This window comes from Channa argus, chromosome 4 (assembly GCF_033026475.1).
Source record: "Channa argus isolate prfri chromosome 4, Channa argus male v1.0, whole genome shotgun sequence".
Classification (NCBI taxonomy): Eukaryota; Metazoa; Chordata; class Actinopteri; order Anabantiformes; family Channidae; genus Channa; species Channa argus.
The window spans coordinates 25,451,045-25,703,453 of record NC_090200.1 but is presented as its reverse complement, the minus strand read 5'-3'; the positions used below and the strand labels follow the sequence as shown (position 1 = coordinate 25,703,453).

Genomic DNA, 252,409 nt, shown 5'->3' with positions numbered 1-252,409 from the left:
ACATGGTCTCTGATATTAGTTACACTTCAGATTTTTTTTATCTTTATTGTCCTAAAGACCATTGCTGGCTAACCATAGTTACTATGTATGGGAATGTTGACCCATGACAAGCTCTTTTTGTAATTTACACATAGCATTGACTTTTGCTTTCTTTCTTCATGAAAATGTTAGAACCCACTAAAGTAAATATAAATAGATGTGAATATATACATAATCAATAATTAAAATCTAAATGTAGCACAATTAATAAGTGACTTATAGAAAATGACATTGTTGTTTCCCCAAGACCCACGAGATCGGGATATTTTGCCAAAACAAATATAGCAGCAACCAGGAACTTTGACTTTTTAACAGTGACTGGTTCTTAAGACTGAAGAATGAAATCTTTATGAAGCACACACTTACACCAATTGAGAAAGACTGGCACTGACTAGGACAAACTAGGTCCGACCAGTCATCATGACTGAATCACATTCATAATCGGATGTACAGTCATTAAATGTTTGCCCGCCTTTATATCCAACATGCAAACCAGTAGCATTTGTCTCTGTGTCAAATGCTACACAAGATATATGGATCATGGAGCCCATGTTTAGGAATTTCAAGGCCAGTTTGATGAACCAAAGCAGCAACAACAAGATAAATGAGCTGGTGGAGCAGCTGAGTCAGAAAGATGAGAAAATCCTCCAGCTCAAAAAGTCCTGATGTTTCAGAGTGACTCTCAGAAACTCTCTGAGAGCACACAGCAGCTGCAGGACAAATTAAACGAGAACAGCATCATTGGCGAAGAATTGCAGACAATATACAACAGTCTGGAAGAACAGCTGATGAAGGAGCTCTCAGACAAACACGAGAGCTGGGACACAAGATTTAACAGGTTGAGGAGGACAAGATTGGGCTCCAGCACAACTATAAACAGCTTGCTGCAGAAAAGAACACTCTGTAGAGGGAAGAGGACAAGCTGGTGGAAGAAAATACGGAATTCCAGCTGGAGAATACACAACTAAAAGAAGAAAAGACAAGCTAAAGCCCAACTTGAGGAAGCAGATCTTGAGGAGCACTCCCTCTGCAGAAAAAGTTGATGAAGAAGGGGTTCTGGAGCAGGCTGCACATAAAGAGGTTACATGACAGAGACAATAAGGTGGCAGAGGTTGCTGCTGGACAGGAGTAGCTCCTTCCTCCTTCCCCTCTTCTTTTGCTTCACCTTTCCTCCAACCTCAAGTCCTCAATCTCACATTCATCCTTCCTTCTCTCCACCCAATATTTCTTTCTCACTCTCCACCCCTCAGTTGTGCCCCGGCACATACAATATTTGATCGACTTTGACATTTCAGAATGAATTTGACACCGGACCTTCATCCACGTTTAAAGCCACATTTTACCATTTCACCAGTAGGCTACCAGGCAATCATGTAGTCAAACTCGACTGTCTTACCTTAATCCAGGTGATGTTTTTTCATAGTCCTCTGTGCAAAACCATGTTATTCAATCTATGGAGGGTTATTATACATCAGACAGACCTGGACCATGTCCTGACTCTCCAACATAGTTTCGTCTCCACGTGTCCAGTATTTTCTCTGGGTAAAAATAGCTTGGAGCTAACTTGGTGCTCTTTATTGGAGAAAATCTCTGGTACAGGACCTGATATTTAGGGAAGATTTTGACGATGTATTGGTGTAATCATCACAAGCAGGGAAGTTAGGAGAAGAAAGAGACACGCTGAGCCTGTGCTAGAACTACTCATTGTCTGTGTTGCAGGAGATCAGGTTAGTGCTCATTACAGTTAAACCAGCCTTATAAAAAAAGCCCCATAGCTATAATTCCAAACCCTTTGTCACTAAAATAGATCAAATTATTAAAGAAATGTCAATAAAATGGTTGTTCATTCATCTGAAAGTGAATTTGGTTTTATCCCACTGAAGAAGGACTCAGCCACATGCTTTCTGCTGCCTGGGGTGGCCAGACTGTAAGCAAGGCTGGCAATGGCCACCCTGGCCACCCCGTCTAGATGTGCCACTGTGTATGGAAGTCAGTGGGACTTTTAAATGGGTTTTTGGTTTAATGCCTAAAAAAATGCTGTGTAATTAACACGAGATCAAGAAATATTATATAAATGTTATATTTTCTGACATTAAATTCATTATTCGATACCCCACTTTAACTTTGAAATTTTACTATTCTTAAAAAGGTTGTCTTAATGAGTATGTTAAATCAAATTACAAGTTGGAAGTTTAGTGGTGGTGACATTGAAGTCAGGTTTGTTTATAGCAATAACAATTTTTACTTCTGGTGATTGCAATTAGGCTTAAAAACTAAAATTTAAAGACGAATAAAAATAGCTTTACAGGAAATAACGGTTGTAGTTGTAGTGCAACAAATAAATGAATAAATGATGATGATAGGATGACATATGATTGTCAACTGTTAATGTGAGGATATGATAATACAATTAACAGTCATGATAAAGTGTCGTTGTGATAAGTGTGAAACGGCAACATGACTGTCCAGTTCTTAGTCCAATTTTAGTTCCAGTCCCCATCCCCCTTACAGAAGGAGGACGAGTTGTACAGTTTAAACTGAAAATGTTACATGAGGTTTTGCTATTCACCAAATAGAAACTGTAATTGATGCTGTTTAGAAAACGCTCATTACAACCAAGGGACATGAGACTTAACTTGTCCTTTAGCTCAAAGGTTTGTGACATGCAAAAAATTACTTGTGAGAATTTCTGATTAACACAAAATGTATAACAAGGTAAAGGGCAGAATTACAGCGTTCACATTACAACACAGTAAACTTAAAGTGATTAAAGCTTGTAATTAGTTTTTTTTTTCATGCTATAAATCTTTGCATGTTTTTTTTTGTGTAATTATTTTTTGCTTAACGTAACACATTGGTGCAGATTTAAACCAAGCAACTCTACACCAGAGTGGACTACAACCACCATGCAGAGACTGTAGGAACTCTAAAGCCATGCAAATTGTAAAGCAGTGTTCTATTTTCTATTGCTTTGCAAAGTGCATTCGACATTCTGCTGGCATAGTCGTGATTGGGATATTGCCCATGTTACAGAGCAATTCCTTTAAAGTAATAATAGCTTTATTAATAATATTAGCTAATTTCTTCTAACTACTATTTTTTTTTAACTGGTTATCTAGGTAGCACTGGCTACTGGTTAATCTCCCATTGAAACTAGTGGTTTTCCACATTTACAGGGGAATCATATAACCTGACACTCCCACATCCATTGTGTGACAACTGTTATCTTTTCATTTAGATTGCGACAAATGATCAGTAAACAGTGTGAATTTTGCTTTGCTGGTCTGGAAAAAGATTTAGAAATTCTGATAAACTAATAAAATATCATTTATACAAATCGACTCAATAATAATAAGCCCATGTTATAAAAACAACATTATATGTAATAACCAGTACTGACTTTTGTACAAACGTGTTTTAAAACATCGCCTACTCAGACTACTTATGTCATTATTTCATGATGGCATCATTTCCCCATTTAAAACAATTTTGGACACATCTTGACAAACATGACAGATCATCCTGCTGGCCACTATGTAAACAATGGTTGACATTTATTGGACAAGTAAGACTGAAAGAAACAAAAATGGAAATGATCTGTGCCTGGCTGTTTGTGCAAAAGCACAAACAGAAATCTTGAATTTATTCTGGAATTGTGAATGATGAGGACATAGTGGTCTGTTCCAACAAAAAGATGAGATGCACACAGTGCTCTATTAGAGTCAGCCTCTCTTCTTTTGGCTGTCTCTTCTCACTGGACTGGAGTTCTGGTCCGATGGAAATCACCACCCTGAAATGATTGATGGCCAAGCAATAGTGTGTCTGCCAATAAATTATAGGGACTGAACATCTATTACAAAGTGCCAGTCAGCTGCACTTATCCAAAATAATTTAATAGTACAAAGAATAATTTGCATGCACTCATATCTCCTGAAGCTAAATGAATCATTCATGACAAATTGGTGAAGATAGTGTGCACGTATATGGATATTACTTTCATGTAGTCCCCATGCATGGCCATTTCTGTTCTATTTCCAAACCCTTGCTGCCCTGACACTCATCACAAATATCTGATCCTGTCAATCAAATTTAACAGGGCTAAGAAGGAGGGTTGTGGTGTTGGAAGAAGTGGAAGAGGTTGTGTTAGTGGCAGTATAACACTGAAAGTAAAGAGGTTCAGATTCAGAAGAGTAACAGTAAAACTAAATTAAAGTTACTGCAGGTAGCAATGGTGTACATTATAATGGTACAAGGCTGTGTTTATGGAGCCAAATGTTTCACTTCAGGTTCTGATCACCAATTAAAGACTGCTGGGACCGAGCTTTGTATCACTGGAACAAATGTTAGGAGGAGGTGGGAAAAAGTAATCACCTAGAATACAGTTCTAATGAAATGTTTCATAGTAGTTTAAGCACATCTAATCTTAAACCTGTACAAGCACCGAAGAAATCCGTGACAGGATGTACTTTAACAACTGAGCTTTTGTAGATCGAGCACATGATTAGGTTTGCTGGGTCAGCTGGACATTTACCTTCGTTTAATTTGCACATTGAGAAAATCAGTTAGGAAGGTATAGAGAGCCTTCAATCTGGGAAGCAAAAACCTAATTAAATCCTACTGGTATTTGTAACACTGTCAATAATTAAACAGAGCTTTTCTCAAAACTCTGCTGTGGGTCTGGCTTTCTAGGGCTACATAAAAGGTAAACGGCGAAAACGGTGCCAGCTCATTGACTAATGTCATTAATGACTTTTCTGCCTGGACTGAGTATCACTGATGTCACTTCTGCTGAACTCTGAATACAATTTGAACTACAGCGCAGCCCTGTCTGGAACACTGCTTTGACTTTTTTCATTCAGTGGTTCTGGTGAGACTTTACATTATAACAGAAAGCCAGTCAGATGAATCGGAGTCCATGAAAACGTTCTCCTGCTTCCTTTGATCAATTTTTCCACTTGTTATTCTCTACCCCCCACCCCCACCCCCCCTTCTCTTTCAGAGCTGCCACATATTTATTCAATACTCTACTTTTCCAAAAACAAGCATACAGTTGTCATTTTGTCATGAAGTCTATGGGTTTTTCTCTAAATGACTTAAATAAGGTCTGATTAACAAAAGGTCAAATTCTACAATAATTACCCCACTCGTGCTTTTTTAGCCTGTGCATGTCTGTCTTAAAGGTGGTTTATAACAATTATAAATCCTCATGCTGAACACTGAGACTCACCTACTCGCTAAATGGCAAATGATTCACTTATATACTGCTTTTTACAATTTTGCTTCTCATTCACCCACTTACACAACGCGCGCACACACACACACACACACTGCAAGATGCTCACCTGACCCACCGGGAGCAACTTGGGGTTTAGTGTCTCGTCCAAGGACACATAGCCAGGAGAGACTGGGAGTTGAACCACTGACTGTATGGTCCATGGACGACTGCCTTACCAGCTGACCTAGTACTCACACTTGAGGAAAGGTTTCAGTATATAGGTTATTGTGTGAAATTGAAAGTTCGGTGTTGGTAATGTCCAAGTCTGTGGTGTAGGTCATTCATAGCCTATCAATAGCTCCCTAGTTCTGGCGCTTGTATTTAAGCTTAAAAAAAAGTCAAAAAAGGCGCATTCATCTATAAAGATTGTGTGTCTGAATAATACGCATAGGTATGAACTTCTGTTTGTCACTGAATTTATCTACAATAATCTAAACACCAATGAAAAAGTCCAAATCACAAATATAGACTAAAGTATAAAGGTTTACTAACAAAAAACTCACAGCTAAAAAGCTAAATCCAATAAGTACTTAATCAAACAAAATGGGGGATAAGGTAAGTAGTTACACATCCTCTTAACTGTTACAGTAAACATTAAGTAAGTTACTTCAACAAATAGGTTACAGTAAGTACAGTAAGTAACGTCTACCTGCATGGAAACTATATTAACAGGGTACATGGAGTCAGGTAAATAACTCAACAGAAAACAGTCAATTTCAGCATATGACACAGTCAAGTAAGTAACTGGTTTACAGTAGAACCTTGTCTCAATAAACGAAGAGGTAGAATGACATGAAGGCAACCAGCAAGTCACTCTGGAGAGTCCCAGTGTGACCAGTTAACTGTGGAAGCAATGGTGAAGATGAAACAATCCAGCCAAGGACGAAGAGTGAAAAAGTTTAAATAAGATAGAGAATTAATGAATGAAATGAACTCCAGGTGAGAATAGGCAGGTATGGGTCAACAGAGGGAAAATGAAACACAGGAACTACAGGCAGGAGAAGGTTAGAAAGAGCGTGTGTGTGTGTGTGTGTATGTGGCGGGCTTTATTAGATGAGTAGGAACAGCTGAATGTAACTGGCAGGTAATGAGATGGAAAGCAGGGCAGGATCTCTGAGAGAGTGGGCGTGGCAGAGAACAGATAACTGTCGCTGAGTCCAAAATCATCCTCTACGCATTATATAAAGTGTTTGGGACTGTGTAGTAATGTCCAAATGTTGAAGGTGTAAATCTATTCACCATATAGTACAGTCAAAGTTTCCCACAATGCAGCACGAAAAGTGATACAAGTGATTTACACAGCTTTCAGCTACTAAACCCTTCAATGCAATGTTCCCTGTTTTAGAGATGTAACTGAACTGAAAAAAAAAAATATGTCAGGATTCCAAGATTCCCAGTGTCAATAAGGTGTTCTTTTAAACCTTTTTTATATTCTTCCACATCTTTATCGACCCCAAAAGAAAACTCTGGCAGCACCAAAAAAAAAAAAAAAAAAAAAAAGGCTTTTGACACTGACACAAATCTGCTGTTGCGGCTCATGACCATAATGACTTTTTCAGATCACAGGCATACATCAGGATATTGAATGGACTTTTGATCTTTGTGCCTCTTGAAATAAAAGCATGAATGATTGAAAACACTCAGTGGTAAAATGAAGCAGTTCAGCCTGAGTTCCTTTGACTATGAGTTGGTCTATGTAGCAAAGTGCTGCTGGGTTCATCCAGGGGGAATTTATTTAAATTCAAATTCAACTTTATTTATATAGAGCCAATTCATAACAAAGTCATCTCAAGGCACTTTACAGAATAAAGTCATGACTATAAATATGTATAGAGAGAACCCAACATTTCCCCCTGGAGCAAGCCATAGGCAACAGTGGAGAGGAAAAACTCCCTTTAACAGAAGAAACCTCCAGCAGAACCAGGCTTAGGGTGGACGGCCATTCACCTTGACCGGTGGGGGTGAGTGGAAAGTGAAGAGAGAAAAGAACAGAGCAACAAAAAGCAATAACAAAACATCGGGCAGGTTGGTAGGACCAGTAGCTGCACAATGGAAGACACACAGCTTCAAAGCCGGGGACACCTGCAGAAAGGGACAGAGAGAGGGAGACAGAGAAGGAGAAAGATACAGAAGAAAGAATACACAAAGTTAATGTCATACAATGGTGACAAATAAATGTGTGGTGAGAGGAGAGCGGAGAAGAACAAGCATACAACATACTATAGCAACATGATTATAACTAACCATAAAATTTATCAAAGAGGAAGGTTTTAAGCCTAAACTTAAAAGTAGAGAGGGTGTCTGCTTCCCAAATCCGAACTGGAAGCTGATTCCACAGGAGAGGAACATGATAACTAAAGGCTCTGCCTCCCATTCTACCTTTTGAAATTCTGGGAAACACAAGGTATGATATTTTACTATGAGGTCTTTTAGATATGATAGCGCTGGACCGTTTAGAGCTGTATATGTAAGAAGCAGGGTTTTATCTATTCTAAATTTAATGGGAAGTCATTGGAGAGAAGCTAGTGAAAGCAAAATATGATCTCTCTTCCTAATTCCAGTCACCACTCTTGCTGCAGCATTTTGGACTAATTGCAGGCTCTTCAGGGAGTAACTGGGGCATCCTGAGAGTAGGGAATTACAGTAGTCCAACCTAGAAGTAACAAATGCATGGAGTAGTGTTTCAGCATCACATTGAGACAGGATGCTCCTAATTTTGGCAATGTTCCGTAGGTGGAAGAAGTCTGTTCTAGAGATTTGGTTCCTTGCAGTTGTACTGAAGGTTAGAGTTATGCCATCTAGAGTGGAAATGGAATGAATATAAAAATGTAAAAGTTCATGACACTATATTTTCCAGAAAAAAAAAACGGATGTGCACTTTATCAGGAGGTCTAAAGCTGACACACACCCACTAATACACACATTTTTGGAGCAAATCTTTTCTCTCTCTCTTTCTCTCTCCCTCTCTCTCTCCCTCTCTCTCTCTCACACACACATATTTAGATTTACAATTCCTGTTCACCTAAAAAGTGAATGCTGGGTTGCATTTCTTTCTGCTTGGTCATGAGTTTCTAATCTACATTTCCTGCAAGAATGCATGTAAAGATTTTGCTACTAACAGCACATAATTGCTTTATGGAATTCGAGGTAATGTTTGTCGCAGTTCAGTTAAAGCTTTCATAATCCATTGTTGCAGGAATGATGGAAATGTCCTCAACCTGGCTGGGGTCATTGCATGATGAATGGAGGGAGAAATTGCCTTTTGCAAAACCAAAAAGTTGCTAAAACACAAAGTAAAAACATTGTTAGAGGTGTCTTAGGAACACAGTGCAAATATGCTGCTGTTGTATTTTGTAGTACAACTGTGGGAGTCATCCACGCAGGTTAAAATGCAATGCTGTTAGTCTGAAAGCTAAGGTTTCTGACAGGAGTCCATGAGTGACCTTGTTATAAAACAAAGAACGTTGCTTTTCTCATTGTGGATTACTGTCTTATTGACAAAACTATGCTTCTACAGATGTTCCCTTTAATATTTTTGATTAGTTTGCCTGGCTGGGTCTTTATCAGACAAATGTTGCAGCAGCATCAACCCAAGGGGAATAGATTCTGGAAAGCAATGCTTGAAAGTAATACGGTAAAAGGCTGGGTCAGCAAACTGTAAGAAGAAGTAAACTTTGCTAAAGTTGTTTTTCTCCCTTGCCACCCGTTAGAGAAAAACACAAAGTGGAAAGTGACAGTAAGAGGTCAGTGTCAGGTGCTTTAGCTGAGGTACTGTGGGGTCAGTGGGTTTGGCAGACAGCCTCTGTTTCATGTTAAATTCATACATACATACAGTTGCAAATGTTTTTCATCCCCTTATTTTAAAATGTTAAATGAATGCACATTCATCTAGTTTATTTTTATTTGATATATCAAGGGGGGTACTAAATTCCGTATTCCGTTATTGTTATTTTACATATAATGTTAAGTTTGCATCCCCTAATCCCCTTTCATTGTGAGGGGACGCAAACTTTCACCTTTAATTCAAAGGTTGAAACTTAAATCCAAATGTCTTCAGTGTACAACAAAAACAAAACAATTGACCTTGCCATTTCAATACAATTATTTTTGTTATTGTATTATTATTTTTAGAGTAGATTTCATATCAAAAGGCAACTCACTGCCTTTCACAGGTTACACATGTACAGTATAAGCACAAAAACATAAAGAAATACGCAAATGTATGAAGTGTAAAAACAAGCCAACCTGAATATAAAAAGCATAGGATAAGGAAAATAATAGTAAGAATAGTTACAAGAAGCAATAAACACAATTATAAAACAAAAGAAAAAGCAGGAAGGCAACTATGATAAAACCACTAGTTTGACTATAAGCTTTAGACACTAATTCACCTCAGCATTAGCATAAGCATTAAAATACAGATATTTTTACACAGTTGCTGATGTTACATTATATATATATTTGAAAACTAGGGGGGATTGTATTTTTATATACTTTGTGGCTCAGCAGGATGAATTGTGAATGGATGAAAAGTTTATATGGAACACATTGGGGCAATTGTCACAGGTTGTCATCCCAGGCTGCAACACAGTGCAGATAGTTGTGCACACAGAGCCGCCTATTATCTGTGGATCAATAATGATTTATTCTGCTGTGATTATATTACATTTACATGGAAGTGATCTAGTCACTCATATGTGATTCCTACACACTGTTGGAGCAGAGCAAATGAATAATGTAGTGGCAATAACAGCATCCACCATTAGTAATGTACTGTAGATGTCTACTTTTTTAATGTAAGTTTAGCTATTATGGTGACACCAGTGGATTTCTATGAAATTTAAACGGAGCACATCGTGCAGTTGTATTGATACCAAACTGATAAGACTGAGGGAAAATGTTACTCTGTTGTTACACTCTCCTTGTTTTCTGCACTGAACATTGCTCATAGCAGAACTTTAGCCATGCCTCACTGTTACACCAGCTGTTGCCCCTGTTGCTGCTGGCTATTATAGTCTCACAAGTCCATTAATTGGCAGTCCTTCACCTTGATTAAAGGACAACTGTTTGCCACTGACAGCCCAGCTTTGCCTACAGGTAATGTGCCTATGATGGCAGCAGATGGTTGCGTGTGTTGGCTTTGCTCCTGCTGTTGTCTTCACTAATGAACTGGGTGGGTCAGCTTATTATAAACAGAGACCAAATGTGCACCACCACATTAATCAACTCCACCATAAGCGTAACATTAAAACTCAACTTCATCCTTATTTCCATCAACAATGTTTCCCTAATAAAATTCTGACAGATCAATCGAAAAATCACCCGCTAGCACCCAATCGATTTTTTTCCTCGCTTTTTTTCCTGCCTCCTATGTGCTTGCGTGAGTTTCCTCCCACAGACCAAAGACATGTATGTTAGATAAATTGTGTGAATGGTTGTCTGAGACATACTGGCAACCTGTCCAGGGTGCAGGCCACCTCTTGATCTATTACAGCTGGGATAGGCTCCAGCCTACCTGTGACCCCACACAGGGGAAGTGGTTACAGAAATGGATGATTGGATAATTTGCTAGTGGACACTTACTGTATTACAACAACAAAAAATTCTTTAATGATGTGACTTGATGAAACTACTAAGTTAGTTTTTATTATTTTTGTTATACATTTGTAAACCATGGAGTTTAGCTTTTCATTCAAGGGACTTGAAGTTCAAGGGTTTCATCATATGATCAACACTGGAGTTGCAATGGTGTCAGCTGCAGTGTAGTATAGTCAGGTACTAATGTTTTTAAAGATTAGTGGGAACATTAAAATGCTTGAAGATCTCATTTGAATAAATCCTAGCAAGTGCCCTTATATTTGTGTATACTTGGACGCTGAAATTGGTGCAGCCTTTCCTAAAGCACATACTGTCTGTCCTTTATTACCTCTGTAAAGAGCCTGAGGCCTCAAGGCTTCCAGCAGTTACAATAGCCTTGTAGCCCAAATTGCCTGGCGTCATCCCTAAGCAAAGTCATCCATTTTGCTGCATGTATTATGATATTTTGTAAATCCTCCTAACACACATTCTGAACTAATTGACCACTTTCTGCGGAAAGTAAGTATCAAGGACAAACAGGGACTGTCTCATCAAATTTTCAGGAACACCTTCTATATGGCTTCAAGAACACACACACACTCACACAGAGGGAGACCTGGTAAAGCCTTATGGAGTTTAAAATTCAAATCTTCTAAATTCTCTGGTGAGCCGACTTCCCTCATATGTATGTTAATGAAACACTGTCTCAGCAAAACACACCCTTAGCACCAAAAGGTTTAATACCCAAGCAGCTCTGAATAAACATCTCTGTCCAGAGAGATTCCTCATCCAAGACACGTCTCTCTTTTCTGTACCATTCTTATGTTTTAAGACAATCCTCAATTCAGCATTTGTAACAACAGTAATGTGAGGCTTTTACTTTTGGTGTGACTCTTTGTGAAAGGATGCAGATTATTGTACTGTGGGTGTAATGGTGTGTGAGCTTTGTGTCCACTGAGACCCACATCTGACACAGTGGGCAGCAGATTCTGTATAATGCTTGAAACTTGTTGTGATCAGGCATAAGCAATTTGTCTTTTTCATTTACACAATCATATGGATGCACATAGTAGCACTTTACTTGACACCTTTCATAAGTTTCTTGTAAGCTGTACTTAAAAAACTCAAAATTTGTTGGGTTTTCTCTATAATCTACAGTCTTGACTTTATTATGTAAAGTGCCTTGATTTTTTATTGGTGCTATATAAAGTTAAATTGATCGATTTCTTTAATAGTTAACTTAATACTTGCAAACAGAAATTGGAGGAGGAGGTCTATGCTCTGCTGTACACATTTGCATATTTTCTTCTGCTGCTGTAACATAAACATTTCCCCACTGTTGGACAAATAAAGGTTTATCTTGTCTTATCTTAAGAAGAATACTCCCTTTTCTTCTTGGTTTTCAATTATCAAATTTGATGACACTGAGCTGTGCAAGAACAGCGGTGTTAGTGGTTTGTCAGTGACACCATATTTAACAAAATAAAGCATATACTAATTATGCTTTAATATAAGTTTTTAAGGTAATCATCAACTAGAGGACAGCCATGCTTTTTTTGTGTAGACTAATAAACAGATCCATAAAAGGAGAGACTAAAACACGACAAAGATCACTGAGTTTGAGTAAAATTTGAGTAACACCTATCATAGTGTAAACTGGGGTAACAGTTTAGTTGAAAAAAAAAAAACACTTACCAGACCTGAATGGAAACTGAGGATTTAAAACTACAAGTATAAACTTGGACCATATGTTGACTGACTTATTGTTAAAAACCTCTCCTTAAGTGTTGAATGGACAGTGTTAAATGTACTGTGCATTCAAACTCAAAATCACACCTACAACCAATTTAGAGTCACCAATTAACCTAACAAGCATGTCTTTGGACTGTAAGAGGAAACCAGAGTACCCGGAGGAAACCTACACAAGCACGGGGAGAACATGCAAACTCCACACAGAAAGGATTTAGCCAGTTCGTGGAGATGAACTGGTGACCTTGAAGCTGTGAGCCAGCAGCACTAACAACAAAAGCCTCTGCACTAGACTGCACAAGATTCTGTGCAATCAAATTTGATATCCATTCAGTTTTATGATAACATAAATAAAGGGAAAAAAAGAAAATGTCGATTCTACTGAAATAAAGATTGAAGAATGGATTGAAGACAAAATACATGTATCAATTATGATGTGGCATTTAAAAATGAATTAAAATTCATTGTTGGTTAAACAGCATTCATGTTTACAGAGTGCAGGTCAGAGATATGATCTGCCTCAGCAGAAACTAACCACACACACCAACCAGTATTGTGATGGAGTCCGATGCTGTGTACTCCATGTGCCTACACTGGGTTTACTGCTGATATCGGAAAATGTGTCAGTGTTGATGATAAGCAGTCGAGTGGGCTCACAAAATGACAAGTCTACAAACTTGTTTGGCAGCAAAAATCAAGGCCTAGGTATAAAAAACCCAGACAAATGGTTTTGTGTGTGGGTGAGTGAATGTGTGACTGGTTCTTGTAGCAACTCTGTGTAGAGATCATATATTCATGCTCCCAAATAATGACCCAGGTTTTAATAAATGATAAATCCTCTTAAACCTTATATGGAATATTTAATTGCACTACTGTCTCTAATAAGGATGGGATAAAGTTCGGAGTTTAGAGTTTTTTGCCAGTGATTTTTTTAAATTAGAGACAAATGCAGCAAGGGGAAAAAAAGAAACACAAAGAAGAGGGAGGGCAAGAGAAACAAAACACGAGGCAGGAAATTAATTCAGCCTGATTAAGCGACTGTTTATAAGCAACCAGAACCATTGGCTACAGTGTTATTTTCCCCACCATTCCTTCTAAAAAGCCCTCTTCTTTACACATTGCTCGATATCCTGCTGCACAGCTGTTGTTTGTCACACTGATTTAAAAGCTTCAGATTAAGCAAGTGTGTGCTTGACTAAGATTTATCTATCCATAGCCACAGATGGATGTCTTTGGATATACACTTCTATCAGCAGACAAAAGACAGTACTGCTTCCATGTGATGCTTGTGTTTGTCTTGGGGATGATTGTGCAGAACACTTATAATCCAATAGAGGAATCAGTATCAAGACTTTTGTGTTAATGTTAATAAAGCTGACAAAGAACTAGTCCCTGTACACAACACAAGTATGGGGGGAGATTTGTGGTGCTCCTGCTCTGTCCGTCTGATCCTTCATACATTCATTACTGTAATATTAGAGGCGTCTGACACTTTTACATAGTGTGTCTTTTTGATATTCCTAGGATAAATATTTCTGTAGTAATGTTAGGAAAAAAGTACCTTTATTACAGGCAGCACGGTGGTGAAGTAGTTTGCGCTGCAGCCTCACAGCTAAAAGCTTGCAGGTTAGTGTCCCGGCTGGCCGTGGCCTTTCTGTGTGAAGTTTGCATGTTCTCCCTGTGCTTGCGTGGGTTTCCTCCCACACTCCAAAAACATGCATGATAAGTTAATTGGTGAATCTAAAACTGCCTGTAGGTGTGAATGTGAGGGATAAGTTGGCGATCTGTCCATACTCTACGCTCTCCCCTGATGACAGCTGGGATAGGCTCCAGGCCCTCTGTAAATCCAAATAGGATGACCAGTGACAAATAATGGATGGATGGAAATACCTTTATTTAAAATTTTCTGCTTTGATAGAATGCAGCTGAACTCCTTCAATGTTTGATGTATATTATTTGTACATTTTACACTATGTGTGATAAAATAAAAAAACATTTGGGGTCCTTTGGGGTGGGGGGTCTCATTCAGCAGGAAATTTGCAAATAGTCACAGTGTCTCATCATCACTATAGTTATTACATTTCACAAAGTGCAAAAATGAAACGAGAAAATTAGAGGTACTGTAGATAATGTAGAGGGTCAAAGTGCTTTTGCAGGAGAATCCAACTGTATGTTTTGAATTCATGGATGAGGCCATTAACACAATATCAGACAGCAAACCAATAAACAAAAATTTGCAAAAAGAATAAAAAAGGTAATCATGTGAAATAGAGCCGATCTGTCAGTGAAACAAGGTCACAGAGTCTGTTATAACCTTGAGGTCGAGACAAACCTGGTCTGTCGGCAATAAAGAGCCCCACAGAGTTGTGACACATGAAAGTGATAGATGCTGAGTCTTTTCTCAAAACTCAGTGAAGCAAAAGTCAGTAACACCAGGGTGAAAATAGTGTTGGGGTCATTCTGTTGAGGAATCCATAGCTTGACAGTTGGACACAGATTTCAACAGTTTACCACAGAAAAAGTATTGTCCAAGTTAGCTTATATGTTCAAATCCTGCTAGCTAAGCTGACAAGATGAAAGTGCTGATCAGTGAAAGCAAAGCTGGACACATCAGGCTGCTCTGCTAATTTATTTAGCTAAGTTAACTCAGTTAGTTAAATGTCAAAGTAAACAAAAGAAACAATCTGATACCATTGAAGGTTCTTTTATTCAACTGTCTCTTCACCATACTAGCAGCATTTAGCTAAGGGCTACTTATTTTATTATATTTAATCGTTATTATTTCCACTGCTCCTCTTAACACTATCATTCTTTTTTCCTGTTTTTTGCAAAAAGAATCGGGGCCCTCTAAAGGAGGTCTCTCAATGGTAGTGTCATTGCAAACTTTACACTCAGTCAGTGTTATACACAGTTTAACTTTTGTCAGCCTTCGGGGGGCCCCCTACTGGCCAGGGGCCCAAAGCAGCTGCCTGCCTTGCCTGCTGGCACTGAGCACCTCCGGTTGGGGTGTAATCGTTGTGTTTGTGCAACTCATCCATCAATTTGTTATTAGTAACAATGAATCAAAAGCTTATGCATGATGTAAAGGACCGGTTATGAATTATCCTCCAATTGGTCAGACTCCATCAGGACTGAGCTTTTGAGCTACTTTTTAAGCAACTTTCTTTTTGTTGTACGGGTGGCTGATCACAACCATTTTGTTTCCATTGGCAGCAGACAGCAGTTGTTTGTGATGTGTTGTGTTGCTTCGATAGGCCTATATTCGGTTCCAGATTTCAAAATACAGTTTATCGAGTTCTGAAGCTTATGTTTTGTCACTGAATGGATGACTTATGCTTCATTATCTTTTTAAAATATTAGGTTATATTGTATCACAGTGGCAATGAAAAATGAACAGGGGCATTAAACACTGACTGACAGCAGAAGCAAATTTTAGAATACGCTGCACAAAAGCCTTCTTGCTTGACATAATATTGTCAAGCGAGCACCAAATAAATGTTCCAATCAACACAAATTATGTAGACACTTGATTTTCTACTGAATCGTGAATACAGCCGAACAAGTGCTGAAACAACTGTCTGACTCAGAAACATGAACAAAACTGGTGGACTCATGTGTCCCCAAGAAGTCTTACATTCTGGCTCTAAGGGGCAGGGCCAAACAAATCTAAAGGGCAACTGATATTACAACCCTAATATAAAAACAGTTGGGACGATATATAAAACATAAATAAAAACAGAATGCAATGATTTACAAATCTCATCAACCCACATTTGAATTTACAAAAGAACATAAACAACATTGATTGATTTTACTATTTCATAGAAATTATCAGCTCATTTTGAATTTGATGGCAGCAACACATCTCAACAAAGTTGGATCAGGGTGATGTTTACCATTGTGTAGCAACCCCCTTCTTTTAACAACTGTCTGTAAATGCCTGGGAAGTGAGGAGACCAGTTGCTGGAGTTTTAGGAGAGGAATGTTGTCCCATTCTTGTCTGATGCAGGATTGTAGCTGCTCAACAGTCTTGGGCCTTTGTTGCTGGATTTATTGTTTTATGGTGCACCAAATATTTTCTATTGATGAAAGGTCTGGACTACAGGTGGGCCAGTTCATCACCCAGACTCTTCTCCTTTGAAGACATGCTGTTGTGATGGCTGCAGTTTGTAGTTTAGCATTGCCTTGCTGAAATATGCAAGTCCTTCCCTGAAAGAGACATAGTCTGGATTGGACCATATGTTGCTCTACTACCTCTTTGTACTTTTCAGCATTGATTGTGTCTTTCGAGATGTGTATGTTGTCCACACCATAGGCACTAATGGACCCCCAAACCATCAGTGATGCAGGCTTTTCAACTGTCTGCTGATAAAAAGCTGGATGGTCCTTCTCCTCTTTATTCTGCAAGATTGATAAGAAAATTTTGATCAATCTTACCACAGAACAGTTTTTTTTTTTATTTTGCCTCTGACCATTTTGAATAAGCTTTGGCCCAGAGAACACGGCAGTGTTACTGGATTATGTTCACATATGGCTTCTTCTTTGCATGATACAGCTTTCACTTACATTTGTAGATTACATAGTGAACTGTGTTCACAGACATTTATTTCTTGAAGGGTTCCTGAGCCCATGCAGTGATGTCCAGTAGAGGATCATGGCTGTTTTAAGGCAGTGCTGCCTGAGGGCCCGAACATCACGCACATCCTGTTTTAACCTTTGTCCTTGTCCCTCACACACAGATGACAATATTATATACTATAGATAGTGGGATCTTCACAACTTTATGTTGAGGAACATTTTTCTAAAATTGTTCCACAATGTTTAGAAGCAATTTGTCACAGATTGGTGAACCTTTGCCCATCTCTACATTCGAGAGGCTCTGCCTCACTGACGTGCTTCTTTTGATTCTAATTGTATCCTAATTAGATCTTAAATGCTTCTCCATTTGTTTTTTTTATTTGCAGCAATTACTAATTCAGCCTTTTGTTGCCCCCTATTTCAACTTTTTTGAGATGTGTTGCTGCCATCAAATTCAAAATAAGCTAATATTTTCCATGACATGGTAAAATGTCTTAGTTTTAACATTTGATATGTTGTTGATGCTCTATTATGAATAAAATATAGGTTGATGATATTTGCAAATCATTGGATTTTGTCTTTATTTACGTTTTACACATCATCCCGACTTATTTTTAATTGGGGTTGTAGTTGACAGCAATATTGCATCATTGGTAAAACCTCACAAGGCATTCAACATACACCATATTTGAATGCCTCATAGAGGGAAAGGGTCAGCATTACTACTCTGAGCAGTCTGCAACTACACAGCCTTATACATGACAAAATGTGAAGTAAAATCTATGCAGAGGTGCTTGAAGTACCCAAACTCAATACTATTGTATTAAAAATATTCTCCACTTCAAATATTTTACTCAAGTAAAAGTACTAAGAAACATACCTACATTTTAAGTATTAAATCATATTTTTGTGTTAAAAGTTGCAGATGATCAGTGGTTGAATCTGTACTATTCACTACACATAACATGAAAGTAGTTATACTTTGTCACATGTCTTGTAATACTTACAATTTGATCAATTAATTTTATTGCATATGAAAGTAAATCGATGAAAAGGCTTAGCCTCTGTCAGTGTTCGTCTCAGCGTGCGAGGAGGTTGCTATTCCTTGAAAATCAAGCAGTGCAGAATAGACACATCGGAAAGTCTCAAAAAAGCTGGTGAAGTCATAACTACTGTAGAAGCTTAAAAAGCTATTTTTTAATGTAGAGTAATACTGTTCAAATAGAAATATTTGATGGGTGGGATAACAAGAAACCAAACTCTATAAGAATGGTAACATTGTTTTGCCTGCTGCATGTAGTGTATAGTGTTGGCTAACAGCTGTGACAGTTTAATACAGGAAAGGGCTTAGGGCTTTGGGGACTTTCAAGTTGTGATTCTTCTGCCCTCAGTGCATAAACTACTAAATAAATGTAAATAACCGACATTTATGCTAAGTTGACTTTCGAGAATATCAATTGCAAGCTTAAAATCTCCTTTCTGAGCAGTTGGACTGAAAAGGGAGCACATCCTGTAATCACAAGACAGGATTGTAATGTCGTGTCAACCTCCTCAAAGGCTGTGCAAATGAAAAGTAATAACACTAAGCACCATGGAGGGATATAGAGGGGAGAAAGGATACAAAGGAGATGGAGATGGTTATACAACTCTGATGTCTCATCTCTTTTTGTACTATAAATGACCTGAAAAGTGAGGTTTTTAAATGCTTCCATCACCATCAGTGAACAGTATAAATATACATACAGTGTAGCTGCATATATAGAAGTCATCATACTGTAGGTCAATCAATTTACATCTACTGGACAAAAACAGTGTTTGTATGACCTCAGCACCTGATATTTGAGAGTAACGTGTGTGATTTTGGTTTTACATGTGTGTGTAAGTAAATCAGGTGCTGGTCCTTCTAGAATCCCTCCTCACAAACACACACACACACCATTATGAAATCAGAGGTTGATGTATTTTCTTCTTTCAAAGGCGCATTATGAAGCAGGGAGACATAAAAGAACATAACCTCAGCAATGCTCAATGAAATCTTGCAAACAAATCCAAAGAAGTAGTTTGTTAGAAAATTTAGTTGTATAATATTCCAGATGTCTGACAAATGCAGTCAACCAAAAAAATACCTCACTTTCTACCACTGTAGAAAACAACAGCAATGTTGTTTGTCATTTTCTCATACCTGACCCACAGTGACCTTGTTTTTCTATCAAAGTAAACCAAAAGCCAATTACAACTGCAATTATTTTTGTTTCTCATATGCAACCACAAACACACCACACACCGAGGAAACCAACATCCACCTAATCCCCAATCAGCGGTCTGTCAGTGGAATAATAAGAATAACTGACACACAGGACATGTGTCCACACCTCCTCTCCAATGTAATTTCTGCCATTCCGTAATGATGTCTCCTATGGTGCAGCTGAAACATAATACTCAGGCTGCAAGACATTTGGCTTGGCTTGTTAATCTAATGTAATTATGTTAGGAAGAGACACTTTTTAATTGCCTCTTTCAAAACACGACTATGGTATATGGTACAGTAGACTGCAAAACTGGGTACACCCCTGTGAAGTGTCAAAGAAAATGTTAAACACATTAAAAATGTAACATACTACACTAATTGTATAGTTTTGAGGTTAGGTGTAAGGTGGATTGGGTTGTATGTATAATCAAAAACAGACTATACATTAAAATTACAGTACACTTTAATGAATTAGCGGTAGAATTTACAGTAATTGCCTGGCAAAACAGCAACTAAAGTAGCCAGTAAATAGATGTTAATAGTCCACAAAACAATATGATGTTGTAAAATTGTTTTACATGTAATTTTTGCTTTTTACATTAGCAGCTTCATATTCAGAAGTGTTTTAGATTAAACCTTAGTGCAAAAGTAATCCAAGATTAACATTGCATTAATGTTTCTTCACCTGTTAAATAAAACAGGAGTCATAACTGCAAAAAAAAACAAACTTTTATTAAAAGTCAATAGTTTTACATAGCATTGACGATTTCTTATGCACTTTCCCACTTCCTATGCTGATGGTTTGGAGCCACTGGTTGCATTGCTTCAAGTGAAATATCCAAAAAATCAAAACATTACATAAAAAAGAAAGTTCACAACAAAGCTGATGACAGCTATTCTACATGAGAGCAAAGACAAACCAATCATTTGCCCTTACACTGTATAAACTATACTGTCCAAGCTAAAGCAGAAAGTATCTCTGCAATACATTGACTAATACAATGCAAATGTGGGGTTCTTAACAGTCAAAGGGATTAATTCAATCATTTGAATTTCTTGTCACATGATTGTGTGAGTTACTAAGTGATGTAGTGGTGACAATTGTGGGGTGAGAGGACAGGAGAGAGGGACAAGAGGAGGAAAGGACCTCAGTGCATTGGGGGGTGGGTCCCCCAGCAGTCCAAGTCTATAGCAGCATAACTATATCTAACTATAAGCTTTATCAAAGAGGAAGGTTTTAAGCCTAGACTTAAAAGTAGAGAGGGTGTCTGCTTCCGGAATCTGAACTGGGAGCTGGTTCCACAGGGGAGGAGCTTTTATCAACCTGAACTCTGGTTGGATATTTCTCAATCAGCCCCAGCTCGGGTGAACAACAGCAGCATCAAACAATTGCTAGAACATACCATTTTAGTACTCATTACTAAATTGTTATCAAGGTTCAAATATTTTTTAAGCAGTTGACCTACTTTGCTGCTGCTGTTGTTGATGTGGAGATGATGTGAATTATCTAACAAAATACTTCTTTCAAACTAGTCTTTAAAGTTTCCTTAATATCAAGATGAACACCCCCTGCCATAAATAAATGTTAGTGCAAAGCTTATACAAATGTCAAAACAAGTCAATTTAAGTCTAATTCATTTCTGGACTGAAATCTTTTTGCCAGTTAATTCACCTAATTGCTTAGATTGGCCTGTGTTTCTGCAGAACTATGTCCAAAAGTTATAAGCAGTTTTGGAACTACTTCCAAAACTGCCATGCCAATGTAATACAAGAAGTATTTGTGTGAATAACTGCTAACATACCCCTCAAAAAAATCACAGTAAATAGATTCTGCCTAAATGAGCAGAGTTTTGCTGTTTAGTAGAGTTTTACTGTTCCCGAAACGTTATAAGCTGAATGAAGCTTAAATGCTTCAAAATCAAAATGAAAAGCCAACAGATCTTAAAGCCATGACACTCTATGCCAATGTCAAAGAGCTGGTGCTGTCGAAGGGAAACTGTGTTGGGTCGTGTTGTGCTTCGTTTGGGATGCCAATAAGCATGTAGCATTGCACTTTCTGTACTTTTGTGATAGGAAGAGAAAGAGGAAGACCTGGGATCATGTATGTAAACTGCAAACAAAGCAGTGTATGATTATTGTTTTACACCACTCAGGATCACCACAGACAGTTTATAACTACTTCTAATGGAGATCTGATGGGAAGTAACAACTTTACTAGCAAGCTTCCTATTTCTTATTTCTTATTTGCTGGTGCACAGCAAACAAGAGAGGTCTCATTTAGCAATGAGCCAATGACAATTCAACATTGCAGAAAGCCACCAACATGGGTCCAACTGGCATCAATGTGGATGTGCTCCAACAGCCCAAGGCAGCAGTACAGTCAATAGTAAAACATGGTAAAATGCACTCAATATGTTCACTGTAACTGGCAGCTGTCGAAGAAGTTAATGCTGCGCTTGATCTGAATCTTTAAAACTCATTTGGGCTGTGCACATCAGTTCATTTATAGATATTAAAATGCAAAAAGTAACTCGGAGCATAAGTCTGTTACTAATATTTTCTGTTGAACATACAGGATTAATGTTGAAAACATGATGTTGATGTCTGTAGAATAAGTGGTCTGAAGTAAATGCTTATGTATATAATGAAGTTTAGTGTTGCCCAGAGGAGCCAGTTCATTTAGAGACTGCTGTTCCCCAGAAGTAGCACAAACAGTCTGAGAAACTCCTTTGTCCCCTGTGCCATTAAATTACAGAACCATACACTTAGGGGAAAGGGGAAGCAGAAGCAGAATGGTAGAAGATGTGGAGGAAGGGTAGGTATGTGCAATATATATATTTATTTATTTATCTATTAATTTGGCGGAGAGGTCAAAACTAATTGGAAAAACCCAAACACTTGTCGTGATTCTTAATGTGCTTTTTAGCCAACAGTAATTATAGCCTGCAGCACTTTTCTACATATATTTGTCCTATTACCATATTTCCACTGTTATAGGATTTTGATGGGACAGAGCCTTTATAGGAAGTGGTCACTGGTGGTCTTACAGCATCTCAGCACTGTAACCTTGCTGTTAAATCTATCTTGGATTGAAACTTTGCCAGAGTCCAATTTGTGTTTTAGAAAGTTGTTAAAAGAGATTTCAACAAAACTAAAACAGCTGGATGATAGACATTCATGTTGATAAGTGTTCAAGCACTGGGTTACTGGTGATTTCACACTAGCTTCACTAAGAAAGCCAGCTTCCACAAACACCCTCTTATAAAAAAAAAAATAAAATTACACAAGTCCAAGTACTGTACTGTAACATACACACCACCGTGCTGCTCTGCATTGTTTTATTTTGTTAATATTTTGCATGTTTGTCTTTATTTTTTAATGACAGATCTGACCCTTCAGGATATGCATGAGAATAGTAACGTATTCATAACTATTTTATTCTTCACAGGTTTTCCTTTTTTAGCTACTCTTAGCTGGAGGGAATGTATTCCTCTAGCTTGCACTCTCAAACACTCCACAGGGATTGTAGTGGGTTTAAGTCAAGAGAAATATTTGTCAAGGTCATAGTTTTCACAGTTTTCTGATTTTAGGGTGTGTTTGGGATCACTGTGCATTGTGAAGGCTGGAGCCTTTACCATTACTGACCTTAGACTCCACCATCTTACCAACTTATCCTCCAACTTACCTCCCCTCACTGGCAGCCACAGTCTTTCCACTGTGATACAGTCAGACCATGCTTGTTGACAATGACTATTCACCACGGGGAGGAACATGAACATTTTCATAATATTTTTTTTATTGATAATTTGGGTAAACTTACCATTTGAATGGGGGGGGGGGGGTTACCTTAAAGCCTCTGTGCCTCTGTGCAGTCCTTAAAGACAACAACACAATTTAAACTGCAAGTGGCAGATGACTTTTTAAATTTGTTTTTAATTAACTGAGATTCCCACCTGTGTGTTAAAATACAATTATCCTTAGACTGGGACAACTACAGTTAAGTGTACAACAAATAAAATTGTCATTATCTACTACGTGTCAGCGGCATTTACAAAATCTGCCCATCGAACAGTAACAAAAAGCCAATGTGTATTAAAGCTCTTTGTACACAGCAGCGTTACTGGATCCAGTATGCAAGGACATCAATTTGAAATGTAAATAAATATTAGCACACAGTGCCCCTTAAAGAGCAATATGACTCCATACTGTTTAAATTTATATTTGAAAATGAACACTGCTTACTTTGAGTGTGCACACACTGATAAAGTGCTAGTCAAACATATATAAAGCATGCTGTATCAGTGTGCTGCTTTGTGGTTGACATTCTTGAGAATTCTCTGTCCACTTTCAGGAAGTAATCACAAGACTGAAACAAGTAAAGTGCATTTTTTACTTTTTTCTTTTGCTATTGCAGCTCACCAAATTGCATTTTCATGCCTAGTTACAGACTCTTTTAGAAAGTTTTCCTGCTTTGTCACCTTCTCCGCATTCTTCCAGGCCTCATGTAGTGAATCTGTCCCGCTTCATCCACATTAATGACTTCCTCCTGCTGTAAGCTCTGATTTACCCACCTCGTTGCTTAGAGCTGAGGCAGCATAATTCTCACCTATCCTGATAGTTTCTGCTCAATAAAACAAGAATAACACTACACATATGCATCCCAAAAGTATTTTATCCATTATGGAAAAAGAGGGAGAGAGAAGGAAAGACAGAAGATGGGATTGGGACAGTGAAAGAGAGATAAATAGGAAGGTTCATTATCCATTATGAATGACTACCTCAGTGCTCCCCTCTATTCACAATGATTGTTATAGCATCACAGAGTGCTGATGCTGTAAAAGTGCATTGTGTGCTTGGAATCATCAGGGCCAGTCTTTTGAGGTGATGACGTCCTTTGTGAATGTGTTGAAAGCCCGCAGAGCAGGCGTTGCCATTAGGTGCTGCAGAGCAGAGAGGACCTTAAGAAAACAAAAAATTCAGCATCTTTTGTTATGAATCATGGTAATCATACATGGGCAGAAAAACAATTTAGTTAACACATGTATAACCTGCCGAGGAGGAAAGTCTGTGCAGTAACCACACTGAGAGAGGGAAGATGATCGTTCAAGTTAATGAACAATGGGTGACAGCAGCCTGGGAACAGTGTGTGTGTGTGTGAGTGTTCTGTTGATATTTTCATAAGAATATAACATTTAAAATTAGAGTTGACAGTACATTTAGCCATTTAAATTTGAGCTTACTGTCTTTGTTTGGCCCTTTGTTGTTTTTCTTATGTGACCAATCCAATTATTACTATGTTTTGTTTTTACACACTGATTATGCATTGCTAGTGATCCTAATGTGGCATAGAGCAAGAGAAACAGGTACGAATCTCTAAAGATTTATTGGTGATGGTGTAATGTCAGATTTTATTTTTATATTTTGATTAAATGTGATTTTCCACTGTGTGGTCTTACTTTGTCAAACCAAAGGCAAATGAAACCCATTGTGGGTAGCAGGGAGTTACTGTCAGGGACTTCCACAACATCAAGTACAGGTGGAATGTCTGCAGAAATTAGTGTAAAAGATGATTTATTCCATGAAGGGTAAACTGCTTTGGGCTATGTACTATATTTGGGTGAAACACAAACTCGATTGACTACCTTGACTCTCTCATTTTGGCACCGCTTATACACTGGGACAAAAGACAAGACAACTCACTGTGGCCCACTGATGCATTCAGATCAATCGCAAAAGAATCAAACTAAGTTGGAATAAATAATCCTGGTTATTGGTAATGTTAGTGTAGTATAATTTACAAAGTGACAGAGGCATGTTTGTTTTCATGGCAACCTGTGTGAGCGTGCTTGTGTTAATTAGAACATCCAGAAAAGAGGGGTTTATTATCATAGAAACACGTTGACTTTGATCTTTTCAATCAGTTGTACAAAAAAAACCCCATAAGTGTTGAATAAAAACATTGTAACAACTGTGGAATTTTTTTTAGAAAACTGCAGCAATATCAGACATTTTAACCTGTAAAAATCCCCAAACACCAGCTGTTTATATTTAATTAATTATATAATTAAATTGTCCACATTACCCTCTAGTTGTCAGCCAGAAGCCTGGATGGCTTCTTTGTCTGTGCTGTTGACGTTGGTTGTTGTCCAAAAACTATTATAAAGACATCAGCTAGACATATCCCTACTTTAGGTGCCATGTTTCTTCATTCTAAAAAAATGAAGAGCCCTATAAGTGTTGTCCACACTGAGTGAGAGTCTCCATAATTCCATCGTAAACAGGGAAAAAGGTGGGCAGGTAGCCACTCAAAGGAGTAACATTTTAATAGAAAGCTGTGGGAAACAGCTGTCACAGCAGTCAAGTGATTGAAACGTCATTAACACACCCATTCATTCGCTTTAAATCCTCCCGACAATTCAGGACAGAGCAGAGTGCTGCACACACGAGCTCACACACATAATATGGACATTGAACACAGGATAAAGCCCGGATAATATCTGGAGCATCTCACTTTGATGTTTGTGTTGTCACACACATACAAAAAAATCTCCTGACAAAGTAAGAAAGAGAATATCAGAATTCCAGTGCATGTGTAAAAGGGGGTACGGAGAGACATAAACAGACAGACAGCCATTCACACTCCCATTCACACCTACAGGCAATTTAAAGTCCCTGATTAACATAGCGTGCATGTCGTTGGATTATGGGGGAAACTGCAATACCTGGAAGAAACCGATCAAAGCACCAGGAAGACATGCAAACAAAAAAAAAAAAAACTGCAGCTGTCTGGTGGACTCAAACGAGGGACCTTCTAGCTATGAAGCAGCAGCACACTAGTTATTTTTCGCCTGTTTTAGCCAGGTTTCTATTGTACTTGGCTGACAGCCTGTGAGTCTGATACCAGTGCAAACGGGCACCTTTAGTGTCAACATGTAACGTCATAGGACTAGACAAACCAGCTGTTTTTGATGCTTTGGAAATGAGAATGGTTCAGAAATGCTCCGTTTGATTTGATAGTGAGCTTGAGCGCAGTCATGACAGTAAAGAAGAATAAGTCCCACATAGGTCTAAAACAGAATATATTTTAAAAGTTGTGGCTTATGGATATTTGTAATTTCCTTTTGTCAGTGCATGGACTTATTCTTTGTTAATTTGACCTAATAACTGTAGACAACAATGCACCATGGTGTAGGGGTTTCTTGGTAGATGGGTGTACTGTTACTTTAGATCTGCCCTCCAGGGTGGACTGCAAGATTTGTGTTATCTCTTTCTGAACATGTCACACAATGTCTGCGTGCATTTTTTCCTTGTTGACAACCTATTTTTTTACTCATGATATCAACAAAAGCTCTGTTATTACCCAGAAAGGGCATGACAAATTGATGCAAATTGCCAAGCTGATTTCAGGAGTGTTTCCTTTAGCATAAAATCCAAAACCTTTTTCAGTGAGTGGCCAGTTCATTGTATTAATCAGTCAAACAATTTTAAGGAAAGCTGCATGTTGTGCTTCATCCCTCCACTGATTACACTCTTACAGTCTTTCCAAAAGATTGATGAAAGTCAAAATTTTGCATCAAACATCAGAGGAATATGCTACACGGGACATAGTTATTTGCATTTTATTGAGGAAGAGTAATGTGATTTCATGGTTGATGCATATTAATGCCAGATGTAAATCACACATATGATGTCTGTCTGAAATAAATCTGTGCACAGTACGCAGTCCTTCAGATTTGTGTGGCTTTCTTATATCATTTCAGTCAAAGATTGGTGTGCTAGAAGAAATGACATATTGCACACCAACAAACTTTCGTGCTTGTGTAGGCCCACAGGGCAAAACAAAAATTAGAAACTTCATTCATGCCAGTAGGTTGTCATTGTCACCTGCCTACTCATGATACATGAAATGTCTGTACGTGCCTCAAACAGTCCATGAGGGTTTCATTAAAGGTTCTGGCATCACTGTGTTTATAACTATGAACAGTTAATTTTGGTTTCTTGTAGGTTTTCAGTCAGGACATATTACAAGATGTCTGTGGGACAGTTTCAGGAGATGTTAATACTGATGACACCACATTGGAAGGGGCAGAGAAGAAATGTCAGGTAGCCGATCGATCCAACAGCACCTTGCCTGAAAGGGCTCATTGACAGGTTTGTGTTTAGGTTTGTGTTTTAAAATAATATGTTGTGTGAGAAAATCACTCTGGAAACGTTTCCTCCATTGTACAAAGACTTCTAAAAGCTGCAAAAGGCAACTTGAAGAGGTCACATTATGCTTCTTTGTATTTTAATTGTAACAAAGGTCTTTTGATTATGGGTGTCCAAGTCTTTGTCTGCTTAGTTGACTCTGTCACAAGACGTCTCTGAAGCTTTTCAGAGACTTTCTTTGCACCCACACACAACATTCTTGCATGTCAATATCTTCACTCCATAAACTGACATTTGTTTTGGGTCTGTATGCCTACAACGTACAGGATCGTTTCAAACCTTCATCCCTGGCTTTCCATTCTGCTTGGCCGACCAGCAGGCTTCCACAGTTTCAGCCAATCAAAACAGAGTGGACCTACAGTAAGTGAAAGATGAAGAGGAGGTCCTGGATCAAGGCCCATTGGAAGAAAAATAAGTAAATTATCAAGAGCTTTTTCAGTAGCACCCAAAATTAGGCATATAAAATCAAAAATAATATATAAATCTAGTCTCTTTTAGGTAGCACCAAATCTACTTTTATCCACCCAACATTCCCTCGCTTTGCTCTGCTTTGTCATCCATCCATTATCTGTAACTGCTTAGGGTCACTGGGAGGCTCAAGCCAATCCCAGCTGTCACTGGGGGAGAGGAAGGGTCCACACTGGATAGGTCACCAGTCCATGTCAGCCAGTTAGTCATTGTTATGAAATTACAATGAATGAGAATGCCTCAAGATTTCTGACTTATAACAAATGTTTAGTAATCTTTGTTTAATAAACAGGTATCATATAGTAAAAAAAAACCCAAAAAGCTAGTCCTACCAGCACTGCTATAGTCCTTCATTAAAACACAGGCAAAAAAACTTTTTCTGTGTTTGCGTTACTTTGCTAAGAACAGGTGGTTAGTTGGTAATTGCTTCCATTTTCAGCGTGTTAATTAAGATATCATTTTGCAATATGGAGGCTCATAAATGCAATAAGCTGAACAATTGTTGAAAGAAAAAATGCCCAGTTTTGGTGCGGGTGTCAGCCGAGCCCAGACTCTGTTATTTCCTGCTTGATTAAGAAATGCATTTATAAACCCTAGCAGCATTATTACTGCTGAAAGGGAGTGGATTCTGCAGTAACTCAATATGTTTTTCCTTTTAAACATATGGTTTAAATTTTCTTTTGTTTGCTTTATTAAAACCAGGAGCTATTGGCTTGTGTTCACAATGTACTGCAAATACATTCAAGAAAAAAACACTTGTAGCACATTTCCTGTTTTCCATTTCATTCTTTTGTTTTCTAAAAATTTAATTCTTCTTTTTGTCATGGATTATGATAAAAATTTGCATTGGTTCTTGTCCCAAAGGCCTGAACTCATTCATACAACAGTGATCTCATTCTGAGAGGCATAATGAAAACACCAGCTGCCTCTGGCCTTACATGACATCTGTTTTAATCCAGTCTGCATATTAACAGCTGATTTATCGCTGCCAGCCGACCATCAAGGTGCTCCGATGTCCGTACCTGTTCGAGGACAGTTTTAGAAAAAGAAAAAGCTCTTGATTAAAAAGATTTCTCACAAAAAGAGTCATTTACTGAAACACAACACAGATGTGGATGCAATATGTTTATCATGCCTGGTAATAGTAATTGTACCGATGATTCATTGCATTAATTAAAATAACAATTACCTTTTTATAAAAGAGGTGGCTATGGGAAAATTATTGTATGAGGCACAGAGAGAAGCAGAATGTGCTATGTGAGGTCTTTTGAGCTGTGCATACAATATTAAAAAGCTCTTTCAGTCAACCAGACACTGGGCTACACAATAGTTTATTAGTGATTACAGTGATTACATTCCTCGCAGGCAAGAATTCAGATCCATTCATATGGGAAAAGGCTACTTCGCAGTGTTAAGTCTTTGGCATAAGCACTGCAAATACAAATGTGTTGAGAACTCAATTTGCATGCCAGAGTTTTCTTTTCAAGAAAGTGTGCGCATGGTCATGCAGTGTGGTATGAAAAGACAGTTTGCTCTGTGTCTTTTACTAATCCCAGACAGTAGGTTTAGAAACCAATAGGCCAATTAAACTCTCCCCCCCCCTTTTTTTTTTAATCAAAAGCTTTTCCCAGAGCTGAGGATCAATGGCATGAAAATTCCCCTGGTTCAAAGCAAGTCACATCCTAAATGTTTAACCAAATCCCTCTGACTGCATGTGCGCCAGAGGATTTTGGTTAACACACACAAATCACACACAAGAAAAGAAATGCAGGGCCAAACTGATCATCAATCTTATGCTACTTGGATGCATTAAGTCAGACAGTTGACTGGGATAGTTGATGGAACATATCTTCATCTTAATCCATCAATCAGATGTCTACTTATGATTTCCCCACAGAGCAGATGCTGATTGATTCAAATCTCTTGCAGCTCAGAAACTTCTCTCACAATCGCTTTAACTCAGTCACCTCCTCTACTTCTTCTTCTTGCTCCCTTCCCTCTGACTTTCCACAAGTATGTATTTGCAAATGACTTTTGTGCTACAATATCATCCCAGGTAGAGAGTGGCTCTTATCTCTCTCCCTAATGCCACATAAAGGTCTCACTTGATGTACAGTACTTCCTTAAAAGCCTCATCAGCTCTTGAAAGTAGAAACCAAAGAACATCTCTGTGCAGTAAAAGTGAAAGATGTTGCCCTTTTTCTGAATAGTTTGAAACTGCTATAACATTTATTCTTTTTGCATAGACAGAGACATAATAAAACATCTGTGGGTAAAATGTGATCCAAACATATCTTGTGGGCTGGTTAAAGTCTTTGATCTACCAGCTAACAGGCCTAGTGCTCAGGGAGTCTCATTAAACGGGTCCAGAATTTTCTCTGACATGTCCAAGGGAAAATATTGAAGTACAGTATTTGCAGCAGAGGTACATTGTAGAGATGTGTTGACAGGACGGTGGAAACACTTCTGCTAAGTGTCCTGGCAAAATAAATGCATTCAATTCTTTGAAGTTATTATCCTTTAAACTGTGCTGATCAATTTCCCAAAGCATCCGATGACAGTGTGGAAATAGTAACTTTCATATAAATAGTTTATTTATTCTGCAACTGTGTAGTTCCCCTCATCCCCCTCATCTCTATAGAATTCTAGTGTCTTTCAGTTCTTTCTTTCTTGGCTTTGTTACAAGGGCGGATATTATGCTTATGATATTTAATGCACGTGACATTTCTTTACCAAAAGTAGTTACAGTAGCTTTCTCAAAAGTATCTTCGTCACTGGCAGCTGATTCTCAGTAATTTAACAGCACTTGAAGAAAGAATTGAGTAAGATTAGCAAATCTAAAAATATACTGTAGGTATGATGTTCTCTATCCTCTTTGTGCCAGTGTGGCCAGAAAGACCAGAGAGCTGCATGAGCCCAGCTGTGGAGAAACACTCAGCTGCTATTTTCATGCAGTATAAGCCAATAAAAGTTGTTTATTAAAGCACCTGCTAAATAACCTGAAACGTGCAGTGAAATGATTATTTCAGGTTTTACCACATTCTCCCATCCACCGTCATTATATGTAACATAGAAAGCTGGTTTAACACAAGAGCTTCATGAAAAGTAATCATGAAATAATATTTTGTTTGGTGCACAAGTTTGCATCCCCTTATTTTGAAAGGTGGCTGTAGCTAAATTGGTACGGCAGTCATCCATGGAATACAGGGGTGGTCCCGGGTACATGTTGAAGTGTCTCTGGACAAGACACTGAACCCCAACCCATCCCCAGCAGCGGAGTCCCAAACCTGGTAGAAATTGGGGAGGGTTGCGTCAGGAAGGGCATAAAAACTGTGCCAAATCAACATGCTGAAAATGATCTGCTGTGGCGACCCTGAACTCACCGAGCCATCTGTATGCTGTATGCTTCGATTCCAGTGCGGAAACGAATTGCCTTGTAAATGTTCTCGATAATCTGGACCTGAAAGGAATTTAGGAATTTACCACCAATGGAAAGAAAAGGCATTTTGCTTCTCTAGCCCTTTTCAGTGACATGCTTAACTCAGTGACATGAAGTTACACCTTCAGCCACACACAGTGTTGTTGCCAGATGCAGCAGGTAGCTGTGACTAACCGATAAACAATGTACAGTAAAGCTCAGGAGCCAGATGCATTTCTCAGGTGTTGGTCGAGAACAAAACCCAGTCTTATGGGTCAAAGATACATCACAGTGGCTGCTGGGTTCCTCAAGTTCCAAAGTAAACTTAAAAAAAAAAAAGTCAAATGACAAGGAACAAAAGTCAGAACTACTCTGTCATGCAATGCTGAACATTCTGCAAAAAACCCTTTCAGCACAATATCATTCGGAAAGCCAAGAAAAGCAGTAGGATTATTATTATAACCAACAATGACACATAGTGACTTATTTCAGCTGCTGCCTTACATATCCATTTACAGTTCAGCCAAACAAAATGATGGCTGGGATTCATCATGTACCGTCGCAGAAATATAACAGACTTGTAAACATTATTTTAAATGATTATCATTTATATGAAAAATTTTCTTCCATATTATATTACATTCTAAAACATAAATTTTGTCTTTCTTGCCCAAGAGCAAAAGTAGTCAGATGGTGTAAGCCACAACAAACAAGTTTAAAGGATCCAGTATCAATACACAAAGCACTTCATTTAATCCTGTTCACTGACTGAATGGAAACTGCCGTGGGGAAAGCAGTTTTTAGTAAAGAATGCATAAGCAGCCTGAGGCAGATCAATACAAATTACAGAGCCAGGCATCACCTGCTAATAGTTCTTTTTTTAATGACCTAATTAATTTTGCACTGATGTCAAGAGTTTACTGAAAAGAAAAAAAAAATGGTTACGGGCTTGATTTCTGACTGCTCCAGATTGTTTTGCTGGATATATATTATACACACCTACAGTACATGCATGTCTGTGGACAAGCATTTACAAACCCAGAAACTCCACTTTCACTCTCACACACTTTAGGGTCGATTTATAATCTCCAAGATGACTTTCCCATAGTCCAGTGGTTCGGTTATTGCCCTTCCATGTAATTTGATTTCAGAGAAATTAAAAACTGATTGCAGTGGGGTTCTGATCCAGCCTTCCAATGCACCAATGCAACAAAGGAGCAAGTGCACAGACACACACACACACAGACACACAGACACGCACACAACCACACACGGTGCTAATGTAATGGGTTCAGGAGATACTACTGTATGAAGGCATGTTTCAGCTCCCAGCTCAGCATTTGTAGATTAAAAGCTGTTTGATATAGGAAATGGAAATCAGTTTTTAACTTCAAAGTGGTGTGTTTGATCATTTTATTAGTGTCATACCTTAGAATATTAATAACGTGAAATAATTCCCATCCAAATTAGCCATGTCTAAGTCTCAACAACACAGCAATACTGATGTTTCTTTATTGGAAAGCAGCATATGGAGAAAAACAACTTCTTAACAGTTTATCACAGTTTAATTTCCTGTGAGTCTCAACTTACTGCTTTTACAGCTGAAATGCAGCAGCTGAACTTAGCAGATGACAGACAGAATAAATTACTATGAGAGAATGAACTAATGGATGCTAATGCACACCTGAATAATACATGCAGTCACCTTCGGACGCAGAAAGAAAAGCAGTTGTCTACTAGCATTTGTTCTCGTTTTCTTTCTAAGGAGGTGTGCTGTTGACTTCCAAAAGTCTAATTATTTTAAACAAGGAGGATTTAAAAGACTTTTCTATCATAAATTATTAATCTAGTAAGAACTTGTTGATTTTCCTCCCTGATCTGTCTGTGATTAATGTTTCCAGGCAATTAATGCTCATCTATTCAGAGCCTTATCTTTTTGGGAGCTGTTATGTGAAAATGAATAGTTTCCCAATTATGCTGAGAACATCCACTGAATGGAAATTACAACTCTTTTGTCTGAAAATGCTGGATTGGTCAGATGTTTGTAATGATAGTGGTAATGGTGCAAAGTGTAGAAGTCTTATATTGCGTCAATGAGAACAAATTAAGCAGGGCTTAACAGCACTGACAAGACTTGATGACACTTTTCATTTGCTTCCTGACAGACATGTAGTCACATTATAGACAGACACATACAGTATTTCTATTCATACTAAAATTACAGATGCATATAAGACAAGCATACCCCTTCACAAGAACAGTCTCAACAAAATTGAAATAAACATTACATACTTTTGATGCCTGAATCAAGCAGCTAGTTCACGTTTCAGGAAAATGAACATGAGATGCACTGGCACTGCACACAGATTGTGTGGACAAACGTTTAGCGGTGGACATGCAGATGTGGGAAGTATGAAGTATGATGTCTTAAAATAATTCATGTCTATATCCAATTTTTGGTGTGTGTACACATAAAGTGTTTTAGCTGCATTTTAAGATTTGATTCTATTTTAATTAGTCTACAAGCCCATGGAGTAGGTTTGCATCTCTTTGACTATACCTGTGGCCACCTTATCTGCACACGTTTGCCGTATTTATTTGTCCTTGTGGGAACCTGGGGGGTGGTCGCCCTTCCTGCCCCCCCTTTGAGTCTGCCTAGTTTCAAAAGCCACACAGTTGCTTCCCACTTTGTGAGTGTGGCTAATGATCCTCACCTCAATCATATTTTATCAGTGTCTTTCAGCAGAGTCTCAAGTCTGTCTCCCATGACACTCTTCATCACTGAGGTAGAAGTGGAGGCAGAAGGCAGATGACCTTCAAGTGTGCTTTTCATGTGCTTTAAAATTATGGATATTCACCACTGGATTACACAGCAGCTCATTGTGTAATATCTGTTTAAATTGGCTGAAACTGCACTTTTCAGTGGTTCCCTGTATTGTGTGTGATGGGTTGTGACTATCACACTTAACTATTAATAAAGTCATTGTTAAACAGAAGCTAGACGATCACGGTGAGACGGGTACTGTTGGCATGGAGACGTGAAAGTCTGGTTGCAGGTCACGCCGTTCTTCAAAGTACAGTATATGATTAGGATACCTTGCTATAAATACTTCATTTAAAACCTTACTACTGTATATGCCAGCACAATCTAACTCCGTCTCTTTCAAATTTAATACAAGATTTTCAAAATTCACAAGATATTCAGAAAAATGTAACATTTGTTTAGTTTAGAAAGCATATGCAATTGAGATGACATAGACTGCTCAAGTCTGGGCAAAACTGAACAAAAACATCATAAAAGGAAGTTCTGATTCCTCCATTATGTGACTCTGTACAAAGCTCTGTCTGAATTAGTTTTTTTTGTATTCCATTCTCTATCTTCTCATCCAAAATTTCATTACTTTTGAGTCTGTCTGCCTCTGACCTTTTTGACTGGAAACCAGTGATGAAAGCTTGGCTGTGGTGCCTGACTGAATGCCAGCTTCAGATAACATCAGCTTGATGTTCCAGTGAAAACAGCGATAGAGATCAAATGTCAGCTCTTTCTGATCTGTTTTTATTTGTTTACCTCCTTCACCACACTTAATATTGGTGAATCTTATCTTTATCTTGCAGCCCGAAGAGAAAGTTTATATTGTGACGAGATCACATCTGTTAGCTTAAAAAAATACTAATCAATATCTACGGCACTGTGTATCTCAGTGTGCTATATGAGTGCACAACAGTAAAGTCAATCTCTCGGCACATTATATTTTTCAAGAAGTATTTGACATGTTTTTAACCATACAATGCTTTTAATAGTCATTTGTGGCAGCTACTAGTGAAACCGTACAAAGACATACGCTTGAAGTCTTTGTACATAAACCCAACCAAAGCTCTAGGTTTGCAGCTTTGATTTTGCTGCCTGACATCATGCAAGGGGTCCAATGTCAACACACATCTGCCATCTGTTTATGTATGTCTGTGGGCATAAAGGTTATAACAGTAACCTTATAACAGTTTGCGCTGATCTAAGCTATAACCCTAAGTGCTTCAGGTTATAGCCGGGTTTTATCACATCCTCAGCTGTGAAATCACTGTGTAGTCCCCAGCTGGAGTTGATTAGTCTCACATGACAAAAGCTTAGCAGACCATTCTCATTGTGAATTCTTTTGACTCGTTATGGCAACAGAAGTACAGCTGTAACCGTCAAAAGGCTTATGATGACTCTGTTCCATGTAGGTGTGCAGCTATGCCGTGTCGGTGAGCCAGCGAGCAACATCAGGGCCCTGGCACGGAGCAAACAGATGGAATTCAGCCACAATTATGTTGTTAGTTACACCTGTGTTGGAAAATCTAAACTGTGGTGTAAAAAAGGTGTGTATTGTAGCTTAGACCTTCTGTGGCACACAAATGCTTGCAAAGACCACTATCACAAATGTGCAGGCTGGCACAGGTGAACATAACATATCAGCAAACAAAAAATACATATCACAAATATTGCAACATCTGCAAACCTAAGTCTAATAATGTTAAAAAAAAGGTACTAAGATACGCTCAATATGTGCTCTTACAGCAACATACAGCAGAATGGAGTGATAAGGTCACCAGATGGAACCAGATTGTACAGCTCCACTTATTTACTGAACTGCTGTGTTGTTTTCAACCTTGCTGTGGAATGTAGAGGATTATATTTTAACATACTACATAATGAAAACCCAACTATGCCAAACACAGCCTCTGTGTGCAACAAACAATTTTTTCATTTGAACAATGAACAAGTAATTTGTTCATTTTGTAAACATGCTTGCAAAAGGAAAGAATTTGCTTCCCAAGGCCTTTTGGGAAAACGGCAGAACATCTCCAAAAAGTTACTGTGTGAATCATTGCTCATAAATATAAGGCACTTGTGAGTGAAACGTTGACTCTGTCATAGTAGTACCTTTCACAGACTTTTGGCAAATGTTGGAACTTCTCCAAACAGCAGCCAGGGTGCATATATGTGAAGTGTCAGGAACAAAATATAGCATTTAAGCCATAATATGACCTGCAAAGAGAGGGAGGAGGAATGGAGGGATAGAAAAGTAGAGAGAGGTTATTAGAGAAGGAGAGAAACTAGATGAGTGTGAAGAGATTTGGGTGTCCACGACGTGTAGTCACAGCTGTCCTAAGGGATCAGGCTTTTCTTCAGGGCACTCGTGTGTATAAGTCGGATTTATTGGCAGTGCGTCCTTGATGCCTTTCTCATAGCAGTGAGGACAGTTTCTTTGCAATGATGAATCACATGTTTTGTCAGTTGCAGAGAGTTATGCTTCCTTAATTAGATTTTTTAAAGCTATTTTTCTTCCATTTCAACCCCTCAAGAGATTTAAAGGCTGTGATTCATTTTTTTTTTTTTGGGGGGGGGGGGTTTCCTGACATCCTGGCATTAAACAGAAAAAAATTGAATAGAAAGTAGCTATTCTTTTTCATCAATTCATTCTAGATGTTGTGATTGCACAATAACTGATAGATTGCGTAATTTGTTTACACTAAGTGCACATGTAGTGTAAATGTATGTGTGTATCTGTTTACGTGATTTATCATCATAATCTTATGATGGCTACTTCTACAAAGTCCTGCTCCAGGCCCCTGATATCAAAGTCCTGATTATTCTATTCACAGACAATTTAAGATACATATTTACAACACTCAAGGTCCACTGTACATCCAGATCACAGAGCTAAAAATGTACAAAAAAACCCCTCAATTAATCACATTTCAGATTATAGGCAGCCACTATGGTTTTTGTAAATTCACCTGTACTGTACCTTTTGCATTTTCTTCAGCACAGCAGAGTGGGTAATTGATTTGTGAGATCCCTGCAGCACTCACTCCCATAGTGACACTGGGGCTTGTTGTTGTAGTTTGCAGGGGGAAGAGGGCAGGTAGCCACAGCTTAGCAAACCACCAGGGACAGACTAATGTTAGCAACGGTGGGAGATTGAAGCTCTTCGTTGTTAGTCAGGGCCACAGTGGACAAACAGTGAGAAGCTGGAGTGGCATGTTCATCAGTTTTAATATTTTGACTTTGTAGAAAATTCAGATGTTGATTTCTGACTCTCTATTTATCGAGTAGTCATGCATGCTCACGTGGACAACAGTTTAGTTTTACACACACAGTGTTAGTTTAATGGCACTGATGAACTATTTAACCTGTCATTAAATTATGAAGGTTTTACGTGTGGAAAACCGGCACAGAGCCTAGAAAACATGTTTTATTGTACATGACTTTGTCCCAATATAAAAATTATGGACCAGGTAGGTTTGGCCCACAAATAAAACACTTGTGGGCATATGCAATGCAAGCAAAGTAAACCATAAAGTGTCTTTTCAGTGCCCATTACACTGTACATCTGCACTGAACATCACTCCTCTCCTGCAGTGCTGCTACTGTATTCAGTGGCAGTAGTTCAGTGATGGAACCTGGTTACAATAGGTCAAGGTGTAAATGCAGAATAAATTAAAGCGGGTATAGTTCTTTATCTGTTTCAACCAATAGTTGAACTTTGGAATTGATCATTTTTTGCCCCCACTTTCTTTCTGTGTCTGTGACTAAGGCTCCTCTTGCCCATTTACTCAGTTGTCTGGTCCTGGCAGTTCCACACTTTTTCCATTTCACAATTATTGGTGCCCCCATGGTCCCGGGAAATGTTTTTATACCATCACAAGACCTACTGTGGAGGTCTAAAGTGAGTACCTTGCACTAAATCGAATACTAAGTGTGAACTGTAGAAAGGTGTAGGCAAAGGTATGGTTGGTGGGCTATGGCTTATAAACCATGTTTAGGTGGATTACACTCAAGTTAAAGACATATTTAAATAACAATAAAGCAAATAGGATGCCCCTGGAACAATTTGATGCGCCACAACAGAGTCTATATAGTTTTGTAAATGAAAGATTTCAGTAGTTAAGTCAGTAATCATCACACACCATAGAAACATACACTGAAACATACAACAATGAGGTACACATTCATAAATCCAAGTCAGCATCCTTCCAAAATAAAACCCCAACAGAAATACATCTCCTTTTAAAACCTTTTTTAGCTTTTGGGAAAATAAACTCAAAACATCTCTTAAACCATATTTTCCCTCCCACACAGAAAAGAATCTTTGTACTGTAACTGGCAATGACTTTGTTTTTGGCCTTTGGATTTGGTTTAAAAATAAACCAAATCACTGAATTTAAAAATATTTGAGTTCATGCACAATGGATTTGTATGATCATATTAACCAGCCTTATTTATGGGATGTACATGGGGGCCTGGTGGATCAGTGGTAGAGCAATGGGTTTGGATGCAGAAGACAGCAGGTGTGGCCCCACCCAGCCACCAAGGGCAACCTTCGTGCCGGTCTCAAGCCTGGACAAGAAAAATGGGAGGGTTGCATCCAGAAGGGCATCTGGCATAAAAACATATGCAAAATCACCATGCAGAACATGTTCCGCTGTGGCGACCCCTGAAGGGACAAGCCAAAAGCTGTTGATTTTGATTCATGGGATGTACAAGCAATTTGCAATTTAGTATACCCTTGGATTTATACAGAATTACTATTGATTTTGATGTAATGTAGCTGTAGCTCAGTTGGTAAGGCAGTTGTCCACAGGGTCAGTGTTTTGATCTCCGGGCCCGGCTATATGTCGAAGTCTCTCTGGCCAAGACACTGAACCCCCAACAGCCCATTCCCATTCCCAGCTGTGCAGTGCAGTACAGTCTCATATACATATATAACAGTCTCAAACATGATTTGCCTTAACCTCTGAGACTTATGTTGAACTAACTTAATAATAAATGTTAATTCAAACTTAGGAAAAATTGTGGCAATATTAAGTTAACAAATTTTAATTACGTGGCTCTAACTTTTTATTTTACCTACGCCTTAGATGAGAATAAATAACCCCAAAATTATTAAAAAGTATTTAGTAATACTATAAAGAGATGGTTTGTATGTATGGAAGCCTGTTTCACCACTGGGGAAAAAAACATCATGATCCTGTATTGAGATACTATTTAAATATTATGAGTTACCGAGTCAAAATTATTAGATACTTTCTCAAAATAATGACTTACTAAGTGAAAATAATGAGATACTTTCTTAATATTTTGACTTGGTGAAAGCCAGCTTTTGGCATAGGCCATATAGACGGTAGCCTAGGGAGCCACATGCTGGAGGGGACACTGCTGCAAGCCCTCAAAAATTTAAAACACAAAATCAATCAATTAATAAATAATAGTAATAATTTGCAGCCCTAACTGGTGCCCTTTCCTTGTGCTCTGTCTTGAAAATAAAAAATGAACAAATAAAGAAGAAATTAACAAGAACAACGCCCCCTTCTGTTGTTTCTTATTATTTGATTGATTGGGATAGGATGAGTTATCGGTGAGCATCACAGGTAGCGGTTTCTGTTGACAAACCTCAACAACAAGTCATATTGCTGGGGTCCAAGCAGCATTGACTGGGACAGGAAGAGACTGAATAGGCTGGTAAGGAGGGCCAGCTCTGTCCCTCTCAATGTTCAGTCCACACCCAATCCACCCTTCATTGACACTGTCTGTCACAGTTCTTGAGATGCTGACCATAGCATTTTTTAATGGACCTGTCGACAGTTTTATGTGTTACGCAGAAGAACCTTTACAAACAAGAATTCTATTTGTTAAACTTTCTCCTCATCATTCTATCTATCATTAATAGTGACCATATAGAGTAGAGTTTTTTTATCAGAAGACTGCATCCCAAATTGCATACAACTTTTCATTTCCTACCGCAGTTAAGAACCCAGATCTGGTGTTGAGTGGATTTGATTTTTGAAATTTTTAAAAGGACGACAACTCCTGGTACTACACAGACACACACTGGGGCATTTTGAGTTTACCCACACAACTGTTACTTGCATAACGATCAATTTTGCTGTTAATAGGAACGCTGCCAGACATGAGAAAGCATCTCGCCATCAGTGTTTTCCTCAGTAAAACAATGATTGTTTGGGCAGAAAATAAAAAAAGCCTGTTTTGACATATAACTTTAACAATTCATTTTCCTGTGACATCAAAAAGTGGCTGGTAAATGGGGGTCATTTTCTCCCACAGTTTTTTAAGCTGTAAATATTTTTTCCTGTGACTTTGAATTATATAACTAAACTTCTTTTGAAGGAATTTTGCCAAGTCACAAAACTGCTGTATATACTACACTGAATTATCGGATTTATAGAAGTTAGAAGCTAATCCGAACGTATTTAAGACTTGTTAAAATTCCAAACGTTACAGTAGTTTTGTTAATAGAGGCATTTTGAAAACCACAGCATTTTGTTGTTTAATGTGTAAGTAGTTAAACAACATCTTTCTTCATTTACTTTAGTAAGTTAAAACTGCACATGCAGGATAATGGTCAGTTTTCAAAAACATTTAAAGATTTAAAAAAACAAAATTCTTCCATTTACTTGAACAAAATTGATAAATGTGTAGTTACTCAGTTAGAGCGTAACAGTTTCAACTCAACTTTTCCTTTCATTGTTTCTTCTAACTCTCCAGTATTCTGCTCAGTTCCAGCATTTCTCTTTCTGCAGCTACAGTCTTTACTCTGAGTCGACTCTGCAAAAGAGAGGAAGGGAGCAAAGGCACTCACGGTTCGGATGAAAAGCACAGCCTACGATTTATCAGCATGCAGCAGAGACAAGTTCTGCACTGACACACACACACACAAACACACAGAGTCAATCATCTGTTGCAACTCAATACGCACTGATACAAACAGTGCAACATATGGCATTCGGATTCTACTAAGCACACACACACAGACATGAACCATTAAAGTGCAGTGGGTCATATCAATCATGATATTATACTTTTCTTCCCCCTGCCTCTGTGTCTGTATGCTGTGTAAAGCTTCTACAGATGTCAAATACTTTATAAACACATACTGTCACAGTGGTTCATATCTTGCAGCTTACATTACTGCAGTAATAGAAAATGAAATGATGCATCTAATGACCAAGTATAGTACATTAAATACATACTTAGGATTTAGTTTGTGTCAGTGTCTTGTTGTCTCTTAATGTAATCCCTGACTGAGTGCCTGAGGTGTTGTTGTCTGTATTTGGTCAATGAGAATCTAAACATCTAGAAAGCCTTAAATGTTTGCACAGTACAGGATATGATTCAATAATTGTTTTACCTCAATTCCAACCCCATGTCTCTACACAGACAAACCTCTTAAAATGAAGCTGCAAAAAGAATACATGCTATTTAAAAGATTTAATTTCAGTGTTTCAGATAATTTTTTTGAATGAACCATGTCCACTGTGGCAGGAATCAATACAGTGTGGTCCACAACCTTGCCTGCTGCCAAGCTTGCACTGCATCCAACTCCAGTGTCTCTCCCAGCATGTGTTGGGTCCACAGGGTGTCATTTTTTTGGGCTATGTCCAACTGGGTTGCGGCCCATCCACCAGCCACTTTCCAGCAAACTTGTCTCACAGCTCTGTGAATCAGCACAGGCTTTCCCATATGTGTGAACAGTGGGCCAATTCTTTCCCATTGCAGGGATACTGGAGGGGTCATGGAAGTTTGTTTTTGGTGGATTGGGAGAAGGCAAATCATGGGTTACATGGGAAGTCTTATGGGGGAAGAGTTGTTTGTATTCTTGGCAAGTTTTTAGTTTGTGTTGTCATTTGTTGCCAATTCTCTCTGTAATTTCTAGGATCTTAGGGCACAGCTGTGTGAGGAGGGTGTCCTGTTGGATTCTTCAGGCCAAGACTCTTGGCCTGCACTGGGACAGTTTCAGAGTATGAAGCAGCTGGATGAGAGAAAATAACTCCAAGTCTTAAGCCATGGTTGTATGGTACAGTTTGTTATGTGTCAAAAGAAACAACTTTGTTGAGGCTGTGGCATATTATGAGGATCCTCCTGGGCACCTTCCTAATCACATCCAACTGTTCAGAGATGCTGGCAGAGGGAGAGCGTAAACACCCTGCTGAACTTCTGCTGAACTTCCTGAGGTCTGACAAGTATAAGTTCAATATTTACTCTCCTCTGTTTTGGTCTTTTGAAAATTATGTACATTAAGCGTAGTTGATTTGGATACTAGATACCATATTTAGTCCAATGAATGTTTTCAGTGTGCACATACTGAAAAAGTGGGTTTCCTTACATTTCCTTACACGTGGGCCAATAAATGCACGGTTCTTCTCTGGCAAAGATGGCTGAGATCATAAATGTCACAGACTTTAAAAATCTCAAAAACTGCTTCATTTTGGTTTGATACTTTTAAGATTTACAAGTTATAGACATTCATCATATAAGTTAGAGAAAAAACTTATATCAACTAAAAAGATGTAAAAAGGGTTAATCACTTTTCCAATGGATGTTCAGTAAAAGTCCACTGAAGCCTAAATCAGCAAATAATTAAATTATTAATTGACCTGCACAATGTTTTGTCACTTCCAATATCAATTCTGACAAAAAATTGCTTTCCCTCCTAGGAAAATGTCTATTACTTGTAATTTTCGAGCAAAAGTGTCACTCTGATCCACAACCAAACCAAAGCAAAACTCTAGATGGCATGACCAAATGAATTCGTGTTGAACCAGCCCTGTAGGCTGTAAGGACCAGGCAAAAGCTGCTTATTCCTGAGCCGATACAAAGCCACACATGTAATGTGAGTCAAAGGCACACAGTGAGTTAAATGGGTAAACACATTAGCACCTGCCCTAGGGGTTAGAAGATTGGTTGCTTCACCTTCTGCAAGTTTCCTTTAGCTTTAGCTTTACTTTAGCTTTTAAAGAAAACTGTCACAGGATGCAAACAGTATCTCTTTTGACAGAATGTGTGAAATATTTTACTGTGATCACAAACAAAGACTTAAATTATACATTCATCTGAGGTATAAACTTGAAAATGTTATACTGTGGTACAATGTATCTTAATGCCACTGAATTCCCAGCACAACAAACACTATAAATTATGCATCATTGGTCCACTGGGATTGCTTAAAACCTTTTTTTATTCATTCCTGAGCCTGTAGCCATTATCACCTGGTCTCTTTATTATTACGGAAAGTGTGAACATTTTGCCACAGTCACTGAACAATTCAAATAATTATTGTGGTTATTATGGAAGGCCCAGTGGCTTGCCAGGTTTCTGCATTTGAAACTGCTGGAACACTACCGAGGGAGTAAAGTCTGCCAGAGACCAAAAGGCTAAAACCAGCCAGCATTACTAATAGTGGTTGAGAATGACCACACTGAGATAAGCCTGTGCTGACACAGAGGATGGATCCTCTGAACACTCAGAACTGCTTCGACAAGGCCAAAGCAAAGCTGATATAAAAGCTTTCAACCAGTACAACAAGAAAAGAAAGCAATGGGTCGACATTTAGCTGTTTATTGGCAGGGTGTTTATGGTGAAGTCAGTTGATCTATTGGTCAGTGCATCCAACAGTTTGAGTCAGTGTATCCGCATCAGCTGACCCAATGTCCCCAGAGGCAGATAAAGTTTGCTTTTAAATTCCCTGTGTTTACATGCTCTCACAAGGATGGAATCAACTACTTTTCATTTCCCCCCTCAACTTACCTACAATACCACTGTCAGTGCAAAACTTTATTTTACTAAAGACATATCTACTGTAAAATGTATTATAATTTACAATCTAATTTATATTATTTGCCTTACCAACTGAGCTACAGCCGCTAAGTATAGTATAATGTAATTCAGCATCAAAACAGTCAAATCCACCACACTTACATAATGTCCAAACCAAACAAAGGTGTCGTGTTTGTGATGGATAGCCTCATTTCGTTGATGTTGTTTCTCATCCTCAAACTGCTTTAACTGTGTACAGATCAAATAGAGTCCACCTGGATTACTGCGGAAGGGGGGGAGAACTTTTGAACAAAGGAGAGAAAGCCATGACTATGTGAAAGGATGCAATTATATCAGCGGCATGCTGTCGTGTTTCTGTAAGAACCTGCTGTCTGCATAGTTCAGGATATAATTGTGGTTGTCAGAGAGGATGATGGATGACAGCAGATACCGGTGCTGGGACACAAGTAATGACTTGCATTAGAGCTTGTTCATTCAGCAAAGTAATACATTAAATAATTTATGTTAGCATTTATTCAATTATATTGCACATTACACTCCAGGGAAATAATTGGTTATGTAAAAGAAAGTGTTTGAGGTAATTTTAAAAGACCCATTTCGCTGTAAAACCCAAATCATTAATATCCCTGCCTTGTTTGAAAATTGTCATGGGATCACCAAACTCACTGTTTCGTCCTCGACAACGTAGATTCTTGTGCTAAATTACAAAGCGATTCACCTGCTAGTTGCTGAGACATTTTACCAAACATCAATTGCCACCATGTATCACCAAAATAACAGTGGCTCCAAAACAAGAGCCATAGATCAGCAGCGATCCACTGGCTTCATTAAGGAGAGTTTGTTCCAAACTCTGGTCTAGGTATAAAGGTGATGGTGTAGTTAAAATCTAGAGGGTTTGTCCTCTAAAGAGCAAAATTGTGCAAATTGTACAATTTAAATTTTGCTAATTACAATTTGAATCGTCTCGGGTGCAAAGTTCACATTTTTGGACTGCAAGTACCATTACAGGGGAACAGTGTTGGTACACTTACTGTAGCAATGCTTTTCACAGTAACGAGTAGTGTAAAAAGTTATTATTGAACAAACATTCAATATTACATATAAATCCAAAAACAAGTCGTTGCAGTGTTACTTTTTTGTCACCAAAACTGATTTGAAATCAGACATTTAATATTTGCAGTGGTCGCACTTGCACCATCACTATAGGCAGTAAGTTGGGGGAAAGTTGGAGGTACCTACATTCAGTGGCTGGAAATATATATAAATTTTATTTTGTCGGGACTAAAGGTGATAAGAACATTTTTGTAAAATGCATAGGAGCAGAATCTGGGATTAGGGGAACACATACAGGGGAAATTATATGGTGAGGACAAAAATTTGACTGTTGTGTTCCTCTGTGTTCCCAACGCTCAGTTTTTAGATAAAAAATTTTTTCATTTTCACTTTAAGTTTGTGTTCATACACACTTATAACAACCGGCACTTCAACTTTTCACTGGCCATGAAATTTGCTTTGCCCGTCGGTGTATTTTCATGCACGGCACATAGGAGTGAAAAACATTATTCAGATTTACTTGGATAAAGGAGTGTAAAGTGAGCTCTTAATGTGTGAGGACTGTCTGTTTCTGAAGTGACATTACTCTGTTGGCACTTTGGGGATTTTACCAAAAAGAATAAACTCTGTGGTAGCACCAAAGCGAAGTGATTACACATGGTCATCCACTGTGTTTAACTTATTAAATCAGGTGCAAGTGACAAAAAAATGCTACAACATAACCTCACACACCTTTACACACAGCTCTACATCAGACTCAGTTAGAAATCAGCACTCTGCATATGCAAGACAGTGGATTATTGTGCAATCTGAACATATTTTTGTTTTATCAGTGGTTTTACTGTTGAACTGATTTACAGTGAAATGCTCTTGTAGAATACCACCACACATACAACAGGAGAAGTGGAGAAAACCATCTAATAATATACAGACACAGTTATTTCTGGAAGTACTGCCCCCAACCCTTTGCAGTTTCCAGGGACACCCAACGAGAAGGAAAATCAGCTTGTGGCTGCATATGTGACACATCTGGTAAATGTCTGGAAGCTGCGTTTTCTCCCGTTACTGACCTTATGCTGTTGGGTGCTCCAAAGCCGGTACTTTTGCACAGTATACTTCTTTGAGTTTCAAGAAATTATTCGTCATTTCCAGAAAAGAGTTGTATTGTGTTTGGTGAAGGGAGAGTGAATGTGTTTAACTGGAGTTTGGTATATATCAGCTGTGTCTAAGATCACGGTGCTTCTGTCCAGCAATGTTCGAGTTAAATGCTTTTCCAAAAGGAATCTCTTCATCTGTGGCTGAAAATGCTCCCATGTCTGTTCTTTTCGTTTTATTAATAAAAAACCTGCATCCAAACCCCAAGAACAAGTTTGCTTACCAGTCAAAGAGCCGTTGTGTGCAGGTAAGTAACAGCGTTGAATTTTTCACTGGACTAATGTCCATGTGTCAGTTTTACATTTAGATAATTTAGTGGTAATTTTTTTTTTTAATTTGTGATTTCACCAATCTTCATACTTAATTAAGATAATACTGTCTTCCTTTTCATAGATTACAGCGCTCACACTGTCAGCAGTTTAGAGGGTGAAACTGATCATCAGGATGAGGAAGCAGATGTGACAATTAGTGGACCCAAAAAAGAGTGGATGGAGATGCGGTTGGGTCAGCGGGAGGAGCGAATTCACACTGCAGAGGAGACTGGGGGGAAATGGCGAGTAGTGTAGAGCTAGAGACAGGAGAGGCAAGTAATGACGTGGATACAGGGAATAAACAACAGGAAGAGAATGTTTACTGTGAGAATGGTGAGGGGGAATCCTCTGCAGCGTCGTAGGAACAAAGGCCAAGACAGCAGGGAGAACTAAAGGCAGCTGGTAGATAGGAGTGAAACACAACAGGAAACAACATAAAGTAACAAATAAAGTAGCATCTTAAAGTCTCCGCTTAGGAGAGGAGTAACAAGAATAAAGCAAAAATGCTCTTCCTAAAAATCCAGCGATTATATTTAAAGTCACTTACTATGAGGCGGAGCAAAGAATCTGTGCAACAAACAATTGCCAGGAAAAGAACAGGACTCCAGGAACAAAAGGGGATCACAGGGCTCGGAGGAAATCAAAGAAAAGTGCAGGAAAAACTAGGAGGCAGAGGTCAGACTGCTAACATGACTCGGGGAAAAACAGGAAGACATTCTGGCACAGAGGAACAGGTGAGCAGGGTATATGAAGGGGAGGCAACAGGTAAAACCAGTGAGACTAATGAGGCAGTATGGAGGGGAGAGAGACTGAGGAACGGTAACCAGGGCAACACAGATGAGTCTTTATACACTGCTAAAGAAATTCAAAGTTATAATATTGCAATTGTAGTATTGTTCTTCTTTCTTCTTTTCCTTTGGGCTGTTCCCTTTCAGGGGTCGCTATAGCGAATCATGTGCCTCCATCTAACCCTGTCCTCTGCATCCTCTTCTCTCACACCAACTAATTTCATCTCCTCTCTCACTACATCCATAAATCTCCTCTTTGGTCTTCCTCTAGACCTCCTGCCTGGCAGCTCCAACCTCAGCATCCTTCTACCGACATATTCACAGTCTCTCCTCTGAACATGTCCAAACCACCTCAACCTGTCCTCTCTGACTTTATCTCCAAAACATCTAACATGAACTTAACCTCTGATGTACTCATTCCTGATCCTGTCCATCCTCGTCACTCCCAATCAGAACCTCAACATCTTAAGCTCTGCTACCTCCAGCTCTGGCTCCTGTCTTTTCTTCAGTGCCACTGTCTCTAAGCCGAACAACATCGCTGGTCTCACCACCATCTTGAACACCTTTCCTTTCATTCTCGCTGATACTCTTTTATCACACAACACACCTGACACTTTTCTCCACCCGTTCCAACCTGCCTGCACTCACCTCTTCACCTTTTTCCCACACTCTCTGTTGCTCTGAACCATTGACCCTACTCTCACTACAAATCACAATGTCTCAGCTTCTCCCTTCAAACTACACAACATTCTTCTTTTCTCAACTTTCACCACTTCATCCTCTGCTTTGTCTTAGTCTTCTTCCTGTTCCTCACCACCAGAGGCATTTTACACATCACCATCCTGTGTTGTCTGGCTATACTGTCCCCTACCAAAACTTTGCAGTCACTAATCTCTTTCAGATTACAATATCAACACAAGATGTCCAGTAAAATTGCACCAGTCACCACTCTCTCAACTCTGGGGATGCTCTGCATCACTTCATCTAACTCACACCAGAATTTCTCCTGCTCTCCTGGCTCTGTATAACCACTAACAACATTAAACATCACGCCTTCAGTTTCCAGCTTCAGACTCATCAACCTGTCTGATACTCGAATCACCTCTAGTACATTCCTCACCAACTCCTCTTTTATGATAACTCCTACTCCATTTCTCTTCCTATCTGACCCATGGTAGAACAACTTGAACCCTGCTCCTATGCTTCTAGCCTTGCTACCTTTCCACCTGGTCTCCTGGACACACAGTATATCCACCTTCCTTATCTGTATCATATAAACTCTCTAGCCTTCCCTGTCATAGTCCCAACATTCAAAGTCCCTACTGTCAGTCCTACACTCTTGGCTTTCCTCTTCTGTCTGGAACTCAGATTCGATGTGGAAGTCATGATTTGCATGTTTAATTTGGCATGTGTTTTACGTCGGATGCCCTTCCTGACACAACCCTCTGCATTTATCCAGACTTGGGACTGGCACAAGAAGACACTGGCTTGTGGCCCCTTGCGGTTGCATTATTGCAATTGTAGAAATGAATCCCAATTAAACCTAGTTCGTGATCGTGCACTAGACAATTCTCCTATTATTTATTATTCCTACATTAATAAAATAATTTAGAAGCTATTTATATACACGTAGTTCCAAAAAATCTTCCAGTGTATCACAGTCAGCAACATAAACTAAAGACACATAAATGTGCTTGTATATTTGTGAGGATTGATAAGTTTAAACAGTCTCAGCCCCGAAACAGCTTTTCAATAAGGGGTTTGACATTTAACAATTCATGTTTCCATCAGAAAAGTTATATGATGTCTTCACTTTTCTGATGAAAAGTTAAAACACAGAGTGAAGACTCTTACTTCTTAGCCCATCTTTGATTTACACACAGTTGTGTAGAAGTCCGTTTCTCCACATACTTGGAGGAAAGTGTTTACTTACATTTAAATGCAGTCAGTGGATGTGCGTGAGTTGCATGGGAGAAGTGATGATGCAAGTCTTGATAAGGTGATAAACCTTGAATAAAAATTATCTAATTTCTGCTTTTTACCAAGATAACTTTGGTTTAGTTATGGGATTCATTTAAAGTTCAGCCACATCGTTTTGCTGGCTGTACTTTCAGTTAATTAACAAGATAACATTAGTTTGAATAGAAGCTCTAACCATGCTATAGCGTTCTATTAAAAACTGTATGCATCTGAAGTTGACTTTCTACTTTGTTTTAGGGCCACAACAGCTTGTTGTGTTGTGCAGTCTGATTTGAAATGTAAATGTCTTGTAAAGTTATTGTTCATTCTTTTCACTACTTTCTCTTCAAATTTGACAAATAACAAAACATTTTTAAACAAACATCCCAACTCTTCTCCATCATTTGTATAACCTTTAATTAGCCTAATTTTATTCAAAGTTGGGTGTTTTGCCACACAAACATATGCAACTACTTTATTACAAACACTTATGTGTGTGTACAAGTGTTCTAATAAAAGCTACAATATGGTTTAAGGCAGCATTGCATCATAAGTGGCAGATCCGCTGGCAGAGAATCACCACTTTCTCCTCTGTGATGGATTTTTTTCCTGATGACATTATAGCTGTAACTCTTTGATTTAGAGGGACTGACACCAAAACTTGACATTTACATCAGTGTGTGATTATTTTTTTTTTACTGCCTGTAGCTGTGTTATCATTATTAAAGTTTTCTAAGTATTTCAGTAGATTTTTCCTTTTATCAACAGCTTCCCTTAAGCCATGAGCAAGATAATATATATCAACACAGAAGCTTTTTTTCATCTTTTCACATGAGGAATCACACATCTTTACTATGAAGTTGTTTGTTGTCATTATTTGACTTTAAACACACACACACACACACACACACATAAGAAAAGATCCAATTTAAAAACCCAAGGCTACACTGTGATTTATTCATTCAATAACCAACAGGACAAACATTTTTTTCCTTTTGGCAGAATTAGACCTAAGAGGAAAAAAGTTTAAAATGTTTATAAATAAGAAATAGTGATTGTAAGAAAAAAAAAGAGAAGTATATTATTGAGTCGGACCAACTGATAGCATGACTGCCTGGTGGCAGAAATTGCAGATCATGCCAGATGAGAAAATACACAGGGTTATGGAAATGAGGCAGGAGAGTGGTTTCATGAAAACTGCTGAATGAGATGTAGCTGAATACATGTCACTCTTCCATATTCAATTTTGCTCCTTCCTTTCTTTGTTATTCATTCATTCTTTTTTTCTTCACCCCACTTTCCTCCAGCTTTATGTTTGATGTATCTTCTCTACCTCTTTTATTCGCATATATCAGAGGAAAATGTCTCTCCCTTTTTTTATTCTTGGCCAGAAGCAGCCCCATGAATATCTGGTGCTGAGTTGAATGGGCCAGTGAAATACATAACTGTCTGAGATTACCAGGCCACACGACTGGCAGTTGAGGGAAATGCAGGGGGAGTGATTTTCAAACTGAACTTGTGTTCAATGTGTGTTAACTTGACTCAAAACTTACTTATCTGTGGAAAAAAAAACTCTTTGCTACTGCAATTCATAATTCAAAATCAATAATTAGCCTCTTAGAACCCGGCATCCACATGCGTGTACGTCGGTTATATTTCCATAGTAGTTAATTCTAATTAACTGAGACCTCTTGGCCACGTATATGGACACTTACACAAATTAGAGCTTGGGTCTTAAGAGGTTAGATAGTGATGAAAGAAAAATTGGTGTCCATGGAAAGTGATTTGAAAAATTTGAAAAATAAAGATTTTTGAGGAGGTGATCATCCATCATTTTGTCCATCAGGCGAGGTACATGCTAGACAGGTCTCCAGTCGATCTCAGGGCCAACACAGAGAGGCATGCCCAGACAGATAACCCTTCACATTCATTTACAGACAATTTAGAGTCACCAGTTAACCTAAGATTTCTTTGGACTGCATGGTGCAACACAAACCATCATGATCTTTTATGTCTTTACTGAACACACCCATTAAACATAAAAAGGGATGGCGAGAGTGGCTCAATGGAAGAACATTGGGTTAGGATGCAGAAGGCTGTGGGGTCAAACCAGGTGTGTCCCTCAGTCAGCCACCAAGGGCCAGAGCCCGGATAAAAATAGGATCCTTGCAGCAGGAAGGGCATCCAGCATAAAAACTCATGCCAAATCAACTTCTGTTGCAAACCCTGAAGGGAGAAGCCAAAAGCTGTTGATCTTTTGCTTATGATGTCAACTGGAGTGATGTGTTTGCAAACCTGCAGTCCAATCAATGAAACGAGTATGGAGGTGGGGTTTAGAACTAACTTGACTTACAAACACACTTAAATATTGTCAGTGTGCTGTTCGCAAGCAGCATCAGCTCATATGGGCCGTGTCTCGATCGAGTTGATGATTCGTATGTAGGTGCAAATGATTACAGATAATTCATCATTGTACAGTTTTGTCTATGAATGAGGATGATATGGTACTATGTCTACTCGCCATAATAGTGGGCGCCCAACCAAGATCCCTCCAAAGGAACAATGCAGAATGCAAAAGAGCCCTGGATATACAGCTGAAGACTTAAAAGACTCACTGGAGTTGGTTAACATCAGCCACATGCAAAACATTGAACAGGCACACCACAGAGGTGTCAAAGTCAACCTTAAAACTCTACAACAATAGTGAGAAAATGTCTAGTGGACAGATGAAACAAAGAATGACGTGGATGCAGGGAATAGTTTGTGAAGAACACACAGCGCTACATGTGGTGTAGAAAGAGATCAGCACACTGACAAGAAAAAATTAATCCCAATAGTGAAATATGGTAGAGGGAGTTGTTATTGATGCCAACAGTGCCTTAACCATTTGTTAAAACTCTTTTTTCAATTTGTATGTTTATTGTATGTTTAATAACTGAGTTGTATTCCTAAATACTATAATATAATATGTGTGACTCCGGCAAAGATCATTTCACATTTTATGCAGGAACCCAAGAAACTGCAAACAGTGCCATTACTTGTTCTTGTGAATGAACCCTTTACTTGATTTTATGACTCATTGTAAATAGTTTACTCTATGACCTCAAAATGGCAAATTTAGTTCAGTGATGGTACACTATGTCAATGCTATTAAGAAAAATTTTGTAAATTCTAGAGTCCCAAACAATTGTATCATTATTATTTGAAAATTATGGGTCAGTGACACTTACTGTATGTTACTATTGGGATCATCTAGATTATATTATTGGAGAGCAAAAAGGAAGTTGAGAGTCTAACTCATGTTCTCCATACTCAGTATATCTGAGCATATCCATACTCAGCAATTCTTTTTGGATATGCAAATATTAATTTAATTACTTTATTTATAACACCAGTGATTGTAAGGCTTAGAGTATTAAATGTTCATATCCCTGACAGAGCAACTCTCTTTTCCTTCTTTGTTAACAGATGCAAAAATCGCAGCACGGATAAGCTTGTGAAAAAGCAAAGAGTGAAATGAATGAGAATTGAAGATACTCAAGTCTTACAAATTGAAAAAGCCAGATTTCTGTCGTGTCTTCTTTTCTCATCAGACTGTCCTCTGCAGCTTGTCCTCACACTGTGTTATTATGGAAATGGAGCCATTGTAGAAGTTCATTAGATCATTGCTTTTATTTTTCTCTTGGTCTATTATAACATTAAGGTTCTATAATCCCATTAATACTGTCATCTTTTTCTTAGAAATAATAACCTATTCACAACTGTTAAATGAAGTCATCCTGTCACCTCATTTCTGCATGATTTTTCGCTCCACCTATAGCCAACCTCCACCACTCTAGGCTCCATCAAGTCTCCATCATGGAAATGTGATATCAATCCCAAACACAAACCTTTGTCTGTTTTAATGTATGATAGACACTAATTACAAGAAATGTTTCACGTTTCATGATGAGAGCTGAAGCATGCCACTCAAGCATTGAGTTAAATAAAGTAGATGTTTAGAAAGTAAATAGGGCAAAGGAGAGAATGAGGCAGCAGAAGGGCATCTATGAACGTGAAGAAAATAGGTGATATCTGCTGGATAAAAGCATGCTGTGAAATATATGTAAATAAAAGTGTGATTTTTATGTGCAATGTTATGTGTAATGTAACTTATTCTGATTAGATTTCTAAACAATCCATTGGGTTTTTAGTGAACCAAACACATAAAAGCAATAATTAAACAAAATCTAATTATACTAAGTTTATTATGAGAGTTTACTGATTATAACCCATTTTGACAGGGTAAATTTAACACTGAAGTTTGTTTTCTTGTATTCCCCAACTAAAGAAACCAAACTTCCTCAGTTAATAATGAATCATAGATTAAAATGCAAAGTTATCACGACTCCCACATTTTTGATGAAGTAAGAGACAAGCTTTATTTCTTGGATTAAATTGAGTTTTTAGACATGCTGATAATTTTAGTTTCTAAGGTCTAAAAGTCATGCCAAATAATAAAAGTTGCAGTTTTGCATAAAGTATTTTCAGTGGGTTCTGCAAAAAGTTAGAGTCCACCATCTTTTATTGGATCATTGTGAAAGCTGTATTAAATTAGATACATTGTACCATCCACCTTCTATTTGTTTATATATTGCATTGCCAAGTGGTGCCAACACTTTTTTGGCTCGTGAGCTACTTATTAAATGATCAATTCAAAATGATCTACCTACTATAAAAATACAAAACATATATTTATTTCTGAATATATTGAGAATTCTGTATGTGGACAATATATCTTGGTGTAGCTTGCATAACTGCATAAACCCATATTGCACAATACAATTCTGTAAATTATTTTGTCATGCACTGGATAGAAATAGCCGGAGGCTATCTCGCTAGCTTGCTGGACAATTGCAGCACTTGGTGCCATTGTATGCATGCCCTCTCAGCAGTGGCCCATGTGTCAGAAAATGTCAGATGTCAGACTGGCTGCCCTGTACGTCAATCAAGTGACAAATTTCACAGTGAGGACGGATGATGGGCTGACATCTACTTTGTTAATTCCATGCGATCTACCCACACTACCTTTGCGATTGACCGGTAGATCGCGATTGACTTGGGCACCCCTGTTCTATGGTAACCTGGTTGCTGTACTGCCTCACAACTCGGGCATAACGTCATTCTCAGCTCCGATTTCCAACTTTTAAGGGAAATGCAACATACCATCATCTTTTTAAATCTCAGAAAAGAATTGTCATCTGTCAAGTTCTACTATGGGTTATGTGGGCACTAGGTTTTGTCAAAAAGCAATAATTTGCAGCATTAGAATAAATAAATAATAATATTATTTAGTAAAAACATAATATTTCTGGTCCGGCTTTATCAGTTTTGGTTGTCTTATTTGAGGTATTGTTTGAAATGTAAAAGTAGATCTGTTTTGTTTTGATGAGTTATTAGTTTGGTGTCTGTCTCATTTTGGAATTTTTCCTTTTGGTGTCTCTGCTGTGAAGGTAGAGTAGATCAGCAGGATAATCAAGAAGAGTAGAGGCAGGATTGCATCATTAGGCCCTCTCAGCAGTGGGAGGCTGGGTGCTACCAGGTTGAGGGATAAGAGGTAGTATGCAGTTTAGGGAGATTAAATATACTCTATTGAATAAAATTATATACAGACATAAGCACAGCCAAGGGCAGCATGGTGGTGGAGTAGTTACCGCTGCCACCTCTCAACTAGAAGGTTGTGGGTCCACGCCCCAGCCAGCTGTGACCTTTCTGTGAGGAGTTTGCATGTTTCTCCAAAAAACTTGCATGCTAGGTCAATAGGTAAATCTAAAGATGCCTGAAGGTTTGAATGATTGTCTTTATGTAGATCTGAGATAGACTGGTGACCTGGACAGGGTGTACCAAGCGTCTTGCATGATGACAGCTGGGATAGGCTCCAGCCCCCCTGCGACCCAAATAGGATAACAGCTGACAGATAATTTCACTTTGTAGTGGTTGCAGTAAATGAGATATCTAGTCTTCATATTGTCCATTATTTAAGGTAATATTTGTATTTTGCTTACCTGTACAGGTGGTACAGTTACTGTAGTTGAGTGGAGGAAGAGAAGTTTTTTTCAGCTTGATATGTGGTTTTTAAGCAATGCCGCTTTTGCTTTTGTCTATTTAATTTAAGTTTGGTTGGTTTTGCCTCCGTTTAGTAGTATTGTTAAATATTACCACCTTTTTTTTTTAACATACTTCGGCCTGCTCTCTGCTTTTCCAGTGCCAAATTTAAATCATCTCCCATGTATACTGTATGGGGGGATGGCCTGACGCTGTGACTGATTTTTTGTATATTCATGTCATGCCGTCTAAATGGTCCATCACACAAATAGCTTCTAGTGGATTAACTAATAATTATAATATTAAGGTAAATAAATACACACAGTGGATAATAGTTACATTCTTGATTCTAACATTGCTATAACCATCCAATGCTAAATTGGTGTAGCACTCTTCTTCTTCCGAAACCACAACTTTTCCTATATAGACCTTGTTCCTAAACAAACTTTTACTAATGAGTTGACAGACACAAGACAAAGTTTGAAGTCTTGCATCTAATCTGCATGAGAATGCCTTATTAAAAACTTTTGATGGACAGCTGCGGGTGCCTTGTTTTGCATTTATAATGCTACAGTACAAAAAACTGCTCCAATTTAATATAATTAGTGTCATCCCTTGATGCAGTGCTTGGTTGTTTTCTTCATGTTTTCTTTGTTTACTGTATTACCAGCTCTAATTACAATTGATACAACATCTCTCATTCTCTGCCTCTCTCTCCATGTGTACTGCCACCCCACAGTTTTTTTGCCTTCTGAAAGAGCCCTGAACTGATGTGATAATGTCACTGATATTGATGTGCTCTCACCAGGAAAGCTGTGGAGATTAGATAGACAAAAAGGAAAGAGAAAAGTCAGAAAAAGAGCTGTAGAGGGACCTAGATAGTGAATTACCAGTAGCCACCCAGACTGAGAAGCAGAGAGAAAAAGAAAACAGCAGAAACAACAGAGGGGACATGGAGAAAAATGCAGGGACAGAGTTCATGTGGTTCAGAGAGAAGCTGCAGCACTTGGATGTAATTCACTTTACTCTCTCCAGAGAAATCCATTTACCCGCTTCCTGCAATTATGGGGCCTTGTTTCCTCTCTTAATCCATCCATGAATGTTTGTTTACGTTTGTTTCTGGTGACTATTAGAGCACACACACACACACACACACACACACACACACACACACACCACAAAGCCATTCTCCTCTGTAATAAATCCCTCATTAATGGCACTAGTTGTTCTTCTTTTTCTTCTCTGGCAGTTGGAGCTGTTGTCCCTCGCTCTGCATTATTAGCTTTGTGTTGTAGAAACACAACATGGAGACTCCTTCCCCCCACCAGACTGGGACTGGAGAGAGAGAGAGAGAGGGGGGTGCAAACTCCAATTACAGTAGGAACACAATGCAACTATTTCCAACTAGTAATATTTCTGATACAGTAATCACAACAACTTGTACTTTGTTGACATTTGTGATGTCAGACTAGGTTGTGAGTGACTTTGTTTTACAAGTTATTGTCTTCGAGGGAGTTTTAGGGGCTGTAGCGGACCAGATGGTGCACCTTTCATTAAATCCAGTGATCCATTACTGCACACTGTGGATGTTTTAGGACTTGGGAACATAAAACAAAGGCTGTCTACATTGAAAAGCACTTGGTAGACTTAATGTTGTAGGTGATCAGTGTATATCCACAATTCTAAATGTTTTATATTATTTCCTGCTTCTGCCAATACTGCTTTGTTATGAGCAGCATACAAACACAAACATATCAGGGATAAAATAAGTTTAAAAATAGTCTTTGGCCAGAGAATGTGAAGGTGATCCTCAGATGAAGACCAGGCAAGAAAAAAATGAAATGGAACAGACGGATTCATTTGCAGTCTGTGATAGTATAGTGTCATTTATTTTGACTTAAAATGTCACATTTAGAATGAAAAGGTTTGACTTTTTATTTAATTAATAAAACATATTAGATTGGAAATGATGAAATTATCAGTCTTGGCAAACATAATTTCTTTCCGATCAGTTCTGTCTTTGGAAACCCAGATTCCTCTCTGACATACCAGAGTAAAAAGTGCAGCTGCTCCATTGACAATGAACATAACACTGTGTCAACTTAAACTTTGCATGAACTTCATGGGAATTATCAGCAGGACTGGAACGATATTTGACCTCCCAGAGTTCTTGGCTGATGATATGACATAAGCTAATAGCAGCATTTCTAACTTTGTGTCTAAGCTGAAGGTGCAGTCTGGTTTTTGTAGGCTGGTTGTGTTGTGACACTTTACTGCGATGTTATTAGTAATGATATGCCTACAAATTGTATGAGAAAGTATTTTAAGGTACTTTACTTGAGTATTGCACAGTTGACAACACTTGTTTTCTGTTTGTTTCTTCAGGAAGATCCCTGGAGGGGCCACAGTTGTTAAAGCATCAGAAATGCTCTTTTTGTTACACACTCACACCCAGGGGCAAATCTATAATTTTGTTTACCAGAGTGGCCACAATGGGCTCACACTCAAAATAGGGTGGCACATTTGGAAAATGATTTGAAATGTTTTAGATTTAAAAACCCTTTTGGAAATAGTAAACTTTATACTAATAAGCTAGAAGTGTGTTTATAAAGTGTTTGTTCAGTGCCAGAAATATGGAACATTTATCATTTATCAACCAGGTTTGACTCCAAATAGTCCATCCATCCATTATCTGTAACTGCTTATTCTGTTTGGAGATGCAGGGGGGTTGGAACCTATCCCTGCTGTCATAGAGCCAACACAGAGAGACATACACAGAAAGATCAACACATTCCTGTCCTGCGGATATCAGATATTTTCATACCTAAAGGCAATTTTATCGCATATGCATGTCCTTAGACTGTGAAAGGAAACCAGAGTACCTGGAGAAAACCCAAAGAAACTCCAAAGAAAGGCCATGTTCGGCCGGGGATGCAAATTAATGATCATAAACAAATAATAATAATCAGGTGGGGAAAGTTCAAAATCCATCCTTTGCAGGGATTATCTGCCCAACTGTTCAAAAACATAGTACATATAACAAAATGTGACCTATTTAGAACTATAGTGAAATATTTCAGTATCAGATTCTCCTTGTGCTGAAAGTCCTAGAGCAGGTACCTATCACCTCGTCGCTCTGGCCAGTCAGATTTAGGGGTTTCAGTGTCAGCCTAGGCCACCCCTCTGCATTCCATGCTTCCAAGTACAGCTCACAAATTTAAAGTGTAAAACTCCAAAACATGCTGTATTCACATGCATCAAATGTGAACTCAATAAACCTGTACACCATGACAATTTTACTGTTGTGGAGATTCAGGAAAGCTAATCCAGGAGAACAATGTACTGATATACTGAATGCTAACTACCGTATAACTGAAATGCCTGGTTACAAAACCTGTTTAGAAAGAAGTGTCTTAAATGACTTATGTAACAAAATACACAGCAGGTGTTGACAGCTTCTGCCATGCAATGAGGTTTTGAGCCCATTTCTTGTAATTAAAAAAAGTCAAAAACTGTTAGATACTGTATGTTAAAGTAGAAGATCTGAGCATTTCCTCCACTGACTACTGTGAGTTTGTTTTTAGTTCCCATCTCTCTGCATTAGCCAGTCAGTTACACAGTGTAGGTGAGTCAGTGTGCCATTTCTTTTTTAGGTTCAGCAGTGATAAATAGCTGTGCTATCCGTCACTGCTCATGCAAATTACCAGTTTTTTCTTCACTCCAGGCAAAGTGCTGTTGTTGTGACATGAAACATAAAATAAATGACTCCCTTGGGTCACACAATCGAACCTCTTCTATCAGCTGTAAGGTGGTTGAACGAATCACCTTTGTTTTATGATAAATAGACTTGATTAGAAAAATCAAATTGTATCTCAATAAAATAATAAAGGAATACTCATGTGTCACTGTCCCTAATTTCTTGGGAATGATCCATCCTGATAACATAGACTTGAGTTTCACTGCTGATCTTTTCCTCCAACAATCCACACAAATACACATCAGGTGGATTAAAATGAGTGTGTGTTTGTGTGTTAACAATGTAGTGACCTCTCTCTCTACACAATACCTACTGCAGTAAACTTCATTACCCTGAAAATGATGAAGTGTGTACTGGAAATGAATGGTTGCTTTCAAAAGTGTTTATAATTAGGCAAATTTTTCTACACCATATGACCAACAAGGTTACAGCCACTGATCTGTAGTAAATGCAACTTTGGACCCTGGTAACACGTGAGTGTGTGTGTCTGTGTGTGTGTGTGTGTGTGTGTGTGTGTGTGTGTGTGTGTGTGTGTGTGTGTGTGTAGACATGTCCAAACAATAAACCAAAGAATGAAAGGTAATGATTTGACACTAGTTAACACCATCACACTCCACCTTGTTGTCAGAGCATGAGTCGGCCTCCAGCTGAGCGTATACAAAAATAGAGGAGGAGTAAACGAAGTGTTACATCGATAGATTGATAGATGGAGAGATGTAGAGGAAGCGAGGAGTGATAAATGAAAAGATAATGTGTGAGCGTGTGTGGTTCGTGGAGAGAGGCGGTGGGGTGGAGGTGATGGGAGCCCCTCAGGGAGCTCTTGGGGAAAATGGAGCAGGTCCGTATGGCTCTGTGACGGGAACATTGTCAGTCAGGGGGTGGTGGTTGATGGCAAGGACGTAACTGAAGGTTTTCCTTCACAATGTCCACAAATGTCTGATTTTTAACAGGTGACAAGTCTTTAAAACCCCCCCCCATACAGTATTGTCTGGCATTGAGCTATTTTTGAATTTGATGTATGTGAAAGCTGTCAGTGGCTGCCCCCACTTGTCTGACTCTGAGGAATTCTTACACCCACTATTATACGACAACACTGTTGCTACTCCTCAAGAAATAGACCTTTTGCAGCTGCATGTGTCTGGTCTTGTGAAACATGTGGAGCATGTGATTTTCTTGATATTTTGATAAAGGATTTTCTGAGTTGACTGAAGCCTACGGTGATGTTATAATGAAATCAAGTGTAAAATACTGCATGCATGTTTTGGGGCTTTTTGGAGGACTTTACTCAGAGGTGGTGGTGCAGGAGGTGCATTAGTTCTCCAAGTGCATCACACAGTGCCACCTACTGGTCTTCTAATATAACTGTGAATTCCTCACTACTCCACAGCCTATTACTCTAAACACTAGTTAAAAGTTTCAAGAAGCAGTTCCTCACGGGGTTAATGAAGCAGGAGCCCAGAGGAATGTGGAAGCCACAGCCTGTATGCAGCTCTAATTATAATCAAAAATTAGCAATCAGAATGACAAAAGACCTCTGGGCCAGGATCAACCAGGGGAGCGGTTCCACTAACATGATCCCTTTTGCATTAGCCAATATAGCACAAATAATTATATCTATACTGCATATAAAGAACAGAGCGAGGTCAGTACTTGCTCATTGTGCCTTTGTGAATTATAAACTGTACTTGGACCTGGGCTGCTCTTGCTGCCTTAGGGCTATTTTTTACAGATTGTCCAAGTCTAGGCCTTCAGGTTTCATCCATCCATTATCTGTAATCATGTTGTTATCCTGTTTAGGGTCAGGGGGGCTGGAGCCTATCAAAGCTGTCATGGGGCAAGAGGTGTGGTACTGGACAGGTCTCTAACCTACTTCAGGGTGAACACAGACAAATTACATTGACACCTACAGGCAATTTGGAGTCACCAATTAACCTGAACACGCATTCCAATGGACTGTGGGAGTCCAGACAGAAAAGGGGAGGATGCAAACCCACAAGCTTCTAGCTGTGAGGTGGCAGCTCTAAAACCTCCACCATCCTGCTGCCCCCTTCAGATTTCAATTAAGAGGATTTTGAAAAGGTTTTAAAACTTTAACAAACACTTATTTCTAAATTTTCCACAATGCATTTTGATAGGACCTTTTCACTAGATTCTGTTTTCTGTCCCTGTGATGTCAGGGTTGTTTTCTTAGACTCAAAAACGCAAAGACATTATACAACTTTTTTTCTCAGGTTGACTATGACTGCACATGATGAATAATCTGAACTTTGATTTAAAAATTGTTACAAACTCCCTTGATGCCATGACACTGCAGCATGCAGCATCCATGTTTTAAAGAGTGTGGAATTGGGCCTTTACCTGTTTCAACATGACAGCCTCATGCAAGAATGAATATCAGCAAAGTTTGTACATGTGTTTATATTACAAACACATTTCCCATAGTAATTTGTGATATTTACCAGTTTTCTAAAACTGAAAACCAGTTGAAGGAGCTATTGATTGAATTTTGTACTTTTTTAAACACATTTAACTAAAATCCAAACGATTAGGTCAAAGTGAATCCAAAATACATTTACTTTGCCTAATCGATATATAGTGATCTCTATATATTATTCGTTACTGCCAATTTGCTGAGAATTTTTTTAGTTTTTGTGGTTTCTGTTGCCATTTTTTAATACAGCAACGTATACAAACTTTAGTAACCATGTGAAGTTCTCTCATTGTGACAGCTGCATTATGGTCTTTATGAAAGTGTACATCACCTTCAGACAGGTGAAAAAACAAAGGGAAAACCATCATAGTGGAAAGTGTCTGAGTAAGTTGCACCACTAGAACAGCTTTAGTGCACTTTGTCACTGTTTCTACAAGTCTTTTCTAACTCTGTGCAACAGAGGGGTGGACCAGAGAAAAAACAATAAGCACAGAAGTGACTGTGTAGCCACCAGGATATGTTTCAGACATTCCAGGCTGAAACTTGCCCCTGAGGAAAACAATAAGTGCCTATTCAATGCTAGTACTGTTTGTCATGTGTTGGTGGGGAACATGGAGAGCAGGTTGGCAGGAAGATCTGACAGAGATGCCAGTGAGAGAAACAGAGAAGTCGGATCATCTTGGCACAGACAGTCCTGAGCCTCATGGCCAGTTTCTGCACAACAAAGCAGCGGTGCAGTGTTTACCTAGAGCGAAAGGTTTGGACTGAGTAGTTGAACTGTGCACTTGGCTGAGTCTGTCTGTCTCCCTCAGGGCACCAGAGGAGCAGAGGGCTGCAGGGAAACTCTCTGACCATCAGACTGTTTCCAGAACTGCCTACACGTGCTTTGGTTGAGGAGCCACGAGGATGTGAGGAGATGCTCAGACGTGGAAGATGATTGGGTGAGATCTCCAGTGGCAGCATAATATCTGTTATTTCTACAGTTAAATCTGGTGAGCAGCTGTGCGTCCAGGTCCTGAGTTGTAATTTTCAGCTGTTGCATACATCTCCTCTTCAACTGCTTTTACTGTACACTATCTCGGTCACTACACACATTTTTTACAGATTTGTTTTTGGTATTTTGATTTTATTGGATAATGACAGTTGATTTAAACAGAGAGGAGCGGGATGCAGTTGACAGTAAAGCTGCCAGGCTAGAATTGACTCAGGGACATATGCAGTAATATATAAGTAGTAGAGTAACAAATAATTAAATAATAAAGGTTAAAGTTTCTCCAGGGCATGGTAGAAGTTTGACAAATATATTGCACTGTACTGGTGCAGTAGTAAGATAAAAAAAAAAAAAAAAACTGTATACTGAATCAGAGGTAAACAGCTGGATCTATCCACACAAACTTCCTACCTCAATATTTTTAACAACTATTTTTAACAACAAGTGAGCTGATTCAAAGCAGTGTAGCTGCAGTTTACCAGTTTGTAATTTATAAATATTTTATAAAGTGAAAGATAAATATGAATATTGTTAAATATAAAACATGCAAACATAAAATACAGATAGCTATTGTTTAGCTTTGCAAGACCAGAAACTGAGGGAACAAAAACAGCGTATGAGGCCTTTAGAGTTAAGTAATTAAATCAAATACTCATTAAAACTGAACCTATCACAAACTGGCCCAGAGACGGCTAAATACATGACTTTCCACCACCTTTATAATTCTGACATTTCAAGCTGTGAAACGAAACGCCAGTGTGTCCGTCTGCCTCGACACACACAATTATTTACATTCTGTCTAAGCAAGTCAGTAAACACAGCACAATATGATATGACTCCACATATGTATATGTAGAGCACAGTTTTCAATAATAATAATAATGAATGAATATGTTTTTGAATTTTTACTTGAAATTTGTATTTCCTAAGTCACATGTTTTTTTTTTTAGTAAAGTCCCTGATAGAAATGTGTTATGGTTCTAATTATCTGTTAAACAAGAGGCACCAATCATTATCTTGAGGTTACTGAGAAATGTTTTGTAATTTGAAGAAACCAACCCTTTGAAACAGTACAGAAAACTGAACTTTGAAAAGAAGAAATAAATAAATTATGTTGGTATTTTAATGAGTCACAGAACATCTCATGAAAACATGATGTGTTGCTTTAAAACCTTCGTCCATTTTTTCTCCTTACTGCAGGAAACAAAAGTGCATTGTGTAAATGATAGCTTTCTCCTGTCTGCATGTTTCCTTCTCTTCCCTCATCCCCCTTCTTATGTACTGTATATAGAACTGTAATTACAGTGTCTTCTTTTTCTTATTAGCAGATAAGACTTTCATAATGGTTCCCCGGAGAGCTTGTCCAAACTTAATTAGCTCTGGCTAAACTGTCCTCTCTCTCTGTCTTTCTGTTTCTCTCTCTTCCTCTTGCCCTCTGTCTTGCCATCACTCGCTTTCCTCCTCCTCCTCACTCTTCTCCTTTTCTCTGTTTGTTTCTCTCCCTCTTAGTAGACAATGGCAGCAGCAGTAGAAAGAAGGAGCCTGTCTATCAGTAATAAGTACTAGAAAAACCTGCATAGAGAAATGAAGGCTGGACTTGACACAGACTGACTCGGACAAGACTGAACAACCATTGTGGGGTTGCTGCTTTTGCATGTGCTACTGTAATTTACTCAATGATCCGTGTGTGTGTGTGTGTGTGTGTTAATTTGATTCCACTGAGTGGTGTAAGCCCTGAAATCATGCTCTGATCTTCAGCTCTTTTTAACTCCCATTTGTTTGAATTAGAGAGATTAGCCATTAATTACTGGCTAGAGAAATTAGGCACACACATACACATATACACTCCGATCTACACACACAGGGTAAAGCCCTGCTCATTACAAAGCCCTACCACACAGACCAAAGGGCCAAAGGTATAGAAAGCTGACAGCATCATTTAACAGGTCTCACATGCATGTGCGCGCACACACACACACACACACACACACAAACAAACACACACAGCTACTGGAGGAACTGCTGGCCAAAAATTGCTGTTCTGGATGAAATCCAGAAGGTTTTAGCTGAGTATCAACTTGACGCATGAGAGCACAAGGGATTAACACTGGAGAGACGAGCTGACCAAAGTCAAGACAGCATGAGGAATATCATGAACACAAGTACTTGAGCAAGCACAATGGTAGCTGTACACTGACACCTTCGAGGCTTCCCAAGGCCCTTAAGAGCATGTTGAGCTTCATTTAAGATCTTCCAAATGAGCCCCCCCAACCCTTAAGAGCATGTTGAGCTTCATTTAAGATCTTCCAAATGAGCCCCCCCAACCCTCAGAAATTACGATCCAATGTAAAAAAAAAAAAAAAAATGGCTAAGACTTAAAGCTGCACTAATTAATTTTTTTATGTTGATTTTGGAGGAAGATGGCTACAATATGTTGTATAAAGTATATGTATAAAGGGTTCCCCTGAGTTCTGTGTATTAGGGTCTTTCAGCTCATTGTTTTTTTTTCTAGAACCCAAAAACTCCCATTGAACTAATTTCCATCCGTAAGTGTCAGTCAAACTACAAAAAATTGTTGATAAGCCATGTTTGAGTACAACCTGTAGTAGCTGGTGTACATGAACAGCAGGTCATTTAGCTACTGGATAAGAGGTAGTGCTAAATATTTTAAAGGTGCATAAATCTATGGTTTTACGTTGACAAAAGAAGAGAGGACTGTTGCTTGCACTGAAAAACCTTTTATACAAAGCGCTTTACATTGTTGCTTCTCATTCACCCATTCTCACTCACACACTGATGGTGGTGGCTGCAATGCAAGGTGCTCACCTGTGTCAGCACGAGCAACTTGGAGTTCAGCGTCTTGCCCAAGGACACTTCAACGCGTTGCCAGGATGGACTGTGAGTTGAACCACTGACCCTGTGGTCCGTGGACAGCTGCCTTACCAACTTTAGCCAGATATCTACCTCATGAGTAGGTGGAGACCTAAAAAAATCTAAAAGGTGAATATTTACTGTAAGTTCAGAACTAATACTGAACTAACTGGACTACATAATCTATTCTATAATGTGAGTGCACTGGCAGTTTCAAGTTGCCTCACACAGCTGTATTTTCTGCATATTAATTAATTGGTTTGCAAACCTGTTAACACACAATTGTGCTAATATACTATATACTTGTGTTCAAGGGGGGCACAGAGAAACTTTTGAAAAGATAAATGTTGAAATATTCTTAGATCAAAGTTGCATATACAGTCCATCATTCTGCACCATGAAGGTCAGGTAAACAAGTGAAGCTAATCTAGTTACTTTAGCCTCAGACGCTGAAGTGATTTCCTGTGCACTAATATTTTGAGATATTCCATTCATTTGATTACAATACCGACTTGGGCAAAAATGTCATAGTTTAAAGTGACTTATTACTCTTTCAGATTACAGTCCAGTGGTGTCAGGGGTATTTATACTGTGAGTCATGGCTGTGTCTGTTGCAGTTTACAGGAATCAGTCTTCATCATCCCGTTGAATAACAGCTTAGTGAAGGTCATAGCTAGAAGGCTAAAAGTTACAACAACTCAACCTTCATCTCAGGGACAGAAATGATTCTCCGGGCATGTTTTATTCATAACTACCTCAACTTAAAACTTAATCAATGGTATTTTTTTTAACATATGACTCCTGGTGGAAAGAAATATACATACATAAACATATAAATGAAGAGACAAGTTTTTTTCTTTCCTTGCTGTTTGAATTTCCTGCATATCACTGACTGTAGCACAGTAGAGTCTGAATGACCTAAAGATGAGGCCTGCACGATATGTGTCTGCCTCCCTCTAGTGGATCTGTAGGCTACCGTACATTTGGCACACACAGCAGTGTATTTATTATTAGGTAATAATATTGACCATAATCATCACAAAAGTACAAATCTGTTGTATAATAAATTAAACATGAAACTAACAAGCATCTAGAATTGTAATTTGCCTTTATTGTTTAAATTCACCAAAAGTTGTTCTGCATAACTACATCCAACAGCAATCATAGTTTTAGTCACTGTGACCTCATCAACACCCGAGTGACGATATTATGACATCATCAGTGCCACCATGACGTCACAGCATCATGATGTGGCTCAAACGGCAGAAATAAACCACTGGCAGTCAGTTCATCTAGTATCCATCGTCAATAAAAGCATCTCGCCGCTACCCGCATATAAGCACAAACATTGCACATCATCGCACAGAAGAGAATTAAGTCTCCTTCTTCTGTTTCCTGCCTAAAAACAAAACTCATCTTTTCTTATCATGGAGTTAAAAAAAATGACAAACAAGAGTGGCTTCTCTATTCAATCATATATAGTTTCATCCACAGAGTGTGATTTACAATATGATGGTTGCTGCAAATTCCAGTAATGATAATAAACACCAATAGCACCATGTGCACTCATGCTGCTCCAGTTCTGTGATGTTTTGCTTTCTTTTCCCTAAATATCCACATTAATATATTTCCTATGCAGGTGTACATTTAAGAAAAAATAGGAATCTTAGATTAACTAGAAGAAGACAGCATATCATCTGTGCTTCTTTACAAACACGGGCTTCATTTGACACATTGTTGTTTTTGTATATTACAAATATTGCTATTGTCGTTGCAATTTAAATCTGAAGCCATAAAGGCAGGGCCGTAGCCAGGAGTTTAGAATTAGTGGGATCAGGACCACAATGTCCCCTGCGATTCTTAACAAAATTCCTACATTATTTTTTCAGTTCAATTATTTTTCAATTGTTTCAAAGCCAGTGTTTAATTTAGTGTAACACAGTTTTGTTTTATAAAATTTGGCTCCAAAACATATGAGAATCTGACTAGCTAATTAGTGTGTTGCGTGATTCACATCCTTCCCCAGGTCATTAAAGTCCTCAAATTCTCCTAAATATCACTGTGCACATGTCTTTGGCGTCATCAACTGTAGCTATAGCCACTGCGTTAAGGATCCAAACAAGATTTGTCATATATTGGTTTAAAAGTATCAAAACTTTTTAACTCTTTTTAAGCATTAACATTTTTACTTAATTGAAAAGATTTTTTCAATGTTTAATACATTTCTAGAGTATAAATAGTTTTTGCTAAATAACAGCATTTTGCACTGAACTTGCTCTTTCCTTCCATGTTTTGCGCTTGAAATATAAAAGTGCTTATTTCATGTTAGACTATATTTACGATCTTTACATCTTTACAATTCTATGCTATCCCTCTATTCTGTTCCTCACCATTTTCTGTCTACAGTAATATAATATACTCTCATTTGGTATCACTTGCCACTTTTGACACAACACTGTATATCTTAGCTGTTTTATGTCCACTTGGTGAAATTAATATGGCTATAATCTCCTTTAATACCATCTAAATGATGAGGAGCCTAACATACAGTGTGTGCACAAATTTCCAGTTCTCCTCAGAAAAAATGAGGGTAAATATAATTTTTCACTATGACATTCTTTGTACTAAACATTGCATTTTTTTTACTAATATGGCTATATTAGCTTTGTTCAAACATAAAGAATACTATAAATGCAAGGTTAGATATCATAGCCAAGTACCTTCTTGCTGCATCTCACTCTGTACTCTCAAGCCATTTCATGTATAATATGCTATCTCTAAAATGTTTTGTGTTCGTATTACTATGAAACAAGATGATACTAAAATATGTGTATCCTTCATCCTTCGAGTCAAGGAGTTTCAAAAACAGTCTATCATAAACAGAGTGAAACTAAAAGAAAGGAAAATGGTATCAGAACAACATCAAGCAAAGTACCCCCACCCATACACACTGCTTGCATAAATCTCTTCATTAAATCATCTCCTATATACAGTAATACATTTAATCGTTACATATGGCTCTTCTGAGCCCGGCGAGTCTTCTCGTGAACAGTACTACACCATAATCCAGTGATCAAATAGTCATTCCTCTTCATCAAGACCCAAATAACCAAAAGTCAATGTTCCATATACAGTAGAATACAGTAGACACTTTTCTAAGAATACTGGTGTGTTCACACAATTGTTATAGACCTGAGTCAAATCACAACTTAAATCACTTCTTCTCCAACACCTTGCACAATGAATGTTTATACTGAAGGTGCTCATACGGTATCTGACACATGTGATTCAATTGAAAATCACACAACTACAATCAGTAAACTTTCATTGTATGTATTTGACCCAGGTCTGCATAATGATTAGCGGACAAAAACTTTATAATTAGACGATTGACAGAACATGGTGACTAATTCTTGTTTTCTTTGCTGAATCTGATGAAGGAAAAAGGTAAACGAAGTAAATCTTTTCAAAAGTACAGAAATGCCATCATAACCACAGACATCTAAGCCACCGTTTTCTTTGCTTCAAATAATGTTATAACTTTTTTGCCTTAAAATAAGGTGAGTGAAAGAGAAACACTCACTACATCTTTTTTTGTACAGTAATCAATTGATAATAATCAATGCACAAAAGTAAAAGACAAAAGCACACACAAATATTCAAAAACTGAAATTGAGACGGCTCAAGACAAGATTTTTTTTTTTGGCCTTTTTTTTGCTTTTTTCTCTTACTTATGTTTAAAACACACATATTAACCAGCTGTAGAAGGTTTACATAGGAATTTGGATTCATCAAAAAAAAAAAGCACAGTTTTAAGTCAGTCCAGCTTTCCTGGCTTTATAATGGACCTCAGGAGGGACCTCCAGGATGGCCCAGCCCAGTCCAGTTCAGAGGAGGAACAGACTACAGACCATGGCTGGGGCGCTACCATACTCTCAAAGCAGCGCTATGTACCACCTTGTGCTGGGCAGATGGCCGTTACTGGATGATAATTGCTGGGGCAGAGGACTTGTCACACTGCATGTCCCACTGTACTGTACTCACCCTGTTCATCCACACTGCACATGTCTGGGGTTATGCAGGGAAGCACAGTACAGCTTTACACAGCTCAGCTCAGCTCAGTTCAGTTCAGCAGTGTGGGGGGCCTCTGGGTGAAGAGAGGTGGTCACCACAGAAGAGGCAGTCTATACTGAGATAATGACTAGGGGCCCAAATGGGCCAGTAGGGGCCCGAGAGGCCAGGGGCTCAAGGAGCAGAATAGAGAAAGAGAGAAACAGAATTATGGCAGAGCATTTGCATTGGTAGGAGACTGAAGCAGAGCTTTGACCAGGTGAAAGAGCTTATATGACAGAGCAGTTCTGTAGGATAAGGACAACTTTGAGCTGCAGATAAGTTGAGCAAAGGGAGGACGCAGATGGAGATGGAGGCCAGGCCAGAGAAGATAATGTTGGCGAAAAAGGGGTACACCGGTGCAGAATGAAGCAGACGGGAAAAAGGCCAGGCCGGTATAAAGGAGGGGGGATAAAGCTCCAGTGAGTTTTTAGGGAGGCGGAGGCCCTCTGCCCATCTATGGACATACCTGCAAAAAACAGAGAGTGACCTGAATAAGACCTGACGTCCCTTTACACATTAAAGTACAAGTTTCACTCATGAAGTACTGTCAGAAATTTTTGTTTAGCAGTTGTGGTGGTGTTTTAGGCTTTTGGTGAATATGTATTGATCAGTTGCAAATAATCTAAGCAGGGCTAAACTTTGAGGTGATAGAGAGCTGGAGAGTTTAATATAGGGGAAGCTAGCTGCACCATCCACTTTTATCTACCTTCTTCAGAGTAATAGTCAGAGCCATGGCTTGAGTTAGTAGATAGGAGGCAATGGTGCAACTTTATCTTTGGCATGAACTGCGTGAGGCTAATATGACTGCTTTGCTTGTACCCAAGGAGAGCTTTTCCTCCTCAGTGATAACTCTGAACTAAATGAAATATGTGCTATGGTGAACAAAAGCTTGTGCTGATAAGCATTTGTCAGTCTGAAGGACCAGCTGCCTGAAAGTAACCCTGCAAGTAGCCACTCAGTGCTGTCAACTGTTTTCAATGGAAAATAACTGAAAGCAGCTTAAATAGTAACTAGATGTATTTTCAAATAGCAAATTTACCCATCGGTGAAATTAAGATGTAATAACCTAATTTTAAAAAATACAGAATTTCAGAATAAGAAATTAAAACATGAAAATTAAGGTTAAAATGTCATTTGAAGAGATTGCTCTGGTCTATCATTATTTTCTTTAAAGCTGCTATTATCAAATCAATATGCATAAACGCATAAATACATTTAAATACAGTTTCAAACTTTTATCACCACATCGGCGTTTAGCTTCAAAACTTCCTCTACATTTGAAAAAACCTTTTAAACTGGATCAGTCCAGGTGCAACATTGCCTTCCTATGCGCACCACTGCAGACACCTGATATTGTCAGCCTTTCACCTGCAGGCTGGTCTGCAATCTGAGCTCAGATTAAGATAATGTTTTTACTGCCCGGATGGAATAACTTGCCAAAGGCTATTTGACCAGAAGAAGAACAATCATCATTTTGTTATCAGGATTATTTTTCACAGGCTCGTTTAAAATGACAAAACTACAATTATTCATGTGTAATTACCTTTTATGACCTATTGTCGTAGCTCTTGAAAAACATTACAAAGCTGCTTTGTAATGCTTTCAAACTATGTTTTAAATGTTGTGGTTTAAGTTCTGAGTGTAATTGTACACTGTGAAAATCATACTTTAGCTACAAGGGGACATCTGTGTAATATGGTTGATAAAATCAGTGAAAGGACTCTAAACGTACAAAGTACTTAACGAAAGAGCCAGTTTCCATTTGTCACTTTGTGTGTATGGAGTCAATTTCCCGCTAGTAACCCTGTCGAAGACTGAAATATGTTTAGGAAAATATGCTGATTTGTCTCAGTTAGAGAGAAATACAAACATTTATTGCTGCATTAATAATGATTAAAAACTTCTGCATTCAAATTTGAATCATAAATATCTGAAGTCAGCCAAGTAGTCCTCATTGTCCGATGTGTACCAAGTACCAAGCGTCTACGGTCTTTGGGTACCATAAATAAGAATTGAAATACAAAGGAAAATAATGCTAAATCCTAAATGAATACAAATTAAACAAAAGCCCTTAATCACTAGACAAACTTGACATTGTGTAACAGTAGGGCTGAGATGAGTTGACCCACCAAGCTGTCTGTACTTACCACTTAGTATCACAGGCAGATGACTTCAGCATATGGTTTCAAGGTGACGTGAGTTCTGCTAGGGAGAAAAGAAGAACTGCTCTTCACACTGGAAAAAAGCTTTAACAGAAAATGATCACAGCTCTTCATGTATGAAACCACAGAGGAGCTCAGTGAGGTATGTTTCTCACCGGTGTGTCATTCCATTGCCTCGGCAGGTCTTCTGGCTCAGGTGGGTACGACATCCAGGACGGGCTTCGGTATGAGGACGGCGGTGACATGACGAAGTAGTCAGAGTAACCAGGGCGATTAGCTGATATAGCATAGACTGCTGTTATTGGGTTTCCTGTGAGATGTAATCATGGCTTTATCCAATGAATAAACTTCACCTATTATGTTTGCATTTTAGTGTCCTACCATTCTGTCTTACCTGAGTAGGTGGTGATGGACTGATCGACTGTGACAGCAGGGAAGGGGGTCCTGGAAAGTGGCAGATAGGGGGCACCGTTGTGCTGCTGGGCCTGTAGGTCTGAGGTCTCGGACACTCGAGGCTTCAAGCTAACATCAGGGGTGGAACTGTTAATGAAGAGGAGGGACAGATGTTAATGTCAAAAAATGTTATGTTAATGTCACACAATGCAAAATAAAAGAGAAGAAATAATGGCTGCAAACAATGCAAATAGGCCTTAAACACTGCATGGAGGGGTTGGAAATTTTAAAACTCAATCAAATGTTGCACTGAAGGCATGATTCTATGCTAATTAAAACATATAGATTGTGATATACTGTACTGATTATGACATAGGTTGGTATTTTCACATGTTGCTATGAAAACATATATAGAGACAAAAAATACAGAAGCCGAAGTTTACAGGAGTTGGAGAATTTGACGTTTACATTGTACAACTAATATGAAAATTATTACTTTATATGCTAATTCTATTTAGTTTTAATATTTTTCCATTTGCAGACTTTTAGGGTAACAAATATTAGAAGTGCTTAAGTTGAAGAAGACATTAAAATAGCCTGTAGACCTTCATCTGGTGAAGGGAAATTAACAGAAAATCCAATCCGATCCAAATCATTAAAATATTTTTGGGACAATTCTTGGCAGTCCTGACATTTGGAAAAAAAAATTATGGCATTTGGGCCCATAATTAAAATCCTAGATACATCTGTTTATCCAGAGCCTCATTACTACTTTCTGTGTACAAAACAATATTGCTAGCAATTTTGCAAAGCATCCTCCTCTGCATTCTAATTGCACCAGCTACAGTAAAAGACTGGAGGACAGACGATGTTACTGCCCGATCTGTGGAACATTATGCGCTGTGCACACTAAAATGGACTTAACAGGCTACAGCTTTCTTTTCTGAGGACACAGGGCAGCTGATGTGTGACAAACTGAACACTTAATTAAACAGTAAACTGATGTTTCCAGTGTTAAAGCCGCAATTTTGACAAACATAGTTCTGATTTAAAATGTAATCAGCAGTTATTACAGAGTTCTGACAGCTGTGTCTGTAAATGGTATTCAAAATAACAAAAATGATATTTTCTCTATTGTTTCTTGTGAGTGGGCTAGAACCCAAGTGATATTTTAAAATTTTAACCACTAGATGGCGAACATGCCTCTCTCCTCTCAACAGCCGGTTGCTCTCTCTGCAGTGCTAAAGTGCCCAGCAACACAGTGCACAAGGCAACAGCATTTAAATGAACACTCTGTTCAGTTCTAATGATGCACAGTAACATATGGGCCTGAGAAAGAGAAGTGAGAGGCACAGATAGAAAGTGGATGTGGAGGGCAGTCAGTTCAAATGATGCTGATTAATATTCTGTTGCGTTTTTTTCACTCTGTATTCTCCTGTGAGCTCTCTGCTAATAATTATACAATGTTTTTAATACTCCATGTTATGTTGCTGAGCAGTGATTTTAAAAGCCACATGTAAAACACAGAGATAAAGTTTTATGTGTGAATGTCTTTCTGGTTCTCGACACATGAATACATGTAAATACAGTTTCAAACTTTCATCACCACATCGGTGTTTAGCTTGGACCCGGTTAACATGTTTTTCTGTGTGAGTTAAAACATTTCCTTTAGTCTGAATCATGTCTTTTTTTCAGATGGTGCAAACTGATCCCTGTTGATTAGTAATTAATTTCACAATTTACATGTTTTAAGTTGTTTTTAATATATTTTTATTATTCAAGTCCTTATCTATCAGTGTTGGTGGTTACCATCGTAGAGAGGTTCCAGGTGGTGGGCCTGGTCTTGAGGGGATGAGGGGCGGGGGAGAACCAATGCCCATATCAGGAAGCTGTGTGAAGCGAAAGCCCTGCAGAAACAAATAACGTAATTTATGCATCAGTTTGACATCTGCACCCGGCAGTATAAGCACAAAATACACAAAACAACCTTAATCTAAAGATGATGAAGGAACATTAAACCAGTGCTGACAAATAAAGAGCTAGGGAATCAGATGTCTGCCTGGTTAGAGCACAACATAGATGATCTAGAAGACATACTAATTCAAGCTAGATAAGGCAACTTTATTTGTTGGTGGGTGTTCAGTCCTCAGTCTCTTTAATCTCTGCAAAGCTTCTCCCTTGCTGATCAGCTGTTCGTAGCATACACACTGACAGCAGTAACGGCAGCTTTTCTAAAGGCTTAAACACTCTGTACAAGTCTCTGTGTGCAAACATTTAAAAGATCAAAAAAGAATACAACTTCCCCTCTCTATAAATACCGAGATGGCTAGAAGTGCTGGTACCCTTTTTACTTAAAAAAGATTCCTATTCCACATTGAATACATTTATATGTATGTCTTTATTTGCCTTAACCTAATAATTTCATATCATGTCTTTTCCACAAAGTCACTGCAATGCAGCTCTTCTAGTAGCTCCTAATGAGACTTTTGGTTCTTTTTCTACCAATTTTCTTAATCTAGAATCTTTTCTACTCTTCCAGCCATGTCCAGGGAGGTTGTCTTCTTTTCTGTTTCTTGTCCGTGTTCAACTTCATATTGAATACTGGACTTTCTAAATGTCTTGTGTCAGTGCTGTGACTGTGTAGTGCTTACTGGTTTAGGTAGACTACACTGGTGCATGTCCTCATAGCCCGTGCTCCTCTGCCTGCCTCCACAGGGATGGTTCATGGTTCCCGGGGCGCTGGTCACTCCGTCACTGTAGTGGCTAGTGTGGGAAGGGTTGTAAGCTCTGTGGGGATGGTGGTGGTGATGGTGGTGGCTGCTGATGAGAAGATTTTTAAAGTTAAAAAGACAAAGAAGGCGTTATATGTTCAAATAAATCTACCAAACTCTGAGAAAAACAGCTTGGGAGTGGGCTGTTTTCTCTTTTGCTAAGTTCGGCTAAGTTCAAACTGTGTGTCAGGCCATCTCTCCCTCTTCTTTCCTACACAAAACTGTAAATCATGCAGATGTGCTAAGAAATAAATCATCTAAGAAAAACATGAATTTACTTGGTCGGAGGGGAAGGTGGGTCGTGGTCTGGAGGGGCCAGGCTGAAGGCGTTGCCTAGCAACATATGCATCTGTGTGCGGACCTCATCAATGGATGGCTGAGAGCTGAGTGTGGACGAATCGGAGCCACGGTGAGCTTTCACCCCCAAGCTGCCCTTCCCAGTGCCAGTGGATCCACCTCCGTAGCCCAGAGAGGTCATCAGATGGTCCACGTTGGTCTCCTCAAAAGGTTCAGGTTCTCCCTGTGAAGAACATACACACACACACTGAGTAAATGGGAGAAAGCTCTCTTCCTCTAGTTGTGCATTAGGTGCAGCTGGTCAGGAGCAGAAGGTCACAAAAAATGAACCAGATTTCAGGAAGGAAAGTAAAGACATCTCAACTTAACAAACACTTTCTTCACAGTTTTCCCTCTAATATTCAGTTAGAATTGTCAGTCCTTGACTCTCTGTGAAGCTGCTTCGCCTGCAGTCTTGCTTTATTAATACATTATTTACATTACATTTATTTTACAGTATGTCCATATATTTCTTTGGATTTACTGCCAAACAGTTTCTCTACAACACTGGTTCCAAAATGCTACTTCAACAACACTTGCCATCTGCATATGTGGATTTAACTCAACAGCATTAAATAGATAAACCATGATACCACTATATGTATTTTTAGAAAAAACTATGTTTAGGATTGATGTGTTTATTAAGTTTGATCTCAATTAGACTAGAGGAGCACTCAAAATTGATATTTGATAAAAAAAAAAATATTTTAAAATGATACTTTAAATATATATATATACTAGAGCTAGACCTCCATTTGTAGGATTACCTATTTTTATGCTCCTCCACACCTACATGTTAGCTTGATAATATGCCTGAACTTAATATAATCTCATATTAAAAGATACTGAATAACACTGGAAATGTTTGAATCATAAACATGAAAGTAAATAAATGTATGTTACTCTTAAACCTAATTGACATCAGACAAAACACTTCAGATGTGTAAAATCTTTAGGAATAAACTTTTCCAGTTTTCAATTACAGCTTTCTCTGATTAATTTGGGCAAAAGTGCAGTGAAATAAAATAACACAATCTGATCATCATATCTGGACTCTACTAAATACAGTATAATTAGTTATTGCCCATTCATAACACACTGCATACCAACTAACACCAGCTAATGCCTCAAACCAACAAAAACACTGAACAGCTGGTTGCTTTCAGCCACTACAGCATGAAAGGCAAACTGATAAGATCCATACTTACTGCACACATGCAGGCACACATTGGGTTCTCTTTTTGCCATTTCAAACAGTTTGGTGCATCCAAAGCTATTAACCACTATCAAGCCTCCCATCTGAATCTATGAATAGGCTATAATCATATTCAGAGTCATTGACATGCAGCTAGGTAGCACCGCTGATGCTGATGCTGTTACTGCGGCGCAGCGGAGAAGCAGCATAAAGAGATTTCACTCACACTCTGTCCCCATTTTATCTCCTCCTCTCTCCATCTTTCTTCTCTCACCATCCTCTGCTGTTGTTAAAAGTGAAGGATTTCTCATTTTTTTGTCAATTTTCCTCCTCCTCCTTCTTCTGACTTCCCTGTCTTTATCTCCCTGTTTGCTGCAGGTTTATAAAGTTCATCGAAAGGTAAATTGTTAATTCTCTACGCATGAGCCCAGAGCGTCAGAGCTAGAGTAAAGGAGGGGAAGAAAGGATTAAATTTAAAATGCTCTCAGGAGATTATTTTATGAGTTTGACAAAGTGGCAGAGCTTTGCTTTGTCACAACCATTATGTGACCCAACTGGAGGAATGAAGATTCATTTATGGTTTCATCATTCCTGTGTAGGAATCACCCGGTCACAGGTTGGTCCTGAGCACTTTACACTTAAAGTTTGTTGCAGAAGTTTTGCGTGATCCTGCAGCTGGGAATATTTTATAATTTCTGGAGTTAAAAGTTCGAGGTTATAGTCATGTTTCCTTAATCTTCATAATGACTTTATTACTGCAGCTCTGCTGGCTTTATTTTTGTCTCAGTGCTTCTAAATAGTAAAAAGAACATTGACTTGGCCTCTATCATAAGGTCTAGTTACTCACATCGTAGCCATTGTTGCGGATGCCTCTCCTGGATCTTTCTCTCAGCACCAGCAGGTCCATCTCTGTTTCCACTGGGCTTGGGCTGCTCAAAGACTGCCTGCTCCAGTAGGTTGGCTCCCGTGGGTGGGAGTACCTGGTAGACAGGTGTGACAAAAAACACTCATAGCCCTGTAACTATACAGCTCAGGGGCTTAGGTAGAGAACTGTTGAAACAGAGGCCATATCCTCTATATTGAGCAGAAAAGGGAGATTTGGGAGTTTAAACAACAAGTTAAAGACTCATTCCAGTTTTTTAGACCTAAGGCTACAGTACACAACATTTTGTGAGTATTTTTGAGAAGTAATATTTCTTAGTGAAGAGGTGCTGTCATTGCATTAGCTGAAGTTACAGACACAGAAAGCAAAGATATCTATACTTCTATCTAAATACAGAATTGACATGATTTCTGCATGATTAGTAGGTTTTGCAAAACCTTTTAATAGTAGTTTGATAATGACTACTACTTGAGAAGCTGTGCAGAGCATGGTGGAGCGTAGCAGATGACAGACAAGTGTAGTGGAGCCGGGAGAGAAGGAACTGTGATTCAGTGTCATCCTTTCACTAGCTAAGTTGCATATTGTAACTTTAATACCTTTAATTAGTGTGGAGAAAGACTAATGTTTTATTCATATTTACAGAAAATTTGATAATTCTGTCTAAAGCCTAAAGATCATTGTTTTGGCTGCATCTAAAAACAACTGTGGACCAGTCAGGATTTATTACATATCTAGTTTGGAAACAAGTTTTCCTCGGTAATAAATAGTAGAAAGAAAATAAAGTAAAGCACTTGGCACTTGGCACAATAAAGCTAATTGTAATTTATTGTAAATCAATGTAATAAATTAAACCCTAGTGTTACCTAATGTTGGGTGTTTCTGTTGTCTGCATCTGGGACATACATCACTTTATCTATCAAACTACTAATGCCAAGCCAAAAGGTCTTTTTTATTATATTTTATAAAAGTATTCATGAATCGTGTAAATGTGTTAAATCAGTTAGAAGCAAAAGGCACTTGTATGAAATGTAAAATAATAATGTGCTGACCAAAAGTCACTCACTCCTTATGTGTTGCTTAGCAACTATGCTCTAAAGCTACAGATCACTAATAAATCTATAGGTCTTGATTAAAAATACAATTTATATAAAACATGATATTTATTCAACAAAAAAATAATCATGACAATAATTCCAAAAACAATTTCATAAGGATAAGACACATTGTGCCTACCTGGAGCAGTCTGTGGTAAAGCACTTAGGTAACTAGTTTACTGCTTGAATATTGATGAAATGAAATGGAACAAAAATAGAATCATGTCATACACTTTAATAATGAAATAGGGATCTGCTTTAATATTGAAGTCTTATCCTGTAATTCTGGGATTGACAAACCTTTTTTTATGACTGTGAGGATCAAGGAAGGGTTTGATTAAAAAGACGTTACATACCTCTTATGACATCCTGCAAACGACGCCCTCTTCTCTTCAGCGGTCATTGGTTCCTTGCCTCCAGTGTTGTGTCGACTGTGTCTGTTGTCACGATGACTGTAAGCGTGGCTGTTGCTCTCAGACAGGGAAAACTCTCCGTAGCCCTTTCTCCTGGCTTTCTGACGCAGTTTGTTCCTGTAGTGCTCGATGTCTGACTTTTGCTTCAGTCCACCATGGTTCACCTGCAAACATTAAATGTAAGTGCTCAGCTGACCCTTTACACTCAGAGGAACCAAACTTTTTTTTTGTTCATTCTTTCCAGTGCACATCACTCTTTTTTAACAAACATTCCCTCGAGTCATCAGTAATCAAAGACTGTTTCACACCCAAAACATGATATTTTCTGCTGAAGTACAATAATCAATGGCAGATTTACTGGAAATCCAGAAAGCCCCTGAATGAATTTTCTGGTCTTCTCATTAATAAATTAATTAAGATTAAGGTGGAATTGGAAGGAAAGTGAAGATAAAAGGTGACAGGCTGGATGGGAGAGAAAGTAACTAAAAGTGTGAGGTATTACAATGAGAGAGGAGGAATTGAGATTCTGGTAACAACATAACAGGCAAACTCATAAGAAATGATGATGATAATACTACAAGAGAGGAAGAGCAGGATAACAGCTCTTCCTGAGGAAGAGCTCCTCAACTGAGGAATGATGAATATTTTTATGTGTGATACAAATGAGATGTTAACTGACCTTTTAATTGTTACGATATCTTTTCATCCAACTTTACTGTCCATTTTCAGATTGGAGAAGGATTAATTCATACAAAATGCTTTTACTTTTCTATTTATTACTTCCAGTTTTTTAACATTTACCCTTTACTATTGGCTATTCGACTGTTTATCAATTACAATAAACCAATTCAACCATTTACCTACTAACCTTAGGTTTTCCACCCTAATTCATTTGTGTTTTTGTTTCATCCATATTAGTTTTAGCTATTACCAGAATTCTTTAACCACTTACCTTGAACGATATGTCTATTTATTAGCTTATCTAACTTTTCACTTTCTCAGTCATAACAACAGATACTGTGGTATTACAGCTGACATAATATTTGGACATACTGTAGAAAAAGGTTTATTGAGTTTATTAAAGAATTAATGACAGAAAGTTTTAACAATTTCAAACATGAACTTAAACCAAACATGCTACATGTGACTCACTCTGAGTCACACATGTATCTGTGTGACTAATGATGATGATATTCTAGCTATTACTGCAGACTCACGCCACAGCTGACCATGATAAAGTGTGAAAGTGTGTGTACAGTATATGGTGGGAAATATTGGGACTGATATAAGAACTGTCTATGTCTAATGCTGCTTTATAGGTTGCAAATTACAGTAGACCTGATGTATTAGGTATTGGGTAACACTAGGGATTAGAGTATGGACATAAACTGTGAAACAGTATAAATTGGCATTTGTATATGCAGGGAACGCTGACACAATGTTTTGTTCTTCTATCCATGCATGAATTCAACTAGAGATAAATTGAGAGAACTACCAACTCTCAAACACAGAAGAAGAAATTCACTCACAATGTATGCAGTACAATAGTGTACACAGACTCACTTCCCCATTGAGGACCACAGAGTCTTGGCTGTGGGACGAGGAGGAGGGGTAGGAGTAGGTTGGCTGGGCCGTCATGGGTTTAATGGTAATGAGACGTAGAGAGCCTGAATGGTCTTCATATGGGTCTGAAAAGAAGAGGAAGACAAGCTGGTTATTAAGCAGAGAGGGAGAGTCCTGCTGTGTTCAATGTTACACACAGCAACTGTGTTCTGTCCTCTGAGTGTAATTGTCATTTAGCCTATTAAACAAGTTTGAAGCACAGAGTAAACAAATCTATTTTAACATTTTAAGTATCAAAGGGGTATTCTGGTCCTAAAATTAGTTTCCTGCCTGATGATGAGCTCTCCTAATGGTACAGATGATGAGTTAGTCTCCCATTTCCAGTCACTTGTCAGCTGCTATATTAATAGGAAGAAGGGATGTGAGTTTGGGTGCGACCAGAGGTCCACAGTCATCTCATGTGTCTTATTACACTAAGCTTTAGGCTGTTTCTAGGCACCATGATACCAATTTTGACACAAGGTTCTTGTTCACTGAGTCATCATTATCCTTAATTATACAGTTTTTTTTTCAGCACCAAATTTGACCAGCATGAAGGGGTTGTGGCTGAAGGTCCAATCATTTCCTGATGCGTTTTCTTTTTTCCATGCCTAATTTGGCCATACTAAGCCACCAAGTACTCAAAATAATGAGCTTTTTTTAAATTTGACTCTAATGATTTACTTCTTTGAATACAGACATTATACATTACAAACTGTGTTAATGACCCATGGCTCAGAAATTCAAAACACAACTCTGTGCAGCTTGATGCTGTTTCCCCTAATGAGAAAGCAGATGTGTGTTGCGTATCCTCTGCTTTTTACAGTACATGCAGCTCTTTGTATTTATATGTGTACACAGCAGCAGATGGACAGTGTTGTGTTGTACAGGGTCCACTGTGACTCACTGCTTGCCTGACATCATATGGCAGACTGCATCGTTGTAGGGCCATTAACTTAACTCCAAACCCACACTGCCACCATTCATGGCGGCTGAAGCTCAGTCTACTTTATTTGTTGCTGTTCCTGCATGGCCTATCAGAGTGTGACGAATAGGGTCAGGACAGGTGGTACAGTATCAAGAGGAGGGGAGGCTATGAACCCACTCAGAGACCACGACAGTACGTGTAGAAAATATGTGCTCTGAATACAGACTCCTGCCATTGAAGTGCTGCCACAATATTCTACTATGATCACAGCAAATGATGAATACTGGCCTGTCGTGTCAATCAAAGATTGTTCCTGAGATGACTGAGTGGTGTTAGAACACACTATCCCAACAGTATCTGCCTTTCTTGGTTGGCACAAAATACATGTTTGTATTACAGAAAAATACAAACCAATTCCAGCAACTGTTACAAAGGACACTGTGTTTAAAGAATTTCTAGCCACACTACCAACAAGGCTATTTTATTTATTTATAGATTTCTTTCTGTAAATACTATGCATATTAAGTACAAGCTACTTGTAGATAGACCAGTGTCTATAATTAAATCGCTGTGTTTGTGTTTCTCTCTCATTCTTTCTGTTTATCTACACGTTCAGTTAATGGAGGTGAGTTTTCTATTGTTAACTGTTGTTAACTGCTAAAGGTCCCTGTAGTAAAAAAAAAAAAACTTATAAAACATTTTTCAATTGCAACCTTCTCTTAAACCAACCTATTTTTAGAGTTCTGTACTTCATCTTAAAGAACATGAGTGATGGAGCATCACGCGATGAAGAGACTTGCACGGTCCATGTCCAACTTAAGCATAACTAACCCTATCCACACTTTATATTTACTGGCTGATTTACTGATTTCCACAAGAATCTATGAATGATCTTTTGTCAAAGTTATTATCATGTTCATACTACATTAATCCTCAATAATAATAGTTGGAAAATGAATTGGCAAATGAAAAAGACTAAGATAGTTATTTATGGAATACTTTCCATCTACACACACCAGTCATATGCACTTCATTTAACCAATTCCTTCACTGGTGTCAAAGAATATGATGTATGCTACCTTTGGTGATATTGGTGACACTATTGATCTACAGCAGGCCTTAAAGAAGAGACACTTCTGTAAATGAAAACCTAGATAAAAACCAATAATGGATACCACTTTCCCATCTGCACCGAGCCAAGAGTTTTTCAACCGTTTTACATCAGGACTCAGCTTGCAGAGAAGAAATTCAGGAACATAACTCCCTTAAAACTATACAATCTGTCTTTTTTTTCCATTTTTAATTGTGTAAAGAATAATCAGTTTTTATTGCTGAGCGTTGAAGGTGCCACACTAGCTGTTTATGTCTGCTTCCAGTCTTAATGCTAAGCTAAGCTAAGCAGCTTCTAAATCCACAGTAGCTTCACTTAACATACACATGCGTGTGTTTTCTTAGTCTTGGCAGGAAAGCAAATCTGCTATTTTCCTAAAATGTCAACATCCTAACAAATGCAGAAGAAACATCTTTGGCCACATATCAGTACAATGTTGTGTTCCTGAAGCTGTCTTACCGTAAAAGCAGTTATATCTGATTATGGCTAACAGAAACATTTTTTTTATTCAAGTGTTGAATTTCATCTTTCTGTAATATATTTGATTGTATTTTATAAGATGCTGTGTGCAACCATTGTTTCCTTCAGAATTACACATCTGAGCTGACTTATTCTCTTATTAATCTTCAATTTCCTTTAACAGAGAAAACAATTTAGTCTGTTCTCCTTCCGTTTTTTTCCTATAAATACTACTTCAGTTGATTTTTGGCCCATAATGTAGTACAGTAATGAGAAAAAAAAACAATTACTCATCTTCTCCTCTGCTTCTCCACAAATTACAGTGAACATTATTTTGCTCATGGAAAAGAGATCGAGTCACGTTGCCGTAGAAGCAGCAGCAAGCACTTCTGATCTACATATCGCAGATGCAGTACATTTACTGTCATCATTGACAACAAGCACTGTGGATGAAATCATGTGCAGCCTATAATCTGTAGAGGTCTGCATAAGAATCTTTTTCTTTCTTTTTAGTGTAAAGTCTCCTACAACGCAATACCCACAGTGCAACTCAATCACTGACAGTTTAGTTAGACAGTCTGTACAGTAGTCTGACATATCAAGCCTATTGTTGTGCCATTGTTTCAGTAAATATCTACAGTGTAGCTGGCTGTGCAGCCCATTGGACTGTACTTCTGTAACAAATGAGTCCATACAGTATGTTATTTGTGCCCACAGGGGTATTAGGACCAACACTAAGATCTTATGTACAGTATAGTATCTATGACAGTAGTTGGGTGATGTGCGTGAGGAGGTTAGGGTGGACGCTGGATGTTGGAAATACATCACCTTGCAACTGAAATGTAAACTAGTATCAACAATATATTTAATAATAAATTAATAATAAAAGCAGTTAAAGTTTATGATGGCCTATGAGACCTGGGTTTTTATAAACATTACTGCTAATATGCCAGAACCAAATAAAGAGTTTGGGGGAAAAGTAAATTCTTTACTCAGAACTACAGTGCGTGTAATGTTTTTAATTGCTACACAGTTTTTATGTTCTCCTGGGAAGAGGTTCCGTCTGAGTGTCACAGGTTTAACAGTTAGTCATTTGCCAATACACAAACCATATGCTGTGGGTTGTATGGTTCTGAATCACACCTAATGTGACAGTGTGCTGTCATATCTCTCGTTCCACCTAGCTTCTATAATTCTACTCAAATTAATTTGATGATTAAGAATTATTGAATGACTGGGTTTTAACTTATATTTATAAACCTTCAAGTCCTGGAATGAGTTAAGGCAAATAAAACACCTGAAATACTGAAAGAAAAAAATCTCAAATGTCTCTTTTGATTCGAGTAGTACGCTGGTATCCACTGAAGGTGAACGTGTGTGTGTATGTGTGTTTCTGAATGTATTGAAAGCAGAGTGAGGACCGGTTTGAGCAGACTGAGGTTGAGAGCATGAGGTTGGTCCCTATGTTCTCTCACTCTTTTAAGACTTTGTTGGGTTTAGGTTAGGGTTAGGGTCAATGTTCTGCATTTAGTTGGAATAGTTAGGGTTAGGATAAGGGTTAGGGAATGCATTATGTCTAGCAATGTTTTCAATTTGACAGCCATACAAGTCTGTGTGTGTGTGTGTGTGTGAGTAAAAAGACACATGAGAGTATGCGTCGTCACTGACAGTTACATGATGCAGCAGGAGGCTGAGTCACTCTGTGTATGAGTGTGTTCACTTATTTTGCTCATGTGCACTTCATTAGCTCATATTAAGTGTCCTTTGGTGTGTACATGAGTTATGCAAGTGTGTGTTTTAATACACGGTCATCAGCAGTTTCTTTTTACTGCAGTGGCATGTTACTATTTAAACACAAAGAAAAGGTGAGACAGCTTTTTCTCTGTTATCATTTGTGTATCCATCATTTGTCCTTCTTCTCCTTTACCTCTCTATCTCTCCAATTCTCATTCTTTACTTTTTCCCTCTTTTAACTCTACTCCACCCTCCCTACCTCCCTTCCATCCTCCCTCCTCCTCCTCCTGCTCACCCTTGGTGCTCCTCTTGTGCAGGTCATCCTTGCCATTCTTGGTGCTGCTGCCAGTGGTTGTCCTTCGGGCTGATGAGTTCTTGCTGGTATTCAGCTTCCCGGATCCATTACTTGACACTGAGCCGTCCTCCTCACTTGGCAACCGCCTGTAGTAGCCATGGCAACAGAGAGGTGAAGAAGAGAAGAGGAAGAGAGGCTTGTAAGTCTAGGCATGTGCACAAACAGGGCATCTTCAGGACATCTTATAAAACTATATAAATTTTATAAGAACAACATTCATAAAGCATTTAAGAAAATTTAATAGTGTACTATTCTGTATGTGAGTGCTTGAGAAACAATGGAAATGTAACTACAACCTATGGAATTTATTTAGTATGTGAAGTTAAAAAAAAAACAACAACAACCATAAACCATCCTAAAATAACAGGATCCTAAAATTAATTTAATTCCAAATTTGTCTGAATACTGTACTTTTACTGTGTATATGGTGCATGTTATGTAAGATTCTTATTTCCACATTAAAATAAATTCATTATTTTCCTCAATGTTCTACAAATAAAACCCCATAATGACAACATGAAAGGAATTTGTTTGAAATCTTTGCAAATTTATTAGAAATATAAAATGAAAAAAATCACATTTACATAAGTATTCACAGCTTTTGCTTAATACTTTGTTGAAAAACCTTTAGCACCAATTACAGCTTTGAGTCTTTTGGAGCATGATGCCACTCTACCATACAGGCCTGATTGGTGAAGTGCTAAAGAGATGGTTGTTCTTCTGGAAGGTTCTCGTATCTCCACTGAGAAATGCTGGAGCTCTTTCAGAGTAACCATCAGGTTCTTGGTCACCTCCCTGACTAAGGCCCTTCTCTCTTGATCGCTCAGTTTGGCTGAGCCCGCTCTAGGAAGGGTCCCGTGGTTCCAAACTTCTTCCATTTACAGATGATGGAGGCCGGTGCTAATTATGATCCTGCAGACATTTCTCTGTACCTTTCCTCACATCTGTTCTTCAAATTATTCCCGTCTCGAAAGGTCTACAGATTCCCTATACTTCATGGCTCGGTTTGTGCTCTCGCATGCACTGTTAACTGTGGGACCTTAAATGGACAGGTGTTTGCATTTCCAAATCATGTCCAGTCAATTGTATTTCCCACAGGTGGACTACAATCAAGTTGTAGAAACATCTCAAGGATAATTAGTGGAAACAGGATGCACCAGAGCTCAATTCTGAGGGCCATGCCAAAGGCCATGAATACTTATGTGCATGTGATTTCAAACTCTTTCATGTTGATAATATGGGGCATTATTTGTAGAATAAGGGTGTAACATAGCAAAATGTGTAAAAAGTTAAGCGCTGAGATTACTTTCTGGATGCACTGTAGCACCTGTAGATCAGACGTCACAAACCCTGATCTTCACAGTTATAGATCCAAGAATACAGAAAAAAAAACACGTAAGACCAATAAGTTATGTACACGAGCAGTATAAAAAGGGAAAAGAGTCCACAGATTTTCAGTTTAAAAAGTTTTAGAGTTTAGAATACACAACTTCAAAAATATCCTTTTAATTGTGGAGCACCAACAAGCCCTGATCAGAAGACGGTAAATCTGAGGTAAAACTCAGATGAGATCAAAAAAGGAATTTTTAAACTGAATTTACAAAAGTCACGTAAAATAGAAAGTTAAGTCATATTTTGACTGTTAGAAGAGATGTATAATTATAAATTACCTGTATAACAGTGATAAGATTCACCTTCAAATCTACTTATTAACTCAGAACAGTACCTTTTGCACACCACATGACTGCGGTGCACGTGAAAACATATGATGCATTACAAACAGCTTATAGCGGTTAAATCTGTGAGGTGGGGATTGGGGTTCTTCATTTAGGCCACAAAACTGTCTGCAGTCACGCTGTATCCGGTCAAGTACTCTGAGATGTGATCACAGAACTCTAACGCTGTAATTTGGGCAGTAGCAGTCAGGTAATATTGAAATTCAAATAATGTGATTTAAGAAAATTACAATACTCAAGGCTTTTAGTGTGAGCAAACACTAAGTAGCCTTATAGTTCATTTGGAGGTTTGTTTTTCATATGTACCTTAAATAGCGCCGTCATAAAACACTGTTCTTGATTGTGCTTTCTTGATTTGGTGTTGTTTGGCCACAATAAAACACCTTACTAGTGAAAAAAATGGACAAGCTATTCTTGTTCCCTTTGAGTTAATTTAAAATGTGTGTATATTCAGTGTAAATGAAATAAAAAACAAAAAAACTTTTTTATAAAAAAATGCTACTTCCAAGATTTGTGTCCAGGGGCAATGGATAATTATAGATACATTCTGATTCTGCTAGAGAGGCTGAAAGGAGATCAACCAAATGCTGAGGTGGGTGAGGCTGATGTGCCACCTCTGGTCACCCCTGTGGTCTTATCTCTGGTGCTAAAACGATGACGTGATTGAAGTGATTCATTAAAAACAAAACCTATTAACTAGGGGTCGAAGTCGAAAACAACCATGGATGCTGTTTTCTTTCTTTAAATGCTGTTATCTCATGATAGTTTTATAATTATCTTTTTTTTTTGGGGGGGGGGGGGGGGGGGATAACAACCTTGTTTTCTCGTGATAATTAAATAATTTCTCTCGTTATCTCAAGATAACAAAACTCTTTTTTGCGAGAAAAAGATAGTTTGCCAAGTCATTGGCTTCCATAGATCTTTAACTAACTCCTTGTCCTTCAGTGTTTGCATACTAAAAAAGTGACTTTTTTATGGTTCAACTGTTTTTATCTGCAATCACTCAATTGTTAACTGGCGTTAACTGAAGCGATTTGCTAAGCTTGTATCATACACAAGAACATGCATCTGTTTATTGTTTAAAATGTATTTAAAGGTAGAGCTGATTTAAACTACTTTATATACTGACAGGCAAATGACCAATGAACATAAAAAATCTATAGAACTACTAATTATAATTTATAAACTGATTTATACTTTGTATAAAGACTATATCTGAAAAGTAACTCACGCTGGTAAATAAATAGCAGAGTAAATAGTACAGCATTTTCCTGGAAAGTGGAAAATACTACAACTACTCTAAAAACTACTTCTACTTTAGTACTTGAACAAATTTACTTTACAGTAATGTGTAGCCTAAATGGAAGCTAAATTGATAGAAGCTGAATCAAACGGAATTGAAACGACCCTGAATCTTTCTGGGCCATATCGATACACACCTCTACTGTTCACTACTCAAACCATATAATTCCTGTACGATAGAGTACAGGTCTGTCATATTTTAAAATAATAATACATAATTTGCATGTATTAATGATTGCAGTTGCACAATCCAGACTTTGTTGGACAGGATGATCAATAGCCAAAGGCCATAATGGAGACAGTTCAGTTTACGTACTGTATATGTCTCTCTCGCTCTTTATAGGGGTCAGAATACACATATCATCACAACTACCCTTATACTAAAGCCAACTCCAACGTTAATCCTAAAACCATGTTTTAATTTTCATGGAGCCAAAATTGCCCTCAGAATTATAGTAAGGAACTAAAATGTATCCAAACATCTAAAGACACATACACGCATGCATGCAAGGTGTAAAGTAAATCCAGAGGAGTCAATTAAGTTGTGCAAATTGTGAATATTTAAAACCTTCATCCTCTATGTTCCTGACTTACTTACACCAGGCACGTAAACAACACACAAACGCACACACACGCTAACAGCCTTGAGGCATGTAAGCCACAGCCTCTACACAACATGACAGGCCTGTCTACAGGTGTTGTGAGATGCACAGATCAGCAAGACTGGACATTACAGAGCCAAAGGCGAGGCTAACATGCTGTCTGTGTGAACACATACACACACGCGCGCGCGCACACACACGTCCAGAATGTGTTACCAGTGCAGTGGTCTGCAGGCTGGCAAAGTCACAGTAAAACCTGTGTGGTATTAAGCAAAAAGCCTGAGGGAAGGAGGGAGAAATGTGGTGTGTGTTCCATATAAATCTGTCTGGGAAGGTCAAAGAACGAAGCAGCAGAATCAATAATCACACTGCTGGAAAGTCATGTTCATCTCCCTGCCTCTCTTATTTCTTTGTGCCTCAACACTGTAGCTCTCTGGAGGATGCAGAATGCAGAATAAATACTCTTCCTGTAAACTGCTCCTTCCATCTTCCCTTGTGGTTAGCATTCGGTCTACAACTGTCTCCCTCCTCAGATGAGGGAACAATCTTCAGCTCAAATGACTGTTCCTGTTTATCACTGATGTGTTTTATAGTACATGAAGACAAATTATGAAATTCTCTGTGTACTTCATTGCAATTTTTTAGTATTATTTAACTTGTACACACAGCAGTGGTTCAGTTTGTAGAGTGGCCGACTACCGACCATAGGGTCAAAGGTTCGCGCCCCTCTCTTCCTGACCACATGTCGAAGTGTCCCTGGACAAGACACTGAACCCCCAACAGCCCATCCCAATCCCCCCCCCCCCGTGCAGTGCTGGTCCCAACCCCGGTAGAAACTGGGGACTGTTGCGTCAGGAGGGGCATCTGGCGTAAAAACTGTGCCAAATCAAGATGCGGACAAATGATCCGCTGTGGTGACCCTGAACTCATGGAATAAGCTGAAAGGACAAAAACAAATAAATAAACTAACTTGTACATCTAAGAATACGATATTTTACAGTGTGTGCAGCATTACATTCTGTCAGAACATCTACAGTATGTCTGCATCATTTTCTTTGAAAAGTGGGCAGGTATTATGTATATTATTCCATTATCATTGTCCATTTCATTTGTTTGATATTTATACATTTTTAGTTTTAGGGCTGTACATCATAGACATAACAAGATAAACACGATAATTACATGTAATGTCATAGTTTTTTTGTTGTCATTATATTTATTTTTATTTCAATTGATATTTAAATTATTATTTGTTACTGATAGCACAATGAAATACATTTTAATTTTCAGATTTTACAAAAACACAAACTGTTGCCACTGTGAGCATGTCATGTTTGGTTCCACTGCATCAAAGTAAAGTTTCAAAGATAGGCTGCAGATATTAGTCTGTATGATTTAAGACACAGCTCAAATCTCATTTCAGTCTTTTGCCTTCAGTGTACTGAGCCTCTTTGTGCCTGGGTACTTGAAGTCTTTAGAAGTCTTGTTTTCTGTGCAGTTATCACTATAAAGAACAAAAATAATGGCATACATTATTGCATTTTTGTGGATTTTCTCCTCTCGTCCCTCTGATCTCCATACTGCACTAGTTAAAGCGTGAGATACTGCCTCATTTTCTAATTAGTGTCCACCCAGGTGGAAGAATAACCTATTGTCCTTCTTTGAAAATTGGTTCAGTATAACATATACGTGTGTGCATACTGTATGGTTGGTAAAGCTGAGAATTGTGCTATGGCAGCTCTTTACATGTCATCATTGTTGCACTAATTGGCTCCCTCTGGCATGACTATAGTAAAACCAGGGTTATAAACATATACACAAGTTCATCAGAGAAGCAAATCACTCATCCCATCACCATTCCTTTTTATTTAGTGATGTGTAAATATTAAGCTCTGTCTTGTGCGAAGACATAATGCATATCATTTATGACTCCGAATTTCCTTAAGGCAAGATGTCACTGCTAAATGTGGGTGTGTGTGTGAGGGTCAAGCTTGTAGTAGAGAAATGTTTAGAAAAGTGTTTAAAAATGTTTTTTTTTTATGATTCTGTTTGAAACGCTTTCAGCGTTTAAGCTCCCAACAGATTATAACTCACAGTTCAACTGGGTGTAAGACTGTTTTGCACATTTTGGTGAACACGTTTAATGCTGTTATTCAGACAGATGTTTACAAAGCATTTTTGTGGCTTGTGCATAAAAAGAGGGGACAATAACCCAACAGTACAGGAAGACATATATATTAGAACATGGAAAAACATTTAACACTAAATTCAATGCCAAGCCAAGACATTACTTACATTATTTTACTTACATAAAAATATAGTGCATCCTGTCAGAAGTGTGAGGCACTATATGTGTTCTTAAGCACAAACTAAGAAAAAGGACAGTATACTTCTAACAATGACCCCTAAATTCCTCAGATATTCTTGACTATTTCTGATGTAGATGTAGAAGGTCTGATTTGACCTTCTCTTACCCTGTTATTTTTCTAGGTCAGAGGGACCTCAGCTTTATTTCTTTTAGAATAAAATATAAATTATTTTACCTACATTTTCTTGTAGATAATAATCTGTGCCCTACCTAATGGATTTTTCTTTCCCCTGGAAAGTTTGTCAGGGGTGTGTAATTTGGCAGCAAGAAACCATCCATTTTCATGTCTCCCACATATTTTAAAATGCGTGGGCGAGAGCAGAGACTTGACATTCATTAGTGTGCCGAACGTATAAATTCCAGTGCTGGTAATTTTTGCTAATGAGAGGACAACGTTTCTTACTGAAAATGACATTCGTACATAATTTATTTAAGTGGAGATTCCCTCGGACCTAACCAATTGGATCTGGGTTTGTAATGTCCAAATTTAGAGGCTAAAACGCAGCCACTACAGGGATAAATGTAAAGCCAAATTATACTCACCACCTGTTTATAAAACAATTCTGTCTGTATTTAGTGGGATTTCCCACTATAAACTTATTATTGCTGATTTTAACAGAAACTTCATTATAGTGCTGATTGTAGAGTTCCCCTTTTCCTAAATTAGTTATTAATCTCAGTTTTTTTTCATCTAAAATTGCAGGGGTCAAAACTTAAGTGCATTTTTTCCCAAGCCTTGATTAGAGCTTGTTTACATGTACTGTATTTAGGTAGAACTCATTTACATTCTTCTTCTTGTGCACAGGAAACCTTCCAGTTCATAGAAATGTGTCAGATCCTGGCTCAGAAAGGTGTTAGGCTATTCTTCAGACAGAGTCAAACTGTTACAATCAGCAGTTTGAAAACCCACAGTAGTACTTTACTACATCCTAATTTTCTGCTGTCGTCTCAGACCAGCTCCTTGTTAACACTGGACTTATCTTCAGATCACATCAATCTGTCAGAGTCTGCTCTGTTTACCATTGGCTTCTCTCTGGCTTAAACTGCAATGCAAAAACAAACAGTGGTGTTGCTGAAAAGCCCGGGATTTTATCACTGGCTTGTTCACTAACTGAAACAGCTGCTCCAGAACTTTATGAGTCCCCCTTTCACAAGGCTTCCAGATGGAAACTGTTTGGCTGATGATAAAAGTCAAAATGTAATTAATAGGTATAACTTTTAAAAGCACTAACAAACAATAGTTTCTAAAGCAGATGCACATAACAGGTGTTTGTTGGAGTGGTATTAATTTTGTTTAACAGCTTAATTATTCTAACAAATGATTGTTATTTTGAAAGATTGACTTGACAAAAACAGAGAATTGCGATTTCTTTGAACTCTACAAAGTTTTTAATTAAAGTCATTTGATTTGCACTGCCTTGGTTTTGTCTCGCCAATGTCATGAAACATTTAGTTGCAGCAGGCTGCTGATTCAGGAATGCTGTACAGTAGCCATTTAGATTCTCAATATTTAGTCAGTTCATCCAAATGAAGTCCGTAGTAAATCGGATCTGATGTTTTTGGCAATGTGAGAACTGTTCTGCCAGGAAAGACGCTGGTCATCTTAGCATCCCGAAGCCCAGCTGAGGACAGACTGCTCAGCGTCCCACCATCACCCCAAGGGAGAACAGTCTGGTCTCAGCAAGCCATGCGGTAATTTACTGCTGCCTTTGTTGTCCGCAGTGTTTACATGAATGTTATAATTCATTTTGGAAGAGAAAAGCTTGAGTTAGAGTTGAATGTGAGCCTGAAGGGGAAAGCTATAAATTCATGTTTTATTGGGTATTACCAAAGTATGCAAACTTCCCACAGATCAATACAGGAGTACATAGATGTATACCAAACATCAGCAGGCTTGAATCCCTTTAAGAACAGAAAAAAGCTCTCAGGGTAGTTCCCCATTCCCTACAACCACAAACTTCTGTTGAAATGATGTCCTCTGGCTTATACTTACACATTTACACTAATGCTAAAATGAAAAAAATAGAATTAGAAAGTGTCTATACGCCCCAAAAGAGTGGAAGTTTGGCTTATGATTTATTAGGTGATCAGAAATAACCAATGAACCCTCATGTTCCTCCATGTCAGTTGAGTGTGTCAACATTTAACTATTTGCTACAGTAAGTGTAATTAGTGGTTATGTGTAATTTAAAGGTTTAAATTGCCATTCGTTAATGAGTCAAATGTGTACTGTTCAGCTTATTATGAAGCATATATGTGAATTCAATTTGTCCCAAAGTTTAAAAAAAAAAAATTGTAATTATTTGTCTGTTTTTTGACTTCTGGAGCGATTACTTTTTCCAGAAACACTGCTTTTTCTGAGGAAAAGTACTGAACCAAAGTTCAGAGCAGGTCAACTTGTTTTTTTATATGAACCATTTGTGCAGGCAATGTTTCTATGTTTAGCATAGTAACATTTGCTGACTGCAAATTTAATGGAAATCCAATAAATATTTGCTGCAATATTTCATTATGTACTAAGGTCTGACAACTGACAAGCTCGCAGTGTCATCACCAGGGACAAAGCACTAGCACAGCACACATGTTGTATACAAAAAATACATTGCATCATACATATATCAATAATAACCCAGAAGAGTAGATACAATAGAGCATATGAATGAGTAGATTAACAGTCTTACCCTCCTTTGTGTATGTCAGCAGATGGTGGCCTCTTACTCGCAGTCCCGTCCTGGTGGACCTTCTTATCCAAAGACAGCGACAGTGGAGCATCTCGAACAGGCAAACCCAACACCAATGTCTCCTTAGTTACAGAGATGGCCTCATCAGTTCGCCCCATGTGCTTCTTGGCATAATCAAAGCCCTGGACAGGCTGGCAGGTAAAGGATAACACATAGCGAGGGTCAGAAACACTGAAATTGCAATTATTGAAAATAAGGCTAAAATGTCCTATTTTTTAACTTGTAGTTCATTGTAGAATAATAGAGAAAAGACTTCCTCAGGGTCTTTTTTTCTAGGAAAATGTTTTGTTTTTAGTTTACAGATTAGATTGATGGACCGAAGGCAATTTGAGGCAATAAAACAAAACTGTGATTTCCAAGACACAAAGCACATGCAAATATCAGAAAAAGCATGGATAGTACTAAAAACTCCAGTTTTTCACCTTTATTACTCAGAACAGGCTCATGAGAGAGAATTACTCTAAGTCATTTTAATTATAACCCACAATGACAAATGCTTGATATAGCAGCCACAAAATATAAAGCACTCAGACCATGATTTATGGTTGGAAGGAGAAAAACAAACCACCTCTAATGATGGTAGCAGCATTTCAAAATGGTGTGGAGTCAAAAACTGAATTTAAAAACCATCCATGGATGTGACAGCAAAGCAAACCATGGTTTATGTTGTATACTGTGATTATTTATTTATTAATTTATTTGTCCTTTTGGCTTATCCTGTGAGTTCAGGGTCGCCACAGCGGATCATTGTCCGCATCATGATTTGGCACAGTTTTTATGCCGGATGCCCTTCCTGACGCAACCCTCCCCAATTTCTACCAGGCTTGGACTGGCACTGCACAGCTGGGGAGGGGAATGGGCTGTTAGGCGTTCAGTGTCTTGCCCAGAGACACACATATAGCCAGGGCCGGGGATCAAACCACTTACCCTGTGGTCCGTGGATAACTGCCTTTACCAACTGAGCTAAAGCCGCCCCTATGTTCTATACTGTGATTATTATATGTAAAAAGCTGTTTAATCACCATAAATCACAAATTGCAGTTAGAGGAATGTGTCCGATTAACCTGTAGATTCACAGTATTCACATCAATCCTAGTATCAGGTACAGCTGCCCTCAGAAGCGACTCTAACTCTAAACTATGTCTCAAACTCATAACATCGAACCCTTAGCCGTTTTAGATTGATTGAAGGTTGGAGCTGATCCCACCTGACACTTGGCGCTGGACAGGAAACACAGAAGGATTTCATTCAGGATAATTTTTTTCTACATGGGGAAACTATTTCAAAATTTAATAATTTAAATATATATTTGTCGTAATGTTTCTTAGCATGTTACATGTAATTTGCTGTATTTACAGTACTTAGGTACTTAAGTCTTTTTTTAACTTCAAATCATCCTGGAACAAAATTTTGTGGATGTGTGGAGATTTTCAGCCTGAACTGACACTTCAGACAAACTAACAAACTAGCATAAAGAAAATCCTCCAGATGTGCATTACTTTCATTTCAGATAAAGGTAATTGGCTGCAATTCCCTCTCCAGTTTTTTCATCAGACTCCAAACACCATAGTTGGCATACTGAAAAAGGTAAAAAAAAAATAAACCCATAATGAATATTAACAGCACCTTTCAGGGGTCAGGGGTTTTGGTTTAAAGAGACAGAAGATTAAAAAGGCAGTAGAAGATGTGTTCTGCTAAAGCCTCCCGGGCCTGGACATGTTCTCTGTATCACTAAATGCCTTTCAATTTACGGAATAGAAAAAAAGACCCTTTTTACGTTACACAACAAACCAGACGAAACCCTGATTTTTTTCCTCCCCTTTTTCTATTTTAAGCAGCTCTAAAATGGGACACGTAATGTATTTGATGATGCATGCTGAATGCAGAGTGCATGTAAGGTTGGTTGCGTGGGCATCCGGCTGACGGCATTGTTAATAATTCATCAGTCATACACACCACTGTGCCATCAGCTAGCTAAAACACACATGGTCATAGATGAGTGTTGGGAAATACACAGAGAAAGAGAGAGAGTGGGGACAGGTCTTTCATTATGGCATAAATATATGGATTTAGTGTGTGTGTGTGTTTGTGTGTCTGTGTCTGTGTGCATGTGCACACATTTTCCGTGCAAGATGTATGGAGAGTGCAAACATTCATTTCCCTATGGCCTCATGTTGTTCACAGGCTGAGGGTGACTTTTACTGTGTCTGATTTTATGATGAGGTGAAAAAAAGGGTAGCAGTCAACAGAGGAAGTGAATTAAATGTGCTGTTCCAAATTTATCCTTTCTCTTATATGCATTATGCATATGGATTAGTGAGGCGCAAACATGGTGTCAGAGGTGTTGAACTGAGAGTGACAACCTGATACACTCTTCACATTGACAGTTAAAGATGCGTCATTCAGTGGATGATGGGTGAGGGCTCTCATGCATGGAGACAGTATAGATTCTCAGAAATGACAGGGCCGAGGGCTGTAACCTTGAAAAGTGTTCCTGACATTTCACAACTGGTATTTTACTGCACTGGCTCAAGGTCTTTCTCTTTCTTGGTTTTCTTTCTCTCCTTTCACAATCCTTCCTTCCTTCCTAATAGCCTCTGTCTCTTCTTTCTTTCTAATGCCCATTCTCTTTCCATACCACTGCCACCCTCTCTTCCTATGTCCACTAACAGCCTGTTGACTTAACAAATGGACATCTTTCATCTTGTGTGAGTGGCTCATTTAAATGAAAACTGTGGCTACGGACATGTGGTACGGCACAAGCCTCAGATCAGTGTCAGAGGTAAATGATGGTTTTCCCACATCCGTTTCCAACTGTGATGAAGTAAAAGATAGGAGAGACAAGAAAAAAAGATGTCAAAGCAGAGTCCAACCATTTCTTCGACTGAGAGATATCATGCAAAGTGAGTGCAAGCATGACCCCGCTGCATTACCAAATTATCCACACTTATTTTCCTTGCTCACAATATTAAGCCTAAGCTTCTCCTCTTGTCTAATTTTAACTCAGAGCAAAAGCCAACAGCAGCTTGATGAGGTACAGCAGATGGACGAGATTCAGTATGCTCTATTCCCCCTGCGGCCATATTGATTTAAATTCAGCTGCAGTAGGGTGGATGGCATAAGCACACCACAGAGCTGCACGCAAAACAACATCCTGAAGAGATTCAAAGGGTTTACATTCAAAAAGTAAAATAAGACACACAGCAGGGTAGACTGGGCTCTACATCACCACAGTGCTGCACCGGTTAGATAAACTCCACCTGGAGCAGAATGAGTTAGATGGAGCAAAATGCAAAATACCATAGTTTAGTTGAGTTTATTATTCTGCACATAAAAAGAGCACAAAACAAATGTGGCAAGAGGGGTCAAGAAGCCCCAGGTGTTTCAAATTAAGTAAAATGAAACAAAAATCATTAGTCATTAAAAACTAAACAAACAACAAAACTCTAGTTTAACATACTGGTACTAAACACATAATAACCAACTAATGATAATGAACTTAATGTACTGACAACTACTTTTTAATACTCCCTACTATTATTCAAGTCATGATGTCAAAGAAAATACAGTTAATGGATGATTTTATAAAAAGGAAGATGAAAATTAATTGTCTGTCTAGTATTATGAAAATGAACCTGACAATTAAATATAAAGATCAGATTTAGATTTAAAAAACACTACAAGAAGATAGGAGAGCATGTCGTATGAACATGTACATATGGTATTTGAACAAACATATCTAATTATATTACTAGTTACTAGTTATTATATTACTGAATTACTGAGTATTACATTTTCTAAACAGTGGAGCGGAAGGCTCTTTAGCATTTGAAGACTTTGCTAAACCTCGAGTGCATTAAATGACAGTCACTGCATTGCACTTTCATTGAACACCTTAAAAATGAAAAATGGATTGCTTCTACTTTTGCTGATTCCACCTCTTTTTTACTTCACAACGAAGCTAGGTATCTGAGTTTTTCATGCCTGTACAAGAAGGCACAGAGGGAGTAAAAGGCATTTTGAAGAATGTTTGAGCTGCACAGGAGATGTATGGAGGGATGAAGTGACCCAGACTCTGCAGAGCTGCTCTTTAATGCTTAAACACATATGCAGATCTAATATAAACCACTGTATTGATCAGCAGCATTAACTTGTCTTGCGTGATGACACACACACACGCACGCACACACGCACACGCACATACACACAGTAGATCACTCTATGTAGACGATTATTCTGCTTAGGTCTGGTTAGTATTCATATGACTCTAAACAGAGTACAAAAACAGCGGAGGAGAGCTTTACACCTGAGAATAATGTGTGATTTGTATTGTGCTACCTGGGATTAGGAAAACCTCTTGTTAGTGCAGGGTTTACACAGAATGCATTAAGCCCAGACTTGGGAAATCGGCTACGGGTCTTTCAGAACTAGCTCATATGATGAGTTTGTCTGCATGAATATCTAAACTATTTACACCTGATCCAAACAGACACATTTCATGTCAGAGTAAGGGCTTTGATATACTTGCTGTTTACAACACATACATGCAGACAAAGGTAGTATCATTGTTTATCAACTTCTTTGAGAACTTTGTGTACTATATGTCTTTGTGTACTATAGGATTAAAAAGCTTAGTCACGATGGGCAGACTCGGGCCTAATCATCCTTGGCGAGGAGTTCTTCCCCATGAACTTTCACCATAACATGAACAGAAGCCATGGCAGCATTCAAGTTAGTGTTAAGATCCGGGCAGAGAAAACGACAACAGTTAAATAAATGGTAGCTGTGGAAAAGCTCAATTAGTTTTCTCCAACACGTTCTACTATTGTTGTGTTAGCTGCTGCCAAGATCCTTTGATAGTGCCCCACTGGCCATATGCAGAATTGCACAATCAATGCTCCAAAGCAACACAGGGTACGTGATATTGTGAAATTGTACACGTAGTTAAAAGCAACTATATCCCTGGCCGAATACCCATGGCCTTTACAGATAGACAGGGAACATGGTATAATTTAAACATGGGAATAATGGGGCACATTATTAAACAGTCTCATGTTTATAGTGATGCACTCGACTGTTGACGTAAAATGTTTCTCAAATTATGGTGTAATAACTTTAATGCTTGAGCCCTCTTTCCCAGTTGGCTCATTTTAATGAATAACATCACACTAAAAGCATTTTTTCAGTCTTTTTTAAGTTATTTGTTTGTTTCACCTCTAAAATCCAGCATCATTTGTGGATGTGTGGAGAAGTGTGCACATGTAATCACAGGCATGTAATCACAGGCACAAAGGTATTTGGTGCCGGTAAGGCAAGAGTAAAACTGGGGGGGGACAATCCACAGTACTCATCACATGCATAAATGTATTCTGAAACTCAGCCAAAACCCAAAAAAATTCTCAAGCCAAGTGAATCAGATGGATATTTCCCAAAGTAAGAGTATTTTCAGAATGGAACTGTCTGCAGTGGATTGTGATACTGTCTCTCCACTGCCGCTCAGTAAGGAAACTGTGGAGGACACCAAAAGGGACTCATCCCCTCTCTGTCCACTGTCTATTGAGAAATGGTCCAAAGTTGATTTAATAAAAAGAGCGGGAGACCACTACATTGGAAGTGTGGACATATTGTTCATGTGTGCTTTTGAACAACTTATTACGACAGACTTGAAAAGAAAAAGGGTGAATATTTTTATTAACTTTAACTAGTTTGCCACAAGCTCGTCTAAACCAAATCCCTGTGTGAAATATTTATCTCATTTGCTAATGCATGCCAGTGCTCATGACTGGGAGAGGATAAATTCAGCTGTGTATAAGAACTGTGATTGTAGCCTCACAGCACCACTTCATATTTTGGGCCCCTTTAATAATTGATGCGTGCTCTTGTATAACATAAGTAATATCAAACGTTTACAAACGATTGTGAAAACAAACAGAACCTTACCACTTTGAAATTGAGATGCTAAAGTATAAGGAGATACTGTTAAATGGGGACAACACACACTGGGGTTTCTCGGATGTTCCCCGCTCTGTTTTTCCTCTTCACACCCATCCCCTAATACCAGCATCTACTACTGTATATCTTTAACTTGCCTCATATTGCCTCTTGAGGGATAAGGATGGGAAAGGCTGGACCAAAATAACCCGCAAATCAGCTGACACACTCCACCACAGCAACAGTAACCAGAGAAACAGCCTTTACATGGTTCTTTGTAATTTAAAGCTTTTTCGCATTTTATATTTCAGTGTCTGTGGCTACTGCTGTTCTGCTGTGGCTCCATGATAATGTAGCTAGAATAATCCAGTGGAGAACCTCATATGAAAAAAGGGAATTGGGTTTGGGGTCCATAAAGGGCTCCTGCTGAGCCACTGTGGGATGAGACAGGCTTCATCTGAGAGGATAAAAGGACTGGCTTGAAAGGGAAAGGAACTGGCAGAGAAGGCATGCAAGGCCGATGACACAAGCTTGAGTCAGTTTTTCTGAATGCTACGAAATAAAAATAGATTTGTTTGGTTTGCAGGTGTTGAGCATCCTTCCCCCCCACTGATGTTTGTGAGCACCAGTTAGAAATGTCTCCGCCTGGCTGGCAGAATTGAGCTCATTTGCCTGTTTTTATGAGCCATCCTTTCCTTGTTAATTTAATCCATCGACTCAAACCAAAACAATTTAAATCTTGAGGAACATGCTTGTTAATTTTACACCCCCTTTAACAGTTCCTTTCCTTTTTATCTTCTCTTCCCTCCTCCTATTGATCCTCCCACAGCCAATGAGAATGATGGAATAAGTCATGTCCACAGCACAGCAGCCACATGCAAGAATTTACCCAGCAACAACAACAACAACAACAGGCAGCACATAAAGCAATAAGGAGCTGACAAGGCAGTTGGACAGCAATTGATCAGCCCTGTCATTCAAAATCAGAGAGCAAACCGCTGTCTCATTCATTCATTCACTGACTCAATCAATCATTATCCACCCAACCAGCGTATCAGTGAATACCTGATGGTGGTAACTGCCCTCCCTTCGATATGACGTCTAAACAAGGAAAAAGTCAGAGGGACAAGGACAAGGAAGGGTTATTTTAGAGCAGAATAGAAGAGGAAGGAAAAGATAATAGTGACAAACTTGTGTGCTGAGATGTGGGAAACGTTCGGTAAGGATAAGAGTGGGTTTGTTCTACACTTTGTATTTTTCACAGAAGCCTTAAAAAGACCCAAATCAGCAAGCAACAGGCGACAGTGATGTGTCGCTGATTTGTTTTTAATAATTTCTGGATAGTGACCAAGTTGACTGAGTGGAGAAAACAACAATACTAAACAATACATAGAAAATGCTGGCTGGTTTTCATCTTTTCATTGGATTTAGTGATAGTACAAACTTTATCTTAAAACATAAGCCTTGGGTTCGGTGAACTTACTTGGAAGAGAAAAAAAAGGTCAAACAAACAGTTTATGTTCAGCCTTTCACATTCAGCTTTGAGCTATCATGCACAATTTTCAATAGTTTTCATACAGTTGTTACTTGTTTACAACCTGTCTGAACTCAAATACTGTTCTGCTGGACATGGTTGCAAGCACCATGTTTCTAAATATGAAGCATATTGTGATGCAAATGTGGTGGAATTAATCCACAGTGCAACTGGGTGAATTGTATTTGACTGGTGTCACATCAGCGCATTTAGATTAAAAGTTAATTAGTTTTCTTTGTTTTCCTAGCGAGTCGAGTAACTTTCAACTGTGTTGTGAAATGTAAACATAGTTTTGATCAAATTCATATTTTCAGAAAGCTGGTTTACAGCCTGCCATGGGCCACAAGTTATTATAGAGTTTTCTGGCCCAGAACAGCAAATTTCTTGCTCTATCAGAATATTTGTCAGTAGCATCAGAAACATAAAACAGATACTTGTAGTGAGACTTTTTTCTACTTCTGCTCAGTACTCACAGACTATATTGATGGTCAAAGTTTACTTTGATCTCCTAACAGAAATATTCTGTGTATTGGTTTATTCATAGCATTCTGGACATTGGTGTCAAAAGTTTATGTGAACAGCTTGACATCAATCAAAGAGTGTGGTCAGTAGTTGGGTTATTCAATGCATTTTCAGCTAATGACAGGAATTCATGATAGGAATCAGGACTTAATTGTGATATCAAATGGGAAATAAATTTCAAAATGATGGAATTCTGAACCAAGCTGAGCCATGCCATGAGCCACTTCAGAACAAATGAGGCTGGCCCGCTTATTGCTTGTTTACTGCTTCACTGACTGCAGTGACACAAGCAGCTGTTGTTCTGGCGTCATGCACCACAATGTGAGAACAATCTGACCTGAACAAACCAGCTGGTAGGAATTACACGCCAGCTTATTTCAAATTTTAACCTCAAATGAGCCAATGTTGAGTGAAAGCTATTATTGTGAAAGGGCCCAAGGTTCACTTCTAATACGCTGACCTCTTTGCAGTTTGCATGATTAGCAATTGCCACGGACCATTGGGCAGTGCTGAAACAAAGGCCACACAGCTGGCATTAGAATTTTCTGACCTGAAGAAATAACTCAAACAATTGGCCTGCTGTAAGATGTGTCACACTGTGACATTCAGAACCAGTTTATGTAATCTTCGTTGATATATTTAACGGTAGTTTTGGTGAAGCAGGGATTTTTAAACATTTTTGGTGCATAACTTAACACTGTAAGAGAGACAACAGCTGATTTAGTAGAACAGTAGCACAAGAGAGGAGAACATTTAGAACAAAGACAAGAAATAAGTAAAGACATTTTCTGTGATAAAACACAGTAGATGGAAGAGTTTGACAGTCTAACCTTGGAGCGAGTTTTGAACGTCCTGAAAGCTCCAGTTTTGAAGATAACCCTGTTCCTCTTGCAAAGAATGAAGGCGACCATGCCGATCACCACCATCAACAGAAAGAGAGGTGTCAAAATGGCCATGATCCACAGGTTGCTGGGTGGTGTTTTTACCACAGCTACGAAGATACAAACAGTATTCGTCAGTAATCCATTTTGTGTTTAGCCATATTTAAGCTGTTTATTGATATGTGATTAGTATGACATATACATAAAGACCATATACAGAGCAGGTGTCAAATTATTTCACGTTTTTGTTGAAGCTAGGTTAATGATGTAAGAACACACAAACTGTAATGAAATATACTAAATAAAATCGCTTTAAAGTACAACAAAAGTCTGGATTGAAGGAAAAGTTTGAAATTGAACATCTTCAAGGTAACTCCTCTATTACATTGATAGAGATAGAGAGTCTGTAAAAGCAAACTAAATGAATTTTACAGGAACACCGTGTTGAGTTCCCAGCACTGGAGCACTGGAGCACAAAGAGCTATTGTTGGCTCTGATGATTGCTGGGATCTCTCCAATTTGTTAATTATGGATTTTGGAGAAAAGTGAGGGAAAAAAGTTGAGGGCCACAACATGCATGCTGTGGAGAATTGCTTGCAGGACCCACTCTCATTTGTAGTGTGTCTCTTCCACACTGTATTCGGTGTTGTGCATGAGTTTACAGGAGCACAGACTGCTGCTGTAGAAGCCTAAAGCAAGCATTATAGTTCAAAACTTTACAGTTCGTGTACGTGTACATACAAAGCGTGGGTTCTACTTGCTTTTACTGTATATAGTTTTTGGTTATTATCAATGCATTGATCCATCCATTATATGTAACCACCTATATTGGGCCAGAGGCCAATGGAGTCAAAATGGTAGATAAATTACCTATGTGACATTTCTTAAACTGAACAAACATTAATTTACCGTTTAGTTTTCCAAGAGGTTTTCAAACAAAGGCGGGTGTAGAACCTTATGTAAAATCCATATTTCACAGAAAAAAAATGCTTCAATTCAACAGATAAACCATCAAGAGCAGTTGAAGTGGAAGTGCTGACATGTCGCTACAATGGCTGCAGAATGAGAACTGTGGTCTGCGAGTTGACACTGCATCTACTTATGTACACATATTGGTTACTACATGTAAAAAAATAAGGAAATAAGATCCTGTTTCTGGACCCAATGGAAAGGGAAATATTGGAAACATTCTAATTTATTTTACACACACTTCACATGCATATCCAGACTGTAAACACTGTCTTTAGGTGGACAGCTATCCTGGGGGAAACATTTAGCCTTGCTCTGACTGAAGCTGAGCGCACACATTTTTGTCATTTTACAGAGATGTATGTGGAAAACAATGTAAGACAAATTGTTTTAATTGGGTCTCACAACAAGAAAGGGAAAAATATGTCAAAGTGGCGTTAACTTGAAATACACATCTGGTTATTTTTTGTTCTGAAAGTCACACCTCCCACTACTAGTTTAGGGTGTAGAGAAAAAGTAACAGTACATTTTCTTTCACAATACAGTGCAACATATACATTTATACAGTGATATGCTGGACAGCTTATCTTCTATTCAGCCCCCGAGGAAAAGAATGAGTCATTGACGCACCTACTGTCTAAACTACAGGCGGTACTGTAATTGGTGTATCTCATGAGCATTCACGAGGGATCTCAAAGCTTAAAAGGGCACGACATCCATTTTACACATGAAGCTCAGATTGGTCATCATGACAAATACTAGGCTGTTCAGGCACAACAGTTGCTTAACGTCTTCTGTGGCTTTTGCAGGGAGCCTGCATTACTAACTAAATATTATTTATTATCATATTGCTTTATATCATATATAAAGTAAGATAACATGTACTCTTATAGTAGAGCAAAATCATGAGCTTACGTTCAGCCTGCACTTGTACAAAGTATCCTAGTGTCAGAGCCATAGTCTGAGAGTCCAGACTGCTGAGGGTCTTGGCAGCGGTGGTGCCTCTGATGGGTGCTCCATTGAGTTGAACGTAGTAGGTCATCTCTGCTGGGTTCTTGGGACCAGGCAGTCGGCGCATGCTCACCATCTGAGAGAAAAGTCATAATAATAATATCTCAGGCTGATGGTGGCTTTTTTTGGACTTCATACAAATACATCACCAATACACAGCAAAGGCACAGTTTACTTTTTATATAGAGAATATTATCATAGCAACAGCATATCATCTATGGCCAGATTTAATTCAAAAGCCTTTATCTCCTCATGCCAGGAGATTAAAAATCTTCCACAGCAGTCCTATCAAAGTTCTGAATCAGCTCAATTGCTTTGATCACGATGAGACATTTGCTTCGAGATAACTGCAGTTGGGGAAGACGCTGTAGAATAACTTGAAATCTTAATTTCCTTTCATCATGCATCAAACACTTTTTGTTTGTATTTAACGAACACATCAGACAATTTAATCAAGTTTGAGTTTATCATAAAAAGAAGGGACATGTGGTATTAAATAGTTGGAAAATGTTTCCCCTGACTTCACCCCAATCTCTCTCCCCTCTGTCTCAATAAGCTTCTCCCTCCCGTGTCTCTGCACAAACTGATCACCTGTGACTTCCCATAAAACCTTCAGGCCGTTTAAGGCATATAGCCCAGGAGGAGTCAATCGTTGTCTCAATTTGCACATTATTGGGCAGGGACGAGATGCACAGTGTATGGAAAATAATATGCACACAGACAAACCTTTAGTCCCAGGTAAACTTTTTGACAGATATTTGAAGATTTTATAATAGCAAGTCACTGACAGGACTTTGTTTTCAATATGACCTTTTGGGGGTTCACGGATATCTTGTAGTTCATTAAAAAAAGCCTTCCTCAAACATTGACAAAGATATACGCTTCAAGTGATTTATAAACTGTGATGGATTATCTTTCTCAAATATATTTTATGTTGTGCCATTTTATTTATTTTTTGACTAAAAGAAGCAGAAACTGATGGCTAAGGTAAAGTAATTTCGGTAACCCAAACTCAGTCTTAGCACTAACACTGTACAACTGCCTTTTTTTAGCTAAGATGTCATCACCTGGACAGTACAATTCCCACCTACCTGCACAGTGTAGCCCCCAACAGTGGTGGCCCGCCGGGAACGTGCTGTTTGAGAACCCTGCCTGCCGGCCACCAGGAAGAGCTCGGCCAGCCGCTGCTCCATCAGGCTGGCGAAGCTCTGGTAGTTGGCCTCCAGGGATGAGCTGTCCACATCCTGGATCACTGTGAGGAGAGATGAGAGCGGCCAGATGAGGGATTTACAGGGTAAAGAGGTGTCCAGACAGAAGGAGAGGGGCCAAAAAGGAGATTGTTAGGGCATGGAGGATGAAGTGGGAACGACAAACATGAGGAGGAGAGCAGAGGGATGTGGGGAGGAGATTAATGAGGAGAGGATGTGTGAAGGAGAGGTGAGAAAATATCAAAGTGAGATTATTTAAGGGTAGTATTGATATTGATGAGAACAAAGGAGCAGTGCAGGATAGTGAAAACAAGAGACATGAGATGAGTGGGGTGTTAGAAGGAACTACATGGTCATCCCTATTTAAAGTTGCTATTTAAGCTATTTAAAGCTATTTAAAACCTGCTCATCCAGAAATATTACAGATGCATCGACTCACACTTCACACACGAGTGTTTGCATCAATCTTCTCCTGAGTGTGTCTCCTACTAGAAGCTATAAGTGAGATGGTGCAGTGGACAGACTCTGCACACACTCTCAAACACGCACTTTGGCATCATTCACACCCGACCGTGATGTGATGTGATCTCTCCCTCAGCCCCAGTCAGGAAGCTGTGAATTAAACATCAATAGGTTTTCCCAGGAACAGAGAAGCTAAAGACACTGAGCACAGAGAGTGAGCGGGTGAGGGAGAGGGTGCTAAGAGGGGAGGACCGAGGAGAATGAAAAAAAATGTAGAGATCCGGTACGATTGTGCTGAATTGCTCAGTGTGCGCCAAGGCATTTAACTAACTGCTGTTTTGTCCAGTCGATGCAGCTCCTGATTACAGCTAATCATCCAGTAGCACATTTGTGTGCGCATGTGGGTTTGTGTGTTCATATTTACCTGTTATGACCCAATAGTTCTTAGTTGACGTCGATATGTTGAGATTATGGTATTCAAGGGCTGAAAAGGCAAAGAGAGAGAGGGAGTGAGAAGGTTACATACTTGCAGTTTTGCAGTACCTGGAATTGAATGTGGTGGCTCAAAACATTCCCCCTACACTGCACAATGATGCACATTATTCCCTACATTTTCACAGAATACATAAAAAAATTTAAAATGCACAGTACACATATGTACACACACACACACACACACACACACACACATATATATATATATATATATATATATATGTATGTATCTATACACACACACACACACACACACAAAATGCTGTCACTAAACATAACTTAACGAGCAGTTTTGCTTCCTTAAAAATGTTAAATATTTATCAAAAAAAGGAGGCATTTCGACTTGACATTAGGGAACTAGGGTATCACAAATACCATAAACAGAGACACCAGACTACTAAATCTTACCAGCGATCATAAACAGCTGTAAAAAATGTAACTCTATGCTGAGGGCTTAGACTGGCTTCAGTAGAACTGTGATAGCATCACCATCAAAGTTAGAAACAAAACTTGCTACAATTGATTAAAAAAAGCCTTTTGTTGGTATAGTGATGTATCACTTCTAACTCAAGTCTAGAATTGTTAATTGTTGTTGACTCCAGGCTCTTCAGAGAACCTTGTAAATATGAATGTGACAGCAGTATGCTTGTGTGCTGAAAGTACATTTGCGGAGGAGATTTTAAGCTTTGGTCCTTGGTACAGATGATAAAATCCGAATAAACACCCCTTACCCCTTTTTTTTAACTACTCCGGGTCTCACCATTTCCTTCTCCCTGCATGTCTCTGTGCCTGTCCAGTTCTCTACCTGTTTACCAGTTAGCCCATTTTTCTTAAAAGGCCTCCTCCTTTCCATCGACTTGACTGTATCCTTCTGTCTTTATCCACCCATCATTACTCCTTCAGTCTATCAGCCTCTTTCTGTGTCCCATTCATCCATCAACCTATCTTTTCTTATTTCCCATCTGCCCGTTTCACCATCTCTCTCCACCTAACTCCTCCGTGCTGGCTGTCTGCCGAGAGATGTGTTTAGCTCGAGTCAATGGTGTTGCAGCAGCAGTAGCTGTTAATACAGCCAGTGTCTCAGCTCTCAGCCCTCTGAGTGTCTGCTGCCACCTCCCTGGTGCATCTGTACGTGAGAAAATTTGCATTCACTGAGCTCTTCTCTTAACTTAAACAAGCTCACATAAACCCTTAAGACAAGCAGCAATGAATTGTTAAAGTTCAGACACATTCAGAGCCCTTTAGAGAATCTGTTCAATGGGCACACAAATCCAATGCTCTCAGGCTGGAAAATGTAGTTGCACAACTCCAAAAAGAAGACAATGTTACCATATGAGATGATACAGTTAAAGCATAAGGTTGCTGGTATTCTATATTTATCTTATTACTAACACTTAGTTGATAAATCCCAACAGCCACATTTTCCCCTCTCAGTTGCACAGAACACATTAAGCAATACCAAATATATAGTTTCACTTTTATACTACAAAAGCTTAGTTCAGCCCTACTTTTTGGCAGAAGTTATTTAAACTTATGTACAGCTTATGTACATCACAATATGTGTGATTTAGTAAAAATAAACTACAAGTATTTTCAAGTTAATGAGAGAACATGTCAGCCAACAGTGGAGCTCTATAGTACAGAGAAGTAAGATTTTTTTAGGCTGCAGATTCGCAGGCAATAGTTGTCAGGCAAAAACATTTAATTACTGGTTTGTTTCATTTGATTTGTTGATCTTCAAACATTCCAAATGTCTTCAGGCTTATAGTTTAAATATAGGTTGGTCAAGCTTATTTGAAAGAAAGGGGAAAAGTATAATTTTTACTTAAATCTGAAAGACAAACTCAATTTATAACAACCTGACATGTCCTTGTCTTGACCATCACTTAGATGAAGTCATGTGTTTTATTCTCAGCAGCAGTTTATGATAGAATGACTGATAGGACACAAAACAAGTAATAGCCACTAACGCTAAAGCCTACAGGTAACAAGGTCTACAGAATCAAGATGGGACAACAAAGTCTACATAGGGAGGAGGTCAGGGTGGGTGGGTGGTGGACAACAGATCACATCAGATTTTAACCCTGTAAACAACTCATACTAAACACTGTTGTTTTAAAGCATGATCACAACGATTCCCAAATCTTAACCATGGGTTTAATAATACAGCCATGATGCCACCAAAGCTGAAGAAAATACTTATTTTAACCCAAATCATGACACTTCCATGAATGCAACAAACCTGTTTTGCCAAACCTTAACCATAAAACTGCTCATTTATAAAACAAAAACTGACTTGTCCGTCAACATCGATGTGTTTTGGGAGGACAGACAAATTATGTCATCCTAGTGCAAGAGGAGTCAGATCAGAAAAGGCTTGAAAAGTATGTGTCATTGTAGAAGGCACGACAAGTGTATTTGTCATTTTGCCAAAAAAAAAAAGACTGTGGGACAAATGTCCACACAAACTGCTTTGCATGTAAACAGGTAATGAAGGTTAATATTCAGGTTGATTTGTTCATTTTAGATTAATAACAGATTTTCACTCTCAGTATAGAGAGTGATCAATCAATGTGTATCTGTACCAATGCACTTCTGGACTATTCACTGATGTGTCCACGAACACTTACAGCCATTCTTTAATAATTGATATGTTTTGTTATTTTACATGATTCTATCCACGTTTGTTCATTGTTTTACAACAGATAAAGAAGATAGTTTTTAAGAGAGCAGACAAGATTTCTGTGGTGATGCTAAGTGGGTTTAGACGTAACCATGTGAAGTGTGCTGTTTTAGCCCTTTGGGTGTTAAGAGCATGCACAGAAAAATACTAATCTAATCTCACCAGGCTAAAATTAGCTCATTCTGGGGACATGGACAACAGATTGCCTGTGGCATGTTTCAGATGATAGGAGCTGTACAGCTGTTTGCCCTTTAACAATCTCACAGATGGCATCAGAGTCTGGAGTAGAGTACAAACCAAGCTCATGTTGTTCATTTTTAGGGTCTATGGCCTCTCACTTACATTTTTAATGTCTTTTAATAAATGCTGTCAAATAAAACAAGCACAATGAACAACCCAGTTCAAAAAAAGTTGGGACGATGTATAAAACGTAAATAAAAACATAATACAATGATTTGCAAATATTATACCCATATTTTATTCACAGAGATTTTACCATTTCATAGGAAATATTAGCTCATTTTTAATTTGATGGGAGTAACACATCTCAAAAAAGTTGGAACAATTATTGTGTAGCACTTCCCAATGTCTGGGAAGTGAGGAGACCAGTTGCTGGTGTTTTAGGAGAATAATGTTGTCCCATCTTGTCGTCTGCGGGACACGACGTCCATGGTTTATAAAAAGAGTTTCAAATTTTGATTCATCATACCACAGGAGTTTTTCATTTTGCCTCAGACCATTTTAAATGAGTTTGGGCCAGGGAAAGTGGCTGAGTTTGTGGTATTACATACTGTAGATGGTGGGATCTTCAAAGTCTTGCAAAGTCTAGCAAAATTGTTCCCCAATTTTTAGACAAAGTTTGTCGCAGGTTAGTGAACTTCTGACCATCTTTACATTCGAGAGGCTCTGCCTCTCTGAAATGCTCATTTTCATTTTACTGACCTGTTGCCACTTAACCTAATTAGTTGTCAAATGCTCCTCCTTTTCTGAGTTGTATGTCCATGAAATGGTAACATTTATGACTTTCAACAGCTGATATGTTGTTTATGTTTTATTGCGAATAAAATATTGGTTGATGAGATTTGCAAATCATTGCATTCTGTTTTTGTTTAAATTTTACACATCACCCCAACTTGGACTTGGGTTGTACATGTGCTGCTTCTATTATGTTCTTAACAGGTAAAAATCCCATGAGGAAGTTTTAGTTTTCTCTTCTTTTGTTTTTTTGCTTAATGTTCATGATCATGTTTTGTAGTGCACATATGCGGAATGTGTTCAGAAGGTGCCCCACTTTTTTTGAGTGGAAAAAATCAGTAAAATTATTCCAGGCCACAAATGTGTTTCCACCAAAACCTATTCAGAATACACAAGCTGTTAGTCCGTGTTATTGTATGATGAAGTAGGTAAGGTTGAAATTCCATATATTTTAATAGTTCTTCCAACATTCTGACATTCTTTATTAGTAACACATGCAGTAGATTTGAGGTCAATCCTGAATTCTCCCCTTTGAGAAGCAGATAAAATAAGCAATAAATGGTCTATCATACTTGGAGGTAACCTGCAGAATCTACAAAAGCACATATAAAAGCTTAAGTACTTAAAAAATATATAAAATCTAACAATTAATTCAGAACTAAAACGTAGAAAATTTATAAGATAATAAAGCTACGCAGCCTAAATACAGAATACTGTACTATTGAAATACTATAAGATAACAGTCTGCATATGTAAATCTGTCTCAGCCCTGTTTTGTAATGACTATAAAATTAGCATGGAGACAGTGGACTCTTCCTTACGTCCAGGTCTATGGAAAGAAAGCAAACATTTTCATCCTACCTCCAAACTCTGTCTGCTGAAATTTTGAAAACTGAAATAAAATTCAGAGTGCAAACATCCCCAAGGACTCAGCTCAGTATGCTGGTTCTGCCTGCTGCAAAGAGCCCACAAAAACACACAGAGGATGTATCTGCCCACCGTCTCTATCTATGCTGTGTTTTCAAGACAACCTTCACAGCCCGAGGGTAGCACTGCAACCAGTTACTGTATGAAAAAACATGTCTCCCTCACATTTTCGGTAACAATATTGTTCTGCAAGATGTACATCAGCATGTATAAGTCTGCTAGTGTGGCCTTTACCATAGAAACACTGTATTATGCAAACGGTGCAAAAATATGAAGCAATAGAGCACAAAAATACCAATTGTGAAAATCTGCACCAATATTTCTTAGCCTAAAAAGTCCCCTTTTCAAAGATAGATGAGACTGTAGGGGAGAGAACAACTTGCTTTGTGAGGTGAAAAAACAACCACTTGGACAACATAATGCCAAGTCAATGTCAGTAAAGATAAAACTTTTCAAATGTCAGCCATACATCAAATCAAATCAGATCAATGTTTATTTATATAGCCCTTTCCAACAACAGACAAGTTGACCAAAGTGCTTTACAGTAAAGACAAAGATATAAAATGATAAAATGCAGAGACTTAATTTAACTAATAAAACTACAGAACCACAGATAAAAAAAAATATAGAAAATCTAATAATCAAATAAGGTTTAAAACATAGAAAATTCATACGATAATAATGCTACCCAGTATAAATGCAAAACATATCATTAAAATACTAAAAGATAAAAAAGAAAACACAATCCAGTCAATCCAGTTTTTTGAGTTCTGATTTATGAGGCATTAAATCTGGGGCTAGATGCAGTTGTAGTGGAAGATCCTAACTTAGTATACCTGCCACAACCGAAAAAGCACGGCCAGCCCAATTCTTATATCTGGTGTGAGGGATTGATCCTGTGAACGTAATGATCTAGATTGCCTATGTGGCATAAGGAGGTCGGATAAATAAGGTGGAGCAAGGCCTTTTACTGCCTTGAAAAAGAAGTTAAAATCTTAAAATCAATATTTGATTAAAGTGGTAGCCAGTGGAGAGAAGATAAAACCGGGGTGATATGTTCATGTCTCGGAGTATTTGTTAGGAAACGTCCTGTGGCATTCTGTACCAGATGCAGGCGTTTTTAATATAGGTTTACTTAGATTTTGACTCTTTAGTTGCTACTGTGCAGTTTTGTGGTTTCTATCAACTTAAAACCCCCATTTGTTCCATTAATCTGGCACTCCCATTGAGCGTGCTTATAATGTCATGACGTCTTGTCATTTCAAAAGTTTTCTACTGCCGCTCAGCTGCCATTTTCCTCTGTAGTGGAACTCATGGAAATGTTGGGAGAAAGGTGAGTTCAAACATTTTGCGCCAATTAACTAAACATTTTATGGCGCAGGAAGATCTGCACTCAAGAGAGCAGATCAGAATGACCAAGAGGAGCAACTTGTGAAAAGACTGCAGACACCATGCAAACTTTGATCGGGTACATCTCTGTCATCTAAGGGGAACCCGGCTGATGGGCTAATAGTAGATAATTGTGCTGTCTCAGGTTATCGTCATTAAGTGCTAACAGTTATATATTTTAATAGAGTAATTGTCAGAAAATAAAGTCTTTGAAAACCATAGTTTGAACATTGACTTTCATGGGCAGTTTGACAATTTTCTGCTTTTTAGACAAAACAACTGAGCAAAGATTCAGATTAATTAATGAAAATATTTCTGTTGCAGCCTCACTGTAGACATTGTACAACAATTAAGTCGTCAGTAGACCAAGGGCTGTCATTTACTTAAATATTTGTACAATAATCCAAAAAAAACCCCATCTAATTCTAATTGTGCATCTACAATCATGGCTCTTTGTGAAGAAATAAATCAACAATAATTTCTCCTAGGGTGATGGCATTATTGTTTGAAGAGAGTGTGTCCTTAAGGCCCCTATCCATGTCCTGAAAGATGATGCAGATGACCACATCAGGGGTTGGCATGTACATTTCATAAGTCATTGGCAAGTCAGCGTACCATACTGTAGGGTTCAGTGGTGTAAATTATTATAGCTGATCTGTGATCCACACAGATCACCCTCCATGGTCAGACCTCAGATTAAGAAGCTGCAATATGCAATTTAGGACAATGGTAGCATAAATCAATCCGCTCTCTCCCTTACTTGTCAGCTACAGCTTTGCTTCACTCTATATGCCCCACCGCACTTTGCACAGCCCTTCAGGTATTCATTGTCATCAAATTAAAATTGGAATGCACCAAAACCTCTACCCTCACATTGCCATGATGGGAAAATTCTACACTGTCATGCCTGGGAGTTTCTAGAATGTTCTCTGTGGCAGAGAACAGTGAATAAAAAGTTATAAGGTCAGATCTGTTTTATTTCTATTATATTTACACCCCATTTTTTACTCTTAATCAGAACAAGGATCCAATCTGTGACCTAACAATCATGATCCAAACTGATCTGTGAATTTCTAAGAGCAGTTGCATCAAAAAAGGCGGCAATTTTTAAAGCGGGTGTTCACCCTAATTCCAACAATATGAATGTCTGTTCAAATCCTTAGTGTTTTTTTATGCAGATTATTTTGTTTTTTAATCACCAAAGTATGACATATTCCTCAGATTACTGAGTTCAAAACATTAAAGCTGAATTAAATTAACTAGTTTATGCTGCTAGCTGCATTGAAAATGTCATTAAAAGCATTTAACAAAAGTAGTGTTTAGCACTTTCCTTGTTAATATGTATACTCCAGGTCCTTGAGAGTTGCAGCCCTGCTTGTTTCCCAGATATCCGTGCCCTACCCACTGGTTATTGGCTTTATCAGGTGTGTTCATTAAGAATCTGGAAGATACCATTTTAGATGATGGTGGAGTTGGGAAAGTTATTTGTTATCTCTCAGGTTTTAATTGACTTAACACAGCTGACCCAGTCAAATAGCAGTGAGTTGTGCTGAGATGAATTAGAAAAAAGCAGGGCAGGGATCCTTGAGGCCCAGAATTGAGAACTACTGCCTTTATAGGTTACAAAGTTCTACAAACATTCTTCAGTGTAACAGGGACACAGTTTCTGAATAAGATGTTTCTGGGGACTGATTCAAATCGGTGAGAACCATTAAAGAAATTTCATCCACTTCCATTGTGCTGGTGGAGATCTCTACATCTGGGTGCACAAAGTCTTGATTAGACAAACACTGCTACAGGGAAAGTCACTTCCCTTTAAGCACAGGCTTTATGTTAGTAGCTTGTAGCGTTCCGAATTGTTTATTTCAGAACAACGCGGAAATTGAGGTATAAACTGATCCATGGATTTAAAGAATTGTAGGTCTTCTACAAAAAGGTGAAAAGATACAGTATAAGCCCTTATTTTGTATTCTGATAAAGGTGAGGTTGTTATTTAGTCAGTGAACTACTGCAGAACAGGAGGCCTGGCCTGATATATATTAGAACAATCCAAGGCAATGGCAGTCATGTTTTTTGTGTTGAGTGGTATAAAGTCCATTAAAATGCTGTTTGATGACAAATTCTGTGGATGTAATGTCACTTTTATTTGTTTGCAGCCAAAGCTCAAGAAGGCCGGTTTACAAGATCCACTAAAGATACTGGCATCATCATAAAATTGTGTGTGCCTTTTCCCTCACGATTTTGTTTCACTTTTGAAATGCAATCAGAAATCATACAGCATCCAAACAGCAGAAGAGATCCACCAATATTTAAAAAATGCATGGGTGCAAAACTGGTTGTGGTGGCACTATTTGTGGAAGGAAGGATTCGTTGGATTTAGACCAATATTGTGTGTATAGAATATTAAAGTGGAGATTCTTGTGGACACTGGACTTTTGCAGGACCCCTTCTATGCTTCAAACTGAACCAAGATACTGTGGGAAATACTTTTGGTTTATATGTATTAATAACTTGATGTCATATGTAACCTGTTATTATAGCTTAAGAGAAGTGCACAGAACATAGCTTGACTGGAATATTGGGCAAGTAACAGTAAGACTGATTGAAGCGATTGTGTACGTGTGAAACATAGGGTGAAGAATGTATGCGAGTTGTTTTGCAGATGCATGAGCAGGGTGCGGCTGAACGACAGAACCCACCTCAATGTACACATCTCCAAATAAGGAAGAAAATGTTGAAAGGGACACTCCCGGAAGAAGCTGTAGCAGCAGTAAAACAGACTGACTATATAATATCGGGTCGAGGTAGAGTCAGATGTGAGACTTTGTGCCCCGACACTCTTTGTGTTGTTGCTAGGGAAAATCTGACACGGAGCTCCGAATATATTTTCACATCTGCTTCTATTTGTTTCTTATTGATTTTTAAAAAGCCTGGTTTGGTCTCTGGATTCTATTTTGAACACGCTGCAATACACAGCTTCTTAAAGTACAGTGTGAAAAGCGTATACACTAAAGCTGTTAAGCTGATGATTTCTCAATTCATTGTTTCACATTTTATTGAGGTTGCTGCTTGGATTACAATGTGTCTGCATTAAGAGGTGTACTTATTTGCTATGAAAAGATGAGGAGGTCTGCATATTAAAGGGCCAATTTTCCTAAATGACATGTTCTCACTGACATCAAAGGGTAACCAAACATCCATTCAGTTTCAATTTACTTTTCAATTCTACTGATCATTAATTAGGATTTACTTACGCTCAGCTATGACCAGGGGTGGGTAGAACAGGAAGTAGCCCACCAGCTCAGCAGTCAGCTGGTTGAGAAGGCCGCTGGAGATGGTCCCATTAAGAATTGCATCTTGATTCTTCACCACATACACCAGGGTGACTGATGGAGAGCCTGGCTCTTGGGAGACACTCTGAATCTAAGCATACAATCACAAAAACATTTTAATATTTTATTTCAATCAACCAATAACTATGTGCCCCACAGATACAATATTAGAATGTTTACTCAATTCTTTATTTATAGCAAACACATAAACAGGCAGCACGGGGCACATGTATAATTCATACAGAAATATCTAATGTTATCAAATGTCTGAGATGCCCATAAAGAATACATAACAGAGCACTCTGAATGGACAATGTTTCCTTCTATAATAAGACCTTTTATAGAGCTCTGAAAATACTGTGACTGAGTCACCATAGTAAAGTGGATAATAATATGAGATACGAGGATTTCCCATCACACTCTTCCATGAGTGTTAATATTTCAGAGGATGAATAATAAATTGACCCTATATCTGCCTCTGCTTGCAGAGACCTACTTTACGATGATTATTATGTGTGCATGTATATCCTGCTGTCATGAGAGCATCTTGACAGCAAGAGAGAAAGAGGGAAAGCTCAACATAAAAGAAGCATAGACAATTGAAAGGGCTTCAACATGTGTCTCAAACCAGTATGTGCCTCTACAGTCACTCCCTTGTTTAACTGTATATTATAGAGTAGTATAACTGAATACTAATATTGTCTGATTGTTATGATTTATTGATAATTTACAGATCAGTTTGCTCTATATTATATGTTAATTTGCAGCAAATCACTTTTGCAGTGGAACAGTCCCAACAGTCCGGCCACAATGTAGCAGGTATATTAAAGGTTGTTTTGCTGTTAGCATCCGAAACGTTACCTTCACACCTATTGTTCATGTTAGCCTAATAAGCATCCTACATGCAAATACTTTGTTGTTTGCATGCTGCAGTAACTACAGCCTCAGTAAACCCATGCAGTACCTCCACATTGAGCCTGTTGTAGGTCTCCAGCACTTTGTCCTGGGCCTCATCAAAGGCGTTTCCCAGCCTCTGCTCCACCATCTGAACAAAACTACAGGAGTAGATGTTGTCTGTCGGGCCGACAAACCGCAAGACTGGGAGAGAAATATAAAAATTTACATTTAATGAAGGTGGAAGTGAAACTGAAAAATGGTCATTACCCAGCTTAATTCAGCACTTTACTTTTGATCTTATAGAAATCTGTGTTTTTGTTTTGATGAACAAGTCTTTAAAATATTAGCGACTTTAATGTTTTAAAATTCCTACTATGTTCCTCCTATGTATAATTTAAGGGCAACTTAAACAATAAGTGGCCATAAGTGAACAGTGACCCTTGAGGAACCTCAGAATTATTAATTCAATCAATTTTAAAATGTCTGTGTAAAATTTTGTAAAGACTCAAAACCAACTACTTTGTAATAGGGGCTTGCTTCGGGTATTAAAGAAAGTAGTGCTCTAGATAGATGCCGTCTGTGTGACAGATTAACCTTAGCAGCAAGAGAGAAAGAGGATTATCGCCACTATCTAGAATGAGAACATCTAAAAAGAGTTGTCTGTTAGTGTGACACACCTCTGCAGCAGGAGGAACAGAGTAAACAATATTGAGTCCATGAGTAGATTATAGAGGATGTTAATGTTGTCTCTGTCCTTTTACCACAGTCCATTCGCTTCCTGCACTCTGTCTTTCTCCATTCTTATTAAACTAAGATGAGAATAATATTCTGACCCATATTTAAAACACTGTGGTGCTTATGAGTGTAGGCTACATCTCCTTCCAAAAAAAGCAAAAAAAAGGCTACATTCATCACTGGCCTCTAAGTCTCGACACATAGCAGGCATTGACCCAGTTGATAATCGTATGCAAATTGGTGGATAATAAATTGGCACTCACTATATATTTATGGCTTATAGGCTGAATGTTTTTTTGTCCCTGCCTTGTACCATACTTCACAGCTCCAAATTATTTTGTTTCCTGTGGATTTTTTGTGATCATTATGGTAAAGTCGGGCAGCACAGTGGTGGAGTGGCAAGTTGTCTGTCATTATCAGCCAGTACTTAAGATTGACAGATCCCCTACTTCCTAGTGGGTTAGTTTTTGAGAAAGACATGTGGGAAATTGGCGACATCAAATGTTACAGGTGCCTGGGTTGCATTTGCATTTGATGCTGTAAATAATAGTTCGCAAATTAAATAATACATTTACTGTAATTTAAAAAAGGAAATGTGTTTCCAATCTGTACCTGTATCTTTTTAATAATTATTGCACCATTTTTTCTTTCATTGTTCCCACAAGAGTCACTTTAAATGTGTGTGTTTGTGTGACAGAAATGTTTTATTTTAAGAGGCTTAAGAGACTTGCTAAGTTTGCCATTGTTCTGCGATAATGGTAGTCTGTATGGGATTTAGGGTATCAGAGACTAGTAAAGGAGAGCAGGCATGTAATCAAAATTTTCTAAATTTGTCTCTGCTTTTCTCTTCCCCCGAGAATTTATCCCAGTACTCTCACTGCATTTTAACCACTGCTATTCTTTTGTCTTTTCCACTCCACCTCTGGTATGAAGATCATCAGACAGTTTTGTTGGACTATGTTATGTAAAGGTTGCTCTCTCTTATCTTTATCACATCAGGTTTCATCACCTGTTTTCAGCTGCAGGTGAATGCTTGGAGTGGGCACCCAGGTTGCCACGGAAACCAAAACTGCCTTAACCAATGGTGTGTGCTGCCTAATGTCCGACAGCAGCTTGTCAAAACCATAAACATTCAGCGCCTCGACTACCAAAGAGGAAATGTAGACAGTTTTGCCACTGGTCACGTAGTAACCCAACGTCACGTTGTGGGGGCTGCAATCATCACGTTCCACCTGTAACAGAGAGACAAAAAAGGGCAACAATTTAAACTGTAGCTGCGTCTGTATCTGTTTGCATCAGTAAGAAAGGCTGTAATATATTCTACAAACATGGTGATGCTAGTATAGCTAGAGGATTTATGTCCTTATTTCAAAGCATATATATTGTAAAGGCAGAGAAAAACAGTATCAGAGAAAATGAGCAGTGCTAACAGCTCAGAGGACAATACTGCTAAGAAGGTATAAAGCAACTTTTCCTACGTAACAGATCTACTTGAGCTAGAGCTTTAGAATGCAAATGTATGAATCTACGAATATTTATACTTTGGTTTGGTTCCACTGTGTTTTTTAAGCTAAAATGTGCCCTCAAGTCATAAATCTTACAAACTGTGTCCTGGAAAAACACATGCAGACAACAATTGGTGGTGAGTCAAGGTTTGTATTTGTGGAACTATATGCCGCCCACCTTCATCTACCATCCACCTTCAACCACACTGAGCGGCTGTATATTGTTACTGTGGCTCTTTCCTAAGCATTAGCTGGCTGCCCCTGGCTTCATTTTTTCTCGAAAATACATATCCTTCTTACTGAAGCTTCATCTCCTTACTTATCGTCCTCCTCTACTATCATTTCCATTTGACTACTAACAGAAATTACATAACTACTAAGAAATTACATTCTTTTATGCCTTGACCACCTATGCCAAAAGGCTATGAAGTGAGAAAATTAGGTTAAAGATTTCATATTTTTTCTAAATTAAGCCCAATTCTTAAATGCCACCCATTAGCAATGAAGTAATGGAGAATTCAGATGCAAAAACAATGTTGTTTAAAATTTTATATAAATGTATGTGTTACAATGTCATATATATTTGTAACTCATTCACAACAAGTTGACAGATTTGCATGTGTATATTAGCAGTAAATTATTCTGCTAATCTGTCATTTATTGTTCAGAAGTGTAATAAAAATGTGTTTTACTTTGGGTTGTTTATTATATTACATCTTTACCAATAAAGTTTGAGTAAAATATTTTGTACCTCTTCTCATGAAATTATTGTGACAATGTGATTTATTCTTGATAAATAAATTGTATATCTTCTCAAGACTTTATTGATCAATCTCTTCCAAACATATCACAGTAAACATTAAATCACAATTAACCTCTGCAAAAAAAGGGAATCTGCCTGATAACAAAATGGTTCAAACTTTATTAGCAAATGTGTATTAATATTAGTAGTTAACATCATACAACATAAACAAAATAGGTTAGTGAATGTACATTATGCATATAGTTCTGTATAAGATTCATTATCAGAACTTAGTAACAGGTGTTACTGCAGAAACCAAACTGCATTTTTGTAATTAACATTTAAATCTGTCAAAGTAAATACAGGAATATTTATGAATTATTTAAGAAGATCATGTTAGAGTGCATTTATCAACATGTACAGCATGTTTCATGTTATCACTTAGTGCAACTATGCTAAATTCACAATTATATCTATTTATAATTGAATTGGCAACACAACAAAATATGTAATTGAAGTATGGAGGGTGAACAAGTCTGAATACAGTACTTTCTAAAGCTGCTGTATGAGGACTACATTCTGTTTTCAATCAATTATCAACTATTAATGTAAAAAGTCATATTTGCAGACAAACACATATTAAACAGCTAAAGCTGTTTTCAGCTGGTTTAAATAATCTCTTAAATCCTAGAGATTAAATTGTTTTAACTTCACTTTGTTCTGCTAACATGAAAAGCTGTGTTGTATCTGATAAAGCCAACCAGACATGAAACCTTGCCCTCAGCAGTAGAGCTGCAATGAAATCTGTGAAACAGGCCAATTTTGCAAACAATTATGTTTAACCACATCGTTCGATGATGCAAAAACTGCTTCATACTAATTCCATGTTATCTGACAGTCCCTGTCCACGCTGAAGAAAATATTTGTCCATCAATAACGTCTTTAAGCACTGCCTACACATAGAGCTCTGGGCAATTTTATACCTTGATGTTGCTGCTGCTGTCTCTCAACAGAGTGATCCAAATAACGGTCTATGTTATCTGATGGATAGGGAGAGAACTGAGGAATGTGTGTATGGGTGTGTGCGTGTGTGTGTGGCAAGGGGTAGATGAAAGTGGACTAGAGCTTAGAGACACTGAGTCACTCCCAGTGCAAGCTCACAAACAACTAGATAAAAATAGAAAAAGCAGTCAGATGAAGACGGAAGACAAACAGAGTGATGTGAAAAAAGTAGAGGAGAGGCAGGTGGACAGACCAAGAGGCGGGCAGGCACACCAGGCAGGCCGACAGACAGAGGGAAGACAGACAAGTTGGCAGAAAATCAGTCGACTTAAACCGAGGGAGCAATCAGATCAGGGAGATGGAGGAAGGGAGCAATACAGGAAACGTAAACAGAGAAGAAGATAAAAAAAGGAAGAGGGTGATTAAAACAGACAAGAGAGACAGAAATAGAAAATGAATTGGTTGAAAAAGGAACATAGGAGCAGATGGACAAATCAAAACATAGATAAAAACAATGAACAGTGAGGGCAGTCGGAGAGAGAGAGAGAATGACTGTGTAACAACCTCTTCGAGTAAACACTGTCTGACTGTTCAACAGGTAATTTCTATTCAGACTGAAACAATGTCTGTGTTAGTCACCTCTCCTAGTTCATCTCTAGCACCATTCAGATGAGTCCTTGTGAAGTGAATGAGAAGGAGGAGAAAATACTGAACGCTGGAGAATATTGTGACACTGATGACACGCTCAAGAATGTCAAGATATCTTTACAGACGTGAAGATCAAATGCAGTGGCAACATTAGGATGAAATATTGCAGAATTTTTTTCTCATTAGCATCAGACAAATAGCACTTGTGGTGATATTTGAGACAGTACTGAGTATACCAAGATACAAAGGAAAATGGGTATACTATGAATTAGTGAATAATGTAGAATTTAGCCTCTCTGAATGTACTGCTCTTCTGAATTGTACAGCACATCTACTACTGATGAAGAAACCTGTGTTCTCTGTCGACTGAGCTGCATTTAATAGCCAGCGAGCAATGATTTGTTTAATAGCCACTGACCTGTGTGTACTGCCCATTGACATATGGTGTATAGCTACTGGCAATTTCATTCTTGCATACAAATTTTAATTAATTGCCCAGAAACAATTGACTTTTACTTACCTGTCAGTGAACTGGATTTACTACCTACGTAGTTGTGTTTATTACCTAGCTGTGTTTACTAGCCACACACCTCTGTTAACTGGCAACTAAGTTGTGTTTACTAACTATATGCATGACCAGTTTACTAGCCATCACCTGCAATTACATGTCATTTAGTTCTTTATTAGCACAAAAGCTAAATGTGGTTACAAGGCAAATGTCAGTGTACAAGCCAGTTTAATCTATAGATTATATATAGATTATATTATCTATAGATTTGACTTGTAAAGAGAGACTTCTAAAGACTGACCTGTGCGTAGGCGTTGGAATCATTCAAGGCTCTCTGCAGAGCATGGCTCAGTCCTTTAGAGAGATTCTGTTTAAGAATCAAATCCAGGCGGTTCCTGCGCAGCTCGATGGACAAAACTGTAAAGGGAGACATGTTAAAAACGGAAGCTCAGTGACTGTCTACAGTGTGTTCATGTTTAACTTGGTCTTGTTCTTAATTCTGTTTGTATCTTAAGTTGATCCAAATAACTCACTTTAATGTCAGAAAGAGTGCTACATCTAATTGATGCCCCACAGCCCCATGAAACTGGTGGGAATTTAATGTCTCACAAGAATACTGACTTCAGTAGGTTGCATATGCAGTCACAGAACATGGCCTCTGGTTAAATGTCTCTTTAGTGACTGTAGAAACCTGGTGCCCACCCCTTAGTGATACCACACCATCTCTTGTAAATGCAATCAAAGGCTACAGTCTCCAGCCACTTATTAATCTAAGTGTTTATGCTCTAGGAAAATCTGCCCTTGCTTTTATGCAAGTTTTAATTAATTTGTGTGCATGTAATTACATCTGGGTCACATAATTGGTACATTGTGCCTAAGCTTCTGAAATGGCATTTCACGTGTATTCATCATCACTTTGTAATAATTCTTCCGGAACAATGGCTAAAGCCTGCGTGTATATAATGCTGAGTGTGTTTTGAGTTATTAGAAAAGGGAAATGCAGCACTTAAAGAAACAGTAAAATGTCTTTTACAAGAATGCCCAAATGTCTTTACTATTTGTTATATTCTATTTACCCTCTGTTCCACTCATCTAAATTGGAACCAATTTTAATCATTTTTGAGAAATGCATCGTTTATTTATCATACCTGTTTTGACCCAGTACTTCTCAGTCAAGTTGCATGGTAGAGGACTTTCCTCAGCACTGGTGCTGGACAGAGGATCTGTGGTCAGGGTAGCAGGTGGTGTAGTTTGGAGCGGGATGAACACAGTGGTGGCAGGTACCTTTGTTGTTGTGGACGTAGTTGTTACTGTAGTAGTGGTGGTGGCAGCAGTAGTAGTTGCAGGTGTAGTAGTAGTAGTAGAAGTAGTAGTTGTTGTTGTTGTGGGAGCAAGAGTGGTGGTGGAGGCCGTGGTCGGGGGGACAGTAGTAGTAGTAGTAGTAGTAGTGGCAGGGGTGGTTGAGGTGGTGGTTGTAGGCTCAGTTGTGAGCCCTGTGGTCAGTTTGAGGCTTGTCGTTTGCTGCAGGGTTGAAACAGCAGTGCTATTTGGTGCTAATGTTACAGCACTTCCAGTGGTCAGCGCCTGCGTCATCACCTCATCTGCGGTCACAGTAGCAGTGGTCGTTGAGGGCATTGTCATGGTTACTGCGGTCAGCCGAAGGCTGTCATTGGTCACAGTGTCCTGGCTTGGGTTGTTTAAAGTCGTGTTGGATTCTGATGGAGTTTGTGTTCTTTCTGTAGTTGATAATGGTAGCGTTGACGTGATGGTGGGTGATGTAGATGTGTTTATGGTGGTGGCTGATGTAGTTGTGTGCCGTGAGGTGTTTCTGGTGTGCACGGGCACAGTGGTGTTCCATTGGTGGGTAGAGAAAGGGCTGGTGACGTTGGCAGGCAGTGTGATGTCATGGTCGCCCACTGTGGACAGCAGAGATTCGGGGACAGTGGGGAGATCCCAGGCCGGCAGGCTGCTCACTGGCTCCTCTGAAAAAAGTAAAACATTTGGAAACCAACGATGTTTGAGAATTATTTCTGGGGATGTCTTTCTTCTTCAAACCACATAACAAATTACATACAATGCCTCAACTAACAATGAATTGTTCCTATGAAGTATTGAATGAAATCCTGATAAATCTTAATACAATACAACAAAAAATATGCAATATATGCAATATTGCCACCCTTTCTCTGATCATAATAACTTGTTGTTATACAATATGCTGAGATGTATAACCTGATGAAAAGATTAGGAGGGTATTGTCAGTTGGATAATACACTCAATGAAGTGAGCCGCAGGAAATAGAAATCGAATTTTATACAATCCAGTTAAATCAAATCAGACAAAATGCTGATATGTAATGCATGTCGATGAGAGATGTAAAGCAGGCTGGAGTGAACAAAAGACAGGCAGTCAATCCCCTCACACTGAGAGATCCAGGATCCCTCTCGTTCTCACATCACTGCATGTGGACATGTTGTATATGGATTGTTTTGTGAACGAGTGTAATTAAAACAAAACTGGGCCATTAGCTTTTGATCATTTTGTGGATGTGGAGGAATTACCTTGTTGATGATGTCACTTTTATTGTCATAATGGAGTGACAGGAAGTAGCGAGTATAAATGGGACAGGACATGATTATGGTGAGGAAGAGGACAATGACGATGATGATGACAATGATGATGATGATGATGATGATAATGATGAATGATGAAAGGATGATGATGGTTGTTTGAGTGACCATGATGACAATAATTCTGAAAATTATATGGTAATGGTTATCAAAGATTAATACTGATGAAGTATGGCAAATTGCTATGACTAAACCCATTCTTTACTGTAATCTGTCAAACTTTCCAGTCTCTTACTGAATATAGCTACAAAGATCTCCACAGTTTTGCCATCATTTTGTAAATTAAAGACCATTTTTATTGGTTTCAATAACTGTTGCAAGCAGCGTTTACGTGCTTTAGCTAGCAAATTAATACTAGTTAGTCTATTAAAAACTGACTTTTTATTTTTTGTTCCTGCTGATTCATGTAAAATTGCAACTTTCAAATAGATCTTAAATATCCACATGATAGTGATAAAACACATTCTTCAATTAGATGTATCTGTACTATAGCCATTCTTGCAATTATGTTTTTATCTCAAGATCACAGGTCATTTATTTTGTTATCTTATATTAACAAAGTGGCATTTTAAAAAATATTGCAAGCAGGGATTACTACACTGTCCGGATGCTAATTATAAAAACATTCTTGAACAAACAGAAGGCTAGATTTCAGCTTAAAAACTTTTAAATTAAAGCCCTTTAGGAATGTGGACACTATACTGTAATTTTAATGTAAGATGTATAGTTATGGTTGCTAAGCTATGATGATGGATTGGATGATCACAGTTCCGGGGAGGGGGTTAGCAAACAGTTACATTTACTGTAGACAGTCAAAATTAAAAAGCATTTAAATGACACATGAATGGCACCATACCCAAAGTTGAGCTGCTGTTGCTATTGGAGGAGCTGTTGACAGCAAGCAGAGAAACATTTGATCCTGCTGTCTGACTACCTCTGTTAGTGGCTGGAGAGGAAGAGGAAGGTAAAGAGGATGCTTTTGTCACAGAGGAGGAGGAGAGGGAGGAAGGCAAAGAGGATGATTTTGTAGTAGAGGAGGAAGTCTTAGATGACGATGAAGAGGTGCCTTTGGTCCATGCAGCCTTAGACAGCAGCCCTAAAGGCTTTCCCACCACTGGAGTCTGCAGCTCTGCTGTCTCTGCCAGCATGGTGAGAACTGATGAGAGGGCTGCCTGGTCTCTTTGGCCCTCTCCATGCGTCTGCAGCCGTTGCTGACCCAGCCAAGCAGCCGGGGCCCTAGGCATGCTTGGCAGGTCACCTCCTTTCCCTTTTACAGGCCTCCATTCAGCCCCAACTTCAGCCCAGGCGCCAGTTCCGGTAATAATCCCAGTCTCCGCAAAGACTTTGCCACCTGCTCCAGCGTGCACTCCTGCTTCTGTTTCAGTCCAAACTGCTGTTCTGGCCTCAGCAAACACTTTGGCATCAGGCCGAGCTGCAGGACCTGCATCCATCCCACCAATAGCTTCTTCTTCAGTCTCAGCTCTGTCTTCTCCAATTCCGGGGGTGGCTAAAAGTTTGGAGGGCACTGAGAGGTCCAGAGACAAGACAGCCTGCCTCCCTGACTCATGATGAGTTCCCTCAGCTTTAGGGAAAATGACAGACAAAGGGACAAAGGGGGAGATGAAAAAAAAGCAGAAATAGTATTTAATTAGGAGAAGCAGTAAAATGTATGTGCACACTCTGTGAGTCATCAATCCCACAGGCCAGACAGTGACTTCTTTGGATACTCATCCATCATGTGCCCCTTCAAACACATAAACAGACATCTACACATACAGCAGCAGCCCTTAAATCATTAGTCCACATAATGCCACCATGACTATCCAACTGTCAGGAGATTTTAAACTCTTCTGCTCTCACACACATAGTTTAAGAGCATACACGCTTTTCTTCTGCTCTCTGGCAATTACTCACACATATCCATATCCTTCCTCTTTCTCTCCTCTGTCTAACAAAGGGTTATCCAGAGGGATTTAAAAAAAACAGTGACTGTGGAAAAATTGAAATATTGTCTAAAGTAGGTCACCTATGTTTTTAAAGGATAAAGCATAGGGAATTCATATAGATGTTCCAGAGGGTATAAATTAGGACACAAACACAAACACACACATACGTGCACACATACGCACTTCTAATCAACTGTGATTTCACAGATACTAATCTGATCTGTTAGGTTAGCTATGCCAGTCTATTGATTTAATATTCCTAGAACATACACAACTACTCGGCTTAAAGCTCAGAGTGAGATATATGTCCACAGCAAAGTTTGGTGTGAATTATTTGTAGGTAACGGAGTCATTTTTCATTTCTTAAAATTTGACACCAAATGAGTCGGATACATGGAAATGGAGCAGCAAAGATAACATCCAGTCACAGCATTTAGCATCAGCATTTATCTCCATTTTGTGAAGTGTCTTTTTCTCCTCTGTAGCCTCAACAAACCCTGAACATTTGGCAGTCTGAGGCGATTATCCAGCCTATTATAATACATTCAGTCTCAAAGGCACCTTGCTGTAGTGGAATAAAAGATGGGAAAAAACAATGCTGACTGTCTGAATGGCTCACTGGCCACCTCGCTGGGTTTACAATGTCCATTGCATCTGCTCGTTTAAAGAAGAAAAGAGGCTTTGGCATCACTTTAGGCTAACACTGAGTTTATTCTCATGTATAAGGCAAGCAAAGGTTGCCCATAGTGTGTTTGTGTTCTTTTTTAAACACACTTATCTCAGCCTGCTAATGTGTTAAGTTTGCATGTGTGTCGCACACTTCCCACACTCCCCATCTATCTGTGAAGGATTGCTTAATTAAAAATACAGTGATTGTGAGCAGTAGAGGCTTTGCAAAGCTGCCTCTGGGCTCAGCTGCTGTACATCCTCTGGACACCTGCTTTAAAGCAATTCAACCAACACACTATTAACTACCACCACTGAGCAATCTGTTCCTTGTTATGGGATGTGATATCATAAATGCCATTAAAAAGGAAATTAATCAACTGGCAGTTTACTGTATATTTTGGCTTCTTCAGGGTCTTTGCTTTGTGTTAGTGGCAGCGCCCAGGGCTCCATCAGTTAGTCAGACAGAGGAGAAAACAACAAAGCTAGAACTGGCAGTAGCGATTCCTCAGGCACCACAGGGACCACAACTTGCTTGTCAAACGTAACCCCAAAGTTATATTTCTTTTTTTTCCAGTACATCTCATCCTGAACCACTACAGCTTTTCAGCAAGTATGGATTGACTGGCACTGGAGTACACTCTGAGAGCAGGCTCCACCTAAACACAAAATCTTTGTTTACAGAAAAACTCTTTGGAGTGTTGCATAAGCTTTTATGTGCATTTAATACTAATTTTAGACATATCGTGAACCTTGCAAACACCAACAGTGTATGTACAGTCCACTTCAAAAAGCTGCACTGAAATGATTATTAATGGCAATTACCTATCAATAGGAAGAAATATTTTAAATTAATAGTATAATAAAGCTTCAATAATCAATATCTCTATGTAAACAACAGAATGAAAGATTATCCATAAATATTTAAGGAGTGTGAATTATTATCCAATGCTGCAGTTTTCCACAACTTCTGTACACTGAGTATTCTAGCTATATATTTTCAATACAACTGGATTGATAATGGGACCTCATTCAGTTACTAACCATTTATTTCAATGAGTAAAGGAGCATACGCCTGTATACACCTATTAGGAAATCAATCCCTTTGAATGGAATAACAGAAGGATGAATGAATGAACTGATGGATAGTGGGATGACATGGAAGACTCTACCACCCTTAGCAGTGTTTGAGTGTTTTCTCCTCCAACAGTTAACCACCTGCTCTGGCTGAGAGTAGCATATGTGACTACCATCAGACCTCTGACAAAACGCTAGGAAAGAAGAACCTCCACTGAGAACAAATATGGACAGGGTGGTTAAATGGATGGTAGAGCAGAAAGTGTGGATTAAAGATGGATAAATGTGGATCAGAGCAGAACTGACCTGCTTTATCTAAGTGGACAAAACACACAGGACGTTTCTGCTTATTCCTGTGTTTTAACATTCAGCTTATAGCAAATTATGAATCACTGAATGGAAATAGTGCACTAAGCAGTACTTTAGACCAGTGCCATTTTATGTACTGGCCATAATGCCTTTCCAGCTGGCACTATGGCCCCTGATGCCCTCCTGAGATGCCAACACAACCATGTAAAGCTCTGCCAGGTCAATACAAGCTTTCTGACCATTGAGATTAGCTGTTCCCAGGTGTCTGTAATAACGAAATGGTAAATGTCAGTGGGCTGTGGCCATAGTTTGGCTCTCCTCAGTCCTGTGTTGTGGATTTAGAGATGTGGGCCAAGCAGAGTTGATCCACATTGCCATTCTGACTGCGAGCAGGACAGGTGGTTAGGAAGTATGAGAATAATACTGAGCCAGCTCAGAGAAGCTCAGAGGGAAAAGTGAGGAGCGGGAGTGTGGTTAGAAGATTCTGCCAACTGGTGGCAGGTTTTCAGTGTAGTAATTATTAAACAAGGTTCACGAAAAATATTAAATGAAATAAGTTTGAATCTCAGTAACGCAAGATTTGAGGTGCAGTAGAGAAAGTGTCACATGATCCACACTAGTACAAACACTGCAGTATCACCTCATTAGTATAAACACAATAGTGGCAGAAAATCTTCTAGCCTCAAAAAGTAATTAAACAAAGTTGAATTAACTACTTATGCTGGAGACATTTGTAAAAGATGTTTTCAGCATCTGCATTCCTGTGAAAATAAAATAGATATGTTCAGTAAAAAGCAACTTACAGCTGCAGAAGCTGCTCAGGAAAGTTTAAACTGGACACAACATAGTCTTCTTTTCTAAACTGTTCAGTGCTGTTGTGTGAGACAGCTTTTCATTTCTCTTGCTCGGCTTACGTAGTAGTTATGTTACCACAACTAAAAATGCACATTAGCCAAATGCAGAGTGGCTTTAAGGATGAATTGAGCATATAGTGCAAACAAATATTTTGACAATTATTGGACTGTTATATGAATGAATGTAAAATGAATGACTCTTCTGTAACCCTCAGCTAAATTTGAGTTTAGTATTTATTAGTATTGGAGGAAGTAATTACAACCACATTACATTTTCTATGAACATAATGATATTTTGTTGAGATGTAAGGCAAGTGGCAAAGACGTTGATACTGAACATATTAATAAAATGTTACCAGAATGCATATTGTTGTCCACCAAAATGTCCAATCAGGTAGTAAAATTTGCTGTTTTATTTTCTGCTGAAACATGTGATTGTTTAGTTCAACATCCAGTCTGACTATAGTGTTATTAAGCATTTTATGGTTGTGCTTAGACAGTTACAGCAGCTGGTTAGGGTAAAAGGAAGACCGAGGACTGGCTTTATAGAGAAAAATGTAACATTTCATTTCACACATACACCATGTTTTAATTGCTTTTTAAACAAAACCACGATCTTTCTCTAAGCCTAAGTAGGTTTCCTGCCCAAACCGAACAAGACACAGTACTCTGGAATCAATCTTGGGTCTGTGGCTTGATAGTCCTGCACATTGTACACCAACCACATCCACCGAAGCTCTGAACTTCTCTAGACCTTACCAAGGGGAACTGCATATAAGAAGGCAAATGTACGATTCAGACTACACAGACATTACAGTAACGTTGAAGAGAGACCTTGTGTGGACAGTGCGACCAATAGTCCAGAGGATTAAGAGCGAGAGAGTTTTTATTTATTTGTTTTTTTGAAAAACGCTGTGGTCTCCAGAGCGCACTTTTTGGATCATGTCGTGGATTCTTACGCACTGTGACTAGACTTGGTATTTTCACATGTAAAATGGCTTTAGTTTGTTTACTGTCAAATTTGATTCGAGACAAAAGGTTTATGAAACTCTGATGCTCAAATGGAATTACACAGTGAATGTGAAACTAAAACAATGATACAAAAGAGGCTTAAAGAAAGTAAATGCTGTACAAACTGCTTTAACTGTGTATATGTAATCCATATGTTGGGGAGAAGATCTGACTTGAGGTAAATTCTGAAAGGTTATGTTATGCAAAATCCTGCAATGCATTTTGAGCAGAAAGTAAAGGTCACAACATCAAATCAAGTGTATAGGGACACTGAGAAATTGGTTGTTTGATGATGAATAAATGTAAGTAAATATATGCTTTTAAATGATAATGTGATTTTAATTATATTTTTTTTCTTTAAAAGATGCTTTAAATAAAGCATTTGCAGTTAGAGTGGGCGTGCTGGTTGCAAGTCAACGCTCTGTTATACTCAGTGAGACTCAGTGGGAGTAAGAATGGTCCCAAGCCAGTTGATTTTATCCAACAGAGTGACTCCATCCAACAGGGTGGACATGTAACCATTTCCTGGAACTATTCAGGGCATCCATCTGTCTGTGTGGAGATGAGAACAGGAAACGGTTTGGTTGGACTGTGGAATGGATGGATTGTCAGGTAGAAAGATCTGAGAAAGGTAGAGGAAGGGGAGTCATTAATCTAAGCCTATAAAAAAACAATGCATACATATTTGCGAAAAGATTAGTTTAATCCAAACTGCTGATTTCATTGTAGTATCTGTCAACAAATACTAAAGTGTCCATACCTTTGTGGATGGATGGCATGAGCCAAGGTGTCAATAACACTGAATAACTGAATTATGTAAGAATCTATGACTCTGTTTCTCCTGTAATTTCTCCTATAGTAGCTACAATACTGAGACATTTGCTGTTCTCTGAAAAGTTGACACTGAAAAGAATTGGGGAACTTAAGACAAGCCAAAGTGAGAGAAACAACATCTAACCCTGAAGTAAGTCTGAAGTAACAACAAATTATTATACCAGCTAAAGAGTAAATTTAAATAATGTAATTTTTAGCTTTGTTAGAGAACAGGTCATTGCAACATTATTTTATTTCCTGCAGTTGCAGGTTTAACTCAAGTAATATTTATATTGTCAGGGTTATAGTGATGACAAAAGTCATTCAATATGCAGTGCAGGCTCTTCTGGATGCATTCATGTAAAATGTCATTCTTTTGCCTCTTTTGAAATAGAATGATGCATCCCTGGGATTTTTATGCACTCTTGTCCAGTTAACCGCTTCAGATCAGCCCCAAAGTTTTAGTGAATGAAAGACCGAAAGAGGCAAAAAAAAGAAAAACTCAAGGAGAATGTATCATAATGACCACTTTTAGTCATGCAAGCAACTTTACAAGAAAAGTCTATTACATTTTTTAAAACGTATAACACTAACAACAACAATATTAATAATCAGAATAATAACAAATTGTTTTGTTTATGATAGTCCAGGACCAAATTTTTCTGTGAAATCTGTTTGGAGCCAATAGGACAACGTAATACTGACAATTAGAACTCATTATTTAATCTCATTAAGAGGGATCCTTGGGTCTCAATCACGTGACTCTCAGGTTCCCTTGTCCTCATCTTTTTCACCTCTCATTCACTGTTCTTTCAGCTCACTCTTGGTTTTTTCCACTGTGTTTTAGAAACAAGCACCCTCTTTCCTGTCAGTTAAAAGCACACCATGCAGAGGATTTTATGATGCTAACAATCATTTTGCAGTTTAATGATTTCAGCTCAGCTCAGTCAACACCATTCTGTTGTTTCTGGAAAACCAGTGAAAACCAAAAGAACAATTCTTTGACATCAAAAACCAAATCCAGTTCCCCTTCTTCACTTAAAAGATTAGTTCACCAAATTAGCTTTTTGTGACGATAAAATTATTATTTATTTATTTTTTTTCTTTTTGTCCCTTTGGCCTATCCCCTATTCCTGACGCAGCCCTCCCCAATTTCTTCCAGGCTTGGGAGCAGCACTGCGCAAATGGGGATGGGGATAAGCTAAGCTTGAAAAACAGGAGTAAAGGGGATGTTACATGTAGCTGGAAACAAGAAAATAATTTTGAAAATAATTCAAATATTTTCAAATAAGTTTTTCTGGAATACTCTATGAATGTTTTTCTCATATTTTAGAAAGCGTGCTATATTCAGTCTATAAGCCCAGTCTAATCCATAAATCATAAAATATTAACACTCCTATATTAAATTGTCACGTGGACTGGAAGCAGCCTTTGACCGGATGTAAAAATGATATTAATGATCACTAAAATATTATACTTTACTTCACTATTTGTTGATTTGCATAAAAAATACTGTCATAAAGGGAGTGTTTGTGATAAGTCTATTTCATTCTGAAGTTAAAAAACTTTTCAAAATTCAATGATAAAAGTGACTGAATCATTTAATATTATATTTCTGTCCATAGGCCAATAATATAGGACATATGAAAAGAAATAGTTTTTGTTTTGTTTTTCCAGCAGTAAAATTTCAAAAATGTCAAGCTCTAAACTTTCTGAGTGGGTCAATTCAAGTAAACGAAAACCTTTGCTACGTCTAAGGTATGTCATCAAAATTGTAAGACTGACAGAAAAAAATTAAAACATTTGCTATTTTGCCTCTTTGGTTTCAGAGATGGTTTATAGTGAACAAATAAGGAATCTAAGAGGTTTCTGAACCACCTATTTTTACATTTCTACTCCCAGGTTCTGTTAACCAAGGCCTAATATCCCACAAATCAGAGAGAAAAGGGGAAAAGGGTAAGAAATCTTATAATATTCTAATCATTAAAGATTCCCCACTTTTAGTTACAAGGTTTAAAGAAACTTAGACTTTCCCTAGCAGACATCATCCTGAAAACTAAATAAACTAATGCCAGGTCAGTCAGCAGATGAAAAGAAACAATGCTGAGACTAAATATATTTGAGTTTACAGTAAATCAACAGCCCCTTTCTGCCTGACAGCAGGGCTGCTTCTGCTGCTGGGTCTCCACAGCAACTGCAGAGATGCTGTCACCAGGGTAACCATTACCATAGATAAAGAAGGAAACAGAGTGTTCTGTGCTTATGTGACGTCTGTCCTGTCTGTCGTGTATCGCCTTGAAATACAGCTGTAACAACAGAGCTGGAATGAGGTGATGCGATGCTTTTGATAAAATCACAAAGCAATTTCACGTAACAACTTTTGACTTTGAAAGCGAACAGAGCACAAAATCAGTTTGTGTCATTTAATAAATAAAAATTACAATGACAAGGAATGTACGAACCAAAAATAACTGCTGATAAAATGAAGTAAACAGTATTTGTTTGACACACAGACTTTGGCTTCCCATCACAGTACACCATATGATCACAAACATCCACAATGGCTCACAGAAACCAGATACAGCCTAACCTATAGTTGCATCATTTCCACATCTTAGGGTAAGAAGCAGCATTAGACTTTATTTGGGGGATTAAAATGCATATGAAGGCTTAATGCACTGCGGCAACAGTTGGAAGATAAATGATAAATGGACCTATAAATTGTTTATTAATCTGTCTTAGTAAAGTTATTATCACTGGGGAACGACAAGGATTAGTTGACTGGATAAGCAAGGGACACAACAGAGACAGAACAAACAAAATGTCTGCTTTCATTCTAAGCGTTTTGTTCAGTCATTTTAGAAACACTACTGTTTGTATATGGAGACCACACATGCATCTCATTAGGAAGGGCCAGCAGATGACAGTGTCGGGATTAGAAACCAAAAATAGTAAGAGTTAGTGTCAGCTGCAGATTATATTTACTCCGTGGGCAGTATGGGCTCCTGTTTGATGCGAGAGACAAGTGGGCTGAATAGGCTTGCCCCTGATTTGAGTGACCTACTTCAAAATACCCAAACTTCTACATGTTAAATATATAGCATTATCACATGCATATGACATTATACTTTTCTTCACATGGATTTGCTATTGCCCCTGAGATACAGCATTAATAGTAACATTTTGGCACTTTCCCACCAAATATTCAAGCCAGGTTCTTGACTGGATAAACTGCTCTGCTATCATGAAGAGGATCAAGGATATAACAAACACAACAGATGGACGACACTACATCAACTCATTGCAAATTGGATTATTGGGCTCAAAAGTTCAAAGTACAATACAGATAAAGTTCCACTCTAATCCAAATGCAACTGTATTCAACACATACGAACCTTATTGATCAAACTTTTCATATCACGTGTTATCACATGTTTCAAAGTTGTCCTGACACAGAACAATCCATTTGACCCAGTGCATTCTTTGATAAATGGCCATTATAATGGACATGAAATGAAAAACACATCATGCCATGAGTTTTTTTTTTTAATGCAAAACAGGCTGAAACATCTGAACATGCAGTCTAGGGGTAACTGCCCAATCTACACTACAGAGCACCTAACTAAAACAGCTACACTGAAAACAAATTACACAGAAAAGCCTTTGGATCCATTTCAAAGACTTCCTACATGCTTGTGTAGCACAAGAATAAGCTCGGGATCTTTGTTGCATGTCCTCATCTGCTCTCACACTGCAATAATTCCTAATTTTAAAATATACTGATTTTTTCTTTTAATAACTGCCCCAGTTTCTGATCATTGTTAATCTATCCTACTAGACGAACATGTAACAAGGCTGTGAATTTTCAAAAGCAAATAGAAAGAAGTCTGTTGGGAAAGTACAACAATATATTACGAGAAGCAGGATTTTCATCTGAGATTAAGAGAGCAGAAATACATGTTATTAAATGACCCGATCCCTCTTTTGAACATCAACAGAAGTTCAACCTAATACAAATTGGAGTTCAAGTTATTAAGATCTATTTATGGTAGAGCTGCACTGTTGGTGGTCAGAATAAACACAGCTGTCAAAGAGCTAGTGACAGATTATTGCACTGCATACCAGAAATATCAGAAAGTTGGCAGCAAAGTAATAATATTGCTTTGTAGGCTATTGGAAACTGCCAGGTGTCTAACAGGAAGCAAAACAATCAAGAGCAATGTATTGGGATATCTATTATTTCTTGGTTGGTATGTATGTGTCTGGCAGATTGTCCCTGTACTGATTTACCTCCTATCAGCCATCTGGCATCATTTAGTCTGTCTGACAGCTACCTTCTCTTGCTTGGCTCCCTAAAAGGTTTCAGTCTGTTGCCTATAGTACAATGTTCAGAATCTGTAGTTAATTAGCTTGTTAGTTGCCTAGTTAAGGCCATGATACAGTGTAATATATCTTTGGAGACTTTTACTCATCTAGTCACAATCATCCAAAAATATTATTTGGTGAAAATTTTCACTTCTTATCCGAAAGACTAATTTTAAGGTTTTTTGAAACTCCGTGAAGTTGCTTAGACTATGACACCTTGATGGTTGTTGAGTTTACATGTAAGTTGTTGTCCCACCCAACCATCATGTGTGTCCTTAGGGTCACAACAGTCAGAGTGGGAAAAGTAGCATGAACAGATGGATCACAGCATCCCAATACATGTCAAACCAAGCAACACACTAAGGCACTAAGGACAACAAACTAAAAAATATATAGTTCAGGGCAGAGATGCACAGATTTGTGCTTTGAAGAAACAAAGCAGAACTCAATGTTTCACAAACACATGCAAAAACACAGGAGTTCCAGCTCCTCGGATTGGAGCACATATAATTTTGCCAAGTCCAAAGTGAACCTGACAATGTGGTGGCTGAACCTGATGTGAACCAGTTGACAAGATATTGCTCATTGAATTAAATGTGTCTTTATTTTCAACTTATTTTCAAACCTTTAAAAATGTTTAATTTAGTGACAGGTAAATTTTGAAAATGTATTTTAGTTGCATGATAGGGTGTGATGGCATCCTACAATGCAGAAGAAAAAAAAGAGCGAGCACAAAATACTGCATTTTTATATTCTGCAAATTTACTAGTGGCAAAATATTTCATTATGGGTCCATTTTGCGTTTTAAAAAAAGAAAAGAAACTGATTTGTTTCATTGCATTTTATTGGTCTCAATGAGATAAGTTAGGAAACAAATTTCCATTCTTGTATTATTGTTGTTTCTACTCACTGGATGATGTGTACCAGTACACACAGTGCACACAAATACAATCAGTGCTAACCTGCTACTCTCAGATGACTTCACTTGAAGAATTAAGCTTGATTATTGCATAAGCACACACCCACACCCCTTAGAGTTTGACAGAGGTTGAGTAAGAATGTGAAGATGTCACATTAAAACACAGATGCACACAAGAAGTTAAAAATATCAGAAAGGCAATAAGCATGCAGTCATGCAATAATTAAGACAAACACACACAGGCAGGCAAGCAGAAGGCAGCATGGTGCCTCATCTGTGCTACTCTGTCTCAGAGTCCCTTGTGAATGGCTAACACAGTCATGTGACTAGCTCTGGGGCACTCGGTAGGTCAGCCAGTCTAGCATAAACAAAACCGGAGAGACATCCTGGGCTGCTGTGACATGTGCACGCTCCTGTGCATGTATACACATGCAGTACATGCATAAGCAAATAGACTTTAATGCTAAAGTGCACTCCCAACACACACACATGCACAAGCCAGCAGACATTTATTCTGAAGCGCAGAAGAAGACTCTAGCACAGAAACAGTCGAGCGCTCTCAAACACTCATATATATACATATTTTCATGGGCAAAAATAGATGCACACACTCTGTCTCCTCTTTCTGTATTTATACAGAGATGTAAACAGACATATACACAATACATCACTCTATCTCTGCCTAGTCCTCTGACTTTCACACACACAAGACAACAATGTACATATGTAACAATGGCATCACAGCCCCAAGATCAGTCATGGCAGTATAAAGAGTCAGGTTACCAAACCTTTGAAAGTCTACTAGCTCTGCATAAAGACTATAAAGCAAAGACTCTGAGTTTTGAGGTTTATGATTTGTTCCATGTGCAAATACTGCAATAAATATGAAATACTCAAAATAATCAATGAAATAAATAAAATCAAAAAAAGCTTTTAGGAGACTAGCAAGACGAAATGCAGAAAAGGCAGGATCGGGACAATCCAATATTTATGGATAACCAGGACCAACACAATGTTGAGAAGCTACTGCTAAAAAAACATGAAAGCTTGATTTGAACATATTTGGTAGCAACATCTCCAATCACCAGCAGAGATGAACTGTGTACAGTCAAACTCACAATGAGCTGAGGATGTGAAGCAAGAGAGACGACAGATTCAACATACATTCCTAAACAGTTCTCAACACCCTCCCAGCTGGCAGGAGCTAATGCTGGTACTGTGTTCTACAACCTCCCATCTGGTCAATGTTGTAGTTGCTGTGCTGTGACTGCTGTGCCTGCCGTGCCTGATGACCACCTGAAGCACTGCTTGGTGTTAAAACAGCAGTGTGCCACCGAATTTTGGGAAGATATTCACCATTACCGTTAGTTTTTTTAGATCTTGGCATCTTCTCAGGCATTTTGTGCCCCATTGATGATATACAGCTCCAAGCATTCAAAGCACTGCAGATGAAAACATTTAACACAACACACGTATGCGCCACAGTTTGTAGTATAATGCATTTTCAAATATGTAATGATGAAGACAATAAAAGAGACCTTTCTATTTATATGTAAGTTGACCATTTTCTTAAATGAAAAAGAAAACTACATTTTCCAGCTCATAGTTGGATGCATTCACCAGCCAGTCAAGATGCAGTTTACGAGCATGTCTGTCTAGACTAATAGTTCATCCAGTGACGTTTGTGCCAAATATAATGGATATGCCCCCTAACATTTCAGAGATACAGCATCGATGAGAATGGAACAGAGGTCACACTGACCTTGACTTTTGACCACCAAAATCTAATCCATTCATCCTTAAGTCCAAGTGTATGTTTGTTCAAAATGTAAAGAAGTTCCTTCAAGGTGATTCTGAGATATTGTGTTCACAAGAATGGGATGAACAGTGACAGCACCAAGACATGTACACTTTCTTAAGTCATAACATACTGGGCATTTGATGTTGGTTTTGGGTACTGGCCATCTTAAATTACTTTGTCTAAAATAGTTTAATTTACATTGTTCACATCCTTTTTGGCTTAAAGTAGAATTCACGTGGTGACTACCAAGTGTATCCTCTGTCCTTTGATGCATGGTTCTGTGCATCCTCAGAAAATAACGTTATGCATCTGCAAGAGAAGGACATAAACACTCCTTCTCCCCTTAAAGCAAAGTTAGAAGAGGATTGTGGTGTTAGCAGGACCTTATCTGACAAATTAGTTATTAATAGCCTGGTGTACAAAGAAGTATATACAGTGCATATAGCAGTGCATAGCTATGTCAAATGTAAAAAATGTTGCTCACATTCCTTGTCATTGTGGCAACTGATGTAAAATGATGATAAAATGCAGGTTCTGATGATATTATATGCAGGGCGACAATGATGCCCATCCATTGTTTATCTGTAACCCCTTATAGGCTGGAGCCTATCCCTACTGTCACTGGGTAAGAGGCAGCGTGCACCCTGGACTGGTCTCCAATCTATCTCACGGCCAACACAGAGAGACATGCACAGACAACCATTCACACTCAAATTCACACCTATGACTAGTTAGTTTTTTTTGTTGTTGTTGTTGTTGTTGTTGTTGTTGTTGTCCTTTCGGCTTATCCCATGAGTTCAGGGTCACCACAGCGGATAAATGTCCACAGTTTTTACCCCGAATGCCCTTCCCAATTTCTACTGGGCTTGGACCGGCAGTGCATAGCTGGGGTAGCTGAACCCCTGCCTCACCAGTACCACTGGACATGTGCATTTTATCTGCACATGAAGAGTGCGCTGAGAATAACAGATGTGAAGTTACTATATAGTTGTCTACAATTTAATGAAAGCTGCTGATAAAAAAATTGAGTGAGTTACTTGCGTAGAGACAGTTAAATTTCACATTTTTTAAGGTATCTATTGTCTCCTAAAAACATATTTTTAACCTTGATGACAAAATAGGAAAATAGAATACACTGCAAGTATTGGCTGACAGAGCAAAACTTATAATAATCACACCAGTCTGTTAATCAGCAGACAACATTACTACCTACAGTATTATAGCTAAAGCTTTCTCTTCTTTATGTGTATTTATTATGGAAAAATCCATATATATTTAAATATAGTACAAGCTATGCACCCCAGGTAATAATCCACTAGCACAATTTAGAACAGATCAAGCTGTGTCTCGAGGTAGAGAAAGATAAAATGTTGAGGGAATTCTTGTTTGAACAAAGTGAGGCTGAGTGGTCCAGGGTATTTCTGTATACATTTTTATTGAATATTTTATTATACAGTTTTCTAATCTTGTATCTTAAAAGATTTTTTGAAAATCTACAAACCCAAGATAGCAACCAGCCATAATTCAAGTGTACTTGCTTGTTGGTATTCCTTGGTTTTTGGAGACATGCAGAATTGCTCTGTGGTCGTCATCACCACGTCTCTCTCTCTCTCTCTCTCTCTCTCTCTCTCTCACACACACACACACACACACCCAACCAGCTGCAGAGGCTTACAAACTATTGCCTGCCACTGTGGTTATCTATAATCCCGGACACTGTGGGGGCCTTCAGAGTGAGGCTGGATGGCATTGAAAACCTACTGAGGAAGCAAAAACAATTCTGAGGCATCTCATTCAAATGACAGTGTGGTGGCCCATTGAGCAAGGACTTTATGGCACTGTCAGCCTAGACAGACTGCAGACAAACTGCAGGATGTCAAAGGAGAAATGTAAAAGAAATACAAATTCATTCAACACAAGTTTTTCAAGTCTTTTCTAGATGTGTCGTTTAAGAACCAGGCTCTCACGCAAGGCCATTTGTACTGTATATTCTTATTCTGAACCCATAGTTTTTTTTCTTCGAAAGTGTTTCTTGTGTTTTAAGTCACATTTAGGCTTTAAGCTTTAACTACTGCTTTTGAAATCAGTAAACAGTTGTGACAGTGGTTTTAGAGGGCTCCAAACATTAAGAAAAAAAATAGCTTCCAATGTGTCCTTGGTGCAATGCCGTACAGTGACAGAAAGCTAAAAACAAATGCACTCTGCTCCACCCACCCTACTCTGTCCCTGCCCTGCTGTCCCTACCGTTTGCTACGCTCTACCACTCTCTGCACAGCCCTTCAGGTATTAGACATTATGAAATTACAATAAATCAGAATGCTACAAGAGTACTAATCAAGCAGAAATTGTTCAACGTCTGTGACTGATTAGAAGAAGCCTCTGCTGGTTATCATATTACATTTGGCATATTGGAGTTGTGCACCACTAGACAGTAGAAAGTAGAAATAGTTTAAGAAGAAAGAGAGGGATGTATATGTATACAAGTGTATTTTCCTTAACACCACTACACTACAGCTCTTCTTGTCCTTTTACCTCAAATTGTGATGTGATCAAACACTGGAGCTCATTGTCTGTACAGCAGCAAGAAGATGAGATAAAAGGCTTTTTGAAGGTTGGCAACAATGGGTTTCTTCTATTTTCTCCTAAGCAATAAATTGTCAGCCTCAATTACAAAAACATTAAAAATTTAACTTTTATGTATTAGCTGTCATAGTTGTTTAAATACAAAGCACTTGGCCACTTGTAGATTGTATTAAACAATTAAATATATCATCAATATTGGTCTCAGACTCTTTCTAAGAATTAACCAAAAGCATTCAGCTATTCTACAGTGATGATGAAACCCTGCTCTTAATACTGCACTTTAAACAATTAGGGATAATGGTTTTGCTAAGCTGAGTTCATTCCTGTCTTCATTTCATACAAGATGCATCTAGGGAAATTGCCTTTGCCTGCACACATGCACATAGATGCAGTATGTGTCTGCCACACACTCAGGAACCTTTAGCTCACACAAGGGAAAAAAAACTATTACATCATCTGCCCAAATCCATTTACTCAGGCACACAGAGACACACAGACAGAGCTACACATACAGTGACAGCGACAATAACACATCCAGACACACACACAGAAAAATAAAGCAACAGACAAGCACATGAACCCAAACACACACACACAGAGACACAAACGTACTTCTATCTTTGTAAGGACACTCATTGACATAATACATTCCCTAGCCCCTTACCCCAACCCTAACTATCATAACCTAATGCCTAAACCTTACCCTAAAACCAACTCTGAGCCCTGAAACTGCCCTTTAAAATTGTGAGCACTGGCTAAAATTACGTCACTTTGAAAGGAAAAACATTTTTAGCAGTATCAAGTACAATTACACACACACACACACACACACAGTTGAATAGATGGATCCTGCTTGTTTTTTTTTGTTTGTTTCTATTATTTTGTAAACGGTTTTAGCCTCTCAGTGACATTTCAGCTAAAACTCAAGATCAAGAACACAAGATTAAATGTATCAAAAAGGAAGGAAGCGTATTTATTTAAGTGCTGAATAATCCACAACTCTTAAAGAAGTATAAAATCCAACAAAACACATAGGAAGTGCACTCTAATTGCAGGGAAGATATGAAACATGCATTTGGATCAAACAAACAATTTGGAAGCAAAGCCATGTGAAACCAATTCATCTGTGAGTGCAGGCAGAATTGAGCATAACCCCAGCAGGACAGATTTGGAAAACAAAAGATTTAAGCAAGTGTAACAAATGTAAATTAGTACCATGTGTAAACAATGTAAAATTACAGCAGACAGGCTGACAATTTTAACTTGCTGTAGAGTTCTACTGAACAGACTCTGCAGTTCCGACAAAAGAGAGACTGTAAAAACGGGTAACTTTTGAGACAGAACAGAGAACTTGGTATTAATAACTAAGGAGGAAAGAGGGACCCACAGCATCATGGGTCAGTGCTGCTTACTTCTGTGAACTCTCTGAAACTGTATTTCCTAACACCAGAACCAGTCCCTGAGGCTCTGCAAAGCAACTGCAGGGCTGTTCAAGCTGAGCAAGCAAATGGTAAGAAGGAAGAGGAGGAAAATATAACTAAAATCTCAAAGCTTTATTTTTCATAAGAATTTGCAAAATCTCTGCAAAATTTTAAATTAAACAAAAAGACTGTTTACAAAGTTTCAGCGGTGACCTCAGACCTCCCTGCTGCACTGGTCAGTTGGTAGAAAACATTTCTGTGAGAGAAACTGGAAACAATCCAACAGTGTACTACTCTACACAACCTGTCAATGCACCACAGAGCAGAAAAACACAGTTGGCAACTAGCTGGTGTATGTTGTGGAGCTTTTAGCAGCTACAGCTACAGCCACTCAGTTTCCTCAGATGCAAGTGGAGAACAAACAAGAGCTAAATTTGCTGCTACATTTTTAAATAGGCAAATGTTTGTTAACCAGTTCAACTTATCATCCATCCATTATCTCTAACTACATATCCAGTTCAGGGTCGTGAGGTGGGGGGGAGTGCTGGAGCCTATTCCAGCTGTCACTGGACAAGAGACAAGGTACACCCTGGACAATTCACCAGTTTGTCTCAAGGCCAACACAGAGAGACCCATGCAGACAGACAACCATCCACACTCATTCACACCTACAGGCAATTTAAAAGGAACCAATTAGCATAACATGCATGTCTTACACTGGTGGAGGAAACTGGAATACCCAGAGGAAACATGCCCATGACATTGGTTCCCTGGTTTGAGCCCCCGCCCTGCTTCTAGCTGTGAGGTGCTAGCTCTAACCACTCCTCCACCTTCCTGTTGTTCTCTGTTCCATATCAATATGGTTTTTACTGCTTGGATTTGCTGCTGAACAGCCAGAAATAATCATCAAATGCAGGTTTAACAAATCCTCACTGGAAAGTTGTTTTCAAGTTTGAAAAACAGGCATTGGAAATGGTCACTGGTGGGAAATCTTCTGCACACATGCAAAATGATACATCAAACCTGTCTGCTGAAAAACAGAGAGAAGTGATCTATCAAGATAGGACTAGACTCCTTTGCCCCACTATCCTGTTTAGTAGAAATGCCATCTCACTGCACTTGAAGAAGACAGTCAGCATAGTTAATGAACAAGAATTCATGATCTAAACCCCAAAACATTTTAGGGATTCTACAGTACTTTTACAAGGTTATAATTTCTCAGTTTTTAGGCTGAAACTGTCAGAAAGATGGTAATACTTATATGTGTTTATTAATGAGGACAAAGTGGGTAGTGGAGTCATACTGGAGTGCATTATAGGAAAGGAAAATTGCATTAAATTGCACAGGTGGTCATAATGTTATGCCTGATCGGTTTATATCCAGCTGTTGTGACTTGTACTCTGATGTGTTCAGAAAAACACTGGGCTATGATTCCTAATATCTTTCATGGGTCAATGGGCACTCCAAATACCTGTTGCTGGCTTTTACTAGTGCTCTGCACTCAACGCACAACAGCATCCACTGGAGTTTATTTTTTTCTTTCAATTTTTAGCTCTGGCAAAGGTAGTATGGAGGGCCACAGTCTGTTAGATTAAGTAATATCTGTTTTTGGAGCAGAGATCTGTCACATAGGGGCAAATTCAGTCACATTTTGTTGCATCAGGAGACCATTCTCAAAGCCACACAGTAATAAAATAGTTTGTGGGGCCCAGTTTCTCCTCACCAATGCAAGCTGCCTTTTGCTGTGTTCATCCAATGTAGAGCCATCCGTTATTGTGAGCGGCCGAGTAGAAAAAGATGTTCACATCAACTTCCCACTTGTAATTCAGAGTCAGAGAATTAAAGAATTTCTGGTCATTATGATATTTCCCATTTGGCTGAAAGAACTGCAGAAGTCAAAAATATAACTGGTTCCAAAGGTGCAGCATCACTAGAAAAATATAAATTCAATATTTGTTTTTCTTTTTTTGTCCTTTTGGCTTATCCTGTGAGTTCAGGATTGTCTGCGTAATATAATCAATAACAGGATCCTAAATAAACAACCACCAAATGCTAAATCCAGGTAAATTTTCCATTTTGCAAGTAAATCTCTGGGGGTGACTGTGGCTGCATAGCAGCTCCCCAATCAGTGTGTGAGTGCAACTGGGTGAATAAGAAGCAGTGTAAAGCACTTTGAGTACCAATAGGTAGAAACAACCATTCATCAACCCATATTTTATTCAAAACAGAACATAAACAACATATCAGATGTAATTTTAAAAATTTTAACATTTCATGGATATGAAATTTTGAATTTGATGGCAGCAATTGGGACCGGGTGATGTTTACCATTGTGTAGCTTCCCCTCTTCTTTTAACAACTTTCTGTAAACATCTGGGAAGTGAGGAGACCAGTTTCTGGAGTTTTAGGAGAGGAATGTTGTCCCATTCTTGTCTGATGCAGGATTGTAGCTGCTCAACAGTCCTACACCTTTGTGTCTAGATTTTTTATTGGTTTTATATTGCACAGAATGTCTTCTATTGGTGAAAGGTCTGGCCTGCTGGTACGCCAGTTCTGCACACGGACTCCTCTTCTGTGAAGCCATGCTGTTGTATTGGCTGCAGTATGTGGTTTACCATCATCTTGCTCAATATGTAAGGCCTTCCCTGAAAGTGACGTTGTCTGGATGGGAGCATATGTTGCTCTAAAACCTCTATGTACTTTTCAGCATTAATGGTGTCTTTCCAGATGTAAGCTGACCACACCATAGGCACTAAAGCTCCCCCATACCATCAGAGATGCAGGCTTTTGAACTGTGATAACAAGTTTGATGGTTCTTCTCCTCTTGCCACCTATGGTTTCCAAAAAGAATTTCATTTTTTGATACCTTTGACCACAAAACAGTTTTCCATTTTGTCATTTTTAGAAGTAGTTTGTCAAAGATTGGTGAACCTCTGCACATCTTTACATTTTAGAGGGTCTGCCTCTCTGATATGCTCCTTTTATACCCAGTAATGCTACTGCGTTGTTGCCAGTTTTAAAAATCTGGAATTTCTGAAGACAACCATTTCCTGTTATGAATGTCAGAAAGGAGGACAGGCCATTTTTTGATACCTTTGACCACAAAACAGTTTTCCATTTTGCCTCAGACTATTTTAAATGAGCTTTGGCCCAGAGAACACAGCAGTTTGGATTATTATATGGCTTCTTCTTCGCATGATACAGCTTTAACTTACATTTGTGGATTGCACAGAGAACTATGTTCACGCTTAAAGTGTTCCTGAGCCCATACAGTAATGTCCAGTGCTCCAAGAGCCAAGAAAAGCAAACTCCTGTCAGGGAGAGCTGAATCTTTAGCCACTCCTGCTCATCTCTGCTGAGAATCCATGCAGCGAGGGAAGGGACTTTATATTAATGGACACACCATGCAGCCATTCATATGTGAGGATAAACTAGGATCATACCATTATGTGAAAGAAGTAAGGGGGACACACGTCATAATGTTAAGACTTTGGCCTTTATTTATTTGATCTGTTTGCTCTGGTTCTGTGTTCAGTTGTTCATTTAAAGGTTTCATTAAAATGTTAAACAATAGTAAGTGTATTTTTTGTAACTAAAAAATAACATAAAAATAACTCTTTTATGTATGCTTTATTTAACACTGAATTTCAAATTGCTTACCAAAACACAAACCATTTATAACTGCTAAATTACGCTAAAATAAATATAAGACTTCAAGTGATACTAAATTAAGAGCCATTTGGGAGCCACTCTTTTAAGGGAGCCGAGAAAAAAGAGGCAAATCTTTGAAAAGAGTTGGAACTCCCATCACTATCCAGTAGAGAATCAGGCCTGTTTTTATTACAGTGACGTCTGAGGGCCTGAAGATCACGCGCATCCAGGTTGACCATTGGCTTTGTCCCTTGTGCACAGAGATTCCCCCTGATTCTCTGAAAATTTTGATGATATTATATACTGTAGATAGTGGGCTTAAAAGTCTTCACAATTTTATGTTCAGGAACATTTTTCTGAAATGATTCCACAATTTTTAGATGTAGTTTGTCAAAGATTGGTGAACCTCTGCACATCTTCACATTTTAGAGGCTCTGCCTCTCTGATATGCTCCTTTTATACCCAGTCATGCTACTGAGCTGTTGCCAATTTTAAAAATCTGGAATTTCTGAAGACAACCATTTCCTGTTATGAATGTCAGAAAGGAGGACAGGCCTCTTTGTAGTGTTAGATAACCCACACACTGTACACACGCTGGGACGTTCAAAGCTCTAATTCACTTATGAATTCCTATTAACTCAAGTACATCCTCAAAAAAGAACACATCACACACTCCTGTCATTACACAAGTGGACACTCCTACACACTCAGACTCTCAATCACTCACTCAGACACACAAAAACACAAACACACGATTATGTTAAAGCATAGTTAGAGTGAACTTTTGCACCACACTGAATGATGATTTTAAACACTGTGTGCATGTGTAAACATATAAATCTGTATACAGTACAGCCATGGGCGATGCAGGATTGGTTTGACAAATGACTGTACACAAACCAGTGACAAAACAGAGGGAATGTGATTGCTCCTGAGTGTCTGATGCCTGTCTGCCCTTACTGTGTCCCCTGTGGTGCCACACTACACTGTGTGTTTGTGTGTGTTTTATAAGGCACATGGCGTGATGACAGAGTGCAATTTGATTACTGTCAGTAGAAATCTGTATAAATCAGATATTAATCTGATTAAGCATAGTCCTGATTATACATTACACACACACACATACACTGAGCAGAGTTCACCAACAGTTTGAGCAAGTAAAGAAGACATCACAATCCTCTCCTGGCTCTCTTAAAAAGTAATTTTATCACAGATCTCAGCCACAACATTTAGTTTAAATCCTAAAATATACAAATAAAAAGCAGAAAATGTTCTCCAATGTTTTTATCTTTGAGCTCGCAGTGCTCAAAGTCAGGCCCTGGGTTCATAATGCCTCTGAAGCTCACTACCTCTGATCTTCACAGTGCATTTCCTACAGGCATCTGAACAAACAGGCACACTGGTTTTCCCAAGCCCAGAAACTAATCTGGGTTGTCGAATGCATGTGCATTTCAAAACTTCGTAACACCAAAACTAGCTTTTGAATAGCATGTCTGATTATGCACGGTTGTGAATCTTTTATGTATATTTTTTTTTCTCTGGGCTGGTAATACAAAGCAGAGTGTGTGGAGAGGTCAGAACTGTGCAGTTTGACTCTGATTTACCCCAGAGTAATAATTACCTTCCTCGTCGAAAGCAATTGTTCTATTTATACAGCAAACCAACTTCGGTCTGCCAGACAGACATAGTGAGGGAAAAAAGCTGCCACACAGAAATTCATTCGATTGATTGCCACTGATCAAAGACTTTGATTTTAATTACAAAGTAGACTTATAATGAGATTTGAATGGCAGGGAAAACAATTTATATTTTAAAATAATTCTCTCATCATTTTAGCACACAATTTATGCCTACTGCTGTTGATCATCTGTCCAAACATTTAGTGTCCTGAATTACCCTGGTTTTGAAGAGACCTAGGTTAATCTGCTATTTACATGCACTGAGTGTGCAGGATAATAACCCCAAATCCTGGCTGAGTTCAAACTCAGGATAAGCTGTTTATATGCATTTTCATATTCCCTTAACAAATGAGCAAACTAAATATTTAAACATCACCATGGAAACAGAAGAGACACAATGACAAAGAGTTTTACTAGTATGGTGTATGATGTAAAGTACGGTGATTTTAGGCTAATATCGCTATACCGCAGGTGTTATATCATCATATTCAGAGTCTTATGAGGTTTGATTTTTAAAATGTAACCCTGAAATACACTGTTCTTTTGTCAAATTAAAAAAGTAGTACAAATACAGATAATACAAAAAACCCATATTTAAGTTAGTAAGTCAGTTTATGTGCCCTTAAACTGACTAATTTAAAAGGTCATTCTGGATCATAACAACTTGGATATTATTTTTGTAGTTTTGTCAATTTCTATTATGATAATCTGAGAGCTGTGAAAGTGGTGTTATTCCATTTATATTTGATGGGAACAACAAAAAAAAGAATGGTTAGATGGTCAGATGGTCAGACAGGTTGTAAACTTGCCCACTATCCTAGAAATTTAGACGTAAAAAGTAAGAATGTGCAAATACTTAATTTCTATACTTAAGAACTAACTCAAGTATCTGTACTTGGGTATTTATTTTTTGACAACATTTGACTTTAACTCGCTATATTTTAACACAAATATATGCAGCATCACATATTATAGACCTTTTAATTAAGAAATAATATTTCATAATTATAAGTTACACTTCTCATTATTATGAAATACTAAGTCATATATGTGTCATAAGGATCCCCCAATTATGACATGACTTATCTTGTAAATATAAGAACACTTCAGAATCCGCATTAGTATCATAAACATTTTCGGATGCCTTCAGTATCACAGTAATTGAATACTTCCAATAATCTAAAGCAAAATGGAAATTACTTAGAACTGTACTCATTTTTTTATGGTTCTTAGTTTTTTTTAATGGTTTTTCAAACTGAATAACAAAGTAGGCTGTTTACTATTGCATTACAAAACTGGTAGAAATGACTTTTAAATTTGAAAGTTATTAGATCCCCCACCGCCATGTAAAGTTTGGAGAAAAATATGACTAAAAGAGGACGGGAGGCAGAAAGCATCAACACAACTGAAAGCAGATCTATTTAGGTATTTACATTTTTGTGGTAATACTGTAGGTCCAGTAAACCAGCAGGTGGTGAGACATGTTTACAGTGGGGAGTACAAGTAATCATTTTGCTTTTTGGCTGTCGTATTTACTTTTTCAGATAAGCTCACCTGGGGGTTTGTTAACAGCCTGTTTGATTGCCTCATTCGATTTTTTTATATCAGTACATTCTCAGATCTCAGAAACTACCTTTTTAAATACTACTGACTAACATGTTCAAATAGGAGAACAACAATGCAGCCATTGCAAGACCACATGACACATCTAACAGAAGCAAAGGAAGATGCTCGGACAGACTGATGAATGAGTGATGAAGTGAAGGAGGGAGGTGATCAGCTGCAGTGATACATAATGCGTTGAAGGAGAGTAGGCCAAATACTTATGCATGCTTTTCTTTCCCAGTCCATCCTTAAAAACAATAGAATCAAATTCAATTATGTTTCTGTGTCCCACTTTCTTTTCTTTATCAGACACTACAGAAATAAATCACTGCTGTCTCTCCGTTGGCAACATTTTTGGAGAGATGGGAGATTTTCTAAGCAGGTGAGTTTAAATTCAAAAGCAGAAAGGCTTGAGTATGGGGTTAAGTGACTGATAAAAATACAACACACTTTAAAAACAGGACAGAGGGAGGTTCAGCACAAAAGGCTTTTGAAGGTGTTAAAAAAAGCAATATAGACCATGTTTATTTCATTTCATTTTAGAGAAAGGAAAATCTTGTTCAGAGGTCCTAAAGTTGAAGGAAAGAGTTGAGAAAAAAATACTTTAAAGAACACGGCCTTCAGAGAAAATTCTGTTCCCAAAGCCAAAACCTTTAACCAAACTCACACAATGAAAAACAGAATCCAGACTCTGAAAAGTCGTAATGAATTGAGCCTCTCTTCATCTACTACCAATGAATGGAACCTTTGGTTTTGTTTTCTCTGAATAAACAGCCATTGCAGCTCTGGTTATGACAGTAGTGTTAAGGATGGTGATGATGACGAAGGTGTTGTTATCGAGTGAGTGTCACGCTTTTGTTATAGTTTCTTCTCAAGCCAAGTTGAGTCAGGAAGTCAGCTTCTGTCACTCCCTCCCTGTCTGTTTGTTTTTCTCACGCTGTCATTCTGTTCCACGTTTGATCTACCCTGACTCCTTACTTGCTATTTAACCAATCGGGAAATGAAACTTGCTACGCTCGCGTCCGACTGCTACTGTTGTTCAGCGCTGTCATTTGGGTCTTTACACGTCCGGCCCGACTCCTCCGGAGAGAAAATTTCCATTCCAGGGCTGACACTTCATTCCTTCAGCTGTCATTACCAGGAACAGTGTGTGCTCTCCGTCAGAAGGGAGATCTGTCATTTGTTGCCTGTACAGGAGGTACATCACCTCTCAAAAACAATTTTATGATGAGGTCATGCCAAAACCTTTGTTGTCAATTCAATCACACAGCTAGAGCGAACTTGCGAATTTACTACATTTTTCCTAGTGTCCATCAAATTTCATGGGAACTTCAGAGTTTGAGATGCTGCACAGCTGTGACCACAAATGTTTATAGTGGTGCTTGGAAGTTAGTGATAAGGTAAATGGTCTTGCACTTATTATATAGAGTTTTTCTACCTTATTAGTACGTGCTTTATACTGCTTCTCATTCTCCCATTCACACTGTGTTATGCAGCTGGCCTGCATTCACCAGGAGCAACAAATCTGGCATTCAGTGTCTTGCTCTGCATGTAACATGTGATAGGAGAAGCCAAGAACCAACAACCCTGGGACTCCTCGACCTCCTGAACCTCGCCACTGAGGGCTTTAGAATATTCTCTGTGTTGTCGTGTTGAGCCACAGGGTGAGTGGTTTGATTCCCGGTCACTCCTGGCTAAGTGTCCTTGGTCAAGACACTGAACCCCATGTTTCTCCAGGTGGGTCAGGTGAGCACCTTGCATCGCAGCCACTGCAATCGGTGTCTGAGTGTGTGTGTGTGAATGGGTAAATGAGAAGCAACATTGTAAAGTGCTTTGGATTAAAGCGCTAAATAACCAGCCATTTATATTATTATATTGTATTTTATAATACAATTTCTACAAAAGTCCAAAAACTAGATAAAGGTGAGCCAATTTTGAGAATTAGACAAAAATGGTTTTTTTTTTCAGGAAAACAATCCAATCTTTGTGTAATATTTGTGTGTAGCATTATGAAATAATTTGAAGGAATTTAGAGCCATGTGTTTCAGTCACAATCAGGTGCAAGTCTGGGAAGCCTTATTTAAATAAGAGAATTCTGGGTCTTCACTATCCAAGTCTGATATTGGCTGCACAGGTTTGTGTTTGCCAATGCTCACCGGGCTGTAAAGGGCTACAAACTAATTTCTATCAATTTTTTGCTTTCTGTAAAAGTATATTATGATGTTTTGGTCATGCTTTGCTTCTTCTGGACCAGGACAGATTGCCAGCACAAAGTATCCGTCTATGAACTAAATCTGAATGTAATGTGGATTGTGCAGCAAGACAAGAACCCCATACACACAAATTGTACTACCAGAGAATAGTTAAGTCAAAGTCCTGAAATTAATCAAATACAAATGCTGTGGAGTAAAGCAGGTAGTTAAAGCAAATAGCCCAGACATCATCCCTGAGTTGAAGTTGTTCTGCGAGGAGTAACAGACTAAAATCCCTCCAAGCTGACATTCAGCTGATAAACAATTACCAGAAATGTGTAGTTTTTGCTGCTAATATTAGTCATAACAGTTACAGCAGGGATTCAAATTAGTAGTATCAACATAATTACTTACTTTCAATTAATTAATCACAGAAAAAGTATATCTGAGTGCTCAGTAAAAATTGTGGACTGTTGCAATACCCAGTGAAAAACCTGTACCAAACCGAAATGCAGACCAGATGATCGACTGTGGCAACTATGAGATTTTGGGATGAGTCAAAAGACAGAAAGACAAAAAACTGCATTCCGCGTTAACTGAACCTGATACATTTTTGGATCTCCATCCTCAACATATTAGAACATATTTTTGATAGTTATGACCATTATTGCATATGGACAGTGAAAATATGTTCTGATTCAGAAATAAAAAAGACCTTGAGCTTTTGATCTATGTGAATTATTCATTGATTCACTCATCTGCCAAAATTTATTTGAATTTAAATATTTTAAATATTTTCACAGCAGTAATTGATGTATGCGATTAATTTAGAAAAATTCATCAAAGAGCATATAATTATTCCATTTTTTTTATTCCTTGACAATCCTATTTCAAATACATTTGCCATAAACAACTAATTAAGAATTGATATTTTTATTTGTTGTGTAAAACTAACATTGTTAATCAGGTGATCTAGCTTTAGGACTGTATTTTAGGTCATATAATTTAAAAAATGGAGAGAATTCTAAGGTGATTGTCCAACAACTTAATTATTATTAAACCAGCATGTTGCCTTCATCAGGGTCTGTACCTCCATTATATGATCGCAGATCACAGAAAGATAGACCTAGCACTTTTCAATGCTTTAGATACCATAGCACATCAGATCAAATAATTTATGTGTGTACATAATAAGCTTAAACACAACATATTAATAATCAACAATGGATGAACACAAGCAATCCAACTCTGCACACAGGTGTCACAAATTAGGCGCAGTCAGTAAATGCCCACACAGCTCTGATGGGAAGTGTAATTTTTATTTTTATTTTTTGTCCTTTCCGTGAGTTCAGGGTCCCACCACAAGTGGGACCGAAATCCTCCTCTATTTACTATACTTCCTGTCTTCCATTTTATTTCAGTTTAGATATATGCTTGCTATGGCGCCCCCAAAAATTACAATTCCAATTGAGTCCAGATGATTTTGTTACTCTCTTTCACTCTATTAGTTTAAATATTTTGGATACGTTGGCCCCCCTGAGACGTAAAATCTGCAAGCTAGCAGTGGACCGTGGCTGGAAGGCAGGCGGAACGTAAATGGAAGGAGGACAATCTTCATGTCTCCCAGGACTATCTGAGAGACTGCTTAAGGGAAAATCAGGATGCGGTGAAAATAGCTAAGGCAGAGTTTTTATCAAGAGTTATTAGTCACATGCACAACCCCTGAGTTTTATTCAGAACAATATACTCGGTTGTTCATCCTGCAATTCTTACTGCTGTTAATGATTCTGTGAATTGTTGCAAAGAATTTCTGAATCATTTTGTTGGAAAAGTTGCTGCAGTGAGAAGGGTCATTGATTGTAATACGTCTTCATTAAATGTTCTGTGTTCTTTTAATATTTTAACTGATATTGGAAAATGTCTGAAAAGTACTAATAGCTCTTTGGATGCTATTCCTAGCAGGTTACTGAAAGAGGTCTTTAGTAGTAATGGTCATACTTTACTTGTCTTAAGCTCGGGGTTAGTGCTGAATGCTTTGCTTAAGGAACCCCACCTTGGTGCTTATCTATTTTTAGACCAGTTTCACATTTACCTTTTTTATCCAAAGGTATAGAGAAATTTGTTTTTAATCAGTTAAAACATTTTTAAATTTTAATAGTCTTTATGAGAAAATTCAGTCTGGTTTTAGATCTCGTGCGAGTGTTGAAACTGCTTTGGTGAGGGTGTTCTATGACATTGTGCTGGCATTGGATTTGGATTTTGGATGTTGTCCTCATTCTGCTAGATCTTACAGCTGCATTTGACGGTGTGGACCATGAGCTCCTGATCTCTCATCTTGATAGGCCGGTGGGGATCCGTGACACAGCATTTAATTGGTTCAAATCTTACCGGTTAGGTCAATCCTTTTCAATAAAATGGGCTGAGGCATCATCTGCTACTGCTAGTTTGTCTTATGGGGTCCTATCCTGTTTTCTTTGTGAAAGCTACCATTGGGGTCTAAAACACATTCTCTCTTATCATTGCTATGCAGATGACATTCAGTTATATCTACCACTAAATGGCTTATCACAAAACTCTGGCCAAGTGGTTCCTAATTGTCTGGTGAATATTAAAAACTGGCTGGGCAGCAATTTTTTCTTTTTGAAAGAGGGCAAATCTGAATGTTAACACTGGTCAGAAACCTAGGTGTTCTTTTTGACAGTGAGCTGCTCAAAACAGTTTTTCTCCAACTGCGCTCTCTCGCCAGAGTCAAGCCTTTTCTGTCACACAAGGACTTGGAAATTATTCAAGCTTTTCATGCTTTTATTTTGTTGAGGCTTGACTACTGTAATGCACTGTGTTTTGGTGTTAACCAATCAATTCTTCAGCGGCTACAGTTGGTGCAGAATTCTGCAGCACGCTTGCTTACTACTACTTCTAAGCGTGACGACATAAGCCCTGTGTTGTGTTGTCTTCATTGGCTTCCTATTCACTTCAGGGTCCATTTTAAGTTCAAAAGATTAACAGCTTTCGATGACATTCCGCACATTGATTTTGCATGTGTTTTTACGCCGGACTCCCTTCCTGCCACAACCCTCCCATTTTTATCCGGCTCGGGACCGGCCCCAAGGTGGCCCTTGGTTTCTATTCATGTGGCAAATTCCTATCTCAGATCAACTCATCAGTAATTTCTAGGTGTGCCCAGATCTATAGGTCAAAGTGTTAGGATGACAGGGCCTTTGCCCCCAAGCTATGGAACTCTTTGCCTCCCGATATTCATGTTATATCTGAGCTCCATAATTTTAAATCTAAACTGAAGACTCACTTGTTCAAGCAGGCATTTGATACTTAATAAGTGGTTTCAGACTGTTGTTGTTTTTATGGTTCTATTTTATATTGTTCTTATGTCTTGTATATTGTTCTTTGTAAAGTGCTTAGGACAATCCCAGATTGTTGTCAAGCTCTATATAAATAAAGGTTACATTACATTACATATGTTGTTAGTGTTCTTTTAGACAATGGCAACAATCACAATTTGCTGCTCCCCACAGACCAAACTCAGAGTTTATATAAAGCAAGTAGTAATGAGCAAACAGACCCAGATGAAACTGGCACATAGAAATGGTTTACACTACATACTGACATTCACAATAGTGCAATGATATCTCACTTTCTGGTAGTGATAGAACGTAACACCTTCTCCTTTGGGGTATAGCTTTAAATTTAGAATTATTACCCCTATGTTCTTTTACACATAGGCTTCTTTAAAAAATGCTGATATACCACAAGCTCCACAAATAAACCCAAAACTACCACTGCCACTTACATGTGCAATAAGGCTAAAAGCTTGGGATTATCAGTATCCCTATTTTCTCTTATTACACACAGTGCAAAGTCATTGTCAACACAAAGAGTAATTACAATGCGGCACCTTTCTTAAATCACACGACATCTGGACGGAACTATGATATGCATGCTGCATGCACACACAGATGTATGTACTTCGCTGCAAGAGGTTAAGCACCTTCACACTTCTACATGTGCGTACACACACTTAAAAAAGAGAATTACACGACACTGAGCAGCTGACTGCATATTTTGCATTGTGTGAGCTTTTAACAAGTGAAGTGTTCTTATGTCATCATAGTTTGTATATGTAAAAGTGCTTCTCACAGGAGACAATTGGAAAGCAATTAACCTTCCTAATGGACACTGGCAAGGAAACAACCAGCCTCTTAGCCCAAAGAGATGACAAAAATAAAAAGTGTGGCTAATTAGGCTTATAAAATCAAATTATCAAAAAGAGCTTCTGCCTACCCCATATGATTTGTAACAGGGCCTTGCCATGCATAATGTATTTAATGTACAAGCTGGGGAAATACAATCGGCAAATGGAGCCTGTCTCGCTCCCTCGTTCCCTCTTTGACTTCAAGTCTCTCTCAATCTTCCTCACACAAACATATAGGCAAACACAGACTCAAACGATTTCCAGAAATAGATGATTAACTTCGGAGTGCAGCAGAAAGAATCCGTCTGTTGTTGTGAATTTTTATGCTGTATTGTATTTAGTAGAGGAGAAATGCTGAGGTGTGTAACAGCCTAAAAGATTATTCTATTGAAGATGTTAGCTGTAACTCAAATCGTTTGTGTCAATCACACCATTGCTGTCCCTCTTCTTTGTATAATAAAGCTGCTTCTCTGTGTTTCTGCCTAGCAACAGTGTGCCAGCAGCTCTGCAAGTAGAGAGACAAATCATGTTTCTCTTTATATATTTTCACTGATATGAATTCTTTTATTAAGTCTCCACCGTTTTTCAACGTCAGAACATTCTACTATATATTCTATATATATTCTATTGTGGTTTGATTTTGTATTACATGTAAGTGCCAAAACTTCATAAGATTTCTTTTATTTCCTTTTTGTCTGTGTGAGAAGCTCAAACAGTGCATAATAAAAGCCTACAAAGCAAAGCCAATCAGAACGATGCACAAAGAACCACTGCTGCTTTAATGCTGAGAACATATGTTGGGATGATGCAGTCCCACCCCCCTCCCCTATTTTGCTTCTGGGACTACACACAGCATCACTGGCCTTAGATTGATTCCAGCATGAATCTTCTTAGATGTACTGCCACACCTCTGTTCACCAAAGCTCTTCAGACAGCTCTGTAGGTTTTTTATATAAATCCCAACATGTCTGTGTGAAGTGGTGTACACGTCTTTCAAGAACATTTTTTTGTGAACTTGCTAGTAGAATCAATTCATTGTGTGGTTTTGTTCATGAAACATGTTAATAGTTTAAAATAAAAATAAAAAACAAACACAAAAGAAACACCAATCAATCTCCCCTATTATCATGAGTGGAAAAGCATTACTTACCTCTGACCAAACTTACCAAACGTCTTGTGCTTTATTTTTCAGTGGTTGGTTCTAAACACATTCTAAGAGACATGCTTTCACACAAAGTAAATTCAGCAGAAGGGAACTGAGCCATCAGGAACCTTTTGTATTGAATCTTGGGAATGGTATTTACTTGAGCACTGAAGAGAGCACAGCAGAGCGTGTGCTGCCATTCATTCAATTTGTCAGAGCTTCTATACCAATGAACTAAGCAATAATGTGTGAGCATGAATCCTTATGAAGCCAAGTAGCTGACATCAAATAAAGCAGGTTGTAGCACAGCAAGCCCCCTCATCTGTCAACCACCATCAGAGTTTCCAGAGGTACCACATCTGACAGCCTCCATGCATTTAACATGAGCTCGGTGCATAAGTGCACGGTGAATCTTGTGGAATTATGAGAAAAATCTACTAAGAATTGACATCTGCAGGAGAACACGCAGTAAAGGCATTCTTCTTTCACATTTGATTAAGCTCTGCAAATATAAATATTTATAGGTTTTGTCCTTTTGATATTTCAATGCAGCCCCAGATTTGGTGTGCGTCACTGTTTTGCAGCCTTGTTTCCAAATCAGCTTTAACAGTGTAACAGCCCTGAATATCTGGATCTCATCAAGATCACAGAAATGAAATACAGGCGTGATGGTATAATATGGAGCGGCAGTATGCATAAAACACCTTTCAGTGGCAGTGTGTCTCAGCTAAAACCAACTCTACAATCACATTTAAATTCAACCTCAGTAAGCAACTGCCTGATTATTACCTGCTCTCTTTCTCCTCCTTTCTTTATTGTACAGGCAGGTAACACAACAGCTAACATAGGTTTCCTTCTGACTTTGTGATCAGCCATTCAATTCCTCACAGTCCTACCCAGGTTAGAGCCAGATGCCAAAAAGCCTGTGACTTTGGAATTTTTATTTCTACTACTTGTGACCCTATTAGGCACATATTGTTTTTATGCTTTCTCCAAAAACAGAATGGGTTCTAAAGCTGGTTATCAAACTAAAACACCTTTTCGCTACTGACTGGAATGTGTCCATAGAGTAGTGGAAAACTGATAACTGTCAAGCTCCACAGACGTTTTATTCAGTTTGGTTGTACTGAGGTGATGGCAGAAATCTCACACAGCCAAAAAAAAAAAAAAAAAAAAAAAAACTGGCTATCTTTCAAAAATTGTGTTGGTGTTGTTATTTTTTCCCTTGTGTAAAAAAATCTATGTGGGAAGAGATACGAAAAGGAAAGCATACATCTTGCAACTTGCTAATGTTTAACAAATTAGTCAGTGGCTTAAGTCCAATCACTTAATCCTCCATTATTCCCCCCACTCCCGATGCTACTAGAACATCAACATTTCTTAAATTTGCTGAAGTTTCTGTTTGATCTGAACAGTTTTTAAAATGTGTCCAGAACAAAAAGTGAAGGTAAAGTGTCACATATGCTGCATTCTAAGAAAACCATAGCAATAAATGGTCAATGACTCAGGGATGACCGGAAAAGCTGGAGGTTTAGCAGCTTGAATCAGATGGGTTAGTTCAGTTTAAACCCAACAAATCTTTTGGAGCTTTAGAGAACATTTTATCTCCGCTGTTGTGTCATCTGACACTGATTATTAGGCAACAGACTCAGATGTTATTTCAATCCCTGACTGACAAACACAGACACACAGTGAGAAAAGTACTAGCTGCAGATCGGTTCCCATGGTAACGCGGACCAGTAGATCTCAGCTATTGACTGAGGATGAAGATCTCTGTAGACCTATTAAAGAAAACACCTACACGCAGACATGGTTTGTATGCTCCTGCAGACACCATTGCTCACACATGTACATAATCACACACACCAGTTACAGAACAGACCCCAAAACATCTTTTTTGCTATGATTGGAAACGGAAAATACAATAGCAATGTTTTCTCTCCAAAAGAGCAGAAGCAGCTGAATGCCTGAGTAAGTGGGTAAGAAAGAGAAAGTCAAATCTCCTCAAGCCATGCTACAGAAAAGCTTGCTTATAAGTGGCACGGCAACATGATATAAAAGAGGATATTTTGTGAGTGAGTGGGCGATTTGCTGAGATTTAACTGGAGAGGCTGGGCAGATAAAGACTTTCTTCCAAATACTTTGGCAATCTTCTCCATGTTCTCTGCTTTAATAAGTGCATGTTTACCGTACGGCACCCAGAGGAGAGGTGGCATGTGTTAGTAAAATAAGCTAATATTTAATTATTTTCATTTTGTCTAGGATGGTACAGAGATGGAGACCGTCAACCCCGTCAGCCACTCACTCACTAATATAATGATCAACATATAAAACAGCATGAGCCACTTTATGATTCGACATATCGTTTTCTCATTGGTGATGTAAATGTGAAACAGTACAATCCATTTGTTCTAGTTTTGTTTCCAATTATGCGATTTTAGGAAAACTTTCTTCCAGTTCAAACATTAATAGTAGACTTAATAGTAGGAAAAATGGTTTTATGGAGATCTGAGATTCTTGTGTGACTTCATTGCCACGACGTACTGCAGACGTTTTCAGGTCAGATAAAAAAAAAAAATACTATTAACAAATATAAAAACAAAGCCATGAAATGCAACTTTTGGGAATCCAGCATGTCCTCCCTCTCTCTCTGCTCCACTATAATTTACCAGTCTTTAAAGTCATATTGTATCGTAATATATAAAAATTATATAACACTTACTGTCACGCAGAAACAACTGGTCTTGGCTGTTTAGTCAGAAAAGCCAGCCCTAGTCTAACCCTATAACAAGGACTCCTTGTGTTCAGCGCTGGGCTCTGTGAAAAAGTGCCGCTCTAACTTTGTAAGCATTAGTAGTCACACTATGAAGTGGCACAAAGTAAACCACAACTTATTTATAATTCTGTGAATGTATAGTTTTACAAACATATTGTTGCTTTTTTGCCGTTATTTGTTAAAATGTTATGTAGAATCTAAAATCTGTCTGCACACCAAGTGCACTGAACGGGAACTGGTTTAATCTTAAGTTTAGTTGTCAGTGATGGGCGAGGCAGACGGGAGCTTTCCAAAGCTGAAGATCATGTCCTTCCTGAGGTCCACTGTGTCACAGAAACACTGTACGGCCATGCCATCATCACTATTAATGCTGTAATTGAGTGCTGTAGGGATGATTAGGGGAGTTAGCATCTCCCTGCTTCCCTCAGCAAAAAGCCAAAATGGCTTTTGGATTATTGCACAAATAAATCTCTGTGACAAACAAATGTTTATGATATGATAGTTTTTCAGCAAAATATTCTTTACAGATGAACACCAGATTGTTCAATCTTAAGCACACCAGAAGTAAAAAGCTGTTTATAACACGCTCACATTACTGCAACGTCACAGTAGTAAAAAAATCCAATTTGTAATTTGATTAGCAAACTTACCTTTTCAACAATCCTTTTTTTAATAATGACCTGATATATCTAGTGACTCCAACCTCTGTAGTCTCTTTTAGCAACTTGTTAACGATTGCCTTTTGGAAAAAATGCTGACAGATTTTCAGGTTTCAGAACTGACTCATATGGCACTGCAAAGCTGTGCTGATGTAACTGAAAACTTTACATCATAAAAGTCAAGAAACGTCAGGTTTAAGACAGCAGTTGTGATTGTATTTTGACTGTTTTTTGCTGGAAGTGCAGTAGGACAGTATAACAATCAGGTCATGATATAAGATTTGTACAATTTTGTTAAAACTAGTATTAGAATTTGATTTTCTTTTTGATTTTATATATATAATTGTTTCTATTCATCTTTTGTATTTTTAATACTTAAGACTTAATTTTGCTATATTATACCCGTCTGTGAGTACAACTTTGAGTGGAATGGTGCTTTTGTGGGTGATGGCGGTGGGACACTGATCATCTTAACTGAGAACTGTATAAAAAAACTCTTCAAACACACTTCTGCAGTGCCATGTCTCATACTGAAAAACATCCACAATTGTCTATAAAATGGAGTCACTGTTCCTGGAAAGACACGGGGCAATTGACATTTCGATTTTTTCAAATGTCATCCTTTGTGCTGCCAATGTTGAATGTTGAAATTCCATTCATATCAAGTGTGTGGTGTATATCTCCAAAGCTTTGCAAAAAACAAAAACTATCTGCATGGCAAATTACGGAAGTAGAAAATTTTGTAATTTGGGTGAATTGACAATCTTAAAGTCAGTGGCATTTCTAAGCAGCTCTGGAAATGCTGCCACTGGTTTCCTAATGAACCTCTAATGAATTCATGCCTCCATTTTGTGAAGTGTGATTTTTGTAAACAGTGTATATTTCAGTTTGACTCTCCTTGATATGCATTAGTGAGAATTTATCACAATTTTAATGAAGGGAAGTGTATTCAAGTCCTTCTCCAATGTTTTATCAGCTAAGAATGAAAGGGAATTGTGACAGTTTAGGTTTATGCTGCTTAACACCCCAGAAATAAATTTCCACTGCTTCAAGACACATTAAAACATAATGATTTCAGTCAGTTTAATCTCAAAATAAAGTATGTTCCTTTTGTAAGACTTATGCCTTCTAAATGACTCAAACACTGCAAAACCTACCAAATACGAGCTAAATAAATAATATTAATGACAATTTTAAACGATAAACTGCTTTTGGGGCGATATTTTATAAATATAGCTCCAAAATCCTCTTAAATAGCTGAAGTACCATTTAGATCATAAATTGTTTATATCTGTGCTGATTATGAAACGTCCCCCTATGGATGTTGTTCGAGATTGACGACTTCAGCTCAAAGCTCCATGAATGAATAAAAAGTTTGCGCGCTAATTTAAAGAAACGGTCGCGGTGAGCTTGTGGCTCCGGCGCGGCGCAGCGCTGCGGTCCCCATGCGCTCCAGATGCGTGTCTGGGGACGTGACATCGGTTATCAAGGCCTGTGTGCTGCTAAAACCAATGTTATAAATACAAAATAAACAGATAACAAAACGTATTCAGACTAATAAATCGAATTCTTTTTGAACAAAGTCGTCATCAGAGCTGCTCCAGACGCATTTAATTGACTGTGCGACTACACAGCGGCAGTTTTACACAGCTCCAACATTGTCCGATGGAAATGTCCACACATCGATCTACCCCCAAAGATAACAAAGATCTCCATTAATAATTGATAACATCCAAGTCAGCTTGAGACTGAAATGTGACTCAAAGCGTTCGGCGCCACTCATCCTGATCCTGTGCTGATAGGATTTATTGTAAATAAATCTCACAAATAAACCGTAAGACTCCAACCTGTAAGAGCTGTACTGTGAGTATCTTACCGTTAGTGGCCAAGGAGCTCTGTGCCATCAGCATCAGCACCACACCGACGGTCACAAACCACTGGGCCAGCATCCCGTTAAAGAGCCGCGTACTCGTCCGGATCCTGGGCGAGTAAGCGGCCACCATCCCTGCATCCGCTATCCATGCCGAGAAAGAGCGGGGTGTTTCTTTGTTGTGTACCTCTCCGAACACGGGGCCACCGCTGCCGCTGCTGAAGAAGAGTGCATGTGTGGGAGCCATTGGTCAGCCAATTAATCCTGGATGGAAAACATCTACGGGCGCTGCTGTGGTGAAAGGCATAAGACAAACGTGCCCCCGGTGCGGACAAGCAGGGCACCGCTCTCCATGAGCCTGCTGAAGGCTGTGAGGGTCGACAAGGAAACTAAGAGATTATGTTTTTTTTTTCCCTCCCTTTACGCGTCTCGGTGTGTTTGTTCCTGTGTGTGTCAGCGCTGTGTGCCTACAGCGACCGCTGAACTCTCACCATCTCTGCTGGCTGCTGCGTAAAGGCACGGCCAACACACCGGAAGTGTGCTAATGCAGCCTTCAAAAGAAAAGCCCCAAACTTTTCAAAGCGTGGCTCTGGGTAGATTTTTTTCATTAGGCTGATGCCTCCAAATTACCTGGGGTTTAGGCTTGGGTGATGAGGATGTGGAAGACAGTAGCTGTGGAAAATGTATCAGTTAACCTTTTGTAAGGCTATCCAGCTCCAACTTTGAACACTGCATGGTGGTGCTATGGGCTACTTTAGTATTGTATCCTTTAGAGCACTGCTTTCAAACTAAACACAGGTTTGTACCATAAATTAAACTTGTCATTTATATGCGTGTTTTTATTTTGATTGAATTACTCACATAAGCTCTTTGTCTGGAGCATTTGAAGACAGAGAGTGAATACATGTTAGGTTCACTATTACATGTTTTTGTTCAATCGAGCCATGCTAAATTACTAGGGATCCGTTTTAAATGTAAGGTTCCAAACCCCAGGTCTTATTTTGGCTAACCGCGGCCAGCTTGACGCACTTTCTAGCAGGTAGAAACAGTTCACGTTTGCCCGTGTAATTTTGGTTAAAATGACAAGCTGCGTGAAAAGGTCTGAGCTGACGGTCCCCCCTCTGTGAAACGGGACAGCTCACTTGTGTCTGACTTTTCGCTTCACTGGATCGCACGTAAAGTCGACGGCGTCGGTAGAGGACCACAAAGGAAGACAGGCGGTGACGCCAGTGCATCTCTGCTGAGATGTGTCCAGCAGGAGGCAGGCGGCCACTGCTGGGAGCGGAAGGAAGTGTGGCCTTCACAAAAGTCACCGGAGCTGGATGATACACATCATGCAGAGTCGTTCCCAAGGGCGCACTGCCTTCATCATGTCCGGATTATACTTTGAAAACCTATTTGCCGTTTCAGAAATTTCTGTGGGTTTAGTAGCGCACAAACTAAGTGATTAATGAGCAAAGAGAGTGTCTGACCAAGACATCAATAGGTTTTCTTACACTGCCTGTCCAGCGTGCTTCAAACTATAATGCTGTCAAGTTTTTTTTTGCCACCATCCCGCATAAAGTTGAAAAAGCCAAGTAGGTTATAAAGCGGTTTTTAATAAAGCCATTTTATGACATAACATTACAGTATAGTAGGAGACCTAATTTTATACTTTTTCCAAGGATTTCTGGTGTTGTGTCAAAAAAACATTTCACTGAACCTATGGTCTAACGACAACAGATGGCACAATGTTTCCTGTAACACATAGCATGAAAAAAAGAATAAGGTCAGGTTAGGTTAGCTCAGTTGGCAAGGCAGTCGTCCAGGGACCACAGTCAGTGGTTTGATCCCCAGTCCTGGCTATATGTCGAAATATATAATCTATATAATTAATTAATTGATATAAATAATTAATATATTATAATGTCTGGGCAAGACTAAACCCCATTCGGTAGAAGCGTCAGGAAGGGCATCCGGCGTAAAAACTGTGCCAAATGATCCGCTGTGGCGACCCTGAACTCACGGGATAAGCCAAAAGCACAAAAAAATAAATAGAAATAGACTGTAAACACAGGGACTCCAACAGGCAATGCATCCATTGTGGAGAGCTTACAGGAAAAAGAGATTTAATTGTTCGTAAAGTTAAAGGTTTACTGACAGACTGGATCTATTTTACATAAAGGACTAAACTTCTCAAAATAAAGTGTCTACTAAGCCCAGCCGAGTTCATTTTATGCATCTCCATTAAAAAATTATTTGAATAGAAAAGCTTTTAGTGCCACATTTGGTTGCGCTCATGCTCTGCTCAGGCAACAAATGTGGTACAGCAATTAATCATTTTATTAGTTACACCTCTCTAAGTTTTATTTCAAACCACATTTTCGTCCTCCAATTTTTTGTCTATTTTTATTTCTACATCTCTCTAGATGCTGGACAGGGCAATAAGACTTACACTGATAAATTGGCTCAATTGACATATCTGATTAGTTCATAGCATCTGGGCAGCAGTACATATAGTGTAAGAAGGCACTGACAAGTTTATTTTTACAATAGTAAAACGTTGCATTTTGTAGATATATTTATTTTTACAAAAACAAATGTAAAGGATCCTTATGAAAATGTTTGTCATTATGTTAATGGTTTTAAAAGCCAATGTTATTTTGTAATTATCAATTATTACTAAACATTTGTCCTTTCCACCAGTGGTTTATCTTTTTAATGCTGACACATTAAGACACGCTTTAAGAGGTTACCTAGAGGTTACCTAGAGTTCAATACTCTCTATAACAGCCAGACACAAAGTGTACGATTGTGTTTAGGAAAAGAGCTACAATTGAAGAAAACCTGTTAGATATTCATAATATGAAAACTGTACTAACTTCTGATTTCTGTTTGCCAACATGCCAGTAAATGTTAGGTACAAAGCTGCAACAAAACATCTACAAAAACAATTGAAGCAAAAGATCTTTTTTTTAATTCAAAGTGAATCTTGACATAATACACCATCAATTCATAATTTGACACTCACCAATAAGCGTCACCAAGAAGGAACCCGCTTTTTGTGACAAAGTACATAAGGCTTGGCCACACTGAAACTCACTGAGAACTAGAGGGGGGAAAGAAATTGACCACAAACTGAGAAGACACACATTATTACATCCAAACAATAATAATTTTCCCAGTCCTCATATTGTTATATATTGCACAGTGCAGTTGCTACATGTCAAACTAGTGTAGCATTTAAGGGAAAAGAAAATCATAAAGCCACACAAATCTACACATATTTAGAACAGTAACATTTTCAACCTTAGAAATCCTGTCTACATATTTGTGTCTTAATACAGTAAGTGCCAACTCAATTAGATTGTAGTAATACAAAATCTTAGAATTTGAATATTACAATTATTTTTCAGCCCCGTACCCAAATGATATGTTTTTTGATCATTTTGACATGTGGGGGCCCAATAAATGCAGGTCTAGGAACTGGTTTCTCAAGGCAGAATACAGCTTTTGAAACATTGATACCGATAGAGGGCCCACACATTGCCTATTGACATTTGTTAGGAGGGAATAGTTTATAAAGCCTCAAACAGATTCACCATAAAAACTTCTAATTTACCCCTTCGTGTTTGGAAATATTTGACCTGCATTATTACTTAAGGCCTATGAGCCCCATTAGCTTGTTAAATTTTAGATGTGGGACTAATGTGATCCTCTGGTGATTTTGATGATCAAACTGACACTGCAGAAAAGAAAGTCTACCCTAAGCAATCAACCTATATTGGTGGGGGATTAAGGTGTGATACGTGTGTTCATCTCATCACAGGTGCTGAGGTGACAGAAAGAAGTAAAACCTTATGAGGGAATCACTGAAATCGCACACCATGGGGTAAAAAAAAACCAAAATCAAATAAAAACATTTCATTTAAATTATAGATTTTTGTGCCATGACAAACACCATTCAGTTATAATTCTAGGCTGCACTCCAAGCTTAACGGTACATGCTCTGGTGTAAGAATCATCAACACACTAGCACATCAGACGAATACACAAAATACATTTCTTACTTAAGCAACAATGCAAAACCATTACAACGTAACACACTGAGTATATGAAAATGGGACAACTTTGGACCTAAAATTTAAGTATGATAGATGGATAAAGCATTTGGAACCCCTGACTAAAATACATGATATCTTCCTAAGATAATAGCTGCATACGAGAACTATCAACATCCCAATCACAAAACAAAACGCTGTGTAGCCATCAGAATTGCAAAGAAAAAAGCCTCAATTGCAAACAAGATGTCAAGTTCCACAAATACATTCACGGTGTGAGAATAAAGCTTTGCATTTGTGTATATTCAGGCCGTAGATGTTTCAGTACTGCACGGTATTCTTGGTGAGCACAATGAAACTCCCTGACTTGTACTTTCTTAGGATTATGTTTAAAAAAAAAAAAAGAGAGAGAAAAGGTGAGGTGATTCAGAAATCACCTCAATCTAACATTTACACAACTTTGGGGTTTGATGATGTGAAAATAGGAGCTGATCCCTGTAAAAAGGAACTTGTCCACAAATTTTCAACTGCTTTGATATTGATGCAAGACGTTGTCCGTCAGCCACTTGTTTGAAGAAAGGCACTAGTTGTACAGTACGAAGAGTTGCAAATACAGTCCAATGACAAAAACAAAAGCCATGTGACCAGAAGAAAATCTTGAAAAACAATAATACATCAATGACAGACCAATTACAGAATCCAAGATTGAACCCAGCCTATGTTTGAAATACTGATGCTAAATGCACATCCATAAACACACACAAACAAAGCAAGAGTAAAAAAAAAAAAATATAATAAATCTAACTTCCATTACAGCAGTTTACAATCAGTTTAAAACAACAAAGCCAATATACAGAGGCACTAGCATATAGGAATAGCATTCAATATACTCTGATCGAAATAAAACCAACTTCTATTGTATCTATTGTCATCAAAACTACAATACGAAAGAGAGAATTCAGGCTAGAATGAGATTATTCCTCTAAATTCACAGCTACGAAGTGGCAGATGATCAGTACATAGCAGCTTATTTTCTATACATTCCAAATATAATTTGCCAAAAGAGAGCTCAGAAAAATAAAACCTCAACCTTATATTTAAAATAGAGATCTCACAATATATTCCATGGTTGATAACTGCAACAGTATGCTGGAGGTGAAAAGAGAAATAGTATCGACAATGCTTCAGAAATGATTTGTGAACAGTCTTTGGTGCCGATTGAAGTAAAATACCAGCTGATATGACAACAGGTAAAGACACAGCTCTACTACCACTAGAAATCAAAAACACACACACACACACACACAAAAGGCTACGCATTCACCCTGAAGGAATGTATCAAAACTGACAACAGGCTTCAATACATGGAAAAATTGTTTGTCTAAAACAGATATTTGAAACAATTACAATACACCTTAAACACTCGATAGCCCAGCAAGGATACTGTAGGTTGTTAGGTTATTTCCAACACTGAGAAGCATTTGAAAGTAAAAACCTAAAACTGATTTTTAATCTATTCCACTCCCAAAATCTAAATCATAAAATGCATTCATGTAAGTCTAATCTAAATGCTAAATAATAAAAACACAGCAACCCAGAGACTATCTAGATTGTATTGCAGTTACAGTAAACAGTGACAATACTGTTATGAATTAAGTACTATAGTGAATAGAAATAGATTATCAAAGTATCAAATAACTCTTTATGTACAGAAAAAACTCATTCAGTCAAAGCCCTAAATGTGCAGCCTCTAGCTAAAGTAAATCCTTACTCTTGAGTTAGAAAGCAAACTGAAGTCAAACATATACCAATAATGATAATAATAATAATAATAAAACCAAAACCATTATCATTATATTTATTCAATAAGTCCATTGTATTCAGAGTTCGAAAGTTAAGTGCTGCAGGCCCATTTAAATTTACAATCTATAAGCTCCTGAAGTAACATCATAGATTTGGGTTTTAAGGCACTGGGAGACGGCAGCACCAAAGTCTGCCTGAAACAGAAACAGGAGCGTTCCATTCTGGTTATTAAAAACCAGGATGGCTTTTAAAAGAACAAAACACACATCTGTCCATCTAGCATGTGCCACAGGGCAACAAAGATAAAGGGAAGGGGAGGCTGAGCGGTATGACGGCAACACTAACAAATTATTTCCAGCTTCTAATTAGATCATATTCTCTGAACACTACTCAAACAATGAATGACAGGATGAAATGTGCAAAGGACACATTCTTAAGTAAAATTTCCTTATCATCATCATTTGTGAAGTCATTCATTGTTGTGATGCTTTCTTCTAAAGCTTTGCAATTTGTTTCACTGTTTCCTCCAATGACTGAGATGATTTCACAGGTCTTTTAGAATTTAAGATCCTCTGTCAATCCAACAAAATCACTGACATTTGTCATGAACACTCAGATTACAAAGACTTGAGTTTGTTGTCCTCCAAATAGGAGAAAACATTATCTTCAGCACTGTTTTTCATTCTTAATCTTCCATGATAAAGTGTTAATTGTTAGCCTCTTAAACCAAATCTCATTTTCCTCATCACAAGTATCCCTTTTGTGCTCTGCTGCAAGCTTTGCCCGACCAGGTCGCAGCCTTAGGTAACTTTCTGTTGTCTTTCCTCTCCAGATGGTATTGCTGTGGCCCCATCCTGCTCCTCAGATATAAGAGAACTGGGGGTGGTGGCTTAGTTTTGTGGGGCTCAGGGGGAAGCCTGTGTAGGTGACCGGGGAGGCCATGTAAGGGTGAGGAGGGGGTGGTGGAGGTGGGAATGGCGGCTTGAACTGATGGGGGTGGTGGGTGTAGCCATGCTGGTGGTGTGGGTGGATAGTGGGTGAAGGGAGAAGTCTGTGTGGGTGGGGAGCATGGTGCCCAGGGTGGTGGGGATGGGTGCCAATGCCCAGCGTCATCTGGTGAACTATAGCGCCTCCTTGGGGGTGAGAAAGACCGTAGGTAGGTGGGAGGAGAGGAGCAGGCCGAGAGGGCAAGATGGGGTGGGGGTGGTGGACGGTGGTGAGGGGGCCGCTGGGAGGGTATGACAGCAGGGTGTGTGGGGGCAGGCCCTGGGTGTGTGCATGAGGTGCTGATGAAGTGTGTGTGGGGCTGTGCGGTAGGTGCGTGTGAACAGTAGGAAGGATGTATGCATGTGGTCGCAGTGGCCCATAGTTGCCGTTCCACTCTTTGTTGCTGTGGTTTGAGCCGTAAGGCTGCACCTGAGAAAGAGAAACAAAATGACATTCTGTTATAGAGACAGGAATAATTGATAAATACATTAGTTTTTAAAAATAGAGTCAATCTTTATATATAAAGTTTACAAATTCCACAGCCACGCCCACAACATGACTCAAATCACTTGAAACTAATCTGAATGCAGGGACTGACAGGAGACCAAAGTCTGTTTCACATATGAACTCTGGACAATGATAGGAGCATTCAGCCTCGGACATAGTCTGGAATGGCGTTTCAGTCATGCAAGACATCCTTAAATGTGAAAATCTGCTTTATTTCAATGCGTGATCAGCGCACACAAGGAGGCACAACATGATAGAAAAAATTTATTTGTTTACAGCACATCAGAGCTGTGGATCTAATAAAAAAGGTTCTATCACTCCACGAAAACAGCAGTTGATTGATAGAAATGTGATCAACACACCCACAGTCTCGCATTTAATCCTCCTGATGATTAGGGACAGAGCTCAGGCACATAAAATGGACATTGCACTAGGGGGCTCTAAGGTTTAAAGTCGGTATAATCAGACAATTGTTTTCGCACTTACACCCCTTCCTGACAAAGTCGGGATAATGTCAGAATTCCAGTGCATGTCTAAAAGGGGCTCAAAATACTGTTTACTGATAGGACAGCTTTAAAATTCTCCATGTAAGGCCGTTTTCTACAATGTTCCAATTGTGATTTGAGGAACATAAACCAGACAATAGTAACATGTTTTATGTACAAAAAACTGTGTTACAATTGCTTAGAAACTAAGTATAAGAAAATCTTTGTGGGAGTGCCCTATAGCCAAATGGCTTGGGGATGCCAATGTAGCTCCAGTGTCCCGGGTTTAAGCCCAGCTGGGAACCTTTGCTGCTTTGCTTTGTCTTGCAAATCTTTGACATTTTTGCTCCTACCACATGATTGTTTTTTGAAATGTTCCACAGGTTTCCACTTCAATGCCCACACCTCATAACGAATGCTGATTTGTAAACTCCTTGCAAATACCCATTTTATGCCACAAAGCAAATCAAAAGTATTAAAAAAAGAAAAAGAAAATAAAACCTTAAGGCCGGTTGCAAAAGGCTCCGCTTCTGGATTGTGCCCTTTATACTGAATAGGGAAAAAATAAATAAATAAATAAAAAATAAAATAAAGGAACTGAACTGACCTGCCCAAATCGCAGAGGGTGTTGCTGCTGCTGCTGCCTGGACAGGAGGGGGGCGGATTGAAGGAGAGGGGCGGAGGAGGGAGTGCTCTGTTGTCCCACAAGACTGCAGCGTCCTTTGGACCTGGACTGGGACCAGGACTCTGAGACTGTAACAGAAATAAGCAAAGAACAATGAAAGTGTGTCACAGAAGGAGAAATACACTGCCAAACTAGATGGTAGGATTAGACTCAGCGTCCTGCAAAAAATAATGAAGCAGAACAACAAATACCAAGATTTTGAACAACAAACAGGCATGCAAGAGAAAACAGAAATATATAGACAAAAGCTTGTTTCAGTTAGAAAATAATTTCTAAGTTTGCATCAAAAAATGTGTGTTACTCCCCAAGACTGAACAGCTGACTACTAAAATAATTTAATCTTACTCAGGAATACTTTACTTTTTAGTCCTTTTGGCTTATGCCGTGAGTTCATTGTTGCCACACCGAATCATTTGATGCAATCCTTCCCAATTTCTACTGAGCTTGGGATCGGCACTGCAAGGCTAGGGATGGGGGTGGGCTTTTGGGGGTTCAGTCTTGCCCAGGGACTGTGGTCACGAAAAGCGGGGTGTGAACCTCCAACCCTATGGTCTTACTCAGGAATTAAGGTTACATAAACAAACTATTAAAGAATTAAAGTTTAATAATAAACAAGTTAAATTGTTTAAACCGTAAAGTATTTTTGAAATTTCCTAAAGGTACATCTGTATTAATAAGGGCAAATGATGACAGATTGTTAGGTAGATAAACTACTGGAATATAATGTATAAATAACGAGGAGAACCACAGACTGTGTGAACAAACTAGCTTTACCAGGCCGATAAAGGTTTGATAATGAGGCAGTGATAAAAATACAGCAGTGCATGATGTGTCTGGCCCTAGTTTGTCCCAAACATTTGAGCACACTACCAATTATAAAATAAATTACATTTGAAACTATTAATACCGGAATTCAAAGATGCTAAATTGTTCTAGTAAATGCTGATAAGACATTCACTGCTAAGCAACAAACTGGATGGACAAAATATATATCTTAACTATGTAAAACTAACATCTTACTGAGACACAGCAGCATCTGTATCAAATATGTAAAGCCAACTAAACAAAAACAGTAAAGAACTACTGGCAAGGCTCAGTGCTTGAAGTTTTCAATGATTTTTGAACATTAGATATAGAAGAAAAAACACCAAACTTTCAAAGAAAGTTGACTTGTTACTGCTAAACTATACAGCACCTGGGTTACAGTTCGTGTAGAAGAAGTAAGCTTTATAGCACAACTGTGACACCAGTCACCCAAGAAACATATTATTAAATTTGCCCTGCATTACATCACACAGGGAGTTGGTGGAAGTGTCATTTAATGTACTGCTGAGACTATCAAAAACAATCTGGAAAGTCCAGAAAAAGTTTAACTGTGTCCAACTTTATTTCCAAATGATGTCTAATCACTTTCACAATGGTCCCCGCTGCAAGAATAAAATTCCCATCTCAAATGAATGAGAAGGGTTGTGTTGTCCCCTCACAGGACAAATGTCTATGTAAATCCAGCCTTAGTGGTGTAGAGAAATTCTAATTTAACATTTTCTGGCCACAGATTAACTTATTTCTGCCACTTTGTGACTTGTGTCTCACATGTATAAACAGGTACACTAAACACAAAACCATAAAACTACACATGGTTGTGAAAAAGAAAGTGAAGCTTGTTGGCATTCAGAAAAGGCACCCTAGTAGCAAGTTTATCCTTTGATCTATATCAGTTTCAAATTAACTACAACATTCGTAAACATTAACACATGGACAATAGTAAGTGAAACTGATATCAGATCAGTGTTTTAGGACACTTTTGCTCTATAGTAAGAACCAGCAGAGAAAACATCGGCTCTGCCCAAACACCAAATGAAATGCATCCATTTTCGCTCCTTCGGCTAAGAAGCAATAGAGTTGTGTTTGCTATCAGGAAAAGTAACTACTCAATTGAGAGCATCAAATCATTTTCCTTGCACAACATCCAAATTTAAAACACTAGCTTTTATAGCTAGTTCACTGAAGCTTACACTAGAAGCTGATAAATGATGCACATTTAAACATATTTAAAAGATGCTCCCTTTAACTTAACTGGGTAACAGTTGGGGAATAAAAACACTGTCTCTGCATTTGTCTAAACACTGACAACATTGAAGACTCTCCTTGAGTCTAAAAGAGGATTCACAGACAATGTTTGCATTGTCTGCCATGGATGCATCTCTGAGGTATTACAGATGGCAGAATATTCTGCCCTCTGCCAGTTTCTCCTGATCACCTGTTAAAGCCTCTATGACCCACTAGGGGGTGGTAAGCCCCTACCGATTCCATATGACCTGCAAAGAAGATACCACCAGAGCACAAGTGACAGACTACATTACAGGTTGCAAAACATTTTTGGAAAAAACAATAGGGAGAAACTACAGTACACAAAGATCATTTTTATTAAGGCAAAATAGATAATAAACTAAACATTAATATGCTATACAATATATGAAACATTAATAAGCATCAGAATTTACACGTGCAAATATTTCTTGGCTAAAACTGACCTGTTCTCTGGGCACGCTCCTCTGTTCCCTGAGTGTTGTTTTGCACTCTCATTGGTGGAACCACCATAGTCCTGATGCCACGGGGACTCCTGCCCTGCACTGCAGGGGAAGGCTGTGGAGCTACCATGCCAGCCAAAGGTGGGCGGCTGTTGTGGTTACTAAGAAATCGGTAGGGGCTGCTGCCATGGGGGGAGGCTGAGGTGTCAGAAGTAGGGGAGCCCTCCACCGTGTCACAACCACTCTCGTGGCTGTCATCTTCAGACATGCTGAATATGACAGGATAAAAAACCAAAACATAAATCTACCGTAATTCGATTGCTTTTCTCTTGGTTATTTGTTATATATGGACACATTAAGAAAAATGACTACCTGTTAGGTCTCTTGCATGGTGAAACAGAGGGGCTGGACTGCAGTGAGTTTGAGGCATATGAGGTGGTGCTAAGGCTGCTGTCCGGGCTGCTTAGGGAACACACCCTTTCCATGGACAGGCTAGTGTTTCTGCATGCCTCACACACACACTCCTCTTTACACCTAAGGACAGAAAATTAACTTTTTGCTTAAAGCTGCTGGATACAAAGACTACAGTTGCAGAAAACTATTCTCTTTTGTACTCAGCAACACAGTTAGAGCTTCCCTCTATGATCTTCAACAGGATAAGTCTCAGTAATCGACAATGGCTGTTGCCACTCACTCGCTTAGCTGGCACCTCTGAGGGTCTTCACTGTCCCTCTCATCTTCTCCATCAGTCAGTTCACTGCGAATGCTGATGACACTGGTAGCGGGGCTTGGTGTGTCACCCATCAGGACTGCCACATCTCGCTGCTGTTGAATAGCCCGGTCCAGCTGGCTGTTACCTTTTGGCACCACCTCTTTGAAGCAGCTCAATTCCTCTCCATCTGTGTTTTGAACTTCCAGTTGCCTGGTCTCTACAGGAGGCACCTCCCTCTGAGGCTGCTTTCTTCCTGCCATTGCCTGTCCAACAGCATCAGCCATCTTCGGGGTCTGACATACTGATAGGTGGATGTTGCTGGGATGGGACAGGTTCCTTTAATGATGAAGTTGATATATTACAAATAAACCTTATAAGTTAAAGATGCTAAAGTAATTTTAGTTCTGTCATCCAACATCCAAATCAAGCATCACCCCTTGCATCTGTGGAGTTTCAGTGTTTGAATGAGGTTCTTAGGTTTAATAATCGCAAAATGTCCCCTATTGGTGAAACTGCATCAAGTATGCTAAGGCTGCTTAGTGGGCCTAGTTGACATGACCTAAATTGTTTTTAACTGATCATTAATGATGATATGGACATTGTCTATAGCGCCCCCAGAGGCCAAACGGTTATTAGAAGAATAAAGAAAATGCATAGTAAAGACACACACACTATACATCTAATAAAACACACAGTAGTTTAACTTGACAGAAATCAAGGATTCTCACCTGTTGTGACCGTGTTTGTTCCGTATATTGGCTTGCTGGGGCCACACAACATGAGCTATACCAATGTTGACTGGCTGATGGGCAGAGAGTGCTGACATCTGACTTAACAGATGAGACTGTTGAATCAGTGAACTGTAGTGGCTGCTGTGGGGATGCACTTTCCTGTAAAAAATACAAAATTAAAGTCAGAGAGAGAAACTTCTCTAGCAACAGCAAAAAACCTCAAATTATAACAATGTTAAAATAACATCAAAACACTTATGTGTTGTGAGACGCTTCTTGCACATTAAACAAAACTCTTGTTAGGAATGTGGATAATTTGAGTCTTGCTGTGTTAACCATTTTTTAGTTAATATGACATTTTCAGTAATTGCATTACAACAGAAAGCAACAGTATTCACACTGAATGCAACAATAGCATGACCAGTGGAAATCTTAAAACTGGAGAATTTGACTTGACGACTCGAAGCTTGAGAACCCACCCCCAATCGCTGATTCTCTGAGGGCCAGTTGTGGTGTCACTGGTTAGGGTGGATGGGGGTGGTGGAGGTGGGTGGGAAGGGGGAGGACCCACAGGAGTCATCTGCTGCCAGGCTGCTGGGACGAGGAGTTGCTGCCCTCTGCTAGACCAGGCCTGCAACAGGGGTGGAGAATATAAATAAGGAATGTTTACGGTGTACAAAGGTCAACTTACAGCACACAATATTAACTTTAATAGGACTCAGTCACTGACTCTAAAACCTTTCCACTTCTTGAAGTTTTTGTTGATCTGTGAAAAACATTATGAAAGAAAAAGGAATTTAATATTCTATTGCTAAACATGTCTAAAGGAGCAATGTTAGAAATCCTACCTGAGCTATAACACCAGGCCTCACTGGTAGGGGCTGTATGGGAGGGGCCTGTGTTACCATGGGGACAGAATACCCTGCTGGTTGATTAAGGTTACCTTTAAAAAGAATTAAAAAAAACATTTCATTGATGCAGGTGACTACATTTAATAGCACATTGATGAAGACTTTATAGTTAGTGCCTAACAGTAAGTGAACACTCAAGAGATTGAATGTTGTCTTCCAAAACATTTTTATAAGACATTTGAAACACAAAATGTGTATCACCTAATTTTATAGGCCACTCTTTATAAACAGGGTGCAGGCTACATACCTTGCATGGTGGGAGGACAAAAAAGAAGGGCAGGTGGGAATGAATCACCGCATCCAAAGTGACCATTCCCAGTTGTCAGCGCTATCCCAGGATGCAACACTGAAGAAGCAGACTGGGTTATGGCCTGCATGAGAAAATAGTACAAGGAAAAGTGACAGAAAAGAACGGAATGTAAGAAAAATAGATGGGGTAGCAGGCAGAAAAGAGAATGAAGAAGATAATTTTTTTAAAAAGCCCAAATTTAGAAAAATGACAGACAAAGGAGTCACTCATCTGCTCTTCATGCCTCTGCTTGTACTTCTAAGCATATTGACTGGGTGACATGTGACAAATATTCTAAAAAGGATATATTATAGCAACTTCTCAACCAAAGAGGGCAAGATTTAGTCAAAATTACAGAAACGTGGCAAAGGAGCATTGGGTGTTAATTTATATTTCTTGACCTTAAAAAAAAAAAAAAAAAAAGGGGGGGGAGGTACAGTGGCAGAATTTTTAACTAACTCATAGGCATAATGCAGTCCCTGGCCCCTTACCTTAATCCTAACCATCCGAACTAAATTCCAAATCTAACCTAAACCCAATTCTGACCTTATAACAAAGCTTTAACCCTCAAAAAGGCCTTCAAATTTATTTGGACTGGGAAAATGTCCTAATCTTGCCAAAAAGGTCCTAACTTGGTTAGGAAAGAACCTCTTTTGGTTTTAACTAACACAAATGTATTTTAAAAAATACATGTGTGCGCACACATACACAAAAAACCTGACCTGTGTGTGGACTTGTATGTTGCTGTAGCCCGGTTGGAGTCCAGAGGAGGCAGTGGGAGCTACGGGGGGTCTTGAGAAATGAATGGTGTTCTGGTTAAGAGCATCAAAAACTGCATTGTTGTGCTGGGTATGGCACATGTCCATAATGCGGAAGGATGACTGCACACTGAAAAAAGATCAGAGGAGTTGCAGTTACATTATGTTTGAATGTTGAATGAATTTATTATTAATGCACTCTCTTATACACTGTTTGCTACTACAACAATAACAACAAAAAACAAAACAAAGCCAGAAGAAAGTGTAGGCCAGCAGTTCTTTTCAGTATCACTCTTACTGGTTGCTGTGTGGGTATTCCAGCAGATGAGTCATAGTGAGGAAGGGGTGATTGAGGACTCTGGACGGAACAATCCTGTCCTCAGCATCAATCAGTAGCATGCTCTTCAGCAGAGACACAAACTCCTTCCTGTCTGCCTTCTCTGCTTGCATGTCACTGTTATCAGGACATAACACCAAATTCACCTGATGGACGGATGCAGTGAAGAACACAGAATACACTGCATATTAGAACCAAATATGGCAACATTTTTTGTTAAATCTAAAGCTGACAACAACTCTGAAGACTAGCCAAGACTGAATAAGACTATAGTTTGTAATAGTCCGGACACACCTGATGATGGAGTAAACTGTCACTTAATCACTGGTAGGGAATGACAATCAGTACTGATATAGACGAAACCCCAAAATTGCGCAAGAACAGAAAATTCTCATGTGTTCTTGTGCAATACAAATATGGTGGAAACTTTGACTTTGAACATAATAATTTGAGGGTAAAACCAAAACAAATTTAAGGCGGCATCATTATGTAAGTAAAGGTGAGGACAATTAAACTATAGAACCTACAGAGGGAAATAAAGGTAAAATTATTTTATAAAACAATGCTAAGTGCTGGTAAAGCTGTAGTTACTGTTGGTCTTCTTCAGTTTTGACTTTGGTTACCGTTAATTTAAATCATTAATTACAACTGTTAATGTTTTTAAAACTAATTGTGAGAATGACTGGAAAAGACTGCGTCTTAAGACTAAAGAATATAATCTTTACAAAGTACATACAATGATTTTCTCTACTGACTGTAAGCACCAAATGGGCCAGAATGGCACTGACAAGGACCTACTAGGTGACCAATTGGACAATTTGAACAGATAAGCTAGTGAATGTTTTAGTTTTTCGATTTCTCTTAAGATCAGATTGTGAAGTAAATCTTCATGATTATGTGCCTAAACTTCACAAAAAATGTTGGTCATCTCTAACATCTAACTTTTGTTTTGCATTGTTTAAATTTTATAGTAATACATTGAAAAATTATATCTGTAGGCCTAAACAAGAACTGTCCTCTTGTTGAACTTACATGTGCTATGTCATCCAGACAGCTGAAGATGTACTTTCTGGCCTCTTTGGATTTAAGGCCCGTTTCTTTCTCATGCTCTTCTGTTGTCTGAAGGAAGAATACAGTATTAGGCTGATGTTATGTAGATGTTTGTATAAACATGTTTTTGCATGTGTATCTTGGATGTCAAATTTAAATCATAAGTTAAATGTCTAAGTATAAGATAAAAACAATTGGGCAGTGGTGGAAAACTATGGGTATTTGTGCAAATTTGTGTAGTCAAAATGCTGGGCAATTGTCTTTAACTGGGAAGTACAAGTAAAATATTGTATTTAGAGTCAGCTTAGAACATAATCTGCACAGTCCTCCATTTGTTTGAGCTTTCCTCAGGGTATGGAGGCTTTGTCCTGTTTTGAAAGGCTTGCACAGCTGTTTCCGATTGGCAATGCATTGCTACTTCATACTTTTTTATCAATGCAAAGGCATGCACCACAGTAACTAATGAATGCTCTGACAGGAGCATGTGTGCTTTGTGTTTTCAGGTCCACTGCATGTTTGCATGTTATGTGGGTGTTTTGTGTTATTTGTGTGAAGGTACTTTTAATCTCCAGGAGGCATAGGGAGAGTTGGACTCTTTAGAGAAGAAACGAGAAGTCTTGGTCCCCTTGTTGAGCAGATGCTCAGAAGGCAGGCCCTGAGTCTGAGAGATGTACCGGATCTAAGAAGAAAAAGAGAGAAGACAGGCAACAGAGAGAGTGAGAGAGAAGAAATTAAAAACTGTGGGTTTGCAAGGTAAATCAACTTGAATGTGATTTTACTAATTTTAGTAGTTACTGAAAATGCACTTTTAATTTAGTGGTTACACCTTTGAACTTTCCATTAGTAGCTTGTTAGTGTTGCGGCTCTTTTACAGTAGATATTACTGGATCACAGACGTGGGTTTTTTAGATTAGTCTTTTTAGATTTCAGTTTTTGTAAGCAGACCATTTACAGATAAGACAAAAGGCTTATGTTGGTTAACACCTTCATACAACTATATATACCATTTTGAAAAACAACACTAAGCAGCAACATGACCTCCGACATGTAAAATGTAAAATGTTACACTCTGTAACATGGATTTTGTCCAACAGCTTTATATCCCTTGATATTTAATACAGCATGTTGGATCATGAACATTTGTCAGCAAAGTTTTACCCCATTAAAAAAAACAAGGCTCTGCAATGAAGATTTAGTTTAAGGTGAGAAGCTTTTAAACCTTGTGTTACATAAGAAAATGCCTTTACTCAGAGAGGCACTCAGCACGTGTAAAAATTATGCTTTAACAACACAAATCTCCTCAAAGCCTCATGTCTGCAATTTCCTTTTTTTATATTAAAGTGAGAGATTGAAATATAAGTCCTAATTTCACACCAACAAAAATTAACTGAGAATGCAAAAATGAAAGTAATGACAAACATCCATTAAAAAGGATGGGTGTAACTGGTATTTAAGGTAACTGCAACAATGAACTCACGAAATGTTCAAATACACAGCGACATAAAAATAGGATTTAGCACAGTAAACAGTGCACCAGCATTGGTTTATCTTTACTAATGTGCACACCATTATAAAAGGAAAGGTTTTAATGCAGTATTTCTCTGCAGTTATCTAGCATAAATCAGCTAACCTATGTACATCCTTGCTCACGATGAAAGTATCTGCATATGATGTACTGCGTAACATATCATTGACTCTTGCACATGATGACACTAGTCAGTCTCGATGGAAATTGGCCTCAACAGCAAAGAAGCTGTTAAAATACACACATATATACACACACAACACACATATGGTCAACTTTTTCAGTTTCCACAATCATTCACTGGTCATTTTAATCATTTAAGATCGCTGTAGACAATTTAAACCAATGCCAATTTTAGGCACAGGTTGAGTCCAAGTAACTCAATAAAATTAGCCAAACTAATGGAGACTGAGGTTGAGGCTAACTACCTTAGTAGAATATATTCATCAGACAGTGACTAAAGCAAATCTAACACCAAGCAGCTTTAAAAAAAAAAAAAAAACTTTTATTCAAGTGAGATAGCTGCTTTGGGATTAATGCAGTTTGTGTCCCTCTCTCTATCAAGGTAAAGCTACATCATAGCATGGCTTCTACAGGACCCCACATATGAGGAACATTGTGGTTTCACATGTAGCTTCAAAACTCAACAGAACATTGATGATCAATAATAATTTAACAGGGAGGAGAGCCATGTTCAATCTTCTGTCACACAACTCAGAAATACACACATTAAAATCTACTTTACAAAAACGTTTTTTGTTAAATGATGATGAAGCAGTAACATGCAAACTCAATGTTTTAAACAAACGTTCCACACATAAATGTCATAAAATTATACAACCTGTTTACTGCAAAGTTAAACTAATTCCCTTACCATAAACAACTAATTTCCAGAGATCGATAAATCTGTTGTTTCCCTTTTTCTTATTTTGGTAATGTTTTTTCCCTTTTTTGTTCAGTGAAAGGTCTAACTGACATTTTTTAATCAGCATATAATATACATAAAATATATTCCTGGAATATCTGTAAAGTTCCGAAACATGTGCTGACTTTACCAAGAATTCACTCAACTATGCCTGCCCTGTCTTGAGTACCCCAGTCAATATTAGGATCCTGCAAAAATTACATGACCACTAAAAGTTCCTCCAGTTTTGCCTGTGTTATTTGTGTATAAGCACATGCGTATAGCCACGTCATGACCAGAACAAACACACTGACTAGCCAGAGGGAACTGGACTGAGAACCTGCTGATGGTGCACTGGACACTCACTTGGTTTGTGTGTGGGTGTGTGTGTGTGTGCGCGCACATCTACCATCAGGCTTATGTTTATAAATACATTTTGCTGTGTAGAGTGGAACTGCAGTGGGCCTTGGCATAGCACCACATGCTTTCGGGTGCTCCATGTGCACACGCGAGTGTGAGAAACTGTGTGTCCTGGCTCAGTACTACAACAAAGCTATCACTGATCAGCGAAGCTCTAGGAGCCACCAGCTCTGACTAATGATTTTTCAAAATGTAGCTGCTGCTGAAAGCACAAGTGAGAAAAACCAAAAACATTTTGGACATTATGGACATTTTGCAAGAAAGGCAGAATAGCGGAGCTTTGAAGAACTTTTTAAAATCCCAATAAAAGTTTAAATTATAATTTTCTCCCAACTTAAGACCCCCCTTTTGTTTTTTTTAATTTCTTAATGTACACAGTGAAAACACAATTGTCTTGATTCTAACCGCTTAGTGTTGTCTATAGTGAACCACAGGGTAATCCTGTTTTGGTCTGTGAATGTAGTGTGGGCCTTTTCCCATGCCCCCTCTCCCTTGCTGGGGGACTCTGTTTAGAGTCCAAGTTGTGTAGTTTAGACTGCACAACCCTGTGGGAAGGTAATCACATACTGCCAATAGCAATTTCCTGAGTCACCCAGTCCAGATTAGTATTACATGGAATTCGTGCTGGATTTGTTGGAGCAACAGAGAGATCAGGGAGCAAATAAACAATAAACAAATAAAGGTTTAACTATATAATGAGTGCACTGTGGAAGTTTGGCTAATGGGAAAGCAAAGACCTAAGAATTCTAAATATTCAATCTCTATTTTTGAAAAATGTTATTTCTGTTTATTATTTTTCTCTTTTATTCTTTTCCCTGCTGAGGGGGATCGTAAGGTATCTTTAGGGTCTCTCCTGTTCTGCCTTGAAGTGAGAATGAGAATATATGAGAGAGAGAGAGAGAGAGAGAGAGAGAGAGAGAGAGAGAGAGAGAGAGAGAGAGAGAGAGAGAGAGAGAGAGAGAGAGAGAGAGAGAGAGAGAGAGAGAGAGAGAGAGAGAGAGAGAGAGAGACAGAGAGAGAGGGAGAGACAGAGAGAGAGAGACAGAGACACCAATGTTACCTGATCATACTCCAGTGCTCCAGGGTAAAGGGGCCATCCCAAGAAGAGCTCGGCTATCACACAGCCAAGTGACCACATGTCTATGGCCTCACAAAATGGCAGTCCCAAAATAATTTCTGGAGCCCTATAAAAAGAAGAAAGGCAGAAAAGGTTACATCTTGGAGTTGGTCATCATGTATATTACAGAAATCACAGAGTTACAGCTTGCAGACATATTTATAATTTCAGTTTTATGTTCAATGGATTGTGCACAAAAAGCGAAGGTAAAGGAAAAATCTGTCTGTGGGTAGTGTAAACCCGGTCAACCATTTAAAAAGGTCATTATTGGGAGTGAGTTACCTTCAGGTGTCTGAGTTACCTCCCAAAGTCCAAAAGCTTTAGGTGACTCAAAATTTAAATGGGACTGATAATCTTGCAAATGTAGTGTGAAGGGGTTTAGAAAACAATGCAGTTTTGGACCTTAACACAGCAGCTGAGCAACAGTGCTGCAAATAGTAACCACTGCTGTGACGGCCACAGGGGAAATTACTGTTGCCAAGCAACAACTGGACACCATAATTTGAACACCAAAGACCATAATTTAACAGGGTGATAAATAGGTATTTTACTCAGGTTTATGTGTGTGTGTATTGCTGTGAATGAATGTGGATTGCATGCTGACACACAACATGAAGCCTATGTTTAAATTGCAAGGCTACACAAAATTTACAGGGGACTGGTTGAATTATTAGTTGTGCTCACAACGTTGCAAAATCCTGAAGGGACTAATATATTAAGTAACATTGAAGAAGTGAATGTACAGTTTCACTGTCTTGTACTGTTTTCGGTCAAGTGGATAAACACTGCAACAGAGAAATGTTTTCTTGTGGCTGACTGATTTAGCTAGCTCCTGATATTTGAGGCTATTACTAATGCTGAACTTCAAGAAGTTAGGCTCATTAACACAGGCCAAGAGCTGAGTGCAAGACATCTGAGAACACTGCTGCAGCTCTGGTGCTAATATTCAGGACAAGCTGTACTTCAATTACACATGCTACAACATCATATACATCAAAACAAAAGTGTACCATATAAGTGACACCCTCTGCTCTACACACAATCACCAGCAAAAACTTTTAATTTCTTGGACAAAAAGTTGGCACGATAATATTGTGTTTTCAGCAGCAAAGACACTCCAACAGACATTATTAAAAACCTCTCTTTCTCACGGTGAAGAGGAAATAAATTAAAATGTATACATTGTTGTTGATGACTGAAACTGGCCCGATTTCAAGGTTTCAATAACAAAGCACTGGCCTACGTAACTCTTAATTCTTCCAATATTATGTGGGAAAAACAGAATAAATAAAATGAGTACTACTAAATGTGTCCACAAGAAAAAGTAAAAAAAAAAGAAAAAAAATATATTAAATACATGTATAAAAAAAATAAAAAATGAAGCAAATTCCATCATGGCTGCAAAGACAATTCACCAGCCTTTAATAAAAAAACAAAGGTTATGTGAAAGAAAAGCTTATGAGAAAGCAGAAGAAGAGAGATGCAGAAGGGGATGGATAACTGCTTCTTCATGTTAAACTGTGGCTCTGGAGAACATCGATTTCGTTTTTAGCACAGTGACAACTACTGTTTCTTCTGTCCACCAACAAGATTTTAAGGATAGGGTGGATAGATGGGCACAGATAAATGTGCATGGGCATGCACACAACACACAAACCAGGAAGGTCAGTTGCATTTTAAAAAAGCAAAAACATGAATCTGAACAATCAATTGTGAAAATTCATAAGTAAAAAAAGAGCATGCAGTATAAACTGAAGCATTAGGAACATAAGTCTGTACTTTTATTTTTTACGAATATCACTTGTCAACAGAAATATAAACATATAGAGAAAATACTTATGAACATTCCTTTTTAATTTATAACAATAGATATGACATTATACTACGGGCAAAAAGTGAGGGGTCTGAATGCTTTCTGGACCATTTGTAAATCGACAAACACTTCTAATTATTTTTCAATGGCTCCCAAAACTCCCCAGCAGTATAAAACTGCTGTTGTCGCAGAGTTGCTCCCCCCCACCTCACCCCCAAAAAGTGTTAGCCCGTCATCCAAACATATCTCAACATGTGGAGGCTTTTAGGGCACGAAGGCCCTGGACTACTTGTAAGGATAAACTTAGAACTGGAGTTTCTTTTTCCTTTCAAATACAGCTTGGCAAAGACACACATCTGAATATCTACATCAGATAGCTGAACAAATATGTAACATATATATTGCAGCAATGCCACCACATGCAAGTGTAAAAAAAAAAACCAAACATCTATGACTAAAGAATCACACCAAATTTAAAAAAGTACCTAAACCTTTAAGCCCGCTAAGACGATAGCTACTTTATCTTCCACCTGATCTTCTAAGCTGAATTATTCACAAGACTCAGTTCTCCATTTTCATTGTGGGAGGCGGTTTTACGTCACCAATCCCCCAGAACAGCCATCTCAACAGTACCTGCTGTGTCACGCTTCCATGGCAACAACACATTGAAGCATGACAAGCACTGAATAGCTTCTGCTAAAGACTTCTATCTTCAGGAGTCATGCTTATAATATTAACAGTTTAAGTTAATTTTACCACCTCACAGTATTTTAATTTAAGCACACAATCTATCCACTTGACTAAGTAAGATCAGCAAAGGGTTGGATGGTTTCAAGTGAATAAAAACCACCCATGGCTTGAGCTTTGATTCAATTTGCCTTGCTTTAATCACAAATTGTCTACTTAGGGCCAACTGTAAATTCAACATTGGTAGATGGGGCAAACAAAATAAACTGCACACTTTCAATAAAAATAACAAGGAATACATCTTTATATACTTAAAAATGCAATTCATGGGTATAACATATCAATTACAGCTTTTACAACTATTTTTTTTTACAAATACTTAATGTATTTTTAAAATATCTGTGAAATTTAATTGAACAAATGAATGACTCCAATTGGTTGGATTTCTAATCTAATGGTACAACAACCTAATGAATAATGCACACTCTTCACTGCCGCTGAAACTACCTAACGATGGCTTTCAGGACATGAAAAGAACAAGCAGTTCTATGGTGATTTGTAAACTGAAGTCTGATCCTGAATGTGAAGGGGGAAGAACACGTTGTTGCACAACTGAGACTTCAACAGGATGTTTCAGAACTTTAGGATTGTGTCTAAGGTTTATGTTTTTTTAAATCAAGCTACCTTAGCTTTAGCACAGATGTTACTTAGTTGAAGTAATACTTTAACTAAGTAACAGAAAGAAACAATGTTCATAATTGAGCTTGTTTTAAAAGTTAATTGAGTAGTTTGTATTTGATGCACACTGCTAAAGACCTGCCTTGCTTCTTACTTTACACGTAACGTAAACTCTGGATTTAAGTATGCTTTGTATGTCCTCAGCGTGGTGCTAGGGAGCACTGAGCTTATCCTTGCATACCTAATTTCACAGTTGGGTGTGGCGCCACAAAGAGCACAGTTTCAACAGTCTTCGCTCTCAAGGCACTGCCTTCACCTTAAACCACCCCAAAGCTAATTCTTCTTTTTTCCACAATAACTTTAAAAACAGAACATAATTGAAACAGGAGGATTACGTAATCTAAACACCACCCTACATTTACTGGACAGGGTTCCACTTGTGCCAACAACACCCTTGTGAGTCAGAGATAATGGCAAATGTGCAAAACATTTTATCTTCTGCAAAGGGCAACCTTAAATCTGTGTAGTGTATTTAAAAACGCATCTCTGCTGAGACATAACAGTAACAACTAAACAATATATGCATTAAAAGGTGATTTATTTTTGTCTTTTCTTCTGATCCCGTGAGTTCAGGGTCGCCACAGTGGATCATTTGTCCACATGTGGATTTGGCTCAGTTTTTACACCGGATGCCCTTCCTGATGAAACCCTCCACAATTTCTACCGGGCTTGGGACCGGCACTGCACGGCTCGGGATGTGGGTGGGCTGTTGGGGGTTTAGTGTCTTGCTCAGAGACACTTCAGCATGTGCTCTGGAGGAGACGTGTGCGAATCTCCGACCCTATGGTCAGTAGGTGGCCACTTTACCAACTGCTGTCATCCCTTAAAAATAATTTTATTATATTGCTGATGAAAAATTCCGTTCAACTTGGGAGTGATAAACTCCCGCATGTATAACACAAACATGAATTTATAATTCATTTAACATTCTGATCACAGATTATACATTTGTACGTGGTAAGACTACGTTAATGCCATATTTCTGGAATCACCACCAGGGAAAACCTAAACAAAGACAACAACCCTTCTCCTAACCAGTGTGGCATTTCTTAACAGCTTCACTATGGTAACAATACAATACAGTGCAACCATTATGTAAAATGAGCACTGGTAATGAGGAGACTACACTCTGCAAATCACACTCCTGATAACCTGCTGTACAAACAAATTGTGGTCACATCATATGAACATAGATACTACCAAAACAAGGTCAGAGACAGGCCTACCAACACACTTTACAAAGTAAATTACAATATCACGCAGTGGAAGGGAGATAGAATGGAAGGCAAATACAGAGAAAAGACAGATGAATGTAACGCCTTCTGTAAACCAAAAGTTTCTGTGCAAGTACAAAAATTGATTAAATATAAGCAAATGGCAGTGGTCCAGTGCTGCTGTCCATAGGTTATATTTCAAAAGCTTTGAGGCTAATATGGCTCAATCAACACACCAATTTTCTATCCTGAGAGAAGTCCTTTGATAGATCTGAACAGAGTTATTGTGAAGCATGTTAGCATACACTGTGCAACCTACTTGAAGTATTCCACTTTGGCAGCTGTTAGATGGACAGGGGTACACATATGAACACACCCAGACTCACACACACAGGAATGTCTGAATGTTTTTTCCTGGATCTAAATGTGGGTTTTTACATACCACATTCTTCCCTGGCCTTCTGTGTCCTGAATGACCTCCCAGAAATTCAATTGCAGCCCTTTTTAAATGTACTATGATCTCAGAGTTGCCACGCTGCTCAGACAAAACACACACAAGCACACATGAACACTCATACACACATAACCAGGTCAAGTGCAGAGCAAAGCCTTCATATTATGTAACAGCTAGAGCTCCATACTTCTCATCTCTAGAGGTGGGGGGTTGGGTCTTAAAGTAACTTTACATAAAGTTGCATCTGGGTTTAACACTGGTATTTTGGTGCTCTCAGGTTTTTATAACATTTTAATCTAAAGGAATTTGCTTGGGGACAGATATCACACATTTATGTGTAGATAACTGAGAAAGTGTTATTCGTTACAGTTCAATGACATAAACACACGGTAAAATTGTGGCTGTGTGCAAACATACCCATATCAACAGTATTTGCAACAGATTCCACAATGTTTAAAGAGCTTGCAATAGTTTACCTGAGCCGACCAACCTGCTGAAACCTGCTAGTGGAAGTTAAAGAAAACTGTCAGGTTCCTGTACTTTGATTAATTAAAGGGAAATACTAGGTCTTGGACAAAAGACTGGACTTCATTAAATGTGTCATCTCCACTAACTTTCACATGCCAACAAGACAATTTACAGAACATTTGAAACAAGAAACCTGTTTTTTTGCACTACAATGTCTCGAAGTTCATAATCCTGGCTGCATTTAATAAGTAGATTCTTCTTCCCAACCTAGTCTCTAAGAGAAATGCCAAATATTTCATGACGCTGTTCCTCACATAAATGTCTCAGTTCCTCTGCACGTTATGCAACAGCAGCAAAGTTTAGGGTGTGCCATGCTTAACAGCAACATACATGCATGTGTGTTGGTGCAACATGTTCTTTTGAGTATTTTATTTTCTCTCATAAAACTGAAAACTTTTCAAAATGTGTTGTTTGCTCTGTGTCAGTGGTGTAATGCAAATTGGGAATTATACTAAAGAGCTAAAATACCCACCCAATCAACTAAACAAAATGGTAATTCTTACACAGTAACAACAAATGTACAAGATTTTAAACATGAGCTTTAGATCAAAATGTAACTCTTTAGATATCAAGTAGAATACTCTAATAGGCAATTCTTCATTATTAAAACAGCATATGGATAGCAAGACTAGAATAAGCGCTGACAAAGCAACTGTGATCAGGAAAACCTGATTTTCTTGATAACAGCAAATTATTTGTGCGTGATTTTTAAGGTGTTTTGATTGGTAGAAGAGGATATTCCAAAAACATTTTAGACATTTCAGTTAACCCTCACACACTGGCAGTGCTTTCAAGGTCAATAAGATGCCTATATAATGATGCAAAATTAGGTCAGATTTTTAACTAAATAAAGTGAAAGTGAAAGACAGATTATAAAGAGATTATAATGAAGGTGAAAGTCATCACCTGTAGTATCTGGACTGCAGGTAAGTGGAGCAGACAGCCTTGGAGATATGGCTGGCAGAGCCAAAGTCAATGACCTTGACTCTGTAGGGCTGTCTGGAGGGGTCCACCAGCATTATGTTCTCTGGCTTCAGGTCAGCATGGATCAAACCCAGAGACTTTAGCTTCTTTAAGGCAGTTGCCACCTGCAAAGAATGATGATCAATAAATACAGAATATGAGCACAAAGTGGTTGTGCCCCATAAAAGTAACCATAGTTATCAACCTATTCTTTAAGTCTTAAGATGCCCACAACATTTAACTTATAGCATGCCCTAGCTCATATTTTTATCCTAAATAAAGCTGTGTTTGGTGTGTATGTGTTATACATTATAATAACTGTGACCAAATTTACTATACCTGCAGCAGAATAGGCCTGATGATTTTCAGTGGCAGTGGACTGAACTTATTCTGTTTAAGGAAGTCATAGAGATTTTGCTCTAGCATCTCAAACACCAGGCAGGTGTGGCTGCGGTGCTGAAAGCACTCAAGAGCTCGCACCACATTGTGCTCATCAGCATTCTCACTGCTCAAACGGGCCAGAATCTCCACCTGCAAATTTTTACACAACTCTAGTTCAGTTCAGACCATCAAGTAGAAAACAACAGAAGAAAACTTCAGCTACTAGAGATGTTGAGTCCTAAAAAGTAAGCGTGAATCTATTATTTTAAAATAACAGCAGCAGTATAGCCGGTAATGCACAATTTCAAATAAAACGCAAACAATAATACACCTGCTCTAATAACATCACAAAAACACATTAATACTCACCTCAATCTGTCCCTGACGTGCATAGGATGGATGGTTCTTTAGTATTTTTATAGCCACCACTTCATTTGTTCCCCTCTTCCAGCACTTCACCACCTGACCAAAGGTACCACGACCCAGAAACTCCAAGACCTCGTAGCTGTTCTTCAAAGAAGAAAGAACCTCATGCTGAACTAATTGATAGTCACCATCTCCTGATCCAGTTCTGGTCACTGTAGCTCCTGCCATTGCCTCAGTACTACCGTTAGGCCTAATTTCAGGACCATTTAGCCCAATTCCCACGCCAGTCACTCCATTAACCCTTTTGTGGTGATTAGGCAGCGTCCCTCCACCCCCCACCCTGACAGTGTCTGTATTGTTCCCGGTGCTGGTTTGCAACATGGTCACAAGGGGAGGAACTGAAGATACATCAGATACCTCCTCCACAATCTGCATGGTTCCAATGTTCTCCTGTGGTTGTTCTTTACTTTCAACTGCCTTCTGTTCACATCGCTGAGTGGCACCTGTGTCTAGAAGGTTTACGCATCTACCTCTCGCTTGCACTCTTCTGTTTCTGCCCTCTTCCTCCTCTACTGTTATACAGGCCCCCCTCAGTATCCCAGAGTCCAAGCCTCCTCTTGATGGAGTTCCACCACCTTCCTTTTGAGGTCTCACTTCCTGTGGGACTTTGCACTGGTAAAGTGACACCTGATTGTGGATCCCTGCTGGAACCTCTCCCTGGAGCTCCCACCTCCCCTCTCTCTGTACTCCAGCCCCCTGCAATGCCCACTGCTCCCTTTCTTCAAGCTGGACTGCCCTAAGCAGTCGTCCTGAATCAGCAATAGCTGAAGATGGGATAACGTTGTTTGGATAGGCAATACCGTAATTCACTCCGATCACATAGGTCTTAAGTGGCGGTCGGCGCTGAAAGGCTCTGCTGGTGTTCTTACTGTGGTGGGCGTGTTGTGTGTCTCTGCTTGTACCACTGTTGCTGGTTCCTAAGGCACTTGTTTGAGCTGAGTGCAGTTGTGATGGGTAGAACGAGACTAGTGAGGCCATACCTAATAACATAAAATAAAACACCAGTCACATGAATGATTCAGTAAGATTAGACCAAAGCTAACACAATCAAATTGTATATACTATATACCAACATGTAAATACTGGAATGAGACAAATTCACTTAAAAACTTCCACTGATCACAATTTGGTCCACAAAGAAATAAATTGGTTAAAATCAAAACAGAACTTGTGACAATGGTTTTACTGGGCAAGACTGCAGTCTAAATAAAGCAGTCATAAAACAGATGCCAAAACAAATATGTCACCATGCCCTTACTAGAAAAAGAACTGGCCTAATGTAATGGGAGATGGGGAAAGCCCATAGCATCGCTGGCCTGTCCCTTAATGCTACACTCATGGGTCTGTTTCATACAAAGTACAACCACAGTGCAAACAGTAGCATAATGAGTGGTCTTCCAAGTCTATAATATTCTATAGATGTATACATTACCCTACAACAAATGTTGATAGATCTCATTGACAAATAAATAATTATTTTCAGGAAGCTACTGGATTTTGGTTTTATGTCATCAAGTCCAAGCAATAGACTCAATTTTGCTTCAAAGCCCCTTTTTGAGCACACTACTAGATTTCTACTGTTTATGGCCTGTGCAAAGTTTATCTCATATATTGCAGTGACTATAAACCAAGCAAAACAATGTAATTCAATGTAGTTTTCCACTGCCTGGAAATTAAATACTAATGGATTAGTCTGTTAATATACCATTTTCCAATTCAAATCTATTAAAATAGTTTTTGAGGACATTCCTTATATTTTGTAGCAAGTCATGACACTGCTATAACTGCTGCAAATCAGGCAGAAGCCAAAACTGTCAGCCACACTTCCTGAATATTTCCAAACAGAGGCATAGATTGTGCTTGACTGTGTTCACTCTAAGACTCAGGAGATTCCAGTTTTAAAGCTACATCACACAAACACACTTTTTAAAATTGGTCATCTTAATTACATAGTTTTGTTCAAGCAGAAAGGCTTGCTGAGAGCCAGTGGCCTTCCTAACTACTAAAGCTTTGACACACAGGCTCAGACAAGCCCACGGGTGTGCCTCAACCTCAACCTTACAATACAACACACTTCACCTCTGGTACTGGTTGGGATGGCAATTTTTAACAGCCACACTTGTGACAGAGATTAACAGCCATTGTCATGACCAAACTTTTCTTTTAAACTGTGAAAACTCTGGTTGTGTATATGGACTGCACAGTAGCTACAACATTATTACTCAAAGCGAGGATTAATTACTACTGACCTAACTAGCAAATACAGTTCACAGCTCTGCTTGTGACAAACTTTAGACAGTGAATTGGAGGCTGTAGACAGCCCTTTGTGCAGTGCCTGTCCAAGACCGGTAGAAATTGGGGAGGGTTGCGTCAGGAAGGGCATCTGGTGTAAAAACTATGCCAAATCAACATGCGGACAATGATCCGCTGTGGTGACCCTGAACTCAGGGGATAAGCCGAAAGGACAAAAATGAATAAATAAATATAAAGTCCTGTGCAGCCAATTGGTTATTCAAGAAAAATTAATTTTCTCAGCAAATGTGTTGTCAAAAAGCAATTTCTTTTAAGCACAGCAACACTGACAAATATCAATCGTAATATGATGCAACTTAATGTCAAGAAAGTTAAAGAACTACCACCATATGGCAGGTGTGGTGTAAACATTTCACCCAGAATGTTTGCCGAGGCAGCATACCTATAAGTCTTTAGAGGCACTTGCACATAACTTACACAGCTGTGATGCCTCCTGCTCTATCCTTTCATTGCCAAACTAGGTAGCCTGATATCTCACAGGGTGACAAGATCCAAGCCTGAAATGGAGAGCCATGATACCTAGAAGTGTGTGCGTGTGTGTGATTGTGCGGGTGTGTTTCACAGTTGTAAAAGAAAACCAGCTGTACACGCAATTTATCACCGATCACTCTTGAAGACAGTGAACATATGGGAGGGGTGGTGGGTGTTGGTGTGTATTTATATGTGCGTGGTTGGGGGAAGGGCAACACCAGCCTAGACACCTGTTGAAACTTATGTTGTACGTGACAGACAGTTAACAATGGGTGTGTTATGATATAGCCTTATTTAACCTACCAAAATTTAGATATAATCATACTATCGGACAATTTACAAACATTTTACATAATCTATGTCCTCAGTTTTCCAAAGAAATACTGTCTTACAAAATACTTGGCTAGGTAGCTAAAGTTACCTAAACTTAAATACAAGCAAGTGGAAGCTTTTTAATAAGTCATTCAGTTGATCATAATTGACCAATCCATGTAAATAACTCCCGCTGTTAACAGTTATCTGGGAACAAACTGAAGTTAGCTAGCTTTATAGTTAGCAAACTGGCTAGCTATAAGCGAAGTCATTTTAACGTTAGAATTAAGAGCAAGACAAACACAAGTGTAACACAAAAAATGTATTTAACAGTCAATTTGATCAGGTATGTCCAAATACCTTCAGTAAGACCAGAAAATCCCATCTCTCAGAGCGTCAAAGAACAGGCTAGCAACGAGGACAACAGTCAAATCCTGCAACGGTGCTGCTGTTGCTTTTGCTGCCATCTTGTTCAACGACGAGGAGGAACCGAGCGACTTTTCACACATTTGAAGCTCCAAATAACGCAAACAAGTAGCTGTTACGAAAGTCAGTCATGTCCCATGGTCTCGACGGCCGTCTCAGCTTTGCTCAAATGCTGGTCTTGTGTCCGCTTAAGAAGAGGAATCCGCGTTTCCAAACTTCTGCATGTTATTACGCCTCGCTCCCGCCAGAGACAGTTAGCTGATAGCGCTTAGCTGTTGCTGCTGGTTCAGTGGCTTGTTGCTCCTCCGCCTGACAGGAATGTTGAAGGGGGGGGGAGGGAGAGAGAGAGAGAGAGAGAGAGAGAGAGAGAGAGAGAGAGAGAGAGAGAGAGAGAGAGAGAGAGAGCGCTGAGTTTGTAACTGTCACTGTAAAACCACCTTCCATATTTTACTTTTACTATTATGTTATAGTAGGCTATGTACATATTTTTTGCAGCATCTGTTGAACTTTGTTGTATATGCCTTATTATTTTTTTGTAAAAATACATAAACTATTATTGTGTCAGTTTGTACACAAACACATCTTGTGCAGGTGCGATTAAAATGTAAAAGCCAATACAAGAAGCTTTACCAGATATTAAGAAACAAAGCAATCTATATGACACCCCAAAATAAAGAATACAAGAACACAGACTAAATATAAACACAAAAAATAATAAAACAAAAAACAACACAAAATAATAGGCTGTGCCCATAAATATTAATTTATGTTTTACTTAGTTTGGGACATCAACAAAGGGTGTTTCTTAAAGCTTAACGAAGAAGGTAACTATGTAGAAAAGAATTTCACAGAATAGGTCCTGTATCTAAATGTCAATTTACGTGATTACAAAAACAATAACAGAAGATTTTCAGATTGTCTGGTACAATATGAATAAATACCGATTTTAATTTAGGAGTTATAAGTTACAGAGAATACTGTGTGAAGAAATTCTATAAATAAAAACTTTCCATATTTATACTGGACTCCTGGAACATATGCCTTCTGTTTTGAATTATATTTCCCATTCCCAACAATATTTCATATATCTGATTGTTATAATGTATCTAATTTTTATCATGTGAATATGTGGATGGATTATCAATCAAGGAAAGTGGCGTAATATAGCCTGGTCCCAGGCTCACTGCATGAAAGTTGGCTTTTATGAACTGTATCAGATTCGGCAGGGTGTAACTTAGCAACATCTGTCCAGGGTCTACAGATGAAAAATAGCCTCTTGACTAACACTTGCTCATTACTTACAGCAACACTTAGTCATGCAAAATAAACTTATATACAAATTATCATCTGTGGGGCCTTACAGAGCAAGTTCTGAGAGATTTGTTTTGGTTTACTGTATATTGTGCTGTATTTATGCATCTTTCCAAAAAAATTGTTTCATTTAAAAAACAAAATGTTTTTCAACAGTACCGCACCTCATATCTGAATCATGTTATCACATGCAAGTAAAGCACAGGGCCCCACCACTGAACAAGAACTTACCAAATTTTGGTTGTTTACTAGATGCCCTTTAATTACTCAACACAGACTTTTTTACAACAAATTAGAAAAGTTTACACAAGTGATGTTAATAGAAGAACAGACATAGCCCAAGTAATGCATGTAGGTCTCAACTTAAACAGTTTGACTCTAATTTGATTAAGATTCACAAATGTTCATTCAAATTAGCTGTTGAATATCTACTTACGCAAATGTCACTGTTGTTGATGACAGGACTCTACATGTTAGCAGACCTAAATAAAATGCATTTCCTCTTTTCTTCTTGTCCAATCATGCTGTTGCGCTGTCGTAGTTATATGATTGCCTTTGCAGTTCAAAATCAGAAAAATAAATAACAAATACGATATTACATTCAGGCAAAAACGTTATACAGGGCTCCAAAACTTCATTTCACGTGTTCAGCCCTTTTTGTTGCCGGTTATTGTTTTGATTTGAAAAATGCCAGATTCAGGATTCTGGTAGTTATTTATTAGTAAAGTTTATTTTTCTATTAGTAAACCCCCATTAGATCAGTTTGTCAACTGGCGTTGTGGCTCCACCTGTCTTCTCAGCTGTGTATTCAATGCAGTTAACTTTACAAAAATGAAAGGTCTTTCTGGCTGTTTCTGTAACAAGCTCAGAATGGAATGCAATGGTACACAAATGGTAACGTCACCACTACATTACTACCAAATAAAGAGGCGGTAATCTTATAAGTAATCATAAAATCATCAATCATGATTGATTGATTTTTATAAATCACCATATATCACTTTTGATAAAGAACTACATCAGGTTTTTTCACCTGCTCTACATCTCTCAGGATAAAACCAAACAAGTCTGCTGTGAGGGACAAAAAATGCTTTATTGGCATGTCAGAACAACATTCAAAGACAGGTGTAGTTGATGTGACCAGACTAATGAGCATGTGTTATTCATTTAGGCATCAGGTGAGGTCATTCTGCCTGGAGTAAAGAAAGTTGTTACAACTGTAATTGATGTGTAGTAAAAGAGTGAGTAGTGGACATTTTAGATCCAAAAGCAAGTGTATGTCTAAATCAAACATTCTAAACATCTCATAAACCATTAGAAATGTTATAAATTAATGAACTTAATTTTAAGAACTAAGCAAACACTTAAAAAGCAACTGTTGGAGTTGGTCCACAACACCAGTCTGGCTTCCCTTCAGTAAACTCTATGTTGCCCTGCTCAGGTTTCTCTTCTCTAGTACACAGCACAGTATCTTACTGTACTTATATACAATACATACAGTGGATATGAAAAGTCTACACACCTTAAAGGATCGCATTTATATAATATTGGAATATTGCTGCTTTAACATGAACCGAATAATGTTGGACACAAAATAGAAATTCGCTTGTAATTCACCTTGATTGGTACCAAGACTTGGTGATGTTATTAAAATGTTTCTTATAAAAATCAACTGACGCATGTAAACAAATCCAAGATATCTTAGGTTTTTGTTTTTTAATACCAAAATATTTTTCTGTTAATCTTACTATTAGATTCATGCTAAGTAAATTAAATAAGTAAGAATTTTCGGATTTCAAGTCTAAGAACAAGGTATGAAGGGTGTGAAGAGTTTTTGTATCCACTGTCTCAGTGAAAAGAAAAGCATGCAGTCATTGGATGTCCTGTTCTATTTTCTCTCTATGTGATTGAGTACTGATTAATCCTAGTCAGTGGCACTAAGTCTGAAAACATTTCAGGTAATGAAAGCAGTTACTTAATACTTGTTTAGATTTTTATTTATTAAATGGTTATTGTAGGGAATCAGTGCTGGTCAAACATTCTGGGAGTGATGGTAACCCAGTCCTTACTTTGTTCACTGTAAAAGTATTTCAGTGTTCTTAATAAATGACTTCCATCTCTGCAAATATACAGTTGAAGAACTAAAGACGTGCCTTAACCGGTCAGGATTTGACAGGAGTTGACATTCATCCTGTGAGAGATTTTTAAAGGCTGCTGCTAGGGTGTGCCTGTAGCTTGGGAGGTAGAGGGGGTCATCTAGTTAATTGAAGGGTTAGTGGTTCTATCATTTGCTCCTTCAGTCCACACGTTAAAATGTGTCTGTGCGAGATCTTAAACCCCGAGTTTTTGGATAACAGCGTCACACAACTGACTGAAAATAATGTAAGGTAAAGCTTGGTGTAGCCCTATTTTACCAAATCAACATGAGAGGAATATTAATCTAATCTGCTTTTTTCCCCGAAAAAATGTCAAACTATCTTTTAGCATGTTTTCTTATCTTCCATGGAATGTGCCAATGTCTCTGCCTAAACACTCTCTCCTTGCAACTCCTGACAGGCTGGGACTCCTCTGTAGCCCTTTAAAGTATTTGCAGAAATGGGGCCATTTCTTTGGTTAAGAACATTTATAAAATGCTTAAAGGCAAGAACAAATATATTTAATTATGAGCACTAGTTTTTACTGAGGACTGATTTCCTACTCTAAGAAACTTAATAAATAAAGGCCTTACTGTAATTCTTATCTTGTTGACTTCATCTTTAATTAATGATTCATTTTATTTATTTCATACTGTACAAAGCCATAGCCTTTTTGTGAAAAGAAATATGTTTATTCTCTGCAAAGTATGGTATCCTTAATACTTAGTCTTGTGTAAGTACAGTGCTTTCAAAAAGTATTCATGTTATTATTTTAAATTTCTTATTTTTAATTAATTTGCAAATATTTCAAACAAACTTCTTTCACAATGTTATTAGGTGGTATTTTTGAGGAAAATAATTAATGTGAACCCTTTTGAAAAAATTTAACATAACAAAATGTGAAAAAAGTTAAGCCCCATGTATACTTTCTGGATGCACTGTATTTGTCCTAAAGCACAGGTATTGTATTGAGTATCAAATAATTTCAAATGACACCCACAAGTTTCTGCAGTTACAGTTATGAAGCCTGAAATGTATCAATAAGCAACACTGTGAATTAATGCAACTGAGAGGGTAGCCAGGGTTTTCTGATTATGTCAGTTTGAGGTGCACACCCAGGAGAGCTTGCTTTACCTGCTGATTACAGATCAGCTTCCTGGTCTATTTTGTCTAAATGTTAACAGTTACTAGTGAGGGGAAACTCCAAAACCACCAACTGCTCTCCACATCACCCTAACTCCACACTTTACTGTTACATGTCTGTGTCAGGACTTTCCCCTGATGTCACTAATTTCTGGAGAATCCTTTGGTAGAAAGGGGAGAAGACCAGCTTGTTAAAGTTGACAAGGCGACTGAAGCGAACAGCAAGCTCTGTTAGCTCTCTGCTGACTGGTGCCAGACCTCCTGGCTGAGGAGGTGGGGTCTTATGTTGACTGGTCTCCAGAGAAGCCAGGAGGTAGGCCTGAACCCTAGAATCTGTCAGAAGAAGAAGAATTCACTGTCATTGCCAAATAGATATGTACTTAAAGCAAAGTCTAAACCATGTGGTTGGCTGTGATTGTAACCTTAAATCATCACAAGTGTCAGTGTTCTTACCCATCAGCTTTCGGACTGTGTTGTCTGTCTGGATGGTGGCTGAGATTTGTCCTTTTAGCGTGTTCTTTCGGTCAGCAGAGAATGGAGAGTAGCCATGCTGGCTCAGACACTGACTCAGCTCAACACACAACTTCTCACCGACGGTTGCCAAGGCCTCCTGCGCACTAAAAGACCTCAGGGCAGGTAACAAAAACATTGTAAGAGTGAAAACCCAAATTCAAGTTATAAAACGTGTGTTTACTTTAGAAAAGTGCATTGCATGGCATCACACATAGAGCAGACACAGCAATAGTATTTGCTGACCTAATGTATTTCTAATACAGTTTAAACGCTCCTATTTATCCCTGTTATGTTTTCAGACAGTGGTGGAAAGTAACATTTAAAGTGCATTCAGAAAGTATTCACAGGATTTTTTATGTTACAGTTTTATTCCAAAATGGATCAAATTCATAATTTTCCTCAAAATCCTAAAAATAATACCCCATAATGACAACGTGAAAGAAGTTTGTTTAAAATCTTTGCAAATTATTAAAAATAACAAATAAATCACATGTACATAAGTATTCACTGCCTTTGCCATGACACTCAGTATTGTGGATCTTGTTTCGACTGATCATCCTTGAGATGGTTCTACAACTTAACTGGAGTCCCCCAGTTAACAGTGCATAAACCAAGCCATGAAGTCCAAGGAATTGTCTGTAGACCTCTGAGACAGAATTGTATCGAGGCACAGATCTGGGGACGGGTATAGAAAAATGTCTGCAGCATTGAAGGTCCCAATGAGCACCGGTTTGAAACAACCGGAATTCTTCTAAAGCATGCTGCCTGACCAAAATGGGCGATTGAGAAACAAGGGCCTTAGTCAGGGAGGTGACCAAGAACCCGATGGTCACTTTGAAAGAGCTCCAGCATTTTTCTGTGGAGATAGAAGAACCTTCCAGAAAAACAACCATCTGTGCAGCACTCCACCAATCAGGCCTGTATGGTAGAGTGGCTAGACAGAAACCACTGTAAAAAGCACATCACAGCCCGCCTGAAGGACTCTCAGACCATGAGAAACAAAATTGAAGTATTTGGCCTGAATGCCAAGTGTTATGTCTGGAGGAAACCAGGCACCCCTCACTACCGGACCAATACTATCCCTACATGGTGGTGGCAACATGCTGTGGGGATGTTTTTTAGCAGCAGGAACTGGGAAAAAGATGAATGCAGCCAAGAAAACAAAGGAGTGGTTACAGGACAACTCTGTGAATGTTCTTGATGGCCCAGCCAGAGCCCAGACTTGAAGCAGACTGAACATCTTTATAGAGATCTTAAAATAACTGTGCACCAACGCTCCGCATCCAACCTGATGGAGCTTGACAGGTACTGCTAAGAAGAATGGGAGAAACTGCCCAAAAACAAGTGTGCCAAGCTTGTAGGATCATACTCAAAAAGATTTGAGGCTGTAATTGGTGCTATAGGTGCTTCAACAAGGCGGTGAATACTTATGTAAATGTAATTTTTTTTTGATTTTTTGTCGTTTTAATATATTAGATTATATATATATATATATATATATATATATATATATATATATATAAAGAACAAACCCTTTCACATTGTCATTATGTATTGTTTTTAGAATTGTGATGAAAATTATGAATTTGATCCATTTTAGAATAAGGCTGTAATATAAAATGTGAAAAAACATAAGTGATGTGAATACTGGATGCTGTGTAAGTACTCTACTTAGTACTATTTTGATTGATCACTACTTTACGTGTTTTCAAATTTTGCTACTCCATGCTTAAACTTAACTACATTTCAGTGCAAAACTTTGTACTTTTATTGAACTATACTTATGAAGTAGTTACTTTGCAGGGTTGAGGGTTCACTCCCCGGCCAGCCTTGGCCTTTCAGTGTGGAGTTTGCATGTTCTTCCTGTGCTTGAAGGGGTTTCCTCCGGCTACTCTGGTTTCCTCCCATAGTCCGAAAACATGAATATCAGGTTAATTGGTGAATCTAAAATTGCCCGTAGGTGTGAATGTGAATGTGACTGCTTGTTTGCCTGTTTATGTCTCTCTGTGGCCCTGCGATAGACTGGCGACCAGTCCAGGATGTACCCCACCTCCCACCGGATGACAGCTGGGATAGGTAAAACATAATGGATGGATGGATGGAAAGTTACCTCATAATCAAATAAATTAAAGAAACTAAAGCGTAATCTTATGCCTTTATTAATCTATGGAGTAAAATTCACGAACTACCAAGCAATATATAAACTAATTTGATCGATAATTATTAAATATTTAAAATGTTTTCCTTTAATTACTTTTGTCAGTTTAAAGGTATTTCGGAAAAAAATGTCAGTTTCCTTTTGTGGAATTTTGCCAGACCTTGTGTTCTTTGTGTTCTTTCAAATTGATGTCACTCTCAGATAAGATATTTTTATTAGCCATTTTCTACAAACCAAAGATGTACCAGTTAAAGAAAAGACCGAACACTGCTTACCATTCAGCAAAGTTTTTCAGCGTAAGTGGAAAGTACATATGTGTGATTGCTAGTATTACAAGTATTGGTACTTACGGTGTATGCATGTCTGCAAGGATGATGTTAACAGTGTTTTTAAGCGTCTCCATCAGCCCAGGAAGCCCAGAGATGGCCTCCCCTGTTGTGGTGTAGACAATGAGTAGCACAGAGGACAGAAGAACTAACCGAGAAACCTCCTGTTGCATCTCCTGGAATCGAACCTGATCCATCAACACTGTCTAGAGAAACATGATGAAAAAGAATACAGTTCATGATCACAGATGCAAACACAAAAAGCAAAACACTAACACGCTAAAAAAGACTAATAGTGAAAACCAATTTCAGGCTAATGGACCATAAATGTGTACCTCTGGAAAAGGGTCTGAGGCATGGTCCCACTTCAGCAGGCGTAGATAGGCATGATTATGTACATTATGGGGGAGGAGTGAGAAAGGGTCAGATGAAGCAGCACTAGAACCATCGTTCCTAGCCTCTCTTATGTATTTCACGGTGTCCTCAAGCCACTTCTTAGTGTAGTCTAAGGCATCTAAAGAACAAAGGATCGTTTTAACCTTGACAGAGAACAGTTTTTACATCAAGCAAGAAGGAGCAACATCAGCATTCATTTGAAGTAATGTGTTCAAGACTACCTAACAAATGTACTTGCAAGCCCTGTGTTATCTCTCCTCCTACAGTACTTTTTGTTATTTCCATTGAATAATGATTCATATATCTGGCACTCTACAGTTTTTTTCCTTAATAAAAAGTATCAAACTGTATCTAGAATTGAGAATGATAAGACAGCCATTGGTGTCTAGAAAACCAAACTGGTTTAGGCTAAACTGCACTAAGAATTAAAACAAATGACCTGCATAGTTGGGTGATAACTCTCTGTGTGTGTTACTACAACTGACCACTTTCATACATCTTAATCTTAATTTTCAAAATATTAAAATATTGATATAAGCAGTTTTAATAGGGGGGGTTATAAGGGGCCAGAGGACCAAGTCAGATATGCAATTTTACAAATACAGACCACTGTAGAGGCCCTTGTTTTGCTTTAGATGAAAACATCCGACAAAAGATCTGCACACCATTTAACAAAGTACAGCAACATCTGTGAGATAACAGAGGTTTTCAGCCGGCATGGTCAAAAAAAAAAAAAAAAAAGGGGGGAAAAAACAAACAAACAAAAAAAAAAAAACACAAAAATGGTGGATCTTTTTTCTGATTTTTGTTTCTAGTTTGTGTTTTGATCCAGCAGCTGTAGAAGGTCTTGGATGTCCATGTCTATATCCACCACTATGTAATGCTCGCAGCATACTGTAAATAATACAGTAAAGGAATCGTTGATTCTTACTAGGTTGTTTCTCCAGAAACTCCTGGAACTTGTTCCTCTCATACTCAACGGACTGCTGCATAAGATGAGGCCTGATGCTGCTCACGGCAAAGTTAGCCATGTCCACCTTCATCACATCCAGAACAGAGAATATCGCCCTTATAAAGAGGAGAACGCGGCAACATGAAGATAGAACGAAACTGAGAAAATATACATGACAGTTTGAAAATGTATAACTGTTAAAAATAGTCTAACTGAGCTCAAGCTCAACTTTTAATTGACCTTTCATTAAGCCTCATCTCTTATTTCTGATTTGTAATGGACTGAAATAGTGTGACACACGCTAAAAATAAACTAAACACATGCAAAGCAAAAGCTTAGCTCTTACTTCAGCAGAGGAACAATCTCAGTGATCTCCTTTAACTTATTGATGTCCTTGTCTCTGCAGGGGGCGCACAGTGAGCCCATCATCCCAACTATGAACTGGGAAAGTCCACTGATGTCAAGAGCTCCTTTCTCAGCCTGCTGCTGAATTAGAGGCAGGTCCAGAACCTCTTCGATGTTGGAGTGCAGGCGACCGTGGCCAGGGAGCAAGAAAGACAGCAGTGTCTGCCCAAGCAGAGAGTGAGAATGATTCTAGACTAAAGTTAGGGAGGCATGAATATTGCATTGAATGTCCAAGCATAATAACACCCTGCTCCCTTCTAAAAATGCAGACATTTATAGAATCACATCTGAATTGTGAAGGTAGCAGCTAAAAAAGTCCTGAGATATGAAGAAAGCTGGAGCCATCAAACCATTTTATAATAAATAAAATAAAACTCCCTTTTTACCTCTTTGATCTCAGCAAGTAGTTTGATGGCATGTCCATAGGATGGCGGCTCCTCCTTCAGTTGTGCTTCCAAACAATCCCAGAATGCTTTGTGCATGATCTCCTTCACTCTGCGCTCCAAACTGTATGGGGGCAAAAGGGTTACTTTTACAGGAACAAAGAGCTCGCTCAAAGACAGGGATTCAAGAAACAGCTACAGTACCAAAGGCAATTCTCACCTTCCTTCAGGAAGCTCTTGAGGTTTAACTTGAAAAGCCTGGTTCACCATTATTTCATGAGCCAGAGCCATGTTGGTGACTCCTTTAGCTGTCTCCATCAGCTCTTCCACAAAAACAAATCTAGGTGAACTGACTGTGAGAAGGTGGGAAAATGGAAAAAGATGGAGGAAAAATGAAATGAAAATAGCAATTTTTGTTTAAAACAAATTGTGCATATCAAGCTATAATTAACTCACAAAGCAAGACACTATTAGCCTCTTTTAGTTGAAAAGAAATCTACTGTAGGTTGTTGCACTGCCAACTAACTGGATTTAAACACATTTTTAAACATTAGTGCACCGTCTTTTGACAACACTGGGAATTAGTTTCACCCCTTTTCTGTTTTTGACAGGGACTATACTTAAATATTGATGTGCTTTACTCAACCAGCTTGATTTCTAGACTTTATTAACACTGTGTACTATTCACTGTATTTGCTTTAGCTGCCCGACATGTTAAGTGTCCATGTGTGTCCAGCTATAACCATCAAACCAATCTCAAATACTGCTCTGCACATTAGAATAAGGCATTCTAAATCCTCACACAAGAAGAGTTTACTTGCTTAACTACTTACAAGAACTTTCTTGTGAGGCTTTTTTTTTCACCCATTGGAACAATTATTAAGCTTGTTTGTATTTCCGTCTGCCATGTTTGTGTAAATGGAGAACTGCTGAAGAGAAGGCTGGTTACAATAAGTAATAATGAGCAGCTTGGATTCCAAATGAAACCAAAGACTTGGCAGCTTTGCAATGCAATTTTCAGACTCAAGTACGGCTCATCAGTGAGCAGCAGTAGTTTAGACAGCCTGGGACACAGTTAATGTTCCTGGCCATCTTGATGCTTTTTCTTTGCAGAGCAATGGCTACATATGTGGGGGGGACTACCTTGTACTTATCTCCTAGCTGACACTCAAACAATCAATAGCTCCATAGGTGTTCAACCCCCCCCCCCAATAAAGTTCAGGGTTAAAGGTCAGCCTTAAGCATAAAAGATTATGCTGACTAATATGAAATGTATTTCTATTCCCACCTCTATAGAAAACTTATTAGGTTTAAATTGTAAGTCTGTGCATCTTTTTCACTTGCTATATTGTTTATTAGACTGTTCCTCACCTTGTGGAGCTTCGCCTCTGTGTGGACTCTTCGTCACTGTCTCCTCAGAAGCATCCTGCACCCCTTCTTCCTTTGACTGCCTGTCTTCTTCATCCCCAATGTGGTCAGCCTCCTTTGGCATTCTAGAGTCTGCAGAGCAACAATTGCCTGGTTAAAGCAGCAGTCAGGTGTGACTTCAACTGCTGAACGCTTTTCTTATATCTAATTGCCAGAATGCTATGCTCTGTGATAGTACTGCTCTATCACTGAAGATTATTTTCTAAATAAATGACAAATTTTAATTCGATATTATATTACAGTAGGAAAAGATGAGATGCAATTTTGTTGTTGTGATCTACAAATGATGACATCACCTCAACTAGTAGAGGAGGGGGAGAGGAGTCAGTGTGCCAGTGCGATGCTAAAGACTGATGACGACAGAGGTAAACACAATAAAGAATAACAATAATGTGGCTTTTCTCCTCTCTTATCTGCGGTAATGTTACTAACCTTGTACCGGCAGCCCCGAGAAAAAGAGATGTGTTAGCTGAAGAGCCGAACCTATCTAACTTGACGGCGACTCTGTCAGCAACAACAATAACAACACAACCTTATGACACAGCTATTCCTTTATAGCATGCTCATAGCGGATTTTTCACTGTTAGTTTCTTTTAGCAACTTCGCCGCTGCCAGACACCGTCTTCAACAGAAAAAATGTGTCATTTGATCCTTTTAATCTCGAGCTTCTTTAGGTCGCAGCCCTCCGCTGACCGCCCTTGCAGCTAACCAAGGGGCTCTTCCTGTTTTGGGTGGAGCTAACGTGACGTATGAGCCAAGCCCACCCTTCTTCATGCGCGTGTTTTTCTATGGTAGAGGACTTTCACAGATGTAACCTTATACGCAGTTATTTCTGCGGGGAATTCTCAGAATAGGTCACTTCCTTCCTTCTAGTCGAAGTACTTCTGCCATTATGTAATAGTATCTAGACTCTAGATCATGGCTGCCAGTGTGGATCTGTTAACTCCCACTCCATCTAGAAATTCACATTATCAGGGCAATTCTCAGCATTTAATTGCCCTTTTTTTGTTTTTTTTAAACAATGAAGCCATCATAAGGCAACATAGGTCTACATTATTTTGACTAAAAATCATATGGAAATTAAATGCATTTCATTTTCAAAGTATTTTGTCTAAAAACTGTTTGTTTCTGTCATAGGCTAGAAAATGTTTTCTTAGTTTTCACATTTGGATCTCTAAGGATCAGGCCAAACCCTGTGCTCCGTGGCCCCTACAAGTTGCAAAAGATTTTTCTACTGCAATTGTTTCTGAAGTTATGTCAAATTTACAAACTTTAAACCTGGCTGTGATTGAGATGAGTGGCCAAATATCATCCCCAAGATGTAAAAAAAAATAAAGTAAACATGTCCAAGATAATTTAATATAGGGACTTTGCACAACATGTCTTTCAAGACGACACTTCTCTGATGCTATAGTCAGTGCTGCAGTCCATCAGTCTATATTTTTCAAATTTTGCAACACTTTAATAGTCACACACACAAAAAAAATTTACATACACAAATACAAAGAATCAGGAAAGAAATACACAGTATTATCAGTAGGTATTATCAGTATTATCCACAAATTGATTCAATAATTAGCACAACCTTCATGAAAGCCACCTTTTTCTAACATTATACAATGAATTTGTTTTTAAATTTTACAAATGATGGGCTGCCTCTCCTCTATTCTTTGTTTTTTTACATTAGGTAAACCTCTTATCTCATCATAAAAAGCCATTCATGTACAATTAATCAAAGGAATACAAGATTTATATTAAAGAATATAAAGTACATGTATTATTGATTTTGTTCAATAATACAGCAGTTACATGTGAAATCATCCGCTGTATGCGTCACTCCCATATCTCCAGTATTTATTAAAATGCAAAAGTCTAAAATAACTGTGTAGCTGTTTGTGAGGCTGACAGTAGAAAATGTCAGGCAATGTCCCCAAATCACTGGCTTATCAGATCTACAACATACTAACTGTAGAGTCACCAAAGTACTGGTTAAATATCTCTGGATGGGCCTGGTAAAACAGTCTGAACAAGCGCTTTCTCTCCTTTTCTGAGATCGTTGTATCTACATGGATGTTGCTGAGCAGAGCCCACAGCTCCTGGTTGGTGGTCTTCTTTGTCAAATCAGTGTAAGTCTTGCTGGGAACCTGCTGACAGAACGCAGAACCTAAAGGACAAAAAATAAATTAAAAAAAGTTTGTGAAGTGGGAACTCAGCTTAACATTTGACTGCTTACCTTTTAAATAAAGGTTTTGTGTGAAAAAATATTGCATCTTATTGAAATTTGTGCTCTTCACTTTTGGAAATTCCAAACATTTGGATACAATGTAGTACTGCGTAATACATCATGACATAAGCATTAGTTTTGCAATAAATTTTTCAAATTTGTACTAACTACAATGTCAACAATACTAGTGAAATGGTGGGTTATTAGATAGAATTTTGATAAAACACAGATATAAATATAATGACACACAAAGCCACAATTATCTGTGAAATCCCTTGTATTCCCACTTGGACCCTTTAAGCAGATCCAACAGTGCAGATGTGAAATTTGTTTATTTCTGAGCTGTTCCAGATAATAAAAGGTGTCGCAATGATGTAAATTAGAGCTTATTGTGAAAGAGTGTGAAGTACTTTAGTTTTTAACTGAAAACCATCTCTCTGCTGGAGTGAAATCTGCAGCTACAGCACACAGCAATGTCTATACCTAGTGAGATTTCTAGAGGACTTTCCCCAATGTATGGTTTAATGCTCTTGTAATTAGGGGGAGCATAATGTTTTTTAACCAGTTTTTGTATTGAACACTGCTGATGAATTCCTACTCCTGACAGTCACTTACCAGTCACATGCGGCTGCTTTCCACGTACAATGCTGGCCAGCTTGTCACTGACTTCTTTGTGCAAAGCCCCTGGTATCTGGATCAAAGGGAACAAATACTTGGTTGCAAATGATTTAAAGACAGAAAATGGTTTGCCAATTATTCTCTTCATGCACACGTAAGGTTTGTGACAGCAACTTCTGAACTATATTTTGCAACTATGTGTAGTATCTCACGTTCCTCTAAAGGAGCTTTGCAAATCTGTTCATGTCGTAATGACATCATCAGCATATCCTTGGGGGGGGGGGGGGGGGGGGGGGTATAAAATTTAACTTTTACGCAGTTGTACACATTTCGGGAAGTGGTGCATACAATGAGGGTGTTTACAGGTAAGGAGGGTTTAATTTAAAGAAGAAAAAAAAAAAGGAATTTGTTACATGATAGGAAATGTAGGATGAACTGATTTCAGAGATGGTCCCAAAAGTTCTACACTTTAGGAAATTGTGCCATCTGCTGTTTCAAAATCTGTCTCTTGTGAGACCCCAACTGTAAGGAAATCTAACACCATGTTGCTGCATGAACCCTATCGATTATTATAAAAAGGTATAAGGCCATGGAAAATAGAGGAACAATATATTCTGGGAGAATTTCTCTACCTTGAAGATTTCTTCTACGTTGCTGATCATGAAGACCACCATAAGGTCCTCTTTGTCTTTTGAAAGAGCCTTGCTGTGGACAACTGCTCTGCAAAAAGACTTCGTCACTGCCAGTCTGTTCTCCATCTGCAGATTCAGAAACACATCTTCAGTGAGATCGCTGGCGGACTTTCGGTGTCAGCAAATTCTCTCCTTGGACATTTTACTCACTTTTTTGGAAGGATTTAGTCACAAGCAAAGTGTTTCTCACCTCCTTGCTTAGTTGTAGCGATTGTGGATCAGCTGCCAAACACATGAATGTAAGCAGTCTGCACAGCTCTTCTCTGCTGCTGTGTGGCAGCAGCTTCAGACACAGCTGCAGAGCCTCCAGAGCTGTGTTCAACTTAGCATTCACTGAGAAGTTAAAAAAAGAAAAGTCCAGGGAAAAAATACAAGTAAAAAATGAATGTAAATGTCGATGTATTGAGAGAGAAACAAGTTGTTTACAACCCCTGGTTCACTTAAAACCAGACAATGTCGATCAAGGATGTGACAAAAATAAACTGTTCCTATGACAAATCAAATTGTAGGAGCCAGAGTACTAGTTCATACCCAACAGATCGATGATAGCTGTGTAGATGTCATTCATGTGCTCGGGCAGCAATGGTGGTCTGTCTGTGTTACTGTAGTGTTTGACCAGAGTCCCGTACAAAAGTAGCTTACACTGGGCCAAACAATTTTCGGAGGGAATAGTCTGCACATTGGTGTTAAAGGCTGCAGTGGATAGAAAAATCAGAAATACAGTAGACATTTACATTCTGCACCGTAGTTTAAAATCAATCAAAAAGATATACATAATATGAAAAAAAAAAAATTAAATAATTAATAAATAGAAATCATGGATGACACAGAGATCCATATAAACACTTGCCCACATCCTGTGTACTGCTACTAGCTGGGACGCAGCTCTTATCACCCTGAGGGAAACAGTGAGGTAGTTCCCGGCTAAGCTGCACCACTGGCTGATCAGGGAGGAAGTCCAAACAGTCCAGAGCTGCACGAAGCCATTCATCCTCCCTAAAATGCAATATGAGGAAGAATACAAAACAATCAAAGAAATGTTTATTAGATTACGCTTATCAGTACAAATATCTAAAGGGTTGTGCAGAGCAAAGCAGAGCATAAAGAGCAAACAATAGCCTTTTCAGAGCAGAGAGAGAGAGGGTTCAGTTGAGCAGTCTGAACTGATTTGGAGTTTCATGTTCCAATTGTAGAATTAAGTGAGATTAGTTCAACAGCCAAAAGAGCAAATTATTTTCAAAGCCAAACATACTGAGTGTCCCTGAAGGCCCTAAGGATTTGTCTATCCAGGTGGTTGCTGCTGTAGGGCACGTGTGGGTTACTGTGAGCCCACAGGTCTAGTGGAGAGAGAGAGGATTGTGTCTGACTGCACTGAAGTATCCCCTCCAGGAGGGGGAGCTCCACCAGGTTTAACAGCCTGAGCAAAGTCTGCTCCTGCCACATCTCCTTTACCACTGTGGAGCAGAGCAAAAGAAAAAACACTAACTGTACAGTTGCATAATTTTATAATGCAGGGCAGTAACATAAGGTTTCAGATATAAAAATATCAGTGCTTTAAGGTAAAAAAAAGTGACAAAGTGACACATGGTAAAGAAAAGTACATTATGACATGACTGACTTACGGGATTGAGGTAAAGCTGTGTCAGTTTGCAAGCTGCTGGGACTCGCACTCAAGCTGTCCTCCGCAGGCTCCACTGAAAGGCTGGTCACCACATGAGGATCCAGCTGGTTTGGTATAGTGGATGTCTGAGGGAGTTTGACAGGGGTGGACATCTGAACTTTTGACCCTGTGGGATGAGTCTGCTCCTCCTGACTAAAAAAAAAAACAAAAAACATGAGAGTTGCAAACTCATGCTAGTGAGAATTGGAATTTACAATGGTTATGGTTATACACCCTAAACAGATTTTTTTTTTAAATGCAATCCCTAGCTAGAATGGGTGATGCATAATATTTTCAGACTAACATTAAATGTCAACTCCAGGCAGAGATATTCTTAGAAAAATATTTGTATCACTAACCTTAAATCTAGCATTACACCACTTATGCATACCTTCAATTGTGAGTACACTTTTTAAAATGCCATTATTAAAGGTCAAGGTTTGGCTGTAATTTGAGAGTTCATCCCTCCCAATTCTTCAGAATACACAGCAACAGTGCACTGGAGTGCAGTATATTGACAGGTGTGCTTTATACCTGCATGAAGGAGCGCTGCAGAAGAGGTTTTGGATCCCATTCACAAGCACAACCCTCTCTAGCTCATCAACCGAAGGCATGTGCACATTTAAAAACCTGCACAGAACATTGTAAAGTCAGATGAAAAGGCAACTATGTGAACACGTGGATCAGGGCAATTTATTTTTCCACCTGGATATCATCAAATGTCACAATAAAGTGTGAGGCAAAAGAAACCCGTGTCTTTGTGTATTTATAACCTGTAAAGAGCACTCTTGCTGTCCTGAAACACATCTTGCATTTTCTTCTCTTTGCCAAACACTTTGGTTCCCACCGATTCAAACACATTGCAGTCCAACAAAGCCTGGCACACACACACCACTTTGTCCCGTGACACAACTCCACCTGTAGTTTTAAAGTTTGAATATGAGGGAAAAATAGTTTAAGGATATTTGCAAAGAAAAATCCACATTATTATTTGACGTAACATTTGAGACATTTAAAACATGCCATTGTACATAATAAACACTGTCCTGCAAACATACCCTCCAAGCCTTTAGCATGGGCAATATGTTCTGTCAACACATCAACGGCCTCGGAACCCAGGAAACAGTCACTGTGGGTTTTGAGGTGGACTCTCCTACGCTTCACAGTCACAGAGGATCTGAGGTGGGAGATTAGGCCGCTCCACAACGAGGAAGACTGCACTGATCTACTGTTTAATCCATGGGCTAGGAGGAAGTGACACAGAACCATGGTCTAATGAAACTCCATATAATATATTCAATATATTCAATGATTACAGATATCAAGTAAATAATATGAAAACTGAGAGAGGATTAGGGATGCAATGAAAAAGAAAATAAGGTGGGTAAATGATACACAAAAGTTTTTCGGCGACAGCAAAAGCAGTGAATTGAGATCATTTACTAAAAATAGTAAGTGAGGAATAACAATTTTTCATTTCTATGCCACAATTTTAAGGAGTATATTCGTTTGCTATTGCTCTTTAGCATGCATCAGATGTTCAGCTACATGAAGGCCTCCTTGTGTTACTGGAATCACCAGCACCTTGCGCAGAAACATCGTTGATTAACTCACCTTGTGGACGCACACACAATTTCTCTGCAAGCTTCAGCGCCGCAGCTCTTTCCTTGATCGTAGACATGCTGGGCTTGCAATAAGGAAAAATAGCCAGGGAAGCAGTTTTTGTTGGTTGCTAAAAAAATAAAAAATAAAAGGTTGACAAGCAGGAGAAACCACGTCCAAGCAAACAGCGCCTTTAGAACCGGTGTGATCTTAAATTTAACCGCTAGATGGCACCAATCGCTAAGCTCACTTCTCAGGTGTCTCTGCAGGTGTCTGATTGTGTGCCCGATCGTTTTGTATATACTTCTCTGTCCCACAGTATTGGTGAAGACTCAATAATAACATACATGCTGAAATCATAGATGTATGGGGAAAAAGGCACACGCTAAAAATATTCACAAATAGAAAATGGACATAATTCTGAATGCAGAGCCATTCTAATGCTGCCTTCAAGTTCCCAAGGATATGTAGTTTTTCTGGGGCAAAGTTGGAGTTCAGGTATGAGGATGACATATAAATCAAAGATGTATAATGAAAGATGATCAATTATATTTGAATTTCTGTAATATTTGAATTTGAATTTATAATGATAATTAACAAATATTTAAAGAGCACTGCTTTAATGAAATTTGAAGTTGTAAATCCGTGTTTCTGCTCTGAGCGGGTGGCGTCACGTTGTAGGCGTGGACGCACGAGGGCGCAACTGGGAACAAAGGCTAACTCGGTTAGCGGTTTATTCTTAGCTTACTAGAATAATCATCAAAGGTAATGGTAATCACTGGTTCACTTGGAACATTTTTATTCCCATTGCTAAAACCTTTAAAACTGCATATGTCAAAATAATTTAATGACTATTATTTTAAGTTATGGGAGCCAGTGGAGGCTCGTGCCAGCTAGCTAACCTTCCTTTGCAAGCTAACATGACTTAGCTTTTTATTTAGCCTACAGCTTTGCATAATTTTCAGTCATAATTTTATCAATTAAAATCAATGTGAAAAGCCTAACTATATAAACATTTGGAGGATGTAACAAGTTGAATTCTGACTAAAATTATAGGTCAAAGTATCAACGTTAGCTAATTGATGCTTCTAAAGCTCATTTGAGTTCAAATGACTTTGGAAACCAATGGCTGGCTGTTTCAAACTGATAAAAGAGTCAAAGTAGTGGTAAATGTAGTAATTTAATTAAGTAATTTCCTAAAAAGAAAAGCTGGTAGAAAAACTAATTTGCCTTTTATAAGAAAAAGTTGCCATCTCTAAGCCTTTTGCTTGTTGTTCTCTGATTCTTACACTTGGTATCTAGGTGAATGTGGCAGATGCATTTCTTGTAATAGAGACTTTACATAGTATTTACTGATAAACAGTCGAAAACCCATAAAATCATGTTCCCTTGTGTGCTGACTTGCCATTGTTGAGTGTTGTGTTTGCATTTCATTCCTCAAGAGCATTAACAGTTCCAAAAAGAACTTATCTAAAGGAAATAGTCCCATTAAATGGATGGCAAATCTTTAAATTTTTCTTTTCATACCTTTAGATATGGTGCTTAATATCTGCTCAACTGAATTATTGGAGAAGCAAATAAAGACATTTTGGTTTACTCCCTCGGTTACAGCCACATACACTTTCACACTGTGCGCATAAGGCACACACTCACTTTGACACACTAACACACTAGCACATCCCCTCCCTCCTCAGCCTGGGGTCACAATGTCATTTTATGAGAGTAGCCAATTCTAGCAGGGATCATTTAATTCTCCAACATGATTGATACCAGTGCAGGTTAAATGGTAGAAAAAAAGGTCTGTTCTATTAAGAGATCAGTGGCTAGTGGAGACCTCCCACTTAAATAGTCATATTTTCCAGAAGGTGTGTGTTTGCGTGTATGCAGTGTGTGTGTGTGTCACTCACTTTCTTGGTTATGTTGAGGGTACAGAACCTCTTGGAGAAGACCATCCACAGGTCAAATTAAATAACCTGTATAATTTAAAAAACATTGACAGCACAATTTGTCCATTGAGTGTTATTGCTCTGACCCCTGTTAGTGTCAATGGTCTGGTTCAATTTAACCTAGATGGCTTATCAAGGTGTTATCTTCTCACTGCAATGGAAGTGGTGTAAAACAAAGAAAGAAAAAACACTAATGGTCATTTCAAAGCCATTAGGTTAGATTGTAGTGATTGAGAAACACTATGAGGCTTTAATGTGCCAGCCCATTATTTCTAATAAAATCACTTAGCAGTAAAATTTGCATATGAGGAAGTGATTATGTAAGCTTATACGTGGTCTGGCACAATGTTACTGCTCATTAAACATTCAATTTTTTTGACCTTTTCCAGCAAAGACTTTTTTTCTTGATTAAAAGACATCCCAGTGGGACCTTGGCCTGCCCTGAGACAGTCCAATGGATTTCAGTGCAGACTCTGAAACACTCCCCAACTACACCACTGTAAGTTATGACTTCTAACAGCGGAAGACAAAACACATTTAAACAATTGTTAACTGACTTGTTTATTTATTTAAAAATTACATGTATTTATCTCAGCTTTTATGTTATTCAGGTAGAAGGACTTGTGTTGGAGGAGGGGTTGTCTCTGCCCAACACCCACTGTAAAACACAAAGTGAAGGCACCATCTTGCTACACTTATTGGAATGTAAAACCCACCTACTTGAGGTGGTTGAGGAGCTGCATATTCGAAGGGTATAAGTCTCTTTTTTGAGCCCATGTGTAGTATATTAAGGCAAAATTAATAAAAAAAATTAAAAACTGTTTCTGTAAAATTTGTGGCTACTAATCACCAGTTGTGTATGTATTTCTATTGCTGGTAAACTAACAAAGAAAGTCTTCATTTAAACATCTAGGATGATTTACAATACCACAAATCTAAATTTAGAGAAATATATCATTTGTCTCAGGATGCCTGAGAACTATTTGGCAAATTGTCAGTTTAACTAAATGGACTATTATACTACAAATATTATAAAATATATATATACATTTTATGCTCTCTGTTTGGTTAAAGAGTAGAGTAATTTCACAGCATGGTAGGGATAGCGGTAGTGTCCTCAGAGGAAGCCAACTGCCCCTTTGGCTATCTGGGTGAGAGCCACTCTCCACATTGTGTCAAGATGAGGGTCATATAAACCATTTGGCCACTGACCAATAAGTAGAAAGCACATTTGTTTGTAAAAGTAACAAAAATAGATAATGGTTTGTGCCCTTAAGCAAGTAGTTTAACTTGACAATACATCCTGAGTATGCTTAAAGGTTAAGGGGCCAAAAACGGGATGTCTGTCATTTGTTGCCATTTAGTTTTTATTGTTATAGTCATGCTAACTGGGACACAAACACAATATGGTATATCAGTATGATCCTCCTCAGGCACTGCTGTTATCAAAGTAACACTTTGTAGTTTTGCTGTTCACTGGGCGGAGGGGTTAGGAAGCAAGAGGATGTCACGACGGTCCCGGACATTCCTGAGCATGTCAAATTCCTATGTTTTTCTTTTTTTGTTTCATTTTTTAAATACAGCACAAACTACAGCATTAGTTGGTAAAAATGTGGTATAGTGTTACACTTAACTTTAAATTCATGTCAGAGAATATGTTTAGAATGAAATGGTTACATATGTGATCTGGAATGCCTATAATCAAATACATTATTGATGATTGGTTTGAAATGATGTGTGTGTGTGTGTGTATGTATATATATATATATATTAAATGATATCAGCATCGTGCCTTATGACTATGACACAATGGTAGAAAACTTTAGAATAACTATGTCTAACTTCCTCCAACTAAACTATCAAGTGCACCATCTCATTTTTATGCTAAGATATGTAGTTTTTTCTTTCTTAATGCCCCATAAAAGGCAGTCATTCAAAACAGCAATGAAGTAGTAAAGAGATGAAAGGCTATAATAAAAATATGAATGAAACTGTTATGAATTTTCATATAGTAAGTAAAAATCTATATTATTTTTCATTTTGTTAATCAAAATATTTAAGTACCCCAAGCTTACAGTGAATTTGCAGGTGCCTGTTTTTATTTACATAGATTACCAGTAAAGTTTTCTAGTGTCTTTTTAAACATGCATACACACAAATTGTTCCTCACTTGAAAAATTACAGCTTTATTTTCTGTGCACTCCTTTTTGTGCCATAGTAGTAGCATAGTTTTATTAGAACTTATAATATAAACTCAGTGACTTAACCAGCTCCCACATGAACATAAAAAGTGCCGTGGATATAGAAGGCAAATGACTTTTACCTGCCTTCTCTAAGAGAAGGGGGAGGATAGGGATGGCTTTCCACAAATATACCCTCCCTTCTAATATTGCTTTTTTTGGGGGGGGGCTTCTCCAAAAGATACTTAGGAATGAACCAAAGAAACTTACAGCAATTTGCGGTTTTGGCAAAGAAAGTTATTTGCCCACAGGATTGAAGAGATAGGGGTCAGTCTGTATCATATCAAGATTGCACTGTACCATTCATTGCCCCAACAAAATGTACTGTCTTTTCTCTGATCTGGCTATGTTTGTGAATTCATGAAAGGGAAATATTCTTTAGACAAATATTGTTGATGGTCTGAGAGTAGCTAAGACCTAGCCTGGCATTTAACAGAGTAGCTGCTTGGTGTATAAATGATGTCTTTTCATGGTGCAGGATGCAGAGACACGCTTTGAGGATCAACTCAGTAAGCTGGTGTTGGACAAACAGGAGCTGGAGTGGGAAAAGGTTTATATCAGCACTTTTAATATTTATATTTAGTTTCTTAAAGAGTAAAGTATTAAGAAGATACTATATGTTTTCAGTCTTATTTAAAAATGTATTATTTTTATGCTTTATATTTTAATTATCATTTGGAATGATTCAGACTTTTCATCTATGACAGGAATCTCTACAACAACAAATTGAAACCATGACAAACCAGCACAAAGAGTCACTGACTAATTTGAAAAAGCAAGTATGTTTGCTTGCTTATATGTTTGGTATTCAAACTAATAACTATAAATAGTGAAATAAAGCTTTTTTTTTTTTTTTTTTTTTTTTTTTTTTTGTTGTTGTTGTTCTCAAGTTTCAGGCCAAAATCAGAAACACTGAGGAGGAGAAGGTATGAGCAGCTTGTTCTTAAAGCATTTACTGTAAATAACATCAGTGCAGTAGCAGATTAATTCAGGCACCAGTGCACAATCCTTTTGGGTGAATTATTTTTTGGTGTACTTGGTATTGCTTTTTTGAAACTCACAATAATAATTCAACATTTCAGGGGAAATACCAAGTTATTGCTGACTTGAAAGATAAGGAGATTAACAACCTAAAAGAAGAGTTGAAGTCTCTCCAGGTATTGAGTTTTATTCACACACTCGCTGCCTGTAATGTCTGTCTCTATTCCTCTGTCTCACTCATACACACCAGCAATCAACGTTCTTTCCTTTACTTCTTCACATACATTGTTTTTACCTTTTACCTTTACCAAATTCTTAAAAGACATAAGTAAATAAAGAAAATTCATGCCCAATGAGAATGAAGGGCATAGGCCTGACCTAGCCTGGCTCTCAGAGTGTTTGTCTTTTGGCTTGACACCACAGGGATGATATACAGCTGTCCCTATGGTCCACTGCACTCAAAGACCCCAGCCTTGTTACATAGACAGTAGACACTGATATTCTATCTGGAAGACAGTGACTGCAGTGTTTGGCTTAAGTAAGGCCGAGTTGTATTCATTGCTGTGATATGGTCTGGTGGATTTCTTTAATTTAAAACATTTTCACATCATTGGCAGGTGGGATTGAAGTGATTTATTTGTGATACCTTGGTGATCTGCTAAATTAAAAATTTTAGCTCCATTGGAATAGTATGGCTCAGTTACTGCTTAATTAAAATATAATTCATTAATGCAGTTATTTTAATCTCAATAAATACCAATAATAGACAGATAAACATACAATATATATGCAATATTTAGTTAGTGACTAACTTTTTTTTTTTTTCCCCCTTTTCCGCTTATCCTGTAAATTCAGGGTTTCCACAGCAGTCCGCATTTTTATTTGGAATATTTTTATACTCGATGCCCTTCTTGACGCAACCCTTTCCCATTTCTAATGGGCTTTGGGACTAGTACTTGGCACTGGGCAGTTGGGGGTTCAGTGTCTTGCCCAGGGACACTTTGGTTGGGAAGAGTGGGGTGGAAACCTCCGACCCTATGGTTGGCTACTCTGCCTATTGAGGCACTGCGCTATTTACAGTTTAGGTACACATTGTGTGCCTCTAAACAGTCATATCTGAAATTAATAAGAACCGAAATTATTTTCTTTGTAAGCAATCTTATTAACATTAAACCAAAAATTTACCGGCCTACATTCCCGGCTCCTCGTGCATATGATGAAATTATATTTCGTCTTATCTTTATTTGATTAATCTATATGAGATGCAAATGCATATTTGCAAAATATTAAATCTAGATTCTTCATTCGCACAATGACAACTCCACTAAGCCTGAGAAATTAACAGGTTGTGTAATAAATGGTCCCAAAATTCGAAGCTCGTAATGTAAAAATTTAAGTACAATAGACAGCTAATGTTATTCACATTTAAAAGAACGTTTAAACATTTATATTATTGTCAGGATTTGTTTATGAGCAGAGTAAACGGTGAGAGAAAATGTGTTAAAATAAGAACTTTAATCAGAGACATCAGGGAACTGACAAAACAACTCAATCCAGAAGGAGATCGGAGACCAGTGTGGTAAAAGACTAATAATGTGACTAATAATCTTGAAACTAGCGATAAGGAAGTTAGCAAGGGTGAAACTGAATCAGAAAACGAACACAACAAATCTATAGAAAAGCATGAAGCTAGTGCAGTAAGACTAAAGTTTTAAAGCATAAATACCGAAACCAGACTTCAGCGAATAACATCAACTTAGAGTCAGAATCCGCACTTGAGCACAAATACATAAACTAGGGAATAGCCTGGACAAGGATGCAAACCAGAGAAAGGGGTTGTGAGAAATTACCAGGTAGTACAGCGCAGACAAAAGAACAGATGCAAACTGGTTAAAACAATAACTTTAAAGTTGGCACTAAAAAGAACAGGTCAGGAACAGATATGAAAAAAAAACAGGAGTGTGGATATTCAAGACATATCAAGAACGGCTAATATTAGCAAACTAACTGTGCCTACAACAGAGCTAGATGAGGAACCTAACTACCAAACCTAAAATCAAAAGGTAAACAGGCAAACCAGAAGACAGGGTGTTCCATCTTGGAGAAAAGACAAGGAGGGGACAGCTGAGCATAAATAGGCAGTGGAACAGGTGTATCAATAATGGTCAGTGATGAGCAGTGAAGCTGGATAAATGACCTCATAACAGGAAGTGGGGAAAATGGGTACAAAATAAATGTCCAGAAAAGACAGTGGAGCTAAAGGGCTGGAGGACGACAATTATTTTTTAGTTTTTTACATTTCTGTACAAATAACATTAATATATCACTGCAGCAGTATTTGTTATTATTTAAACATTTCAATCACTCCATCTTCTCCAGGGTGAGGATTGCACATTATTGTGCATTAACATCTTTGGGTTGGTCAGTTACTTTCAAAGTTACATTCCAAGATGTCACTTCAGACTTTTATAGGCTGGGATCCATGTTTTGGACTAATGTAATGAAAACTCATTAAAAACACTGATATATATGATTAATCTGCTGTGAGCATACTTATTAGTTAATACAACAATAACATTAATACCAAATACAATCTTCCAAAGACAGTATATAATGTACAATATTTGTGAAAGTATTTGTATTAAAGTGAATAAATATAAATCACGACACTCAAACTGATATACATCATGTTGATCAATCCCATACTGTTTATCTAGTACAGTTACAGAGTTATGTAACTTCTGACCTAACAATGTTACCTTCAGGTCCATTAATTAAATTTTTCTGAGATTCAGAATTGCTTGACCTTAAATAAGCAGTTGTCAAATGTATTTTAAAGATTTCTATTTCTGTCATGTGTTGTATTATTTTAGTGGCATTTTGGACTAATGTATACAACGTTTTGTAATTGGATGCTGTACAAGAAAAACATATTTCTTATTTTTTGGATCTTTAGAAAAATTAGTAGAAAACCTGATTTTCAAATGCATAACAGCAACCCACAATTTGCTGTTAATGACAGTGGAAACCCTTCTTTTACTTTTTGTTTTACAGTTGCTAAAGTACAACTTGGAGAAGAAATCAAGTGAGCTGGTAAGAAAGGATGTTGCACTTATACAAACTGTTGACAGAGAATTGGTGGGAGTGAGAAAAATTAAAAGTGGAGGATGACGGAATGGTGCTAAGGAGGGATGGGTTTGAAGGGACGAGCTCTATAGGAGTAACGGATAGGGAGTGTGTGACACTTTGAACTGCCAGCACAGCAGAGAAAATATCTCTATTAAAATATTTTATAACTAAGCTTCGCTCGGTTTAACCTTCTTCACATAACAGGAGCTCAGCAGAGTGGGGGGAGTTGAAGAGAACGTCTGTATTGGGGAAATGGATAGGAGGGAGTGAGAATAAGATTGAAGTGAGTGAGTGGGAAAATCAGAGAAGAAAAGAATCTGCTCAGCTTGATACAGACAATCAAACTATAATGGCAGTTTGAAGAGCCATAAAGTGCTCTGAGGCATGAGCTGAGTTGATTCCTTCATTCTAGTGAAAGAGACACTAACATGCATTAAACCTTGATCCTCTCGGTCACTTGACAGCTGTTTCCACTATGGTATTCTCTATCTTACAAAATGTGCCTTTTGCCTCCTCATTTCCCGCTTTTTCAAAGATTGATTTCTTTCTCTTACAGATCAGTTTGACATTTTGGGAAATACACCTGTTTGATTTTTTTGTTTGGATGTAAATGACATGGGCAGCATGGTGGTGGAGTGGTTAGCGCTGCCACCTCACAGCTAAAAAGTTGCAGGTTTGTGCCCTGACCGGCCTTGGCCTTTCTGTGTGGAGTTTGCATGCTTTCCCCGGCCTTGCGTGAGTTTCCTCTGGGTACTCCGGTTTCCTCCCACAGTCCAAAAACATGCATGTTCGGTTAATTAGTGAATCTAAAATTGCCCATGGGTGTGAGTGTCTCTGTGGCCCTGCGATACACTGGCATCTGTCCAGGGTCCACTCACCCTCTTGCCCAATGACAACTAGGATAGGCTTTTAGCTTTATAGTAAACAGACATGTACATGATAATAATCTTTCGTCTCATAATTTCCGTAAGCAATTACGTATTAATGGACTAATACATTTTTTTTATTGTAGCAAAATTTTTAAAGTTAGATACTATGTCACCTCTATAGTGTTTGTTTGTTTATGTATACACACACATACACACATATATATCAATAGCAACTCTAAAAGGGGAGAATGAAATCATTAACATGATCCGTGTCTTCACATAGATGAATATCATTAGTTTAATTGTTAATAATAACATATAATTAACGGTAAATTGAGCAAATTTGTTATTTCAAAACTGCGTAATAAACTGGTAGCCCTTCACATTAATCGGTACCCAAGAAGTAGCTCTCAGTTTCAAAAAGGTTGGTGACCCCTGCTTTAAAATGTACTGTGTTGAATTGTCGGCATCAAGCGTGACATAACTACTGTATATTACAAATGAATAAATTAGGATTAATGTGACAGTTGTATGCTTAATTGTTTAACATATAAACCTGTATAGCAGAATATTTTGTCCGGTTAAAATGTTATGTTGTCCGAACATTGTTACGTTAACATTCTAAAACCCTTGCAATGTAGCTTAGTCACAAGGGAAAATGCATGGAAAATGTATGGAGGTGCGGTGTAATGTAGTTTATATGCACAACTAGAATAACGACATCTTTATTTTACGGTTTGATGAAACCTGTGTGATATGGTCAATCTGTGGTGTTCTTTCTACAGGGTTAGCACTGTGACAGTATTTCTTTGCATGTTTTCTTCATGCCCTTTCCTCAGGAACAGAAGCTAACCTTGCAGAGCCGTTCAAAGGAAAGCCACTTGAACCAGCTGGGGGAGGTAGACAAACGATTCACTGCTCTCTCCAGGCAGTGTGCCATGGTTAAGCAGGCACATGAAAAATTAGAGCAAAATGGTAATGAATGGATAAATGTATTGATTTATGGATACACAGAAATGCACACATCTAGATGCTTTTTGTCTAATGTAATTTATTATATGTTTGCAAATTGTACTGTGCTGCAAAAATTATATTTGGTTGATGTCAGACACAACTACAGTAACAATTCTGCAAATGCAAATTGGCATATCTGTACATCAGTATATGCTACTGAATGTCAGTACAAGACTGTGCCTTAAAATGTACAAAGTGTTCAGTATAATATATATTAGATATTTTAGACTAGAAGCAGCCCTTTCAGAATACCCTGAATGAGTATAAATGAACAAGGTGCTGGAAACAATTCACAGAGATCTTTGACCATGCAGACATAAAACAGGAGAGTGACTTTGCATCTGCACAATATTCAATAGCACATTATTTTTTCAAATATCCACTTTCACTTCATCACAAAGATATTATTTTAGGGTCAAGATATGGGTAATGAACAAAGTTCACTGTCATGTTTCTTTAAAAGCTCCTCTAGGGTATTTTGATAAAGAATAGACCTGGCTGCAAAGAACTCTCCAAGGTCAACAACAAGGCTTAGTGTTACTGAATCAAGAAAACATTCACACTGACACCAGCAGCTTGTCCTGTTTAAAACAGTCATGATTGATTCATGAATCTGCATGTGCTGTAAACAACCCATAAGCAATCTGCTGTTGAGATACTTTTCTGCTCTTCAGCCATTGACTTCTGTTGATCACTTGTGAAGCTTACCCTCTTTGTTGTCTGCTGACAGAGGAACTGGACATTATTTTCTGCGACAAAGGCTTTAGGTTTCAGTGAGCTGTAAGCCATAATATGAGTTTTTGCTTAGTTATGATGTTTTGGGCCACAGACATCCACTTTATCACTAATAATATGATATCACTATAACTACAAATCTCTAAATATGGTAGTGCTGCTTAAACTTCTCTGTTTTTATCTTCATGTGTGATCCACAATTTAGATGAGCAACATGTTTACTTAAACAGGAGATAATATTATTAAATGTTTTCATAGTGTGTATATTATGTCATGAATGTTGACTATAGTAAATGAACGTGTGAACGTGAAATATGTGCTGTTAACAGTAGAAGGCTTTACATTATCAGGTAGCCATTGTAATCTAAAATTGTAGCCAATTATATTATCACAGCTATGTTTCCCATGTTTAAAAACACATTTATCTCACATTCCTAAACCACAGTATCTGTATTTATATAAAGAAATGATAAAATTATACACTTGTCTCATGCTGCTAGAGCAGTTGCTAATTTAAAAGAAAAAGCAAAGATAGGAATGTATTTAGCTAAATGGTCTGTGGTCTGTCTGAAAAGGGTTTTACCAACTAGAAAAAATTAAACCTCCAGCATATGATAAAAATGTATAAAAATATTATTGTTACACCAATGTAGCTTTGTCATAGCATTGTCTGTAATTGTGTCTTACTGTTTTTAATTCATACAGTTAATGAGGCCATAAGAATAAATAAGAAACTGTCCACTGCAAACACAAAGCAAGAAGAAACCATTGTGTCACTGATGGAGGTATGTGTAATAAAAAGGTTTTGCTACTGTAGGTTGTACCTGTTGAAACAGCCAATAAAAATCCATTGTTGCCTGATAAAAATTACAAAGTGTATTCTAAAGTAAACTAAAGTATTAAAAGTATTAAACATTCAATTTGAAAAGAATCAACTTGGGCAGTGTTACACATTTAAATATTTGAATGCATGTTGTTTTCTCAGGAGTTGGAAGATGTAAGTAAGAAGTTGATCAAAGCCAAGGTGACAACAGTCAGACATGACAAGACCCACACTCCTACAGGCAAAGAGGAGAATATTCAGCAGCTGCACCAGAAACTGGACATGGTAAATGACAATCATGAAAATATTTTTTTCTAAGCCAGTAATGCAGCATTCATCTGCATTTCTTTTATCTTTAGGAGTCTGAAATGAACAAGAGACTCAGAGAGGAAAATTATGCTTTAAGAGCAGAAAAGAAGGTGAGGAAAAGTAGAAAATAGTAAGAAAAAATCAAAATACTTTGAGTGTTTTTTGTGGTGTGTACAGCAGCTGTTTGGGAAGATGTTTTACTATTACCGTTTTACTAATACTGAATATAGCATCCTTTATTCAACTGAAAGGACATTGTATTTCATTTGAGCTCAAAGTGCAAAGTGCATAATTTCTTCATTGTGGATGGCTACAGAATATTTTATGTATGGAAATATGTGATTGTTTAGGAGGTAATGAAGTCTTTGCAGCATGCACAACAGCTCCTATTGAGTCAGACACAAACAGTCAGCAGAGTAGAGCTGGAGCTGCAAACACAGAGAGAGCAGTATCAGGTAAAAGTCTCTCATGTCCCTCTGTTTTTTTAACGTAACTCTTCATATTATCTACTGAATTCTTTAAACTAAGTTAGAAGTTAAAATATATGAGGCGGCTGTAGCTCAGTTGGTTAGGCAGTGCTGCACAGACCACAGGGTCAGTGGTTTGATCCTCGGTCCTGGCTCTATGTCACTTGTCACTAAATTCAATTACAACTGAATATTTTAATTAAGAAAAACTAAAGAAGTCATAAAAACAATACATTGCCTTAAGGACATGTCCCGAAAATGTCAAGATTTTGCTAAAACATTCCAACCAACTATTTGAATAGATCATGTTATAGTAATAAAGAATTTGCACACACATGTATATATGAATGAGAAAAGAAAGCATATTGAAGTGCACACAGAACACTTTTTGCCTGTCCAACAACAAATGTCTTTAGCAAAGATAAAAACCAAACCATTCCACCTTTTAAAATTTTTTGGGTGTGGATATTAATCATTTATTATTGTTTAACTGATTTACTACTGGTCCCATACATATGAATATTTCAGGGAGTATTTAAATGATTATGGAGTGTATTTAAACATAAACAATGAGCATATTGTAGATTACAACATATACATTAGTGAATATTGTGCCCTCCATAACTGAATGGTAGTGTGTTTATTCTCCTTTTATGGCTGTACAGTTTATTATACCTTTTCCTTTGTCTCTGCCTCCTTCTCATATTTAATTCACCCATTTATTAATTTATTAAAATCATTATTAAAATGACACAAGCCAACTGATTTGTATAAGTAAGAAACCCTCTCTGGCTCCCTGCCCTGTTTAGGACCTTCTGTTCACTTTAAATAAACACATAAAAATTTAGTATTGCATTAAAAATCTTATGGGTGATTAATTTTACTGCAGACCCTTAAACAGGAACATGAGGTGAAGCTAGAGAAAGGCAAGGAAGAAGAAGACAAGGTGGCCCAACTGATGGAAAGCTACGCTGCCTCCAAGACCAGCTGGGACAGAGAGGTTGAGCAGATCCAATGCCAGTGCCAATGAAGACAGCATCACTGTGACATCTTTATTTATCATACAAAAACATTTTAATAAATAATTATCTAAAAAAAAAAAGAAAATGTTTGTTTGTGGTAAACAGAATATAGTGTTTCTGGACCGTATTAAGATTGAGCAGCAAGACCTCCAAGCAGTGAAAGAGGCTTATGATGAGCTTCATCAGAAACACACTGAACTGTCATCCCAGGCCAAAGTGCAGGGACTGCAAATACGTGAAGTCGAGGTACACACATAGAAACATTCACGTATAGTAGCCTATGCAGTATTTACAACAAAAGAACATAGGCATTAATTATGTTATTTTAAATAGACATCTGTATACCAGGACAAAGCTAATTTATTGTCATTTGAACTTAGCCAATTAGTCAATAAATATTTTTTAAAGAAAAAACCTTCTTAACTAGAAGAAATGAGAAATGCCCAAAACAGATAATTTTTAGTAATGTGCTTAAAAGTACCCTGGAATAACAGAACACTATCTGATGCAACCATGATTAGTGAATGAGTTGGACTAAAGCTAAAACACAAAGTGTAGAATAAAAGCAATGGTGCATACTTAGAAGGTTTTGTTTTCTTGTTTTTTCCAGATGAGAGACAGCAGTCAGAGCCTCAGTGTTTCTACACAGTTCTTCCCCACTTTAGAGGAAGAAGTCAGAGCAGGGGAACCTCTTAATGAACCCACCTCCAGCTCTGAGCTGTCTAGCTTTGGCAGTCAGTTAGCCTCCTCCCAGGCCAAAAACGGTCTGAACAGTCTGGACTGTCTTGAGGATACGGACATAGTGACTAAGCTAGTTGTCACTGGAGCAACTGGAGGTCAGCCATCTGCATCCAGCTGCATCTAAACACACAATAGACGAACATGTTACATTCTGAGAATTCAACGAAATCTGTATTTTACATAGAACACAAGAACAAGTTGTTAACAGATTACACATTTCCCTTGGTGTTTGTTTCACAAAGCAATGCAATTTATTATGATCAATAAACAATAATAATGCGATTTCACCAGCAGTTCAAAAACATTTTATTTTCTGAAAATGTGTCTTGTGTCTTTTAGGACAAGGACCACTAAACAATGATCAGCAATATCAATTTCAACAGCCATTAAAACCTACAACCCTGTTTACCAGCCCAGTTGTCTCCAATCACCTTTGTAGTCTTGGCAGTCATTTTGGAACAGACAACAGCACCAATAGTTTGGAGAAAGTCAGAGAAAACATGCTAAATGGAAATATGAAGGACAGTGGCAGTAACGGACCGAAGAGAAGACTCATGAAAGAAACAACAGATAAAACAGACAGACAAGGGGAGAACAAGGGTTCAGCAGAGGATGGAGGGGACACCAGAAACCATGAAACAGAAACAAAAGATAGAGCACAAGGAGAAGGGATAGATGGGTTGGAAGAGAGAGGAAAGATAGCACTGCACACATCAGAAACACCAGAAACACAGATACTCGCCCAGTCATCTGCTGATATAACTATCGAGAAGAGCAACACACGGCAGGTCATTGACTTCATGGACACTGAGCCACCTCCGGCTGTTAGTGACCCCTCAGACTTCTCACAAAATCTTTCTCCCAAAGTTATTGAGAATGATGCTCATTTCTGTCATGAAAACAAAAGATGTGAAATTGGAAAAGAAGAACAGTTGCTCCACACTCTCAATTCAGATGATGGCCAGAGTATCAGTCAGGGGCTTAACCCTGTCATTCAAGAGGTACAAACCTTGTTTTACACTGATGTCCAAACTGAAAACACTGAGCCACTTAATAAGCTGCCCTGTCAAATTGATCAAGTTTCTGAAAAAAACACAGAGCTATTTCACAAATCAACAGCTGATTTTCTCACTAAACTTCCAAATGTCTCAATGAGCTGTTCCTCACAAACAAATGCTGTACCGTTAGCTACTCCTGAAGAGGGTATTGTCAGCATCCAAGTGTTAGAGACAAACACAGCACAGACATCACCAAGTTTTCTACCTGACATCACTGTCATTGGGGACCAAATGGATGAAATGTGTGACACACGTGGGAGTAAAGAATGTTTATTATTAAAATCACTGGTTGAATCACAATCACTACCTCCACATTGGAAATTCTCAGAACAGAAGACTGGACAGGGGAAGTCTCTGTTAACTGATGATCATGATGGTAATTTTAGTGCATATAATAAGGGTGAAGATCAATCAAATGTTCACTCACAAGTTAAGTACAGTGAAACTGTTCATGACCCTGTGGAAAAATGTAATTTGAAGTATGCCTGTCTTGATCTTACAATGGACACTGTAGACATTGAATCCGAAGTGAAGTCTGGCAGTTGTCAAGATCATATAATAGAACAGATAGGAGATGAACAGACCAATAAAAGTAAAGTTGATCTGAGGCTTCACAGCAATGAATGTGCAGCGGGTGGCCACTCAGATTGCTCTGAACAGAATCCAGCAAAACAAATGCTGCTTGATAATACGGAGTCATTTCTGCCCAGCAAAAAGAGATACAAGTCATCATTTGACTGGAGCAGTGGTCAGAGAAAAACGGCAAGCTCCAGAACGCAGTCAGATGTCTTGATCCTGCCTCAGTTTATCGAGGTATTACAGTTAGAGTCCAGTTAGATAACTGCTCTGTGACATTTGTGCAATAGCAAAAGAATCTTGCTAGTTACTGCTTTATATTAAAATCCAGAAAACAATTTGTAGGCTATAATAAGTCCCCAGTTTGATCTACTTAATTAAGCCACTAAATTTAAAGTAAGAATAATTACATTTTTTTCATGAAAATACATTTTGCATACCAGTAATAGTAGTTGTATTAACTTTGGAGTTTGGGCTAATCTATTAAACTAAAATGTGTTTTTAATTAGTAAGGTAACAATATAATAACATGTAAAGCGAGGACTTTTGAGTATAAACAGATTGCAATGACACAATTGTCTCCTTAACATATTGTTGCTTTTTCAGGGAACTGAACAAAATACAAGTTGGTCTGGTAAAAACCACAAACATCCTCCGAGCACAAAACCCATGTTTCTCAAAAGCAAACACAACAAAGGTGATGGATGTGAGTGCAATATATCATCTATTCAATAAAAAAAAACATTGTTGAGTTATGGGATATTGTAGTACTGCTGTATTGCTCCACTGGGAGCCTGTTACATAGTGAACTCATTGTACATCTGTATTTCATACCATCACCAATGATCATTCATTCTTACCTTCTTACCATCTCACCTCATTCCTCTTAGTCCCCTTAGTGATTAGCAGGGCTTCAGTTCTGCTGAATGCCTCCAGTGTCTCTGGGACCCCCGCTTCCTTGAGGAGACCCCAACAGAAAGAGTGGGAAGCTGTAGAGGAGACCTTCAGAGAGACAATAGCAGCAGATATGGTCAGTTACAGAATCTGTGTTGAAGTGTGAAGTAGCTTAAAATGTAGTTTGTTTGTACTGTTTACATTACATGCTGGCAGGCTGATAGTCAATACTGATTTTAAGCTCCACACACTATAGAACATCTACATGGAACAAAAGTTATTTTAAAGAAGTTATCCCAGTGCGATACAGAGAGCAATGATTAATTACATGCCCCTGTCCATATACCATTCAACATATTTGTGATTCCTTAATGTTGAAATCTCATCCTACAGCTATGTGGAAAATTAAATTTTAATGAGTGAAGTATATTTTCATGACATTAAAGCCACTACATTGTACTACATTAGAATCTGATGTTGAACAGAAGCAAATATCCACAGTGTGATGTTCATGTGGCAACATATGACTTGTTTGACAGGAAGTTAGAATGACCCTTAAAATTATGAAACAAATAAATTAGTTGGAGCTAAGTTTCTGCTCCATGGGCTTGGAACTTCATCGTTATATAAACTGTGTTTGAGTGACCCTCTGGGGAAATTTGTGCTGGATCTTAATGAATGTGTTTTTATATAATCCTGACAAGTTATGGTAAGAACTAGACATTATAATGCTTTATCAGCATTTCTTTGACTCCAAAAAGCTCAGAATGTAAGAGCTAATATCAGGTCAGTCCAACATATTCGCCATAATGTAAATATATCTGAGAACAAATTTTAAAATGTATAGAGCTTTGTCTGTTGAGTCAGTTGTTGAGTGAAGGAAGGAGGCTGATGCATGCTAAACTCATGGACATCCTGTCGACAGCCAGACAGACAAAGAATGAATGACCTGTGGAAGAAAATCTACCTAATGATTCTTGGGTACCTCTCCTCCCTCACTTCATCATCCATCTCTCACTCACCCACTTTCTCATTTCTCAAACTAGTTCTCACTTTTTTAAAATTTTCTGTTTCACTTTTTCTCTCTCCCACACAGTCATTCTCTCTTTATCACCATCACCACAAACCGTCATTCTGTGTTTTATTAGATCCAGGTGCTGGCAATTGAGGGAGATAGAGTGCAAGAAAGAGTCTCGAGAATGAGGAAAAAATGGTCTAATAGTTTAACAAATTGTGGCAAAGGCCAAAACCTTCATTTTTTGTGTAGTCTGAACACTGGGAATTTTAGAGTTCAGGACCTGGCTACATTCTCTTGGCTCGATACAGTTTCGTATCAATTCATACATGTCCTTTTTTCTAAAAGGTTTTTATTTTTTCAGGAAACACTGAGACTTTAGAGGCTAAATATAAGACAAACACTACTGTTTGGCTGCAGATCTTTTTACAGTATTACTATTTGGTGTCATTTTCATGTAGGAGAGCAAAGCTTCTGGATCTACCTCTTCCAGCAAAGTCAGCAGTAGACCATGGCAAGCAACTTCAGGGTACGTCCCCTTTATTTATTCTTACTTATACTTACAGTACTTTATACAAAATGAGGATCCAAAGTTTATGAACCAGAATAGATGTTCTACCTTAAACAGACTAAATATCTGTTTTGCTGGATACAACTGGTGTAACCGGACAACATAGTTTTAGCAATACTAGGTATAAATTAATATATAATAAAAGGTATATTAGATGTTCAGTGTCATCAAATATTTGATGCAAAATGTTCATAACATTGTAATTTTAACAAGTTAAAACAAGGCAAGCAAAACTTAGTGATGTCGAGAGATTTCAATAGGCTGCCTTTGGAAGTCACTGGAGGTCACGGCATAATTGATGCATAAAACCTAGCTGATGTTATTTTCTCTCTACTCCAGGTGTAGCGGAGCTTATACCTCAGCTGCAGGTCATATTTCAGAGTCTGACTGGGAACCTTCCTGCTCTCAGGAGAGTGAAGACCAGCAGTCATCACTGAGAGCTCAGATCTCCAAAATTGAACAGTTTCTCAATGCAGAGAGACTCCGTTTGCCCAAAAGACAAAGAACTGACAACTGAAACATCAAACTTAGTTATATCAGGATTGCTATTTTATTTGTAGATTTATTACAAAACTCTACTTTACATATAGAGGAATTAATGGTAGTGTTGTTCTGGTGTTCAGATGTTCTGACAGCTAACATTTCAAAAATATAGATTCAGTAGGAATTTCTGTATCCTATTTTCAAATTTGTAATAGGTTCAGCTGTGCTGAATTTTACAAAAGTGTGCAATTGTTGATTTAATCAATGCCTGTTGGCATGATAGTAATGAGAACATTTCCACATTGTAATTATTTCATCAGTAAGGAGACTAATTATTCTTCTGTGAGTTAATACTGTAACTATACAGTATGTTGCTGTACTTCTGAGTTCGTATTTTAACATACATTTGCATGTGTAAAAAATGTAACATCCTCATATCGTATATTTAAAAATAAAACATTTGCTTTAGAATTGTTCAAATAATCATCATAATAGAGAAAAGATAACCACAACAGCTGAATGTTCTTCATAGTCAAGGACAAATTGACTTAAAAAGAAAACAGTACGTATTACATTTGCTTTATTAAGTGGAGTCAACAGAATTTTTTGTGATTGCAGCACATGCAGAGACGTACAGTGGACTTAAATGCTGATGTAGCATAGAGCACATTTATTTTTATGTATTTAACATTATTTTACAGCTAACAGAGTAAATAAACAGGGCAGGGCAGACATTGTTGTCAGTTAAAAAGGCCTGTAACTGTTAACATGCTAATTATCATTAATTAGCTTCATGGCTAATTAAGGTTGCGTGTCTCAGAGGAGCTCTAATTGTGAGGCACCTTTGGACGACACCATGTTGTTTCTACCACTACTGCTGCTGTTGTTGTGGCAATTACAACTTGGGAGACAACTGGTCAGCTAACGAAGAAATAAATTAAGAGATAACAATTAGCACAAACCTCCTAACCCTAATTAACAAAAAATTAATTAGCAAGTATACAGTCCAATTAACACATTCTAACAAGCTTCTCGTAAACTTTATGTTCCCTTTGTGGGTGAAGGAGGAAAGACCATATGGCTCACATGAGCATGAAGCAGCTGACTGCAGGCTGCTACATACATGTCTGATGCACTTGAATGAACTGACAAAGCTTTTGGAAGTCTGCTGGCATCACAACAGGGTAAAATAGTTTTTGTTAAACATAGTTCTAAAGCTTACTTGCTTGGATGACTATCTCAAGCCTGGCTTATTGTGGGTGTCATGTAAGGTTAATATGTTGTACTGAAGAGCTGGCAGGTCAGAAAGTAAGCAACCCATTATGTCAATGATGATAAGAGAAAATTAATATTGAAATTAAAATTCAACAGACTTGTACCCATATCTGCAGAGCATTTGCAAATTGTTAGCTATATAAACAAGGGCACATGATTAGCTGGCTAGATTTTGTGTGAAACTGGTATTTATGTTATTTTTGCACATAAGTAAGTAAATTAGCAAGGGGACCTGACACATCTATAACTGCAAGTCACCGCATAGATTCAAATATGTCTTTCTAAATATAAATGTGCAGTCATATTAAAAAAAACTATGTTTTGTCTTTAATCATAGGCTGAAGTTTAAATTGAATGAACATAGTCATTATTACATATTCATTCTCTGTCCACCTCTCCGCTGTGGATGTCATGTGGCAGCAGCGGAAAATCCGAACTAACCCTCAGTTTATTAATACTACGCAGCAAACAGGCTACATACAGTCAGGTTTCACTTTATTGTGTTCATACTGTTACTGACTCATATACTGGTTGAAGTTGCACAAAATCTGATTTTATACCTATATATAGGTATATCTATGATTATATAGATATATCTATATATAGAGGTATGTATAGAGCTAGATAGATAGATACTCAACTGTCAACACCACTATTCCTACTGTGTTTCTGTTTAGGTTTAAGGTTAAAGCCTTTTCTTGTGTTCTTCTTTTTCTGTGATACCCTTATAATTTTGGGGGACCTCTTGACCTCCCTTCTTTTGTAGAGTTCTTACAAGAGAGAGGTGAGTGTCTTTTTCTCTGTTCATTTAATATGATGTGCATCATAAGCAGATTATTTACAGGGAAATGTTTTGCCAGCTAGGTCCTGAGATAGTCGGGTGACCCGTTCTGGGTGTACCGTGCCTCTCACCCTATGACAGCTGGGATAGGTTTCAACCCCCACAATCCTACACATGATAAGGGGTTACAAAAAATGGATGAATGGCTGTTTTGCCGGCTATATTCAAATGTGAATTTGTATTTTATGTTAAATATGTAGATGTTGCTGCCCTTTTGCACAGTTGTCCTTACAGCAGGGAGCTCAAGCTGGTAGATTGTTTACATGGAGTTGGTTTCTTTTTCATTTGTGATTGTTAGAAATAAACAGAGACCAGCTCAATACATTATCCCAGTTTCACCATCTTCATTACAACAAAATGCAGAAACCCACCAGCTTTGATAGTAGCAATTTTTACCTTTATCACATTGTACATTATTCAGGATAAATGAAGTCAACTTCAGTAACATGTTGCACTTTACGTGACCTTTTTGCTACTGTACCTCTCTACTTGCTGTCTGCTGTGGGAGGATATGAGCTCCCCCCTCAGTCAAACAGTCAGGGATGAGTTTGCACCAACATCTGCTAATCTCACTGCTCTTGAAATGTCATATCCTAGGAACTCAGAACCCAAATAATTTGTCACAAATGCTCACTAGAGATTGAGTGAGCAGTTCACGTTTGTATTCAGCAAGGCCCACTCGATCCCTCCCGTCTTTGTTTTAAAACAAAAACAAATGGGAGGCTTATTTGCAGCTTGCACAAATGCACTTGGTTATAATTTTCTAGTCAAACTGTTTAAAAAATGGTTGCAAACGGTTAACCTTAAATCTGTAAACAATTTTTATGCGTCATGTTCTGCCACCTACATGCTCTACCCAGGAATCAGGCCCAGATTAAACTGGGTATTTCCTCACAAGTGAGAATGCTTCTTACATGGACTATCTCCTGATTACATGTGGATTCCTCGTCGTAGTATGTAGAATGTAGACGTATGTAGAAAAGGGGTTAAATAGCCGTTTTGCTTGTATCTGCTACAGCCAGCGAATAGTACGAAAAGAGTGTATGTAGATTCTAATATACTAAAAAGACAAATTTCACCTGTACTTTAAATCTTAAAATCCAGATTGAAAGGGACAGTCTTTCACTAGTTCCATACTTCCAGGTCAGGCCCAAAGCAGTCTTTGTTTAATTTGACAAAAATGAGCCTCAAGCTTTTCTCTTAAGCTTTCAGAAACATTCTGCTCACGTACTAAAATTAACAGTGCGCATTTTCACGGTGGCATAAGGTCTCTGCTGGGTCCATCTTACTACACTTACTGATAATGAATACGCCTGAATGTTAATGTGCTCATAAAAAAATCTGGAGCGTTTGAGTGGCTGTGCCCACCGTTGCTGACCCTTATCCTTACTGGGAGAAAGGGAGGGGAGGGGAGGGGAAGGCAGGTGGGGGATAGGAGTTCATTTTAATATACTTGCGTATGCAAACACACATACGTTCCGTTTGTCTCTCACAGTTTCTGCGTTGTCCTCTGCTGCTTACACACACACACACACATACACACACACACACACACACAGGGTTATGAAGTGTTGGCGCTTTGAAACAGTCAATTACCCTCTGGCTAGGGAGGATACCTGCTGTTAATTACTGCTCAGGGTTTTATACAGAGAGTAAATAAAGAGACCGCTGACATTCACATTCCATCAATGTGTCCCCCAGCACATGTAGTAGGTTTGTATGTTATTTTATTTTAAAAATACACTCTCAGAGATGGAAACTATTGGAAAAAATCGGTAAGATGTGTATACGTAGGCATTATGATTCTGTACATCTATCTGCTCTATGACTTGCTGTATTTCTACAAAACAGTAGGTTGAGTGACAATCTACCCTCAGTTTTGCCCGATGATTATGTATATTTATTTATAAACAGTATATTTAAGTGGTATTTGTTTCATGTTATTTCATGTAAGTTTCAACCGATTAACACTGCACTGATACTTGAACCACAAAGGCACAATAAAGTGCAGTAATGGACAACGCACACACGCGCACCCACACACATCATTGCAACAGTTCAAATACAGAGGCCTATACAGTAAAGAGCAGTCACAAGTTGGAATTCAACCCTGATTTACTGCCCTATTTTATTGAAATTCTGTACAAGAGAAGGGAGGAAAGCAATATATTTGCCAATCCTCCAGCTAAGTAGGTTTCACCACTAAACATTCTTGAATATCCCAGGGTTATGGAGCCATGTTTTGTCATATTATACCTCTTTGCCTCAAAAGCCATCACAGTAAATCTGGCTAGGAAGTCATATTAAATGGTGCAGTGCATGTCTGCTAAGATGGAGGTTGAGTGCAATCCTGGCACTCTGAATGTACGCCGTGGTCTTAATGTGAAGAAACACAGCTGCTCTTTTGGCCCAGTAAAAATACTTAAATGAGCTGATTATTATAGAGAGAATAGATTCTGCTCCTCTTAACTTGCCTTGTACTGTTGAATAAAGTTTTTTTTGTAATTGTTTTTTACTCTTTCTAAAATCCTTCATTTAAACTTTTATTGAAATGTAAGAGTTACATCTACAATGTATACGCACCTTTGCTTCCAATAAATGTATGTATTCTTAAATAATGTTAGCCAACACAGAACACCAAGAACCTAACAGCAAACATTTTACATTTTACACTACAATTTATGTAAACTATACATGGGCACTGATTTCATGGGAGCTCGGGAGCTTGGAGACAAAGTGGAAATGGTGAGCATTCCCTAGGAAAATTATGCGTGGAGGATAACAATTAAACTGTTGTCTGCAGCTTCCTCTGTGCTCCCTTCACTAGGTTTTTACATAAAAACATCCTCATGTTAAGTTTGTGTTGATGCAATAACTGTTCCCTGACCTTGAAACTTACCTGCATAGAGCACAGAAGGACAAACAAACAAACATGAGTGTGCAGGTTTACTCAGATAAAGGCGTGTAAAGTGAGCTCTGGATGTGAGGACTGTCTGATTTTAAGTAACATTACTCTGTTGCCATTGTGGGGATTTTACTAAAAAGAGCAAACTGGTAGTGCCAGAGCACAGCGTGGTCATCCACTGCATTTACCTCAATAAATCAGGTGCAGATGACAAAATAATGCTGCAATATAACCACACATGCCTTTACACACAACCTTACATCAGACTCATTGCTTAGAAATGATCATTTACGTCTCAGAGACACTGGATTATTGTGGTTCTTTAATTCCGTGCTTCGTGACCATGTTTCCATCAGTCTTGCCATTTTCTCAGAGGTTCGTGTTTTACCATTGAAATGACTTACAGTGTAAATGCTGCTGTTGCCATTAAGATGTGATGTAATGTTACAATAAAAGAAGTTTGGAAAATCATCTGATTATATAGGCTGAACTGTTTGAACCCATTATTTCTGTGACCACTGCCCCAAAAATCAATAGATTATAGGGGCAGCCACAGGGAAAGAAAAATTAGTGCCTATGAAACTATACATTTTGAGAAAGTTTTGAGGTGAGAGAGGTTCGCTTTCTTCTTCTACAGCAGCATTAACAAGAGTGGAACTCGAGCGCAGTAGAAACACATTGGATGTTGCAGACAGCGCACACCCCCTCCACAAGAGCGCTTACACGTGATCCTCTGCCGCAAATAGATATGGGTCCTTATGCCCGCTCTGTCACAGCGCGATGAGTGGGGGAAGGGGGTTATGAGACATCAGACACTGACACGTGAACATTATAGGAGACATCAGGGAAGAGAGAAAAGCTGTTGTTGTTGCTCAAGAGAAATGTTTCACTAATGGCCATTTTAAAATCAGCTCACCATCGTACATATGCTGATGGCTTCCTGATGACCCCTAAATCAGGTCTGTTGTGGCACAATCTGTTAGGGGCCAGAGAATTCAGCTGAACAAATCGGTGACTTGTGATATAATCCAGTAAATTAAGCTGCCCCACTGCCCTCTTTTTCTTAACCAATCAGCTGGCCACATAAACAGTAAATCACTGGACGAAATTCACTTATTTTGGATTGGCTTCCAATGTCTATAAAGACTGCATGACCTCCACACAGACAAAGGAAAAGCTTCATGTTAAAACCTTTAGTAGACTGTGCAGGAATTAAGAGAAGACCTTTTGACAGACCCTCTCCTCATTAAAAAAATATTTGAGAAAAGGTACACAGTAGTTTAAAGTTTCTTTTACAATGGACTACAATAGAGAATGGAAAGCTTGAAAGAAGAGCATAGATTAATGATGAAGTTATGATCAGTAAAACAACACAATGCAAAACTATATGGTAATATCCTTCTGAGGAACTTGGCTTGTTTTTCTTCTTCTCATTTTTCACTAAGCTGAGTGTAAGTTATGTGAAATGCCTGTCTAAATGCATCCCTCCCAAACCCAATCTCTGAAAATCTCCTAACAGCTTTGGGATATGTGTGAGTTTTTAGATGCAGTAAATCAGTTAACTACTACTTTAAGAGTTGAACACATCAATAGATTTAAAAGAAAAGAAAACAACAGACATCTAACCTAAAACTCCTCAATGTTTTACTGTTTTTTTCACATGGCATTTCTTACTCTCAGGTTTAAAATATAGTTGTGCCATTTGTCTTCCGTGGTTTCTATCTCTGCACATTTTTACTGCATTGAAACCTCACAACGCTGATAAATAACAAACTTCACCTTTTCCTAGTGAGGCTTAACATGACTGACTGCACCCCAGGTCTCTCTGAGAGTGTGTCCTCAGCTGTGAATCACTTGTGTTCAACATACACACACACACACACACACACACACACACACAGAGACACACACAGAATCCACATCTTTCACCCATGTAAGAAAGAGCAGAGCAGAGAAGATCGTTTCTGAGACGTCGCCCTGATGTCAAAGGTCAGCAGAGTTGAAAGGTTGCTCTGCGCATCATTTATAGGCTCTTAAATAAGCCTGGACCTTATGCTCCAGCTTTCGCTCCCTTCACACTGTTATCAGATTCTACAAGTTATGAATTATCGTCCTGATCTCCTGCATGTGTGCTTATTGAGAGATGAGAGAGTGCAAGAGAAAGAAACCATTATGGAAAGTAAAGTGCACCTTCTGTCTGTCCACTGGTGTATAGTACTGTTCTATAAATAAACATCTTTTCCACTTGATTTTATGCAAATAACATCATGAACAAAGCAATTCTTTTGCAAACAGCTCTGTGACTTTAACTCCCCTTGCTACACAGGTGTTCGAAACATCTGCTCTTATCACAACATTAGAAAAGTAATTTAATTACTACTACAGCACTAAGCTTTTTAAAACAGAAATTGAATTTTAGTGTTATGACTAAAGTGTTAAATAATGAGATAAGAAAAACACTTTGTGTTTACCAAGTTAACACATTAAACCTGATTTTGGATGCATAGTTCAATGACACCTGTATGCTGGCATTTTCTCTATGCTAGAAGATTTATGCTTTATAGCGCAGAAGAGAAGCTGAAGACTCTTAGACTAAAATCCTACAAAACAAACAAAAAAGTACAAGAGGTTTATTTTGGCTTTGCAAGACTGGCCCTTGAGCCAAAGTGTTGCCTTAAAGGACTCTGTGACCTCTACCAATGTGAGTACAGTAAGTCTGAGCCATAAAAATCTTAAGAATGTATCGTAGCGGATGAAGTGAGCGATAGAGGAGCTGGTCGGCTCCATGATACTCTGTGGACCGTGCTTGGGACTGAATTATCCTCCACGGAGGACCACCATGGCAGCACACATACGCTTCTGATTTCCTGGGAAGGCTTTAACTTCTTAAGGGTACATGGTCCTCCCACAGACCAACACTGTCGCTGGTACCTATATATATCTACTGGAATGTGTGTGTGTGATTGTCTACGCACGTGCACTCCGCTCCACAAGATGAAGCCATTTGTTATTGATGGACTAGGGGCCTAAATCTAGAGTCTGGGTGAGACACACACATGCGTACCCATTGACTACAGGAGGTGTGGGTGTGTGAACCCCTCCCTCAGTGGCTTACTGGCGGTTGTTATGATGGAGAACTCTTTTTCACTCCAGGGGATCCTATAAACCTGTCACAACCACGAGCTCCATCTCTTTCTCTCTTTTACTTTGTCTTTGTATTTGTGAGTTAATTATACTTCACAAATCTTGTAACAGAAGCATCACATTGAATCAGAACTCTTTCTCTCAGTCTCACACAGACATATGTGCACTATTCTCTAAATCAAAGAGCCATAATGACATGCCAAGTTTCATCATGCTACAAATGTATTTAATTACTGGCTTCAGCTTTTTACTACATAACCATTGTGTTCTTCTTTTGACACTGAACTATACCTTGAACTTGTAGAGAATGGCTACTATGTTTGACCTTGTTTTCTTAGATTTAGTTTCAAATAGATGGGACCTGTGAGGCTGAAATAATAAACCAAGGGCGTCATGAAACATGTGATTTGTGTTTAGTCCTGACTTTGAAAAATGTTAAGGAATGTTTAAGTGTGCACATTGAGCTTAACAGTATCATCAAACTTCAGTGAAACGGCCCCATTAATTTAAATAATGTGAACATTAAGAGGAGAGTTGCAGGTCAAAGGAGAACTCACTGAATCTTGCGAAGTTTAACTCGCATAATGATTTAATTGTGAGATAATTTGGTGAGGTGCACCAAAACCTTAATGATCAGTATTGATTGTATTCCTATGTGTGCTCATGTGTGACATAACCTTGGCCACTTCCCAACTGACGAGGAGGAATATTCCATATAGACTGCAGCAAGTTCAAGGCAAAGGAAAAGGAAAAGGCCCAAGTGTCATTGTCGGCTCAAGTGTTAAATTACTGTAATAACTGAACTATGTTTGAAAAAGTGAATTGAAGGTTTCACTTGGGGAGGCTGAACAGCCCCCCTACACTGCTTTTATACAAATGAACACAAAGTAGTTGTCATTAACTGGGCTCTGGACATTCTGTTGTTGTCTGAGAGATCTGCCACTTTAACTGCCGCTTTAATCTCATTTAGGAGTTTAGATGGTAAGGTCAAACATTAGAAACAGTGACTGGAAACAAACGTGGGAGTTGTTTTCGTCTGCATTGCCACAACAGGTTGTTACATTTATCGGGAGGTGCACGTCAGGATATGGCGTTGGAGTCTGGGTAGAGTCTGCAGCTACATAGTTTCTACATGAGTCCTATGGTGTGTTATTGGTAGCAATAGGAGTTGGCTTTGGTAAATCAGATGTACCAAACAAGAAATTCGCACCCGTCTTTTCTAGTTACCCTTAAACTCTAGTGAGTCTGCTTCAGCAACTACTCCACTCCACTTTGGTTTTAGAAGACAGTTGTAGCAATCCTATTGCTTTATGACCTCACCATCCGTCCAAACAAGTTCCCATATTTGTACAATATGCACATGCATAAAAAGAAAATCATTAAAATCATGACCGACTGCAATTGTTGTGTGTGTACACATAGGTGTGGAGAAGTGGTTCTGTCATATTTTTTAGTTATTACACTTTATTAATATTTTTATGCTTCTGTTTTTTTCTTTTTTTTCCCACACAAGAGTCCTGTGTAGACACTGAGCATCAAAGCTTTCACACCTCCTCACAGCTGGCCAAGTGCTGCATGTAGAGTGTAATAATGGTGTTGGTCGAGTTGTCAGGTGGGACCCCCGATGGGTTAACAAGCGTAAATGAGAAAGGTTTCTGGTTTCTGGCATCAGAGTGGTTGATTTCAGTCAGAGATCATTTATTTGCCATGTATACGTGTAATCAGATTTCTAATCAGCTTTTTCCAACTGCACATGTGTGTAACAAAAGGCTGGATGAAAGAATGAATGAAAGTAGAGATCATTAACAGGGTGATGCCGCCTCAATTTTAAAGTACAGTCTGCCTAAAGTCTGACAGAAAACTTCACACACAAAGTGCCTTGTACAAATAACTTTTCTAAATTCAGAGAGTTCCTTTTATGCATCATCTTAGTATGTCTTCCTTTTTTTTACTTTCTTTCCTCCTGCGCTGTCACTCTACTGCAACACGTACTGTACAAACACGCTCACAAACAAAAGTACAAAAAAAGGGTTTTCTGCCACCATACAGGTAAAATCTGTGCACAAGGCTTCCAAAATTAGTCAGAGAGGGAGGAGAAATCAGATTACCCTTCTGCTGCATGTATAGAGGGATTTCCAGCCACCAGGTTTCTTAAGTAAATGTAAATGCAGAGAGTATCATTCCTCTGATTACCATCTGAATACTTGTGTCATGCTGATGTCAGTTATACATGGGCTATGTGATGCTGCAAAATAAAGCTGCACATTCAGAAAGGCAGGCAGGAGAATAGAAAGTGATGGCGATCATGACAGTCACACTGACTGGCCCATTAAGCACTCAGATATATCTTGGTTGTGTTTGTTTTGATAGGAAAGCAGTAATGACACAGATGAATGTCTGTCTCTGTTATGGTTCCATTAGCAGAGGCAGTGTAGTTTTCCCACTCACTACGACGCACCACTCTGTGGTTTTCCATGCACTTCTCTGCCCAGAAACCCACTGCCTTCTACTCTGAGAGGGTCTTTCTTACCAGGGGACAGGTTTGTATGATCTCTTGGTATGCTGCATAGGCAAGGCACAGGAAATAAAGGATAAATTACAGGCAAAAAAGAAAAAAAAAAAAACAGACACATTGATTACTTTATGATCTCACTAGAAGACAGTTTTTGCCTGAACAAAGTTAAAGATATAAATATAAAAATGACAAGGAAGCCCAGGTCAGACGCTACAGCTCCCCAGTCAGACCCTGGTGTCAAGATAAATAGTTCTCAAATTCAAGCCATTATACAACTTTAATCTAATTTAAAACCTTTTTTTTTTGTTTGTTTTTTTTTTTTACAGAATACTAGTTCATTTATCTATGTTATTAATTATGAAATATGGTTCCTTATTGGTAACACTTTGATGAAAGACTCCTACGTTGCTGTACATATATTTACATTCACATACTTAGATCCAGCCTACAACACAGTTCACGGTATTACATAATTTTCTAGAAGGAGTCAGTGATTCTGTGCACTACTCCACTGTAGTGCACTGTCTTTTAGTTGTTTTACAGCTAAAGATCATTTTTTTCTATTTTGAGGCTTAACATTCCCATTCTGTTGACCAGTAATTTTAGTAACGGCTCCAATAGCTGATTTACTGATATACAGAGGTCAGTGCTTTGATTTACTTATTTCCTGTAATGCCTGTCTGCTATTTGTTCCTGTGTTTTTCCCCTCTCTTAATGGTTTTTCATAACATTTTTATTGAAGACAACTCTTTCCTGTGTTACAGTATCTGATTGATACTATATTGATACTGATTGTATATTTATACATTTTTTATTCGTTGCTTTTCATTTAATTTCACATCAGTTTTTAAAAATATAATTTTGATAAGTCATTGATAAAGTGATAGATAAAGTGTTTCTGCTTTCAAAAAACTATTTGAAGGGAGGCAATAATGCAAATTGATGGTAATCTGTTAGCTGTTGACTGATGGCATTCAGTCCAGGCCTTAATGACCTGTCAGATGGCAGGAAAAATGAGGTCAAAGGTCATTGGTTTCAGATCAGCGGAGCTCCTTCCCACTGCCACTGTGGTCATCTCTCCCTCTGTGTCTCTGATAAAGACGAACAGTGTTTGTTTTTCGTGTAGTTCTTCATGTCGGAAGTGAAGTCGGCCGTCCTCCAAGAGCAACAACTCGAAATAGAAGGTTGAGATTTGCAAGGGAGTTCTGATGGAAAGAAAACAGATAGAAGATAGAGATGTTAAGAAAACGGCAAAAAAATTAGAACAATCTCCTACCGTGCAGCACTTTTTTTCTGCAATCAACAAGACTATGAGGAATTACTCCACCGAAATTCAAGTGAGCTCAATGAATGTTCTGAATGCTTTCAGGTAAAAATCCACTCAAACTTCCCATCATCAATGCTCCGTCAGAGCCAGAGATGCTTTGAGACTGTGTAGCACCAAAGGACAACGTAAAATAATCTTTTATAGCACGTGATGACTGAACCCATAGCTTGGCATCATCATTCCCCGTCAACCCATTTGTTATTAAACTGGAATGTGTCTGGTACTTTATCATGGCCAACAGTGCTGAGGGGACACTCTGCAGCAGGAGGCCACGACTGAGCTTCAGCCTCACAACCCCTTAACACACACACGCGCGCACACACACACACACACGCTCACACACACACGCGCACACACACACACAATACAAACCTGTAATCACAAGACATATTGAATAAAATGACTCAACACGGACACACACACATATTCACATACACAAGCTGCACTGTAATGCAAGCGCATACAGAACTGATTATGGTGGAGCTGTAAGCTGATAGATGGTCTGAATGCAGGGTGATGTGTGTTTGCACCATGGGTGACAAATCAAAATCATTCAAATCATCAATCATCAAAAGTGTCTCATTCCTTGTTGCATTGAGACGATTCATAGGAGGTGACATGTTAACATCACGGTTATGATGATTGTGCATTCTGCAGAATTTATTAATATTAGGCTATTTGTAAATGTTGATTTTGCAGGAAAAAGCCACAACAGAGGCTGGAGTGGCGAAAACAAGTTTGCCATTTGTTATATACAGTATAAAACATTCTATAAATCATTCTAATTAATAAATAAAAAAACAAACAATTACTAATGAATACATTAGTGCAGTAAATTCCGAATTCTGACTGTAACTACAGAAGGCAATGAAACTAATATTTATATTGTAAAAAATGTTTATTTGTTTACATTTTCTTCAGCGTTAACATCCATATTTACACATCTCCACATGTTCCTCCACCCGATCTGTTGTTTCCCATTTCTTTTCCCTCTTTCCTTTAGTATGTATGTAAGTATTTTTGCGCCTCATTGTGTAACACCAATTAAAATTGATTACATTTTATGAATAATATTTTCTGTAGCTTTTTTCAGAGGGAGTTGAACAGCATCAAAATGTCACTAGATACAGAATATTGTAATCTCTATAATTGTGTGAGTTTTTCTTCTAAGCTGGGTGATTCTGTAGAAGTCTGGTGTTTGAAATATGCTTTTGAGCTTTCCTTCGCTAAGCGAATGTGTCTTGGATATTCAGCATCAGGAACAGCCTAGAAGCTTAATAACTTCATACACTATACACAATCACACCCTTTTTCAGTGAGGCATCACTGAATGTGAAAAAAGGTCTTAATATGTTCAAATCAACTAGATCAGCTGTTTTGCCTGGCAGTGAAATTTAGGAAATCACCCAGGATTTATTAAAACAAAGAATTAATGAGGTTGAGGTGTTTGGGAAAGTTGGTGGAAACATCTAAAGATAATCTGCCACACATTTCTGTCAAACTGTGCAGGACTGCTGCAACTCATTGTCAATGTAGATGAAAAACGTTTGTACATTCTACTTGTAACATTAAAGTGTGACGATCCAGCTGTTTTGGTATTAGGAAAATGTCACCTACAACATCAATTTGGTTATTATGCTAATTTCAATTAAAAAGACAATTTGTCAACGTATCACATTTTATGTATAACTTTTCAGTTAGCTTAGTGCTAACTAGTCAACTGATGCTAACTGATGTGACATGTGCTGTAATTGTTTAATGATTCAGAGTAGAACAGACAGAGTTTTCGAAATTTTTTCTATAATAATAAAATATTGTGTATGAAATCGACACCTTTGCACGTCCTCGAGGTAAGTTAAGTCAGATAGGTCAGCTAATTCTGACATAGCTGTTTCTTAGTGTTGACTTATTTGCCTGGCTGGATCATGTCTTCATGCCTCGTCTCTGCTGGCCTCATGTCAAAGCTAAGTCAGATGATAGTGTAGATGCTCAAATGTAGCAGTTGTTAAGATTAATAACTGAATAAGCATAAATTTAGATAGCTAAGGAAAAATAGAAGATAAAGAAAAGAACAAAGTTCCACTGGTTTATCAGATAAAACCTTTGCAACTTGTGTAACACACTTTTCTGTGAGAACAAGTCAGGAAGCTACTTTTATATTTCTCAAACACTTTAGTTGACCAGCCGCTGAACCCAGCACCCACACACACACACACACACACACACACACACACACACACACACACACTCCTTCGTCCGTCTGATATCTGTTTCGATATTCTTCTCAGTTTTCTTTCCAGAAGTTTCATAGCCAGCTGGGTCTGCTTTGCTCTGACTCCCTGTTAGCTTCTTTATTGTGGTCCTTGGCTCACTGAGTCTAGCTCATTATGAGCAGGTGACAAGGACAAGATGAAGATGGAGGGCAGTGTTAGATCACTGGAGCCTGAGAGGCAAGTAGCTAGTCCACTGTGAAAGCGTGGGAGGATCCATGATACACACTGTGTGTGTGTACGACAGCTAGCTATGGTGTCTAGATGGTAACAAAACTCACATATATTAGCACATGTTAAGCTAACTTATTAGGAAGGTTTATCTAGTTTGTTTAATCTGCAAAACCTTGTAAAAAGAGGTTCTAACTGGAGATAACTAAAATAGAGCTATTTTATTTTAAAGAGGTAGCTATGCTAAGCTAAGCTATTTACCATCTAACTCCAACATTGCACAGTGAACTTCACAAAATGCCAAACTCCTACTTTGCTACAAGATTTTTGTCTCTCATTTAGTGTTGCACGGAGGAGGCTCTTTGTTGATCTGCTATTAGAGTAATTTTGGTGTATTACGAGAAGACATTTGTTCTAATTCTATCGTGCAGTTCCTATTAATTTGTTTTTATTATTTAGTTCTCACTAAATCAATGCTGCCACTAATGTCTTGTTGTGCGTGTGTGTGTGTGTGTGTGTGTGTGTTTAATCAGAAGTTACTATGACTATGACCTGTGTACATCAAAACAGCCTCCTTCACCACCCAGTCACCAGATCCTGCTGTGGCCTTCACTGTTTTACTTTCACTCTTCACACTTTGTAACATTTTACTGTTGTGCTGAGTCTTTTTGTTAATAGTGATTCTAATCCTCAGTGTTTACATGGACCCGACAATTGACTTTGAACTGCATGGATTAGATTTCTTTCCTTCCTTTATTTAATTGGGTTGAATACATTAAAAAGGTAGATCGTACTGTATATAATATAATCATTATAGTATATTATGTTACCAGTGCATTACACAACCTGAAGAAGTGCAGGAAAAAGTGTTGACCTCAGTCTGTTTATTCCCTCTATTTATAACCTTTGTTTTATCAGTACAATATCCTTATGAGACAAGAATCAATTCTGGCTTTGTTAGTTTATATAAAGTCTATTTTATTCTTTTTTTCCATCCCAAAGTCTGCACTTTGTTTGAACATGACCTGCGCAAAGGCCAGACAGTACCTTAATGTTTCCCCACAGCTTAGGGCTAAGATAAATGTTATTATGCAGATTCATAGTTTAAAGTACATGGTTCAAAAACTCAAATTAGTTACATAAGGATAAGGTCGCACCAAAGGCAGCATTTTGTTATAATTGATGGATGATAAGACTATGACTACAGACTGTAGTTACCCAAGTATGTTAAAGGAAACTGATAAATCACTAGTTCTTTTCAGGCTATTTTACCATCAGGCAGTTTCAAGGGTCTGGTGAGTCATATCAAAAGCAATCTAAAGTGGGTCAAATGTTTGGATTTATTTTCAGATGTATATTTATTCATGTCTGCAGCGTCGGTTTGTGTCTGGTGGATTTGGCTGAATATTAAGTACAAAGCAGTGATTTGTTGCTCCAGTATTTGACTCCTAATATATATATATGCACCGGTTTGAAAGTTCTTCCTTGAGCCATCCACTTGAAGACAGAGATAGTATCTTTGAAGAATTGTCTTCAACAGCCAGAAAATAACTTCACGCAGCCCACTTAAGCCCATAGCAACTCAAAATGTGTATTTGTGACTCTGTATATTTCGTCTTCTCTCTCTTTTTGACCTCTTTTTCGAATCTCTGTCTACAAAATCATGTGTCATCAACTCACGTTACTGAGAATAGGTGAACTGTTTGGGTGTTATGATGATTTGGAAAAGTGGAAAGGTGCTGTTGAAACGTCCCATATAACTGAATGAAAAATCAACTCAGATGTCAGACTCACAGAACAGCACTGGCAGCAGTGCAGACAGTTTTAATGTTTGAGTGATGTCAACAATGTTTGGAGATTTCTTTGACGATTTCTTATTAGTACGTTTTGCAGCATTCCCCTTTACTGTAATTAGAAAATGAATAATATCTGAAAAGCTCTGGAGAGCATGGGGTAGCAGGGAGAGGGCGGCTGGGTGGAGCAGAGTGGAATGATTTTGCTAGCATAAGTTGCATATGGTAGCTTTGAATCACAGATTTAATTTTTTTTGTCTGTGCATCTCCCACATTAAGCAAACAACATACAATAAGCTAATTTCTTTAGTGGTGTTTTTCGCTGCAATATTGAGCTTGAAAATGCTGCCTGTTGTCTAAACTAAAGAAAACCTGACTCAACCTCTACTTAACAAAGACAAAGCAAATAAATTAATTCCTACCTCTTCTTCTTCTTCTTACCTAAAGCTACGATAAGTAATTTGTGATGATCCAACCTGCTGTAGCATGAGACAGAATCAATTCTTCCACAGTGTCAACTGTGGAAGAATACATGCAAGGTTGCATTAGAATATAACAATCAGTCAAAACTTGTTTTGCTGCCCCCAGCTGGCTAAAAACATCAATTTGTGCAGTTTTAAATGAACATCAAGTTAGGAAACTGTCAGACAACAATTTTAAATGCTGAATAAATGTATTAATTAATTCTAATATTTTTTATTGATTGAAAACACTATTAATCTTTTAAGAAAGAGATTGAGCTGCAGCAGCAACAGTCAAAAACACCAGAAAAGAATACATCTACAATATCTCATAAGAAGAACAGAACAATAATAATGATAAAACATTAGAATTGGTATAGTCATTATAGGGTGATTTATATTAATTTAACTGGTCGCTAATTAGGAGACAAAATTTAGGATTGATGTTTTAATGTTTTAATGTTTCATGTTTCCATTCAGTTACAACACACAGTTATTTCCAACCCTAATTTTTACTTGTGTATATATGTTTGGGCGTGTGTGTGTGTTTAAAAAAGTTTGTGAAACAAGTTTGCCTGAATACCCATGCACATAATAACTGAGGCATCAGCTGGTGGTACCACTCTCTAAGTCTATTTCTGTTTTGGATCCAGTCCCATATCCACTGGTGAAAACCAAACCCTAAGTCCTCCCTTTTATTTCATTATCATGATGATTGTTTGGCCAGGGTTTACTTAAACATCTTGAGAGAGAACTAGTCAGTTGCGTACAGATTATTATTTGTAGAGAGCATCTCTTTCCACTGCGGGTTGTAAACTTGAGACCAAAATTGACCAAAGTAAACATTATTCAAAGGTTGAAGGTCATGACAGCTGGACTTAGTTCACTCACGTCCATTTTTACCTCTCTTTGAGAAAAAAAGGTTCCATCCCAAATTTGGATACAAACATAGTACTGTTTTTTTGTTATAATAGAGTTGTTGTTGTTTCTACATTAAGCCCCAGTTTCCTATCAGCCATCGGTCATGTTACATGAAACATCTGTCATGTTAACCTGTTTTCTCTGTCTGACCAGAGTGTAACCTCTTGTCATCCTCACTCTCTGAGCTTGTAATCTGTGAGTCATCAAACAAACAGTGGAGGGGAGGGCTTGAGCAGAAATATGCATACTTTTAGCCAACTTCAAATTGCAGAGTGTCCCAAACCTTTTAAGAATTTGTTTTGTAACACCAGTAGCTCATCTTTCCTTATAACCCTGCCTTCATCCTGACACCTCTTAATAGAAGTGTCTTCTTTTTCCTGTGGGAATTCAAACATAAAACAAGTGTTTTCCCGACTGCTGGACTCTAAGTGTTGTATTCTTCTGCTGCAGTATCTCCTGTCTTAGCACTAGAGATGTTTGTTGAAGTTACTCTGGGTGTGTCTTTTAAAGAGCATTTTCTTACTAAGTATAACTGAGACCTACAGCATTAGATAATGGAGAACACAGCGGAAGAGGACCTGGTCTGTCCCTCACACTACTGCATCTCTTTTTGTTTTTCCCATGTTTAAAACATTGACTGTGTTTTATAGGAATGTTTTTAAAAGGAGTTTGGTCAAAACAATACAATAAGAATAATAAGAAAAAAACCTCTTTGTTGATATATCGTTAACCAGCTGTATGTAAAAGACCTCGTCCGTTCTCCTTCATATCAGTAAAAAGCTCAGGGGAGGATAGCGCAGATGCACAAGCACACAAACACACACACACACACACGCACATAAATGCTGCTCACACACTTCTCTGCTCAAATGTGGGAGAGCAGGGAGGAACCATCTGGTCCCTGACTCATCCAGACACAACCTGCAGAAACAAAAGAGGGCTTTACAAACAGAAATATTATTTTGGCACAAAATGCACCTGGCTGAACATGAGTACGTGCACATAAACAGTTTGCATACACACAAAACCAAGTTATGCATCAAAATGAAAATGTAATTTATAAGTATTAGGTGGAGTATTAGGAAACGCATTAATGCATCATTTTAAACTTACAATTTAAATATATGCACCAGTACTTTCCAAGTAAGTTATGTTTTGATTCCAGCTTAGATTTTAAAGACATATAGTTTATGAAAAGTTATGTGAAGCACTACTGGGTTTCTGAGATTGTTTTCAGGCTGTGTTTAAGAAGTCTTTGTTGTAGTTTGTGTTTGTGGAAGAGAGATAAAAGAAGCAGAACCAGCTTAGTGACAGATGCTCCACCTTAACATGAGTCCAGTGTGTATGGAATAACAAAATTTTTCCTGGGTCACTGGGAACTCTGTGTTTCTAGACAGAGCACTGGGGGTAAAGTAGAATAGTTTTCATTTGAAGATAATTTGTTGTTCGTAGAGCAGGAATGTGTTCCATTGGCCATTGGGACCATCAATCTCTTGGTTGACTGGTCAGATGCCTGAATGCTCCTCTGGGATAAGAGACCCGTTAATATGCAGAGTGAAAGGGTGTGTGATTGTCTTCCTTAGGTACATATCTGTGTTTATGCATTCCAGAAGAAGAAATAAGAAATGACAAAAACATAAAAAAGAAAAAGAGGAAAAGAAGAGCAGTAGAGTAGTTTTATTTGTCCCTGTGGTTGTCCACCTGGGTTCTGCTTTTTTCTTCTCTTGAGTTCTATCAGAGATCACACAGCTTATCATGATGGATCAGTGTACATTTATCAGCAAAACACAGAACAAAAGACACAAATACGTCTTTGTTTTCAACAGTCTTTAGCACAGATTTTGTGGCCACACTTTGCTACAGGGCACAAGTGTGTCTCTTTACAGCGGATGGAGCCCATGTTAAGCATGTACAGATTACAAGCATGTTGGTACTGGGTTTTTAAATTGTTGACTCATTTCTCATCGTTTTCAACAAGTTGGTTATTTTCAAGCTTAACGACTTCTGCTCAGCTGTGAAGGGTTTTTTACAGCCGGCAGTTGACTTTTCATAGCAGGAATGCTCAGGTGTAATAAATAACATTAATGGTGTATTTCATGGTAACAATAATGGTATCCATGCCAGTGAGCCAGAGCACTCAGTATCAGAGCCCTGGATCTGGTTCACCTAAATGGAATGCAGCCATTGTTGTTTCTAAGTTTCCAGAAAGGACCCCCGCCCTTTTAGAATATTTGTGCTCATATGTTTCTGTAACTTGATGTCAGTTTTGTTTTGTTTTTTTACATTTAATATCTATTGTTGGGTTCTTTATTTCTGCTTTTTGTCATTTTGTATCTATTTGTGGAAGGTTTGTGTCTACGTTTGGTAATTTTTTTTAGTACATCTCTTTGTGGTCATTTTGAGTGTTTTGAACAGGAACCAACAGTAACTCCAGAGGCTCTGGCCAATGGGCCCCCTGACCTCTTGAGGGCATGGGCCTGTTCCCAGTAGGCCTTTTCCGTAATCCATCCATGAGCACTTCAACAAGCTGCTAACACATAATAGACCTTAAGTGAGTGTAGCTAACTAGCTGCATATTAATTGTTTGACTGTTTGCAGACACAACCTATAGACTCAACACAACATTAGGATTCAGTTGGAGATATGCATCTTTTCACCTGATAAGTCCCTGGCTTTTCATTACTGTGTTCACCAGCTAGATGTTAGTCAAAGCTGTCTGCTGCCTGCTTGGCAGCAACAGTAAAATTGCAGGGTTGAAATCCCAAACATTGAGCTGGCGGTAAAATATCGTGATATAGTAGCAGAATTCTTACGGTGCAGTATCCACTGTTTGAAGACAGGCACCTTTGTTGTGTGTCACAAGCTTCCGTCTGCCACCCATACTGTACTCTACCTAAGGAAGTGTCCAAAGAATACCCGAAAATAAGATGTTAAATGTCTCCATTTAGCTGAGGGGATTTAAGGAGATAAATGATCATTCCTCGGTTGGTACATTACTATGAGTGAAACCATTCACAATATAAATTATTTAAGAGTTTAAAGTCTTGAATGATGTAAAAGTTAAAAGTGAAAAATATATGCACTTAGCAATATAAAAAATTGAAAAAGACAGAATTGGGATTCTGACTGCCGTTTTATACTGGATAAGGCCATAAAAAAGTTGATAGTTGGCCGTCTGTGAGTGTCCGACAGGCTAGTTTTTGTACTTTGTTCTGCACCACCAGCACTACAATAAACTCCATCAGTGGCTTTTCAGCATCTGTCACTGTCTGTCCAGTCAGTTAGGAAACAACTCTGATTTGTGGATCAGCTCAGCAAATCGGTGCACAAGAAGAGACCATAGTATTGCCAGTGTCAATACAATTTGTAACTCCTTGTCAGCCCAAACAAAATCTCCCTTCTGTCAGCAAGAATGACTCCTGTCTAGCCGCTCTCTCCTAGTGAATTTCAAAAACTAAAACATATCAGTCAAACTAAAAACTTAGGGTTATTAGGCTGAAATGGGTATCACAACTTTGTCTGCATTCTGAGCTGTAAGAATTTGCTTGGGGTCTTCCTCTGCAATTGAGTGAAAATTGCAAATGTAAAACACTGAATTCGTGGGCTTTGGCTTGAATCATTAACATGTTGTGAAATTTGACGTCTGTCAAATTTACATTTACATCTGTTTACATTTGAAGAAATGGACAATGTTAATTAGATGATTTTATCAACTTGATTGCATTAACAATTGGACTTGCTACACAGCCAATAGGACAAATTGATATATAATGTACATACGACATCTGCTTGCATGTTTCTACAGATGTGTATAGAGGATAGAATGTCATTCACACGTGCTCACACTTCATTACCACAACAGCTTTTATCCCTACATGTCAGCGACTGTGTGAAACAAGCTATTAAAAAAGCAAACAGACTGTGTGCATGTGTGTGTTAATGTGCACGTCTGCATGTTTATGCACATGTGGACACGTAGTCTTTATTTCCCAGGACTCATGGAGGAACAACGTAGTTTGACACTGATTTTTCTACATGTGACAGGCACTTTTGCCACGGCGCTAAACCTTCCTCCCTCATCGTCTCCTCCTACTAACCTCTCTCTCTCTCTCTCTCTCTCTCTCTCTCTCTCTCCTCTTTTTCTCGTTCCTGACGGAGTTGAAGAGTTGAATCATGGGTCAGCAGTTCTTTGTTCCGAGAGCCAGACTAGATTTCCAGATGGTGAAGTCACCATCTATCTCTGCGCATCAATTTAACACTGAAACACCCAAACTCACACTTACATGCAGACACACACACAGACAGAATGTACACACAAAAACTTTAAATAATGATTTTACTGTCTTTTAAGCAACGTACAAATACACACACATCATGAACAACACCCCACACTGCTGCTGTCTAACTGTACCTGCCCTGTTTCCTGTGACGTACAGAGCCACAGTGTAAAATAAATTGAGACATGTCAGTGCTGTAATTGGTTCCAGGGGAAGAGCAAGATGGGAAGAAAAGTGCTGAGTGGACACTTCCGTTAAGCTGGGGAAAACCAACTTTTAACTGCGATACTCTAATGCTTCAGACACTGTGTGTGTTTAGGTGTGTGTGTTTGTGTCCACTGGTGGCAGTTTGCCAGTGTCTTTGGCCCCTTTTAACATCCATCCTTCTTCAGTGGGAAGAACAAGTCTCAAGAAAACACGTGTCCCAAAATAAAGACATCATATTGAAGCTGGAGGACGTGCTTGAGAAACAAGTTGACTTAATAATGCTGAACACTACATGTGTCCAGCTGTTAGATAGTAAAACATCTGTCCCAGTGGATCTGCAGGTTATTTCCACTCTATCTATCGACGTTTTCTTGTGTTTGTGGACTAACGTAATCTGATTTACAAGATGATCTGTAATTCTTTAGTAGATGCTTGTTAAACATAATTTTCTAAAAAAAGTGAGAGTTTGTGTGTTTGTTTGTTGCCCTGGCCACAACGAAGCTGCCAAAAGCATGAGCATCGGTCAGAGAAAGATAACCTTAAAAAGGCCTACGGTC

The 252,409-nt window shown here is 38.3% G+C and overlaps 3 protein-coding genes, 1 long non-coding RNA gene and 1 pseudogene across 7 annotated transcripts; 1 reads left to right on the top strand and 4 right to left on the bottom strand.

The window, feature by feature from the left end:
• Positions 1–66,667: 66,667 nt before the first annotated feature.
• On the bottom strand, positions 66,668–162,925 carry kiaa1549la (KIAA1549-like a). Of its 2 annotated transcripts, XM_067502257.1 has the most exons (24): positions 162,415–162,925; positions 125,717–126,442; positions 123,379–124,212; positions 122,532–122,647; positions 118,835–119,057; positions 117,158–117,291; positions 116,116–116,284; positions 106,817–106,876; positions 105,814–105,974; positions 104,627–104,798; positions 102,692–102,852; positions 100,871–100,906; positions 93,815–94,005; positions 85,066–85,211; positions 80,500–80,624; positions 78,880–79,100; positions 77,394–77,526; positions 75,294–75,535; positions 74,896–75,064; positions 74,054–74,151; positions 72,246–72,391; positions 72,007–72,161; positions 71,837–71,894; positions 66,668–70,155 (listed from the first exon to the last, which is right to left on the bottom strand). In XM_067502257.1, the coding sequence occupies exons 1-23, from the start codon at positions 162,653–162,655 to the stop codon at positions 71,862–71,864; spliced, it is 4,692 nt and encodes a 1,563-aa protein (XP_067358358.1). In that variant the 5' UTR covers positions 162,656–162,925; the 3' UTR covers positions 66,668–70,155; positions 71,837–71,861. The 2 variants fall into 2 exon arrangements, with proteins under 2 accessions (XP_067358358.1, XP_067358359.1); XM_067502258.1 differs by lacking the exon at positions 100,871–100,906.
• A 2,416-nt stretch (positions 162,926–165,341) lies between these two features.
• LOC137125962 (homeodomain-interacting protein kinase 3-like) lies at positions 165,342–193,232 on the bottom strand. 2 transcript variants are annotated; one of them, XM_067502259.1, is made up of 19 exons: positions 192,861–193,232; positions 189,348–190,384; positions 188,937–189,128; positions 188,541–188,722; positions 182,144–182,267; positions 178,794–178,913; positions 178,217–178,303; positions 177,146–177,330; positions 176,812–176,977; positions 176,048–176,171; positions 175,738–175,832; positions 175,620–175,655; positions 175,369–175,520; positions 174,887–175,048; positions 174,141–174,494; positions 173,819–173,980; positions 173,450–173,715; positions 170,838–170,983; positions 165,342–169,667 (listed from the first exon to the last, which is right to left on the bottom strand). In XM_067502259.1, exons 1-19 carry the CDS (start codon positions 192,883–192,885, stop codon positions 169,113–169,115), a joined length of 4,170 nt encoding a protein of 1,389 aa, XP_067358360.1. In that variant the 5' UTR covers positions 192,886–193,232; the 3' UTR covers positions 165,342–169,112. The 2 variants fall into 2 exon arrangements, with proteins under 2 accessions (XP_067358360.1, XP_067358361.1); XM_067502260.1 differs by lacking the exon at positions 175,620–175,655.
• A 2,077-nt stretch (positions 193,233–195,309) lies between these two features.
• On the bottom strand, positions 195,310–204,808 carry tcp11l1 (t-complex 11, testis-specific-like 1). Of its 2 annotated transcripts, none has more exons than XM_067502255.1 (10): positions 204,509–204,808; positions 204,020–204,148; positions 202,869–203,001; positions 202,652–202,772; positions 202,207–202,427; positions 201,840–201,976; positions 200,848–201,026; positions 200,537–200,718; positions 197,969–198,141; positions 195,310–197,848 (listed from the first exon to the last, which is right to left on the bottom strand). In XM_067502255.1, exons 2-10 carry the CDS (start codon positions 204,138–204,140, stop codon positions 197,625–197,627), a joined length of 1,491 nt encoding a protein of 496 aa, XP_067358356.1. In that variant the 5' UTR covers positions 204,141–204,148; positions 204,509–204,808; the 3' UTR covers positions 195,310–197,624. The 2 variants fall into 2 exon arrangements, with proteins under 2 accessions (XP_067358356.1, XP_067358357.1); XM_067502256.1 differs by lacking the exon at positions 204,509–204,808 and adding an exon at positions 204,373–204,391.
• Positions 204,809–205,235: 427 nt separating this feature from the next.
• On the bottom strand, positions 205,236–211,048 carry LOC137125959 (DEP domain-containing protein 7-like; annotated as a pseudogene).
• A 507-nt stretch (positions 211,049–211,555) lies between these two features.
• Positions 211,556–213,633, top strand: LOC137125958 (uncharacterized). The gene is made up of 3 exons (XR_010914245.1): positions 211,556–211,637; positions 213,208–213,317; positions 213,430–213,633. It is a non-coding gene; the product is annotated as an uncharacterized lncRNA (long non-coding RNA).
• The last annotated feature ends 38,776 nt before the right edge of the window (positions 213,634–252,409 follow it).

Coding starts and splice junctions, on each gene's coding strand:
- kiaa1549la (XM_067502257.1), bottom strand. CDS start 162,655: ATGGCTCCCACACATGCACTCTTCTTCAGCAGCGGCAGCGGTGGCCCC. Junction 124,213..125,716: donor CAACAGCAGCTCAACTTTGG/GTATGGTGCCAT, acceptor TACTTTTTTCAG/AGGAGCCAGTGAGCAGCCTG. Junction 79,101..80,499: donor CTGTGGTCCTCAATGGGGAA/GTGAGTCTGTGT, acceptor TAATGTTTGCAG/GTGAACCATGGTGGACTGAA.
- LOC137125962 (XM_067502259.1), bottom strand. CDS start 192,885: ATGGGATTTTCTGGTCTTACTGAAG. Junction 175,656..175,737: donor GGCCTGGTGTTATAGCTCAG/GTAGGATTTCTA, acceptor TGTTTTTCACAG/ATCAACAAAAACTTCAAGAA. Junction 170,984..173,449: donor GGAGCGTGCCCAGAGAACAG/GTCAGTTTTAGC, acceptor TTTCTGTTACAG/TCTCAGAGTCCTGGTCCCAG.
- tcp11l1 (XM_067502255.1), bottom strand. CDS start 204,140: ATGCCAAAGGAGGCTGACCACATTGGGGATGAAGAAGACAGGCAGTCA. Junction 203,002..204,019: donor CAGAGGCGAAGCTCCACAAG/GTGAGGAACAGT, acceptor ACCTTCTCACAG/TCAGTTCACCTAGATTTGTT. Junction 200,719..200,847: donor CCTCAGACCCTTTTCCAGAG/GTACACATTTAT, acceptor ATGTTTCTCTAG/ACAGTGTTGATGGATCAGGT.